Source organism: Oncorhynchus gorbuscha, linkage group LG19 (genome assembly GCF_021184085.1).
Source record: "Oncorhynchus gorbuscha isolate QuinsamMale2020 ecotype Even-year linkage group LG19, OgorEven_v1.0, whole genome shotgun sequence".
NCBI classification, from domain to species: domain Eukaryota; kingdom Metazoa; phylum Chordata; class Actinopteri; order Salmoniformes; family Salmonidae; genus Oncorhynchus; species Oncorhynchus gorbuscha.
This window is the reverse complement of record NC_060191.1, coordinates 59,927,854-60,160,353: the sequence shown is the minus strand read 5'-3', so window position 1 is coordinate 60,160,353 and position 232,500 is coordinate 59,927,854. Positions and strand designations below refer to the sequence as shown.

The following is a 232,500-nucleotide window of genomic DNA, read 5'->3' as shown; positions in this document are numbered from 1 at the left end:
AATTTTGTCCCACACATTGAATATAGTTCCAGAGAGTCCCTGTAATCCTAGATTCAGATCATTCAGGCGAGAAAAAGCATCACCCAGACAGTCGTGTGAGAAACTCGTCATCATGCAACCGGTCAGACAAGTGAAAATTATAGTCAGTAAAGAAAACTTTAAGCTCATCTCTCAATTTTTAAAAACGTGTCAATACTTTGCCCCTTGATAACTAGCGCACTTCTGTATGTTGTAGAAGGGTTACATGGTCGTTGCCCATATCATTGTATAATGCAGAAAATACACGAGAGTTCAGGTGCCTTGCTTTAACAAATGTAACCATTTTCACTGTAGTGTCCAAAACTTTTTTCAAGTTGTCAGGCATTCCCTTGGCAGCAGGAGCCTTTCGGTGGATGCTGCTGTGTACCGAAGTGTCGTCGGGAGCAACTGCTTGCACGGGCGTGACCACTCCACTATGTCTCTCTGTCACGGTTTTTGCACCATCAGTATAGATACCAACATGAGCAGCAGCTACATTTGGCTACATACAGACCGTTAGTGTAATTCCCGCGAGAGAGTAACGGTTAATGTGACTGGATGTTAATTATTTGACTAGGCTACCTAACATTTACATTACATTTAAGTCATTTAGCAGACGCTCTTATCCAGAGCAACTTACAAATTGGTGCATTCACCTTATGACATCCAGTGGGACAGTCACTTTACAATAGTGCATCTAAATCTTAAAGGGGGGGGGTGAGAGGGATTACTTATCCTATCCTAGGTATTCCTTAAAGAGGTGGGGTTTCAGGTGTCTCCGGAAGGTGGTGATTGACTCCGCTGTCCTGGCGTCGTGAGGGAGTTTGTTCCACCATTGGGGGGCCAGAGCAGCGAACAGTTTTGACTGGGCTGAGCGGGAGCTGTACTTCCTCAGTGGTAGGGAGGCGAGCAGGCCAGAGGTGGATGAACGCAGTGCCCTTGTTTGGGTGTAGGGCCTGATCAGAGCCTGGAGGTACTGAGGTGCCGTCCCCCTCACAGCTCCGTAGGCAAGCACCATGGTCTTGCAGCGGATGCGAGCTTCAACTGGAAGCCAGTGGAGAGAACGGAGGAGCGGGGTGACGTGAGAGAACTTGGGAAGGTTGAACACCAGACGGGCTGCGGCGTTCTGGATGAGTTGAAGGGGTTTAATGGCACAGGCAGGGAGCCCAGCCAACAGCGAGTTGCAGTAATCCAGACGGGAGATGACAAGTGCCTGGATTAGGACCTGCGCCGCTTCCTGTGTGAGGCAGGGTCGTACTCTGCGGATGTTGTAGAGCATGAACCTACAGGAACGAGCCACCGCCTTGATGTTGGTTGAGAACGACAGGGTGTTGTCCAGGATCACGCCAAGGTTCTTAGCGCTCTGGGAGGAGGACACAATGGAGTTGTCAACCGTGATGGCGAGATCATGGAACGGGCAGTCCTTCCCTGGGAGGAAGAGCAGCTCCGTCTTGCCGAGGTTCAGCTTGAGGTGGTGATCCGTCATCCACACTGATATGTCTGCCAGTCATGCAGAGATGCGATTCGCCACCTGGTCATCAGAAGGGGGAAAGGAGAAAATTAGTTGTGTGTCGTCTGCATAGCAATGATAGGAGAGACCATGTGAGGTTATGACAGAGCCAAGTGACTTGGTGTATAGCGAGAATAGGAGAGGGCCTAGAACAGAGCCCTGGGGGACACCAGTGGTGAGAGCGCGTGGTGAGGAGACAGATTCTCGCCACGCCACCTGGTAGGAGCGACCTGTCAGGTAGGACGCAATCCAAGCGTGGGCCGCGCCGGAGATGCCCAACTCGGAGAGGGTGGAGAGGAGGATCTGATGGTTCACAGTACCTAAGGCAGCCGATAGATCTAGAAGGATGAGAGCAGAGGAGAGAGAGTTAGCTTTAGCAGTGCGGAACGCCTCCGTGATACAGAGGAGAGCAGTCTCAGTTGAATGACTAGTCTTGAAACCTGACTGATTTGGATCAAGAAGGTCATTCAGAGAGAGATAGCAGGAGAGCTGGCCAAGGACGGCACGTTCAAGAGTTTTGGAGAGAAAAGAAAGAAGGGATACTGGTCTGTAATTGTTGACATCGGAGGGATCGAGTGTAGGTTTTTTCAGAAGGGGTGCAACTCTCGCTCTCTTGAAGACGGAAGGGACGTAGCCAGCGGTCAGGGATGAGTTGATGAGCGAGGTGAGGTAAGGGAGAAGGTCTCCGGAAATGGTCTGGAGAAGAGAGGAGGGGATAGGGTCAAGCGGGCAGGTTGTTGGGCGGCCAGCCGTCACAAGACGCAAGATTTCATCTGGAGAGAGAGGGGAGAAAGAGGTCAGAGCACAGGGTAGGGCAGTGTGAGCAGAACCAGCGGTGTCGTTTGACTTAGCAAACGAGGATCGGATGTCATCAACCTTCTTTTCAAAATGGTTGACGAAGTCATCTGCAGAGAGGGAGGAGGGGGGATTCAGGAGGGAGGAGAAGGTGGCAAAGAGCTTCCTAGGGTTAGAGGCAGATGCTTGGAATTTAGCGTGGTAGAAAGTGACTTTAGCAGCAGAGACAGAGGAGGAAAATGTAGAGAGGAGGGAGTGAAAGGATGCCAGGTCCGCAGGGAGGCGAGTTTTCCTCCATTTCCGCTCGGCTGCCCGGAGCCCTGTTCTGTGAGCTCGCAATGAGTCATCGAGCCACGGAGCGGGAGGGGAGGACCGAGCCGGCCTGGAGGATAGGGGACATAGAGAGTCAAAGGATGCAGAGAGGGAGGAGAGGAGGGTTGAGGAGGCAGAATCAGGAGATAGGTTGGAGAAGGTTTGAGCGGAGGGAAGAGATGATAGGATGGAAGAGGAGAGAGTAGCGGGGGAGAGAGAGCGAAGGTTGGGACGGCGCGATACCATCCGAGTAGGGGCAGTGTGGGAGGTGTTGGATGAGAGCGAGAGGGAAAAGGATACAAGGTAGTGGTCGGAGACTTGGAGGGGAGTTGCAATGAGGTTAGTGGAAGAACAGCATCTAGTAAAGATGAGGTTGAGCGTATTGCCTGCCTTGTGAGTAGGGGGAAGGTGAGAGGGTGAGGTCAAAAGAGGAGAGGAGTGGAAAGAAGGAGGCAGAGAGGAATGAGTCAAAGGTAGACGTGGGGAGGTTAAAGTCGCCCAGAACTGTGAGAGGTGAGCCGTCCTCAGGAAAGGAGCTTATCAAGGCATCAAGCTCATTGATGAACTCTCCGAGGGAACCTGGAGGGCGATAAATGATAAGGATGTTAAGCTTGAAAGGGCTGGTAACTGTGACAGCATGGAATTCAAAGGAGGCGATAGACAGATGGGTAAGGGGAGAAAGAGAGAATGACCACTTGGGAGAGATGAGGATCCCGGTGCCACCACCCCGCTGACCAGAAGCTCTCGGGGTGTGCGAGAACACGTGGGCGGATGAAGAGAGAGCAGTAGGAGTAGCAGTGTTGTCTGTGGTGATCCATGTTTCCGTCAGTGCCAAGAAGTCGAGGGACTGGAGGGAGGCATAGGCTGAGATGAACTCTGCCTTGTTGACCGCAGATTGGCAGTTCCAGAGGCTACCGGAGACCTGGAACTCCACGTGGGTCGTGCGCGCTGGGACCACCAGATTAGGGTGGCCGCGGCCACGCGGTGTGGAGCGTTTGTATGGTCTGTGCAGAGAGGAGAGAACAGGGATAAACAGACACATAGTTGACAGGCTACAGAAGAGGCTACGCTAATGCAAAGGAGATTGGAATGACAAGTGGACTACACGTCTCGAATGTTCAGAAAGTTAAGCTACGTAGCAAGAATCTTATTGACTAAAATGATTAAAATGATACAGTACTGCTGAAGTAGGCTAGCTGGCAGTGGGTGCGTTGTTGACACTACACTAATCAAGTCGTTCCGTTGAGTGTAATAGTTTCTGCAGTGCTGCTATTCGGGGGCTAGCTGGCTAGCTAGTAGTGTTGTTTACGTTACGTTGCGTTAAAAGAACGACAATAGCTGGCTAGCTAACCTAGAAAATCGCTCTAGACTACACAGTTATCTTTGATACAAAGACGGCTATGTAGCTAGCTATGTAGCTAGCTACGATCAAACAAATCAAACCGTTGTACTGTAATGAAATGAAATGAAAATGTGATACTACCTGTGAATGCAACCGGGTTGTTGAGTCTATTCAGAAGACGTTGGCTAGCTGTTGGCTAGCTGTTGGCTAGCTGTTGGCTAGCTAGCAGAGTCTCCTGCGTTAAGGACGACAAATAGCTGGCTAGCTAACCTCGGTAAATTAAGATAATCACTCTAAGACTACACACTCTAAACCTAAACAACACAATTATCTTGGATACGAAGACAGCAAAGACAGCTATGTAGCTAGCTAACACTACACTAATCAAGTCGTTCAGTTGAGTGTAATAGTTTCTCCAGTGCAGCTAATCAGTGGACGTTAGCTAGCTGGCTAGTGAAGACTACGTTAGGACGGCGAAATACGATAATTACGCAATTATCTTTGATACAAAGACGGCTATGTAGCTAGCTGAGAAGAAATTGCTAAGATTAGACAAACCGTTGTGCTATAATGAAATATAATGAAATGTAATGAAATGTAATGAAAAAGTTATACTACCTGCGAGAGCGAAGAGCCGATGCGACCACTCGCTCCAACCCGGAAGTTTCAGTCTGTATTTGACATTGTGTTGTTATTTCGCTGAACACTAGATGGTTTCATTTGATTTTGGGCAGTGAAACGAGGCTACTGAGGCGAGAATAAAACCTCACCCAAATGTATAACCCCATTAGAAAATATAATTGGACTGTTTGAAAATGTGAAGAATACCTTTTCTTGACGATTCAGTTTGGGGAACACCCTTTCCTGTTTCAGCAGAACACCAGGAAATCAGCTCCAAGGGATCTTCATTTTGGAAATCTGCTCCCAAGTATTCCCACGCATAATAGAGAGGCGCAGCGGTCTAAGGCACTGCATCTCAGTGCAAGAGGTGTTACTACAGACCCTGGTTCGATTCCAGGCTGTATCGCAACCGGCCGTGATTGGGAGTCCCATAGGGCGGCGCACAATTGATCCAGCATCGTCTGGCTTAAGGTTTTGCCGGGGTAGACCATCATTGTAAATATGAATTCGTTTTTAACTGACTTGCCTAGTTAATTAAAGGATAAATAAAATAAAATAAAATATGTGATCGTATACAAATATGAATAATTAATAATCATTTATTGGGTTTATTTTGTACTTTTCTACCAACTGAGGTACTCAAAGCGCTTTACATAGTAGGAGGTAATGTGTATCACCCACATCAGTGATGCACAGTGACCATTTTTGTACCAGAACGCTCACTACACATCATCTATCAGGTGGAGAGGTGAGGAGTGAAGTTTACCAATTAGGAATGGGGGGGATGATTAGGTGGCCATGATGGAATGTGGCCATGTTGGGAAATTAGCCGTGACTGGGGTGAAGACTCCTACTCTTACAATATGCGCCATATGATTTAGAATGACCACAGAGAGTCAGGACACCTGTTTGAAAGTCCCGTCCGAAAGATGGCTCCCTAAGCAGGACAATGTTCCCAAATGTAATCAAGGTTTGAAATTATTATGTTTTAGTCTAATATTACATCTGTTTACGCTTGTTGTGGTCAATTTGCAGTCTTAAAATATATGTGTTTTATTATGCACCTTGACCATCCGCTCCAGGATAAATTGACCTGCGGCTGAATCTAGTTGATGATCCCTGCTGTAGGTCATGCAGCTGTTTGTTACATGCAATATATATATATAGATCTTTTTTTTAACTAGGCAGGTCAGTTAAGAACACATTTTTATTTACAATGAAGCCTAGGAACAGTAGGTTTATTCTGCTACTGTCTCAGCCTTTAGGCCTATACAGTATATCACGGAGTCAAGGCATATGAACTAACAGGTTATAACGCAAACAACTCAATTATCACAACCCGTAGGTTCTGGCTTGGCTTCCACTGTGAATTTACTCACACACCGCTACTGCTTTTTTAAACTATTTGAATTCAGCTCTCAGAAAGTGACTACTTTTTAAAACTATTTGAATACAGATCTGAGAAAGCAACGACTTCAAAAATATATTTGAATACAGACCTCTGGATGTGACTACTTTTCTGAAACTATTGGATTGTCTGCCTTCAACTAATGGCAGAGCTGTATCTGGAACTGCATGTTGAAGATAGAAATAAAATGAATAGAGCACACACAATCTCCTATAGTATTCCAATCTATCTGACATATTTGATCACACAATACGCTTCTATCTGAAGATTTGGAAAAATATCATTTATTGTGAATGTCCATTGGCCAAGGTGTACATAATCAACCCAAACCAATTAGCCAATGACATTTTGTACAGATATGTATAAATAAGTTGACACTCAACTGCTGTGACTCAACATGCCACTGAAAAGGTTGCAAGCTGCAGTTAATACCTGAAAATACTGCAGAGTAATTCAAAGCCATTTGCAAACATTGCAAACAGCAAGTTGGATGCTTAGCAAAAACAACCTCGACTCTTTCTCCATATGAGGGCAAGTGTTCTTGTTTGAAACACACACTCTACCATCTTTAAAGGGATAGTTTACTCAGAATACAAGCTTATTTGCAGGTTGTTGCATTATACTTTGGCAATTGCATTTTAATTGCATAGCAATGAGCTGAGCTTTTGTAATTACGGTACAGAAGAGGAATAGTGACTGTTCCTTATTCTACTTATGTAATAACTCCATTGCGATGCAATTATAAAGCAATTTACAAAATCCTTAGTAACAACAATGTTGCTATTGTAATTGTCACAAAGTTACTACACATGTTTAAGAACTGGATGTCAAGTGTTACTGCATTACCTTACGTCAATCATTATGAAAATATATTTATTAGTCATTTTGAAGCTGCACAAGTGGTCGACTCAAATGTTGAGGTGATTCCACATCCCTCATGTACTTAGTTCTAGGCTATAGACTATATTAAAATGAATATCTAAGAGCCCTCCAACCATGTGCTAATGATCATATATCTAGACTAGTTCAACTAACTGTTGTAGTTTTTGGTTCTTCGTCAACGATTTGGCAGCCATCAAATCAATATTTGGGGTTTTTCAAATAGCTTGCATATATTCAAATACTCTCAAATATAACTTGGTTTTCTGAGAGGTTCTCAAAATACTTTAGAATATTCTTTGTTTTTCTGAGACCTGTGTTTGAATATCAAAGAAAATAGTTGTATTTTAGTTTAAAAAGTTTTTTTTCTTCACATAAAAAAATATATAACTATCTTCTCCCATTCCACTGCCTTTTTTCCACACACATGCACGCACGACAGCACACACACACACACACACACACACACACACACACACACACACACACACACACACACACACACACACACACACACACACACACACACACACACACACACACACACACACACACACACACACACACACACACACACACACACACACACACGCACGCACTGTCATGATCATGTGAGGGGTGTTCTGGTGCAATGTATGAGGGAAGGAATGAACCAAGGTGACCCCCGCTCCAGCAGATTGATATTTTGCCTGGCTCCACGTTTGTCAAAACATCTCTGCCTGTCGATGCTAAGCCAACGCACTGCCTCATCAAAGCAGCCTGCCGTCTGTCCCATCAGCCAGCCAGCCCAGCTGTAACAGTCTAGATCAGATAACTCACATGCAGTCTATGATGTGCTGCTGGGATACCTCGTCCAGAACCCCTCTCTCTCTCTCTCTCTCTCTCTCGCTCTCTCGCTCTCTCGCTCTCGCTCTCTCTCTCGCTCTCTCGCTCTCTAGCTCTCACTCTCTCTCTAGCTCTCTCTCTCTCTCTCTCTCTCTCTCTCTCTCTCTCTCTCTCTCTCTCGCGCTCTCTCTCTCTCTCTCTCTGTCTCTCTCTCTCTGTCTCTCGCGCTCTCTTCTCTCTCTCTCGCTCTTTCTCTGTCTTGGTCTCTCAATCAGCATTTATACCTGGTTCTAAAATGAGTCCTATGTCCTGATACATTTTGTGATCTGATCTTCCTGACCACCTTGGGAGGTAGTCAGGCATGTATTGTATCTGGATATCTTACAACTGTAGACAAATCTCGACAGTGTAAACATTTAAACCATAATTATCCAGCGCCCTCTAAAATCGTTGACAGGTGACGCCATTGACTTATGGCATCAATATGTGCCTTAAAATAAATACATACATTTCTGTCAAATAATTTCCAAACAGGGAGGTTCAGGATATCGGGTCACAATGCGTAAACAGTAGACATATAAGAAGCACATTTTACTACCATGTGTAGATGCAACAGCTACAATATTGGCACAATCAGGACAAAGGACGCATGTTTTCCCCATGTATAAACAAGGTTTCTGTATCGTCTGTCTGTATCTCTCTCACACACACACACACACACACACACACACACACACACACACACACACACACACACACACACACACACACACACACACACACACACACACACACACACACACACACACACACACACACACACACACACACACACACACACACACAACCCTCCCTATCTGTTTTTCCATGCACTAATTTCCGGGAGTTTGTGGGTTTAAGTTGTCCTCAGCGTGTGGGAGGAACGAAGAGAGCCCAGATCAGGCCAAGTGGATGGCCCCGATGAGAGACTGTCTGCCTGTCAGGGGTTAAGTGCCTGGACAGTGGGGTTGCTGCCGAGGCATAAAAACAGCACCAAATCACATCCGCTGACAACAGAGATATTATACAGAACTTATTTATACACATAGTTATAGTATAATCTCACACAAATGATCAATGAACCTACCAAGTCCCACCCCAAAGCCGTACACACGGGCACCCTCGTAGATATCTTCCTAACCAACTTGCCCTCTAGATACACCTCTGCTGTTTTCAACCAGGACCTCAGCGATCACTGCCTCATTGCCTGCATCTGTAATGGGTCAGCGGTCAAACGACCTCCACTCATCACTGTCAAATGCTCCCTGAAATACTTCAGCGAGCAGGCCTTTCTAATCGACCTGGCCGGGGTATCCTGGAAGGATATTGATCTCATCCCGTCAGTAGAGGATGCTTGGTTATTTTTTAAATGCCTTCCTCACCATCTTAAATAAGCATGCCCCATTCAAGAAATTAAGAACCAGGAGCAGATATAGCCCTTGGTTCTCTCCAGACCTGACTGCCCTTAACCAACACAAAAACATCCTATGGCGTTCTGCATTAGCATCAAATAGCCCCCATGATATGCAACTTTTCAGGGAAGCTAGAAACCACTATACACAGGCAGTTAGAAAATCCAAGGCTAGCTTTTTCAAGCAGAAATTTGCTTCCTGCAACACAAACTCAAAAAAGTTCTGGGACACTGTCCATGGAGAATAAGAACACCTCCTCCCAACTGCCCCACTGCCACCGATAAATCCACTATATTTGAGAATCTCAATAAGCATTTATTCTACGGCTGGCCATGCTTTCCACCTGGATACACCTACCCCGGTCACCTGCACTGCACCCCCCACAGCAACTCGCCTAAGCTTTCCCCGTTTCTCCTTCTCCCAAATCCAGTCGGCTGATGTTCTGAAAGAGCTACAAAATCTGGACCCCTAGAAATCAGCCTGGCTAGACAATCTGGACCCTTTCTTTCTAAAAAATATCTGCCAAAATTGTTGCCACCCCTATTACTAGCCTGTTCAACCTCTCTTTCGTGTCGTCTGAGATTCACAAAGATTGGAAAGCAGTTGCGGTCATCCCCCTCTTCAAAGGGGCGACACTCTTGACCCAAACTGCTACAGACCTATATCTATCCTACCCTGCCTTTCTAAGGTCTTCGAAAGCCAAGTCAACAAACAGATTACCGACCATTTTGAATCCCACCATGCCTTCTCCGTTATGCAATCTGGTTTCAGAGCTGGTCATGTGTGCACCTCAGCCACGCTCAAGGTCCTAAACGATATCTTAACCGCCATCAATAAGAAAACAATACTGTGCAGCCGTATTCATTGACCTGGCCAAGGCTTTCAACTGTCACCACATCGGCAGACTCGACAGCCTTGGTTTCTCTAATGATTGCCTCGCCTGGTTCACCAACTACTTCTCTGATAAGTGTGTGTCAAATCGGAGGGTCTGTTGTCCGGGCCTCTGGCCGTCTCTATGGTGATGCCACAGAGTTCAATTCTTTGGACCGACTCTCTTCTCTGTATACACCAATGATGTCGCTCTTGCTGCTGGTGAGTCTCTGATCCACCTCTACGCAGACGACACCATTCTGTATACTTCTGGCTCTTCTTTGGACACTGTGTTAACAACCCTCCAGGCGAGCTTCAATGCCATACAACTCTCCTTCCGTGGCCTCCAATTGCTCTTAAATGCAAGTAAAACTAAATGCATACTCTTCAACCGATCGCTGCCTGCACTTGCCCGCCTGTCCAACATCACTACTCTGGACGGCTCTGACTTAGAATACGTGGACAACTACAAATACTTAAGTGTCTGGTTAGACTCTAAACTCTCCTTCCAGACTCACATCAAACATCTCCAATCCAAAGTTAAGTCTAGAATTGGCTTCCTATTTTGCAACAAAGCATCCTTCACTCATGCTGCCAAACATACCCTAGTAAAACTGACCATCCTACCGATCCTCGACTTCGGCGATGTCCTTTGCAAAATAACCTCCAATACCCTACTCAATAAATTGGATGCAGTCTATCACAGTGCCATCCATTTTGTCACCAAAGCCCCATATACTACCCACCACTGCGACCTGTACGCTCTCATTGGCTGGCCCTCGCTTCATACTCGTCACCAAACCCACTGGCTCCAGGTCATCTACAAGACCCTGCTAGGTAAAGTCCCCCCCTTATCTCAGCTCGCTGGTCACCATAGCAGCACCCACCTGTAGCACGTGCTCTCTGAAACTGGAAACACTTATCTCCCTCACTAGCTTTAAGCACCAGCTGTCAGAGCAGCTCACATATTACTGCACCTGTATATAGCCCATCTATAATTTAGCCCTAAACAACTACCTCTTTCCCTACTGTATTTTTTTTTTTTTTTCCTCCTTTGCGCCCCATTATTTTTATTTCTACTTTGCACATTCTTCCACTGCAAATCAACCATTCCAGTGTTTTACTTGCTATATTGTATTTACTTCGCCACCATGGCCTTTTTTTGCCTTTACCTCCCTTCTCACCTCATTTGCTCACATTGTATATAGACTTATTTTTCTAATGTATTATTGACTGTATGTTTGTTTTACTCCATGTGTAACTCTGTGTCGTTGTATGTGTCGAACTGCTTTGCTTTATCTTGGCCAGGTCGCAATTGTAAATGAGAACTTGCTCTCAACTTGCCTACCTGGTTAAATAAAGGTGAAATAAATCAAATAAAAATAATAATAATATAGTATAATGCAGGAATAAACTCCCAGATACACACTAATACTGTAGTTGCACACGCACACAAACTCAGAAGCAAAAACACACCGACACACACATTGAGTCGGAGTGACAGAAGCAGCTGCCAGTGTGATCTCTGGGTCAGGTCAGCTCACATGACACAGGGGAGGGGAATGACTGTGAAGTGAGTTCCAGGATCACATGCTGATGGGTGTAACCCTATTGGACAGACAGAGGGATACAGAGGGCCCCTGGTAACCATTAACATGGCCATATTCACTACTCACAGCCAATGGTGCAATGAACTGAGTAAATAAGAAAGTTATACATCTTTATCTCTTTCCTTTCATTACATGTTATAAAATCCCTTAAATTTGTTTTGGTTTTAAGTAGACTCAGGGGGGTATTCAGCTCAAGAGGAGGGTACATTGGTAAAACAAATTTCTGTGGTCGTAGCTTTGCTTGGGACTTTTACAACGACAGCGATTTGTCTTAATCTTTAATGGTACTGCCTGATTAGGAAAGCAAACAGTGTGTGTGTGTGTGTGTGTGTGTGTGTGTGTGTGTGTGTGTGTGTGTGTGTGTGTGTGTGTGTGTGTGTGTGTGTGTGTGTGTGTGTGTGTGTGTGTGTGTGTGTGTGTGTGTGTGTGTGTGTGTGTGTGTGTGTGTGTGTGTGTGTGTGTGCTGTTGTGCGTGCATGTGTGTGGAAAAAAGGCAGTGGAATGGGAGAAGATAGTTATATATTTTTGTGTGTGTGTGTGCGAGTTTATGTTTGTTCTCATGTTGGCCGAATTATTTTGTATTAGTAAATAAAAATGTCAGCAGTGTGATTGATCCAAAGTGGGTCAGCATTTCTGTTGACATAATCTTTATTTATAAAGCGTGTGGTCCCTCCAAGGCCTGAGACGAGACTCGATTAATCAGACGAGTGTTTTAATTAGGGCTAATATCCTCAGGGTGGCGCGCACACACACACACACACACATACACACACACACAGAGGGGCCCTGTGTGTATGACCAAGGCCTAAGAGGGGTAAGGGGCAGCGAGGTTGAAGAGTGAGGGGGAGGAGGGTGTTCTGTTTGTCCAAACGCTCTGAGGGTTGTTCTCATTTAGATTTTGTAAAACAGAAGTGTGTTTGTTACAGTATCGAGGGCCAGTGGGCATTACTAAGTTGTGCAGATGTTTGAATTTCTAAGAAAGGCTGTTGTGTTCAAGTCCAACTCCATGTCAGGAACCTCTCTTTATGGTTCTATTTTTACACAGGGCTTAGAGGTTTAAATACATTTATTTGAAAACTACATGCTTGTCTCTCCTCTTTTGTATTTTATATTGCAATGAGTCACTGTCAATTATTTACTGCCCACTGATGATAAACATTTCATACACAAAGATTGCACTGAGATGAAAATTATCTTGAAATGACAGTATAACTTTAGACAAAATGAAAACTATTTTTAGTCATTGTATTTAAACTGGTTTATTATAAATAGTAATAATACTGTGCTTGTACACAAGACATTGTGTCATATCATTCTGTCAAAAAATACAGAAAAACATATAAAAATTAAGGAACCCATTGGAAAGAAAAAACACTTTTCTTTCTGTTACAGACAAATGTACAAATGACCGCTGAGTGCTTGTAGCAAAGTTTGGATCTGTTGAGACATTCAGCTACCATTTAGTGAACAGACGGACACGTTGTTCCTATAAGATATGTGATGTAGTAACTTGACTAAAACATTGAAGAAAGTTTAAGAATAATGTTGCAGAAATGCTTCGATACTTTAGAGAGAATAAATAAGGAAATGACGAAAACACCACACTATTGATCTTTCTGTTTTTGCAACAAGAAAAACCAAAAGGCAAAAGACCAAAAAAACAACAAATGATTTGAATTTGTAATTCTTCATAAGTTTTTTTGTTTACTTATTTTTTCCCTTGAATCAATCTGCTCCACATGGACTTGGAATGACTTCAATGGTTCACAATGTGCGTCCCACCTTTCCCTGTGGCTTTGCTATTATAGCAGTACTGACGATGTTGGTGGTTGTTGTTGCTGTTGCTTCTTTGTTTTGGACCTGGAAGCCTCCATAGGGACATACTCAAACGTGATTCAAATGTTTATACAGAATGTTCTTAAGACACAAGATCTAAATTTGATTCATCTGTTTGATGGCGTCGTCGACTCTAAGGTACGTGATATTGCACTTCTGGTCAGCTGGGTTGGTCTGTGGTGAGGTGGTCCTGGTTTCTCATGTGTCTCTTGGTCATGAGTCTCGTGACCTAACAGGTCTCTATGAGGGGGAACTGCACCCCTGGAAGGATCAGCCCTGTCGCCCATCAGAACCCCTGAGTCCCCCCTCCCTCCTCCTCCTCCTCCTCCTCCTTCACCTGGGACTTTCCCAGAAGTCACCCCTGACCCCTAGGAATCCCTCTAAAGCTACAGGAGATCAGAGTTATCAACAGAACACAGTGAGAGTTCAACAGATTGTTCAAAAACACTGAGCATTTATCATAATGAAGGGAACGGAACAGCTGTAGTATACATTACAGGTCTGTTTATGATGATATGTCAAAGCTTCCTCTTTGAATGGTATATGTCTTTTTTACAAGTTTGTTTGTTTGTTTGTTGTTCCTCAATCTATGGTTGGAATATTGTGTTCATTCCACTCTGTGTGGGAAGGAATCTTCTGGGACAAAACATATCAAATAAATGCAACGTCAAATAAATCCACAAGAAAAGCCTGTTATTTTTTCCATCAAGTAGCTTTCATTCAGAGATAAATAGAATGAATCTGTATTCATTTGGCCCTACGGCAAACATGTCAACAGACTCACAGCTTTAAGGCCGCTAGTAAGTCTGTTACTATACAGTCTGGCTGTGCTCTTCCACAGACCTGACTTGAGGATTTTTTTACCCCAACCAGGCCTCTGCTCCTGGGCTGTGCTGTGGGTCTATGTGGACTAGTCCTCCATGATCCTCCTGGTCAAAGTTGGCGCCCAATGTGGGGTAGACCACATCACAGGCAAGGGAATGTACCTAGTGGCATCTCTGTCATTCATCAACAGACATGAATCGAAGTTTCTTTGTTTTGGCCTTAAATTCCTCTCTATCAATGTCATTTTAGCTATAATCTCTCTTCCATTATTTTCATCAAGTGTGAAGGAACAGATCACTGTTGAGGGAATAGATTACATAAAGAGCCCCATCAGTCTCAACATATGCAGTACAGGCGTCTCTCAACCGAGACTGGGCTGGGTCAGAGGTGGAGACTGGGCCGGGCCGGAGATGGAGACTGGGCTGGGTCAGAGGTGGAGACTGGGCTGGGCCAGAGGTGGAGACTGGGTTGGACCAAAGGTGGAGACTGGGCTGGGACAGAGGTGGAGACTGGGCTGGGTCAGAGGTGGAGACTGGGCTGGGCCAGAGGTGGAGACTGGGCTGGGCCAGAGGTGGAGACTGGGCTGGGCCAGAGGTGGAGACTGGGCTGGGTCAGAGGTGGAGACTGGGCTGGGTCAGAGGTGGAGACTGGGCTGGGCCAGAGGTGGAGACTGGGCTGGGCCAGAGGTGGAGACTGGGCTGGGTCAGAGGTGGAGACTGGGCTGGGTCAGAGGTGGAGACTGGGTTGGGTCAGAGGTGGAGACTGGGTTGGGTCAGAGGTGGAGACTGGGCTGGGTCAGAGGTGGAGGTGGTGGGTGGTCACTTAGAGGGGCAGATCCTCAGGTGATCTCAGGTCTCAGATAATGAAGGGCACCTAAAAGGAAAAACAGAAGAGAATGAGACTAAGTTATGAGTTATCCTCAATTAAACATAAAGAGGGTGATGATCACTGACAGAGATAAAGAGGGTTTGAACCATGGGAGAAGCATTATCATGGTGATCAGTCTAACAGTGCAGCGGGTGTGTGTGTGTGTGTGTGTGTGTGTGTGTGTGTGTGTGTGTGTGTGTGTGTGTGTGTGTGTGTGTGTGTGTGTGTGTGTGTGTGTGTGTGTGTGTGTGTGTGTGTGTGTGTGTGTGTGTGTGTGTGTGTGTGTGTGTGTGTGTGTGTGTGTGTGTGTGTGTGTGTGTGTGTGTGTGTGCGTGCGTGCGTGTCTGTGGTCTAGAGAGTGGAAGTGGACAAACTTGATATCAGTCCCATTGAGACTGGGTTAGGCTTGACACTAGAGGCCTAGTATCAGTGAATCTGGGACAGAGTTCAATACTGCTTCCCCAGCTGACCTCAGCAGGCCCACACCACGCACCTGTTTCTAATTGCCGCCCTGCCAGAGGATATTAGGATCCTTCCACCCCCCAGAAAATACCTTTTCCCATTTAACAGACCTAACCGCACACGGGTATCCAGTCTCTGTGATTAATGACATCAAGATGGAGTCCCTCTGATGGGTGTGTGTGTGTGTGTGTGTGTGTGTGTGTGTGTGTGTGTGTGTGTGTGTGTGTGTGTGTGTGTGTGTGTGTGTGTGTGTGTGTGTGTGTGTGTGTGCGCACGCGTGCGTGAGTGTGTGTCTTTTCTGTCCACTTACATATTTCTTAAAGATATTTCATTAAGCATTTATTTCTCTCGGATATTAGGTTAAATATTCCCTCGATACCTGCAGTCCTTTTTAAAGCCGTGGCAGCCATCTACATGGACTGGTGTCTTTGCTTTGAAGGGTGAGGTTGCTGCGAGGTCGAAGGACTGGCCTGATTGGGTGACCCACAGAGGGAAATTGAAAACTGCAGGGTGCTCTAATCACTGCTGTACGCATGTGGATGATGTCGGTTTTTGAGAGTTACATGAAGGTTTGTTTGATGTCAGAGTTAACCTTAGTGTAATGTTAATGTGAACTGAAGGGCCTCCTCACTGTTAAACAAGCCTCCCATAAGGAAACGATCCAGGAGACACTATCTTACACTATTAGTACGGTTTCATAGGAATGAACTGAATTGCTGACAGGCGAGGTGAGCTACAGTCTACTAAAGGACAGATATGTTCCAACATACTCAGTGTTACTTCAGAGATCGGATCAAACAACTTACCCTGTCTGGAACCCTGCTGTTTTCATTGGATGGAAACACGTCATGTGAACACTGCTAGAATCCTATCATCACATTTTCTTTGTAAATGTATTGGTGCATTTAGACTTAAGAGCTGTGAAAGGTTAAGACGGCTACAGTTGATATGATTGGAGAGATATCTTCCTAAGTGTTTAAGTGGTAATTAAAGTGAGCGATATTGACCTTACTTTGTCCGTGGTACTGCCCATACTGGTAGGAGGCCACAGGGTCCACGTTGTAGGCAGGAGCGCTGTAGGAGGACGGGCAGTAGGACTGGGAGTTGGGCAGTGAGGGGAGACTGGGGATGTTGGGGACACTGGACAGGCCCTCCAGACCCTTGATGTGCTCCAGACGCTGGGAGCAGCTGGCCCCCATGCCCCCGGGGGGCTCCAGGCCTCCTGTCAGGGGGGAGAGGGCATAGTCACTCTGGGGCTGGTGGGGCACCCCACCTGGGTTCAACAGACCCATCACCTGGAGAGAGAGGGAGGGAGAGGAAGGGAGGGTGAGTGTTATTGACGGGACGTTATTGACGTTCCATTCAGATAGGTGGTTAAGTGATTTTGTCACAGCTTGGTGTTAGGTATCATTCCAACCCCCATTTATAACACATTCCAAAACAGCCTAACTCAGACAGGAAGTTCTCCTCCACTGACATCAAAACCCTTCCACCAGGCCTTCCCAGACAGGCAGAGATATAACTCCACAGAGAAAGAATTCACCAATTTGTCTCAGAACTCCACTTATTTGGAAATTCCCTCCTGTCGCCGCTCCAAAAAGCAAAGGATGAGATAAAGACTTATCACCAAAGATGTCCTGACACAGATAACATGGTAGACCTTTAGAAGCAGAGAGAAAAACCTCTGGACCACAACAGACAAGCTGCAGACAAACAGGCTCGGATTTGACCTGTTATTGATTAGCTGCCCGATAATCGAATTTAGGCGAATATTTCTTGGCGAGCGAAGGACGGAAAAGAGCCGTAGGGTATCGTTATAGAGGAGGTTCAGACAGAACGAGCCGATAACAAACCCTCACTAACTTTATCTGGATGGATAAGAAAGAAAGTTCAACAAAGTATATAATAAACAGATAATTGCTGTGACTCAAGATCATCTCACTGAAAAGATATAACCCAACGTGACCACTTTAAACCTCCCTACCTCTAAATGCATCAAATCCCTCTAAACAGAGACCTGTAGCCTCTGTCCATGTCCTAATGAAACGCAGGTTCGCTGCATGTTGGGCTCTTCTGGCCCTATAAGTGACATATTATTCTACATCCACACACACAGATGGTCCCGCTTAAGTCATTTCCCAGGCAGGGGACAGAGGAGCCCATGTTGATTTTGAGAGGGGAGTTGTGTTTCTCGACCCCAGTAACATTTTCCCAAAAAATTACCTGCGTTTTGGAACACTCTGGTTAAACAGAAAAAGTATATGGACAGATGGCGTGGTCGATCTTTCCAAGAAACTACAGCTTTCAAAAATGCTATACCTCTCTCTTTCTTGCTCTCTTTCTCAATCTCTCTCTCTTTCTTCTATCCTTGTCTTTTTAGCGTGACATGCTGGGCTTCGCCGGGGTGTTCCATGTTGGAACGTTGCTGTGTCCAGCGGCCCCAAATTAGCGTGTCCAGGAAAAGCCGGACAGCAGAGGAGAGCCGGTGAAGAATGTCAGAATGGGGGAAGTCTGAGACGTACAGGACATTCCTGCTTCTCTCATACAATATAACGTATGTACAAATAAATTAGGGCTTGACTTTCATACTGAGGAATGTGGAGACAAGAATGCAATCATGAGAATCCTCCCTGGAGGCTTAACAGTTTGTTTGTGTGCGTGTGTGTGTGTGTGTTTCCTTGATTTCCCAAGGTAGCTGCGTATGGACTGCGTAAGAGAGGGAGGTGTAGATAAATGGAAAGAAAGTCTTAACAGAGATTCAGAGAGGGGGTAGTTTCCCATGAACCTTAAAACACACACTCTCACACATCCATTATGGTTGTCATACAGAAGCCCTGTCCGTGGAATCTTGACAAACACCCTTGAAGAGGACGAGGTGTGTTCCTTACAAATGGAAAACATGTGGGGGTCAGGCACCCCATTTATCAGGGAGAGAGAGAGAGGAGATGAGGAGTGTTTGATTTGTAGAATTGTGTATTGTGCCAACATGTATCAAAGGTTCTCTACATCTTTCATTCAAATAATAAGTATCAATCCATCTTAGTTTCTACATAGAGTAGAGGCCTAGTTGATCTTCGATATACAGTCTTCATAACCATTTTATAAATTAAAGACCCCATCCAATTTAAGTCCATTCATCATTTAAACTAATAAGGACTATACATTCCTACATTCCACACACGTACCACAAAAATGTAGATAGCCTGCACCAATTATATAGGTAACAAAACATGGGAAGTAATCTACATAAATTACACACATAATTCAATTTATATTCGGTAGTAATCAATTTGAACACTGGAACCTTCATTTATTACTGTGCCAAAGCGCAAGGATATTATGCAAGTGTTGATGGGCTAAAGCACGGGAAGATTTAGAGGCAATGATGAAGAGACTGGAAGCAAAAGTATATTTGCCCTACTGCAACAGACAAATACTGAATATTGTCTAAAAATATTTTGTATTTGGAAAAGTTTTTCATGAAAAAAAGCAGGCCCGACTGAGGTGAAGTTAGTGCCTCTACAATGACTGGTAAGAAATGACGAGACTACAATACATTTTTTTTGATAGACGAAATCTCCCCTCCTTATGACTCAGCCTATTCATTGTCATTTATATCAATTGAACACATTTCAGTAGATTAAACTGAACAAAATAAATGTCTCATAAATTGACAACAAGTATTTTAAATGTTCATCAATAATATCAAACATTTCAAAGGTTTCCCTTTCCCACCATGTGATCTGTGTAAATGTTATTTTTGCATACTGTCTAACCATGCCATCCTCTCCAGACATTCATCCTTCACGTCCATATTGTCACACTCTCTAAAGTGACCCTGAAGCACTGGTGTGTGTGTGTGTGTGTGTGTGTGTGTGTGTGTGTGTGTGTGTGTGTGTGTGTGTGTGTGTGTGTGTGTGTGTGTGTGTGTGTGTGTGTGTGTGTGTGTGTGTGTGTGTGTGTGTGTGTGTGTGTGTGTGTGTGTGTGTGTGTGTGTGTGTGTGTGTGTGTGTGCGTGTGTGTGTGTGCGCGTGTGCGTACGTGTCTGTGTGTGTGTGTGTGTGTGTGAGGGGGGGGGTCTGACTTTGAGCAGCTGAAATCTCATTTTCTGCTTGTTAGGACAGCCCTTAATGTTTAGGTAAAGGGACGACAAGCCTCATGCCTGTATAATTGGCCATAATTGTCTTTTCAGTTTTAATTTGTCTCATCTTCTCCTCAATCATTTGTCCTCCTCCGTGTCCGTCCTCTGTCCTTTTCAAGTCCTTTCACTCCACCTCACACCCACCTCCACCCCTCCCCACCTCCTGACATAGATAAAGAGTATGAACTGTGTGTGTGTGTGTGTGTGTGTGTGTGTGTGTGTGTGTGTGTGTGTGTGTGTGTGTGTGTGTGTGTGTGTGTGTGTGTGTGTGTGTGTGTGTGTGTGTGTGTGTGTGTGTGTGTGTGTGTGTGTGTGTGTGTGTGTGTGTGTGTGTGTGTGTGTGTGTGTGTGTGTGTGTGTGTGTGTGTGTGCGTGTGTGTAGCTCTGTTTGACTCACCTGTGAAGAGAGGCCATTGCTGATGGCAGGGTTCATGGGAGGGCCTCCTGACGTGACGAAGCTGTCGGAGTAGCCTGAGAAGCTGTGGCGTCCAGAGGCCAGGCAGTAGGCAGACCCCCCATCCTGTCCTCCCCCTCCTGAGCTCTGGTGGTGGCCTGAGGACGGGGGCAGGGGCTGGGGCCGGTGCAGCGTGCTGGCCTGCTCCGACACCACTAAGGGAAGGACAAATAGAAAAGAAGAACTTACCATTTACATATATTGTCTCTCAATTGACAGATTATTACAATGTAGTCAATATTTAACAGTACATGACTTTGCTAATCAAGCTCAAGGGTCTGAACTCTGAGAGCAATAGCTGTATATGTGAAACACACAGGGAGTTGTTTAGCCTGGGGCCTTGTTTACAGAGTGTCCCACCTTGTGATATGGATGTAGGGGGATACGGGCTCTCAGACAGCTGATAAGGTGAGAGACTGGACATGGCAGAGGGCGGGAAGCCCCCAGGGATCAGGTGATTGAAGGCCATGAGCTGACTAGCTCCAGCCTGCTTCCTCCACCGAGCTCTTCTGTTACTGAACCACACCTGGGGAAAGAGGAAAACATGACATGAGATCTTACATTGTCTTAAACATACATTCCCATAAATACAGTGCATTCAGAAAGTATTCAGACCCCTTTATATTTTCCACATTTTGTTAAATTACAGCCTTATTTCAAATTAATTAAATGGAAAAAAATCCTTAGCAATCGAGACAGAATACCTTATAATGACAAACCTAAAACAGGTTTTTAGAAATGTGTGCAAATGAATGAAATAAAAACAGAAATACCTTATTTACATAATATTCAGACCCTTTCTATGAGACTCGAAATTGAGCTCAGGTGCATCCTGTTTCCATTGATCATCCATGAGATGTTTCTACAACTTGATTGGAGTCCACCTGTGGTAAATTCAACTGATTGGACATGATTTGGAATGGCACACACCTGTCTATATAAGGTCCCACAGTTGACAATGCATGTCAGAGAAAAAAAAACAAGCCATAAGGTTGAAGGAATTGTCCGTATAGATCTGGGGAAGTGTACAAAAAACAGTACGAAAAAACTTCTGCAGCATTGAAGTTCCCCAAGAACACAAAGGCCTCTATCATTCTTAAATGGAAGAAGTTTGGAACCACCAAGACTCTTCCTAGAAGTGAGCGCCCAGCCAAACTGAGTAATCGGGGGAGAAGGGCCTTGGTCAGTGAGGTGACCAAGAACCCAATGGTCACTCTGACAGAGCTCAAGAGTTTCTCTGTGGAGATGGGAGAACCTTCCAAAAGGCACCTAAAGATGCTCAGACCATGAGAAACAAGATTCTATGGTCAGATGAACTCTTTGGCCTGATGGCCAAGCGTCATGTCTGGAGGAAACCTGGCACCATCCATACTGTGAAGCACGGTGGTGACAGCATCATGCTGTGGGATGGGAGGGACTGGGAGACTAGCCAGGATCGAGGGAAAGATGAACGGAGCAAAGTACAGAGATTCTTGATGAAAACCTGCTCCAGGGGGCTCAGGACCTCAGACTGGGGCAAAGGTTCACCTTCCAACAGGACAACAACCCTAAGCATACAGCCAAGACAAGGCAGGAGTGGCTTCGGGACAAGTCTCTGAATGTTCATGAGTGGCCCAGCCCGGACTTGAACTGGATCGAACATCTCTGGAAAGACCTGAAAATACCTGTGCAGCAATGCTTCCCATCCAACCTGACAGAGCTTGAGAGGATCTGCAGAGAAGAATGAGAGAAACTCCCCAAATAAAGACGTGTCAAGCTTGTAGTGTCATGCCCAAGAAGACTCAATGCTGTAATCGCAGCCAAGGGTGCTTCAACAAAGTACTGAGTAAACGGTCCGAATACTTATATAAATGTGATATTTCCCTGGGTTTTTAGTTGTAAATTAGCACAAAAACAAAAACAATGTTCTTGCTTTGTCATTATTGGGAATTGTGTATAGATTGATGAGATAAACATGTTTTTATACATTTTAGAATAAGGCTGCAATGTAACAAAAAAAGTCAAGGGGTTTGAATACTTCCGGGAAGGCACAGGTATTCATGGTTAATGACTGTAATTTGTGCATTATGTGTATATCTCTCTCTTTGAGTCAATATGTTTTTGTCTGACTGCATTTTTTTAAGTTTCTGATTTCCAGGTATTGTGTGTGGTGTTTGTGTGCGCGTGTCTAAACCCTGTGTGTTATTGTCTGAGTGTGTGTGTGTGTGTGCATCTAAACCCTGTGTGTTATTGTTTGAGTGTGTGCGTGCGTCTAAACCCTGTGTGTTATTGTCTGAGTGTGTGTGTGCGTCTAAACCCTGTGTGTTATTGTCTGAGTGTGTGTGTGTGCGTCTAAACCCTGTGTGTTATTGTCTGTGTGTGTTTGTGTGTCTAAACCGTGTGTGTTATTGTCTGAGTGTGTGTACGTCTAAACCCTGTGTGTTATTGACTGAGTGTGTCTAAACCCTGTGTGTTATTGTCTGAGTGTGTGTGTGTGTGTCTAAACCCTGTGTATTATTGTCTGAGTGTGTGTGTGTGTCTAAACCCTGTGTGTTATTGTCTGAGTGTGTGTGTGTGTGTGTCTGTGTCTAAACCCTGTGTATTATTGTCTGAGTGTGTGTGTGTGTCTAAACCCTGTGTGTTATTGTCTGAGTGTGTGTCGGGGTCATGTGTTCTCCAGACCTGCCCATGTGACTGCTGGCTGCAGCCAACAAGGCTTTCTCTATCTCCACATCTCATGCCTCACCACAGGAACATCATTTAAACATAGCAACACAACACAATTTACATGGTCCGCTCCCCCTTATAAATTCCTCTAACTATTTTTTTTAACCTTTATTTAACCAGGCAAGTCAGTTAAGAACCAATTTCAATTACAGCCTGGGAACAATGGGTTAACTGCCTGTTCAGGGGCAGAATGACAGATTTGTACCTCGTCAGCTCAGGGGTTTGAACTTGCAACCTTTTTGTTACTAGTCCAACGCTCTAACCACTAGGCTACCCTGCTACCCATAGCCATAAAGTTACCCAAAGCTTCAAATACTGTAGTTAATGAGAATAAGAAAATCGTATTTGAGGACTGTGCTTGCCTCAAAACTCATCTATTACAACTAACTCTCACAGTCTCACTTCAGAATTAAACGTTCAGTCTACAGTTGAAGTCGGAAGATTACATACACCTTAGCCAAATACATTTAAACTCAGTTTTCACCATTTGACATTTTATTTTATTTATTGACATTTAAACCAAGTAAATGTTCCCTGTATCAGGTCAGTTAGGATCACCACTTAATTTTAAGAACGTGAAATGTCAGAATAATAGTAGAGAGAATGATTAATTTCAGCTTTTATTTCTTTCATCACATTCCCAGTGGGTCAGAAGTTTACATACACTCAATTAGTATTTGGTAGCATTGCCTTTAAGTTGTTAATTGTTTAACTTGGGCCAAATACTTCAGGTAGCCTTCCACAAGCTTCCCACAATAAGTTGGGTGAATTTTGGCCCATTCCTCCTAACAGAGCTTGTGTAACTGAGTCAGGTTTGTAGGCCTCCTTGCTCGCACACGCTTTTTCAGTTCTGACCATACATTTTCTATAGGTATGAGGTCAGGGCTTTGTGTCAGGTGATAGTTGTGCAGAGGTGAGAATGGAGTCAGGCGCAGGACACAGAACTGAGTAAAAAATGACGAATTTTACTCTGGAAAAATAAATCCACGCAGGGATCATGAACCCTAACACAGAAGATCCCACCACAAACAGACCAAGCAGCGTGGCCAGGAGGAGCAGACATCATGGATATGGAAGGATATTTTGGACGGTAAAGGATCCTGGACGTGGGAAGAAATCATTTCCGGAAAGGATTGCCTTCCATGAGAGCAGACGGACGCAGCAGGGGAGCATCAACTACGACTCCGGGGTTCGTAACCAAGACACAAGCACAAGAGGCACACGGGGTGGTTGGCGGAGCCAGGTTTCAGGCCAGAGCCAACTCCCTGCACTCACTTTGAGGAGCGTGTGACCGTTCAGGTACCATGTTATGCGGTGATACGCACTGTGTCTCTAGTGCGCATTCACAGCCCGGTGCGCTCGGTGCCAGCTCTCCGCACTTGCCATGTGAAAATGAGCATCCAGCCAGGATGGGTTGTGCTGGCTCAGTGCTCCTGGTCTCCAATGCGCCTCCTTGAATCAGGATATCTTGTGCCGGTTCTACGCACTGTGTCGCCAGTGCGCCTTCACAGCCCAGTGCGTCATGTGTCAGCTCCCCGCACTTGCCCGGGCTAAAGTGAGCATCCAGCCAGGACGGGTTGTGCCAGCTCTACGCTCTAGACATCCAGTGCACCTCCACAGTCCAGTACGTCCTGTGCCTCCTCCCCGCACTCACCCGAGGTGCGTGTCATCAGCCCGGTGCCACCTGTACCGGTTCCACGCATCAGGCCTCCAGTGCACCTCCACAGTCCAGTACGTCCTGTGCCTCCTCCCCACACTCACCCTGAGGTGCGTGTCATCAGCCCGGTGCCACCTGTACCGGTCCCACGCATCAGGCCTCCAGGGCGCCTCCACAGTCCAGAGCTTCCGGCGACAGTTCCCAGTCCAGAGTTTCCGGCGACGTTTCAAAGTCCGGAACCTCCAACGATGGTCCTCAGTCCGGAACCTCCTGAGGCGGTCCACAGTCCGGAACCTCCTGAGACGGTCCACGGTCCGGAACCTTCTGCGATGGTCCACGGTCCGGAACCTTCTGCGATGGTCCACGATCCGGAACCTCCAGCTCCATGGCCGGAGCCTTCTCCTGCGCCGATGCCAAGTCTAAGCACGGCGTCCAGTCCAGCTCCAAGATGATGCCATCTATTTTGTAAAGTGCACCAGTCCCTCCCGCAGCAAAGCACCCCCACAACATGATGCTGCCACCCCCATGCTTCACGGTTGGGATGGTGTTCTTTGGCTTGCAAACCTCCCCTTTTTCCTCCAAACATAACAATGGTGATTGTGGCCAAACAGTTCTATTTTCAGACCAGAGGACATTTCTCCAAAAAGTACAATCTTTGTCTCCATGTGCAGTTGCAAACCATAGTCTGTATTTTTTTATGGCGGTTTTGGAGCAATAGCTTCTTCCTTGCTGAGCGGCCTTTCAGGTTATGTCGATATAGGACTCGTTTTACTGTGGATATGGATACTTTTATACCTGTTTCCTCCAGCATCTTCACAAGGTCCTTTGCTGCTGTTCTGGGATTGATTTGCACTTTTCGCACCAATCCAACAATTGTTTACAGACAGATTATTTCACTTATAATTCAATGTATCACAATTCCAGTGGGTCAGAAGTTTACGTACACTAAGTTGACTGTGCCTTTAAACAGCTTGGAAAATTCCAGAAAGTTATGTCATGGCTTTAGAAGCTTCTGATAGGCTAATTGACATAATTTGAGTCAATTGGAGGTGTACCTGTGGATGTATTTCAAGGCCTACCTTCAAACTCAGTGCCTCTTTGCTTGACATCATGGGGAAATCCAAAGAAATCAGCCAAGACCTCAGAATTCTTTTTTTAGACCTCCACAAGTCTGGTTCATCCTTGGGAGCAATTTCCAAATGCCTGAAGGTACCACGTTCATCTGTACAAACAATAGTACGCAAGTATAAACACCATGGGACCACACAGCCGTCATCCCGCTCAGGAATGAGATGTGTTCTGTCTCCTAGAGATGAACGTACTTTAGTGCGAAAGAACAGTTTTTGTAAGAGGACACAGTCTTGGAAATCCGTGTTTTTGTGCACCATGATGACGTTGCGCAACTGCTGAAATCTATTTCCTATTGAACATATTATTATGTTATTTCTTATTCGTTTTTGAAGTTACAAGCCTGAAACCTTGTACATAGACTTCTGACACCCTGTGGAAGCCATAGGAATTGCATCCAGGGAGCTATTTTACAACATGACCTTTCTCTTGTATTTCTAAGAGGATGGTCTCTCAAAAAACAAAAATTCTGGTTGTTTTTTCTTTGTATTTTCTCCTACCATATCTATTTTGTCATATTCTCCTATATTATTTTAACATTTCTACAAATTTCAAAATGTCTTTCCAATGGTACCAATTATATACATATACTGTCTTCAGGGCCTGAGCTACGGGCAGTTTATTTTGGGCACGCCATTCAGGCGGAAATTGAGAAAAAAAGGGGCATAGCCCACTTATGGAAAATCCCGCTATGCCCTCCGACAAACCATCAAACAGGCAAAGTGTCAATACAAGACAAAGATTGAATCCCACAACACCGGCTCTGACACTCGTTGGATGTGGCAGGGCTTGCAAACTATTATGGACTATAAAGAGAAGCACAACCGTGAGCTGCCCAGTGACACAAGCCTAGAAAATGAGCTAAATGACGTCTATGCTCGCTTTGAGGCATGCAACACTGACGCACTCCAATTTACATACTGCCTCAACAGATCCACAGATGATGCAATCTCTATTGCACTCCACACTGCTTTTTCCCACCTGGACAAAAGGAACACTTACATGAGAATGCTATTCATTGGCTACAGCTCAGCATTCAAAACCATAGTTCCCTCAAAGCTCATCACTAAGCTAAGGACCCTGGGACTAAACACCTCCCTCTGCAACTGGATCCTGGACATCCTGAAGGGCCACCCCCAGGTGGTAACACCTGGGGGTGGCCAACACATCTGCCACGCTGATCCTCAACACGAGGCCGCTCAGCGGTGCGTGCTCAGTCCCATCCTGAACTCCCTGTTCACCCATGACAGCATGGCCAAGCACAACCCCAACACCATCATTAAGTTTGCCGACAACACAACAGTGGTAGGCCTGATCACCAACAACAATGAGACAGCCTATAGGGAGGAGGTCAGAGACCTGGCAGTGTGGTGCCAGGATAACAACCTCTCCCTCAATGTGATCTTGACAAAGGAGATTATGTGGACTACATCAAAAAGGATGGCCGAGCACACTCCCATTCTCATCAACGGGGCTGTAGTGTAGCAGATTTAGAGCTTCAAGTTCCTTGGTGTCCACATCACCAATTAACTATTATGGTCCAAACACAGCTGCACCGTCGAGAGCCACCTGGTATGGCAACTCCTCAGCCTCCGACCTGCTAGGCACTACAGAGGCTAGTGCGTATGGCCCAGTACATAACTGATAACAAGCTACCTGCCATCCAGGACCTCTATACCAGGCAGTGTCAGAGGAAGGCCCTAAAAATTGCCAAAGTCTCCAACCACCCTAGTCATAGACTGTTCTCTCTGCTAACACAAGGCAAGGAGTACCGGAGTGCCAAGTCTAGGTCCAAAATGCTTCTTAATAGCTTCTACCCCCAAGCCATAAGACTCCTGAACAGCTAATCAAATGGCTACCCTGAGTATGTGCCAGCTACAACTCTGTTTATATGCATAGTCACTTTATCTCTACATACATATACATATTGCCTCAATTACCTCGAATAACCTGTACCCCCGTACATTGAACCTGTACCGGTACCCCCTGTAAATAGCCTCGCTACTGAAATCTTAAGGTTAGGCATTAACTCTGAATGGTTTTGGTCAGGGTTAAGGTGTGGGAAAGGCTTAAAACAAAAATCTCAAAGCAACTTTCTATCACTGTATTCAAACTTGCAACTTTTGGAATAAGAGGCAGATGCTTAAGTCCATCCGCCTCCCCGTCCACAACACCCTAGAAAACCCGAAACCTACTTGAACGTAACAGCGCTCACTGTTGTCCCTAGTGGCCGGGTCCACATCATCTCCCAGCATCTTCAGACATGGATGGACGTCAAATAGTGACTTGTATCACGTATGACCTGGCTTATCCATTCACAGGGACAGAGAGGATAAATGAACCCATCCATATCAATAAATTAACATTTAACTCAACAGGCCCCCTTCTCCTCTGAACAGTATGGGGGGGATGTGGTTGGCTGCAACTGCTGAGAGTCAGTGTTGTGTGACTGGTGGGACTCATGCTGATTCCACATGTAATAGCCCCATGCTGGGCCCAGTACAGCCTCCATACGGGAGCTGTTGTGGGGAATTTTCTGGGCCGTAGATCAGAGCTGGGCCTGCATATTGGACCCCTGGGAACACAGGATGAAGGGGCAGGCCAGAAATGTGTGTGTGTGTGTGTGTGTGTGTGTGTGTGTGTGTGTGTGTGTGTGTGTGTGTGTGTGTGTGTGTGTGTGTGTGTGTGTGTGTGTGTGTGTGTGTGTGTGTGTGTGTGTGTGTGTGTGTGTGTGTGTGTGTGTGTGTGTGTGTGATGTGTGATAAAGAGTGTGTGTGTGATGTATGTGTGTGTGGATGTGTGTGATGTGTGATAAAGAGTGTGTGTGTGATGTATGTGTTGTCTACCTGAACTCTGGCCTCTGTGAGTTTGGCCCTCTGAGCCAGCTCTTCCCTGGTGTAGATGTCAGGGTAGTGTGTTCGTTCAAAGGCTCTCTCCAGCTCATCCAGCTGTTCGGCAGTGAAGGTGGTTCTACTGCGGCGCTGCTTCCTCTTCAGAGGCAGGTCTGGTTCAGACTCCACGTCCGACCCCTCATCTGAGTGGCTCGCTACTCCAACAGACAAGAGATGCACAGTTAGGGCTCTCATGGTGTTAGTACAGTATCATTATCACAGTTAACAGTTACTGATGGTTTTTAGAACTAGATTCCATTAGTCAAGTCCATCGTTGTAATTAATATGTGTTCATAACTGACTGGACTGGTTTATAGAAAAGTAAAAAAAGTAAAAATAATCAGTCTTGAAAACACATTTTCAGTGTCTTATTCTCCTGATCAAATAGAATGCAGGGAGACCAATAGGGAGAGCCGTCTATAAAAAGAAGTGTCGTGATTCAGAGTGAGAGTGAAGAACAGAAGGATGAATCCCATCCATCCTCTTGAAGTGTGAACTTGTTTGCTTTCCTTTTTGCCACATGCTATCTGTTTACATAAACCTCTTCAGAGGGGCCACCACCACCCCTCCCAACGCTCCCCATCTCTCCCAATGTTCCCTCTTGTCTTGTGCACCAACAGACTTCCATTCATAGGGGAATTCTGTGTGCTTTTATAAATAATCCCACAGGACAAGGTTCCAGAGGCGAGGCGGCAGTGGGATTGAGAGGACTAAGCGCCACACAAAGGCCTAATTTTGATCCAGGGACCGTTTGTTTTTTAAGGGGAGAAAGGGGGGTCAGTGACAGCTAGAGAGAGTGTCGGGGGGAACCTGCATTGTCTACAGTTGCAGTTTTCCTGGAGCCCCAGTAACAGTTGGGGATGGAGAGAGGGACTGAGCAGCAGCCCCCCATACACCCCCCTCCACATCACTTGCAGGTTCATGCTGGTCTTGTTTGCTCAGAGAGAAACGCCGGCGCTTTAAAAGCTAATTCAGCAGAAGAGGTAGTGAATTGACGAGGCTCTCTAAAGCTACGGCCCAGTGGTAACACAGTGGTAACGCAGTGGTAACCTAGGGCAGGGCCAAGCCAGACAAACAGACAGACCCAAGAGCAGGGAGACCCAGACATCAGAGACTCTCCTCAGGCCAGTGTCTAACGCCCAGCTTTACTATGCCCCTCAGTGTCCTTGCGTCTGTCACTGTGCATAAGCATGCAAAGGCATGTACATTTGTACTAGAGCTGGGCGATATGGACAAAAATCCTTGCCTGAATTGGCCAAATTGAGGAAATATTGATAAATAGAAAGATACGTTTATAACATTAATGTGCACCACAGTTTTTTAAATTATCCTTCAAAGCCGTTTTCATACCACGATTTCAAATCATTTCTGAGTAACAATTAAGTACCTTACAGCAATTGTTTTAATTTAAAATGGTCAAAAATATACAAAAATTACTTCTTAAGCCTGTCTGGGAGTGGTCTAAGTTGGGAGGGGAAAACTGAAAACTAGCTGTTATTGGTAGACAGGTTTCAACTCTCGTTTTTATTGGTGATGTCACCAGACAGGCCAAAACTTCACCCCACCAAAACAGGCTGAAATTTCATGCAATCTTTTCTAACAGCTCCAACAGTAAAATTAATATTCCAACCTCATAGTGAGGAAATATATACAATGCCTTCGGAAAGTATTGAGACCCCTTGACATTTTCCAAATGTTGTTATGTTACAGCTGCAGTGCAGGGGCTCTCTCTCTCTCTCTCTCTCTCTCTCTCTCTCTCTCTCTCTCTCTCTCTCTCTCTCTCTCTCTGCTCCTCCTCCTCCTCCAGGTATGAATTGTTTTGCATAGTTTTCACTCAGTCATTCACACACACAGATTCATGCATCCATGCACTTTACATACACCTTACATTATGATACTTCCACACCTCATTCATTTTTCTTACTTTAAAGTTAATAGTTTGTTTACAATAAATAAAGTTTTTTTAATTGGCCTATACCTGTTGTTCGCGTCCCCTAATTTTTACCACAGGCTATGAGCCGGCCTGTGACACAGCCTTAATTCTAAAATGAATTGATTTTAAAAAATCCTCAGCAATCTACACACAATACCCCATAATGACAATCAATTGAATTTACCGCAGGTGGACTCCAATCAAGTTGTATAAACATCTCCAAGATGATCAATGGAAACAGGATGCACCTGAGTTCAATTTATAAAAAATTACATTTACATAAGATTTCAATTTTTGAGATTCAGTCTCAATTTTTGAGACTCGAAATTGAGCTCAAGTGCATCCTGTCTCCATTGATCATCCATGAGATGTTTCAACAACGTGATCGGAGTCCACCTGTGGTCAATTCAAATGATTAGACATGTTTTGGATAGGCACACACCTGTCTATATAAAGTCTCACAGTTGACAATGCATGTCAGAGCAACAACCAAGCCATGAGGTTGAAGGAAATGTATGTAGAGCGCCGAGACAGGATTATGTCAAGGCACAGATCTGGGGAAGGGTACCAAAACATGTCTGCAGCATTTAAGGTCCCCAAGAACACAGTGGCCTCCATCATTCTTAAACCACCAAAACTGTTCCTAGAGCTGGCCGCCCAACCAAACTGAGCAATCGGGGGAGAAGGGCCTTGGTCAGGGAGGTGACCAAGAACCTTATGGTCACTCTGACAGAGCTCTGGAATTCCCTAAGCACACAGTCAAGACAACGCAGGAGTGTGTTTGCGACAAGTCTCTGAATGTCCTTGAGCAGCCCAGTCAGAGCCCGAACTTGAACCCGATCAAACATCTCTGAAAATAGCTGTGCAGTAATGCTCCCCATCCAACCTGACAGAGCTTGAAATGATCTGCAGAAAAGAATGAGAGAAACTTCCCAAATACAGGTGTGCCAAGCTTGTAGCATCATACCTAAGAAGACTCAAGGCTGTAATTGCTGCCAAAGGTACTTCAACAAAATACTGAGTAAAGGGTCTGAATATATCCGGATTTTGTTGGTAGTGAATTTGCAACAATTCTAAAAACCTGTTTTTGCTTTGTCATTATGGGGTATTGTGTGTAGATTGATGAGGGGGGAAAAGCTATTTAATCCATTTTAGAATAAGGCTGTCACGTAACAAAATGTGGAAAAGGGGTCCAAGGGGTCTGAATACTTTCCTAATGCACTGTATGTCACGACTTCCGCCAAAGTCGGCTCCTCTCCTTGTTCGGGCGGCGTTCGGCGATCGACGTCACCGGCTTTCTAGCCATCGCCGCTCTGTTTTTCATATTTCCATTTGTTTTGTCTTGTTCCATACACACCTGGTTTGCATTCCCTAATCACACTGCATGTATTTAGTACTCTGTTCCCCTCCATGTCTTTGTGTGAAATTGTATTTATGTTATGTGGGTATTTTTACCACCTCATACTTTTGTCTATTTTTCCGTGTTTGGGCACATTAATGTACTTTTGTGCTTTCGTTGGACCGGAATAAAAAGTGTGCCTGTTCACTACACTCTGCTCTCCTGCACCTGACCTCACCTCCAGTACACACCCTTAACACTGTATATATAAACCACAGTAAAATCACGTTTTTGACTGCACTGGGCCTTAAACTACTACTACTAGTTTGATGGTTGTACCACCATCAATTGTCCTATTAACAAGCCCCCATATTAGCAAACTTATTTCATTACAAACTTCACATTTCTCTAGTATAGGCTACTTCTCACAATGAACGACATCAGCAAAATGCCTGCGATAAGTGATTGGTATGGTCGCTGTTGATAATTTTCAGTTCATCGTCTCAGCTCTGCTTTGTACACACACACACACACACACACACACACACACACACACACACACACACACACACACACACACACACACACACACACACACACACACACACACACACACACACACACACACACACACACACACACACACACACACACACACTCTCTCAGACAGACATTGAAGTGGTCAATGAGTGGAAGCTTCAGCTTGATTGAGATGGTGTGATATGAGACTTGACAGCTTTTGTATGTCCACTATTCAAGTTAAAGTAAGATCAGTTGTAATACTACTGTGTACTCTGTTCTGAAGTGTATGAGCTGGTTTCCTACCAGGCAGTTCTAGTAGGCCTTTAGCTACTACAGAACAGAAGTTAATTGAGGCTGGCTCGCCGACTTTGTGTTACACTTAATGAATTCCCTGGAGCGGAGGGGAAGTTTTTGTGCAACACTGTATTAGTTCCCCCTCAGAAGCAACAATAAAATACAAGAAAACCCAAATAGCTTGGGGCTCCTCATGTGAAACTGATCCACTCCCCCCTCAGTGCTTTCCATTCTCAACACCAATGGCAGTAGGATGCATTAAGAGCAAATTGGTAAAGAAATATTAAACAATGTGAGAGAGGGGGAGAGAGAAAGAGAAAGGGTAGGGGTTGGGAGAGATGTTGCCATTGGGTATTTGGGGAGATTATTCTATTTTTTTATCAGAATGCTACCACTTTTTATTTCTGTTTACATTCACAGATACAGGCCATTCATCTGCTCCCATCCACACTAAACAGAACCTAAATGTAAAATGGCTACCTGTTGCGGTTAAGACCATTATTACAATGAATCAAGCGAGAAACTACAAATTTACTACCTCCAACAGCCTAATTCATTTTTCACTCTGTGAGCTTCTAGTATAACAAATATTTTAATTGCTGACTTCATAACATCCTCAATCCACATACCTAACCAAACAACACATGCAAAGACATATTATTGAGAGGAGGAACCAAGGGGTGGGTGGATGTTTTTTTAGGTGGTGGTAGTGGCTGGTGGGGTAGGAATTTGGGGTGTGGAGGAGTTGGAGTGGGGGCATTATTTGAAACAGAATTGCTGGTGAAAAACAGAGAGGAGCCATTGTAGCTTCAGTTCCTGGAGGCTCATAGGGAATGCTTAGTTTCCCCACAGTTACCAGCATGCAACAGCGTTCCAAAGAATTTCACAGGGATTTAGAATCTGGGAATGCCGAGTTGTTATAAAAATCCTTAATTACTTTGGAATTACCTATCGGTTATGACCAGTCTGCTTTGGGGATCCTGGGGAACGTCTTTCAAACGAAGTGTCAGTATGGCATCTCTTGGAGGTTTGCAGTCCTGTCTTGATATACTCTCATGTGACAAGACTATTTATACTCTCCCGCATCTCTCTCTCTCCCCCATCTCTTTCTCTCCCCATCTCTTTCTCTCCCCCATCTCTTTCTCTCCCCAGCTCTCTCTCCCTATCTCTTTCTCTCCCCCATCTCTCTCTCTGCCTACTCTGTCTCTCTCTTTCTCTCCCCATCTCTTTCGCTCCCCCATCTCTCTCTCTCCCCATCTCTTTCTCTCCCCCATCTCTTTCCCTCCCCAGCTCTCTTTCTCCCCATCTCTTTCTCTCCCCCATCTCTTTCTCTCCCCAGCTCTCTCTCTCCCCATCTCTTTCTCTCCCTCATCTCTTTCTCTCCCCAGCTCTCTCTCTCCCCATCTCTTTCTCTCCCCCATCTCTTTCTCTCCCTCATCTCTTTCACTCCCCTATCTCTTTCTCTCTCCCATCTCTTTCTCTCCCCCCCTCTCTCTCTCTCCCATCTCTCTCTGCCTACTCTCTTTCTCTTTCTCTCCCCATCTCTCTCTCTGCCTACTCTGTCTCTCTCTTTCTCTCCCCCATCTCTTTCTCTCCCCCATCTCTCTCTGCCTACTCTGTCTCTCTCCTTGCTCCCATCTCTCTCTCTGCCTACTCTGTCTCTCTCTTTCTCTCCCCCATCTCTTTCTCTCCCCCATCTCTCTCTCTGCCTACTCTGTCTCTCTCCTTGCTCCCATCTCTCTCTCTGCCTACTCTGTCTCTCTCTTTCTCTCCCCCATCTCTTTCTCTCCCCATCTCTCTCTCTCTGCCTACTCTGTCTCTCTCTTTCACTCCCCCATCTCTTTCTCTCCCCATCTCTCTCTCTCTGCCTACTCTGTCTCTCTCTTTCACTCCCCCATCTCTTTCTGTCCCCACCTCTCTCTTAAGTGTACTCTGTCTCTCTGTTACCATCTCTCTCTCTGCCTACTTTGTCCCTCTATTTCTGTTACCATCTCTCCCTCTGCCTACTCTGTCTCTCTCTTTCTGTTCCCATCTCTCTCTCTGCCTACTTTGTCTCTCTCTTTCTGTTCCCATCTCTCTCTCTGCCTACTTTGTCCCTCTATTTCTGTTACCATCTCTCCCTCTGCCTACTCTGTCTCTCTCTTTCTGTTCCCATCTCTCTCTCTGCCTACTCTCTCTCTCTCTTTCTGTTACCATCTCTCTCTCTGCCTACTCTGTCTCTCTCTTTCTGTTACCATCTCTCTCTCTGCCTACTTTGACCCTCTCTTTCTTTACCTCTCTCTTGCCTACTTTGTTACCATCTCTATCTCTGCCTACTTCTCTTTCTGTTACCATCTATCTCTCTGCCTACTTTGACCCCTCTTTCTGTTACCATCTCTCTCTCTGCCTACTTTGACCCTCTCTTTCTCTTTACCATCTCTCTCTCTGCCTACTTTGTCCCTCTCTTTCTGTTACCATCTCTCTCTCTGCCTACTTTGACCCTCTCTTTCTTTACCATCTCTCTGCCTACTTTGTCCCTCTCTTTCTGTTACCATCTCTCTCTCTGCCTACTTTGACCCTCTCTTTCTTTACCATCTCTCTCTCTGCCTACTTTGTCTCTCTTTCTGTTACCATCTCTCTCTGCCTACTTTGAGTTGTCCTTCTTTCTGTTACCATCTCTCTCTCTGCCTACTTTGTCCCTCTCTTTCTGTTACCATCTCATCTCTCTCTGCCTACTTTTTCTGTTACCATCTCTTTCTGCCTTACCATCTCTCTCTCTCTTTCCCTCTTTCTTTCTTTGTTACCATCTCTCTCTCTGTGTCCCTCTTTCTGTTACCATCTCTCTCTCTCTCTCTTTCTGTTACTTTCTGTTCTCTCTCTCTGCCTACTTTGTCCCTCTCTTTCTGTTACCATCTCTCTCTCTGCCTGACCCTCTCTTTCTTTACCATCTCTCCTGTCTGCCTACTTTGTCCCTCTCTTTCTGTTACCATCTCTCTCTCTGCCTACTTTGACCCTCTCTTTCTTGTTACCATCTCTATCTCTGCCTACTTTGTCCCTCTCTTTCTGTTACCATCTCTCTCTGCCTACTTTGTCCCTTCTTTCTGTTACCATCTCTCTCTCTGCCTACTTTGTCCCTCTCTTTCTGTTACCATCTCTCTTACCATCTCTCTCTGCCTACTTTGTCCCTCTCTTTCTGTTACCATCTCTCTCTCTGCCTCTTTGTCCCTCTCTTTCTGTTACCATCTCTATCTCTGCCTAGTTGTCCCTTTTTTCTGTTTTCTCTCTCTGCCTCTTTTCTGTTGTCCCTTTGACCCTCTTCTTTCTGTTACCATCTCTCTCTCTGCCTACTTTGTCCCTCTCTTTCTGTTACCATCTCTCTCTCTCTGTTACCATCTCTCTCTCTGCCTACTTTGTCCCTCTCTTTCTGTTACCATCTCTCTCTCTGCCTACTTTGTCCCTCTCTTTCTCTTACCATCTCTCTCTCTGCCTACTTTGTCCCTCTCTTTCTGTTACCATCTCTCTCTCTGCCCTACCCTCTCTTTCTTTACCATCTCTCTCTCCCTCTCTTTCTGTTACCATCTCTCTGCCTACTTTGACCCTCTCTTTCTGTTAATCTCTGCCTAAGTAGTCTTTTTCTGCCTACTTTGTCCCTCTCTTTCTGTTACCATCATCTCTCTCTGCCTACTTTGTTACCATCTCTCTTTCTGACCCTCTCTTTCTTTACCATCTCTCTCTCTGCCCTACTTTGACCCTCTCTTTCTTTACCATCTCCCTGCCTACTTTGTTCTGTTACCATCTCTCTCTCTGCCTACTTTGACCATCTCTCTCTCTGCCTCTTTACCATCTTTCTCTCTCTGCCTACTTTGTCCCTCTCTTTCTTTACCATCTCTCTCTCTGCCTACTTTGTCCCTCTCTTTCTGTTACCATCTCTATCTCTGCCTAAGTTGTCCTTTTTTCTGTTACCATCTCTCTCTCTGCCTACTTTGTCCCTCTCTTTCTGTTACCATCTCTCTCTCTGCCTACTTTGTCCCTCTCTTTCTGTTACCATCTCTCTCTCTGCCTACTTTGACCCTCTCTTTCTTGACCATCTCTCTCTCTGCCTACTTTGTCCCTCTCTTTCTGTTACCATCTCTCTCTCTGCCTACTTTGTTACCATCTCTCTCTCTTCTTTACCACTTTGTCCCTCTCTTTCTGTTACCATCTCTCTGCTGCCTACTTTCTTTCTTTACCATCTCTCTCTCTACTTTTCTGTTACCATCTCTCTCTTGTCCCTCTCTTTCCTCTCTTTCTTACTTTGACCATCTCTCTCTCTGCCTACTTTGTCCCTCTCTTTCTGTTACCATCTCTCTCTCTGCCTACTTTGTCCCTTCTTTCTGTTACCATCTCTCTCTGCCTACTTTGTCCCCTCTACCATCTTCTCTGCCTACTTTGTCCCTTCTTTACCATCTCTACCTCTCTTTATCTCTGCCTAAGTTGTCCCTTTTTCTGTTACCATCTCTCTCTCTGCCTACTTTCTTTCCATCTCTCTCTTTCTGTTACCATCTCTCTCTCTGCCTACTTTGTCCCTCTCTTTCTTTACCATCTCTCTCTCTGCCTACTTTGTCCCTCTCTTTCTGTTACCATCTCTCTCTCTGCCTACTTTGACCCTCTCTATCTCTGCCTAAGTTGTCCCTTTTTTCTGTTACCATCTCTCTCTCTGCCTACTTTGACCCTCTCTTTCTTTACCATCTCTCTCTCTGCCTACTTTGTCCCTCTCTTTCTGTTACCATCTCTGCCTCTTTGCCTACTTTGACCATCTCTCTCTCTGCCCCTCTCTTTCTGTTACCATCTCTCTCTCTGCCTACTTTGTCCCTCTCTTTCTGTTACCATCTCTCTCTCTGCCTACTTTGTCCCTCTCTTTCTTTTACCATCTCTCTCTCTGCCTACTTTGACCCTCTTTCCTACTTTGACCCTCTCTTTCTTTACCATCTCTCTCTCTTACCATCTCTCTCTCTGCCTACTTTGTCCCTCTCTTTCTGTTACCATCTCTCTCTCTGCCTACTTTGACCTCTCTTTCTGTTACCATCTCTCTCTCTGCCTCTTTGACCCTCTCTTTCTGTTACCATCTCTCTCTCTGCCTACTTTGTCCCTCTCTTTCTGTTACCATCTCCTCTCTGCCTAAGTTGTCCCTTTTTCTGTTACCATCTCTCTCTCTGCCTACTTTGACCCTCTCTTTCTTTACCATCTCTCTCTCTGCCTACTTTGTCCCTCTCTTTCTGTTACCACCATCTCTCTGCTTTCTACTTTGACCCTCTCTTTCTTTACCATCTCTCTCTCTGCCTCTTTGTCCCTCTCTTTCTGTTACCATCTCTCTCTGCCTACTTTGACCCTCTCTTTCTGTTACCATCTCTCTCTCTGCCTCTTTGTCCCTTTTTCTGTTACCATCTCTCTCTGCCTACTTTGACCATCTCTCTCTTTCTGTTACCATCTCTATCTCTGCCTACTTTGACCCTCTCTTTCTTTACCATCTCTCTCTCTGCCTACTTTGTCCCTCTCTTTCTGTTACCATCTCTCTCTCTGCCTACTTTGATCTCTCTCTCTGCCCTTTCTCTCTTTCTTTACCATCTCTCTCTCTGCCTACTTTGTCCCTCTCTTTCTGTTACCATTACCATCTCTCTCTGCCTACTCTTGACCCTCTCTTTTCTCTTTACCATCTCTCTCTCTGCCTACTTTGTCCCTCTTTTCTGTTACCATCTCTCTCTCTGCCTACTTTGACCCTCTCTTTCTTTACCATCTCTCTCTCTGCCTACTTTGTCCCTCTCTTTTTTGTTACCATCTCTCTCTCTGCCTCTTTACCATCTACCATCTCTCTCTCTGCCTACTTTGACCCTCTCTTTTTTACCATCTCTCTCTCTGCCTCTTTCTGTTACCATCTCTCTCTCTGCCTCTTTCTCTTCTGTTACCATCTCTATCTCTGCCTACTTTGTCCCTTTTTCTGTTACCATCTCTCTCTCTGCCTACTTTGACCCTCTCTTTCTTTACCATCTCTGCCTACTTTGTCCCTCTCTTTCTGTTACCATCTCTCTCTCTGCCTACTTTGACCCTCTCTTTCTTTACCATCCATCTCTCTCTCTCTGCCTACTTTGTCCCTCTCTTTCTGTTACCATCTCTCTCTCTGCCTACTTTTTTGTACCATCTCTCTCTTTGACCCTCTCTTTCTTTACCATCTCTCTCTCTGCCTACTTTGTCCCTCTTTCTGTTACCATCTCTCTCTCTGCCTACTTTACCCTCTCTGCCTAAGTTGTTTTCTGTTACCATCTCTCTCTCTGCCTACTTTGTCCCTCTCTTTCTGTTACCATCTCTCTGCCTACTTTTGTCTCTCTTTCTTTACCATCTCTCTCTCTGCCTACTTTGTCCCTCTCTTTCTGTTACCATCTCTCTCTCTGCCTACTTTCCCTCTCTTTCTTTACCATCTCTCTCTCTGCCTACTTTGTCCCTCTCTTTCTGTTACCATCTCTCTCTCTGCCTACTTTGACCTCTCTCTTTCTTTACCATCTCTCTCTCTGCCCTCTCTTTCTGTTACCATCTCTATCTCTGCCTAAGTTGTCCCTTTTTCTGTTACCATTTTTCTGTTACCTTTCTGTTACCATCTCTCTGCCTACTTTGACCCTCTCTTTCTGTTACCATCTCTCTCTCTGCCTACTTTGACCCTCTCTTTCTGTTACCATCTCTCTCTCTGCCTACTTTGTCCCTCTCTTTCTGTTACCATCTCTATCTCTGCCTAAGTTGTCCCTCTTTTTCTGTTACCATCTCTCTCTCTGCCTACTTTGACCCTCTCTTTCTGTTACCATCTCTCTCTCTCTCTGCCTTTACCATCTCTCTCTCTGCCTAGTTGTCCCTTTTTCTGTTACCATCTCTCTCTCTGCCTACTTTGACCCTCTCTTTCTTTACCATCTCTCTCTGCCTACTTTGTCCCTCTCTTTCTGTTACCATCTCTCTCTCTGCCTACTTTGACCCCTCTCTCTTCTTTGTTACCATCTCTCTCTCTGCCTACTTTGTCCCTCTCTTTCTGTTACCATCTCTCTGCCTACTTCTTTCTTTACCATCTCTCTCTCCTACTTTGTCTTTCTTTCTGTTACCATCTCTCTCTCTGCCTACTTTGACCCTCTCTTTCTTTACCATCTCTCTCTCTGCCTACTTTGTCCCTCTCTTTCTGTTACCATCTCTCTCTGCCTACTTTGACCCTCTCTTTCTGTTACCATCTCTATCTCTGCCTACTTTGACCCTCTCTTTCTGTTACCATCTCTCTCTCTGCCTAAGTTGTCCCTTTTTCTGTTACCATCTCTCTCTCTGCCTACTTTGACCCTCTCTTTCTGTTACCATCTCTCTCTCTCTCTGCCTACTTTGACCCTCTCTTTCTGTTACCATCTGCCTACTTTCTCTGCTTTCTACCATCTCTCTCTCTGCCTACTTTGACCCTCTCTTTCTGTTACCCTGCTCTCTTTACCATCCCCTCTCTAAGTTGTCCCTTTTTTCTGTTACCATCTCTCTCTCTGCCTACTTTGACCCTCTTTTTCTGTTACCATCTCCTCTGCCTTTCTGTTACCATCTCTCTCTCTGCCTACTTTGACCCTCTCTTTCTTTACCATCTCTCTCTCTGCCTACTTTGTCCCTCTCTTTCTGTTATCTCTCTCTCTGCCCATCTCTTTACCATCTCTCTCTCTGCCTACTTTGTCCCTCTCTTTCTGTTACCATCTCTCTCTCTCTGCCTACTTTGACCCTCTCTTTCTTTACCATTTACCATCTCTCTCTGCCTCTTTGTCCCTCTCTTTCTGTTACCATCTCTCTCTCTGCCTACTTTGTCCCTCTCTTTCTGTTACCATCTCTCTCTCTGCCTACTTTGTCCCTCTCTTTCTGTTACCATCTCTCTCTCTCTCTTTGACCCTCTCCTACTTTGTCCCTCTCTTTCTGTTACCATCTCTCTCTCTGCCTACTTTGACCCTCTCTTTCTGTTACCATCTCTCTCTCTGCCTCTTTGTCCCTGCCTAAGTTGTCTTTTTTCTGTTACCATCTCTCTCTCTGCCTACTTTGTCCCTTCTTTCTGTTACCATCTCTCTCTCTGCCTACTTTGTCCCTCTCTTTCTGTTACCATCTCTCTCTCTGCCTACTTTGACCCTCTCTTTCTGTTACCATCTCTCTCTCTGCCTACTTTGACCCTCTCTTTCTTTACCATCTCTCTCTCTGCCTACTTTGTCCCTCTTTCTGTTACCATCTCTCTCTGCCTACTTTGCTCTTTCTGTTACCATCTCTCTCTCTTTGTCCCTCTCTTTCTGTTACCATCTCTATCTCTGCCTACTTTGTCCCTTTTTCTGTTACCATCTCTCTCTCTGCCTACTTTGACCCTCTCTTTCTGTTACCATCTCTCTCTCTCTCTTTCTCTGCCTACCATCTCTCTCTCTTCTCTCTGCCTACTTTGTACCATCCTCTCTCTTTCTGTTACCATCTCTCTCTCTGCCTACTTTGTCCCTCTCTTTCTGTTACCATCTCTCTCTGCCTACTTTGTCCCTTTTTCTCTTACCATCTCTTTCTTTCTCTCTCTCTGCCTACTTTGTCCCTCTCTTTCTGTTACCATCTCTCTCTCTGCCTACTTTGACCCTCTCTTTCTTTACTTTGTCCCTCTCTTTCTCTCTCTCTGCCTACTTTGTCCCTCTCTTTCTGTTACCATCTCTCTCTCTGCCTACTTTGACCCTCTCTTTCTGTTACCATCTCTCTCTCTGCCCTTTACTTTCTGCCTACTTTGACCCTCTCTTTCTGTTACCATCCCTCTCTGCCTACTTTCCCTCTTTTCTTTACCATCTCTCTCTCTGCCTACTTTGTCCCTCTCTTTCTGTTACCATCTCTCTCTCTGCCTACTTTGTCCCTCTCTTTCTTTACCATCTCTCTCTCTGCCTACTTTGTCCCCTCTCTTTCTTTACCATCTCCCTCTCTTTCTTTGACCCTCTTTCTGTTACCATCTCTCTCTCTGCCTACTTTGTCCCTCTCTTTCTGTTACCATCTCTCTCTCTGCCCTTTGTCCCTCTTTCTTTTGTTACCATCTCTCTCTCTTCTTTGACCCTCTCTTTCTGTTACCATCTCTATCTCTGCCTACTTTGTCTTTCTTTACCATCTCTCTCTCTGTCCCTTTTTCTGTTACCATCTCTCTCTCTGCCTAGTTTGACCCTCTTTTCTGTTACCATCTCTATCTCTGCCTAACTTTGTCCCTCTCTTTCTGTTACCATCTCTCTGCCTACTTTGACCCTCTCTTTCTTTACCATCTCTCTCTCTGCCTACTTTGTCCCTCTCTTTCTGTTACCATCTCTCTCTCTGCCTACTTTGTCCTCTCTTTCTGTTACCATCTCTATCTCTGCCTAAGTTGTCCCTTTTTCTGTTACCATCTCTCTCTCTGCCTACTTTGACCCTCTCTTTCTGTTACCATCTCTATCTCTGCCTAAGTTGTCCCTTTTTCTGTTACCATCTCTCTCTCTGCCTACTTTGACCCTCTCTTTCTTTACCATCTCTCTCTCTGCCTACTTTGTCCCTCTCTTTCTGTTACCATCTCTCTCTCTGCCTACTTTGACCCTCTCTTTCTTTACCATCTCTCTCTCTGCCTACTTTGTCCCTCTCTTTCTGTTATCATCTCTCTCTCTGCCTACTTTGACCCTCTCTTTCTTTACCATCTCTCTCTCTGCCTACTTTGTCCCTCTCTTTCTGTTACCATCTCTATCTCTGCCTAAGTTGTCCCTTTTTTCTGTTACCATCTCTCTCTCTGCCTACTTTGACCCTCTCTTTCTTTACCATCTCTCTCTCTGCCTACTTTGTCCCTCTCTTTCTGTTACCATCTCTCTCTGCCTACTTTGACCCTCTCTTTCTGTTACCATCTCTCTCTCTGCCTACTTTGTCCCTCTCTTTCTTTACCATCTCTCTCTGCCTACTTCTGACCTCTCTCTCTTCTTTACCATCTCTCTCTCTGCCTACTTTGTCCCTCTCTTTCTGTTACCATCTCTCTCTCTGCCTACTTTGTCCCTCTCTCTTTCTTTACCATCTCTCTCTCTGCCTACTTTGTCCCTCTCTTTCTGTTACCATCTCTCTCTCTGCCTACTTTGACCCTCTCTTTCTTTACCATCTCTCTCTCTCTGCCTACTCTTTCTGTTACCATCTCTCTTTCTACTTTACCTTTCTGTTCTCTCTCTCTGCCTACTTTGTCCCTCTCTTTCTACCATCTCTCTCTCTGCCTACTTTGACCCTCTCTTTCTTTACCATCTCTCTCTCTGCCTACTTTGTCCCTCTCTTTCTGTTACCATCTCTCTCTCTGCCTACTTTGACCCTCTCTTTCTTTACCATCTCTCTCTCTGCCTACTTTGTCCCTCTCTTTCTGTTACTATCTCTCTCTCTGCCTACTTTGACCCTCTCTTTCTGTTACCATCTCTATCTCTGCCTACTTTGACCCTCTCTTTCTTTACCATCCCTCTCTCTGCCTAAGTTGTCCCTTTTTTCTGTTACCATCTCTCTCTCTGCCTACTTTGACCCTCTCTTTCTGTTACCATCTCTCTCTCTGCCTACTTTGACCCTCTCTTTCTGTTACCATCTCTCTCTCTGCCTACTTTGTCCATCTCTTTCTGTTACCATCTCTATCTCTGCCTAAGTTGTCCCTTTTTTCTGTTACCATCTCTCTCTCTGCCTACCTTGACCCTCTCTTTCTGTTACCATCTCTATCTCTGCCTACTTTGACCCTCTCTTTCTTTACCATCCCTCTCTCTGCCTAAGTTGTCCCTTTTTCTGTTACCATCTCTCTCTCTGCCTACTTTGACCCTCTTTTTCTGTTACCATCTCTATCTCTGCCTAAGTTGTCCCTTTTTTCTGTTACCATCTCTCTCTCTGCCTACTTTGACCCTCTCTTTCTTTACCATCTCTCTCTCTGCCTACTTTGTCCCTCTCTTTCTGTTACCATCTCTCTCTCTGCCTACTTTGACCCTCTCTTTCTGTTACCATCTCTATCTCTGCCTAAGTAGTCCCTTTTTCTGTTACCATCTCTCTCTCTGCCTACTTTGACCCTCTCTTTCTGTTACCATCTCTATCTCTGCCTAAGTAGTCCCTTTTTCTGTTACCATCTCTCTCTCTGCCTACTTTGACCCTCTCTTTCTTTACCATCTCTCTCTCTGCCTACTTTGTCCCTCTCTTTCTGTTACCATCTCTCTCTCTGCCTACTTTGACCCTCTCTTTCTTTACCATCTCTCTCTCTGCCTACTTTGTCCCTCTCTTTCTGTTACCATCTCTCTCTCTGCCTACTTTGACCCTCTCTTTCTTTACCATCTCTCTCTCTGCCTACTTTGTCCCTCTCTTTCTGTTACCATCTCTATCTCTGCCTAAGTTGTCCCTTTTTTCTGTTACCATCTCTCTCTCTGCCTACTTTGACCCTCTCTTTCTTTACCATCTCTCTCTCTGCCTACTTTGTCCCTCTCTTTCTGTTACCATCTCTCTCTCTGCCTACTTTGACCCTCTCTTTCTGTTACCATCTCTATCTCTGCCTACTTTGACCCTCTCTTTCTTTACCATCCCTCTCTCTGCCTAAGTTGTCCCTTTTTTCTGTTACCATCTCTCTCTCTGCCTACTTTGTCCCTCTCTTTCTGTTACCATCTCTATCTCTGCCTAAGTAGTCCCTTTTTCTGTTACCATCTCTCTCTCTGCCTACTTTGACCCTCTCTTTCTTTACCATCTCTCTCTCTGCCTACTTTGTCCCTCTCTTTCTGTTACCATCTCTCTCTCTGCCTACTTTGACCCTCTCTTTCTTTACCATCTCTCTCTCTGCCTACTTTGTCCCTCTCTTTCTGTTACCATCTCTCTCTCTGCCTACTTTGTCCCTCTCTTTCTTTACCATCTCTCTCTCTGCCTACTTTGTCCCTCTCTTTCTGTTACCATCTCTCTCTCTGCCTACTTTGACCCTCTCTTTCTTTACCATCTCTCTCTCTGCCTACTTTGTCCCTCTCTTTCTGTTACCATCTCTCTCTCTGCCTACTTTGTCCCTCTCTTTCTGTTACCATCTCTCTCTCTGCCTACTTTGACCCTCTCTTTCTTTACCATCTCTCTCTCTGCCTACTTTGTCCCTCTCTTTCTGTTACCATCTCTCTCTCTGCCTACTTTGACCCTCTCTTCTTTCTTTACCATCTCTCTCTCTCTGCCTACTTTGTCCCTCTCTTTCTGTTACTATCTCTCTCTCTGCCTACTTTGACCCTCTCTTTCTGTTACCATCTCTATCTCTGCCTACTTTGACCCTCTCTTTCTTTACCATCCCTCTCTCTGCCTAAGTTGTCCATTTTTTCTGTTACCATCTCTCTCTCTGCCTACTTTGACCCTCTCTTTCTGTTACCATCTCTCTCTCTGCCTACTTTGACCCTCTCTTTCTGTTACCATCTCTCTCTCTGCCTACTTTGTCCCTCTCTTTCTGTTACCATCTCTATCTCTGCCTAAGTTGTCCCTTTTTTCTGTTACCATCTCTCTCTCTGCCTACCTTGACCCTCTCTTTCTGTTACCATCTCTATCTCTGCCTACTTTGACCCTCTCTTTCTTTACCATCCCTCTCTCTGCCTAAGTTGTCCCTTTTTTCTGTTACCATCTCTCTCTCTGCCTACTTTGACCCTCTTTTTCTGTTACCATCTCTATCTCTGCCTACTTTGACCCTCTCTTTCTGTTACCATCTCTATCTATGCCTACTTTGACCCTCTCTTTCTGTTACCATCTCTCTCTGCCTACCTTGACCCTCTCTTTCTGTTACCATCTCTCTCTCTGCCTACCTTGACCCTCTCTTTCTGTTACCATCTCTATCTCTGCCTACTTTGACCCTCTCTTTCTTTACCATCCCTCTCTCTGCCTAAGTTGTCCCTTTTTTTCTGTTACCATCTCTCTCTCTACCTACTTTGACCCTCTCTTTCTGTTACCATCTCTCTCTCTGCCTACTTTGACCCTCTCTTTCTGTTACCATCTCTCTCTCTGCCTACTTTGTCCCTCTCTTTCTGTTACCATCTCTATCTCTGCCTAAGTTGTCCCTTTTTTCTGTTACCATCTCTCTCTCTGCCTACCTTGACCCTCTCTCTCTGTTACCATCTCTATCTCTGCCTACTTTGACCCTCTCTTTCTTTACCATCTCTATCTATGCCTACTTTGACCCTCTCTTTCTGTTACCATCTCTCTCTCTGCCTACCTTGACCCTCTCTTTCTGTTACCATCTCTCTCTCTGCCTACCTTGACCCTCTCTTTCTGTTACCATCTCTATCTCTGCCTACTTTGTCCCTCTCTTTCTTTACCATCCCTCTCTCTGCCTAAGTTGTCCCTTTTTTCTGTTACCATCTCTCTCTCTGCCTACTTTGACCCTCTCTTTCTTTACCATCTCTCTCTCTGCCTACTTTGTCCCTCTCTTTCTGTTACCATCTCTCTCTCTGCCTACTTTGACCCTCTCTTTCTGTTACCATCTCTATCTCTGCCTAAGTAGTCCCTTTTTCTGTTACCATCTCTCTCTCTGCCTACTTTGACCCTCTCTTTCTGTTACCATCTCTATCTCTGCCTAAGTAGTCCCTTTTTCTGTTACCATCTCTCTCTCTGCCTACTTTGACCCTCTCTTTCTTTACCATCTCTCTCTCTGCCTACTTTGTCCCTCTCTTTCTGTTACCATCTCTCTCTCTGCCTACTTTGACCCTCTCTTTCTTTACCATCTCTCTCTCTGCCTACTTTGTCCCTCTCTTTCTGTTACCATCTCTCTCTCTGCCTACTTTGACCCTCTCTTTCTTTACCATCTCTCTCTCTGCCTACTTTGTCCCTCTCTTTCTGTTACCATCTCTATCTCTGCCTAAGTTGTCCCTTTTTTCTGTTACCATCTCTCTCTCTGCCTACTTTGACCCTCTCTTTCTTTACCATCTCTCTCTCTGCCTACTTTGTCCCTCTCTTTCTGTTACCATCTCTCTCTCTGCCTACTTTGACCCTCTCTTTCTGTTACCATCTCTATCTCTGCCTACTTTGACCCTCTCTTTCTTTACCATCCCTCTCTCTGCCTAAGTTGTCCCTTTTTTCTGTTACCATCTCTCTCTCTGCCTACTTTGTCCCTCTCTTTCTGTTACCATCTCTATCTCTGCCTAAGTAGTCCCTTTTTCTGTTACCATCTCTCTCTCTCTGCCTACTTTGACCCTCTCTTTCTTTACCATCTCTCTCTCTGCCTACTTTGTCCCTCTCTTTCTGTTACCATCTCTCTCTCTGCCTACTTTGACCCTCTCTTTCTTTACCATCTCTCTCTCTGCCTACTTTGTCCCTCTCTTTCTGTTACCATCTCTCTCTCTGCCTACTTTGTCCCTCTCTTTCTTTACCATCTCTCTCTCTGCCTACTTTGTCCCTCTCTTTCTGTTACCATCTCTCTCTCTGCCTACTTTGACCCTCTCTTTCTTTACCATCTCTCTCTCTGCCTACTTTGTCCCTCTCTTTCTGTTACCATCTCTCTCTCTGCCTACTTTGTCCCTCTCTTTCTGTTACCATCTCTCTCTCTGCCTACTTTGACCCTCTCTTTCTTTACCATCTCTCTCTCTGCCTACTTTGTCCCTCTCTTTCTGTTACCATCTCTCTCTCTGCCTACTTTGACCCTCTCTTTCTTTACCATCTCTCTCTCTCTGCCTACTTTGTCCCTCTCTTTCTGTTACTATCTCTCTCTCTGCCTACTTTGACCCTCTCTTTCTGTTACCATCTCTATCTCTGCCTACTTTGACCCTCTCTTTCTTTACCATCCCTCTCTCTGCCTAAGTTGTCCATTTTTTCTGTTACCATCTCTCTCTCTGCCTACTTTGACCCTCTCTTTCTGTTACCATCTCTCTCTCTGCCTACTTTGACCCTCTCTTTCTGTTACCATCTCTCTCTCTGCCTACTTTGTCCCTCTCTTTCTGTTACCATCTCTATCTCTGCCTAAGTTGTCCCTTTTTTCTGTTACCATCTCTCTCTCTGCCTACCTTGACCCTCTCTTTCTGTTACCATCTCTATCTCTGCCTACTTTGACCCTCTCTTTCTTTACCATCCCTCTCTCTGCCTAAGTTGTCCCTTTTTTCTGTTACCATCTCTCTCTCTGCCTACTTTGACCCTCTTTTTCTGTTACCATCTCTATCTCTGCCTACTTTGACCCTCTCTTTCTGTTACCATCTCTATCTATGCCTACTTTGACCCTCTCTTTCTGTTACCATCTCTCTCTCTGCCTACCTTGACCCTCTCTTTCTGTTACCATCTCTCTCTCTGCCTACCTTGACCCTCTCTTTCTGTTACCATCTCTATCTCTGCCTACTTTGACCCTCTCTTTCTTTACCATCCCTCTCTCTGCCTAAGTTGTCCCTTTTTTTCTGTTACCATCTCTCTCTCTACCTACTTTGACCCTCTCTTTCTGTTACCATCTCTCTCTCTGCCTACTTTGACCCTCTCTTTCTGTTACCATCTCTCTCTCTGCCTACTTTGTCCCTCTCTTTCTGTTACCATCTCTATCTCTGCCTAAGTTGTCCCTTTTTTCTGTTACCATCTCTCTCTCTGCCTACCTTGACCCTCTCTCTCTGTTACCATCTCTATCTCTGCCTACTTTGACCCTCTCTTTCTTTACCATCTCTATCTATGCCTACTTTGACCCTCTCTTTCTGTTACCATCTCTCTCTCTGCCTACCTTGACCCTCTCTTTCTGTTACCATCTCTCTCTCTGCCTACCTTGACCCTCTCTTTCTGTTACCATCTCTATCTCTGCCTACTTTGTCCCTCTCTTTCTTTACCATCCCTCTCTCTGCCTAAGTTGTCCCTTTTTTCTGTTACCATCTCTCTCTCTGCCTACTTTGACCCTCTCTTTCTGTTACCATCTCTCTCTCTGCCTACTTTGTCCCTCTCTCCTCGTCCCCACTTCTCTCTCTGCCTACTCGGTCTCTCTCTTTCTGTTACCATCTCTCTCTCTTTCTCTCTCTTTGTTGCTCTAAGGCTGAGGTCTTTGCTGGCGATTTGCACGCTCCATCTGTGGAATCCGTCATGGCTGCCTCGACCCACACAGAGGGGCCTGTCACCTGCCCCACGGGGGAGCGGGGGGCACAAAGAGGGCCAGAAAGGGACAAGGGGGGGCACAGCTGGGGGGCTCCCCAAAACCTTCCTCGGCAGCCTGGAGGGGACCATGGGAGCACCTGAGGGGTAGAGGAAGGAGGAGGCCTTTGTTGTTCTCCTATTCAAATGTAGGCTACCACAATCAGGCTTCTATGACTGTGCATTTGTGTTGTTGATGTTGTTGTTGTTGCGTGTGTCAGTGTGTTTGAGAGAGTGCGGGTCTTACAAAGGCATTAGTGTTGTTGTTGTTGTTGTGTGTGTTAGTGTGTTTTAGAGAGAGAGAGATACAGAGAGAGACACAGAGAGACACAGAGAGACACAGAGAGAGCGAGGTCACCAAGTGGCGTAGCACACACAGTAGGGGGTTGAAATGACAAAGGTGTACCTGGTGATACGTCCCCAGCCACCTGTTAACTCCCACTGCTGTCAGTACTCTGCTTCAGAGCAACACACACACAAGCGCCTAGGCTTCTGTAGACTGAGAATTGGTACTGACAGTACATTACATAAGCCATCCTTCTGCTTATAGGTTAATGAGCCTTGTCAGCCCTACGGCAACTCTGGTGGTGTGAAGATACACACTCACTCATACACTCACTCACACTTACTCACGCATACACTCATACACTCACACTCACTCATTCATATACTCATACACTCACTCACACTTACTCACTAATACACTCATACACTCACACTCACTCATTCATATACTCATACACTCACTCACACTTACTCACGCATACACTCATACACTCATAAACTCACTCACACTTACTCACTAATACACTCATACACTCACACTCACTCATTCATATACTCATACACTCACTCACACTTACTCACTAATACACTCATACACTCATAAACTCACTCACACTTACTCACTCATACACTCATACACTCATAAACTCACTCACACTTACTCACTCATACACTCACTCACACTTACTCACGCATACACTCATACACTCATACACTCACACTCACTCATTCATATACTCATACACTCACTCACACTTACTCACTAATACACTCATACACTCATACACTCACTCACACTTACTCACGCATACACTCATACACTCACACTCACTCATTCATATACTCATACACTCACTCACACTTACTCACTAATACACTCATACACTCATAAACTCACTCACACTTACTCACTCATACACTCACTCACACTTACTCACTCATACACTCACTCACACTTACTCACGCATACACTCATACACTCACACTCACTCATTCATATACTCATACACTCACTCACACTTACTCACTAATACACTCATACACTCATAAACTCACTCACACTTACTCCCTCATACACTCATACACTCACTCAAACTTACTCACTCATACACTCATACACTCACTCACACTTACTCACTCATACACTCACTCCTACACACACACTCACTCACTTACTCACTCAAACACTCACTCACTTACTCACTCATACACTCCCTCACTCATACACTCCCTCACTCACACTTACTCACTCATACACTCATACACTCATACACTCACACTTACTCACTCATACACTCATACACTCACACTCACTCATACACTTATACAATCATGCACTCACACACTCATACACTCATACACTCATACACTCACTCATACACTCGCTCATACACTTATACAATCATGCACTCACACACTCATACACTCATACACTCACTCATACACACACACTCACTCACTCATACGCTCACGCACTTACTCACTCATACACTCACTCACTTACTCACTCATATACTCACTCACTTACTCACTCATACATTCCCTCACTCATACACTCACTCCCTCACTCATACACTCACTCCCTCACTCATACACTTACTCACTCATACACTCCCTCCCTCCCTAACTCACTCACTCACTCACTCACTTACTCACTCACTCACTCATACCACTCCCTCACTCATACACTCCCTCACTCATACACTCCCTCACTCATACACTCACTCACTCATACACTCACTCACTCATACACTCACTCCCTCACTCATACACTCATACACTCACTTACTCACTCATACACTCCCTCACTCATACACTCACTCACTCATACACTCACTCACTCATCTCTCTCTCACTCACTCACTCACTCACTCACAACGTTTTCAGTGCATTTTAATTTTGACATAGATATTCTGTATTTTGCACATTGAACATACAACCAAATGCATACCAACATATGTCATTACTCATGAGTTAAAAATTGTTCCAGGTAAAAAAATAAAAATAAATAAAGAATTGTATAACAGGATGAATGTGTTTTATATGGCACTGCTGAATTGCCTTTGAAATCAAATTATCCACCAACCACACATATCTATGTATACTTAAACTGTGTCTTAAAATGTATTATTCATACTCGAGCTAAACTCTCATACTACATTTTCCATGTATTTTGAATTCACCTCAACTGTGAGGGGCATGGTATACACTCATATACTCACACTCACTCATACACTCACACTCACACTCACTCATACACTCACTCATACACTTATACAATTATGCACTCACACACTCATACACTCATACACTCATACACTCACAGTTACTCACTCATACACTCACACTCACTCATACACTCACTAATACACTTATACAATCATACACTCATTCTTAAACACACTCACTCACTCATACACTCACGCACTTACTCACTCATACACTCACTCACTTACTCACTCATACACTCACTCACTCATACACTCATACCTTCACTCATACACTCACACTCACTCATACACTCACTCACTCATACACTCATACACTCATACACTCACTCATACACTCACACTCACTCATACACTCACTCATACACTTATACAATCATACACTCACACACTCATACACTCCCTCACTCATACACTCACTCACTCATACACTCATACACTCACTCATACACTCACACTCACTCATACACTCACTAATACACTTTTACAATCATACACTCATTCTTAAACACACTCACTCACTCATACACTCACGCACTTACTCACTCATACACTCACTCACTTACTCACTCATATACTCACTCACTTACTCACTCATACACTCCCTCACTCATACACTCACTCCCTCACTCATACACTCCCTCACTCATACACTCACTCATACACTCATACACTCATACACTCACTCATACACTCACACTCACTCATACACTCACTCATACACTTATACAATCATACACTCACACACTCATACACTCATACACTCACTCCTACACACACACTCACTCACTCATACACACACACTCACTCACCTGTAGACTTGCCGGACCTGTAGACTTGCCAGTTTGTAAAACCCCAAAACACAGTGCAATCCTTAAAAGGGTAAAGCTATCTGAATTTCAGAGATCCAGAGCCAAAACAACCTGAGAGGCACACAGCACATAGCAGCCTGAGCCAAAACAACCTGAGAGGCACACAGCACATAGCAGCCTGAGCCAAAACAACCTGAGAGGCACACAGCACATAGCAGCCAGAGCCAAAACAACCTGAGAGGCACACAGCACATAGCAGCCAGAGCCAAATCAACCTGAGAGGCACACAGCACATAGCAGCCTGAGCCAAAACAACCTGAGAGGCACGCAGCACATAGCAGCCCGAGCCAAAACAACCTGAGAGGCACGCAGCACATAGCAGCCAGAGCCAAAACAACCTGAGAGGCACGCAGCACATAGCAGCCAGAGCCAAAACAACCTGAGAGGCACGCAGCACATAGCAGCCAGAGCCAAAACAACCTGAGAGGCACGCAGCACATAGCAGCCTGAGCCAAAACAACCTGAGAGGCACACAGCACATAGCAGCCAGAGCCAAAACAACCTGAGAGGCACACAGCACATAGCAGCCAGAGCCAAAACAACCTGAGAGGCACGCAGCACATAGCAGCCTGAGCCAAAACAACCTGAGAGGCACACAGCACATAGCAGCCAGAGCCAAAACAACCTGAGAGGCACGCAGCACATAGCAGCCTGAGCCAAAACAACCTGAGAGGCACACAGCACATAGCAGCCAGAGCCAAAACAACCTGAGAGGCACACAGCACATAGCAGCCTGAGCCAAAACAACCTGAGAGGCACACAGCACATAGCAGCCAGAGCCAAAACAACCTGAGAGGCACACAGCACATAGCAGCCAGAGCCAAAACAACCTGAGAGGCACACAGCACATAGCAGCCTGAGCCAAAACAACCTGAGAGGCACACAGCACATAGCAGCCAGAGCCAAAACAACCTGAGAGGCACACAGCACATAGCAGCCTGAGCCAAAACAACCTGAGAGGCACACAGCACATAGCAGCCAGAGCCAAAACAACCTGAGAGGCACACAGCACATAGCAGCCTGAGCCAAAACAACCTGAGAGGCACACAGCACATAGCAGCCCGAGCCAAAACAACCTGAGAGGCACACAGCACATAGCAGCCAGAGCCAAAACAACCTGAGAGGCACACAGCACATAGCAGCCTGAGCCAAAACAACCTGAGAGGCACACAGCACATAGCAGCCCGAGCCAAAACAACCTGAGAGGCACACAGCACATAGCAGCCCGAGCCAAAACAACCCCCCCCCCTCCTCCATTCCCGTGGATGGTAAAGAATAGAGGATTTAACTGAAACAGACTGTGCTCCTGGAAATCGGCTTGGTTTTGTGGGGACTGCGAGTGGGGACATAAAGGCTTTAAAATGTCCACAGAGAGATGGAGGAGGGGTGATCTGAGTGCATGGAGCTCAGTTTTGGGCATGGTGGGTTGGTGGATGGGTGGGGTGGCTGACCATATGGGTTTCTATTTACACAACCTTCTCATGGTGGTTAATGGACGGATGGCGGGTACAGCCATGGAATTTCTCTTGGGGTGGTTGGTAAATGAAGAGGGTAACTGAGTCAGTGACATGTGCCCCCCTCCGAAACAAAACAAAAGGCAGAGGAAACAAATGAAGCATTTATTTGGGCGGGGAGTGACGCTGGTCCTTTTCAGGGGCCGGGGGACTAAGTGACTGCCCAACTGCATTAAACAGTACATAGAAGACTGGGCAGATGCCTGAAGAACTGAAGGATAATAGTTAACTGACAGCTTATGGGCCCATCTGCGCCTCTACCATGTTGTTAAAGGAGATGGGGGGTGCTCACTTGACTTGCTAAGGAGGAGCCCCGACCTCTACAGCTGCCCTGTAATTGAGAGTGTGTGAAGAGCGCTGTGTGTTTGTCTGCACTGTCAACGTGTGTGTGTGTGTGTGTGTGTGTGTGTGTGTGTGTGTGTGTGTGTGTGTGTGTGTGTGTGTGTGTGTGTGTGTGTGTGTGTGTGTGTGTGTGTGTGTGTGTGTGTGTGTGTGTGTGTGTGTGTGTGTGTGTGTGTGTGTGTGTGTGTGTGTGTGTGTGTGTGTGTGTGTGTGTGTGAGAGAGAGAGAGAGAGAGAGAGAGAGAGAGAGAGAGAGAGAGAGAGAGAGAGAGAGAGAGAGAGAGAGAGAGAGAGAGAGAGAGAGAGAGAGAGAGAGAGAGAGAGAGAGAGAGAGAGAGAGAGAGAGAGAGAGAGAGAGAGAGAGAGATGAATAACTAATAAATCATAACCTCATCAAGCGTAACAAAAAGAAAGAGTGAAGAAGACAAAGCGACCAAGCTCTCCTCAAACGATGAAAACCTATATAGAGAGAACCTCTAGAGAAAAAACCTCTTGACAGAAAACCTCTAGACAGATTAATGAGAGAGAGAGAGAGAGAGAGAGAGAGAGAGAGAGAGAGAGAGAGAGAGAGAGAGAGAGAGAGAGAGAGAGAGAGAGAGAGACAGAAAACCTCTAGACAGAAAAACTTGAGAGAGAAAAATCCTCAAGAGAGCAAACCTCTCGATAGAAAACCTCTTGACAGAAAATATCTAGACAGAAAACCTCAAGACATAAAACCTCTAGAAGGAAAACCTCTAGACAGAAAAACTTGAGAGAGAGAAAACCTCAAGAGACCTCTAGACCAGGTATTCCCAAACTGAGGTAGGGGTACGCACAATGCCATTGGGGTTACACCGAATAAAATTGTGAATCACGTTATAAAAATCTTCACATTTTCAAACAGTACATTTATATTTTCCAACAGGGCTATACATTTGGGTGAGTTTTTTTTCTGTCGCCTGAGAAGCCTCGTTTCACTGCCAAAAATAAAATGTGTGTTCAGAGTGTTCTAGTGAACAGCGAAATAACAACACAATGTCAAATACAGGTAGCCTAGTCAAATAATTAACATCCAATCACATTAACCGTTACTCTTTCGCTGGAAACCTTCACTCTTGCGCTGGAAACTTTCACTCTTTCGCTGGAAACCTTCACTCTTTCGCTGGAAACCTTCACTCTTTCGCTGGAAACCTTCACTCTTGCGCTGGAAACCTTCACTCTTGCGCTGGAAACCTTCACTCTTTCGCTGGAAACCTTCACTCTTTCGCTGGAAACCTTCACTCTTGCGCTGGAAACCTTCACTCTTTCGCTGGAAACCTTCACTCTTGCGCTGGAAACCTTCACTCTTGCGCAGACATTTAGAAACAAAACATGCCAATTTGAAAAATAAGCCACAGAGTGTTTGGAGCGAGAATAAAGACGACTTTCGAGTAGTACGACATCTATAAAAGTAACAGATACCATTAATAAGAAGGAGCTAGAAGCATCTTATATGGTGAGCTACCGAGTGGCTGAGACAGGCAAGCCCCATACTATTGTGGAAGACTTCATTCTTCCTGCTACCACGGGTATGGCTGGGACAATGCTGGGGGGAAAGGCCCAAAAGAATATACAGACAATGCCTTCATCAAACAACACTGTTTCACAACGCATCAGTGACATGGCAGGAGATGTTCTGAAACAATTACTGCTTCGCATACAAGCCAGTGAATTACAGCTGGATGAGTCAACGGACATGACGGCCCTGGCACAGCTCCTGGTATATGTCCGTTATGTTTATCGGGGGTCAATAAGGAAGACATCCTCTTCTGGAAACCAGGACAAAAGGAGAGGATATTTTTAAAGTACTGGACAGTTTTGTGACATCAAATGGACTTGAAGATCAAGATGTGTTGGTATCTGTAGTGATGGCTTAAAAGTGGTAACGCTCGTGCAAGCAGTTTCGCTGATGCCACTTGGGTACACTGCAGCATCCACCGAGAGGCTCTTGCTGCCAAGGAATGCCTGACAGCTTGAAAGACGTTTTGGACACTACAGTGAAAATGGTTAACTTTGTTTAAGCAAGGCCCCTGAACTCTTGTGTATTTTCTGCATTATGCAAGGATATGGGCAGCGACCATGTAACGCTTTTACACCATACAGAAGTGTGCTGGTTATCAAGGGGCAAAGTATTGACACGTTATTTTAATTGACAGGCGAGCTTAAAGTGTACTTTACTGACCATAATTTTCACTTGTCTGACCGCTTGCATGATGAGGAGTTTCTCACGCGACTGGCCTATCTGGGTGATGTTTTTTCTCGCCTGAATGATCTGAATCTAGAATTACAGGGACTCTCCGCAACTATATTCAATGTGCGGGACAAAATTGAGGCTATGATTAAGAAGTTGGAGCTCTTCTCTGTCTGCATTAACAAGGACAACACACAGGTCTTTCCATCATTGTATGATGTTTTGTGTGCAAATTAACTCAAGGTTACAGACAATGTCAAATGTGATATAGCGAAGCAACTGAATGATCTGGGTGCGCAATTACACAGGTACTTTCCCGAAACGGACGACACAAACAACTGGATTCATTATCCCTTTCATGCCCTGCCTCCAGTCCACTTACCGATATCTGAACAAGAGAGCCTCATCGAAAATGCAACAAGCGGTTCTGTGAAATTTAATTTAATCAGAAGCCACTGCCAGATTTCTGGATTGGGCTGCGCTCAGAGTTTCTTGCCTTGGCAAATTGCGCTGTTAAGACACTGATGCCCTTTGCAACAACGTACCTATGTGAGACTGGATTCTGGGCCCTCATTAGCATGAAAACTAAATACAGGCACAGACTGTGTGTGGAAATTATTTAAGACTGAGACTCTCTCCAATACAACCCAACATTGCAGAGTTACAGTGGGGCAAAAAAGTATTTAGTCAGCCACCAATTGTGCAAGTTCTCCCACTTAAAAAGATGAGAGAGGCCTGTAATTTTCATCATAGGTACACTTCAACTATGACAGACAAAATGAGAGAAAAAATCCAGAAAATCACATTGTAGGATTTTTAATGAATTTATTTGCAAATTGTGGTGGAAAATAAGTATTTGGTCACCTACAAACAAGCAGGGTTTCTGGCTCTCACAGACCTGTAACTTCTTATTTAAGAGTCTCCTCTGTCCTCCACTCGTTACCTGTATTAATGGCACCTGTTTGAACTTGTTATCAGTATAAAAGACACCTGTCCACAACCTCAAACACTCACACTCCAAACTCCACTATGGCCAAGACCAAAGAGCTGTCAAAGGACACCAGAAACAAAATTGTAGACCTGCACCAGGCTGGGAAGGAATAGGTAAGCAGCTTGGTTTGAAGAAATCAACTGTGGGAGCAAATATTAGGAAATGGAAGACATACAAGACCACTGGTAATCTCCCTCGATCTGGGGCTCCAAGCACGGGGCTCCAATCTCACCCCGTGGGGTCAAAATGATCACAAAAACAGTGAGCAAAAATCCCAGAACCACACGGGGGGACCTAGTGAATGACCTGCAGAGAGCTGGGGCCAAAGTAACAAAGCCTACCATCAGTAACACACTACGCCGCCAGGGACTCATATCCTGCAGTGCCAGACGTGTCCCCCTGCTTAAGCCAGTACATGTACAAGCCCGTCTGAAGTTTGCGAGAGAGCATTTGGATGATCCAGAAGAATATTGGGAGAATGTCATATGGTTAAAAACTCATCTCGTCGTGTTTGGAGGACAAAGAATGCTGAGTTGCATCCAAAGAACACCATAACTACTGTGAAGCATAGGGGTGGAAACATCATGCTTTGGGGCTGTTTTTCTGCAAAGGGACCAGGACGACTGATCCGTGTAAAGGAAAGAATGAATGGGGCCATGTATCGTGAGATTTTGAGTAAAAACCTCCTTCCATCAGCGAGGGAATTGAAGATGAAACGTGGCTGGGTCTTTCAGCATGACAATGATCCCAAATACACCACCTGGGCAACGAAGGAGTGGCTTCGTAAGAAGCATTTCAAGGTCCTGGAGTGGCCTAGCCAGTCTCCAGATCCCAACCCCATAGAAAATCTTTGGAGGGAGTTGAAAGTCCGTGTTGCCCAGCAACAACCCCAAAACATCACTGCTCTAGAGGAGATCTGTATGGAAGAATGGGCCAAAATACCAGCAACAGTGTGTGAAAACCTTGTGAAGACTTACAGAAAACGTTTGACCTCTGTCATTGCCAACAAAGGGTATATAACAAAGTATTGAGATACACTTTTGTTATTGACCAAATACTTATTTTCCACCATAATTTGCAAATAAATTCATTAAAAATCCTACAATGTGATTTTCTGGATTTCTTTTCCTCATTTTGTTGATAGTTGAAGTGTACCTATGATGAAAATCACAGGCCTCTCGCATGTTTTTAAGTGGGAGAACTTGCACAATTGGTGGCTGACTAAATACTTTTTTGCCCCACTGTATGTGCATCCTGTCAAGCACACCCTTCTCATTAACCTGTTGTGAGCTATTCACAATTTTCAATGAACAAATAAGGTTTTATATGTAGGATGGCTAAATAAAGAGCATAATTATTATTATTGATTATTATTATATTATTATTTGTGCCTTGGTCCTATAAGAGCTCTTTGTCACTTCCCACGAGTCGGGTTGTGACAAAAACTCACACTCATTCTTATGTTTAATAAATGTATTGTATAGTGTGTGTGGTAGGCTTACAATGATGGAAAAAAAACACAATTTCACAGTGCGCTGGCCGTGGTGCTATAGGGGGTATGCAGCTGGAAGTTGAATGTTTGAAGGGGTACGGAACTATAAAAGTTTGGGAACCACTGTTCTAGACAGAAAACCTCCAAACAGAAAACTTCCAGACAGAAAACCTCTAGACAGAACACCTATACACAGAAAACCTATAGACAGAAGACCTCTGGACAGAAAACCTCTGGACAGAAAACCTCTGGACAGTACACCTATACACAGATAACCTCTACACAGAAAACGTCTGGATAGAAAACTTCTAGACAAAAAACCTCTAGACACAAAATCTCCACCCAGAAAACCTCTAGACAGAAACCTCTAGACAGAAAACCTATACACAGGAAATCTCTACACAGGAAACCTCTAGACAGAAAATCTCTAGACAGAAAACCTCTGGACAGAAAATCTACACACAGAAAACCTCTGGACAGAAAATCTCTAGACAGAAAACCTCCACAGAAAATCTCTGAACAGAAAACCTCTACACAGAAAATGTGTAGACAGCAATAAGAGGTATGAGAGTCTGTGATGTGGCAGGACAACAGGAAGCTGTTACCTGTCATGTTGAACCAAATATAATTGTAACCCTATTTCCTGTAGGGATGATGTAGAATGATACTAAATTGACCTCTGACCCCACTTCGCCTGGTCTGACAAGCAGAGAGAGCTAGGCACTGACTGACCACTGGAGAGTTAACTCAATACGACTCAGTTAAGATCTGTTATCTTTGACTGTTGGTAGCACTTTACATTACGCCATGTAATGAAATGTTAATAACATGGTAATAGAATAGTAACAACAAGTTATAGTTCCTAAAAAATATGAAATTGCAGTTTCTAGATTCTACTATAGAGAGCAAGGTGAACTCCCTCCCTCCCAGCTTGCCCTGCCCTGTCCAGAGCCTTATACCACTGCCCCTGCCCTATCCAGAGCCTTATGCCTCTACCCTTGCCCTGTCCAGAGCCTTATGCCCCTACCCCTGCCCTGTCCAGAGCCTTATGCCTCTACCCTTGCCCTGTCCAGAGCCTTATGCCCCTACCCTTGCCCTGTCCAGAACCTTATACCCATGCCCTATTCAGGGCCTTATACCCCTACCCTTGCCCTGTCCAGAGCCTTATGCCCCTACCCTTGCCCTGTCCAGAGCCTTATACCCATGCCCTATCCAGGGCCTTATGCCCCTACCCTTGCCCTGTCCAGGGCCTTATGCCCCTACCCTTGTCCTGTCCAGAGCCTTATGCCCCTACCCTTGCCCTGTCCAGAGCCTTATGCCCCTACCCTTGCCCTGTCCAGAGCCTTAAGCCTCTAACCTTGCCCTGCCAGAGCCTTATGCCCCTACCCTTGCCCTGTCCAGAGCCTTATACCACTGCCCCTGCCCTGTCCAGAGCCTTATGCCCCTACCCTTGCCCTGTCCAGAGCCTTACGCCTCTACCCTTGCCCTGCCAGAGCCTTATGCCCCTACCCTTGCCCTGTCCAGAGCCTTATACCACTGCCCCTGCCCTGTCCAGAGCCTTATGCTCCTACCCTTGCCCTGTCAAGAGCCTTATGCCTCTACCCTTGCCCTGTCCAGACCCTTATGCCCCTACCCTTGCCCTGTCCAGAGCCTTATACCCATGCCCTATCCAGGGCCTTATACCCCTACCCTTGCCCTGTCCAGAGCCTTATGCCCCTACCCTTGCCCTATCCAGAGCCTTATACCACTGCCCCTGCCCTGTCCAGAGCCTTATGCCCCTACCCTTGCCCTGTCCAGAGCCTTATGCCACTATCCCTGCCCTGTCCAGAGCCTTATACCCATGCCCTATCCAGGGCCTTATAGCCCCTACCCTTGCCCTATCCAGAGCCTTATACCCTTGCCTATCCTGCCCCTGCCCCTGCCCTGTCCAGAGCCTTATGCCCCTACCCTTGCCCTGTCCAGAGCCTTATGCCCCTATCCCTGCCCTGTCCAGAGCCTTATGCCCCTACCCTTGCCCTGTCCATAGCCTTATACCCATGCCCTATCCAGGGCCTTATACCCCTACCCTTGCCCTGTCCAGAGCCTTATACCATGCCCTATCCAGGGCCTTATACCCCTACCCTTGCCCTGTCCAGAGCCTTATACCCCTACCCTTGCCCTATCCAGAGCCTTATACCACTGCCCCTGTCCTGTCCAGAGCCTTATGCCCCTACCCTTGCCCTATCCAGAGCCTTATACCACTGCCCCTGCCCTGTCCAGAGCCTTATGCCCCTACCCTTGCCCTGTCCAGAGCCTTATGCCCCTATCCCTGCCCTGTCCAGAGCCTTATACCCATGCCCTATCCAGGGCCTTATACCCCTACCCTTGCCCTATCCAGAGCCTTATACCTCTGCCCCTGCCCTGTCCAGAGCCTTATGCCCCTACCCTTGCCCTGTCCAGAGCCTTATGCCCCTATCCCTGCCCTGTCCAGAGCCTTATGCCCCTACCCTTGCCCTGTCCATAGCCTTATACCCATGCCCTATCCAGGGCCTTATACCCCTACCCTTGCCCTGTCCAGAGCCTTATACCATGCCCTATCCAGGGCCTTATACCCCTACCCTTGCCCTGTCCAGAGCCTTATACCCCTACCCTTGCCCTATCCAGAGCCTTATACCACTGCCCCTGTCCTGTCCAGAGCCTTATGCCCCTACCCTTGCCCTGTCCAGAGCCTTATGCCCCTATCCCTGCCCTGTCCAGACCCTTATGCCCCTACCCTTTCCCTGTCCATAGCCTTATACGCATGCCCTATCCAGGGCCTTATACCCCTACCCTTGCCCTGTCCACCCTTGCCCTGTCCAGAGCCTTATGCCCCTACCCTTGCCCTGTCCAGAGCCTTATGCCCTACCCTTGCCCTGTCCAGAGCCTTATACCACTGCCCCTGCCCTGTCCAGAGCCGTATGCCCCTACCCTTGCCCTGTCCAGAGCCTTATGCCCCTACCCCTGCCCTGTCCAGAGCCTTATGCCTCTACCCTTGCCCTGTCCAGAGCCTTATGCCCCTACCCTTGCCCTGTCCAGAACCTTATACCCATGCCCTATCCAGGGCCTTATACCCCTACCCTTGCCCTGTCCAGAGCCTTATGCCCCTACCCTTGCCCTGTCCAGAGCCTTATACCCATGCCCTATCCAGGGCCTTATGCCCCTACCCTTGCCCTGTCCAGGGCCTTATGCCCCTACCCTTGCCCTGTCCAGAGCCTTATGCCCCTACCCTTGCCCTGTCCAGAGCCTTATACCACTGCCCCTGCCCTGTCCAGAGCCGTATGCCCCTACCCTTGCCCTGTCCAGAGCCTTATGCCCCTATGCCCCTATCATGCAATGCCCTGTCCAGAGCCTTATGCCTCTACCCTTGCCCTGTCCAGAGCCTTATGCCCCTACCCTTTCCCTGTCCAGAACCTTATACCCATGCCCTATCCAGGGCCTTATACCCCTACCTTGCCCTGTCCAGAGCCTTATGCCCCTACCCTTGCCCTGTCCAGAGCCTTATACCCATGCCCTATCCAGGGCCTTATGCCCCTACCCTTGCCCTGTCCAGGGCCTTATGCCCCTACCCTTGCCCTGTCCAGAGCCTTATGCCCCTACCCTTGCCCTGTCCAGGGCCTTATGCCCCTACCCTTGCCCTGTCCAGAGCCTTATGCCCCTACCCTTGCCCTGTCCAGAGCATTATGCCCCTATCCCTGCCCTGTCCAGAGCCTTATGCCCCTACCTTTGCCCTGTCCATAGCCTTATGCCCCTACCCTTGCCCTGTCCAGAGCCTTATACCCCTACCCTTGCCCTGTCCAGAGCCTTATACCCATGCCCTATCCAGGGCCTTATGCCCTACTACCCTTGCCCTGTCCAGAGCCTTATGCCCCTACCCTTGCCCTGTCCAGAGCCTTATACCACTGCCCCTGCCCTGTCCAGAGCCGCCTTATGCCCCTACCCTTGCCCTGTCCAGAGCCTTATGCCCCTACCCCTGCCCTGTCCAGAGCCTTATGCCTCTACCCTTGTCCTGTCCAGAGCCTTATGCCCCTACCCTTGCCCTGTCCAGAGCCTTATACCCATGCCCTATCCAGGGCCTTATACCCCTACCCTTGCCCTGTCCAGAGCCTTATGCCCCTACCCTTGCCCTGTCCAGAGCTTTATACCCATGCCCTATCCAGGGCCTTATGCCCCTCCCTACCCTTGCCCTGTCCAGGGCCTTATGCCCCTACCCTTGCCCTGTCCAGAGCCTTATACCCCTACCCTTGCCCTGTCCAGAGCCTTATGCCCCTACCCTTGCCCTGTCCAGAGCCTTATGCCCCTACCCTTGCCCTGTCCAGAGCCTTATACCCATGCCCTATCCAGGGCCTTATGCCCCTACCCTTGCCCTGTCCAGGGCCTTATGCCCCTACCCTTGCCCTGTCCAGAGCCTTATGCCCCTACCCTTGCCCTGTCCAGAGCCTTATACCACTGCCCCTGCCCTGTCCAGAGCCGTATGCCCCTACCCTTGCCCTGTCCAGAGCCTTATGCCCCTACCCCTGCCCTGTCCAGAGCCTTATGCCTCTACCCTTGCCCTGTCCAGAGCCTTATGCCCCTACCCTTGCCCTGTCCAGAACCTTATACCCATGCCCTATCCAGGGCCTTATACCCCTACCCTTGCCCTGTCCAGAGCCTTATGCCCCTACCCTTGCCCTGTCCAGAGCCTTATACCCATGCCCTATCCAGGGCCTTATGCCCCTACCCTTGCCCTGTCCAGGGCCTTATGCCCCTACCCTTGCCCTGTCCAGAGCCTTATGCCCCTACCCTTGCCCTGTCCAGAGCCTTATGCCCCTACCCTTGCCCTGTCCAGAGCCTTATGCCCCTATCCCTGCCCTGTCCAGAGCCTTATGCCCCTACCTTTGCCCTGTCCATAGCCTTATGCCCCTACCCTTGCCCTGTCCAGAGCCTTATACCCCTACCCTTGCCCTGTCCAGAGCCTTATACCCATGCCCTATCCAGGGCCTTATGCCCCTACCCTTGCCCTGTCCAGAGCCTTATGCCCCTACCCTTGCCCTGTCCAGAGCCTTATACCACTGCCCTGCCCTGTCCAGAGCCGTATGCCCCTACCCTTGCCCTGTCCAGAGCCTTATGCCCCTACCCCTGCCCTGTCCAGAGCCTTATGCCTCTACCCTTGTCCTGTCCAGAGCCTTATGCCCCTACCCTTGCCCTGTCCAGAGCCTTATACCCATGCCCTATCCAGGGCCTTATACCCCTACCCTTGCCCTGTCCAGAGCCTTATGCCCCTACCCTTGCCCTGTCCAGAGCCTTATACCCATGCCCTATCCAGGGCCTTATACCCCTACCCTTGCCCTGTCCAGAGCCTTATGCCCCTACCCTTGCCCTGTCCAGAGCCTTATACCCCTACCCTTGCCCTGTCCAGAGCCTTATACCACTGCCCCTGCCCTGTCCAGAGCCTTATACCACTGCCCCTGCCCTGTCCAGAGCCGTATGCCCCTACCCTTGCCCTGTCCAGAGCCTTATGCCCCTACCCCTGCCCTGTCCAGAGCCTTATGCCTCTACCCTTGCCCTGTCCAGAGCCTTATGCCCCTACCTCAGTCAAGTGATTGACAACTCCCTGTCTGCCTTTCCTTGTTCAACCACTGCATTCAGTTGCGTTAGCCCTGCGTTCCATATCTGTGTCACCCCCAATCCCTCCTCTGCACATGCACACACACTCACACACTCTTGTAAAAACAATATCTCACCCCCTTCCTTCTCTCTCTCTTTCTCTAGGCGTTGTTTGGTGGAATACTTCCATCAGATAAAGACAGGTCTTATTATATGGCAGCCATTCTCCTTGACCTTCACAGGCCGTTTCACTCTTTCACTCACTTCAAACTGTCTTTTGGCGTGCTTGGTAGAATGTGGCAAGTCCATCACGGGTGAAGGGGGTGCAAGAGGGTCTAAAGGGGCTGAAGGGGGAAACTCCGAGCCCCTACTCATTCTCCAGCCCCCCACTTCAAAGTTGGCCTGCATTCATTAATTGCCCTTTGAATTGATATCAGAGGGTCACAATAGGGGTGTGAAAGAAGAACGAGGCTTTAATGAAGCATAGAGACCCCATTCATTTGCAGATAACTATGTTTTAACGCTTGGATCTTCGTCATGCACGGCATTATTATTTTTTAAATTATGCGAGGCGAAGGAGTAAGGGAGTATGAGAGGAGAAGAGGAGAGGGACAGAGAGAGCCTGAGGCGAGGGTTAGTGAGAGTGATTTGGTGCTCCCCCTTGCCCCCTCTGCCCTTGTGCCCAGGGACGCACTGAGTGACACATTCCTCAGACAGACTGTTATTCCCTGTCATCAGATGTTCATGTTATCTCGGGAAAAATCTACATAGCCTCAGTATACTCTACATAGCCTCAGTATAACTCTACATAGCCTGAGTCTAACTCTACATAGCCTCAGTATAACTCTACATAGCCTCAGTATAACTCTACATGGCCTGAGTCTAACTCTACATAGCCTCAGTATAACTCCACATAGCCTCAGTATAACTCTACATAGCCTCAGTATAACTCTACATAGCCTTAGTATAACTCTACATAGCCTCAGTATAACTCTACATAGCCTCAGTATAACTCTACATAGCCTGAGTCAAACTCTACATAGCCTCAGTAGAACTCTATGTAGCCTGAGTCAAACTCTACATAGCCTCAGTATAACTCTACATAGCCTCAGTATAACTCTACATAGCCTCAGTATAACTCTACATAGCCTCAGTATAACTCTATATAGCCTCAGTATAACTCTACATAGCCTCAGTATAACTCTACATAGCCTGAGTATAACTCTACATATCCTCAGTATAACTCTATATAGTCTGAGTCTAACTCTATATAGCCTCAGTATAACTCTACATAGCCTCAGTATAACTCTACATAGCCTGTGTATAACTCTACATAGGCTCAGTATAACTCTATATAGCCTCAGTATAACTCTACATAGGCTCAGTATAACTACATAGCCTCAGTATAACTCTACATAGCCTGAGTATAACTCTACATATCCTCAGTATAACTCTACATAGCCTCAGTATAACTCTATATAGCCTCAGTATAACTCTACATAGGCTCAGTATAACTACATAGCCTCAGTATAACTCTACATAGCTTCAGTATAACTCTACATAGCCTCAGTATAACTCTACATAGCCTCAGTATAACTCTACATAGCCTCAGTATAACTCTACATAGCCTCAGTATAACTCTACATAGCCTCAGTATAACTCTACATAGCCTCAGTATAACTCTACATAGCTTCAGTATAACTCTACATAGCCTCAGTATAACTCTACATAGCCTCAGTATAACTCTACATAGCCTCAGTATAACTCTACATAGCCTCAGTATAACTCTACATAGCCTCAGTATAACTCTACATAGCCTCAGTATAACTCTACATAGCCTCAGTATAACTCTACATAGCCTCAGTATAACTCTACATAGCTTCAGTATAACTCTACATAGCCTCAGTATAACTCTACATAGCCTCAGTATAACTCTACATAGCCTCAGTATAACTCTACATAGCCTCAGTATAACTCTACATAGCTTCAGTATAACTCTACATAGCTTCAGTATAACTCTACATAGCCTCAGTATAACTCTACATAGCCTCAGTATAACTCTACATAGCCTCAGTATAACTCTACATAGCTTCAGTATAACTCTACATAGCTTCAGTATAACTCTACATAGCTTCAGTATAACTCTACATAGCCTCAGTATAACTCTACATAGCTTCAGTATAACTCTACATAGCTTCAGTATAACTCTACATAGCTTCAGTATAACTCTACATAGCTTCAGTATAACTCTACATAGCTTCAGTATAACTCTACATAGCCTCAGTATAACTCTACATAGCTTCAGTATAACTCTACATAGCCTGAGTCTAACTTCAATCTGTGTGGTTTGAGTCCTGAATGCTGATCGGCTGACATTTATTTTTACTGTTCTAATTACATTTACATTACATTTAAGTCATTTAGCAGACGCTCTTATCCAGAGCGACTTAATTACGTTGGTAACCAGTGGTATATGGCCATTTTACCATGTCTAAGGGCAGTATTCAGGCACTCAGCATTGCATTGTGCGTAAGAACAGCCCTTAGCCGTGGTATATTGGCCATATACCACACAGTCTAACTCTATATAATCTCAGTTTAACTCTATATGACCTCAGTCTAACTCTATATAGCCACTAACTCTATATTACCTCAGTCTAACTCTATATAGACCCAGTCCAACTCTATATTGCCACTAACTCTAGATAACCTCAGTCTAAATCTATATAACCTCAGTCTAACTCTATATAGACCCAGTCTAACTCTATATTGCCACTAACTCTATTTAACCTCAGTTTAACTATATAACCTCAGTCTAAATCTATTTAATCTCAGTCTAATTCTATATAGACCCAGTCTAACTCTATATAGCCACTAACTCTATATAACCTCAGTCTAACTCTATGTTTCTCTGACGTCTTGAAATAACATATTGGACATTTTCTATATAAATTCTTCGCCCTACTTTGATCGTTGCTAGAGACTGTAGCGACAACCATTAATGTGTCAGAAGTGACTATTATTCATAGCTTCTCGTATAGAATGCAAGATGTAAGAACCGAAGATGTCAAGGTTGTCAAGTTTTCTATCATTCTCTTTAATGAACCACCTTTATGAATGTATGAATCATCTACTGCTGGATATTTTCATTGTGAAATTGTGTTTACAAGGTGAAAATCATAAAGAAGAACTAAAGTGTGAAGTCTATTGTACATGGAGTGGACATGGAATGTGCCATGAGTTTAGTGGAATCAATCAGGTCATCTTACGGAGTTTCCTCATTGTTCCTGCTCCCGAGAGACTGAAAAACAGCTTCTATCTCAAGGCCATCAGACTGTTAAACAGCCACCACTAACATTGAGTGGCTGCTGCCAACACACTGTCATTGACACTGACCCAACTCCAGCCACTTTAATAATGGGAATTGATGGGAAATGATGTAAATATATCACTAGCCACTTTAAACAATGCTACCTTATATAATGTTACTTACCCTACATTATTCATCTCATATGCATACGTATATACTGTACTCTATATCATCGACTGCATCCTTATGTAATACATGTATCACTAGCCACTTTAACTATGCCACTTTGTTTACTTTGTCTACATACTCATCTCATATGTATAAACTGTACTCGATACCATCTACTGTATGCTGCCCTGTACCATCACTCATTCATATATCCTTATGTACATATTCCTTATCCCCTTACACTGTGTATAAGACAGTAGTTTTGGTATTGTTAGTTAGATTACTTGTTGGTTATCACTGCATTGTCGGAACTACAAGCACAAGCATTTCGCTACACTCGCATTAACATCTGCTAACCATGTGTATGTGACAAATAAAATTTGATTTGATTTGATTTGATTTAGTCTAATTCTTCTGTTCCCTAACTTGAAATGCACATACAACTCAAACTTTCACTCCATAATACCAATGGATGACTTCAGTGACATGCTCTCATCAGCCATTATTTGGAAAGTGCCTTTGGAGTGTAACTGAATCCGTGAAGATAACTGATTCTCAGCAGGGAGCATCTTTAACACCTTAAAACATAAGAACCGGAACATCATGACCTATATGGAAACGTGATATGGGACCTTGACCATGAATCTATGCTGCACTATAGTGTGTAATGTGTTTCCATCTTCAATGCCTCTTATGCTTCACAAACCAGAAGCCCACAATAGCAAAACCTCATCTCACCACGCTTCACCAGCTTCCCTCTTCCAGCACCACTGTAAGACAATGATGAACATAACAAATCCAACATCAGAAACCATGCAGAACATAACACTGCAAACTCTCACTAAATACACAAACCTAGCCCCTAATACTCTCTCAAAGCCTTCTCGTTTACCATCCCCTCTATTCTCTCTTCCCCTCTCACTCTCTTCCCCACTCACTCTCTTTCTCACTCTCCCCCTCTCTGCCTCTCCTCCTCTCTCCCTCTCTCCTTCTCCTCCCTCTCTCTCCTTCTGGCACTAAATCCAGTGTGTGCCCACATAGTAAATTGTATGGATGCTCCAGCCTGAGTAGTGGGCAGTTCGTCAACTTTATTTACACAAACAAAGTCCTGCTCAGTTTCTGTGACAAAAGCAGCTAAATCTTTTGGCCCTTTCATGTATTGTCAGCTCTTGATTCCCTTTTGTCCTCTAGTTATTGGCCTGGCTCTGGGCACAATGAGGCTGGGAGAATGGCAGCAGATTGGCGGAATGTGCCTCAATAAACCTAATTATGACACGATGACTGCGCTCACCATGGCAGGTTTTCAAAGATCTCAGACTTATTCAATTAGCCCTTTCCAGGAGTCCCTTTCACAAAATAAAGTTATCCCTCTTTGACTGTTTGTCTTTCAGATGTGGAATTTTGTGTGTCTGAGTATAAATGGAAATGTGCTGGGCCAACAAGGCTTCTCTGTATGTATCATCAGCATTACTCAGGGTCATTTTCATTTGCCAAATAAGGTTAAGAAGATACACTGGAAATATGAGAGAGGGGGAGAGAGGGGAGGGCCGATGTGTACATTATCAGTCATTAGCTCAATTTCTAGGGTTAATTAACTCAATGTTAGATTCTGGAAGGCAGAGAAACTACTATATCCAACCCCTGCTAATGGTATGCAGGAACTGTGCCAAAATAGAAAATATGTGCAGGGGGCATTTAGTGAGACTGGAGCACTGACTGGACATTTAGACAAGTATTTTCTAAAGAGTGGCAGAATGTGGTCAACTATTGTAATTCAAAGTGGAAAGTATTTTCTCTGATACATGAATTGAGAAAGATAGCCTGCCCTACTATCTAATTTCAAGTCAAACTGCACACGCATTTATTCCAAACACATTTGGCGCGTGAGGATATGCTTGCGCATCATTTTAGGCACTGTGGTGCACGAGGCTGCAATTTAGGGAGCTTGAGATTTTCGAAACACATTTCTGTAGTTTTTTTCCCCAGACAAATAAATCCAAACGAGCCGCCTTTGATGTGGACACTTAAAGGAAACGATAATGAATTCTGAACGACCAGGGGCTCAACTAGTGCTCCTCCCTCGCACAACAATGGTCTTAACAAACATCTACTTCATCAATGTCTGACCCGCTTCGTTGAAAAAAAAGTATTTTTCAGATTGTAATTGCGGCTGTAAAAACATAATTCCACATGAGACCAGACAGAAAAAAACGCACGAAAATAGTAGACACCACAGGTCTCGATAAAACTAAAAGTCGTTAAAATAATGTAGAGAAATTACGTTGCTGGCATCCCTATACCCATCTAAAACAGTCTCTAGAGTGCCATAAGAGCGTAGTCCTCAGGTCCAAGCACAACCCTGTTTGGAATATGCCCCTCATTATAACTCTCATTAACTACGCATAATAGCCTAAACCATGCATTAGTTAAAGTCAACTGATATTACTGCAAACGTTAAGTGTTCCCGTTTCAAGTCAAAGCACTGTCGTGGCAAATGGCATTTACATTTTTCGTTAGCCCTTAGGTTAAAATTATAATTTGACTGGTATGAATGTAAATAGGATAACAAACTGACTGAGGTAAAGCGAGCCCAAATGAGCACGTGGACACAAAACAACGTTTCTAACGGAAACTGCTACTAAGTTAGGTTTATTATTATTAATTTATAGCCTACATTTTGGAATTAATAAAACAATGTAGCATTTATTGGTAACCCCAAAAAATAAAGACAAATATTACAGGGGTCAATGGCTTAACGGATAGCTTCATTTTAGGGACTTTTCTACAACGAACTGACTTTCTTTTGTTAGCGGTTGCACTCCTGAAGATGAATCACAGATATTAAACGAATGTGCGCCGCGGGCATAGAGAAAAAGAGTAGGAAAGCAAGGGAGAGGGGCGGGTTCGCTCTCCGGATGAAAGTCAAATCAAATAAAGGGATCGATTTAATCCGCTTGAAGAGATTTTGAGAGCGCAAGGGGTGAGAGCATGATGGGTGAGGATTGCAGCAGTGCGCATGTTCCATTGTGACCACCGCTCGAGGCCAAGCGCGCCTCTCCGGGGAGAACATTGGTCCCCATTCACCAAAGGAGTCTTTAATACACTCCCTCGATCATTAAATGTGACATAGCACAATATCTAATCATTTAGAAGACATTATTAATGTTTAAGAGTGCAAGAATAGGTCATCAAAGATCCAATAATAGACCAAGCAGAGAGGCATGTTACGAGCCAATTGCATATCATTAGGCCTTATTGGTAAGACAAATATATTGTGCAACAATTTGTACTTGTAAAAATAATAAAATGACTACAGTTATTAGGCCTATGAGTTAAATTATTAATAACCATCAAGTAGCAAATGCATATATTTTGGAAAATATTTGTCATTTTATGAGCTATAATACTTTGTCAAAGTCGTTGATATGAGGCTGCTACACAGAAGAAATAATTTATTATCTTGTGGCATTGGAATTTGTAACATGCCTAAATAATTATTCGGTGACATTAACAAAAAAAACCTAGGCTAATATAAAAGTGTCCAAAGCAGGAACCAGAAGGACCAACAACAAAAAACCTAGGCTAATATAAAAGTCTCCAACGCAGGAACCAGAAGGACCAACAACAAAAAACCTAGGCTAATATAAAAGTGTCCAAAGCAGGAACCAGAAGGACCAACAACAAAAAACCTAGGCTAATATAAAAGTGTCCAAAGCAGGAACCAGAAGGACCAACAACAAAAAACCTAGGCTAATATAAAAGTGTCCAACGCAGGAACCAGAAGGACCAACAACAAAAAACAACGTGTCAACATTGTGTAAACAACTTTTAAACATTGCGTAAAATATGTGATTGTGCACAAAATGTATAACACAAACAGTTTGTATTTTCGTAAATTATTATGTCGGCAAATGCTCTGAATGTCCAAAAATAAAAGTACCAAATGATCAATAAAAGTAATTAATCTCGCCATTAAATCAGTGTGTTAAGCTGATTTGAAAGTTGTGTGTGTGTGTGTGTGTGTGTGTGTGTGTGTGTGTGTGTGTGTGTGTGTGTGTGTGTGTGTGTGTGTGTGTGTGTGTGTGTGTGTGTGTGTGTGTGTGTGTGTGTGTGTGTGTGTGTGTGTGTGTGTGTGTGTGTGTGTGTGTGAGAAAGAGAGAGCGAGAGAGAGGGGGGAGTGAAAGGGGGCTTGAGGGGTTCTGAATGGCAGTCGGCTTCTTTATATTACTTAAAACGACTCCAAAAGAAACATTTTGTAGGTGAAAACGGCCATTTCTCCATGGTGAACAGTCTCTAGACCTAGCCCGAGCAGCGGCTATTGGACGGACTTGAATAATTCATCCTTCATTGCGGTTTCATAATGTATTTTCTCGGCCTTTTGTTGGGAAGCTCCCTCTCCTTTTCTGACTGAATTATAAACAGGTTGCCTTCTTTTATGGCGACCAAGCTGCTGCGAAGCCAGGCTTTGTCCACGCATAACCGAAGCATCAGTCTCAATGGACTCTCGCGGCTTTGTCTCCCAAGTTCATCCCCAAGTGTCCGACTGTGTGCTCGAGGCCTGGCTTTGTGAGGGATGGAACTGTTATACAAATGTTTGATCAACTCATTTGGACGTTTTGTCCCCTCCAACTCCCCGTCTTTTCCTCTAATTTGTTTTACTGTGCCTGCATTTTACAGTAGAGCAGAGAGCAGCTGCATTAAGATGGAAAATGCCTGCGAAATCTGTCATAATAACTCGTAGGAAACCGTACGATAAGGGGTATTTCCTACTTTTGATAAGGGGTATTTCCTCAAACATTACAACGGGGCTGTGTGCATTTCGAAGAAAATGCAGGTTATTAGTATGATGAAGACATGTTAAAATAGTCCTACAATGTATATAGGCCTGCAAGTGGCCTAACATAAACAATTCAATAAATGCAATAGAAATAAATATATGTAGCAGAAGTTGAATATGCACAGGCTATTCGATTAAATATATTGGATTATTTTTTATAAAGAACATTCGACTGGTTCGAGGCCTGTACCTTATGTTGTGTCGGTAACAAAAATATTGTGTTGCCCACTTTGTATAAGCACGTGTAGTTACACATTCGTTCATTTTTCATTTTTTCATTAGCTCTCTCTCTCAAACTCTCTCTCTGTCTCTCACACACACGCACGCACGCACACACATTCATACACACACAAGGGGCAATCCTCCCTTTCCCACAAAATCTATCACCTGCTGTTTGAATTATCCTAACGCCTCATGGGACAAGCATTAGCAGGAGCGATATGGTCGATAAAGAATGTAAAACAACCCAGTGCACTTTATGACGGTCGACAAAGGAAGACACACTCCCCGTGCTTCCATCGCATCGAAAAGCAAAAACTTGACAACAACTAAAACTTAGAGTTAAAGAGACAGACAAGGACTATCTACTTCACAAAGTCTAAAAAATGAATGGCAACCCGTAAGGACTGGTGACACCCATGGTGAAAATGTAGGCCTAGCCTATCAAGAATGATTTATGGAAGTCAATAAGCTTACACAAAACAAGATGAAAACCTTTATCTGTCCATCTTTGTTGAGTTTTGAATAAACGAGATGTTTCCTCGCCGTTTCAAAGAACATTAAAGTGCACAGTGGAAGCATTTAGGCCTGTATATGACGGGCCTTCCCCTTACGCAAAAAGTAACTGCCTCACACAAGTTACCTATAGAAGAGAGAACATTAATGAATGTATTTATTTATTTATGATTGCACTCACATCGGTCTCCTAAGATGCCCTCGATGCTGTGTTTGGCCCGCCGTTCGTGTTCTTCTAATTCCTTTTTCTCGATTTCATCTTCATCATCATCGTCATCTCCCTTCCCTCCGAATTTACTCCTCATGATGCGACTGATAGAGCTCACTGTGTTACAATAAATTACAGAACACTGATTAATACATAATAAAATGGAAAAGTCGAAATAAAAGTTGATCAATCTGCACTCATTTGCTTTTATTTTTCCTTCTAATATACCGTGATAAAGCATCAAATAAATAGAAACATATATTGACTTTAGCGTAAATAATTGCATTGCAATATTTTTTATGATTTTTATCTTAACTTAAACTCAACATGGCAATTATATAATTTTCAGCAGTTGTTTACGTTTTTGTTTTCAGAGAGTAAAGTGATTTTTATTGTGGTAAAATGTGGTTATTGCGATGGAAAATACATTAGGCCCATTATGATAAATAAGACGGTGATATATGATGGTGAGGATGGTGACCATGATGATGATGAACAATCTACGGCTGCAGGTGAAGATTGCACCCATTTAAATGGGCAGCAAATATGACAGAATGCAGATATTTCCTTTTACCTGATGGAACGGTGTTCCGGTCACATATCCCATCCATCAGTAATTTATCCCGAATCTCCCAGCTAAACATACCCGGGTTGTCCCGCTTGTACTCCTCTATTCTCTTCTCAACATCAGGCGTCGTCCCCTGCTAAGAAACAACAAATCATATCATCGTTAATTAATAAAGCCATAATAAAGAGCTTATATCTACTCACACTGTCTACTTACACTGTCTACGTACACTCAACAACACAATATACGCATCTTACATGCTTTTTCAACCTGTGGCTTGTTAAATTTTAACCCAACATGTCATACCTTGAGACAAACAGTTTTATAAGGAGAATACAATGCATGACAATAAAAAACCGAACACTTTCACCTGCTCCCTCTCTCTTACCTTGGGTTTGCTTCCCCCGATGGCCCCGGGCCGAATAGAGCCGGTCTCCTGGTACCGGCAGAGGATTTTAGAAACGCAACCGTGAGAGACGCGGAGCTGACGGGAGATTACGCATGGCCTGATGCCATGGTGGGCCATTTCGACGATCTTATGGCGGATATGGTTGGGCAAAGGTCTGCCATTTATGAAAACTCCCCCGAGCTGGTTCATTCTGCCTTGGCCTAACGGGGTAGAGACTGCGTAAAAGAAAACACAAAATGGCTACAGATTGCTTGATGATTATAAACTATAGACCTACAACAAAACAACTAACATTGATTCCATCACAGGCTACTAATAACACCACAAGGTTACTACAAATAATGTTAAATAAAACAATTATTATAATAGCCGAATACAAAAATAAAAGTTGTTTAAACTTAAAGGTTTGGTAACAATAAAAGGCCTTAAAAGTTTCCTTAAGTAATGATATGTTCGGATTTAATATAGAGAGGTGTATAAGCTTACTTATATAACCCTGTACACATTGTGTAAATAAACAAAAACCTTGTTTTCAGAGATTAGGAAATTATAAAAATAAGAATTTCATCCTCAAAAGTTGACAAGCAAATAGATAAATAGAAAAAGTTATGTCAATAACGACTACAAAATAAACCAGATCAAAACGTCGAAGTTAACAGTTCAATCCACTTTGCATTCGATAACCGAAATTAAAAAGAACATTGAAAAATAAAACCTGAAACATGAAAAGAACATTACAATTGAATTGTGTTACATCTCAATGTTGTCAATCCGAAAGTTTAAATATGTTTTTACAATTGGATACAACCAAGTTTCTGTTTAGGAGCTGGGCTATGGTGTAGGCTACAATATTGAATTCACAGAGTTTCCTATATTAATAATCGCTCTTTAATTATTACACATCGAAGCCCAAATCTTCCCACAAGCAGTGCTCAAAAAGTTGTTTCGACTTTTGATTTTACCTTCCAGTGGGAAGCCACTGTGGGGGTAGTTCTGCGCCAGCATGGGGCGCATCATCCTTGGTATTGCCCCAGCCAACGCAGTCATACCTCCACAACCCTATGCCTTCTGCTAACCTCCCGCCAGAGAAGAGAACCGGGAGCTGCCGACAATGGAGCTTTACCAGTGGGTGAAATTATGGGTAAAAATGCACTGTATTCCAGTTCGTGGAAGGTTAGCCTTGATAGGTTAGCCACTAGACTAGACAAGAACCAGCGTCCTGGCAGGGAAAAAAAACACTCCCGACTCCCGAAAAAAAGAGCCCAAGTTACCAAACCAAGAAAAACTGGAGGTAGACTTCTGAAGAGTGCGCCTATATGCCTTGCCGTTTTACCAGTCTAGAGGCACTGTGGAATCTGTGATGTCATCAAGAATCATGCAAGTGATGTTGTCGCTGTTGTTGTTGACAGACGTTCAGAGCGAGGGAAGATGGTCAAAACCCAGAGGAACATTTATTAGTTGTGCTGTACTTCTTTCACATCAGTGATCCAGTCTCTATGATTGGTTTAGAGGAGGCAGACCCGGCTCTTGGGCGTGCGTAATGATTGGCTGACAGTGCAGGAAACTTTCTTCAGTTGTTGTCAGAGACGTTGCTCGGGAAAGAACTGAGGAACGGTCTTTCATCATCCCATTGACAGATGTGACATCACTTCAGATCATAAGTTCACACACAGATATTGATTAACTATACATATACGTGTAGTTTTAGATGTTGCAGTATTGATTCGTCACTCAACATACAACAGTGTTTCATTTAAGGTATTCTTTTCCTAGAACCATGCACCCATTTGTTCTCACCCCATGGCCTGAAGATAAGACAGATGCAGCAAAAGTTAGTGCACCTCGAGGAATTTATTGTCGCTTTTAGATTGCGCACTACCAACAGGAGAGACGTCTGACGGGGACTGCCGCCCCAGCAGGGTACGACGCCAGGAGAGCAGTAAAGAACGTCTGCTCTGCTGACAGAGACCTTACTATTGTGTTGTCGGGTATTTATTTATAGTTGCCTTGCCAGTTGAAAAGACACTTGGTAAGGCAATCGCACAAGGAAGGGCCATTGCAGTCTTTCTTTATTTCTTTTTCTTTCTCTCTCTCTCTCTCTCTCTCTCTCTCTCTCTCTCTCTCTCTCTCTCTCTCTCTCTCTCTCTCTCTCTCTCTCTCTCTCTCTCTCTCTCTCTCTCTCTCTCTCTCTCTCTCTCTCTCTCTCTCTCTCTCTCTCTCTCTCTCTCTCTCTCTCTCTCTCAATTCAAATCTCTCTCTCTCTCCCTCCAAGTTTGGCTGCAGTGCAGGGAATTATAGAAGTCAAACCATGCTCTTTAGAGCTCCCCTATCAATAAAAGGACAGAGGTTCATTCCCCACCTTTGAATTCAGACAAAACCCCTCTTCCCTCCACTGTCCATCTAAAGGAGCAATGGTTCATTCCCCACCTTCAGACAAAACCCCTCTTCGCTCCACTGTCCATCTAAAGGAGCTCAACTCTACTTGCTTAGCGGCATGTTTGCTTTTAAGTTGAATTTCTTCAGTCCCAGGAGTAGAAAGAGTAACACACACGTATTAAAATGTTGTGTTTTTATGGTCTTTTGGATGGAAATGGTATTTGGAGGATGTTGGAGTAAGCATGTCATTTTTTAGTCATACATTCATCCCATGGCCTTGTTTTATTATTGTCTGATATTTTCAATAAGTTCAATAAGTAACATTAACACCCTCTTCGTCTATTTGGTGAATAATGTAGGAACTTCAAATATCACCCGTTTTATATGTCTTCCATAAAGTGGTGCATGCGCGTGCGGTGCAGAAGCAGAGGTCGTTACCCATTCAGGTGCAAAGGTGCGCTGTAAACCGGATTAGCTCGCCCACCGTGGCAAGAGGTGACCTTTAACGCGGGACCTGAGGGCATATTGTACATTTACAGGCTAAATGGACATTTAAATATTGACACTGTTATTAGGGCCTCCGTGATATTTATAATATGCATAATGTAGCCTAGATAATAAATAGGCCTATGCTTGATGCTACTGCCAGTATCCTTGCTAATAACAGCTACAGAAGAGTTTTGACCAAATTGATGTTGAAGACGTGCTACTTCCTCTCCGGACTTTGGAAATGTGCATTTAGACTACTGTTTTGAGGATTGTTTTATTTTTTTAATGACGAAAAGGTTATTCTGAAACGTGTGCCCTTGTAACGGTATTTGAAGTATTTCACGCTCCACGTGACGTATTACCTGAAGTTACAGCCACTGTTTGGAAGGCACCTGATGTTCCAAGTCTGGGAGAAAATATTATGTCTTTACCTCCACCTCTCCAACCCGTAAGGTCACCTGGGAGAAAATATTATGTCTTTACCTCCACCTCTACAACCCGTAAGGTCACCTGGGAGAAAATATTATGTCTTTACCTCCACCTCTCCAACCCGTAAGGTCACCTGGGAGAAAATATTATGTCTTTACCTCCACCTCTCCAACCCGTAAGGTCACCTGGGAAAAAATATTATGTCTTTACCTCCACCTCTACAACCCGTAAGGTCACCTGGGAGAAAATATTATGTCTTTACCTCCACCTCTCCAACCCGTAAGGTCACCTGGGAGAAAATATTATGTCTTTACCTCCACCTCTCCAACCCGTAAGGTCACCTGGGAAAAAATATTATGTCTTTACCTCCACCTCTACAACCCGTAAGGTCACCTGGGAGAAAATATTATGTCTTTACCTCCACCTCTCCAACCCGTAAGGTCACCTGGGAGAAAATATTGTCTTTACCTCCACCTCTCCAACCCGTAAGGTCACCTGGGAGAAAATATTGTCTTTACCTCCACCTCTCCAACCTGTAAGGTCACCTGGGAGAAAATATTGTCTTTACCTCCACCTCTCCAACCTGTAAGGTCACCTGGGAGAAAATATTATGTCTTTACCTCCACCTCTCCAACCTATAAGGTCACCTGGGAGAAAATATTATGTCTTTACCTCCACATCTCCAACCTGTAAGGTCACCTGGGAGAAAATATTATGTCTTTACCTCCATCTCTCCAACCCGTAAGGTCACCTGGGAGAAAATATTGTCTTTACCTCCACCTCTCCAACCTGTAAGGTCACCTGGGAGAAAATATTATGTCTTTACCTCCATCTCTCCAACCCGTAAGGTCACCTGGGAGAAAATATTGTCTTTACCTCCACCTCTCCAACCTGTAAGGTCACCTGGGAGAAAATATTATGTCTTTACCTCCAGCTCTCCAACCCGTAAGGTCACCTGGGAGAAAATATTGTCTTTACCTCCACCTCTCCAACCTGTAAGGTCACCTGGGAGAAAATAGGGCACAACGGGGAGATCGAACGTAAGCACTATCATACTTCTCTTATGTACGCAGAAAATATGCATCCCACTAGATGGCCTCAATAACATTAGCCTCTTTCGTACCTTTGAAAAAACACGTGAAATGTTGTCTTTCTGTTAGAAAGCGCGTGGACAATAGCTTGGCGCGGGGGAGAAAATAGGCAGGGGAAACGAGGGTCCTTTCACGTGCTAAAGAGCAGATTATTGACATTCACTGAACCCTTAGGAGGAAAACAATTCAATAAAATTAATATTAGTTTTGTCAATTGACTTCACAATTGACTTCACATTAAATAGCCTATTTGAACAAGGGAAATGGTCAAATATTGATGACTAAAAATATTATAATAGCCATTGATGTATTGCTTTATACTTCCCTCAACAACCTATGTATTTAATCTACCATTTTTACAGATCAATTCTATGGGATGAAAAGGTATATTGGCACATGCCAATATGAAGTTGCTGGTGAGAACACGTTATAAAGAATAAAATGATCACATTGACGATGATTGGATGCATGAAAGGCACAACGATAATTTGTGACAATTTTCCTAAATATAAATATTTTAGTTTAAGAACATAAAAAGTCACATTTTAGTGAAACGATAGGATGTTTTACTTTACACATAATAGTGTCATCCCTCTTGGACATTCTGGCAAAACATTTGTCTTACATTTACCAACGTTGCGATTTCGGGGGTCATTCAATTTATTGAAACTGGATATTGTACCCTAAAAAAGTGACAGGAACGAAGGAAAACAGAGACCAATGATGCATACCACGGCCTTCTTGAAAGCAACACAGAATCTCCGTGTCTAATCCATTACCGGGGATGAAATGTCGCTTGATGAGAAGTACATGAGTTGCATCAGGTATACAGAGTCGGAGGCAAATCTATAAAAACGTATTTGTCCAATATTTATTTACTTATTTATTAAGGCTATAGATCAACAATTCACAACAACAAAAACAAGATATGCATATCGAATGAAGATATCGAATGAAGATATGCATATAGGCTAACTAGAAGATTGACCTCCGAGATGGTTATAAAGTAAAGCTATATAAAAGCATGCCTAACTATGTCTCTAGATGTTTTACAGTGTTTATCATTAAATACGTGTTGATATGAAATATAAAGTGACCATATTATGATTTATCACATAATTAGTTTGATTTGATGCTAAATGTTGGAATTTGGGGATGTTGTATTTATGTTCACTTGAAAAAAAGAGAAGGAGAACCACACATTCTAGGAGCTCAGAGGCAATAATTTAATAAACGAAAAACCAACGTTTCCAAAGACAAGCTGTCTTCATCAGGGTTATTCAATTATTGCATCTGAGCTCCTTCGAGTGTGTGGCTCTCCTTCTCCTTTTCAAGTGTTCTACTCCGCTAGCCAGCACCTCGCCTAAACAGGTGTGTGTTTCTTGCGCTGACAAGTGGGGATATGGGAACGCAAATTATGTTTAATCAAACAGAAAATGTGGAGCGAGGAATAGGATAGTTGGTTGGTAAGAGAGAGAGGGGGCTTTAGCAAATTCAAAAACTTTTGAGATGTTATCACCACATCCTGTAAAACAAGGGTGTCAAACTTCTGGATCTGGGCCGCATATACTACCAGCTTTTCATCCGTGCATAAAGGTCTAGACAATTCAATTGACCTGCGAGAATTATGGTAAAAATAAGAAAGATGGAAAGAAAACAAGGGAAGGGGAGAATGAATGGATATAGGGAAGCTCGTCTAACTCCCTCGTCTAACTCCCATCTCTCTCTCTCTCTCTCTCTCTCTCTCTCTCTCTCTCTCTCTCTCTCTCTCTCTCTCTCCTCTCATGTTAACCAGGAGGTGGCGGTAGAGGTGCCCTGCGGGATTTTTCTTTAGTTGCAAAAATGTTTACAAAAACAGCAGTGTCAAAATGACCGTATGAATGTTGATACAGCGAATGCTCTATGTGCAATCTATAACTTAAAATGTTATTTGGTTGTCCCCATAGGATAACCATTTTTGGTTCCAGGTAGGTAATCATTTGCTCTTAACTGACTTGCCTAGTTAAATGAAGGTTAAATACAAAATCTACTAGTGCTAGCAGATACCCATTGACCTCCAGTCATTGTGCTAACGCTAGTTAGCATTGGCTCACAAAACTACCTCTACCTTCCTTTATACTGGACACAGACATAAAAATGGTATCCACAAGTCTGATTCTGGGGAAGTAGGTAAAGGGCATCATTGCCAAAATTCTAACCTTTCCCTATGTATTCTTTACTGACATGCCTATCATCATATCTAATTTCAACGTTTTAAGAGAAAGGATCATTGCACAAAACTGTACTGTTTTATTTAATACTGAACTGTGTTAAACAGCACATATCTAACATTTATCTGTGCAAATACATTTTAGTACCTTAACAACAACGACATTTTCAACAAACTCAAAAACATCCAAGTTTTCTTTTTAAAATTCATAATTAATGAATACAATAATAGACCATATACAGTATATAAACCCTTTACTTGTGTCAAATAAGAGGGTGAAAGTGCATCTTCTAAAGGTTATACTGACAGTCTAACAGGTTGATTGAAGCATGTGTGAGCTCAGGCCCATAATCATGTTTGGTTGTGAGGCAATGTTAAAGTGAATTTGTTAGGGCAGTAAGTACTTAAACATAACTTGCGTATATCCCAGCCATCTCCTATGTGCATATTATTTATGTGAATCCTAAAAGACACGTCTTTAGGAAGAGGGCCCAACAGTGTCTGTTCTACACAGAGCACGTACAGTAGAAAGTAAATACAAAACTAAATTGCTTCAGGGCTGTGTAAATATAAGCCTTGTGGTCTACAGTAGTACTGTTGGGATTATTTATCCTTCTATAGTAGTTAAGTGTTTGATTAATATCATTGATTGTACTGAGAGTCCAACCATCAGTTTCTGATTATAGGGAAACCAGTGCAGCACAGCAGGCCCTGATTTCAATGCCCCTGGCCTATTGACTAATATTGACAAATCCAATCCCTCTCATTTTAGTCTCTCAGTTCCATAGGCATTGCAAAAACTGTGCCTCAGATTTTGAGGACCCTACTCCATCCTCATGGCAACTCTCTCAATATGTCCCTGATGATCCCCGACCATACAGGTGTAACAGTTTAGCTTCCGTCCCTCTCCTTGCCCCTACCTGGGCTCGAAACAGGGACCCTCTGCACACATCAACAACTGCCTCCCATCGTTACCCATCGCTCCACAAAAGCCGCGGCCCTTGCAGAGCAAGGGGAACAACTACTTCAAGGTCTCAGAGCGAGTGACGTCACCGATTTGCTATTAGCTCGCACCCCGCTAACTAGCTAGCCATTTCACATCGGTTACACATGCAACAGGCCAGAGGAATCTGTTTGCTTTGGAAACCTGTCAAGCACATGGCAATTAAAGATGCACTCCAGAGTTTTTCTATCATTTCAGCCAGGAGTTTTGAAAGTGGTGCTCACCAGCCGAAACGGATCTGTTTTTGTGTAGCCTACTACGTCATCCAATTGTGCAGAACGTCATCTATTTCCTGTGACTGTTACAAATAACATTTGTGCCCTATGTTAGGAATTTGCTGTGCTTTAGATCCTGGAGTGCATCTTCAACCACCTAAAGAGAGGGGTAAATTAGCGCCTCAATCGAAAATGGAGGAAATGCCTCCTCCCTTCTTCAAGGTTCTCATCAATGATCTGAAGTGAATGACAACAAGACTCAAAGCAATATGGTGGGAAGGAACCTTGCTTTCACCTTCACTGTCTGTCAGACCGGTGGCAGGAGGGAAGAGATACTTTCAGAGGCCTGGAAGATGATCGTGATCTGACTACACAGGCACAGAAAGGCCAGGGAGATGTACACATGTGTACAGTAGGCCTACAACCGGAGACCTTTTAAAATAGGAATGTAGCAAGCACCTGTTCTCTAGAACTATTCTTGGTAACCTAAACACCATGTCAATTTAAATAGCGGTAAGGACACCTCTCCTATCTTCACAGATACTGTACTATTTACACATCTTACATGAGTGACTTGTCAATTACATATATTAGTGACTTCTCAAATGAGTGGGCCTGATATAGGCATGATACAAAATCTCAAACTATTCATGTGGAATTGTGTAGCCCACACTACAATAACATGGGCAGGTGCGTCTTTGAGATGCATGCAGTGAGAGGCATAGTGATGTATACTTTTCAGGTCAACTGTTATCAAACCACAGTCCTCAACTCAATCAACCAGCAATCAACCAGTCCGTTCTGGGAGCGACAGGCAGTTCATTTAGGTCTCAGGCAAGGTTACCCATCATCATAGAAACCTGCCATAGGTAGACATACAAGTGCCTGTATGAATGTATCAATGGTAGGCTACTGTAGGCTTAGTACTCAATAAGCAGATGAAGGAGTTTACATGGTGCTTGCTATATCCTACTGTTAAAAGGCCATTCTGGACAATGTTTATTTCAACAACAACAACAAGTGAAGGGAGGGAGGGACATTATGCTAGTATACAGCAGTATTTACGTAATCACACACACATCACATTATCATCATGATTAGCATCTTCATCATCAGGCGTTCCTCCTATTAGTTCCAGACGAGCGGCCTGACTCGTGATCTGGTCTATATTTTAACCAGCAGATCAGCCACGTGACGACCACCGAGAACATGGCTAGGATGCTGGCCACCGACAGGCAAATGGGGCCCGCGGGCGAGGGCGGGTTGCTGTGACTGTGCACGAAGATCAGGCCCATGAAGAGCAGAACCAGCATGGACAGAAAGGAGAATATCACACACACACAGCCCGTAGTCAGGGCAACCCGCTTGCAGCTCTGACAGCTGTCATAGCGCACGGAGTCCTGGGAGAGGGTAGTGGCGGTGGACAAGGTAGTGGAGGGGGTAGCTTGGCTCGTGGACGCCCCCGATGCCTCCTCGCGCCTGAGGGCGACGAGTGCGGGGTGCAACGGAGGAGGGTAGAGGGGCAAGGCATCCTGAGGCAGAGGGTCAGAGTCAATGTACAATGGGAAATCCTCCGTTACCTTGGTATTATTGGGCAGGTTTTGTATCCGATAGTCCGGCACGGGCGTCCTGTGGCGACATATAGGGCAGCTGATGCGCCATGGACGCTCCTCGCGGAGATGGAGAGTGTTCAGGCACTCCTCGCAAAATGTATGCAAGCATTCTAAAATCTTGGGTGCGCGACGGTCAAGGTCGAAATAATTGTAACATATTTTGCATTCATACTCCTCGTATGGGAACGCTATCTCCAGCCCGCGCGTGGGTTCCGCTCCACTGGATGCTGAATCTACCTCTGCCATGTCATCTTTCGCCATTCACATTCTCTACGAAGACAAAGGAGCCTACAGGCAGAGATGTAGATAACAGTGTTCGTCTATCTCCCGTTCATAAAAGCGCCATCATCTCACTGATGAATTGTATAGCCTACATTGATATTGTTGATATATTTGGATAATCCCCACGACGTCAAAAAATTAAATCCAGGCGTCACCCGTCATCACCAGTGTTCAGATTCGCTCGTTAAATATGAAATGGGTATCATTTTACTCTTCGGGGTGTGGGAATCGGTGATGTAATGCTCGTGATGACCCTTCGATGCGAGGGTTGGGGTTAATCCACCGGAGTGATCTATGCTCAGCCCGCAGAGAGAGGAGACAGTAAGGCGACGATCGACACACAGTTCATGGTTGTTATCTTTCCTCTCCGTTGATCGAAACCGCCCGGGTTGATAGGGGAGGACAATAGACACTGTTTTCAGCCCTCTCTGGGAGTCAGAACGAGAGGCGATGTAGAGATAACAAAGTCCGCCGCCATCATGCCATTTAGAAGGGATGCGCCATAATTAAATCAAAACATCTCATGAGTTCAAACGATAGACTGTCAAAAAGGCAAAGTTGAAAGGTCCACTGTGTTCATATAATATGTGCTCCTATTGTTTTGTTTAATATCCTCCTTCATTTCTGTCCTCTCCAGTGGTCATCCGTTCTTGGTCCGCATCTCACAGGCCACACAAGTTACTGTATTAAGTCCTGTTGTCCCTTTGAGAGGACATTCTGGGCTTTTCAGTGATATCATATGTGTGGGGGTGTGACTTTGAAAACTTTAACTTCCTGGTTCTAAAAAAAACGTGTCTACCATTAAAATTAAAACATGTGATGGACATTTGAAAAGAAGTGCGTGTGGGCTAATTATTAATGATACTTTTTATGAGTTTGATATTCAAATTGTTTCTGGTAGGCCTAAGTGTAAATCTCAGCAACAGTTAAGTGAGGTGTCAGGACTGTGTAAAAAAAAAAAAAGCACATTAAATGAGAATGGTAAATACGAGGTTATCAAGAAATATCCTCTGTAGTGGACTTCCAGATGCCACAACTATGTGTTTTATCTACTGTACCTATTGACTGTAATCAAAGACGTCCAGTATGAAGATATGCTGATCACACTTGTAGGCGTCATGCGTAGAAACACTTCATCCTAATGGTTGTCTCGCGCCAAACTGCGCTTGTGCAGACAGTCAAATCAAAGGCACGCTTTCAATATAAAGTTGTTTTGACGAAAATGAAAACGTGTCAATTTGTCACTTTCACGATGTTGGAGTTCAACTACTTAAAACATTGGCTCGAATCTAGGATGTGCCTTTAGAGATCGAGAAAATTAACAACAAAGAACTGTTCGCTTCCCCCATTGACTTCTCAAACCCCTGGCCTGTTCTGTTTGGTCTGTTTCCCAAGCTTTTCCGGAAGTCTCGCGATGTTGCGCCTCTTGATTTAGAAACTGTGTTGTAATGTAACGTATGTCCTAACGACCACTACAGAGGACAATTTTGCATTTACAATAAAACAGAAATAACAATATTCTTGGTAACATGTTTTTATTTCACCCCAAACACTTATGTCATGTAAAAAAAAAAACTAAAACAATCGAAAACTTTTTTTGTTGGGTCTCAGGAGGGTATTATAATATTCGTTTTTTCTCCCCCCCCCCACCTTTATTTAACCAGGTAGGCCAGTTGAGAACAAGTTCTCATTTACAACTGCGACCTGGCCAAGAAAAAAGAGCAACGGAAAAAAGAGCAAGAAGATATATAACAATATGGGGATGAGGTAGTCGGGTGTGCTATTTACAGATTGGCTGTGTACACAACTGCGACCTGGCCAAGAAAAAAGAGCAACGGAAAAAAGAGCAAGAAGATATATAACAATATGGGGATGAGGTAGTCGGGTGTGCTATTTACAGATTGGCTGTGTACAGGTACAGTGATCAGTAAGCTGCTCTGACAGCTGATGCTTAAAGTTAGAGAGGGAGAATAAGTCTCCAGCTTCAGTAATTTTTACAATTAGTTTCTGTCATTGGCAGCAGAGAACTGGAAGGAATGGTGGCCAAAGGGGGTTTTGGCTTTGGGGATGACCAGTGAAATATACCTGCTGGAGAGCGTGCTATGGGTTGGTGTTGCTATGGTGACCAATGAGCTGAGATAATGTGGGACTTTACCTAGCAAAGACTATAACCTAAACCGACATAGGCAATTTGCACCTTGCAGTTTATCCCGTTTTGGGAATATTACAGACTTATTATTCTGTATAAGGCCTAAAGTAGATACTTATTTTATTTGACCCATTAAGTCTTCAGGTTCAATATCACTTATTGAATAAAGGTATATAGCATAACCTTAAGCCCATTTGGCCTCATTGGTCTATATGTTGAACAAAATACTTAAAAGTAAGAAACAAAGAAAGACACACACGCGCGCACACACAACACACACGCAGGACCTGCAGATAAACACAGGCTACATTGTTATCTCAAAATTATAGGCCGATTGTTATAGACTATTAGAATACATTGACTGTAAAAATAAAAAAGTGAATATAAGGGTTTAACAAATAGTGGTTGATCTTTTCACGTAGTCTAAAGGTCGGTGAATTTGTCTGGCTTTATGACAGTTCGGTGCTCCTGGCGTATCCCACACACACCTGTCAACCCGCACCTGCACGCACAGAAAACACACCTCTGTGTGGGATGAGCCCAGGGTGGGTCATGCGCTCTGTCTTAGTCTGTACCTGTCTGTCTGTTCTCATACACCTCATATGCTACTATTGAGAGAGTTGCGATGCTCAAACTGCTTAAATATCTGCATGGTTCGGAGCTTGTGGCCAAGTTCCAGAGGGCATGCGGTCTGTTCCTCATCGAAGCCTCGCATCAGAACGGAAACTGGGTGCACCCTCCGCGGGAGACGGCGCTCATAGACGCAGAAACACCTCACCAACTTTCTCGACTGCGGTGCGGTAATGGACACGTTATTACCAATGAAAAGGACAGCAACTCAAATGACAAACACAAGAAAAATGAATACAGTGTTGGTGTAAGTGTAAACTTTTCTATGAGAGTTTGAGTTATTGAGTTGAAGAAACAGAAGAAGGTAGGCTCCCACTGGGCAAAAACTGGTTGAATCAATGTTGTTTCCAGGTCATTTCAACCCCAAAATGTAATGCGATGACGTTGAATCAAAGTGGAAAACTGATTGGATTTGCAAAAAGTAATCAATGTAAGATCATTTTGTATTTTGTCACCTAACTCTTAACTCTTACCCTACTGTAAATCCAATGACATGGTAATTGTTTTGTAGATTTTACGTTTTTAATCCAGGTTAGTTGATAACTTAACCAAATGTAAAATAAAACTAGATTTTGAATTGATGCATGTGCCCAGTGGGCTATAGGCTACCTTCCCAGGGCTGGCGTTATGGGCTGGCGTTATGGGCAGGCGTTATGGGCTGGCGTTATGGGCAGGCCTTGAGAAGGTATAGCCTCTATTCCATACCTCCTTGCCCATCCAAATCAAATATTTCAAATTGACCATTTATATGACTGAAACACACACCAAAGCATCCGAACAAACTAAACTGCAACCCTCTGTCTCAGTTTGCTCCCGAGTGGCGCAGTGGTCTAAGGCACAGCATCTTAGTACAAGAGGCATCACTACAGTCCCTGGTTTGAATCCAGGCTGTATCACATCAGGCTGTGATTGGGAGTTCCATAGGGTGGCGCACAATTGTCCCAGCATTGTCCGGGTTTGGCAAGGGTAGGCTGTCATTGTAAATAAGAATTTGTTCTTTACTGACTTGCCAAGTTAAGTAAAGGTTAAATAAATACAGAATTTTAAAAAAACGTGTAGCCCATGTATCTGATGCTGTCTGATCAAAAAGAGTATGGCATGTCATACTCTTTTTGGCCTGACGGCATCAAATACATGGGTTACATATTGTAAAACATAGGGGTGCTGTTTTGCTCACTCGGATGCTTTCTTCGTTGACATAGTTTTTCAGCCATGCAAATTGAAGGAAAGTTGGCGGATGCACAGTGCACTGTTCGGATACTGGAATTATTTTTGAAGAACCTGTGAAGATAACTTACTTTTTGAATAGCACATCCAATAGGCTTAAAAGGGAAATGCAGAGGGAAATGTTTGTGGACTAATTGCCAAGCATATACATATGAGATGGGTGATGCAATATTTACAAACAATTAAAGTGACTAAGAAACCGTAGAACAGTATAGAATACAGTTTACCCATATGAGATGGGTGATGCAATATTTACAAACAATTAAAGTGACTAAGAAACCGTAGAACAGTATAGAATACAGTTTACACATATGAGATGGGTCATGCAATATTTACAAACAATTAAAGTGACTAAGAAACCGTAGAACAGTATAGAATACAGTTTACCCATATGAGATGGGTGATGCAATATTTACAAACAATTAAAGTGACTAAGAAACCGTAGAACAGTATAGAATACAGTTTACACATATGAGATGGGTGATGCAATATTTACAAACAATTAAAGTGACTAAGAAACCGTAGAACAGTATAGAATACAGTTTACACATATGAGATGGGTGATGCAATATTTACAAACAATTAAAGTGACTAAGAAACCGTAGAACAGTATAGAATACAGTTTACACATATGAGATGGGTGATGCAATATTTACAAACAATTAAAGTGACTAAGAAACCGTAGAACAGTATAGAATACAGTTTACACATATGAGATGGGTGATGCAAGATACGGAGACATTATTACAGTGCCTCGTGTTTCATTTCCTTAAAGTGGCCAGTGATTCCTAATCTATGTCTATAGGCAGCAGCCTCTGATGTGCTGGAGATGGCTGTTTAACAGTCAGTGGTGTAGTATAGAATACAATACAGTATATACATATGAAATGGATGATGCAATATGTAAACACAATTTAAAAATGACTAAGACACTATAGAATAGTGTGGAGTGCAGTTAATACATATGAGATGAGCAATGCTAGATATGGAACATTATTACAGTGGCTAGTGATCCATTTCTAAAAGTGGCCAGTGATTCCTAATCTATGTCTATAGGCAGCCACTCCTGATGTGCTAATGATGGCCGTTTAACAGTCTGATGGCCTTGAGATAGAAGCTGTTTTTCAGTCTCTCGGTCCCAGCTTTGATGCACCTGTACTGACCTCGCCTTCTGGATGATAGCGGGGTGAACAGGCAGTGCCTCGGGTGGTTGATATCCTTGATGATATCTTTGTCCTTCCTATGGCATCGGGTGCTGTAGCTGTCCTGGAGGGTGGAAAGTTTGGCCCCAGTAATGAACTGGGCAGATCGCACCACCCTCTGGAGAGCTTTGCAGTTGTGGGCGGGGAAGTTGTTGTACCAGGCAGTGATACAGCCCGACAAGATGCTCTCGGTTGTGCATCTGTAAAAGTTTGTAAGGGTTTAAGGTTTTAAGCCACATTTCTTTAGCCTCCTGAGGTTAAAGAGGAGCTGTTGCGCCTTCTTCACCACACTGTCTGTGTGGGTGGACCATTTCAGTTTGTCAGTGATGTGTACGCGAAGGAACTTGAAGCTTTCCACCTTCTCCACTGCGGTCCCATTGATGTGGATAGGGGGGTGCTCCCTCTGCTGTTTCCTGAAGTTCACAATCATCTCCTTAGTATTGTTGACATTGAGTGAGAGGTTATTTTCCTGGCACCACACTCCCAGAGCCCTCACCTCCTCCCTACAGGCGGTCTCATCATTGTTGGTAATCAAGCCTACTACTGTTCTGTCGTCTGCAAATTTGATGATTGAGTTGGAGGCGTGCTTGGCCATGCAGTCAAGGGTGAACAGGGAGTACAGGAGGGGGCTGAGCATGTACCCTTGTGGGGCCCCAGTTTTGAGGATCAGCGAAGAGGAGGTGTGGTTTCCTACCTTCACCACCTGGGGGCGACCTGTCAGGAAGTCCAGGACCCAGTTAAACAGGGTGGGGTTCAGACCCAGGGCCTCGAGCTTGATGATGAGCTTGGAGGGTACTATGGTGTTGAATGCTGAGCTAAAGTCAATGAACAGCATTCTTACATATGTATGCCTCTTGTCCAGATGGCACAGGGCAGTGTGCAGTGTGGTGGCAATTGCATTGTCTGTGGATCTGTTGGGGCGGTAAGCAAATTGAAGAGGGTCTAGGGTGGCAGGTAAGGTCGAGGTGATATGATCCTTGACTAGTCTCTCAAAGCACTTCATGATGACAGAGGTGAGTGCTACTGGGCGATAGTCATTTAGTTCAGTTACCTTTGCTTTCTTAGGTACAGAGACTATGGTGGTCATCTTGACGCATGTGGGGACAACAGACTGGGATAGGGAGAGATTGAATATATCTGTGAACACACCAGACAGCTGGTCTGCGCATGCTCTGAGGACACGGCAAGGGATACCATCAGCCTTGCAAGGGTTAACACGCTTAAATGTCTTACTCACGTCGGCCACAGAGAAGACAAGCCCACAGTCCTTGATAGCGGGCTGCGTCGGTGGCACAGTACTATGGAGCGAAGAAGGTTTTCAGCCTGTCCGGAAGCAAGACGTTGGTGTCCGCGACGTGGTTGGTTTTCCCTTTATAATCTGTGATTGTCTGTAGAACCTGCCACATACGTCTCGTGTCTGAGCCTTTGAACTGGGACTCAACTTTGTCCCTATACCGACGTTTAGCCTGCTTGATTGCTTTGTGGAGGAAATAACTACACTGTGTCTATTCTTCCATATTCCCAGTCTTCTTGCCCTGGTTAAATGTGGTGTTTCGCGCTTTCAGTTTTGCACGAATGCTCCAATCTGTCCACGGTTTCTGGCTGGGGTAGGTTTTAATAGTCACAGTGGGTACATCATCTCTTATGCACTTCCTGATAAACTCATTCACCGTATCGGTATATGTGTCAATATTATTTTCTGAAGCTACTCTGAACATATCCCAGTCCACGTGATCAAAACAATCTTGAAGCGTGGATTCCAATTGGTCAGACCAGCATTGAATAGTCCTCACCACAGGTGCTTCCTGTTTGAGTTTCTGCTTATAGGAGGGGAGGAGCAAGATGGAATTTTGGTCCGATTTGATGAATGAAGGGTGAGGGAGGGCCTTATATGCATTCTGGAAGGTAGTATAACAATGGTCGAGGGTTTTAGCAGCGTGAGTACAACAATTAATATGTTGATAGAATTTCGGGACCCTTTTCCAAAAATGTGCTTTGTTCAAATCCCCAGCTACAATAAATGCATGCCACGTCCTGACCATAGAGAGCCCTTATTTTCTATGGTAGAGTAGGTCAAGGCGTGACTGAGGGGTTTTCTAGTTATTATTTTCTATGTGGGGTTCTAGTTTATTTTTTCTATGTTGGTATTTGGTATGATTCCCAATTAGAGGCAGCTGGCTCTCGTTGTCTCTACTTGGGGATCATAGATAAGTAGCATTTTTTACACCTGTTTTATGGGATATTGTTTTGAGTTAGTGTATGTTACACGTTATTGCTACGGTTCGTTGTTTGTTTCATTCTTTCTTTGTTGTTTTGTGTGTTTCTAATAAATAATATGTGGAAACCATATCGCGCTGCAGCTTGGTCCGATAATTATTCCAGCGAACGTGACAATGCAGCCTCAGGATATATGGATTCCAGTTTGCATAAAGTCCAGTGAAGTTCTTTGAGGGCCTTTGTGGTATCCGCTTGGAGAGGATATAGACCGCTGTTGCTATTATTGACAAAAATTCTCTCAGGAGATTGTACGGTCTGCATTTAATTGTGAGATATTCAGAACAGTTACACCATAAGTGATGAATCATGAAACATATACCTCCACCCTTCATATACCTCCACCCTTCATATACCTCCACCCTTCATATACCTCCACCCTTCATATACCTCCACCCTTCATATACCTCCACCCTTCATATACCTCCACCCTTCCCAGAGATGTTTGTTCCTGTCGGCGCGATGTACTGATAAACCAACTGGTTTTACCGCGTCAGACAGTATATCTTGAGAAAGCCATGTTTCCCTGCAGGAGAGTACGTTACAATCCCTGGTGTCTCTCTGAAAAGAAACTCTCGCCTTGAGCTTATCAATTTTATTATCCAGAGATTGGACATTAGCGTGTAAAATACTCCGGAGCGGTGGGTGGTGTGCATGCTTCTTAAATCAGACCAGAAGACCGCCTCGAGTACCTCTCCTTCTCCGGCGTGGTTTTGGGTCAGCATCCGGAATAAGTTAGATTGCTCTGGGGAGAGCAAACAAGAGATCTGCTCCAGAGAAGTGATAATCCGGGTTGTAATGCTGGAAGTTCTGGTGAGTTATCGCCACTCTAATATCCTAAAGTTCTTCCCGGCTGTGTGTATGATACAAAACAATTATTGAGCTAATAACGTAAAAAAATAGTACATAAACAAACAAAATAGTGCAGAGTTGCTTCAGAGCTATTCGCTATGCTGACATCTCTGTCGACACCATCATGATGAAGCTGGCGCGGATGAGGATGATGTCAGAACTGGATCAGACGTGCTTCTGTTTCTCTTTTCCCTCCATCACACATTGGCGGTCCTGATGGTGACTCCTGGAAATGGAAGTGCCTAAAACATGTTTGTCAAATTATTTTCCAAAAGACAAAAAAAATTTTTCTAAATTGAAATCAGAAGTAAACTGCCATTCATTGCATTTCATAGGCTATCCATGTGACTCATGAGATAAAGAATTCAACTGACAACGCTGTCCAAAATCTGGAATTGATAACAATGCTACATGGTCTATTGAGAGTCTGCTCCTGCTAACTTGTACAAGTTGTACAGGTCGAGGCGAGGCCATATACAAATAGTTAATTCACTATATGTTCATTTGAGGCTACAAGTGGTTATCTTGTTCAGAATATGGTTACAGAGGAGTGAAAATGATTGGAATGACAATGACCTGCAATGAGCCTCCTTTTTGTTATTATACTGTTGACTACTCTGCTTTTACACTGTGAATGAGTGGCAAAAACTATTTACTGTAATTAATAAGGTTTCCCGCTTTTTCTAGTCTCAGATATCCCTGATCTTATATTGTGGGAGGCAACCTGTTTGTCTAGAGAGACTACTAACTCTGTACCCACCCACAGGTGTCTGCTAGGCCCCAGTATGAGGTGAGGAACCGGCTGCTATACTTCCTGTTCCTGGTGTCGGCCGGGCTGGGTCACGAGGTCTTCTACATCACCTTCCCTCCTTGCTTACACTGGAACCTGGACCCCTTCCTCTGCAGACGCCTTGTCAACATCTGGACTGTAAGTCTCCTGTGGTTGCAAAAGAGAGAAAATATCTATGTGAGTTAGGATGGTTTGAAGAACAGAGAAGGTACCAAATTGAACCATATTCCATATATAGTGGGCCCAATGTGACCTGGTCAAAATAAGTGGACTATATAGGCCCCTACTTTTGACCAGGGCCCATAAGGCCCACTATATAGGGATTTGGGTGCCATTTCGGATGCAGACACAGTCTTCTCTGCTCTTCAAACCATCCTCCCAGACATAAATATTTTCTTTCTCTCTTCCACTGCTACCTATTAAATTCACACCTGCGGTTTCATTACAGAAAATAAATGTTTAACTGGAAATACCCACACCGATATGGTATACCAGAGCAGTGTCACAGACTGATGCCTTGCTTGAACATCCCATACAATCTCATGTTCATCATGTGTGTAAGAGAGAGAGTGTGTGAGACAATGAAGTTCTTCTTCTCCTTCTCCCTCACCTCCTCTCACCCCTTACCCCTCTCTGACCCAGCCTTTCATCCCTGCCTCCTTACCCCTCTCTGACCCAGCCTTTCATCCCTGTCCCCCTTAACCCTCTCTGACCCAGCCTTTCATCCCTCCCCATCTCTGACCCAGCCTTTCATCCCTGCCTCCTTACCCCTCTCTGACCCAGCCTTTCATCCCTGCCTCCTTACCCCTCTCTGACCCAGCCTTTCATCCCTGCCCCTTACCCCTCTCTGACCCAGCCTTTCATCCCTGCCTCCTTACCCCTCTCTGACCCAGCCTTTCATCCCTGCCTCCTTACCCCTCTCTGACCTGGTCCTGACACCCCAGGCCACAGGGACCACAGGAGCCACAGGGACCACATGGGCCACAGGGACCACAGGGCTCAGGTGGACTGGTGCTACAGGGTGATGGGACAGGCAATAGAACAGAACAGGAGCGTCCTTAAATTACTCAGTATTTGGCAAGCAACAATTAACAATCCCACAATTTCAACCAGTGTTATAACTGTTTATTACTGAGTTATAAACATCTAATAATGAATCGTTAATACTCATAGATCATCTATGTTCCTGCATCTAGTTATGCTTTGACCACACACACACACACACACACACACACACACACACACACACACACACACACACACACACACACACACACACACACACACACACACACACACACACACACACACACACACACACACTCCTCTAGTTGATCACAACACGCACCTTATTACAGGGTAACACACATATTTTCTTCATGATCATAACTAACACCACTGAATTACAGACTGTGACCCTCTCCACTCTGGTCCTCTTCCTGAAGCATGCTGTATTGACAGGACTTACCATAGCATTTATTACATACTCAATTACATACTATTACATACTGTATTACATACTCAAACCACCTACTGTATGCATCCTCCCCCTGTAACCAGTCTGATCACTAGAAATAAACTTTGATTTCGGACATTTGAAAAGGTCCCCAGAATGTTGATATGCCTTCCCCAGAATGTTGATATGCCTTCCCCCCCCCCCCCCCCCATGCACTCAATTGCCCATGCACTCAGACATGGAGTACACTGCTTAGACAACTGCACCACTAAGTTTACAATGCTCCGGCAAGCTGTCACATCATGACAGTTGTTTTTTATTATGTTGTCTTAAGCCTTCCCCAAACCAATGCCTAATCAATGCCTAAACTGTTACCCTTTGAGTGGTTTCTGTCTTAACCATGTAACTGCGTGGCATTAATAAATGTATACTTTCATGCATAACATATCAGATTTAGAAGGGAAACAGCCCATTTCCCCTTTCCCACGACCCTCCCATGTTGATCAAAGTCCAGAGTGACACTGGGTCCGATCAATACTCTCATTCATTCAGCTAAATCTGCACTGCTGCTATCTGTTCATGACCTGGATCATCTGTAACTCATCTCTTCATGTGATGGTGCCTTGCCACTCCTTTGATGTGGCCCACACAAAGAGCCTAATGTGTTGGCCCACTGTATAGGTTGATCTGAGGACAGTACCAGTGAGATTGATATGATCGGTGGTCTGTTAACAGGGGCAGGGTACGATATTATTCAGATTCAGATTCAGCGTGTTTAATAGTCACATGTGCAGAATTGCAGGTGTGATTGCAGGGTAGAGTGAAAATATTAGGCTCCGAGCTCCAACATGCAGGACCAAGTGAAATAAAATTATAAAATATTAAGATTTACCCTCCTCTCTGCCTCCTCTTTTCCTGTCCTCTGTGCTTATTTTCTCCTCCTCTTCTCTCTTCTCATTCTCTCCTCTCCTCCAGATGGTGATGTACATCGGCCAGGCCCTGAAGGATGTGCTGAAGCTGCCACGCCCTCTATCGCCCCCAGTGGTGAAGCTGGAGAAGCGTGTGGATGCTGAGTATGGCCTTCCCTCCACCCACGTCATGGCCACCACCGCCATCTTCTTCACCCTACTCCTCAGCGCCCCTTCCAGGGTTCAAGTGAGGCCCATGCAGCACCCTGAGCCTCTTGGGTCCCCTGCCAAGCTTCTGCTACTCAGTCTTGAGGGAGACTCATCACTTGCTCATTCCCCTGGGACAAGGCCTGTACAGAACTATAGATGTAAAATAAATATGGAGAGTTTGGTGCCAACATAGTTATTCCCTACAATGCTCACTAACAGGGATATTGTGCACAATATTTGAAACAAATAAGCTTTTTGTGCGTATGGAAAATTTCTGTGATTTTTTATTTCAGCTCATGAAACATGGAACCAACACTTTAATGTTGTATTTATATTTTTGTTCAGTGTAGTTTGCCGGACTCTGTACAGCCTTGTCTGAAAACCCCCCGACTTGCCTCTAGACCTTCAGTGCAGATTTGAAGGACCTGAAATAGGTGTACGTATCTCTGTTCAGGGGGCTTGTCTCTCCTGAGTCCCTGAGTCCTGACCCTGACTGCCCTTCCTGGCAATGTGCTGGGAGGGGCGGAGCGGCCAGTCACCATCATTCACCATCAGGCACCAACAGTCACCATTAGGCACCAACAGTCACCATCAGACACACCCACACAGCTGCTTTGTTCCTCTGATAGACTAGAGTAAATTACTGTCGATCTCTCTTCACTCTCTCTCTCTCTGCTCTCTCTCTCTACTCTCTCTCTCTCTGCTCTCTCACTCTCTATTTTCTCTCTGTCTCACACAGAACAATCAATCAACCAGCTACTCAAACAACACCAGCCTCAGATACAGTGGTAGTGTTCTGCCGCGGTGACATTGATTCTGAGAGAGCATGCATAGCTATGCATGTGGTGACTTAGTTTCTGTTTCTGAGAGGGTACATAGCTATAGATGTTTAGTGGTCTGAATGGCCTGAGGCGATCTCTTAGGTTCTGAGGGGTGAAAGGTCAGGACAGTCAATCACAGTGGCCCCTCCATCCCAACATCCTTTGTGTCCATTCAGAGTCCATTCTTCATTAACTTCTTCTGAAAGCCCCCCAACTGCAAGGGAAAGGAACAGACACATGAAAGAGAGATAGAAGCATGGAGGGAAGGAGGGGAAAAGGAGAAAAGGAGGTCAATGAATATACATGACATAGGCTCTCTTCACTGTCATTGAAATGGAGGGAAACAAAAACACAAATGGGGCAAATGATTTAAAAGGGTGGAGAGGGAAGGGGAGATGGACAGAGACAGTTGAGCAAAAACAGAGGATGTCTTTAAGGCAGTCCATAAGTCAAAGTGGCAGATTAGATGGATGACAGAAGATGTAGTTGCTTAGGGGGATGTAGATGGATGACAGATAGAAGATGTAGTTGTCTTTGGTGGGATGTAGATCTATGACAGATAGAAGATGCAGTTGTCTTAGCGGGATGTAGATGGTTGACAGATAGAAGATGTAAGATAGAAGATGTAGTTGTCTTAGCGGGATGTAGATGGATGACAGATAGAAGATGTAGTTGTCTTAGCGGGATGTAGATGGATGACAGATAGAAGATGTAGTTGTCTTAGCGGGATGTAGATGGATGACAGATGGAAGATGTAGTTGTCTTAGGGGGATGTAGATGGATGACAGATAGAAGATGTAGTTGTCTTAGCGGGATGTAGATGGATGACAGATAGAAGATGTAGTTGTCTTAGCGGGATGTAGATGGATGACAGATGGAAGATGTAGTTGTCTTAGGGGGATGTAGATGGATGACAGATGGAAGATGTAGTTGTCTTAGCGGGATGTAGATGGATGACAGATGGAAGATGTAGTTGTCTTAGCGGGATGTAGATGGATGACAGATAGAAGATGTAGTTGTCTTAGGGGGATGTAGATGGATGACAGATAGAAGATTAGGGGGATGTAGATGGATGACAGATGGAAGATGTAGTTGTCTTAGGGGGATGTAGATGGATGACAGATAGAAGATGTAGTTGTCTTAGCGGGATGTAGATGGATGACAGATGGAAGATGTAGTTGTCTTAGCGGGATGTAGATGGATGACAGATAGAAGATTAGGGGGATGATGGGAGTTTCTTGCTTCCACCATCATAGTCTGACAGTCCCAAGCTGAGGAGGTTTTCAGATCATATCCATAATTCATCAGAGTATCAGAGAATGTATTTTATCAGAATGTTGTGTATTTTGGAGTAGTGTGTGTGTTTGTGTGTGTACCCACGTCTGAGTCAGTGGAGGCTGCTGAGGGGAAGAATAGAAACTGTGTTTGATACCATTCCACTCCAGCCATTACCACAAGCCTGTCCTCCCTGATTAAGGTGCCACCAACCTCCTGTCGTCAGAGTGTGATTTGTGTGTACCTCTATTTTCTGTCCACAGTTCCAGTTTGAAGTGGGTCTGCTTGTGGCGGTGGTGCTGTCTGTGTTGGTGTGTCTGAGTCGTCTGTACACAGGCATGCATTCTGCTCTGGTAAGTCTCTTCTGCTGCTCTGCCCAACAGTACTGTATAAAGTATTGTATAAAACATTCAGACCCAACGCAGGATGTATTATTCATACAGTATGTCTGGCTAGCACTCTTAGCTAGGGGGACCTGCCTTTCACTTTGACACTCATTATGCCTTTACATAAGAATAAGTAGTTCATAATGACCTGTAAAGAGTTTTTGGAGTAAATATGAGATAACCAGAGGAAGCTGGTGAGAGGAGCTATAGGAGGACATGGAACGGTGTCAAACATAGAAACCACATGTATGACTCTGTTCCATTAATTCCATTCCAGCCGTTACAATGAGGCTGTCCTCTTATGGCTATTCCCACCAGCCTCCTCTGACTCAGACTAGCACTTCATCACCATAAAGACCACATCACCCTTCAATAAATTATTAATATATCTGTCTAAGCAGTTACAAAATTGTATAACATACATGTATGTATATACTCCCACTCCCTGCTGGTTTCAGGACGTGATCTGTGGTGCTCTAATCTCAGCCACATTAATGTTGGTCACCTATCCATACTGGGAAACCTTCGACCGGCTCCAGCTCACCTCCCCACTCTCCCCGATCGGTGCATTGGTACTGGCTCTCTTCCTGAGCTACACCTACCCTGAGCTGGACCATTACACCACCACGCGGGGGGACACCACCACCATCCTGGGGGTGGGTGCAGGCTGTTCTGTGGGCTACTGGGTAAATGAGAGGCTGGGGGAGACGTTTGAGCCCCAGGGGGTGCTACCCATACCCCTGCCAGCACTGACACTGGGTGGCTTAGCCCTGGCCAGCTCCCGCTTTGTGGTGGGTGTCGTGGCGTTGGTTGCAACTCGACAGATAATGAAGACAGCCAGTCTGTGGGTGCTGTGCTCCTGGTATGGAGTGTCAGTCAAAGACATAGATGCCAGGAGAAGGAAGGAGATCGAGGTGCCATATAAGTTCACCACCTACACTTCTATAGGCCTGGTCCACTCTATTCTGGTCAATAGACTGTTCATAGTACTGGGACTGCTATGACCCAATGTTTTTATGAACTCTTAAAATATATACACTACCATTCAAAAGTTTGGGGTCACTTTGAAATTAGAAAACAGTATCAAAGTTTCTGTGAAGGGAGTAGTACACAGCGTTGTACGAGATCTTCAGTTTCTGTGAAGGGAGTAGTACACGGCGTTGTACAAGATCTTCAGTTTCTGTGAAGGGAGTAGTACACCGCGTTGTACGAGATCTTCAGTTTCTTGGCAATTTCTCACATGGAATAACCTTTATTTCGCAGATCAAGAATAGACTGACGAGTTTCAGAAAAAAGATCTTTGTTTCTAGCAATTTTGAGCCTGTAATCAAACCCACAAATAATGATGCTCCAGATACTCAACTAGTCTAAAGGACAGTTTAATTGCTTCTTTAAATATGCACAACAGTTTTGAACTGTGCTAACATAATTGCAAAATGATTTTATAATGATCAATTAGCCTTTTAAAATGATAAAAACTTGAATTAGCCAACACAATGTGCCATTGGAACACAGGAGTGATGGTTGTTGATAATGGGCCTCTGTACGCCTATGTAGATATTCCATTTTTAAAAATCTGCTGTTTCCAACTACAATAGTCATTTACAACATGAACAATGTCTACACTGTATTTCTGATCAATTTGATGTTATTTTAACAGACAAAAATGTGCTTTACTTTAAAAAAACAAGGACATTTCAGTGAACCCAAACTCTTGAACAGTAGTGTAAATATAAAACATTCTAGGATCCTGTCATCATTCAAGTGTTGTGTAAGAATGTTCTAATATTTACATTTTTTTAATACATTCAACATTGATTCTATATTTTTCACACATCGTGAATCTTTGAAAGACTGAAGACAAATGAAAATACTCAATGATCTTATTTAACGTGTTACTTGCCTTAGTTATTTCTGACTTCCTCACCATCACACGGAAACAGACCTAAGCAACACCTGCAGTTAGAATACTGTATCGTATGTCACCGAGTTCATGTCCTGTTGTATCAAGTAGATGAAGCTCCACCCAGGACCATTAACTCACCTAACAAGACCATACCAGTTGGACACACCACAAGGAAACCTGTTGAACCACAGCTTTGTGGCTTCCTGTTATTTACACTCATACAGTGTATTAGGCCTATATGCTGTATGACAAAAATGTAAATGACCTGAATCGATACAATTGCTCAGAGCAATGTCTTTACATTGTATAGTACAGCATATTGGTTAAAGCTCAAATGAAGCAGGACTGAGATTAATTCAGAAACACAGGACTGAGTCACAGGCCGACATCGCATATTCACTTTAATTACCATGGAGATAAAAATACAGCCACATTATTTGTATATACCTGCCTACAATTTCTATGGTTACTTCATACACGGTTGTACATCTGTCAACAGAAATACCAGCATGATATAAACTGAACAATTTATTTGGGTCCGAATCCTTACTTTCGCACATATCTCAAGCTCGCAATGTGATGTCAATGGGAGATGTGTGTGAAAATGTGAGCTCAGCTGTGGCAGGTTGGACTGTACTCTGCTGGAGCTGGGAAAGCCTGTGTTGAGATGGACTGAGCATGAGTAGGTGAGTTTGGTGGAGTTACAGGTTCAGGCGTGTGTCTGCCTGTGACATCACAGGAAGTGCTCAATGTCGATGTCCAGGGCGGAGCATGGCATGGTGAGCTCAAAGCGGTTGATGACATCAGGGTGAAGGACCCCAAGGCGTCCTATGCTCTTCCCGCACGCAAAGATCTCAGCACAGCGACCAGGGAAGAAGGTGGAATCTGAAAGAAAAGAGGGGAAACGGAGGGGGTTGGGAAGGAAGGGAAGGTGAAGAGGATCTGTGGTCCACTGAAAATAAACATAAGAAATGAAGTCTCTGAATAAATGTTTCTACACAGACACCTAAGATCAGTTTCATTTTGGCTTGAACTATTCTCAGATGTGAGACAACTCATTGATTTGTTTAAAACACTGACCGCTATAGAGCCTGTTCAAGGAAGAGACCAGCTAGGCTCAGGGTTGCCATGACTCCAGTTCCACAGACATGTTACGTTCCTACGCTGTTCTGTTCTCCATGGTGCTTCAGGTCTTCCCACACTGCTTTGCTCCTAAAAGCTAATGTACTCCTGAGCCACCATTCAGATACTTACTCATAACTAGCAACAGAAAAATCTCTGCACGATCTGTATGTCTCTTCCAGGGCAGCACCATGACACCCAGTCATTAAAAATGCTACACTAATAGCCAGACAGCCAGCCTGACAAGTGACAACCTATTCCACCAACCCTCTTAAGATTAGGAGGAGGGTACAGCATGCCTTTAACAGTGAATGTGAAGGGCTGAATTTGACACAGTTAAGTGAAACGTGGGCATCTGCTCCTTAAGAGGCTCTCCTTCCGCTAACTCCCTAACCACTCAGCCCTACACCGCATGGCTATGAGTGAGACAACTGACAGCTCTCGCTCTCTCTGCATGATAGTGTGTAAATGTGACAGTCTACGTGTTTTATGTAGCTGTGAGTGTGTGTTTCAGGCAGTCTAAATGCCCATGGATCTCCCTGTAAACCCAGGGAAGTGCACTGCAGCAGCAGACGTGACTCACATGCAGTCTGACTCCCACTGCTGACGACACGCTCGCTTACCCTCCACCTCCCCGTTTCTCTATCCTCCACACCCCTGCACTCCCTCTTCACCCCATCCTTATCCCTCTGTGGTCCTTGAGCCCATCCATTTCCCCAGATTGTGACAGGAGACACACATCCTGTGGTGAGTGAGGTGGAGTGAGAGAGACAGATGGGAGGGATTGGAGCTAATTGAGCCCTGCAGAATCCACAGCTCATAAAAACACTGATTTGTGGAACAAGTTTCATGAGTGCAATGGGAAAACATTCACTTCACTAGTGGACAAAATACCCCCTAAAATCATTTCCACTGTTAATACAGCCACAGCTGTACTGTAGGTTGAGGATAGGTGTGAACTGTGAAACCATGATATGGGTTTTAGTTTTATACCACTTCCTTTCCTTGCTTCCTTTCCTTTATGACCACTGACTTGGAGAAGCTTGTTTTGAAAATGTTTCTCCCCAATTTCATGATATCCTATTGTGATCTTGTCTCATCACTGCAACTCTCCAACAGGCCCGGGAGAAGTGAAGGTCGAGTCATGCGTCCTCCGAAACATGACCCACCAAGCCACGCTGCTTAACCCGGAGGCCAGCCGCACCAATGTGTCTGAGGAAACATGACCCACCAAGCCGCGCTGCTTAACACCTGCCTGCTTAACCCGGAGGCCAGCCGCACCAATGTGTCTGAGGAAACATGACCCACCAAGCCGCGCTGCTTAACACCTGCCTGCTTAACCCGGAGGCCAGCCGCACCAATGTGTCTGAGGAAACATGACCCACCAAGCCGCGCTGCTTAACACCCCCCTGCTTAACCTGGAGGCCAGCCGCACCAATGTGTCTGAGGAAACATGACCCACCCAGCCGCGCTGCTTAACACCCGCCTGCTTAACCTGGAGGCCAGCCGCACCAATGTGTCTGAGGAAACATGACCCACCAAGCCGCGCTGCTTAACACCCCCCTGCTTAACCCGGAGGCCAGCCGCACCAATGTGTCTGAGGAAACATGACCCACCCAGCCGCGCTGCTTAACACCCCCTGCTTAACCTGGAGGCCAGCCGCACCAATGTGTCTGAGGAAACGCCGTTCAACTGATGACCGAAATCAGCTTGCAGATGACCAGCCACAAGATCGAACTCCAGGCTGTAGTGACGCCACAACACTGCGATGCAGTGCCTTAGACCGCTGCGCCACTCGGTAGGCTAGTTGGACCGGTTTGACACGTCAGTTGAAAGCACCATGGTGAAAACTGAAAACCTATCCAGAGCTTTCACCAATCAGTTGCCATTGAAAGAAACAGAGTCCAGTTTAAACCACTGAGATGTCTCCCTGGTTGTCTTACCGTTGGCAGCCTGGATGTGGTAGCCATTGCCCTGGCCTGGTTTGATCTCCAGCAGCTGCATAACCCTGTCCATCAGACCGTGGATCACCTCAAACCCCGGACTCTTGTTGTAGTAGACAGCACACAGGCGACGGTTGTTCCTGGCCCCCACGTCTGAGAGGGAGAGCAGAGGACAACGTAGGCATCAGGATAGACTGTAGGATGTCTTTAAAAAATGACTGTGTGTATACTTGAGTATGAGGGAATCAATATGTAAAATAATGTTTGTCCTAATAAAGAAATTAGAAAGGCAGGCATACAATGACAGGGTAGCCTAGTGGTTAGAGCGCTAGACTAGTAACCGGAAGGTTGCAAGTTCAAACCCCCGAGCCGACAAGGTACAAATCTGTCGTTTTGCCCCTGAACAGGCAGTTAACCCACTGTTCCTAGGCCGTCATTGAAAATAAGAATTTGTTCTTAACTGACTTGCCTGGTTAAATAAAGGTAAAATTAAATAAATAAAAACTTAATCACATATCCATGAATACTGTCTATTATGAATACGGAGGTCACACCCGCACACAAACAGACCTTTGGATTCATCCTTGAGCACCACGTCTGAAATCTCAAACAGCCTCAGAGGCAGAGGCATCTTCCTGTTGGCAGCCACAGTCTTCAGCAGGCCTGAGAGCAGGGTGGTGCGCGCCACCTGGTGGAAAAGACGAGCACTGCTGTTAACACCACCACCAGCCTGATACACCCACCCAGTCACAGCACCCTCTAGTGGAGAAAAACCCTCACATCAATAGAGGGTGAAAGAATCCAGTCAACTGTTTAACTTCAAACTTGCTGTAGTGTAAAGCAAATGTACGAGATCATTCAAAGACTAAAGGGGGACAGATCATAATGTTATCAGAGAGACATGATTAATCCACAGTAATGGTGGTCCACCTGGAACTCAGCTGTCTTGGGGTTGGAGATGCGACATGCTCTGGTCTCTGAGATGTTCTTCAACAGCTTGTCAGCTATGTCCTCTTGAGAACACTGCACAGGAAGACAGATACAACACATGAAAATGTGTGTGTGTGTTTATTTATTTGGATCCCCATTAGATTTTGCAGAAGCAGCAGCTACTCTTCTTGGGGTCCACAAAGGTAGAGAGTGTGGTCATTACCAGGGCGAAGGTGAGGGCCTCCGTGAATCCAGCAGCAGCCAGGTCCTGTCTCAGTAGCTCCGACAGCTTATTCAGTGGGAGCTAAAAACACAACAGTCATGAGGGAAAATAAGACCTCACCACTTAATAGCACCCAACTAGCAGCTCCAGTCAACAACCAATCAACTTCATTAATGAATAACCAGCTGAAGAAACCCTCACTTGATTGGCTATGGTATATGTGCGCGGCGTGGTGCGGGGAATATTGTTGAAACCGTACGCCATGGCGGCGTCCTCCATGATGTCACAGGCGTGGATGACGTCAGAGCGCGTGGGCGGGATCTCCACCTCGATCTGGTCGCCGTCACTCATGACCTCTGAGCGCAAGCACATCTTGGTCAACAGTTGAGCGATATGCTCAGTAGATTCACTGGGGATTACAAACGTTAAAGCATTACAAACGTTAAACATCGGCAGGTAGCCTAGCCGTTAAGAACATTGGGTCAGTAACTGAAAGGTCGATGGTTTGAATCCCAAAGCAAACTTGGTGATTATAGAAAACAATTAATTGAGAAAGCACTTAACCCTAATTGCTCATGTAAGACTGACTCTCTGGATAAGAGAGTCATGTAAATGTAAGGATATTGGCAGCATTCTGCTTAGCATATAGAGGAGAGGTCTCCAACCCTGTTCCTGGAGAGCTACCCTCCTGTAGGTTATAACACTAACCCTGTTCCTGGAGAGTTACCCTCCTGTAGGTTATAACATTAACCCTGTTCCTAACCCTAGGTTATTAACCCTGTTCCTGGAGAGTTACCCTCCTGTAGGTTATAACACTAACCCTGTTCTTGGAGAGTTACCCTCCTGTAGGTTATAACACTAACCCTGTTCCTGGAGAGCTACCCTCCTGTAGGTTATAACACTAACCCTGTTCCTGGAGAGTTACCCTCCTGTAGGTTATAACACTAACCCTGTTCCTGGAGAGTTACCCTCCTGTAGGTTATAACACTAACCCTGTTCCTGGAGAGCTACCCTCCTGTAGGTTATAACGCTAACCCTGTTCCTGGAGAGTTACCCTCCTGTAGGTTTCAACTCTAACCCTGTTCCTGGAGAGCTACCCTCCTGTAGGTTATAACGCTAACCCTGTTCCTGGAGAGTTACCCTCCTGTAGGTTTCAACTCTAACCCTGTTCCTGGAGAGCTACGCTCCTGTAGGTTTTCACTCAAACCCCAGTTGTAAATAAACTGATTCAGCTTATCAACAAGCTAATTATTTAATCAGATGCACTAGATTAGGGTTGGAGTTGAAACCTACAGGAGGGTAGCTCTACAGGAACAGGGTTAGAGTTGAAAACGACAGGAGGGTAGCTCTACAGGAACAGGGTTAGAGTTGAAACCTACAGGAGGGTAGCTCTACAGGAACAGGGTTAGAGTTGAAACCGACAGGAGGGTAGCTCTACAGGAACAGGGTTAGAGTTGAAACCTACAGGAGGGTAGCTCTACAGGAACAGGGTTAGAGTTGAAAACTATAGGAGGGTAGCTCTACAGGAACAGGGTTAGAGTTGAAACCGACAGGAGGGAAAACTATAGGAGCTCTGAAACAGGAACAGGGTTAGAGTTGAAACCGACAGGAGGGTAGCTCTACAGGAACAGGGTTAGAGTTGAAAACTATAGGAGGGTAGCTCTACAGGAACAGGGTTAGAGTTGAAACCGACAGGAGGGTAGCTCTACACGAACAAGGTTGGATATTATTTACATTTACATTTACATTTAAGTCATTTAGCAGACGTTGGATATTATTTCAAGCCACTTTGTTACCTGATGCCAACTTTACGGTTGATGAAGTCAGCTGACAGAGTTTCCTTCCTGTAAGCCAGCTCCTGAGGTCACATGGTATAGCAGAAAGGTTGAGGGTTACAAATAGAATGGGGATAAGCAGAATGTACATATTGACCAGTGGGTTCTAATATATTTTCCCACAAAAGGAAACAGACTGCAGGGTGATGGTGAGGGGATACAGTACCGGGTACTGACAGGTCCTTCCATCTGGGTACACCACCTCAGCCTCCTCTACCCTGAGAGAGAGAGCGACAGAACGTGACATAGGTCAAGAGTAGTCTTATGTGGAGTAGGGCAAAGGAACTTCTTATTACTATGACATATTCCTACTAATTCATGGTCTTATTTTACACACTAACATATTAGGTTAAACTATTAGCCATTTAATTGTAATCATAGAAATCTACCATAAACAGCTGTTGCCTGGACTCACGTGAAAGGCTCTTCACAATACTCGCAGAACATCGTCACCATCATGTCCAACACAATTTTTGCCTTGGTAAGGTCAGTGGCTGTGCACTCGATAAAAACATTCTTTGTATTCAAGGAGATTTTGGAATGGTCCCCTGAAAAAGACACAGAACAGTATCTACAGCATACCATGGGTAAATCAATATTGGAAGTCCACGAGGTTAATAGTTTTGGCATATACAGTCCATACGGAAAGTATTCAGACCCCTTGACTCTTCCACATTTTATTACATTACAGCTTTATTCTAAAATCTATTCAATTGTTTTTCCTCATCAATCTACACACAATACCCCATTATGACAAAGCAAAAACAGGTTAATACATTTTTGATAATGTATTAAAAATAAACAGAAATAACTTATTTACGTAAGTATTCAGACCCTTGGGTATGAGACTCAAAATGGAGCTCAAGTGCATTCTGTCTCCATTGATCATACTTGAGATGATGTTTCTGCAACTTGATTGGAGTCCACCTGTTGTAAATTCAATTAATTGGGCATGGTTTGGAAGGGCACACACCTGTCTAGAAAGTTCCACAGTTGACAGTGCATGTCAGAGCAAAAACCAAGCAATGAGGTCAAAGGAATTGTCTGTCCAGAGACAGGATTGTGTCCAGGCACAGATCTGGGGAAGAGTACCATTGAAGGTCCAAGAAGAGAGCGGCCTTCATTTTTAAATGGAAGAAGTTTGGAACCACTAAGACTCTTCCTAGAGATGGCTGCCCAGCCAAACTGAGCAATCGGGGGAGAAGGGCCTTGGTCAGAGAGGTGACAACAAACCCAATGTTCACTTTGCCAAAAGGCACCTAAAGCACTCAGATATTGAAAAACAAGATCCTCTGGTCTGATGAAAACAAGATTGAACTCTTCGGCCTGAATGCCAAGCGTCACGTCTGGAGAAAACCTGGCACCATCCCTAAGGTGAAGCATGGTGGTGGCAGCATCATGCTGTGGGGATGTTTTTCAGCGGCAGGGACTGGAAGACTAGTCAGGATTGAGGGAAAGACTAAAATAATTAAGTACAGAGAGATCCTTGATAAAAACCTGCTCCAGAGCACTCAGGACCTCAGACTGGGGTGAAGGTTCACCTTCCAACAGGACAACGCCCCTAAGCACACAGCCAAGACAACGCAGGAGTGGCTTCGGGACAAGTCTCTGAATGTCCTTCAGTGGCCCAGCCAGAGCCCGGACTTGAACCCGACCGAACATCTAGGGAGACACCTGAAAAATCGCTGTGCAGCGACGCTCCCCATCTAACCTGACAGAACTAGAGAGGATCTGCAGAGAAGTATGGAAGAAACTCCCCAAATACAGGTGTACCAAGCTTGTAGAGTCATACCCAAGAAGACTCAAGGCTGTAGTCGCTGCCAAAGGTGCTTCAACAAAGTACTGAGTAAAGGGTCTGAATACTTATGTAAATGTGATTTAGGTTTTTTATTTTTAATAAATTTTGCTAACATTTCTAAAAATCTGTTTTTGCTTTGTCATTATGGGGTAGTGTGTGTAGATTGATGAGAGAAAACAAACAATTGAATCAATTTTTAGAAAAAGGCTATTAACATAACAAAATGGGTAAAAAGTCAAGGGGTTTGAATACTTTCCAAATGCACTGTATGCGTGTGTCCTCACCATTGATGATTGGAGGCATAGACAAAACAATGCCGTTGCTGTCATAGATGACAGGATATACAGCCTCGTCTTCAATGATGTGCAGATAGTGTCGCAAGTGGCTGTCTGTCTGAGAGGGAGAAATACAAACAAATTGAAAGATTGGATGACAGAAATAAAACATCTCTAGCCACACCAACTCATGTTACAGAGGCTCATGATCTCTGTAGCCAATCTCTGCTCACCTTGTAGAGGCTCATGAGTTCCTGTGCGGTGTACTCCTTGGCCTGGTTGAGAGGTTTGAAGCGGATGTCACCAGGTGGTTTGGCTGTGTAGGTGAAGGGGCCAGAAATGGTGTCCAGGTCATGGGTGCCGATGGCAACCAGAGTCCTTTTCCTACAGAGCACAGATTACAGTCAATTCACACATACTGTCACAACATCCACTGAGCCAATATCTCAGAAACTACCAGAGAAGAACACATTGAACACCATCACTGAAGTATGAGGCATAGTATTGAAAAAGGTCCAAAACATTGACAATAAATATGCAGAGGTGAAATTGTGTGTGTAATAAGTAAGCCTTGTCCGAGCCAGAATGGCCCATAGGGCCAGGAGCCTATCTCCTGTTTTTTGTAGAGCAAGGCAGCTTGATGTACAAGTACACCAATTGGATGCTAAACTGTCGCAGGGCCTTACCCACAATCCAAGCATAGAGCCATCAGAGTCTTTGGTATGACTCAAACAAGGACAGAACCCCCAACATTCCAATCTAAGGGCAGACACTAACCTCAAGGCCACTGAGTTGGTCAAACTTGTGTGTGTGTTGTATATATTTTTCCGTGAAGGTAGAGATGTGTTAGGTGTCTTACTAACCTACAGACATTCTGATGGAGTTTCTCCTGTAGTTCGATAAAGCTGTCGTAGCGTTCCTGTGTGAAAGTGATGTTCCTCAGGACTGCAGCCACAGCGTGGGGTCGCACAGCAGTTGTCTACGACAGGCACAAACAGGGGCACCCACAGTCGGTCAGGATACTCTCATTCATCTCTAAAAACGATATATTGCTTCCAACACAAACCCTCCTTTGCACAGCCTCAACAAATGTAGAGAAATTAATCAACAGCTCAATATCTTAATTCATCATCTTGTCAAAGACAAGATGTATGACCCAACCTTACCCTCTGCCCCAAACCCAGGTCAGTAAACAGAGAGTCTGCTCCATGTTTCCCTCTCCCACAACCAAATCAACCCAACCCTACACTGCCCCAAACCCAGGTCAGTAAACAGAGAATCTGCTCCATGTTTCCCCCTCCCCCACAACCAAATAAACCCAACACTCTGCCCCAAACCCAGGTCAGTAAACAGAGAGTCTGCTCCAATGTGAGCAATTAAGGCCCCCATTAACACCGACAGGGCTGTAGTGGAGCGGGTCGAGAGTTTCAAGTTCCTTGGTGTCCACATCAATGAACTCTCATGGTCCAAACATACCAAGACAGTCATGAAGAGGGCACGACAAAACCTTTTCAGTACCCCCTCAGGAGACTGAAAAGATTTGGCATGGGTCCCCAGACCCTCAAAAGGTTTGACAGCTACACCATCAAGAGCATCCTGACCGGTTGCACCACCGCCTGGTATGGCAACTGCTTGGCATCTGACCGCAAGGCGCTAGAGGGTAGTGCGAGTGGCCAAGTACATCACTGGGGCCAAGCTTCCTGCCATCCAGGACCTATATAATAAGCAGTGTCAGAGGAAAGTCCATAAAATTGTCAGAGACTCCAGTCACCCAAGTTATAGAGTGTTTTCTCTGCTACTGCACACCAAGTCTAGGCCCAAAAGGCTCCTCAACAGCTTCTACTCCCAAGCCATAAGACTGCTGAACAATTCATAAAATCGCCCTGGGCAATTTACATTGACCGCCCTCCCCTTTTGTACACTGCTACTACTCGCTGTTCGTTTGTTACCTATGCATAGTCACTTCGCCAGCACCTACATGTACAGAGTACCCCAACTAGCCTGTACCCCCGCACACTGACTCAGTACCGGTAACCCCTGTATATAGCCTTGTTATTCTTGCCTACCTCCCTAATCTTCTACATTTGCACACACTGTACATAAGATTTTTATATTTGTATTTTATTTTGTGTTATTGACTATACGTTTGTTTATGTGTAACTGTGTTGTTTTTGTCACACTGCTTTGCATTCGGTGCAAGTGACAAATAAAGTTTGATTTTCCCTCCCTTCCTCTGTGATGACCAATTGACCCAACCCTACACTCTGCCCCAAACCCAGGTCATTAAACAGAGAGTCTGGTCCGTGTTTTCCACCCACCTCCTCTGTGATGACCAGCCTCTGAGGCTCACTGCTGGCTGGACTCACACGCCTGTAGCGAGGGGCTTCCATCCTGGAGTGCAGACACACATGGACATGTCAATACACAGCTGAAGACACAACACACACACGATAAAGCAGCACAAGCTGAAGTACTTTGGCAATGTAAAAGTAATGTTTAAGCACACAATTCTCCATATAGATGTGTTTACATACTTCTGCTTGAAGACCTGCAGGCCCCTGACCAGCCCTTCCAGACACAGAAGGTCATAGCGGTTAGCTGGGACATCGATCTTATACAGAATCACATCAGACGCCCCCTCTGCCTTGGTGTCCCCCTGTTCACGACTGATGATGTCCTTCTCTGAGGTCTGAAGGACAGGGTTAGGGGGAGAATAGTTAGCCCCAAAACAATACATTGGTTATCACACAAACAAGTGGATATGGCTGAAGTTCATCTTCACTGTCTTCTACTCACAATCTCATCGAGCTCCAGCCCAAACTCAAAACACAACTCATCAAATTCTTCATCAGCTGAAATGAAGGGAAAGAGAAAATAATTTTAATATGTTGGAATAATTCGTATATTATGGTCCCACCTCCATTCTTCATTTAAATCAGATTTGACTAGTTAAATGGACGTAGCTATGTGGCGTTCAGTACAGTAACTTAGCAGGGTAGGATAGGTCTGGGTAGGGAAATGATGCAATCGTCGTGAAATAAGCATCATCAGTTCTGTCAACTATCAAATCATGTTTTCAATCACTATTCAGTAGAAACAGAGTATATGCCGTTTTGTATGTAACATATGTGATATGTTGTTAAACAACCCACGAAAAACGTGATATGCTGTTATTGCCACGGCATCAGCCACCGTCTTAGCTAGGTAGCCACAGTAGCTAACTTTGGCAGCTATCTCGCTATACCGTTTGTCTGAAAATACAACGCCGAATCTAGTTAAAATGTGTAATTCTACAATTTACTGAATATATATGACTTAAAAAGGTAAGTAACATTTCTTACTATATGTTCTGCCCAAGGCATGAAACAGAAGATCCCTTTTGACACTGACAGTCGGCATGTTGACCACGGCTAACTGCTAGTTACTAATCTTTCCTCCAAGACTGAAGGACCCACCGAAACCAGCTTTAGCTGTCCGGGACAATGCCAGTCTGAATTATTAGTATAAAGTACTACTCGTACCAAAAGACTCATATTAATATTTGGTATCGAATTCAATTGCAATTTCAAATAGTTAATTCACAGTCACACTGGATTATCAAAGACAGTGTAGAACCGTTGATGTATTGTGAACGCACCTTTGTTGGTGTGCCAGTGCCAGGTGGGAAGGGTAAGGTGATCCCTAAGGTGCTTTCACGACAACTGGGATCTCGGAAAAATACGAGGTCCAATCATGACGTCAGTGATTTTCAGGTCGGGAAGTCGGAGCTCTAGAAAGAAGCCTGACTTCCCGAGTTGGAATTCCGAGCCAGATGACCGTTTGAAAGATGTTTCCCAGTCAGAGCTCGTTTTTTTCCGATGTTCCAGTTGTCTTAAATGCACTCAAGTCGGACGTTGAAGATTTCCGAGTTCCCAGTTCTTTTGAACGTGGCACTAGTCAGTTCAACTGAAATCTCTTTCACATTTAATCCAACTCCTCTGAATCAGAGAGGTGTGGGGGCTGCCAAAAACTATATTTTGGTTTTTGTTTCATCAGTCCATTGTTGACATAGTCCCAAAATGTTTTGCTTGACAGCAATCAAGTTTTCAAGCAATGAGCAACCTATTTAAAGAGCAGCAGAGCGTTCCCAAAATCCACCTGTTTTTCAACTGTTCGTACAGAACCGCACTATTTCCGTTTAATTCCGTTGAACATTGCTGTACATTTTTTCATATTGAAAGCAGCCATGGACGTCAATGTTTGCATGCACACGCTTCATTCTACTTATTCTCTGCTTCCTGTCCGTGGTAGCATGGTGCTCGTATTGTGAGGCTGATTAACTAGGACAGACAGGTGTGTGTACGCAAAGTAAAAACACAACATGGAATCCATGTTTGGTTTTGATTTGGAGGGGGGTGGTAGCATCTAACAATTGTATTTATTTATTTGCTGGGCACCCACTCAGCGAATTGACAACCCCCTAATCAGAACCTTCTACCTATTACAGATATATATTCGAAGGTGGGAAAACATGCAGAGGCAAGGGTCGGTAAATAACTGAAGGTGGTGTTATAAGGATAGATCAGAGTCCCACTGGGTTCTAAACTGGGCTATGAATAGGCCAACTGTGGAAATGTAGGGCTAACACAGTTACACTGAACAGTTCATAACATTAGCCAAGTATTTCTACGGGTATTTGGAACATATTTGATGTTATACAATTGTCACAGGCTATCAAATAATTAGGCTTCTTAATCCACAATCACACTGGATTATGCCTAGCCTAATTCATCGGACTGTGATAGTAAACGCGGTTAGATTATGCCCTATTGAAGACCAGTGGAGGCTGGTGTCAAAGATTGTAGGCGTGACCAAGGCCCCTACTACCATAGTACACCCCACCTATTTGCTGACAAGTTGTGTGATGTACAAAAGATTGTCTATTATATTGACAAGATATTTGAGTGACTGCTCTATCAATGGACACGCATGTCCTCAAAGATGGAAGACAGGCAGGACGAGGTGAGGTCAGGTGGGACCATTCTAGCTAATAAGACGGCAGATACGTGTGAACAACAGGGCATACAGATAGATAGAAAAACAAATAAACCAAAATAAAAGCTCATTCTTCTCATGCTTTGGCATGAGGGTCTGCTATATAAACTGATTTAAAGCAGTGTTAGGGGGAAAATATACAACATTATAAAAATCCATGCACACAAACAAGTGTGTAATTAAAATTGGGAAAACACACATTTCTTTCCACAGGGCCGTGGGGTGAGACAGGGATGCAGCTTGAGCCCCACCCTCTTCAACATATAGCTATGTCAACAAATTGGCAAGGGCACTAGAATAGTCTGCAGCCCCTGGCCTCACCCTACTAGAATCTGAAGTCAAATGTCTACTGTTTTCTGATCTGGTGCATCTGTCCCCAACTGTCATGGATCCCCCCGTTACTGCTGTTCATTCCGTTCACCAGCACCGGAGGTCTACGTCATCAGCCTTCTAGGCATCACTGAACTTGATCATTACCACCAACCCCGAACTGTCTTGTCTCATTATGCACACCTGGTTCCCATTCCCCCTGATCAGTGTGTGTATATATGTGCCCTCTGTTCCCCTTTGTCCTTGTTGATCATTGTCCTATGCCTGTTGGTATTGTGAGTACCCGTGCTCTGTTTTATTTGGGTTTTTGGTGTTACGTGTATTTTGTGCACTTGTTATTACAGATCTTGTTCTGGGAATTATTTGGATGTTTACACCTAGCTCTTTTGTTTTAGGTAAAGACTTTTAAAAAACGAACTTATTCCTGCGCCTGTCTCCCATCCTTATGCAACGCGACAGAATGATCGACCCATTATAAATGGAGACAGCGGGAAAGTCCGTGCTGGCGACCATCGTAGGGACAGTCCAGCATCACGAGGACTGTCTCTCCAGACTCGGCAGCGATATGGACAGCGTGCTGGCAACCATGCTGCGTTTGGAGGGGAATGTACAGTCCCACTAGTCTCTAGCACTGGTTCTGGTACCAACCTCCACACCACCACTACCTGCCCCTGTCCCATCTGAGCTTGTTTGCGGAATACCCCTGAGCGCTTTCACGGTGCGCCAGCGAGATGCAAGGGATTCCTTCTGCAAGGCGACCTGTACCTCGCTCGCTACGCTAAGGCTGTCTCTGGGAGAGACAGGGCTGCCACCATCATCTCGGCACTGACAGGACGGGCCCTGAACTGTGATGCAGCGGTTTGGAAGACGGGTGGACCCGAGGTTGAGTCCTATGAGCGCTTCACTCTCCTCTTCCGCTCGGTATTTGATCATCCTGTGGAGGGCCGAGAGGGGGGTGAGCGCCTACTCCGACTATGCCAGGGATCTAGGACCGCCTCGGAGTTCGCCCTGGAGTTCCTGACAATCGCGGCCTCCACTGGAAGGAACGAGTCGGCCCTGGTTACCGTTTCCCCCAGCGGACTGCGGGAGGAGGTACAGATGGAGTAAGCCTGCCGTGATGACCATGTGTCACTTGACCAGCTCATCAGCATGGTGATCCGGTTGGACAACCTCCTGCGGTCCGACAAAGACCTACACAGGAATCCGGAGCCCATGGCTACACGTGCTCCGTAGTCAAAGCAGATGGAGGTGGACTCTGCACGTTTGCCCGAGGTAGAGCGTAGGAGAAGGAGGAATCTGGGCCTCTGCTCCTATTGTGGAAAAATGGGTCATTTCTCCCCTACCTGCCCTCTAACCAATAATAGGCGAGGAGGTGACAAACCAGGGAATTCCCCTACTCCAAACCAGATAGGAGGCAAGATCTCCTCTCCTTTTCTGTCAACTAAACTAGTGTGTTTCCCAATTAAATTCCCTGAATACCCTAGCCTCTCACTCTCGTTAGCTCTGATTGATTCCAGTACTGCCGGGAATCATTTAGATAGCGCACTGGCCACTGCATTACACATTCCTTTGGTTCCCCTACAGTCCAACATTTCGGTTCGAGCCCTGGATAATCGTCCAAAAGGACAGGGCTTGTACATCACATCACTGTTCCCATTTCTCTGCTGACCCATGACACTCATTTAGAACAGGTCACCTTTTTGATTATAGACACCCCCACGCACCCCATTGTTTTAGGTCTCCCCTGGTTGAGTTGGCATAGCCCTGTTATTTCCTGGTCTGAGAGGAGACTGCTGGGTTGGTCGCAGGAGTGTCAGGGGAGGTGTCTTGCGGTGTCTGTCAACACCACTATGGTGGAAATTCCAGACCACGCCCCTCAAGTGGATTTACTGGAGGAACACCAGGATCTGCACCGGATTTTCTCTAAGACCCAGGCTTCACGCCTGGCTCCTCATCGCCCCTGGGACTGTGCCATTGACCTGCTGTCTGATGCAGGCCTCCCAAGAGGACATGTCTATCCCCTCTCAAATGTGGAGACCAAGGCCATGGAGATCTACATACAGGAGAGCCTCCAGAAAGGTGTTATCCGCCCCTCTACGTCACCAGCCTCCTCAAGCTTCTATTTTGTTAAGAAGAAAGATGGGGGACTGCGCCCCTGCATTACCTATCGAACACTGAAGCCACCGTGAAGTTCAGCTATCCTTTACCCCTCATCCCAACCATCATCGAACAAACGCATGTGGCACAGCATTTCACGAAACTGGACTTGAGGGGCGCCAACAATCTGATGCGCATTTGTGCTGGCGATAAATGTAAAACGGCCTTCTCAACGACCACGGGGCATTACCAGTATCTCTTAATGCCCTTTGGCATGTCTAATGCTCCTTCCGTCTTCCAGGCCTTTATTAACTAAGTGTTTCGGGACATGCTGGGAAGGGGCATAGTGGTTTATAGAGAATATTTTGGTCTATTCTGCTGACCGCGCCCAGCATGTCTCGTTAGTCAGGTCTGTGCTGGGAAGAATGTTGGAGCATAATCTACAGTTGCAGTCGGAAGTTTACATACACTTAGGTTGGAGTCATTAAAACTTGTTTTTCAACCACAAACTATAGTTTTGGCAAGTCAGTTAGGATATCTAAAATCAAATCAAATCAAATGTATTTGTCACATACACATGGTTAGCAGATGTAAATGCAAGTGTAGCGAAATGGTTGTGCTTCTAGTTCCGACAATGCAGTAATAAGTAATCTAGTAATCTAATCTAACAATTCCAAAACTACTACCTTATACACACAAGTGTAAAGGGATAAAGAATATGTAAATAAAGATATATGAATGAGTGATGGTACAGAACGGCATAGGCAACATGCAGTAGATGGTATCGAGTACAGTATATACATATGAGATGAGTAATGTAGGGTATGTAAACAAAGTGGCATAGTTTAAAGTGGCTAGTGATACATGTATTACATAAAGATGCAGTAGATGATATAGAGTACAGTATATACATATACATATGAGATTAATAAGGTAGGGTATGTAAACATTATATTAAGTAGCATTGTTTAAAGTGGCTAGTGATATATTTACATAAATTTCCATCAATTCCCATTATTAAAGTGGCTGGAGTTGAGTCAGTGTGTTGGCAGCAGCCACTCAATGTTAGTGGCTAACATTAACGTTAACAGTCTGATGGCCTTGAGATAGAAGCTTATAATTTTTCCAACAATTTACAGACAGATTATTTCACTTAGAATTCACTGTATCACAATTCCAGTGGGTCAGAAGTTTACATACACTAAGTTGACTGTGTCTTTAAACAGCTTTGAAAAATCCAGAAAATTATGTCATGGCTTTAGAAGCTTCTGATAGGCTAATTGACATCATTGGAGTCAATTGGAGGTGTACCTGTGGATGTATTTCAAGGCCTACCTTCAAACTCAGTATCTCTTTGCTTGACATCATAGGAACATCAAAAGAAATCAGCCAATCCCTCATGAAAAGACTTCCACAAGTCTGGCTCATCATTGGGAGCAATTTCCAAATGCCTGAAGGTACCACGTTCATCTGTACAAACAATAGTATGCAAGTATAAACACCATGAGACCACGCAGCCGTCATACTGCAGTAAAACGAGTCCTATATCGACGTAACCTGAAAGGCCGCTCAGCAAGGAAGAAGCCACTGCTCCAAAACCGCCATAAAAAGACAGACTACAGTTTGCAACTGCACATGGGGACAAAGATCATACTTTTTGGAGAAATGTCCTCTGTTCGGATGAATCAAAAATAGAACTGTTTGGCCATAATGACCATTGTTATGTTTGGAGGAAAAAGGGGGAGGCTTGCAAGCCAAAGAACACCATCCCAACCGTGAAGCACGGGGGTGGCAGCATCATGTTATGGAGGTGCTTTGCTGCAGGAGGGACTGGTGCACTTCACAAAATAGATGGCATCATGAGGAGGAACATTATGTGGATATATTGAAGCAACATCTTAAGACATCAGTCAGGAAGGTAAAGCTTGGTCGCAAATGTTTTATTTCACCTTTATTTAACCAGGTAGGCAAGTTGATAACAAGTTCTCATTTACAATTGCGACCTGGCCAAGATAAAGCAAAGCAGTTCGACACATACAACAACACAGACTTACACATGGAGTAAAACAAACATACAGTCAATAATACAGTATAAACAAGTCTATATACGATGTGAGCAAATGAGGTGAGATAAGGGAGGTAAAGGCAAAAAAAGGCCATGGTGGCAAAGTAAATTCAATATAGCAAATAAAACACTGGAATGGTAGATTTGCAGTGGAAGAATGTGCAAAGTAGAAATAAAAATAATGGGGTGCAAAGGAGCAAAATTAATTAATTAATTAAATACAGTCGGGAAATAGGTAGTTGTTTGGGCTAAATTATAGGTGGGCTATGTACAGGTGCAGTAATCTGTGAGCTGCTCTGACAGTTGGTGCTTAAAGCTAGTGAGGGAGATAAGTGTTTCCAGTTTCAGAGATTTTTGTAGTTCGTTCCAGTCATTGGCAGCAGAGAACTGCAAGGAGAGGCGGCCAAAGAAAGAATTGGTTTTGGGGGTGACTAGAGAGATATACCTGCTGGAGCGTGTGCTACAGGTGGGTGCTGCTATGGTGACCAGCGAGCTGAGATAAAGGGGACTTTACCTAGCAGGGTCTTGTAGATGACATGGAGCCAGTGGGTTTGGCGATGAGTATGAAGCGAGGGCCAGCCAACGAGAGCGTACAGGTTGCAATGGTGGGTAGTATATGGGGCTTTGGTGACAAAACGGATTGCACTGTGATAGACTGCATCCAATTTGTTGAGTAGGGTATTGGAGGCTATTTTGTAAATGACATCGCCAAGTCGAGGATCGGTAGGATGGTCAGTTTTACAAGGGTATGTTTGGCAGCATGAGTGAAGGATGCTTTGTTGCGAAATAGGAAGCCAATTCTAGAATTAACATTGGATTGGAGATGTTTGATATGGGTCTGGAAGGAGAGTTTACAGTCTAACCAGACACTTAAGTATTTGTAGTTGTCCACGTATTCTAAGTCAGAGCCGTCCAGAGTAGTGATGTTGGACAGGCGGGCAGGTGCAGGTAGCGATCGGTTGAAGAGCATGCATTTAGTTTTACTCGTATTTAAGAGCAATTGGAGGCCACGGAAGGAGAGTTGTATGGCATTGAAGCTTGCCTGGAGGGTTGTTAACACAGTGTCCAAAGAAGGGCCAGAAGTATACAGAATGGTGTCGTCTGCGTAGAGGTGGATCAGAGACTCACCAGCAGCAAGAGCGACCTCATTGATGTATACAGAGAAGAGAGTCGGTCCAAGAATTGAACCCTGTGGCACCCCCATAGAGACTGCCAGACGTCCGGACAGCAGACCCTCCGATTTGACACACTGAACTCTATCAGAGAAGTAGGTTGGTGAACCAGGCGAGGCAATCATTTGAGAAACCAAGGCTGTTGAGTCTGCCAATGAGGATGTGGTGATTGACAGAGTCGAAAGCCTTGGCCAGATCAATGAATACGGCTGCACAGTAATGTTTTTTATCGATGGCGGTTAAGATATCGTTTAGGACATTGAGCGTTGCTGAGGTGCACCCATGACCATCTCTGAAACCAGATTGCATAGCAGAGAAGGTATGGTGAGATTCCAAATGGTCGGTAATCTGTTTGTTGACTTGGCTTTTGAAGACCTTAGAAAGGCATGGTAGGATAGATATAGGTCTGTAGCAGTTTGGGTCAAGAGTGTCCCCCCCTTTGAAGAGGGGGATGACCGCAGCTGCTTTCCAATCTTTGGGAATCTCAGACGACACGAAAAAGAGGTTGAACAGGCTAGTAATAGGGGTGGCAACAATTTCGGCAGATAATTTTAGAAAGAAAGGGTCCAGATTGGGTCCAAATGGGTCTTCAAAATGTACAATGGCCCAAAGCATACTTCCAAAGTTGTGGCAAAATGGCTTAAGGACAACAAAGTCAAGGTATTGGAGTGGCCATCACAAAGCCCTGACCTCAATACTATAGACAATGTGTGGGCAGAACTGAATAAGTGCGTGCGAGCAAGGAGGCCTACAAACCTGACTCAGTTACACCAGCTCTGTCAGGAGGAATGGGCCAAAATTCACCCAATTTATTGTGGGAAGCTTGTGGAAGGCTACCTGCAATGTTTTACCCAAGTTAAACAATTTAAAGGCAATGCTACCAAATACTAATTGAGTGTATGTAAATTTTTGACCCACTGGGAATGTGATGAAAGAAATAAAAACTGCAATAAATCATTCTCTCTACTATTATTCTGACTTTTCACATTCTTAAAATAAAGTGGTGATCCTAACTTCCCTAAAACAGGATTTTTTTTAGTAGGATTAAATGTCATGAATTGTGAACAACTGAGTTAAAATGTATTTGGCTTAGGTGTATGTAAACTTCAGACTTCAACTGTATATGTTTAAACAAGAAAAATGTTTGTTTTTCCAGCAGTCCGTGTCCTTTTTGGGCTACCTCATATCCACGGAGGGAGTGGAGATGGAGGAGCATCCCGTCATGGCTCATCCCCAACTCTGTAAAAGCAGTCCAGCGTTTCCTGGGTTTCGCCAACTATTTCCAGAGGTTCCTCCCGTGCTTCAGCTCGCTGGTCGTGCCTCTTACCTCTCTGCTGAGAGGAGGTCCCCCGTGGCTTCATTGGACAGCGGAGGCAGAGAGAGCGTTCTAGACGCTGGCAAAGAATAGACCCCACCTGGACTGTCTCGGGTTTAGCCTCTTTGCTGCCCTGATGTACTCCAGGTTTCGGTGGTCTGTCCACACCAGGAAAGGGTGTTTGGACCTCTCCAGCAAGTGCCTCCATTGCTCCCAACCTGGCAAGTCCCGACCCCTCACTCCCCTTCATCGTCAAGGTAGGAGTCGGGGTAGTGCTGTCCCAGCTCACCAGAACCCCTCCAAAGCTGCAATTCTGCACCTTTTAGTCCAAGCAGTTGAGCCCCGCCCAGAGGAACTACGACGTAGGGGACCGGGAACTCTTAAGGCATGGAGGCACTTGCTGGAGGGTGTGGACGGACCACCGATACCTGGAGTACATCAGGGCAGCAAAGAGGCTAAACCCGAGACAGTCCAGGTGGGGTCTATTCTTCGCCAGGTTCCAATTGAAGCTTTCATATAGGCCAGGCTCGAAGAACGTGAAGGCGGACGCCCTGTCTCACCTCTATGATGCAGAGGAGAGGCAGGGAGACGAGACCTCCATCATCCCTCCGTTCCGTATCATCGTGCTAGTGGTGTGGGACATGGATGCCGACATACAGCAGGCCCTGTGTACGGAACCTGCACCTGCCCACCTCTGTGACTGACTCAAAATGAAGGAAAGCTTTGACTATGTACAGACTCAGTGAGCATAGCATCGCCATTGAGAGAGGCCGCCACAGGCAGATCTGGCTCTCGAGAGAAGACAGGCTATGTGCACACTGCCCACAAAATGAGGGGAAAACTAAGCTACACCTCCTAACCTCCTGCCAAATGTATGACCATATTAGAGACTGTCACAGAGGGAGTCAGGAAGTAGGTGCAAAAGGAGAGTTTAGTAACAATGATGCAAGGCAAATGAACAAAAATGTGAGGACAGACACTGGGATTTGAGAAGCAAGTACAGGGAGTGAACATTTAATGTATAACGGCTGTGAAACGAAACATAGACAGCATCTGGACAAGGAAAACATAACAACAATAATGCTGACACGGGGATCAAACTGAGGAACAGACAGATATAGAGGGGGCAATCACTAAAGTGGTGGTGTCCAGGCGAGTCCAATGAAGCGCTGATGCGCGTAATGATGGTGACAGGTGGGTGTAATGATGGGCAGCCTGCCAGAGAGGGGGAGCGGGAGCAGGCATGACAAAAACAGGGGATGTGTACTGAACATGAAACCAAACCAATACTGCCTGATGAAGGTAATCAAGGTGTTGATGAAGTCCAGGTGTGAGTAATGATGGGGGGAGAGAGGGAGCGGGAGTAGGTGTGACAGAGACAGAGATCTCCCTCAGATTATACAGACCCACAAATGACTAGAAACTAAATCCAATTTGGATTAACTTCCATATCTATTAGGTGAAATACCACTGTGTGGCATCCCAGCATCAAGATTTGTGACCTGTTGCCACAAGACAAGGGCAACCAATGAACACCATTGTAAATACAACCCATATTTATGTTTATTTATTTTCCCTTTTGTACTTCAACTATTTGCACATTGTTGCAACACTGTGCATAGCCATAATATAACATTTGAAATGTCACTAATCTTTTGAAACTTTTGTGAGCGTAATGTTAATTTCTGATTGTTAATTTTTGATTGTTTTTGATTGTCACCTTTGTTTATTATTTATTTCATTTGCTTTGGCAATGTAAGCACATTTCCCATGCCAATAAATCCATTTGAATTAAATTGATAGAGTACTCATTGTCACGACTTCTGCCAAAGTTTGTCCTTCTCCTTGTTTGGGCGGCTTACGGTGTTCGACGTCACCGGCTTTCTAGTCACCACCGATCCATGTTTCATTTTAGTTTTGTTTTGTCTTCATTATACACACCTGGTTTCCATTCCATAATCAATGTTCCTTATTTAACCCTCTGGCTTCCCTTTCTGTTTTGTGAGTGATTGTCATTGTCATGTGGGTTCGTTCTTTGTGCTCTGGATATTTGTATTTTTCCTTGTTGGAACATTGCTTACATTTAGAGTAAATTCAGATTATTACTCATACCTGTGTCCTGCGCCTGACTCCGCTTATCCATTCACCTAATCGCTGACACTCATCTTTATGTCTGTGACATTATAGCATCTGTGACAGTATGGTCAGCGCCATTGATGCTACCTCCATTTTTTTATCATTTTTTATTTATTTCACCTTTATTTAACCAGGTAGGCTAGTTGAGAACAGGTTCTCATTTGCAACTGCGACCTGGCCAAGATAAAGCATAGCAGTGTGAACAGACAACACAGAGTTACACATGGAGTAAACAATTAACAAGTCAATAACACAGTAGAGAAAAAAGGGGAGTCTATATACAATGTGTGCAAAAGGCATGAGGAGGTAGGCAAATAATTACAATATTGCAGATTAACACTGGAGTGATAAATGATCAGATGATCACGTACAGGTAGAGATATTGGTGTGCAAAAGAGCAGAAAAGTAAATAAATAAAAACTGTGGGGATGAGGTAGGTGAAAATGGGTGGGCTATTTACAAATAGATTATGTACAGCTGTTAGCTGCTCAGATAGCTGATGTTTGAAGTTGGTGAGGGAGATAAAAGTCTCCAACTTCAGCGATTTTTGTAATTCGTTCCAGTCACAGGCAGCAGAGTACTGGAACGAAAGGCGGCCGAATGAGGTGTTGGCTTTAGGGATGATCAATGAGATACACCTGCTGGAGCGCGTGCTACGGATGGGTGTTGCCATCGTGACCAGTGAGCTGAGATAAGGTGGAGCTTTGCCTAGCATGGCCTTGTAGATGACCTGGAGCCAGTGGGTCTGGCGACGAATATGTAGCGAGGGCCAGCCGACTAGAGCATACAAGTCGCAGTGGTGGGTAGTATAAGTGTCGTGTATTGTCATGTCTTGTCCCTGTGCTTTCTCTTCTCTTCGTTTCCCCCTGCTGGTCGTATTAGGTTTCTTTCTCTCTCTCTCTCTCTCTCTCTCTCTCTCTCTCTCTCTCTCTCTCTCTCTCTCTCTCTCTCTCTCTCTCTATCGTTCCGTTCCTGCTCCCAGCTGTTCCTAATTCTCCTAACGACCTCGTTTACTCTCTCACACCTGTCCCCTCTTTTGCCCTCTGATTAGGTCTCTATTTCTCTCTCTGTTTCTGCTTCTGTCCTTGTCGGATTCTTGTTTGCTTTGCCCTTTTTCCGTCCTGTCGTAATCTGCCTCTTCATCAGATACTGCGTGTGAGCAGGTGTCTCTATCCTCTACGGCTCGTGCCTACCCGAAGGGACCTGCAGTCTGTTGACGCTAGCCCTGCAATTCTCTTCTACTACTAGAAGGGGGACTCTCCTGTAAAGATAGAGGATTTATGTTTTCCCTGTTTGGACATCTCCTGTAAAGATTGAGGATTTATGTTTTCCCTGTTTGGACATTAAAAGACTCTGTTTCTGTTAAATCGCTTTTGGGTCCTCACTCACCTGCATAACAGAAGAATCCGACCAAGAATGGACCCAGCGACTTCGGATCCTCGCTACTCAGCCGTCGAGATCCAGGGAGCGATGCTAGGCAGACACGAGCAGGAATTGTCTGCTGCTCGACATGCCGTTGAGACCCTGGCCGCCCAAGTCTCCGACCTCTCAAAACATATTCACAATCTCCGCCTCGATCCACCAGCTACTTCCAGGGCTTCCGAGTCTCCGGAGCCCAGAATTAATAACCCACCGTGTTACTCTGGGCAGCCCACTGAATGCCGCTCGTTCCTCACCCAGTGTGATATTGTGTTCTCTCTCCAGCCCAACACGTACTCCAGGGGTACAGCTCGTATCGCCTACGTCATATCTCTCCTTACTGGACGGGCTCGTGAGTGGGGCACGGCAATCTGGGAGGCAAGGGCTGAGTGTACTAACCAGTATCAGAACTTTAAGGAGGAGATGATACGGGTTTTTGATCGTTCAGTTTTTGGGAAAGAAGCTTCCAGGGCCCTGTCTTCCCTATGTCAAGGTAATCGATCCATAATGGATTACTCTATAGAGTTTCGCACTCTTGCTGCCTCCAGTGACTGGAACGAGCCGGCGTTGCTCGCTCGTTTTCTGGAGGGTCTCCACGCGGAGGTAAAGGATGAGATTCTCTCCCGGGAGGTTCCTTCCAGCGTGGATTCTTTGATTGAACTCGCTATTCGCATAGAACGATGGGTAGATCTTCGTCACCGAGCTCGTGGAAGAGAGCTCGCGTTATCCGTTTCCCCCCTCTCCGCATCACTACCATCTTCCTCCACTGGCTCAGGTGTTGAGCCCATGCAGCTGGGGGGTATTCGCATCTCGACTAAGGAGAGGGAATGGAGAATCACCAACCGCCTCTGTCTCTTTTGCGGTTCCGCTGGTCATTTTGTCATTTCATGTCCAGTAAAAGCCAGAGCTCATCAGTAAGCGGAGGGCTACTGGTGAGCGCTACTACTCAGGTCTCTCCGTCAAGATCCTGTACTACCTTGTCGGTCCATCTACGCTGGACCGGTTCGGCAGCTTCCTGCAGTGCCTTGATAGACTCTGGGGCGGAGGGCTGTTTTATGGACGAAGCCTGGGCTCGGGAACATGACATTCCTCTCAGACAGTTAGGGGAGCCCACGGCCATGTTCGCCTTGGATGGTAGTCCTCTCCCCAGGATTCAGTGTGAAACGCTACCTTTAACCCTCACTGTCTCTGGTAATCATAGCGAAACCATTTCTTTTTTGATTTTTCGTTCACCTTTACACCAGTTGTTTTGGGTCATCCCTGGCTAGTGTGTCATAATCCTTCTATTAATTGGTCTAGTAATTCTATCCTCTCCTGGAACGTTTCTTGTCATGTGAAATGTTGAATGTCTGCTATCCCTCCTGTTTCTTCTGCCCCCTCTTCACAGGAGGAGCCTGGTGATTTGACAGGGGTGCCGGAGGAATATCATGATCTGCGCACGGTCTTCAGTCGGTCCAGGGCCACCTCCCTTCCTCCTCACCGGTCGTATGATTGTAGTATTGATCTCCTTCCGGGTACCACTCCCCCCCGGGGTAGACTATACTCTCTGTCGGCTCCCGAACGTAAGGCTCTCGAAGATTATTTGTCTGTTGCTCTCGACGCCGGTACCGTAGTCCCTTCCTCCTCTCCCACCGGAGCGGGGTTTTTTTTTGTTAAGAAAAAGGACGGGACCCTGCGCCCCTGCGTAGATTATCGAGGGTTGAATGACATAACGGTTAAGAATCGTTATCCGCTTCCCCTTATGTCTTCAGCCTTCGAGATCCTGCAGGGAGCCAGGTTTTTCACTAAGTTGGACCTTCGTAACGCTTACCATCTCGTGCGCATCAGGGAGGGGGACGAGTGGAAAACGGCGTTTAACACTCCGTTAGGGCACTTTGAATACCGGGTTCTGCCGTTCGGTCTCGCTAACACTCCAGCTGTCTTTCAGGCATTAGTGAATGATGTACTGAGAGACATGCTGAACATCTTTGTTTTCGTTTACCTTGACGATATCCTGATTTTTTCACCGTCACTCCAGATTCATGTTCAGCACGTCTCGACCGTGGTCTCACATCGCCTTAGACTTTATTACCGGTCTACCTTCGTCAGCGGGGAAGACTGTTATTCTAACGGTTGTCGATAGGTTCTCTAAGGCGGCTCATTTTATTCCCCTCGCTAAGCTTCCTTCTGCTAAAGAGACGGCACAAATCATCATTGAGAATGTGTTCAGAATTCATGGCCTTCCGTCAGACGCCGTTTCGGACAGGGGTCCGCAATTCACGTCTCAATTTTGGAGGGAGTTTTGTCGTTTGATTGGGGCTTCCGTCAGTCTCTCTTCCGGTTTTCACCCCCAGTCTAACGGTCAAGCAGAACGGGCCAATCAGACTATTGGTCGCATCTTACGCAGTCTTTCCTTTCGAAACCCTGAGTCTTGGGCAGAACAGCTCCCCTGGGCAGATTACGCTCACAACTCGCTTCCTTCGTCTGCGACCGGGCTATCTCCTTTTCAGAGTAGCCTCGTGTACCAGCCTCCTCTGTTCTCGTCCCAGCTTGCCGAGTCCAGCGTCCCCTCCGCTCAGGCTTTTGTCCAACGTTGTGAGCGCACCTGGAAGAGGGTCAGGTCTGCACTTTGCCGTTATAGGGCGCAGACTGTGAGAGCCGCTAATAAGCGTAGGACTAAGAGTCCTAGGTATTGTCGCGGTCAGAGAGTATGGCTCTCCACTCGTAACCTCCCCCTTATGGCAGCTTCTCGCAAATTGACCCCGCGGTTCATTGGTCCGTTCCGTATTTCTCAGGTCGATAATCCTGTCGCAGTGCGACTTCTTCTTCCGCGACATCTTCGTCGCGTTCACCCGGTCTTCCATGTCTCCTGTGTCAAGCCTTTTCTTCGCGCCCCCGTTCGTCCCCCCGTCCTTGTCGAGGGCGCACCTATCTACAGGGTCCGGAAGATTATGGACATGTGTCCTCGGGGCCGTGGTCATCAGTACCTAGTGGATTGGGAGGGGTACGGTCCTGAGGAAAGGAGTTGGGTTCCATCTCGGGACGTGCTGGACCGTTCGCTGATCGATGATTTCCTCCGTTGCCGCCAGGTTTCCTCCTCGAGTGCGCCAGGAGGCGCTCGGTGAGTGGGGGGGTACTGTCATGTATTGTCATGTCTTGTCCCTGTGCTTTCTCTTCTCTTCGTTTCCCCCTGCTGGTTGTATTAGGTTTCTTTCTCTCTCTCTATCTCTCTCTCTCTCTATCGTTCCGTTCCTGCTCCCAGCTGTTCCTCATTCTCCTAACGACCTCGTTTACTCTCTCACACCTGTCCCCTCTTTTGCCCTCTGATTAGGTCTCTATTTCTCTCTCTGTTTCTGCTTCTGTCCTTGTCGGATTCTTGTTTGCTTTGCCCTTGTTCCGTCCTGTCGTAATCTGCCTCTTCATCAGATACTGCGTGTGAGCAGGTGTCTCTATCCTCTACGGCTCGCGCCTACCCGAAGGGACCTGCAGTCTGTTGCCGCTAGCCCTGCAATTCTCCTCTACTCCTAGAAGGGGGACTCTCCTGTAAAGATAGAGGATTTATGTTTTCCCTGTTTGGACATCTCCTGTAAAGATTGAGGATTTATGTTTTCCCTGTTTGGACATTAAAAGACTCTGTTTCTGTTAAATCACTTTTGGGTCCTCACTCACCTGCATAACAATAAGGTGCTTTAGTGACAAAACGGATGGCACTGTGATAAACTGCATCCAGTTTGCTGAGAAGAGTGTTGGAAGCAATTTTGTAGATGACATCGCCGAAGTCGAGGATTGGTAGGATAGTCAGTTTTACTAGGGTAAGCATGGCAGCGTGAGTGAAGGAGGCTTTGTTGCGGAATAGAATGCCGACTCTTGATTTGATTTTCGATTGGAGATGTTTGATATGGGTCTGGAAGGAGAGTTTGCAGTCTAGCCAGACACCTAGGTACTTATAGGTGTCCACATATTCAAGGTCAGAACCATCCAGTGTGGTGATGCTAGTCGGGCAAGCGGGTGCAGGCAGCGATCAGTTGAAAAGCATGCATTTGGTTTTACTAGCATTTAAGAGCAGTTGGAGACCACGGAAGGAGTGTTGTATGGCATTGAAGCTCGATTGGAGGTTAGATAGCACAATGTCCAATGACGGGCCGAAAGTGTATAGAATGGTGTCGTCTGCGTAGAGGTGGATCAGGGAATCGCCCGCAGCAAGAGCAACATCATTGATATACACAGAGAAAAGAGTCGGCCCGAGAATTGAACCCTGTGGCACCCCCATAGAGACTGCCAGAGGACCGGACAACATGCCCTCCGATTTGACACACTGAACTCTGTCTGCAAAGTAATTGGTGAACCAGGCAAGGCAGTCATCCGAAAAACCGAGGCTACTGAGTCTGCCGATAAGAATATGGTGATTGACCGAGTCGAAAGCCTTGGCAAGGTCGATGAAGACGGCTGCACAGTACTGTCTTTTATCGATGGCGGTTATGATGTCGTTTAGTACCTTGAGTGTGGCTGAGGTGCACCCGTGACCGGCTCGGAAACCAGATTGCATAGCGGAGAAGGTACGGTGGGATTCGAGATGGTCAGTGACCTGTTTGTTGACTTGGCTTTCGAAGACCTTAGATAGGCAGGGCAGAATGGATATAGGTCTGTAGCAGTTTGGGTCCAGGGTGTCTCCCCCTTTGAAGAGGGGGATGACTGTGGCAGCTTTCCAATCCTTGGGGATCTCAGACGATATGAAAGAGAGGTTGAACAGGCTGGTAATAGGGGTTGCGACAATGGCGGCGGATAGTTTCAGAAATAGAGGGTCCAGATTGTCAAGCCCAGCTGATTTATACGGGTCCAGGTTTTGCAGCTCTTTCAGAACATCTCCTATCTGGATTTGGGTAAAGGAGAACCTGGAGAGGCTTGGGAGCTGTTGGCCGAGGTAGGAGTAGCCAGGCGGAAGGCATGGCCAGCCGTTGAGAAATGCTTGTTGAAGTTTTCGATAATCATGGATTTGTCGGTGGTGACCGTGTTCCCTAGCCTCAGTGCAGTGGGCAGCTGGGAGGTGGTGCTCTTGTTCTCCATGGACTTCACAGTGTCCCAGAACTTTTTGGAGTTGGAGCTACAGGATGCAAACTTCTGCCTGAAGAAGCTGGCCTTAGCTTTCCTGACTGACTGCGTGTATTGGTTCCTGACTTCCCTGAACAGTTGCATATCGCGGGGACTGTTCGATGCTATTGCAGTCCGCCACAGGATGTTTTTGTGCTGGTCGAGGGCAGTCAGGTCTGGAGTGAACCAAGGGCTGTATCTGTTCTTAGTTCTGCATTTTTTGAACGGAGCATGCTTATCTAATATGGTGAGGAAGTTACTCTTAAAGAATGACCAGGCATCCTCAACTGATGGGATGAGGTCAATGTCCTTCCAGGATACCCGGGCCAGGTCGATTAGAAAGGCCTGCTCACAGAAGTGTTTTAGGGAGCGTTTGACAGTGATGAGGGGTGGTCGTTTGACTGCGGCACCGTAGCGGATACATATATTTTAATGTAGTCAATTTTCTTCTTCCTTGGCTGAATGCGCTCAACCCATAGGAATCCCCACCCAATTGACTACTTTAAAATACTGGAAACCCTCAATGGCAATGTCCATGCTAAAATGGCTTATATCCATGATGAAAACAGGTACAACTCCTATATAAAGTCATTTTTGGGTAAGTCGCCGAAATGCCAAGTGTATCAGTGCATTCGTAACAACCTAACCATTATGAAACTTCTATTCAATCAAATGAGACTCCCCTAGCAAATTGGCAATTACATTTTTCTAGACCAAGTTAGACACATTCTCATTGATCTCCATCGCAAAAATTCCACATTCGTGGGCTTATTTTTGTAGACAGAGTTTAGGCAGAGTAAAACCTTGCTTCACCTCTTCCTCTCTGGGTGTACTTAATTAAACTGTTTGCTTGTACTTTACATTTTCCACAAGATGGTGCTAGAACAAAGAAACCAGATCAGGCTAGCAATCACGTTTAGAGCAGTGTTTTGGAAGTTGATAAAGTAAAGTGTATTGTAAGCACCCAGGCACACAAGAAGGAGTGTAGCCTAACATTTGTATTTGACTTGAATAGTCCTGCGCCTGAAGTCTCGTCAAAATGCCACGAACTTGGACGACTGCCCTGTTAGAGCTGCTAAGTATAAAAAGATTTTGGCAAGGACAGGGGCATAAGATAGTGACCCTTCCTCTGCTCTGTTCCCCTGATATCATTTTAGAACCTGGGAGTGGGAACTGCAGACATGGTGAAGATTGAGTTTGCACCCTTGAATATCCCGCTCAACCGACGTTTCCAGACAGCTGCAGTTCTTCAATGGGTCTTCTGCTTTCTCTTTGGAGGTAACTGGTAGGCTACTGCGCACTTCCTCACCTTCAGCAAATCATAACCATAGTGGCCCAGGGATGGGGTCAATTCAAGTCAGTGCTTGCTTATGTGATGCCCATATTTTTCTGCACATCCATCTGTCTAGCGCAGTGTTGTTTTTGTGTGTACGTTGTGATCGTGTTGAATGGATACTGGCACGTGGCTGCTCTGTATGCCCTGTGGCTCTACCTGGACTGGGACACACCTCAGGCTGGGGGCCGCAGGTCTGACTGGGTACGCCACTGGACCGTGTGGAAACACTTCGGAGACTATTTCCCCATCCATGTAAGTAGGCTTAGGACGTTTTCTGGGTGTTTAGCCTATGCATTTTATGATGCATGGATGCCAATTAATATAAAGCCTCATTATTATCAACAGTAATAGGTTATTACACCATTCTTTGCATAATTTAGACGGTGTGTAAAGACACTCAGAATTCCTTATTGACTTCCATGTTGGATTAATAATAACACAATTTGTATACAACAATAACACAATTTGTATACAAATGCCGATTAACTGACTGATTAAAATATAATTGAGGACGTTTGTCTCAAAGCAAGCATGACTGCCAACCTACTATTTATCCACTGCCCTCTGGTGTATTAATAGCTCAAATATGTCAAAGTCATTGTAAAGAGGTCATTGGCCAATACATCATGGTATTTCCATGGCTAAAGGCCCAGCCCCCTGTCACATCCAGCCATTCTGTGGTTGAGTTCCTGCCCGACTACATTGCAGTGTAAAAACATTTGAGGTGACTGACAGTGACACATGGACAGACAGTGACACAATAAATACTTCCTTGCACACTCTTGCCTGCACCTAGCTGATCTAGGGTGTAATCATTAGTCCAACAGTTGCAAATGAAAGTTTCTAATGGACAAAACCAGGTATGTTTATCCCCGTTTCGTTCTGTTTAAGAAACGTTTTTTAACAGAATTGGCGGAATGAATACACCCCTGATCACACATAAACACAGTTCACTTTCATAGCAGTCACATTGTATTCCTTCTCGCATCTATGCGCTCCCCTCCTCTTACCCTTTCCCTTCACTTGTGGACTTCAATGCACAACATTTGATGTCACCAGGCATGTGACCAGGTGAAAAAACCTTTCCAAGCCTAAACTAGCTAGCTGCATTTGATAGCTAAGTAAGTGAAACTGAAAAAAAAGAATTCTCTTGCTTTTCCTTCATTTTGGAATAAATTAATTTGTTCATTCTCTCTCTTTGAGTCTACTAGTTACCACATTTTATGCACTGCAGTGCTAGCTAACTGTAGCTTATGCATTCAGTACTAGATTCATTCTTTAATCATTTGATTGTGGAGACAACATGTCAGTTCATGATGCAAGAGCTCTGATATTTTGGAAGACGTCCTCCGGAAGTTGTCATAATTACTGTTTAAGTCTATGGGAGAGGGTGAAAACCATGAGCCGCCTAGGTTTTGTATTGAAGTCAATATACCCAGAGGACGGAAGCTCGATGCCTCTAGAGTGCTGTTGGGGTTACTGTAGACCTTCATTGAAAAACAGTGTGTTTTAATCAATTATTTGGTGAAGTGAATATATTTAGTATAATTTTATCTAAAACTATCACTTTCTTAAATGAAATTCACTGAGGAGGATGGTCCTCCCCTTCCTCCTCTGAGGAGCCTCCACTGATCTTACAAGGCCTGGTTATGTATTTAACATATTAGCTAACCACATCATATGACATAACCATCTGATGCCCGACTGCACAGTCAATGACGTGGCACACAACCATTGGTTGTACATCTAGTCGGGCAGGAACTCAACCTGTGTCTTATCCATTATCCTTTCACTATTCATGTCTTGTCTGTGGTCAGCTGATTAAGACATGTGACCTAGACCCAGAGAGGAACTACCTGATGGGTTTCCATCCTCACGGAATCCTGGTCGCCGGAGCATTTGGGAATTTCTGTACTGAATACACAGGCTTCCGGGAGCTCTATCCAGGAATGACTCCTTACCTGCATACCCTCGGCATCTGGTTCAGCTTTCCATTCTTCCGGGAGTATCTCATGTCCTCAGGTGAACCTTATTAGGGATTTATTTATTCCACCACAATGCTTCTGTTTTTTCTGATTTAAACACTATCAATAGGTTTTTAAGGTTTGGTAAATTACATTTAAAGGTTCAAACATTGTGTGTGCACACTGTAGTGCAGTTTTAGTTTGTCAACAATTCTTTCTTCATATTGGGGATATTAGAAGTTTTTTCTAATAAAACCTGTCCTGTGAAAAAAAAATCCTGGCCCACATTTGTTCTAAATATACTGTGCTGAACTTCCTCTAAGGGGTTGTCTCTTGTTCCAAGAAGAGTCTTACCCACGTGTTGAGCCAGAAGGGAGGGGGAAACGTGTCAATCATAGTGATTGGTGGGGCGGCAGAGTCCCTGGAGGCCAGGCCTGGGAGCCTCGTCCTGGAGGCCCTCAACAGGAAGGGCTTCGTCAAGATTGCTCTCAGGTGTGGGTGAGTGCCTTATTTCCTATCAACTACTCCTCATCTATAACCGTCTCGTTTATAATCAAGTATTAGAAATGTTCATGTTGACTGAAACCTCCTCCGTAAGGGCCATTACTGAATGTACTGTAGGCCATGAAGTGAACTATGAATCTTAACCCCAGGGCTTTTAATGACAGATGTGTTGAGGTGAAAGGAAATACACTGCAATATTTACAGCACACACACCTGCTAAAATAACAGATTTATGCCTCCGCTCAGAGGTTTGAAAGAATCCTTAATTTGACTGGGAATTTAGTTGTTAAAAACGGAACTAAGATACACTCGGGTCAGGAGGATTATGGGTAGGCACTCCACATTCCACTTCAGATAGATTGGTGTGAGCCGAAGATGACTTTGGAGTTAGCGCAATAATGACAGGAACATATATCTTTTTTTAATAACAAAACATCCAAAAAGGATCAGATCACATTAAAATACATAGATTTTTGCAAACAATCACAAATGTAATATTGCAAGGTTGCAGTCAAACGTGAAATTATGCCGCTGGTAAAAATGCAGACTTCTCTCACCCTCTCCTGCGTGCAGAGCTCATCTGGTGCCAGTATTCTCCTTTGGGGAGAATGATCTGTTTAATCAGCTGAAGAACCCTAAGGGCTCCCTGGTCCGTACCATCCAGGAGTGCATGAGGAAGACCCTGGGCTTCAGTTTGCCTCTGTTTCACGCCCGGGGGGTTTTCCAGTACAGCTTGGGCTTCATGCCCTTCAGACAACCCATTTACACCATCGGTGAGTGGTGGGGAATGGGGGATAATGTGGGTGGAAAGTGACGGGAAGAGATGGGTGACGAGAGGGAATAGAGACTAAAATATGACCCATTTCTGTCTATGGGGAAACATATTCCGAAAACTATTTACAAACAACATTCAGAAACAATGTGCAGTCACAGTGCTCTGATTGTATGAATTCCTCTAGTTAGCTAGTCATCACCCAGATGGTCAAATAAAAGCTCACTGAGAGAACAGCCGACATATGACAAGCTGGTAAGCTGGTTCATAGGTGACTGTGTTATGGGTAACAGTAACTGTGGCAGCAGCTGTAGTCAGCCAGGACATCATGACCAGCTGGAACAGAGCCATCCACGGTGAAGGGTCACTGGGCTACAGCCAATCAAATTACCTTAGAGCTGTAACCTCATGTGTTTTGTCCTCAGTCGTGCCCTCTGTTCCACTTCCTTTATCCTTCCTCTCCCTTTCTCTCCAGTTCCTCCTCTGAGTCACTACATTTTAACATTCTATAATTCCTCTGCCTTTCATTTTCTGCTCTCACTGAATCGCCTCTGTATTTCTACTCTATCTTTCCCTTCTTACTTCTCTCCATCTCACCCCCTTCCCTTCCTCCCTCTATCTCAGTGGGAGAGCCCATAGTGGTGGAAAGGAACGTGAGCCCCTCGTCTGATGAGGTGGACAGGCTGCATGGCTGTTACCTGGGGGCGCTGGCTAAGCTGTTTGAGCAGCACAAGGCTGAGTACGGGATCCTAGAGAACCAGCACCTCATCTTCACCTGATCAGACCAGATAAACTCAGATAGCACTACACTGTAGGATTGGACCATTCAACCAGCTCCTGACCCATAAACACTGATACAGACATTCAAACAAACATAATGCAAACATGCATATAAGCACACACAGAAAATGGACACATGTGCATACTTGCACACACATATTGTGCAGCGCATTCAGAAAGTACTCAGACCCCTTGACCTTTTCCACATTTTGTGACTTTACAGCCTTATTCTAAAATTGATTAAATAGGTGTTTTTCCTCATCAATCTACACATAACACACCATAATGTCAAAGCGAAAAAGTTTTTTTTAGAAATATTTGCAAATATATTAAAAATAAAAGCACACCTATTCAGACCCTTTGCTATGAGACTCGAAATTGAGCTCAGGTGCATCCTGTTCCCATTGATCATCCATGAGATGTTTCAACATCTTGATTGTAGCCCACCTGTGGTAAATTTAATTGATTGGACATGATTTGGATAGGCACACACCTGTCTATATAAGGTCCCACAGTTGATAGTGCATGTCAGAGCAAAAACCAAGCCATGAGGCCGAAGGAATTGTCCATAGAGCTCCGAGACAAGATTGTGTCGAGGCACAGATCTGGGGAAAACATTTCTGCAGCATTGAAGGACCCCAACAATACAGTGGCCTCCATCATTCTTAAATGGAAGATGTTTGGAATCACCAAGACTCTTCCTAGAGCTGGCCGTCCGGCCAAACTGAGCAATTGGGGGAGAAGGGTCTTGGTCAGGGAGGTGAGCAAGAACCCGATGGTCATCCTGACAGAGCTCCAGTTCCTCTGTGGAAATGGGAGAACCTTCCTGAAGTACAACCATCTCTGCAGCACTCCACCAAACATACCTTTATGGTAGTGGCCAGACAAAAACCACTCCTAAGTAAAAGGCACATGACAGCCTGCTTGGAGTTTGCCAAAAGGCACCTAAAGGACTCTCAGACCATGAGAAACAACATTCTCTGGTCTGATGAAACCAAGATTGAACTCTTTGGCCTGAATGCCAAGCGTCACGTCTGGAAGAAACCTGGCACCATCCCTAAGTTAAAGCATGGTGGTGGCAGCATCCTGCTGTGGGGATGCTTTTCCATGGTAGGGACTGGGAGTCTAGTCAGGATCGAGGGAAATAAAATTTGAGTTTGTTTTAGTAAAAAAATTTACAGGGACAGTGTACATTAACCAACGTTTCAGTTAAAGTGCCGGTTTTAGCCAGCCAATTAATTTTCAACCGCGGTCCATGGGCAGGTTATTAAAAACCATTACATTAACAATACAGACAATCAATGATCAGTGAGCACACACAGAGCAACATAGGACAAGCAAGATTTAGCAGACAAACAGAGAACATAGCACAAAAAGCAACAAGACAAAATCCATAAAAACAACAAAGCCTTTCCACACCTCACAAGTTCACCTTCCAACAGGACAACGACCCTAAGCACACAGCCAAGATAATGCAGGGGTGGCTTCGGGTTAAGTCCCTGAATGTCCTTGAGTGGCCCAGCCAGAGCCCGGAGTTGAACCCGATCGAACATCTCTGGAGAGACCTGAAAATAGCTGTGCAGCGACACTCCCCATCTAACCTGACAGAACTAGAGAGGATCTGCAGATAAGTATGGAATAAACTTCCTAAATACAGGTGTACCAAGCTTGTAGAGTCATACCCAAGAAGACTCGAGGCTGTAGTCGCTGCCAAAGGTGCTTCAACAAAGTACTGAGTAAAAGGGTAAAAAATAATGGGGTAACATTTCTAAACAACTGTTTTTGCTTTGTCATTTTTGGGTATTGTGTGTAGATTGATGAGGGGGATTTTTAAAAACGTTTTCGAATAAGACTCAACCGTAACAAAATGTGGAAAAAGTCAAGGGGTCTGAATACTTTCCAAATGTACTGTCTGCACACATATAAACACAGTCAAATGGCCATCACTCTGATCCTTCGCTCTCTTATACAGTCAGCATAGGTATATAGTGTAGAGAAATATTGTACAGTTGGGTGAAAATCATTTGATATCCCACTCCATTCATGACCAGCTCTTTCCTCCTGCTAACCTCAAGACACAAATGGGGCATGTCAGGTTGAGTTTGCTGCACCAAGGGAATGCATACAGGGCTTCATAGGTGATGTTTGCGTGCTAGTCTCTCTGCGGTGCTGGGGAGTGTGTCGTGCTTCTCTCTACTCCCAGTCTCTCTTTCTTTCTGCCTGAGGGGAGCAGGCAGCAGTTCTAAAATAGAGCAGACATTCATGTCACATGACTTTAGCGTTCAATTTAGACCACACTGTCTGAGCTACTGCACAGAGATGCTGCCAAGATGATCCCCTGCTATTCCATTGTCTTAAACCTGTATGGTAAATAGAAAGTGCCACATATAGGTTGAAAGATTGCAGGTAATGTGCTGTGAGATTTGGTTAATGGCATGAAATACGGATTGGAAAGGGAATCAGGTCAGGATTGCATTGTAAGGGATTGGAAAGGGAATCAGGTCAGGATTGCATTGTGAGGGATTGGAAAGGGAATCAGGTCAGGATTGCATTGTGAGGGATTGGAAAGGGAATCAGGTCAGGATTGCATTGTAAGGGATTGGAAAGGGAATCAGGTCAGGATTGCATTGTAAGGGATTGGAAAGGGAATCAGGTCAGGATTGCATTGTAAGGGATTGGAAAGGGAATCAGGTCAGGATTGCATTGTAAGGGATTGGAAAGGGAATAATAATAATAATAATATATGCCATTTAGCAGACGCTTTTATCCAAAGCGACTTACAGTCATGTGTGCATACATTCTACGTATGGGTGGTCCCGGGGATTGAACCCACTACCCTGGCGTTACAAGCGCCATGCTCTACCAACTGAGCTACAGAGGACCAATCAGGTCAGGATTGCATTGTAAGGGATTGGAAAGGGAATCAGGTCAGGATTGCATTGTAAGGGATTGGAAAGGGAATCAGGTCAGGATTGCATTGTAAGGGATTGGAAAGGGAATCAGGTCAGGATTGCATTGTAAGGGATTGAACATTGAGCAATGGGATTTGGATTTGACATTTAGAACATGTGGGGGGGGGGGGGGGGGTCTTTGACTCAGTGGATCATGACATGGACAGAATTCTGTGGAAAGTGTAGACATCATAGGTGGTTACTCTCTCAAAGATATTGCTAAATTCCCAAGACATGGATTGGCTAATATATTTCTAGATGTGTGAATAAACTAATGTAGGGCTGATGTGTGCATAACTGTGTTTTAAAGTCCAAATGTTATTCATTTTGTATAAATACACAAATACTGTTGTCAGATTTTGAGTTGTCCTCTTGTAATCTATTTACTCATAACATATTTTCTTTACTTAAACCTTTAAAGGCCCAGTGAAGTCAAAATTCTGTTTTCCTGTGTTTTGTATCACATTGTACAACAGCTGAACAAACTAACACTAAAAGTGTGGTTTTGTTTATATTAGTGTTATTTCCTGATAGTCGCTGGTTGAAAATACACTCTACACAGGACCTTCTATTCTGCTTTCCATGGTGACATCACCATTCGGTTAATTGGTTAATAGACCAATAACAATGATTTCCCAAACTTTCTGCCGGTACATTTTCAGTTTCCCCTCCACTCGGACAGCTCCCAGACAGTCCTAGCAAAATCCTTGCTTGAGAAATATTTTTTTGCTAAAAATATATTTTTGCCCATTTGAATGGAAATCTATTTTAGTAAGGCACTTAATACTCAGAAATGATTTGATATTGATATAAAAATGTCTGCATTGGGCCTTTAACAACTCTTCAATGCATTATTCGATTCAACACATCATTGACTATGTGTCATGACTTCTGCCGAAGTCGGTCCCTCTCCTTGTTCGGGTGATGTTCGACGGTCGACGTCACTGGCCTTCTAGCCATCGCCGATCCACTTTTCATTTTCCATTTGTTTTGTCTTTGTCTTACACACCTGGTTTCAATTCCCCAATTACTTGTTCATTATTTAAAACTCTGTTCCCCCATGTCAGTTTGTGAGTAATTGTTTGTATGTAGTACGGTCCGTTAATGTGGGCTCTCTTTTTTTATTGCATTCATATATGTTGAGTATAGTACGTTTATTTACTCATATCTGCTGTCCTGCGCCTGACTCCTCTACACCAGCTACACACAGACCTCATTACAGAATTACTCATCAAGAATGGAGTCAGCAGGAGCAGACGCCCTCTCTGTGAACATAGAGGAGCTCGTCCAGCAGCACGCAACCATGTTGCAATGTCTGGGCACCGCCATGGATCGCGTGCTGCAAACGATCGATCGTTGGGAGAGAGGAGGAGGTCATCCAGCGCCTCCACCAGCCACACTACAGCAGGCCCCACTGTCCACCCCTCCTTCACCCGGTCCAAGCGGGATTTGGCTCGTGCTCCCAAGGGAGTATGATAGGACAGCTGCCAGATGCCAGCTGGAGCTCTACTTGGCGACCGTCCACCCGGTTCCTTCGGGACGTGAGAGCGTGTCCACCCTCGTCTCCTGCCTCTCAGGCAAAGCCCTGGGGTGGGCCAACGCCGTATGGAGTGAAGGAGACGTGGCATTGGACCGTTACGCAGAGTTCAGAGAAATGCAGAGAAATGTCTGTTTCACTTGATGCAGGGGATGAGGAGTGAGCAGGATTTCGCTTTGGACTTCCGGACCCTGGCCGCCAGCGGGGGATGGAACGTCAGGGCCCTGATCGATCACTACCAGTGCAGTCTATGCGAGGATGTCCGTCTGGAGTTGGCCTGTCGAGACACCACCCTCACGTTGAACCAGCTGGTGGACCTGTCTTCTGGCTGGACAACCTGCTGGCTACCCGCGGACGTCCAGATCGGGGCCTGTCAGTTCCATCCCCCAGCACCTCCGCTCTGATGCCCATGGAGCTGGGAGGTGCTGCGCTTAGGGCGACCGGAGGAGGGGCCATTCCCTGCACCATCTGTGGCCGCAGAGGGCACACTGCTGGTCGGTGCTGGGGAGGTTCCTCAGGGAGTTGAGGCAGCAGGCAGGGCACCATCGTGTCACCCTAGGTGAGTCGGCACCAGGCTTACCCATACTGTTGCCCACATGTATGTGTTTATCAAATTTCCTGAGTTTTCCCCGCATTCCCAGCATAAGGTGCTCGTAGATTCAGGCGCAGCTGGGAATTTTATTGACCGTTCATTTGCCCATAGTTTAGGGATCCCCTTATTCCTGTGGATACGGGCACGCCCTAGATAGTCGACCATTAGGGGCAGGGCTGATTAGGGAGGCCACCGCTCTACTAGACATGGTTACACAGGAGGGTCACAAGGAGAGAATCAGTCTCTTCCTAATTGATTCTCCTGTGTTTCCCGTGGTGCTGGGCTTACCCTGGTTGGCCTGTCATGACCCCACTATTTCGTGGCAACAGAGGGCTCTCAAGGGGTGGTCACGAGAGTGCTCGGGGAGGTGTGTGGGGGTTTCCATCGGTGCGACAACGGTGGAAAGTCCAGACCAGGTCACCACGTGCGCATCCCCTCAGAATATGCTGATTTGGCTCTCGCCTTCTGTCAGAAGAAGCCGACTCAATTACCACCCCACCGACGGGGGAAATGTGCGATAAATCTCCTGGTAGACGCAGCACTTCCCAGGAGTCACGTGTATCCTCTGTCACGGGAGGAGACGGCGGCTATGGAAACATATGTCTCCGAATCCCTGAGGCAGGAATACATTCGGCCCTCCACTTCACCTGCCTCCTCAAGTTTATTTTTTGTGAAGAAGAAGGATGGGGGTCTGTATTGACTATTGAGGGATCAATCAGATCACTGTGAGGTACAGCTACTCGCTGCCTCTCATCACCAGTGTGATCGAGTCAATGCATGGGGTGCACTTCTTCACAAAATTGGATCTCAGGAGCGCTTACAACCTGGTGCGTATCAGGGAGGGGGACGAGTGGAAGACGGCATTTAGTACCACCTCAGGGCACTATGAGTACCTCGTCATGCCATACGGGTTGATGAATGCTCCATCAGTCTTCCAGGCCTTTGTTGATGAGATTTTCTGGGACCTGTACGGGCAGGGTGTAGTGGTGTATATCGACGACATGTGTATACTCCACTACACGCGCCGAGCATGTGTCCCTTATGTGCAGGGTGCTTGGTCGACTGTTGGAGCATGATCTGTACATCAAGGCTGAGAAATGTCTGTTCTTCCAACAGTCCATCTCCTTCCTAGGGTACCGCATTTCCAAGTGACTGCATTTTTTTCACTCTGTCCTACAGACCAGGTTCCCGGAACGCTAAGGCAGACGCACTGTCCGGGATGTATGACACAGAGGAGCGGTCCATGGATCACACTCCCATACTTCCGGCCTCTTGCCTGGTGGCACCGGTGGTGTGGGAGCTGGACACGGACATCGAGCGGGCGTTACGCACAGAGCCCAATCCCCCCCCAGTGTCCAGCTGGGCGCCTGTACGTTCCGTCTGCTGTCCGCGACCGTTTGATCTATTGGGCCCACACATCACCCTCCTCATCCTGGCATCTGTCGGACGGTGCGTTGCCTTAGTGGGAAGTACTGGTCCACCTTGGCCTAGGACGTGAGGATTTATGTTTCCTCCTACTCGGTGTGCACCCAGTGCAAGGCTCCCAGGCACCTGCCCAGAGGGAAGTTACAACCCCTAACCGTTACACAACGGCCGTGGTCACACCTATCGGTAGATTTCCTGATGGGTCTTCCTCCCTCACAGAGCAACACCACGATCCTGGTCGTTGTGGATCGGTTTTCTAAGTCCTGCCGTCTCCTCCCTTTGCCCGGTCTCTCTACGGCCCTACAGACTGCGGAGGCCCTGTTCACTCATGTCTTCCGGCACTACGGGGTCCCCAGTTCACATCCAGGGTCTGGAGAGCGTTCATGGAATGTCTGGGGGTCTCAGTCAGCCTCACCTCAGGTTTTCACCCCGAAAGTAACGGGCAGGTGGAGAGAGTAAACCAGGATGTGGGTAGGTTCCTGCGGTCATATTGCCAGGACCGGCCGGGGGGGTGGGCGGTGTCCGGGTGGCGTTCGGCGGTCGACGTCACCGGCCTTCTAACCATCACCAATCCACTTTTCATTTTCCATTTGTTTTGTCTTTGTCTTACACACCTGGTTTCAGGTGAACTCAACGTGAAATCAACCAAAAATGTCACCTTTTGGATTTAGGTAAAAAGTTGGGTGAAAAAAAGACTACAGTCCCTTACGTTCGTGACTTTTTGCAAATCCAATCAGTTTTCTAATTTTGATTAATATTTGGTTGAGTTGTCAACTAACGTGAACTCAACGTGAAATCAACCAAAAATGTCACCTTTTGGATTTAGGTAAAAAGTTGGGTGAAAAAAAAAGACTACATTGTTTTCCACATTGATTCAAATTCATCACATTAATGGTTTGATTGAAATAATGTGCAAACAATGTTGATTCAACCAGTTTCTGCCCATAGTCTACTGATGCAAATACACATTTTGACACTTTTCCCATAGGCTATTCAAGTCATTTGAAACATTTTCTTATTGGCCTTATAAGCATATAAACTTGTTGCAGTCTCTGTGATACAATGGTTAAAAAGGCCACTGGGCCCACATCGTTTCTATAACAATTGAGCTAAAACCACTATTGGCTCAACAGGGGGAAAAGTGATTAGATAGAAACACTTGTTCATTGACTTACTGAAATGATTAACTGGTAATTGTAGGCTACTTGCTGATTTGATTACTTGAAAAATCATTTTAACACTAGGTCTACGTATCCCTACGCAATAACCTCATATGGGGGTTACTGACCACAATCCATTCAATCAATAATATCAAGTGTTGATTTTTGGGCATTGGGGAGAGCACAGAGCATGGAAGAATACATATCCCTGGGAAGGTGGCATGTTGGTGCTGCAGATATATTGAAATGAATTTGCCAAATACTATAATAACTCCTGTCTGTACATAAATAAATTAAATCATTGAAAATACTACACAAGAACATAATTTAGCTACAGAGGATCAATAGATGTTTTTTTTAATGCTGTGGATTGTGTTTTATCACATCATGGGCACATGCAAGCCTAATGTTGGCAGCACCTGCAATTGGGCAGCATGCCTGGAAAATATCAAACAGCTGATTGTTGAGTTGTGGCTGTCAATGAACAGCAGGCAGCAGCTAAAAGGCCTTTTGCAATATTTCAAAATACAACCTCTGGAAAAACAGTTTAGATGTGTCAATGCCACTGGAAGGTTTGTGGACTATAATTTCCCCATACTGTAAAATGTGTCTCCACTCTTTTCATTGGCATTTAAGACAGGGTTGTTAAGACCGGGTTGTTAAGACAGGGTTGTTAAGACAGGGTTGTTAAGACCGGGTTGTTAAGACCGGGTTGGTAAGACAGGGTTGTTAAGACAGGGTTGTTAAGACAGGGTTGTTAAGACCGGGTTGTTAAGACAGGGTTGTTAAGACAGGGTTGTTAAGACAGGGTTGTTAAGACCGGGTTGTTAAGACCGGGTTGTTAAGACCGGGTTGTTCATTTTGTTGATCTCAGTAGCCTATGTCAGTGTCAGAGGAGACTGGCATTTCGGTCAGTTGTGTGCTATTAAAAAATATCCTCTAATGTCTCCAGTCATGTAAAATTACGTGGAATTGCATGAAAAGTTTTAATAAAATAACATTATTTTCTTGGCCCGCAAATATGAAATCTGTTCTGCTGTGATTGGTGCACCTAGTTCTACAGCACTACATGCTTACTGATTTCTGAGAACAGTCCCATAACTTTGCTGTAGTACAACTTCATCAACAACCTGGCAAACTACAGTATTTTTGTATTTAACTAGGCAAGTCAGTTAAGAACAAATGGTTATTTACAATGACAGCCTACCAAAAGGCAAAAGGCCTCCTGTGGGGACGGGGGCTAGGATTCAAAAGAACAAATAAATACAATATAAATATAGAACAAAACACACATCACGACAAGAGAGACAACACTACATAAAGAGAGACCTAAGACAACAACATAGCAAGGCAGCAACACATGACAACACAGCATGGTAGCAACACAACATAACAACAACATGGTAGCAACACAACATGATAGCAGCACAAAACATGGTACAAAAATTATTGGGCACGGACAACAGCACAAAGGGCAAGAAGGTAGAGACAACAATACATCACGCAAAGCAGCCACAACTGTCAGTAAGAGTGTCCATGGCTGAGTCTTTGAATGAAGAGATTGAGATAAAACTGTCCAGTTTGAGTGTTTGTTGCAGCTAGTTCCAGTCGCTAGCTGCAGCGAACTGAATAGAGGAGTGACCCAGGGATGTGTGTGCTTTGGGGACCTTTAAGAGAATGTGACTGGCAGAACGGGTGTTGTATGTGGAGGATGGGGGCTGCTGTAGGTATCTCAGATAGGGGGGAGTGAGGCCTAAAAGGGTTTTATAAATAAGAATCAACCAGTGGGTCTTGAGACAGGTATACAGAGACGACCAGTTTACAGAGGAGTATAGAGTGCAGGGATGTGTCCTATAATCAAATTCAAATCAAATTTATTTATATAGCCCTTCGTACATCAGCTGATATCTCAAAGTGCTGTACAGAAACCCAGCCTAAAACCCCAAACAGCAAACAATGCAGGTGTAAAAGCACGGTGGCTAGGAAAAACTCCCTAGAAAGGCCAAAACCTAGGATGAAACCTAGAGAGGAACCAGGCTATGTGGGGTGGCCAGTCCTCTTCTGGCTGTGCCGGGTAGAGATTATAACAGAACATGACCAAGATGTTCAAATGTTCATAAATGACCAGCATGGTCGAATAATAATAAGGCAGAACAGTCAGGTGGACTGGGGACCGCAAGGAGCCATCATGTCAGGTAGTCCTGGGGCACGGTCCTAGGGCTCAGGTCCTCCGAGAGAGAGAAAGAAAGAGAGAATTAGAGAGAGCATATGTGGGGTGGCCAGTCCTCTTCTGGCTGTGCCGGGTGGAGATTATAACAGAACGTGGCCAAGATGTTCAAATGTTCATAAATGACCAGCATGGTCGAATAATAACAAGGCAGAACAGTCAGGTGGACTGGGGACCGCAAGGAGCCATCATGTCAGGTAGTCCTGGGGCACGGTCCTAGGGCTCAGGTCCTCCGAGAGAGAGAAAGAAAGAGAGAATTAGAGAGAGCATATGTGGGGTGGCCAGTCCTCTTCTGGCTGTGCCGGGTGGAGATTATAACAGAACGTGGCCAAGATGTTCAAATGTTCATAAATGACCAGCATGGTTGAATAAGGAGCATTGGTGGAAAATCTGATGGCCGAATGGTAAAGAACATTAGCAGAAGCTATTCTATGGCCATTCAAACAAGCTTGCACTAGGCTGCTAGCTCCAGAAGTTTGCTCAGCTGATCGAGCATGTTTTGCCATAGTACTAGCAGCCAGTGGGAACTAGTTTTAGGCAGATTAGCAAAATCTCGATTTTTAGAGATGAATTCCACCTCCTACAAGACAGATCAGTTAAGGGACGAGCTATTGCAGGAGCGAAGCCATCTATCACGAGACAATGGGCTGAGCCCTATACCTCAGTGGCTGAGCACCACATTTTCTGAAACTGTGTTGACATCCCTGCTGACCAGTTTGATTGAATTTGAAGGTTGATCTAATCCAACAGGTGTCCCCAAAGCAGCATCATGCACATATGTATGACCACTCTGCAGGTACCAAAACCCAACCATTGACAAACCTATCTGTAGTTTGTCTAGTACGTTTTATTATGACAGTAGACTACTGTTTGAATCACATCTCAGCTTCCACTCAGTGCGCTCTGACTTTGAGTAACCTTTCATTTCCATCATCTACCGGCCCTCAGCACGCGCCACCTCAACGAGTCCAATCAGAAGCCAGGGAATGCCTCCTGTGCAATAATACCATGACGACGCGTCTGTCACTTCTGGGCTGAGAGCAGCGACCAATATCATCAGACAGACGATGCGGGAATTCAATTGCAATTCGTGCAATAAAAGAACGCTTTCCTTTTCGTCGCTGATACACCAGGTGTTTGATTCAAGGTAAGTGTCTTGATAAACGATTATTTCTCGGTGATGTGCACTTAGCGGCAGCCGACGAGGTCCAGATGTGTTTGATTCTGTGCATCCAGCCAGTTGCTGCGCACGGTAGGCTACGGGCAGAGCAGAGGATGGAAGACTGAGCGTCCCGGTCACCTAGAGTAAATCATTATCTCTAGGCTACAGATATATATTCCAGATAGGTGATAATGACTTTTTGACAAGCCTGTATCTTCTCTGCTCAACCAATTTTACTCCATTTTAAAATGATTTTCATTATCCCCGTTGCATGCTGGTTGAGTGTACAAAAATGGCACACCTTGCAGATAACATTTGTCAGCAGTGAGCCCATTGACTTTAAATGGTCAAAAATAAGTTTCACATTGATTTTAATTAACAATTCCATAAATAATTACTTGCTGATGTGCCTTTGTTCATTATACAATAGAACAGAATCCAAATGTTTACTGCAAATTGTATTGAATTACATTTTCATTCAGTGTATATTATATTATTGGGTGTTTGTTTTGTGGTGTACACAATTTGTTTTTCCTAAAGCTTTGGTCAAGTGGAGGCCAGAAACGTATAAGATTTGTTTAAACTTCCCATTCGATTATTATATTTAGCAATTGTTGGTTCTCTTTCATTATTACAATATCAAGTTTTTTATTTAAGCTATTCACAAACAAGTATCTGAGATAGATCTCTGTTACTGGCCTCCTGGATTCATTTGAAACTTGAACATGAAAAATATGCTTAGACCAACAAGTCACGTTAAAATAAAATGGGGATTGGGACAAAAAGGGAAATGAAGGTTTTAAAACAAGCCAGACAACGGAGTGTCCACTGCAAAAGGCCCATGATCATCAGACATTCAAGAGGTGAGCGAGATAAATGTGATCTGACAGGATTCTTCAAAGAACCCCTTTTAATGGATCTTCGAATAACCTTTTGGGGTACATTTTTTAAACTCCCACACCTGTTATTAATTTTATTATTTGTAATAATATTAATAATAATACTCATAACAATAGCAATTACACACTACTTTAGTTCTCAGTGTTTATTATGATTTTAGTGGCAAAGAAGTATAAAAAATATCTAAATATGAGAAACTCCCAGCAGAGCCCCTAGTCCAATGGGCATCTGGCATGTTGACCCAAAGACAGAATGGTTTTGCAGTGCATAGTGATCAAACAGGTTTCCTGTTCTAATCATCAGAGGTGTAGGGAGGGTGAAGTCTGTGAATCCCCAAAATAATCATTATACAGATGATTAACAAAATATGCACACAACAGGATTCATACCTTTTTTTGGCGAATGTGAATGAAAAAAAACTGTTTTGATAATGGTTTTCATACACATACCTCGTCCATAATGTAGAGGCCTATGGGATATTCATTGACAAGGGAAGGGAGGAGGATGGTAAATGTGATCTGCATAACATACCAATACCAATTGACATACCTTTGTATGCCTCCTTGCCTGTATACCTGCAGACACAGACACACAAGTGAGCAGTTCAGTCATCTGCACCCAATACAGCTTCCGTAGCCTTCAACATATTCTAATAGCCTACATATTCTTACCTTTAGATTGATATTAATTGAATTGTGTCCATTTTCTGTTTTAGAAAGATCTGCACAAATATGAAAGATATATGGTATCATTATAAAACAATATAAATTTAGTTCATACAAGGGAAAATCTTACCTTAAATTGAGGAGGTCTTTACATGTTTCAGTAAGTGCCTGCACCTGCTGTCCTTTCACATTCAAATCCAAATGTTTCAGTTGGGCACTTAGGTTCCTGTAAGAACCCCCTCCAACTAAGGAGGTTCCTCGATGAACCCCACCTCCTATGGGGTTCTTGGAAGAACCTTTTGGGGGCAATTTTCAGTGCTAAGAACCCTAAGGTTCTTTGAAAAACTTTAAGGATCTTAGAAGAACCGTTTTATAAGCCCTAATTTTTAGAGTGTACATTGTAGGCCTGCTCTTACATTATGTTACTATTAGGCTAAGTCTACCTACATATCTATTGAGAAAGTCTATGGCAAATAGAAATAGGTCATTTGGCATGTCGCCCGGCTGTGAGCTGCCCGACTCCAGCGATGCCAGTCATGTTCAAATAAACTATAGTCTGTAAAAATATACAAATATATAAAACTATCGTCTGTCACATCACAATATCATGGACGATTTCTGTCAAACAGCGTTGATTTACAATCATATTGTAATATCCCCAACCCTAGTATGGACACCATAATCAACATTTTGGTTGACAAAGTTTGAACTGTACCATTGACAAATGTTGTGCACTCAAGTTGTGAATATCTTGTCCACTGTTAAGCTTGTTTGTACTGCTGAAGTCATTTACTTGGCTTGTAGCAACTACAATTAAATCAGGCTGGTCTATTGGAGAGAGCTTGTACTTATACACAGAGCGTCTATTGTCTGCCAGGGATGGTCCGATGGGATATGTGCACACAGATGCACAGTTTTACGCCCTCCTCTCTTATGCCATGTTTCTGTCTGCAGTAGCTTTCTTCTGGGGAGCATTCTTCTGTGGAGCATTCTTCTGTGGAGCATTCTTCTTATGTAATAGGTTTCAGAGGGTTGGTCAAAGGCCCATATCATTCACCAGAGGGTATGGTTATATCTATTGGTTGAACCAGAAGTTTGAGGTCTATCAGCTTGTCAGCATGGCATATATAGTCATGGTCTGCACCCCTGCATCCAGGCTAATGTATCCAACACTCAGCAGTGAGGGAGATGGCAGAGAAAGGAAGATATCATAGAGAACCTTTAGTTTCAGATTTGGCTAGTTGTTTTGGTGGTTGTCTAGTATGTTTACTGTCTGGTTGCTTGCTTCTGCTACCTCTCAGACCTTAAGAAGAAAAGCTGTAGTCTGAGCCACATATCCATTCCATTGTGTGTTGTCTTATCACATTCAGTGAAATCATGCTTACTCAAAGCTTTTCAAGTATGCTTACGCCATTATTTGGAGATGTCTGCACACACACACACACACACACACACACACACACACACACACACACACACACACACACACACACACACACACACACACACACACACACACACACACACACACACACACACACACACACACACACACACACACACACACACACACACACACACACACACACACACACACACACACACACACACACACACACACACACACACACCCCTCCAGTGACCATCCTAAATGTGGCACTGTGTGGTGTGCTGGGCTACTGGCACAATGGTGACTTTGAGCTTTCTCCAGGAGGACTGCCTGCAGAGGCGAGAGGAAAGGGTGGCGTTGGTCACACAAAAGGCCCCATTCACAATCCTTTAAGGAAGCAGTGATTCACTCTTACTGCGGTCTGCCTCCCCACCAACTATGGGAGGAGGGATAGCAAGATATTACTGAATTAATCCACTGTGTTATGGTCGTACTTAATTTCCAAAGCTTCTGCCCTGTTACACAAAGCTCAATTATTGACCAATTGTTCCCCCCCGATTCATTCTTGATGTTCTTTTGATTGTTCTATTGGTTGAAGCTTTATGATGGACTTAAGGCCAGGCACCACTCCCTAGTAGGGTATCCCCCCTTAATCATATCACAATCAACTTGAATGTGGACACAAATAAAACATTTTTTTGTATAATTCTGCCAGAAATAGTTCATAAAAATATGCAAATTAGGTGATATCTCATTAAATATTAGCATAGCATCAAATCCTTTTTTCTGGACACAGGAAGAAGTCAGCCTAAATAACTTGGTTTCATTTTGATAAGACACTCCAGGACAGGACTTCACCAATTGTGAAGAAATATATATATTTTTCTATCAGTAAAACACTAAAGAAAGGTATGTAACATTTATTTTTGGTGCATTTTTCGGAAGAAAATGTCATCTAGAATAAACATTTGACAACCTGTCAACAGTTCCCTAAGTATAAGTCTGGAAAATACATCTAAGGATAACCGTACAAAATGTTGTGAATGCAGATGCTTCTGAAGCTGAGAAAAATGAGTTTGAAAATATAGTTGGGAAATGGCAGTTAAAGACAAGGAATTTAGACTACCCAATGACAAACATCTATTTGGAAAACATTCTCTTTGAAATAGTCTTTTAAATTATGTGTAATTCAATGTAGTGAGATTTGAAATTATGGATGTATGTCCATTTAAAGTGGTTACAATTCACCATTTTGATAAACTAACGAATATATAAATTTTCATAACTTTTTGACATTTTGGAAAATACTGATATTAAAACCTGTTTGGAATAGGGGGCAGCATTTTCACGTTTGGATGAAAAGCGTGCCCAGAGTAAACTGCCTGCTACTCAGGCCCAGTTGATAATATATGCATATTATTATTAGTATTGGATAGAAAACACTCTGAAGTTTCGAAAACTGTTTGAATGATGTCTGTGAGTATAACAGAACGCCGCAGCCCGTCTAGTGTTTAACCTTCCCAAGTTCTCTCACGTCAACCCGCTCCTCCGCTCTCTCCACTGGCTTCCAGTTGAAGCTCGCATCCGCTACAAGACCATGGTGCTTGCCTACGGAGCTGTGAGGGGAACGGCACCTCAGTACCTCCAGGCTCTGATCAGGCCCTACACCCAAATAAGGGCACTGCGTTCATCCACCTCTGGCCTGCTCGCCTCCCTACCACTGAGGAAGTACAGTTCCCGCTCAGCCCAGTCAAAACTGTTCATTGCTCTGGCTCCCCAATGGTGGAACAAACTCCCTCACGACGCCAGGACAGCGGAGTCAATCACCACCTTCCGGAGACACCTGAAACCCCACCTCTTTAAGGAATACTTAGGATAGGATAAAGTAATCCTTCTCACCCCCCCCTCCCCCCCTTAAAATATTTAGATGCACTATTGTAAAGTGGCTGTTCCACTGGATGTCATAAGGTGAATGCACCAATTTGTAAGTCGCTCTGGATAAGAGCATCTGCTAAATGACTTAAATGTAAATGTAAAATAACAGAACACATATGGCAGGCAAAAACCTGAGAAAAATCCAACCAGGAAGTGGGAGATCTGAGGTTTGTAGTTTTTCAACTCATTGCCTATCAAATATACAGTGTCTATGGAGTCTTATTGCACTTCCTACGGCTTCCACTAGATGTCAACAGTCTTTAGAACCTTGTTTGATGCTTCTACTGTGAAGGAGGGGGAATGGGAGCTGAATGAGTTAGAGGTCTGCCAGAGTGCCATGAGCTGATCACGTGCCTTCACGTGAGAGTTAGCTTGAGGTCCATTGCATTTCTGAAGACAAAGGAATTCTCCGGTTGGAACATTATTGAAGATTTATGATAAAAACATCCTAAAGATTGATTCTATACATTGTTTGACATGTTTTTACAAACTGTAATATGACTTTTCTTCTGAACTTTCACCTGGACCTGCCCGCGCGTCGTGAGTTTGGATTTGTGAAGTGAACGTGCTTACAAAAGGAGGTATTTGGACATAAATGATGGACTTTATCGAACAAATCAAACATTTATTGTGGAACTGGGTTTCCTGGGAGTGTATTTTGATGAAGATCATCAAAGGTAAGTGAATAATTATAACACTATTTCTGACTTCTGTTGACTCCAATACGGTGGATATCTGTATGGCTTGATTTGTTGTCTGAGCGCCGTACTCAGATTGTTACATTGTTTGCTTTTTCCGTAAAGTAAAAAAAAATCTGACACAGCAGTTGCAAAGAAGTTTATCTTTAATTTGGTGTATTGCACTTGTGAATGTATAAAAGTTACATATTTCAAAAAAATATTTTGGAATTTCGCACACTGCCTTTTCAGCGGAATGTTGTCGAGGGGTTCCGCTTCTTAACTTTTTCACCATTTTGATAAACTAACGAATATATACATTTTCATAACTTTTTGACATTTTGACATTTTGGATAATACTGATATTAATGGACCAAAATACCTACAAATCTCAAAATTGATAAGTACATGCAAAATTGTAATTTTAGCCTGTCGTGCCTGCTCCTATCACACGTGTGAGTTCCAAAACAGGGCTCGTGACCTGCAGCCTCGCCCGTCTGCTGGAGAGAGGGGGAGATAGAGTGGAAGAGAGAGAGAGATGTTTGACTTGTTAGTCAGGCCTCCTTCACCAGGTCTCCTTATAGCCTCCTTCACCAGGTCTCCTCGTGGCCTCCTTCTCCAGGTCTCCTCAAGGCCTCCTTCACCAGGTCTCCTCATGGCCTCCTTCACCAGGTCTCCTCATGGCCTCCTTCCCTAGGTCTCCTCATGGGTTCCTTCACCAGGTCTCCTCATGGCCTCCTTCACCAGGTCTCCTCATGGCCTCCTTCACCAGGTCTCCTCATGGCCTCCTTCACCAGGTCTCTTCATGAACTCCTTCACCAGGTCTCCTCATGGCCTCCTTCCCTAGGTCTCCTCAAGGCCTCCTTCACCAGGTCTCCTCATGGCCTCCTTCACCAGGTCTCCTCATGGCCTCCTTCCCTAGGTCTCCTCATGGCCTCCTTCACCAGGTCTCCTCATGGCCTCCTTCCCTAGGTCTCCTCAAGGCCTCCTTCACCAGGTCTCCTCATGGACTCCTTCACCAGGTTTCCTCATGGCCTCCTTCACCAGGTCTCCATATGGCCTCCTTCTTTGCCCCTTATCTCACCTTGCCTCTCTTTGCTTTGTTCTGAGTCTTAGTACCCTGGGCACCTGGCACGGCTCAAACATGGGTCAAGTCACGGTGTGACACAGCCTCCTCTCCTCCTCATACAACACTACCTTTGTACTATCACCTGTCACCTGTACAGTCAATCTCACTTGTGTTCTAATACCAGACAGCCCCTCCCACAGCGGTTAGCCCCTTCTCCTGTGTGATGTTACAAGTCATTACCCAGTCTCAGACAGAAAAGGCATCAGTCACTCAGTGTATCCAACCCCTGGAACAGTCACACATGAAAGAAGTTTAATCATCCATTTTATTGCTAGCTAGACAAATATTACAAAAATAACAGAAGTGTGGTCAAAGTTATGAGTTCGAATGACACGATGCGAACAGTTAGTTTTATCGGTCATTTTGTTTATTCTTCCCTCCCTGATTGGGATAGTTCACTTTAGCCTAATAATTCTTCACGTCAGCCACCGTGCTTTTGACCTTGGGTTCCAGTGGCATCCCAAACACTACTCCAACAAACCCATGAGACAACACCAGCAAACTCCAAGAATCCCAAACACTACTCCAACAAACCCATGAGACAACACCAGCAAACTCCAAGAATCCCAAACACTACTCCAACAAACCCATGAGACAACACCAGCAAACTCCAAGAATCCCAAACACTACTCCAACAAACCCATGAGACAACACCAGCAAACTCCAAGAATCCCAAACACTACTCCAACAAACCCATGAGACAACACCAGCAAACTCCAAGAATCCCAAACACTACTCCAACAAACCCATGAGACAACACCAGCAAACTCCAAGAATCCCAAACACTACTCCAACAAACCCATGAGACAACACCAGCAAACTCCAAGAATCCCAAACACTACTCCAACAAACCACAAGACTATTCCAACAATCGCCAAGAAACCCCAAGACTACATCAACAAACCCCAAGACAACTTCAAGAACCCCCAATACTACACCAACAAACTCCAAGAACCCCCAATACTACACCAACAAACTCCAAGAAAATCAAATACTACACCAACAAACTCCAAGAAACCCCAAGACTACTCCAACAAACTCCAAGAAACCCCAAGACTACTCCAACAAACTCCAAGAAAATCAAATACTACACCAACAAACTCCAAGAACCCCCAATACTACACCAACAAACTCCAAGAAACCCCAATACTACACCAACAAACTCCAAGAACCCCCAATACTACACCAACAAACTCCAAGAAAATCAAATACTACACCAACAAACTCCAAGAACCCCCAAGACTACTCTAACAAACTCCAAGAAAATCAAATACTACACCAACAAACTCCAAGAAACCCCAAGACTACTATAACAAACTCCAAGAAAATCAAATACTACACCAACAAACTCCAAGAAACCCCCAATACTACACCAACAAACTCCAAGAAACCCCAATACTACACCAACAAACTCCAAGAAACCCCAATACTACACCAACAAACTCCAAGAAACCCCAATACTACACCAACAAACTCCAAGAAACCCCAATACTACACCAACAAACTCCAAGAAACCCCAATACTACACCAACAAACTCCAAGAAACCCCAATACTACACCAACAAACTCCAAGAAACCCCAAGACTACTCCAACAAACTCCAAGAAAATCAAATACTACACCAACAAACTCCAAGAAACCCAAATGCTACTCCTATAAACTCCAAGAAACCCAAATGCTACTCCCATAAACTCCAAGAAAACCAAAGACTACACTTATAAACTCCAAGAAAACCAAAGTCTACACCTATAAACTCCAAGAAAACCAAAGACTACACCTATAAACTCCAAGAAAACCAAAGACTACACCTATAAACTCCAAGAAAACCAAAGTCTACACCTATAAACTCTAAGAAAACCAAAGACTACACCTATAAACTCTAAGAAAACCAAAGACTACACCTATAAACTCCAAGAAAACCAAAGTCTACACCTATAAACTCCAAGAAAACCAAAGACTACACCTATAAACTCCAAGAAAACCAAAGACTACACCTATAAACTCCAAGAAAACCAAAGTCTACACCTATAAACTCCAAGAAAACCAAAGACTACACCTATAAACTCCAAGAAAACCAAAGACTACACCAAGAAAACCAAAGACTACTTCAACAAACTCCAACAAACCCAGATTGTGTGTGTTCCCACGTGTCCATAGAGAAAGAACAGGAAACTGAGACCCAGTCATTAACTTCAGCAGTGTATCGGTCCAGTACAGTGTCTGTAAGTGACATCTGACACTGCTAGGTGTGCTGGGTAATTGTACAGCACAGAGGGAGGATGATGGGAGTTGCTGGCAGAGCTCTGCTGTCTCACTCTGGGTTATTCCTGAGCCTTTAGGGAGCGTTTTGGAATGTCGTACTGCTGGAGAGGAGTTGTAGATGAGCAGCTTTCTCTTTTTTTTGGTTATTTTTTGTTGTTGAATTTTCTCCATTTTTCTCCCCAATTTCGTGGTATCCAATTGTTTTAGTAGCTACTATCTTGTCTCATCGCTACAACTCCCGTACGGGCTTGGGAGAAACGAACCCAGAGTCTCTTTTTCTTTTTACTTATTTTCCACCATAATTTGCAAATAAATTCATTAAAAATCCTACAATGTGATTTCCTGGATTTTTTTTTCTAATTTTGTCTGTCATAGTTGAAGTGTACCTATGATGAAAATTACAAGCCTCTCTCATCTTTTTAAGTAGGAGAACTTGCACAATTGGTGGCTGACAAAATACTTTTTTGCCCCACTGTAGCTATCGTCATCCCTGTTAACACACACACACACACACACACACACACACACACACACACACACACACACACACACACACACACACACACACACACACACACACACACACACACACACACACACACACACACACACACACACACACACACACACACACACACACACAGCCTATTTCACAGACATAATCCTCACGTCACACAAAGAATCCCTTTCAGTGAAGTTTTAACAAACATCTGTTTTAAATCTGGTATACAGTAGTAGCGCACCTTTCACCCAGTTGAGGATTTGTGTTGAAATCCATTCTGAGTTAACATGACTCAGCGTCAGCCCCCTCTTTTCTTTCTTCCTCACCCCCTCCTTGCCCTCTCTTCACTTTCTTTCTTTCTTTCTTTCTTTCACTCACTCTCTCTCTCTCTCTCTCTCTCTCTCTCTCTCTCTCTCTCTCTCTCTCTCTCTCTCTCTGTCTCTGTCTCTGTCTCTGTCTCTGTCTCTGTCTCTGTCTCTGTCTCTGTCTCTGTCTCTGTCTCTGTCTCTCTCTCTCTCTCTCTCTCTCTGTCTCTATCTCTTTATTTCTCTCTCTCTCTTTAGTCTCTCTCTCCCTCTCTCCATCTTTCTCTCTCTCTCTCTTCTCTTCACTCTCTCTCTCTCTCTCTCTGTATCTCTATCACTCTGTCTCTATATTACTCGCTCTCTCTGTCTCTCTTTCTCTGTCTCTCTCTGTCTCTCTCTCTGTCTCTGTCTCTCTCTGTCAATCTCTTTCTCTCTCGGTCTCTCTTTCTCTATCTCTCTCTCTCAATGTCGTTCTCTCTCGGTCTCTCTTTCTCTCTCGGTCTCTCTCTCTCTCAATCTCTTTCTCTGTGTCTGTCTTTCTCTGACTTTCTCTCTCTCTCTCTCTCTCTCTCTCTCTCTCTCTCTCTCTCTCTCTCTCTCTCTCTCTCTCTCTCTCTCTCTCTCTCTCTCTCTCTCTCTCTCTCTCTCTCTCTCTCTCTCTCTCTCTCCCCCCCTGTCATCTGTCATTGCATCGTGGGTTGCAATGGGTACATGGGGGTAAAAGACGCATGTTCCTTAGGCCTTTCTCTCACACATAACCCAACCCTCTCCCTTCACTCTCCCTCCATCTCTTTCCCTCTCACACTCATATTTTATCTTTCTCTCTTTCCCTTCTCTCTCACGCTGTCACGCTTTCTCTCATTCTTTCTATCTCTATTTCCTGTCACAGTCAGTCTGCTGTCTGTCTGTATCTATGCCTTGATGTACAGTGCTGTGTGGGATATGGGGTTAGATAGGGAGCTCTGAGCTCCAGCAGTCTGGCTGGCTGCTGGACAGTGAGTGAGTGAAGAGCATTCAAGCAGAGCTGTAGCCTACAGCACACGGCTGTCTGTCTTATTATGTAGGCCAAGCCACCATGCTGTGCATTACCATTGTTTGATGCTTGAGAAACCCCCACTAAAACATAAGAAGAATCGATTAAAACCTATTATCTTAGAGTATGGAGCCTGCTGACTGTTGGGTTAAAAAGCTCAGATGCTGTCAAAGGAATTGTAGCTAACGCACTGATGTTATTATACATGTATAACATACAATAGACATGTTATAAATAGCATATTCTTGTACTATGTTCAAATGTTTTTTTTTGTCGTCTCTTGTCTAGGCGTAAGGTGCTGCTGCCATTGTAATCAGATAAACACAAAAGAGCAGAAGAAGAAGAACCAGGAAATGAATAACTTCCCCTGACAGTGGTAGCAGGATTACGACCCATCATTCACTCTCCTACCATTCACATCTTAGGGTTGGAGGAGCTGTCTCAGTGATAAACTACCTGCTCAGAGCATAAGCCTTGCAACCCACCCCCATCCCCCACTCACTCACACACACCTAGTCAGGATGAAGCTGAAAGAGGACCTGAACCCAGTGCTGCTGCTGCTCTTCCAGGTGACGGTGTGGCTGTACTCTGTCCTAGCCTTCCTCCCCTCCTACCTCTTCAGCTCTGTGTCAGAATCAGACGCAGGCCTCGGGTCAGAACAGGAGCGGGCTCAGAGACTCAAGGCCCGGTCTGTGACGGGTCGCCCAGCGGGGCCCTACAGGGCCATGGGCGCCACCAAGAGGCTGGTGTCGTCCCTGCACCCCGGGGTGGACACACTGGATAAGGTGTTTGAGGACGCATCCAGAAGGTTCTCTGACAGAGACTGCCTGGGCACCAGAGAGGTAGTCATGGAGGAGGATGAGAGGCAGAGCAACGGAAAGTTCTTCAAGAAGGTGAGGACAGGAGGGACAGCGTGAGGACTTTCTTTTGGGCAAAAAACTCAGGTGTGTTTTCTGTTTGCAGCGAAAACACAAGACCTTGTTCTGCCAAGTCAGTCTAGCCAAAACAGGAGAGAACTATCACTCATACAAAACACACCTCTCTTGCCCAACAGAAATGCCTTACGTCACCTCACACAGCTCACCAACATACAGAATATAGGGCAATCTAAAACACTGTCGCTGTGTGTGTGTGTGACTTGCAACACTTTTAATTACACACCAATCCTCAGGCTAATCCCACTAGTCTAATCAGAGTGCTGTTGAAACTCATGTTGCTGCAATAAAACAATGGAGTGTGCTTGGCCACCTCTTGACTTCCTGAACAATGAGACTTACAGTGAAAAACACATTGAATAAATGTATTTAAATGTTCTTATTGTTTCACTGACACTGTGTGAAAGTGCGTTAGCCTGGCCTGTGCCAGGTCTGGGTGTGTACAGTACCAGTGTTATACCAATAGGGGGCAGTGTCACCACTGTTTGTTGTGAGTGTTGTGATTCAAATTCCAAAAGTTAAAAAGCACACAACCTCAAGCTGTAGGCTTTACTGTGTATAAAACAAACACTGTGAACTATTCTGCCCTCCTCCACCTCTCCATCTTATAAACAAACACTGTGAACTATTCTTCCCTCCTCCATCTCTCCCTCTTATAAAACAAACACTGTGAACTATTCTTCCCTCCTCCATCTCTCCATCTTATAAAACAAACACTGTGAACTATTCTTCCCTCCTCCATCTCTCCATCTTATAAAACAAACACTGTGAACTATTCTTCCCTCCTCCATCTCTCCATCTTATAAAACAAACACTGAACTATTCTTCCCTCCTCCATCTCTCCATCTTATAAACAAACACTGTGAACTATTATTCCCTCCTCCATCTCTCCATCTTATAAACAAACACTGTGAACTATTCTTCCCTCCTCCATCTCTCCATCTTATAAAACAAACACTGTGAACTATTCTTCCCTCCTCCACCTCTCCATCTTATAAACAAACACTGTGAACTATTCTTCCCTCCTCCATCTCTCCCTCTTATAAAACAAACACTGTGAACTATTCTTCCCTCCTCCATCTCTCCATCTTATAAAACAAACACTGTGAACTATTCTTCCCTCCTCCATCTCTCCATCTTATAAAACAAACACTGTGAACTATTATTCCCTCCTCCATCTCTCCATCTTATAAAACAAACACTGAACTATTCTTCCCTCCTCCATCTCTCCATCTTATAAACAAACACTGTGAACTATTATTCCCTCCTCCATCTCTCCATCTTATAAACAAACACTGTGAACTATTCTTCCCTCCTCCATCTCTCCATCTTATAAAACAAACACTGTGAACTATTCTTCCCTCCTCCATCTCTCCATCTTATAAACAAACACTGTGAACTATTCTTCCCTCCTCCATCTCTCCATCTTATAAACAAACACTGTGAACTATTCTTCCCTCCTCCATCTCTCCATCTTATAAAACAAACACTGTGAACTATTCTTTCCTCCTCCATCTCTCCATCTTATAAAACAAACACTGTGAACTATTCTTCCCTCCTCCATCTCTCCATCTTATAAAACAAACACTGTGAACTATTCTTCCCTCCTCCATCTCTCCATCTCTCCATCTTATAAAACAAACACTGTGAACTATTCTTCCCTCCTCCATCTCTCCATCTTATAAAACAAACACTGTGAACTATTCTTCCCTCCTCCATCTCTCCCTCTTATAAAACAAACACTGTGAACTATTCTTCCCTCCTCCATCTCTCCATCTTATAAAACAAACACTGTGAACTATCTTCTTCCATCCTCCCTCTTATCCATGAACTATTCTTCCCTCTCTCCATAAAACAAACACTGTGAACTATTCTTCCCTCCTCCATCTCTCCATCTTATAAAACAAACACTGTGAACTATTCTTCCCTCCTCCATCTCTCCATCTTATAAAACAAACACTGTGAACTATTCTTCCCTCTTCCATCTCTCCCTCGCATAAAACAAACACTGAACTATTCTTCCCTCCTCCACCTCTCCATCTTATCAAACAAACACTGTGAACTATTCTTCCCTCCTCCATCTCTCCCTCTTATAAAACAAACACTGTGAACTATTCTTCCCTCCTCCATCTCTCCATCTTATAAAACAAACACTGTGAACTATTCTTCCCTCCTACATCTCTCCATCTTATAAAACAAACACTGTGAACTATTCTTCCCTCCTCCATCTCTCCATCTTATAAAACAAACACTGTGAATTATTCTTCCCTCCTCCATCTCTCCATCTCTCCATCTTATAAAACAAACACTGTGAACTATTCTTCCCTCCTCCATCTCTCCATCTTATAAAACAAACACTGTGAACTATTCTTCCCTCCTCCATCTCTCCCTCTTATAAAACAAACACTGTGAACTATTCTTCCCTCCTCCATCTCTCCATCTTATAAAACAAACACTGTGAACTATTCTTCCCTCCTCCATCTCTCCCTCTTATAAAACAAACACTGTGAACTATTCTTCCCTCCTCCATCTCTCCATCTTATGAAACAAACACTGTGAACTATTCTTCCCTCCTCCATCTCTCCATCTTATAAAACAAACACTGTGAACTATTCTTCCCTCCTCCATCTCTCCATCTTATAAAACAAACACTGTGAACTATTCTTCCCTCTTCCATCTCTCCCTCGCATAAAACAAACACTGAACTATTCTTCCCTCCTCCACCTCTCCATCTTATCAAACAAACACTGTGAACTATTCTTCCCTCCTCCATCTCTCCCTCTTATAAAACAAACACTGTGAACTATTCTTCCCTCCTCCATCTCTCCATCTTATAAAACAAACACTGTGCACTATTCTTCCCTCCTACATCTCTCCATCTTATAAAACAAACACTGTGAACTATTCTTCCCTCCTCCATCTCTCCCTCCTATAAAACAAACAATGTGAACTATTCTTCCCTCCTCCATCTCTCCCTCGCATAAAACAAACACTGTGAACTATTCTTTCCTCCTCCATCTCTCCATCTTAGAAAACAAACACTGTGAACTATTCTTCCCTCCTTCATCTCTCCCTCGCATAAAACAAACACTGTGAACTATTCTTCCCTCCTTCATCTCTCCCTCACATAAAACAAACACTGTGAACTATTCTTCCCTCCTCCATCTCTCCCTCGCATAAAACAAACACTGTGAACTATTCTTCCCTCCTCCATCTCTCCCTCGCATAAAACAAACACTGTGAACTATTCTTTCCTCCTCCATCTCTCCATCTTAGAAAACAAACACTGTGAACTATTCTTCCCTCCTTCATCTCTCCCTCACATAAAACAAACACTGTGAACTATTCTTCCCTCCTCCATCTCTCCCTCGCATAAAACAAACACTGTGAACTATTCTTCCCTCCTCCATCTCTCCCTCCCTTAAAACAAACACTGAACTATTCTTCCCTCCTCCATCTCTCCCTCCCTTAAAACAAACACTGTGAACTATTCTTCCCTCCTCCATCTCTCCCTTGCATAAAACAAACACTGTGAACTATTCTTCCCTCCTCCATCTCTCTCTTTCCAAATCTCTGTTTCTCTGTGTGTCTCTATTATTTTCCACCTCTCTGCTTTCCCCCCTGGTACTTCTCACTCTTTCTTGTTCTCTCTATTTTTCTTTGTGTCTCTCTTTCTCTCTCTTTCCCTCCCTCCATCTCTGACATCCTGTGTGCTCTCTGTTCCCCTTGTAGGTGATCCTGGGGCAGTACCGCTGGCTGTCCTATGCTGAGACCCACAGGGCAGCAGCCTGCTTTGGCATTGGTCTGGCAGCGCTTGGCCAGAGGGCCCACAACAATATTGCCATCTTCTGTGAGACCAGGGCCGAGTGGGTAATAGCTGCACAGGCCTGCTTCATGCAAAACTTCCCCTGTGAGTGTCCACTTGCACACACCCCAAGTCTGGTTCATGTACAACCTCCCCTGTGAGTACTCTCCATACATAGGCTTGACTGCGTAGTGTGTGTGTGTGTGTGTGGGGAGGGGGAGGGGGGGTCCGTCTCTCTCTCGCTCTCCTCTTATGCATCAGTTCTGGTTTTATAGTGTGACCAGGGTATACATAACATCTGAAACATGTCCAGCCCAGCTGAGGAAGAAGATCAGTTTCTCCCTGCTGCTATGCCACTGTTAGAAGTGTTCCAATTCTCTCCCTCCTTCTTCCTCCTATCCCTCATCCCCCCCCCCCTCTTCTTCATTTGGCCTGAGGGTTGTGTGTTCCTTCTCCTATCTGATGTCAAAATACGGTTCTCACATAGACCCTTTGGTCCGTGCTTCTGACGCCATAGCCTCAGCCTTCCTCATCTCCCCATAGGCTCTCTATTAATCCATCTCTCAGCCTTCCTCCTCTCTCCATAGGCTCTCTATTCATCCATCTCTCAGCCTTCCTCCTCTCTCCATAGGCTCTCTATTCATCCATCTCTCAGCCTTCCTCTTCTCTCCAAAGGCTCTCTATTCATCCATCTCTCAGCCTTCCTCTTCACTCCATAGGCTCTCTATTCATCCATCTCTCAGCCTTCCTCCTCTCTCCATAGGCTCTCTATTCATCCATCTCTCAAGCCTTTCCCCTCTCTCCATAGGCTCTCTATTCATCCATCTTTCATTCTTCCTCCTCCACCTCTTCTTTCTTCTTTGTTCACTCTGGGTTTGTATTGTCAAGTTGAGTCTGACTCAACCTGATTGGTTGACCTTGCCAGGAATTTGTTTGTGTTTGTTTCTTGGCTCTAAACCTCAGAAGGGAAAGGATGGTTGCAAAGTATGAGCTATTCAATCACCTCATAATTGTATAAATGTTTTGTAAAAGAAGAGGGGAGAGAGTGTATGTGTGAACCTGACAGTGTGTTAGTATCTCACGGCTGGAGGTGTCACACCCTGTGTCCTCACACACACAACAGGAAGTCTCAGCCGTTCATGACGCATGGCAGTGATGTCACTGGCCCTGTTCCATAAGCCCTTTCTCTGTTAGCCTGCCCTGGGTCGGGTGACCTCCCCTCTCTGCCTCCTCCTCTTTTTGTCCTGTCAGAGCAGGGTTATGACTGTGGATTTTGAAAAAAACAAAACAATTGTCACACTGTAGTAAAAATAAAGATACCTTAATGGAAAATGATTAAAGTAAAAGTGAAAGGCATCCAGTAAAATACTACTTGAGTAAAAGTCTAAAAGTATTTAGTATTAAATATACTTAAGTATCAAAAGTAAATGTAATTACTAAAACATACTTACAGTGTAACGGATGACGTCTGGAGATAGAGAGTTGGACCAAGGTGCAGCGTGGTAAGTGTTCATGTCTTTTTAATAAACAAACTGAACACTGGAACAAAACAATAAACGATGTGAACAAAATGAAACAGTACCGTGTGGCCCAAACACTCACATGGAAACAAACACCCACAAACCAAAAGTGAAACCCAGGCTACCTAAGTATGATTCTCAATCAGGGACAACAATTGACAGCTGCCTCTGATTGAGAACCATACTAGGCCGAACTCAAAAACAAACATAGAAAAACAAACTAGGACTGCCCACCCCAACTCACGCCCTGACCATACTAAAACAAAGGCAAAAACAAAGGAACTAAGGTCAGAACGTGACAGTACCCCCCCCCCCAAAGGTGCGGACTCCGGCCGCAAAATCTGAACCTATAGGGGAGGGTCTAGGTGGGCGTCTGTCCGCGGTGGCGGCTCTGGCGCGGGACGTGGACCCCACTTAACCATAGTTTTTCTGCCTCTTAGCCCGCCACCGTGGCCTCTTTAGAGCGGCGACCCTCGCCGCCGACCTCAGACTGGGGATCCTAGCCATGGGTCCCGAATGGACGGGAGATTCCGGTAGCGCGGGAGTGAAGGATGACGCTGGCAGCGCCGGACAGGCGGGAGACTCCGGCAGCGCCGGACAGGAGGAAGGCTCTGGCAGCGCTGGACAGGCGGGAGCACCTGTAGGGAGGAGACAGAGAGACAGCCTGGTGCGGGGGGCTGCCACCGGAGGGCTGGTGCGTGGAGGTTCCACCGGATAGACCGGACCGTGAAGGCGCACTGGAGCTCTCGAGCACCGAGCCTGCCCAACACTACCTGGCTGAATGCTCCCCGTAGCCGGGCTGTGCTGGCAAACCGGGGACACCATGCGTAGGGCTGGTGCCATGTACCCCGGCCCGAGGAGACGCACTGGAGACCAGATGTGCTGAGCCGGCTTCATGGCACCTGGCTCAATGCCCAATCTAGCCCGTCCGATACAAGGCGCTGCTATGTACCGCACCGGGCTATGCATGCACACCGGGGACACCGTGCGCCTCACAGCATAACACGGTGCCTGCCCGGTCCCTCTCTCTCCATGGTAAGCACAGGGAGTTGGCTCAGGTCTCCTACCTGACTTAGCCACACTCCCCGTGTGCATCCCCCACCAAGACCTTTTTGGGGCTGCCTCTCGGGCTTCCAACCGCACTGCCGTGCTGCCTCCTCATACCACCGCCTTTCGGCTTTCGCTGCCTCCAACTCTGCCTTGGGGCGGCGATATTCTCCAGCCTGTGCCCAGGGTCCCTTCTGTCCAAAATCTCCTCCCATGTCCAGGAGTCTTGCACTTTCGGCCGCTGCCCGTTACCACGCTGCTTGGTCCTTTGGTGGTGGGTGATTCTGTAACGGCCGTTGTTGGTGGAAGAAGGTTAGGACCAAGGTGCAGTGTGGTATGTGTCCATATTTATTAAAATGAACACGGAAATAACAAAAATAACAAAGAGAAACGACCGAATACACTTCTGGCTGGTGCAGACACACAACACACAACAGAAAACAAGCACCCACGAAACACAATAGAAAACAGGCTCCCTAAATATGGTTCTCAATCAGGGACAAAGATTGACAGCTGCTTCTGATTGAGAAACATATCAGGCCAAACACAGAAATAGCAAATCATAGAAAAACTAACATAGACAACCCACCCAACTCACGCCCTGACCATACTAAAACAAAGACATAACAAAAGAACTAAGGGCAGAACGTGACACCATTTTAATTCAAAATGTTGTAGCGGTATTTATTAGAGGGGTAAAGAAAGATTTTGTTCGGGCGCCAGGCAGGTATTAACCATGCCGAAAGGAAAAGAGTAGAATAGAGAGAGTACCACGACCAGACCCACACACATCAGCAGAAGAGACTGCCTAGAGTGTAGCCTGTTTACCAGATAGCCAGTGGAGAGAAAAGAGAATACACACCATATAAAACCCACATCACAGCACAGGGGTAACCCCACCAAGAATTCCTCATACAATAATAATAATAATTAATAATAATGGCAGAGCAATTGATCAGCAACTTCATACAAGAAAGAACCCAGTCATCAACAGAGGATTTGCAAGAATCTGTATTATCTTCCAGTGGAGGAGTGCAAAGGGTATGAATGTGGGGGGGTGTTCATAGTGGAGGAGTGCAGAGGGTATGAATGTGGGGGGTGTTCATAGTGGAGGAGTGCAGAGGGTATGAATGTGGGGGGTGTTCATAGTGGAGGAGTGCAGAGGGTATGAATGTGGGGGTGTTCATAGTGGAGGAGTGCAGAGGGTATGAATGTGGGGGTGTTCATAGTGGAGGAGTGCAGAGGGTATGAATGTGGGGGTGTTCATAGTGGAGGAGTGCAGAGGGTATGAATGTGGGGGTGTTCATAGTGGAGGAGTGCAGAGGGTATGAATGTGGGGGTGTTCATAGTGGAGGAGTGCAGAGGGTATGAATGTGGGGGGTGTTCATAGTGGAGGAGTGCAGAGGGTATGAATGTGGGGGGTGTTCATAGTGGAGGAGTGCAGAGGGTATGAATGTGGGGGGTGTTCATAGTGGAGGAGTGCAGAGGGTATGAATGTGGGGGGTGTTCATAGACACAACAAAGGCCTTAAAAATGTCCACAATCTTCTCGGCCACATGTCATTAGTACACCCCACCTCAATACAGTTCAAATAACAATACACAACTTACAAGCAACCTCACTTTTAACTAAAATGTCCAGCCAAATACTTCTGACAGGGCAATAATAGTCCAGCTCTAATGAACTTCAATGGGAAGTGCATTTGAAAAATAGAAAGTCTGTTGCAGGGTAAAGCACTGGAACAATAGCGGGATGAGAAAGAGAGAAAGAGAACAAGAGAGATCTTAGCTGTGGTCTTCAGGCATGCCGGTGTACTGTCTGACCGTCCGATGGTTAGTTGGTTTGTATGTCAAAGCTTCGCAACAATGTTGCTACCAGTCCATGCGATCCATAACCGGCGCAGACCCAAACGATAACAACCACGACCTAGAACTGTCACACCAATGATGGAGTTAAATACTTTATAAACTACACATGCTGAACATAAACCAAACTTCTGCAGCATAGCACACACAATCAAACTGTCGCACCAACCAAGAGCACCTCCCCAAAGAGCTGAAAAAGCTGTCTTTATTTCCTCCTTCCTTACTGCTGATGAGCTCTTAAAGTGGCAACGCACGGTGAAGGCTCCATGCAGGATTTCGCCACACTCCTCCCCCCATGAAAAAACAAAGCCTGTAGAAACAGAGAGGATGCAGGCTTTGACAGGTTCATGTTCCTGCTACACAAAACCAGGGAAGTCCTCATCATTAGAGTCCTCCACGAAGAGGTCCTGCAGGTGTTGCTTTTGCCTGCGATCCAGTTCTTCTGCCGTAGGGTAGCAGGGCTTTAGGTCAACAACATCCACTGTCCTGACATCTTCCCCAGTGTCCTCCAAACAGACCAAGTAGTTCACTGGTCCCAACTGCTGCACTACATGGTGTGGCCCTTTCCACCTCGAAGCTAGCTTGGCAGTGAACGTCTTAGACGCCTTTGACAGATGATATGACCGTACCCATACATGAGACCGGGGTGGAAAACACACATCTCATCTATGTTTGTCATAGTTTCCCAGCTGTCGTTGTTTGGCTTTGGTTTTGCTGGCCTCCACTCTGGCTAGCAAGGTGTGGTGGTGTTGTATGGCATCAAACGCTGGGCAGTCAGGTGAAACATTCAAACTTTGCAAGACTCTGTCCATCGGATCCTTTAGTGGTCTTCCCAGGTGGAGTTCGGCAGGAGTAACCCCAGAAGTCTCCTGCACGGCAGAGTTCAGTGCAAAGCGAAATTCTGGAAAATGCTGATCCCGCCTTGTGTGCTGATCCCCCAAAAATGAAGCAATCATCCCTTTCAGGGTTCGGTTTACCCTCTCGGTCAGGTTGGTCTGAGGATGGTAGGCTGTGGTCAGCTTGGCAATTACACCCCAGTAGGTACTGAGTTCTTTGTAGATTCCTGATATGAACTGCGGACCTCGGTCAGAGAGGATTTGGTCTGGAATCCCGAATCTGGTAAAGACCTCCCTTCGCAGAATTAGAGCAATGGCTGATGCAGTGGCTTTGCGGAGGAGAAACAACTCCACCCAGTGTGTGTAGTAGTCCACTACCACCAATAAAAATTCATTCCGGGTCCCCCAGCTGGGAGGAAAAGGTCCCATGAGGTCAATTCCCAACCTTTAATTTGGATGGTTCACCACGGTATCAACTTCCGGGTATCAACCCACATGCCTGGCCAGTAAACCACATCTTGTAGTCTTTGATAAGTCTTAAAAACCCCAAGATGGCCACTCATGGGATTAGAATAATAAACTTGGATTATCTGGTCACTCAATGTAGAGGGAATGAAGACGCGGTAATGGGTGCTGTGTATTCCATCTCCTCTTGGAGTTTTTCGATACACTTTATCCTGAATTATGCTGAACTTATCATTGAAGCGACTCTTCAAGTCTTCTTCAGACAGACTCTTGTGGATTGCCATGATGGCAGCATCCTTCTGCTGTGCTCTCCATACACTCTCATCATCCAGAGGAAAGGAATCATCCAGACATTTAGCGGTAGTATAAGTGCTGCACAAGGTAGGACAAACATTGGTAGTCTCTGTAATCCAAGAAAGGGCATCTGGTACAATGTTCAGTTTTCCTTTGCGATACTCAATGATGAAGTCAAACTTCTGCAGTCTGATAGACCAGCGAATAAGACGGCTGTTGTTCTGGCCTGATGCCAGAACCCACTGCAGAGCAGCGTGGTCTGTGACAACGGTGAAGATCTTCGCCTCCAAGTAGTAGCTCCATTTCTCCAAAGCCCAGACCACAGCGAGGCACTCCCTTTTAGTCGTTGAATAATTCCTCTCGGCTGAATTAAGGGTGTGACTTGCATAAGCAAGAACCTCTTTTGTTCCAAGTCCTGTTTGTTGAGCCAAGACTGCTCTATGTCCTGTTTGACTTGCATCTGTGTACACAATGAAATGAGCATTCAGGTTAGGATGTCCAAGCACTAGAGGAGTAATAAGATTGTTTTTGAGTGCTTCAAATGCACTTTGGCATGCAGGGGTCTATTGGAATTTCACACCTTTTTTCTTAAGGTGGTTGAGGGGTTCGGCGACCTTTGAAAAGTCAGGCACAAACAGGTGGTACCATCCAGCCATACCCAGAAACCTCTGAACAGCCTTGAGGGATGTGGGAATTGGGAATTCCTGCACGGCTGCAACTTTGGCTGGATCTGCATGGATACCTTCAGCATTAACCACATGACCAAGGAACTTGAGTTCTGGCAAACAGAAGCGACACTTCTTCAAGTTCAAGGTCAAACCTGCAGCCTTTAGTCTGTCGAATACGGACTGTATGTCTTGCAGATGATCCGCAACAGAGGAGGAGTAGCTTATGATGTCATCCAGATACACAAAACTATTTCACCCCTCAGATCTCCCAGGACAATCTCCATCAACCTTTGGAAGGTTGCTGGAGCACCAAAAGGCATGACTTTGAAGTAGTACAAACCAGCAGGTGTGACAAAGGCAGTCTTGTCCTGACTAGCAGGATCCATTGCCACCTGCCAATAGCCACTGTTCAGATCCAGATTACTAAAGATGGATGCTCCTGCCAGAGATTCCAGTATGTCATTTATGTTTGGTAGAGGGTAGGCATCACTTTCTGTTATGTCATTCGGCTTCCTGTAGTTCACAGAGAATCGATATCCACAATCTTTCTTAGGAATCAGGACAACCGGAGAAGCTCATCCGGAAAAAGAAGGTTCTACAATTCCATTCTCCAACATGCTTTTGAGCTGTTCATTGAGAATTGCCAGTTTGGCGGGGGACAGCCTGTAGGGATGCTGCTTAATGGGGACATCATGCCGGGTATAGATTTCGTGTTTGAAGACGGTTATATGGCCGAGTGTAAGAGTACAGACCTTACTGTTCATGTCCAACATCTGGGAGAGCTGCCACGTTTTACCATCCTCAGACCAACCTGACCGAGAGGGTAAACCGAACCCTGAAGGGGATGATTGCTTCATTCGTGGGGGATCAGCACACAAGGTGGGATTAGCATCTTCCGGAATTTTGCTTTGCACTGAACTCTGCCGTGCAGGAGACTTCTGGGGTCACTCCCGCCGAACTCCACCTGGGAAGACCACTAAAAGGTCAGATGGACAGAGTCTTGCAATGTTTGAATGTTTCACCTGACTGCCCAGCGTTTGATTCCGTACAACACCACCACACCTTGCTAGCCAGAGTGGAGGCTAGCAAAACCAAAGCCAAACAACGACAGCTGAGAAACGATGACAAACATAGACAAGACGTGTGTTTTCCACCCCAGTCTCGTGTCTGGGTACGTTCACAGCATCTGTCAAAGGCGTCTAAGAAGTTCACTGACAAGCTAGCTTCGAGATGGAAAGGTCCATACCTTGTAGTGCAGCAGTTGGGACCAGTGAACTACTTGGTCTGTTTGGAGGACACTGGGGAAGATGTCAGGACAGTGCATGTTGTTGACCTAAAGCCCTGCTACCCTACGGCAGAAGAGCTGGATCGCAGGCAAAAGCAACACCTGCAGGACCTCTTCGTGGAGGACTCTAATGATGAGGACTTCCTTGGTTTTGAGTTGTAGGAAAAATGACTACACACGCTGAAAATAAACCAAACTTCTGCAGCATAACGCACACAATAAAACTGTCGCGCCAACCAAGAGCTCCTCCCCAAAGAGCTGAACGAGCTGTCTTTATTTCCTCCTTCCTTACTGCTGATGCACTCTTAAAGTGGCAGCGCACGGTGAAGGCTCCGTGCAGGATTTCGCTACACTGTAATGAGTGCTTTTGTGTGTCAGGGAAAATGTATGGAGTAAAAAGTATATTATTTTCATTAGGAATGTAGTGAAGTAGAAATAAAAGTTGTCAAAAATATAAATAGTTAAGTACAGAAAAAACTACTTAAGTAGAACTTTAAAGTATTTTTACTTGAGTACTTCACACCACTGTTTTGGGGATTGGGGATGCTTGCACATGTACACGTACACACTCACACACACTCATCTCTGCACGTGCCTCTGGTCCCTGTAGTGAGTGATACCCATCTCAACCAGTCAGACATATAGTCATGTAATGTAGCCTGGGCCCAGCCCAGTTCAGTCTGGTTTAGCCCAGTCCCAGGCCACTCACTCACGCCAGTGACCGAGCCAGAGCAGACATGATGCCATTGCTGCAGCGTTACACTAACACAGTGTTACATTACCACAGCCCTGAAGCAAACAGAATATACTAATCACGAGGGCTTTAACATGTGGCCTCACTCCCAAACAGAACCAGAAATACACCCCTTAGATCTAACTCTATCCATACGACATCTTATCATCAGCTGTATTATCTGATGATACCTCATTGGTCTTACCTTACCTTGTGTGTATGTGTGTGTGTGTTGCAGTGGTCACTCTGTACTCTACCCTGGGGGGTCCGGCCATCACTCATGGTCTGAACGAGACAGAGGTCAGTCACATCATAACCAGCCGAGAGCTACTGGAGACCAGACTCAAGGTGAGAGAACACACACATCTGAAAATGTGTAGATATGATATTAAGAAGTATAGGAAGAAATCAAGAAAGGATAGGAAGAGTGGGAAAAAGGAGTTTATGTGTGGGAGAGAGAGGAGAGGTAAATAGGATGCACATTGTGGATCTGGGCTCTGTACTATGCCCACTGTTATCAGTGTGAGATGCAGAGTAGGGTCAGAGATACACAGACCCACCAGCTGGGTTAGAGACAGACCAACACACTGGGTTATAGACAGACCAACACAATGGGTTAGAGAAAGACCAACACACAGGGTTATATACACAGACCGCCACACTGGATGAGAGACAGACCGACACACTGGGTTAGAGACAGACCAACACTATGGGTTAAAGACACAGACAAACACACTGGGTTAGAGACACAGACCAACACACTGGGTTAGAGACACAGACCAACACACTGGGTTATAGACACAGATCAACACACTGGTTTAGAGACAGACCAACACACTGGGTTAGAGACACAGACCAACACACTGGGTTATAGAAAGACCAACACACTGGTCTAGAGACAGACCAATACACTGGGTTTATAGACACAGACCAACACACTGGATTATAGAAAGACCGACACACTGGGTTAGAGACAGACCAGCACACTGGGTTATATACACAGACCAACACACTGGGTTATAGACAGACCAACACACTGGGTTATAGAAAGACTGACACACTGGGTTATAGACACAGACCAACACTGGTTTAGAGAATCACAAACACACTGGGTTATAGACAGACCAACACACTGGTTTAGAGACAGACCAACACACTGGATTATATACACAGACCAACACACTGGGTTATAGAAAGACCGACACACTGGATTAGAGACAGACCAGCACACTGGGTTATATACACAGACCAACACACTGGGTTATAGAAAGACTGACACACTGGGTTATAGACACAGAACAACACACTGGGTTATAGACACAGACCAACACTGGTTTAGAGAATCACAAACACACTGGGTTATAGACAGACCAACACACTGGTTTAGAGACAGACCAACACACTGGATTATATACACAGACCAACACACTGGGTTATAGAAAGACCGACACACTGGATTAGAGACAGACCAGCACACTGGGTTATATACACAGACCAACACACTGGGTTATAGAAAGACTGACACACTGGGTTATAGACACAGAACAACACACTGGGTTATAGACACAGACCAACATACTGGGTTATAGACACAGACCAACACACTGGGTTATAGAAAGACCGACACACTGGGTTATAGACACAGACCAACACACTGGGTTATAGACACAGACGAACACACTGGGTTATAGAAAGACTGACACACTGGGTTATAGACACAGACCAACACACTGGGTTATAGACACAGACCAACACACTGGGTTACAGACAGACCAACACACTGGGTTATAGAAAGACCAACACACTGGGTTATAGACACAGACCAACACTGGTTTAGAGAATCACCAAAACACTGGGTTATAGACAGACCAACACACTGGGTTACAGCCACAGACCAACACACTGGGTTATAGACACATACTGACACACTGGGTTATAGAAAGACCGACACACTGGGTTAGAGACAGACCAGCAAACTGGGTTATATACACAGACCAACACACTGGGTTATATACACAGACCAACACGCTGGGTTATATACACAGACCAACACACTGGGTTATAGACACAGACCAACACACTGGGTTACAGACACAGACCAACACACTAGGTTATAGACAGACAAACACACTGGGTTATAGCCACAGACCAACACACTGGTTTATAGAAAGACCAACACACTGGGTTATAGACACATACCAACACAATGGGTTATAGACAAAGACCAACACACTGGATTATAGACAGCGACACACTGGGTTATAGACAAAGACCAACACACTGGATTAAAAAAACACCACCCCGCTGGGTTATAGACACAGACCAACACACTGGGTTAGAGACAGACCAACACACTGGGTTATAGACAGACCAACACAATGGGTTAGAGAAAGACCAACACACAGGGTTATATTCACAGACCGACACACGGTGTTAGAGACAGATCAACACACAGGGTTATATACACAGACCGACACACTGGATGAGAGACAGACCGACACACTGCGTTAGAGACAGACCAACACTATGGGTTAAAGACACAGACAAACACACTGGGTTAGAGACACAGACCAACACACTGGGTTAGAGACACAGACCAACACACTGGGTTATAGAAAGACCAACACACTGGTCTAGAGACAGACCAACACACTGGGTTTATAGACACAGACCAACACACTGGATTATAGAAAGACTGACACACTGGGTTAGAGACAGACCAGCACACTGGGTTATATACACAGACCAACACACTGGGTTATAGACAGACCAACACACTGGGTTATAGAAAGACTGACACACTGGGTTATAGACACAGAACAACACACTGGGTTATAGACACAGACCAACATACTGGGTTATAGACACAGACCAACACACTGGGTTATAGAAAGACCGACACACTGGGTTATAGACACAGACCAACACACTGGGTTATAGACACAGACGAACACACTGGGTTATAGAAAGACTGACACACTGGGTTATAGACACAGACCAACACACTGGGTTATAGACACAGACCAACACACTGGGTTACAGACAGACCAACACACTGGGTTATAGAAAGACCAACACACTGGGTTATAGACACAGACCAACACTGGTTTAGAGAAACACCAAAACACTGGGTTATAGACAGACCAACACACTGGGTTACAGCCACAGACCAACACACTGAGTTATAGACACATACTGACACACTGGGTTATAGAAAGACCGACACACTGGGTTAGAGACAGACCAGCAAACTGGGTTATATACACAGACCAACACACTGGGTTATATACACAGACCAACACGCTGGGTTATATACACAGACCAACACACTGGGTTATAGACACAGACAAACACACTGGGTTACAGACACAGACCAACACACTGGGTTATAGACAGACAAACACACTGGGTTATAGCCACAGACCAACACACTGGTTTATAGAAAGACCAACACACTGGGTTATAGACACATACCAACACAATGGGTTATAGACAAAGACCAACACACTGGATTATAGACAGCGACACACTGGGTTATAGACAAAGACCAACACACTGGATTTAAAAAACACCACCCCGCTGGGTTATAGACACAGACCAACACACTGGGTTAGAGACAGACCAACACACTGGGTTATAGACAGACCAACACAATGGGTTAGAGAAAGACCAACACACAGGGTTATATTCACAGACCGACACATGGGGTTAGAGACAGATCAACACACAGGGTTATATACACAGACCGACACACTGGATGAGAGACAGACCGACACACTGCGTTAGAGACAGACCAACACTATGGGTTAAAGACACAGACAAACACACTGGGTTAGAGACACAGACCAACACACTGGGTTAGAGACACAGACCAACACACTGGGTTATAGACACAGACCAACACACTGGTTTAGAGACACAGACCAACACAATTGGGTTAGAGACACAGACCAACACACTGGGTTATAGAAAGACCAACACACTGGGTTTATAGACACAGACCAACACACTGGATTATAGAAAGACCGACACACTGGGTTAGAGACAGACCAGCACACTGGGTTATATACACAGACCAACACACTGGGTTATAGACAGACCAACACACTGGGTTATAGAAAGACTGACACACTGGGTTATAGACACAGACCAACACTGGTTTAGAGAATCACAAACACACTGGGTTATAGACAGACCAACACACTGGTTTAGAGACAGACCAACACACTGGGTTATATACACAGACCAACACACTGGGTTATAGAAAGACCGACACACTGGATTAGAGACAGACCAGCACACTGGGTTATATACACAGACCAACACACTGGGTTATAGAAAGACTGACACACTGGGTTATAGACACAGAACAACACACTGGGTTATAGACACAGACCAACACACTGGGTTATAGACACAGACCAACATACTGGGTTATAGAAAGACCGACACACTGGGTTAGAGACAGACCAGCACACTGGGTTATAGAAAGAACGACACGCTGGGTTATAGACACAGACCAACACACTGGGTTATAGACACAGACGAACACACTGGGTTATAGACACAGACTGACACACTGGGTTATAGACACAGACCAACACACTGGGTTATAGACACAGACTGACACACTGGGTTATAGACACAGACCAACGCTGGTTTAGAGAAACACCAAAACACTGGGTTATAGACAGACCAACACACTGGGTTACAGCCACAGACCAACACACTGGGTTATAGACACAGACAAACACACTGGGTTACAGACACAGACCAACACACTGGGTTATAGACAGACAAACACACTGGGTTATAGCCACAGACCAACACACTGGTTTATAGAAAGACCAACACACTGGGTTATAGACACATACCAACACAATGGGTTATAGACAAAGACCAACACACTGGATTATAGACAGCGACACACTGGGTTATAGACAAAGACCAACACACTGGATTAAAAAAACACCACCCCGCTGGGTTATAGACACAGACCAACACACTGGGTTAGAGACAGACCAACACGCTGTGTTATACACACAGACCAACACACTGCGTTAGAGACAGACCAACACACTGAGTTAGAGATGTTGACCAACACTCTGGGTTATAGGCAGACCAACACACTGGGTTACAGACACAGACAAACATACTGGGTTATAGACACAGACCAACACACTGGGTAATAGACAACGACCAACACACTGGTTTAGGGACAGACCAACACACTGGGTTATAGACACATACCAACACAATGGGTTATAGACAAAGACCAACACACTGGATTATAGACAGCGACACACTGGGTTATAGACAAAGACCAACACACTGGATTTAAAAAACACCACCCCGCTGGGTTATAGACACAGACCAACACACTGGGTTAGAGACAGACCAAGACACTGGATTATAGACAGAACAACACACTAGGTTAGAGACACAGACCAACACACTGGGTTATAGACACAGACCAACACACTGGGTAATAGACAACGACCAACACACTGGTTTAGGGACAGACCAACACACTGGTTTAGGGACAGACCAAGACACTGGATTATAGACAGAACAACACACTAGGTTAGAGACACAGACCAACACACTGGGTTATAGACACATACCAACACACTGGGTTATAGACACATACCAACACACTGGGTTATAGACACAGACCAACACACTGGGTTATAGATACACACCAACACACTGGGTTATAGACACAGACCAACACACTGGGTTATAGACACAGACCAACACGCTGGGTTATAGAAAGACCAACACACTGGTTTATAAACACAGACAAACACACTGCATTTACATTACATTTAAGTCATTTAGCAGACGCTCTTATCCAGAGCGACTTACAAAGTGGTGCATTCACCTTATGACATCCAGTGGAACAGTCACTTTACAATAGTGCATCTAAATCTTAGAGGGGGGGGGTGAGAGGGATTACTTATCCTATCCTAGGTATTCCTTAAAGAGGTGGGGTTTCAGGTGTCTCCAGAAGGTGGTGATTGACACAGGCCAACACATTAGGTTATAGGCAGACCAACACACCGGGTTATAGACACAGACCAACACACTGGGTTATAGACACAGACCAACACACTGGGTTATAGACACAGACCAACAATGGTTTAGAGAAACACCAACACACTGGGTTATAGACAGACCAACACACTGGTTTAGAGACAGACCAACACACTGGGTTATAGAAAGACCGACACACTGGGTTAGAGACAGACCAGCACACTGGGTTATATACACAGACCAACACACTGGGTTATAGAAAGACTGACACACTGGGTTATAGACACAGAACAACACACTGGGTTATAGAAAGACCAACACACTGGGTTATAGACACAGACCAAAACTGGTTTAGAGAAACACCAAAACACTGGGTTATAGACAGACAAACACACTGGTTTAGAGACAGACCAACACACTGGGTTACAGCCACAGACCAACACACTGGGTTATAGACACATACTGACACACTGGGTTATAGAAAGACCGACACACTGGGTGAGAGACAGACCAGCACACTGGGTTATATACACAGACCAACACACTGGGTTATATACATAGACCAACACACTGGGTTATAGACACAGACAAACACACTGGGTTACAGACACAGACCAACACACTGGGTTATAGACAGACAAACACACTGGGTTATAGCCACAGACCAACACACTGGTTTATAGAAAGACCAACACACTGGGTTATAGACACATACCAACACAATGGGTTATAGACAAAGACCAACACACTGGGTTATAGCAAGACTAACACACTGGGTTATAGACACAGACCAACACTGGTTTAGAGAATCACAAACACACTGGGTTATATACACAGACCAACACACTGGGTTATAGAAAGACCGACACAATGGATTAGAGACAGACCAGCACACTGGGTTATATACACAGACCAACACACTGGGTTATAGAAAGACTGACACACTGGGTTATAGACACAGAACAACACACTGGGTTATAGACACAGACGAACACACTGGGTTATAGAAAGACAGACACACTGGGTTATAGACACAGACGAACACACTGGGTTATAGAAAGACCGATACACTGGGTTATAGACACAGACCAACACACTGGGTTATAGACACAGACCAACACACTGGGTTATAGACAGACCAACACACTGGGTTATAGAAAGACCAACACACTGGGTTATAGACACAGACCAACACTGGTTTAGAGAAACACCAAAACACTGGGTTATAGACAGACCAACACACTGGTTTAGAGACAGACCAACACACTGGGTTACAGCCACAGACCAACACACTGGGTTATAGACACATACTGACACACTGGGTTATAGAAAGACCGACACACTGGGTTAGAGACAGACCAGCACACTGGGTTATATACACAGACCAACACACTGGGTTATATACACAGACCAACACACTGGGTTATAGCCACAGACCAACACACTGGTTTATAGAAAGACCAACACACTGGGTTATAGACACATACCAACACAATGGGTTATAGACAAAGACCAACACACTGGGTTATAGACAGCGACACAATGGGTTATAGACAAAGACCAACACACTGGATTAAAAATACGCCACCCCGCTGGGATATAGACACAGACCAACACACTGGGTTAGAGACAGACCAACACGCTGTGTTATAGACACAGACCAACACACTGCGTTAGAGACAGACCAACACACTGGGTTACAGACACAGACAAACATACTGGGTTATAGACACAGACCAACACACTGAGTTAGAGATGTTGACCAACACTCTGGGTTATAGGCACAGACCAACACTCTGGGTTATAGACAGACCAACACACTGGGTTACAGACACAGACAAACATACTGGGTTATAGACACAGACCAACACACTGGGTAATAGACAACGACCAACACACTGGTTTAGACAGGACACACTGGGTTACAGACACAGACAAACATACAAGACACTGGATTACTCTGGGTTATAGACAGACCAACACACTGGGTTACAGACACAGACAGACCAACACACTGGGTTAGACACACAGACCAACACACTGGGTTATAGACACAGACCAACACACTGGGTTATAGACACAGACCAACACACTGGGTTATAGACACAGACCAACACACCGGTTTAGAGACAGACCAACACTCTGGATTATAGACAGACCAACACACTGGGTTATAGACACAGACCAACACTCTGGGTTATAGACAGACCAACACTCTGGGTTATAGACAGACCAACACTCTGGCTTATAGACAGACCAACACTCTGGGTTATAGACAGACCAACACTCTGGGTTATAGACAGACATACAGTCCATTCTCCCTCCTGAGGAGAGTGACACTGAATAGACCCAGTAAAGCTAAATGTATCTGTCAAAACATTAATGAGTTGTCTCACGTGTTTAGGTTGTCTAAACCTACTGAAGTAGAACGATGCACAAAGTGCATGTGTGTATTTTGTCCACGAGTACAGAAAGGTCAAGCCTTTGAAAACATACTTGAAAATGAACAGGTAAACAGAAGACCTGTTTGTTTCCAGGTGTCAGTCTGCATCCAGAATAAATCAGCCAACCCCTGTCAGTGTGCCTTATCCCTGTCTTGACCAACCATTTGATGGTTACAGTATAGCTGTCTTAAAGATCTCTTTGTGTGTCCTGGTTGAGTTTAGTTCATCCTGCTGGAGGTGCCCAGGCTGCGGCACATCATTGTGGTGGATGACACACCCACCGAGTGGCCTGGTTACCCACGAGGCATCACTGTCCACAACATGGCCACTGTTCAGGGGCTGCAGACCAAGCCTGAGAATGGTAAACACGTGTGTGTGTGTGTGTGTGTGTGTGTGTGTGTGTGTGTGTGTGTGTGTGTGTGTGTGTGTGTGTGTGTGTGTGTGTGTGTGTGTGTGTGTGTGTGTGTGTGTGTGTGTGTGTGTGTGTGTGTGTGTGTGTGTGTGTGTGTCACTCTGCTAAAATAGCCCCCCCCCACCACATCTCCCCTCCTCATCTCCTCCCTGTATCTCTGGGTCCATGTTCATGTCAGAACAAGGCTTCTCCTCTCCTCTCTGTATCTATGGGTCCATGTTCATGTCAGAACAAGGCTCCTCCTCTCCTCCCTGTATCTCTGGGTCCATGTTCATGTCAGAACAAGGCTTCTCCTCTCCTCTCTGTATCTATGGGTCCATGTTCATGTCAGAACAAGGCTCCTCCTCTCCTCTCTGTATCTATGGGTCCATGTTCATGTCAGAACAAGGCTCCTCCTCTCCTCCCTGTATCTATGGGTCCATGTTCATGTCAGAACAAGGCTCCTCCTCTCCTCCCTGTATCTCTGGGTCCATGTTCATGTCAGAACAAGGCTCCTCCTCTCCTCCCTGTATCTCTGGGTCCATGTTCATGTCAGAACAAGGCTCCTCCTCTCCTCCCTGTATCTATGGGTCCATGTTCATGTCAGAACAAGGCTCTCTCCTCTCCTCCCTGTATCTATGGGTCCATGTTCATGTCAGAACAAGGCTCCTCCTCTCCTCCCTGTATCTATGGGTCCATGTTCATGTCAGAACAAGGCATGTTCTCAGAACAAGGCTCTCCTCCTCCCTGTATCTATGGGTCCATGTTCATGTCAGAACAAGGCTCCTCCTCTCCTCCCTGTATCTATGGGTCCATGTTCATGTCAGAACAAGGCTCCTCCTCTCCTCCCTGCTCCTCCTCTCCTCCCTGTATCTCTGGGTCCATGTTCATGTCAGAACAAGGCTCCTCCTCTCCTCCCTGTATCTCTGGGTCCATGTTCATGTCAGAACAACATCTCTGGGTCCATGTTCTCCTCTCCTCCCTGTATCTCTGGGTCCATGTTCATGTCAGAACAAGGCTCCTCCTCTCCTCCCTGTATCTCTGGGTCCATGTTCATGTCAGAACAAGGCTCCATGTTCTCAGAACCTCTCCTCTCCCTGTATCTATGGGTCCATGTTCATGTCAGAACAAGGCTCCTCCTCTCCTCCCTGTATCTATGGGTCCATGTTCATGTCAGAACAAGGCTCCTCCTCTCCTCCCTGTATCTCTGGGTCCATGTTCATGTCAGAACAAGGCTCCTCCTCTCCTCCCTGTATCTCTGGGTCCATGTTCATGTCAGAACAAGGCTCCTCCTCTCCTCCCTGTATCTCTGGGTCCATGTTCATGTCAGAACAAGGCTCCTCCTCTCCTCCCTGTATCTCTGGGTCCATGTTCATGTCAGAACAAGGCTCCTCCTCTCCTCCCTGTATCTCTGGGTCCATGTTCATGTCAGAACAAGGCTCCTCCTCTCCTCCCTGTATCTCTGGGTCCATGTTCATGTCAGAACAAGGCTCCTCCTCTCCTCCCTGTATCTCTGGGTCCATGTTCATGTCAGAACAAGGCTCCTCCTCTCCTCCCTGTATCTATGGGTCCATGTTCATGTCAGAACAAGGCTCCTCCTCTCCTCCCTGTATCTCTGGGTCCATGTTCATGTCAGAACAAGGGTCCATGTGGGTCCATGTTCATGTCAGAACAAGGCTCCTCTCCTCTCTCCCTGTATCTCTGGGTCCATGTTCATGTCAGAACAAGGCTCCTCCTCTCCTCCCTGTATCTCTGGGTCCATGTTCATGTCAGAACAAGGCTCCTCCTCTCCTCCCTGTATCTCTGGGTCCATGTTCATGTCAGAACAAGGCTCCTCTCCTCTGTATCCTCCCTGTATCTCTGGGTCCATGTTCATGTCAGAACAAGGCTCCTCCTCTCCTCCCTGTATCTCTGGGTCCATGTTCATGTCAGAACAAGGCTCCTCCTCTTGCAGACTCCAAGTCACGTCCCTCTCCTCTCTCTATCTTTCCTCTCCCTTCTTTCTATCTCTGTCTTGTGTATCTTCTGTGTTGGTTGTTTTTTCTGCACCCGCTGGTGACGTCTTGGAAATATTGATACCCCCCCCCCCAGCCCTAAAACAACCATTGAAAACACGTCTTCATTTTCCACATGAGGACGACAGAGAAAACTGTTTACTGTTGTTTCTTATATAATCTAGAACAGGGATTATAGAAACAAATCCGCTCGTGACCCAAATCATCCTCCAGCAACCCAAATAAAGAAGAATACTGTGTGATTGTAGATGTAATCTTAAAACACACCTCTCACGTGCCCAGGGCCCACTTTGGGTCCCGACCCATAGTTTAAGAAACCTACATGATCTAGAATCATCTCAGTCCTTTCCACATTGTCAGAATCCACATTGAATTACATAATATAACTTCCGAGTGGCTTTTTGGCAAGCCTAGACAAGATGAACATGTCTTGGAGAACTTAAGCCCAAACATTTGAAGTGGGCTGTCGGGGAGGAGATGCTTTACTTCAATTGAACAGATGACAGACAGTTAACACAGCCAAAACTCAGTGAAGAGAGAGAGCAGAGGAAGAGAGCCATAGGGAGTGAGAGAGGCATGGAGAGAGATAGAGGCAGAGAGCAGAAAGAGAGAGAGAGGTAGATGGTGTTATTGGCAGTAACACAGCTCTTAGACATACCTTATCTTGAGTGCAAAGATGCTGAAGGACGTTTACTAAATGGTGCCATTGTGTTTAATGTTTTTCAATGTTTCACCTGACTGATGTTCCTCTTCCTCTTCATTCCATTAGGAATGTTCCATTCTTCTTCTCCTTTAGATATTCATCATTATGTGTGTTTTATTCCACTTCCTCTACCCCAATCTTGTTTAACGACACCCATATCTTCCCAGGACCTTTGCCTACAGACTTCACATCGCAGACTATATATCCTAACATGGACTTAACAAGCCTCCTCCATTTATTGTGCTGACCTGCTCCATATCTTCTGATCTCCCATGAACTCCCTTTTCCTACAATATGCTGAATATTTACAAAAACATGCTTTCATGCTATGCCATTAACTAATTTGTTTCCTCTGTGTGTGTGTGTGCGTGCGTGCGTGTGTGTGTGTGTGTAGTGTGTCAGGGGCATAAACAGCCCATGCCCTCTGACATCGCTGTCATCATGTACACGAGCGGCTCCACTGGCATACCCAAGGGAGTCATGATCTCCCATAGCAACATCATTGCTGGCATCACTGGCATGGCAGAAAGGATACCCAACCTGGGGTAAGTACCACAAACCTGCCAACCTTATACCCTCCTGGGCTTCACATACCATCACCTTCCTCCAGTACCAAACTACTATCCACATTTCCTAATAAGCAGCATTTTCCTGAATCATGGAATACCACTTTGAACAAGTTGTACAGTCCAGGCTGGCTTCCATAGTGTACCTTCTCCAGGAAGATGAAATGTTTACATAGCCCTTTTTCAGCTGGAGCTGTCTTAGAAGAAGATCCCATCATGTCCTGACTATGCTCTTTGACTGATCTCAGCTGTCATAGTAGGTCCCATTTCAACACTGAATTAAAGAAAACACTCAAAGTGATCTTTGAGGACAACTTCGAGGACAACTTCCTGGATGGGTCCTTGGTGTCAGCTGAGCACGTGCAGAAGCGTGTGTTTAAGGCTGTTCTTCATGTTCTTAAAAAAACTCACTTTCTCTGGAGAACACGATTGGGGGAAGAGAGGAAAGCGAGGAAAATGGGAAAAGGAGGATGGGAGAGAGGGGTTCAGATCGTTACCCTCCAGAGAGCAACAGCATGTTGATCTTGAACAGAAGGACATTTACTGCAGTGCTTTGTGTATTTTGTTGTTTAATTGTGTAAACCTTTCTTATGCATATAGTTTTGTCATGCAAGTTTATTGAAAGACGATCGTGTACTGTTGGACTATTGTCTGTCTGTCTGTCTGTCTGTCTGTCTGTCTGTCTGTCTGTCTGTCTGTCTGTCTGTCTGTCTGTCTGTCTGTCTGTCTGTCTGTCTGTCTGTCTGTCTGTCTGTCTGTCTGTCTGTCTGTCTGTCTGTCTGTCTGTCTGTCTGTCTGTCTGTCTGTCTGTCTGTCTGTCTGTCTGTCTGTCTGTCTGTCTGTCTGTCTGTCTGTCTGTCTGTAATCTAAAATAATAAGGAGTTCTTTATATTGTTCTGTGGCAGTGAGAATGACACCTACATCGGGTACCTCCCTCTGGCCCATGTGTTGGAGCTGAGTGCAGAGCTGGTGTGTGTGGCTCACGGCTGCAGGATCGGCTACTCCTCCCCCCAGACACTAGCGGACCAGGTGAGGTGGTCCCCTCTGCTCTGCACATGTTTGGACTGTACATTACTACACCCATATTTAAAAGGTGAATATATGTGTAAAGTAACTGTATCTTTACTGTATCCTCTCTCACACCAGTCGACAAAGATTAAACAAGGCAGTAAAGGAGACACCAGTGTTCTGCAGCCTACTCTAATGGCAGCTGTGCCGGTAAGACACATACAGGACTGTACATTTAACATTGGCAGCTGTGCCGGTAAAACATACATACATTACTGTACATCATTGTTCCCAGACACAGACTAAGATCAGTACTCCTGATCCAGTGCTGACAATTTCCTCTCCCTCTTTCTCTCCCCCTCCCACTCCCTCCCTCTCCCTCTCACTCCCTCTCCCTCTCACCCTCTCTCTCCCTCCCTCTACCTCTTTCCCTCTATCTCTCTCTCCATATCTCTCTCTCCCTCCCCACCCCTCTCTCTCTCTCCCTCCCTCTCCTTGCCCCTCTCTCTCTCCCTCTCACTCCCTCACCCTCTCTCCCCCTCTCCATCCCTGCCTCTCTCTCTCTCGCGCGCTCTTTCCCTCTAAATCTCTCTCCCTCTCTCTCCTTCTCTCTCTCCCTCCCCCTCTCTCTCTGTCTCCCCCTCTCTCTCGCTCTCTCCATCCCCCTGTCTCTCTCTGTCCCCCTCTCTCTCTTTCTCCCTCTCTCTCTCTCTCTCTCTCTCTCTCTCTCTCTCTCTCTCTCTCTCTCTCTCTCTCTCTCTCTCTCTCTCTCTCTCTTTCTCTCCCAAATCCCTCTCTCTCTCTTCCCTTTCCTCTCTCTCCCTCCCCCTTTCTCTCTCTCTCGCCCTCCCTCTCTCTTTCTCCCTCCCCTCCGCCTCTCTCTCTCCTTCTTTCTCCCTGCCGCGCTCTCTCTCTGTCCCCATCTCTCTCTCTCCCTCCCTCTCCCCCTCTCTTTCTCTTTCTCTTGCTCTCCCCCTCTCTTTTTCTCACTCTCTATCTCCCTCCCTCTCTCTCTCTCGCTCCCTCCCTCCTCTCTTTCTCTCGCTCTGGTTCTCTCTCTCTCTTTCTCTTACTCTGTGGTGAGTCATTCAGTCCCTCACTCTTGTCTGTCCCCCTTTATCTCACTCTGGTTCTCCCTTTCTCTCACTCTAGTTCTCTCTCTCTTTCTCTTACTCTGTGGTGAGTCATTAAGTCCCTCACTCTTCTCTCTCTCTCTCTCTCTCTCTCTCTCTCTCTCTCTCTCTCTCTCTCTCTCTCTCTCTCTCTCTCTCTCTCTGTCTCTGTGAGACCCCATGCATCTCTTCATCTGTGTGTTCCCAAAAGAGGACCCTAGGAGTCAGGGGACACAGGTCAGAGGGCCCCAGTGTCTGGAACCATTCACAGCTGTAAACAGAACGTGAGAAAGCCTTGTGTGGTTTTCCCCATCATAGACAAACACACACTCCTTCACTCTCTCTATCTCTCTCTCACACACACACACACACACACACACACACACACACACACACACACACACACACACACACACACACACACACACACACACACACACACACACACACACACACACACACACACACACACACACACACACACACACACACACACACACACTGACAGAGACACAGACAAACACACACTGACAGAGACACAGACAAACACACATTGACAGAGACACAGACAAACACACACTGACAGAGACACAGACAAACACACATTAACAGAGACACAGACAAACACAAACACACACAAACACAAAGAGACACAGACACACACACATAGACAGAGATACAGACAAACACACACGCACACACACAAACACACAGAGACACAGACTCACACACACACACACACACACACACACACACACACACACACACACACACACACACACACACACACACACACACACACACACACACACACACACACACACACACACACACACACACACACACACACACACACACACAGAGACACAGACAAACACACATTGACAGAGACACAGACAAACACACAGAGACACAGACACACACACATAGACAGAGACACAGACAAACACACACGCACACACACAAACACACAGAGACACAGACACACACACATAGACAGAGACAGACACACACACACACAGACACAGACACACACACACACACACACACACACACACACACACACACACACACACACACACACACACACACACACACACACACACACACACACACACACACACACACACACACACACACACACACACACACACACACACACACACACACACACACACACAGACACAGACACACACACACACACAGAGACACACACACACAAACACACAGAGACACAGAGACACAGACACACACACACACACAAACACACAGAGACACAGACACACACACACACAGACACAGAGACACAGACACACACACACACACACACAAACACACAGAGACACAGACACACACACAGAGACACACACACAAACACACAGAGACTCAGACACACACAGACACACACAGACACACACACACACACACACACACACACACACACACACACACACACACACACACACACACACACACACAGAGAGACAGACAGACATGGTGCCATCTTTAAGACATTATAGCATCACTCCCATCATCTCTTTCAGAGTGGAATCTGAGATCCGAGGACAACTAACTGGACATCTGAATAACTTAGTGGTTCCTCTCCTTCTCTCTTTGTCATTCTCTCTGGGAGTGATGAGGTCACTGTTTTCCATGCCCACAGGCAGCGAGGAGGGTCGAGCTTTGCCATTCTATTGTTTACTGTAACACTGTATGTTTCATATTGACCAGATTATTCCCCAATACACCACAGTATATTCTGAATGCTTTACTAGTTACTGAACCTGTGAGCATCTTTACAGAATTGATTGCATGTAGGCCTATCTAAGACATCATCTAGCTAAAACCTCTAATATTGAAATGGTTGGAATGGTACTTGGTCTTGTTTTCATGCCCAGGACACGAAGTCTCTGCTGGGCAGATAGAGAAGAGACACTGGCTGATGTCACTCCCTCCATGTGTTATCACATAGCTCCTCAGAACTGTACCTCCTGACAGAGACGTATCAGGAGTCTGCTGTCTGGGCCTGGGACCAACGCCCCATATTAAGACTGCAGACAGACACAGTTTAAGGCACTGCTTTGGCCACATACATACAGATCCCGAACTTATTGACCCGAACCCCACACTCTTATTATTTCCCCTCCTCCTTCTGTCCCTATCTCTGCCTCTCCACCTCCACTATGTTCTACCATCTCATACATCCAACTCAACTCCCCATCTTTATTTCTTGCTTTTTTTGCTTCTGCTTACTATTTCTCAAATCCTCCCATCTTTTCTCTCTCTCTCTCTCTCTCTCTCTCTCTCTCTCTCTCTCTCTCTCTCTCTCTCTCTCTCTCTCTCTCTCTCTCTCTCTCTCTCTCTCTCTCTCTCTCTGCTACAGGAGATAATGGATCGTATCTATAAGAATGTGATGACCAAGGTGGAGGAGATGAGCAGTGCTCAGAGGACTCTGTTCACTCTGGCCTACAACTACAAGCTGGAGCAGCTCTCCCAGGGACGCAGCACGCCACTGTGTGACAAGTACGCCAGTCAACTACAGTACACAAACACACACACATCCTTACATATACACACTATATCGATTACACACAAAAAACCTGATACAAGGTTGAGGCACAGTTCAGGAAGTGTAAACATGAATTAACTGATCTCCTCCCCCTCCTCTCTCCTCCCTCCAGCCTAGTGTTTAAGAAGGTTCGGTCCCTACTGGGGGGGAAGACCAGGGTGCTGCTGTCGGGCGGGGCGCCCCTCTCTGCCGCCACCCAGCGATTCATTAATGTCTGCTTCTGTTGCCCCGTGGGCCAGGGCTATGGCCTCACCGAGACCTGCGGAGCTGGAACCATCAGCGAGAGTGAGGGAGTGTGAGAGAGGGTGTGAGAGTATGTGAGAGAGAGAGGGGTTGGAGGGAGGAAAGGAGGGGTTTTTGGGATACAGAGGGATGGAGCTGAAGAGAAAGTAAATGGGAGACAGCATTGAAATACCCATTAGTTCTCCCCAATGCAGTAAAAGACTGCAGCCAGCAGTGATCCGTTGCCCAGCATTACTATTAACTGTGGTCCAATGAGGAAGTGCTGTCATCCCCCAGGGATGGGAGTGAGAGCACGGCCTTGGCGGGGTTACCATGGTTAAATCAGGTTTCCACGGTAACGGATGGGAAGCATTCAGCATAACAGTGCGGCTGTGTATCAAACTGTGGTGAGTCAATGCAGCTTGTGATGATAATGTGAATGTGTGTGTTCCAGTGTGGGACTACAGTACAGGGCGAGTTGGAGGACCACTCATTTGTTCTGAAATCAAGCTCAAGGATTGGGTGGAGGGTGAGTGACACAGACAGACAGGGAGGAGGACCCTTGGGTCTCTTTAACCCCCCCCCCCCTCTCATATTTTAACTGCATTCACCATGATCTTGTAAGGAAGATATTCAGAACACAACTCTTTCCTCTGCACAGTTGTCCATCATACAGTGCCTTAATCTGTTGCAACGAGCAATCCCATATCCAGGATCTTGAGTATAGCCACAAGCTCATTAGCATAACGCAACGTTAACTATTCATGAAAATCGCAAATTAAATAAAATAAATATATTGGCTCTCAAGCTTAGCCTTTTGTTAAAACCTGTTGGGGACACCCGTTCCCAGCTGGGACCTCCCCCCCCACACCCTCAGCTGGAATGTGGCGCATGGAACGCAAAGATATTCCTAAAAATATTTAACCTCCACACATTAACAAGTCCAATAGCTCAAATGAAAGATAAACAAGTTGTTTATCTACCCAGCAAGTCAGATTTCTAAAATGTTTTACGGCGAAAACATAGCACATATTTATGTCAAACCACCACCGCAGACATAGCTCATTTGCATAGCCAAGTAGGAAAAAATATGCAATCAACAAACGCAGGATTAAAAGAAAAATCATTTCACTAACCTTTTGAAATCTTCATCAGATGACAGTAATATAACATGTTACACAGTACATTCATTTTTTTTCAATAATCTGCAATATATATCCATAAATCTCTGTTTACAATGATGCATCGTTCAAAAAATGCTGCTAAAATGTCAGGAGAAATGACGATAGCTCCGGCAGATAACGTCAGCTAACAAGGAATACACATCATAAACTTTGACTAAATATGCATGTTCTACATATGTATAGGAAGATACACTTCTTCTAAATGCAATCGCTGTGTTACATTTATTTTTAACGTTACAGGTTGCGTTCACTAGGCTATACTAGGAGTCGGCGCTCCAAAAGTAGCATTCTGGCTCCTCTATCTTGGAGTCCACAGAAACCCAAATTTACCACATAAATATTCCCTTACCTTTGCTGTTCTTCCATCAAAAGACCTGGAAGGGATTATACTTACCAAAACAGTTTAGTTTTCAAGTCTGTGTCTTTCGGTTCTCAAAAACTACACATTTTGGTCAAAATGTAGCCAAAAGTCAAGTGGATGCGCACCAAAACGTCGAACTTACATATTATATGTCGAGTAAACTTGTCAAACTAACTTCATAATCAAGCTTTAACATGTTATAAAGGTGTACAGCAATCGTGAGGACGAACAGAAACACAGGCATCGTTCAATCGATCTTGGAAAAAAGACAGGACTTGACCAGAGCGCGCATAAAAGTGACCTGTTTTTTCGCGTGACCGAGAGCTTTCGGCACGCTCAAACTCCCGTGAGCACGCGATTCTCACAATGAGAAGCCCCATTGAAAGCAGGGATCGCGCTGAACACGTAGGAACTGTTCCCAGAGCTGTAACTGTTTGGGAAGGGTGTTTGCGATGACGTCAAAGTTGGGCCAACTTTTATCATGACAAGAGATAGTTTGGGAGAATGCATGCCCTGACAGTTCTGCTTTACATAGAGACAAAATGTAAACGGTTTTAGAAGCTTTAGAGTGTTTTCTATTCGATAATATTTTTTATATGCATATATTAGCAACTTTTGACAAAAATGTATCCTGTTTAATAAGGGCACCAAAGTCCTCCAGTAGGGGCAGTAAACAGCCCTAGCACTGACAGGTTAACAACACTGTCATCTCAGATTTTCAAAATATGCTTTTCAAACATAGCAAAACAAGCATTTGTGTAAGAGTATTGATAGCTAGCATAGCATTAAGCCTAGCATTCAGCAGGCAACATGTTCACAAAAACAAGAAAAGCATTCAAATAAAATAATTTACCTTTGAAGAACTTCGGATGTTTCAATGAGGAGACTAGCAAATTTTCAGTTTTTCCAAAAAGATTATTTGTGAAGGAGAAATCGCTCCGTTTTGTTCATCACGTTTGGCTGAGAAAACCCCTCGAAAATTCAGTCATCAAAACGCCAAACTTGTTTCCAAATTAACTCCATAATATCGACAGAAACATGGCAAACTTTGTTTAGAATCAATCCTCAAGGTGTTTTTCACATATCTATCGATGATAAATCATTCGTGGCAGTTTAGTTTCTCCTCTGAATCACATGGGAAAATACATGCAGCTGGAGATTACACACCAATTTCGACGGAGGACACCAGGCGGACACCTGGTAAATGTAGTCTCTTATGGTCAATCTTCCAATGATATGCCTACAAATACGTCACAATGCTGCAGACACCTTGGGGAAACGACAGAAAGTGTAGGCTCGTTCCTGGCGCATTCACAGCCATATAAGGAGACATTGGAACACAGCGCCTCAAAAATCTGGCTCACTTCCTGTTTGAAGTTTCATCTTGGTTTCGCCTGTAGCATTAGTTCTGTGGCACTCACAGACAATATCTTTGCAGTTTTGGAAACATCAGAGTGTTTTCTTTCCAAAGATGTCAATTATATGCATAGTTGAGCATCTTTTTGTGACAAAATATCTTGTTTAAAATGGGAACATTTTTTTATCCATAAATTAAAATAGCGCCCCCTATATCAAAGAAGTTAAGAAAGTATCCACACCTCTTGATTCTTTCCAAATGTTGTTGTTACAAGATGGGATTTAAATGTATTTATCCGTCACTGTGTGTCAATGATCTACAAAGTACTCTGTAATGTCAAAGTAGAAGACATATTCTAACATTTGTCAAATTAAATTCTGAAAAATAAATCCCTAATATACCTTGATTACATAAATATTCAAAACCTTAAGTCAATACTAGTTCACATTTGTCAGCAATTACAGCTGTGAGTCTTCTGGGTAAGTCTCTAAGGGCTTTGCACACCTGGACTGTACAATATTTGCACATTATTCTTTTCAACATCCTTCAAGCTCTTTCAAATTGGTTTTTGATCATTGCTAGACAGCCATTTTCAAGTCTTGCCAGAGATTGTCAAGCCGATTTAAGTCAAAACTGTAACTATTTTTGGCCTTGTGTGTCATGTTTTGTCATTAATTATCATGTCTTGTCCCTGTGCTTCCCCTTCTATTCGTTTCCCTCTGCTGGTCTTATTAGGTTCTTTCCCTCCCCTGTTCCCGATCCTTTTCCCTGATTAGAGTCCCTATTTCTCTCCTTGTTTTCCGTACCTGCCCTGTCGGATCCTTGTCTATATTCACCGTGCTGTGTCTATGTTTTGCCCTGTCGTGTCGTGTTTCCCTCAGATGCTGCGTGGTGAGCAGGTGTCTGAGTATGCTAGGTTCAAGTGCCTTCCCGAGGCAACCTGCAGTTCTTGATCAAGTCTCCAGTCTTTTCTCGTCTTTACGAGTAGTATTATGCCTTTTGTTTTGTTAAGTATCTTACTGGATTAAAAACTCTGTTTTCGCCAAGTCGCTTTTGGGTCCTCATTCACCTGCATAACAGAAGGATCCGACCAAGGAATGGACCCAGCGACTACAGAGGCTCGTAACACTGCCGTCAAGATCCAAGGAGCCATGCTCGGCAGACACGAGCAGGAATTGTCTGCTGCTCGCCATGCCGTGGAGAACCTGGCCGCTCAGGTTTCCGACCTCTCTGGACAGTTCCAGAGTCTTCGTCTCGTGCCACCTGTTACTTCCTGGCCTGCCGAGCCTCCGGAACCTAGGGTTAATAACCCACCTTGCTACTCCGGGCAGCCCACGGAGTGCCGCTCCTTTCTCACCCAGTGTGATATTGTGTTCTCTCTCCAACCCAACACATACTCTAGCGAGAGAGCTCGGGTTGCTTACGTCATTTCACTCCTTACTGGCCGGGCCCGAGAGTGGGGCACAGCTATCTGGGAGGCAAGGGCTGATTGTTCTAACAATTACCAGAACTTTAAAGAGGAGATGATTCGGGTTTTTGACCGTTCAGTTTTTGGTGGGGAGGCTTCTAGGGCCCTGGCTTCCCTATGCCAAGGTGATCGATCCATAACGGATTACTCTATAGAGTTTCGTACTCTTGCTGCCTCTAGTGACTGGAACGAGCCGGCGCTGCTCGCTCGTTTTCTGGAGGGACTCCACACAGTGGTCAAAGATGAGATTCTCTCTCGGGAGGTTCCTTCCAGTGTGGACTCTTTGATTGCTCTCGCCATCCGCATAGAACGACGGGTAGATCTTCGTCACCAAGCTCGTGGAAGAGAGCTCGCGTCAACGGTGTTTCCCTGCTCCGCATCGCAACCATCTCCCTCCTCTGGCTCAGAGACTGAGCCCATGCAGCTGGGAGGTATTCGCATCTCGACCAAGGAGAGGGAACGGAGGATCACCAACCGCCTGTGCCTCTATTGCGGATTTGATGGACATTTTGTCAATTCATGTCCAGTAAAAGGCCAGAGCTCATCAGTAAGCGGAGGGCTACTGGTGAGCGCTACTACTCAGGTCTCTTCATCTAGATCCTGTACTACTATGTCGGTCCATCTACGCTGGACCGGTTCGGGTGCTACATGCAGTGCCTTGATTGACTCTGGGGCTGAGGGTTGTTTCATGGACGAAGCATGGGTTCGGAAACATAACATTCCTTTCAGACAGTTAGACAAGCCTACGCCCATGTTTGCCTTAGATGGTAGTCATCTTCCCAGTATCAGATTTGAGACACTACCTTTAACTCTCACAGTATCTGGTAACCACAGTGAGACTATTTCTTTTTTGATTTTTCGTTCACCTTTTACACCTGTTGTTTTGGGTCATCCCTGGCTAGTATGTCATAATCCTTCTATTAATTGGTCTTGTAATTCTATCCTATCCTGGAACGTATCTTGTCATGTGAAGTGTTTAATGTCTGCCATCCCTCCCATTTCTTCTGTCCCCACTTCTCAGGAGGAACCTGGCGATTTGACAGGAGTGCCGGAGGAATATCATGATCTGCGCACGGTCTTCAGTCGGTCCCGAGCCAACTCCCTTCCTCCTCACCGGTCGTATGATTGTAGTATTGATCTCCTTCCGGGGACCACTCCTCCTCGGGGTAGACTATACTCTCTGTCGGCTCCCGAACGTAAGGCTCTCGAGGATTATTTATCTGTGTCTCTTGACGCCGGTACCATAGTGCCTTCTTCCTCTCCGCCCGGGGCGGGGTTCTTTTTGTTAAGAAGAAGGACGGTACTCTGCGCCCCTGCGTGGATTATCGAGGGCTGAATGACATAACGGTTAAGAATCGTTATCCGCTTCCCTTATGTCATCAGCCTTCGAGATTCTGCAGGGAGCCAGGTGCTTTACTAAGTTGGACCTTCGTAACGCTTACCATCTCGTGCGCATCAGAGAGGGGGACGAGTGGAAAACGGCGTTTAACACTCCGTTAGGGCATTTTGAGTACCGGGTTCTGCCGTTTGGTCTCGCCAATGCGCCAGCTGTTTTTCAGGCATTAGTTAATGATGTTCTGAGAGACATGCTGAACATCTTTGTTTTTGTCTATCTTGACGATATCCTGATTTTTTCACCGTCACTCGAGATTCATGTTCAGCACGTTCGACGTGTTCTACAGCGCCTTTTAGAGAATTGTCTCTACGTAAAGGCTGAGAAGTGCTCTTTTCATGTCTCCTCCGTTACTTTTCTCGGTTCCGTTATTTCCGCTGAAGGCATTCAGATGGATTCCGCTAAGGTCCAAGCTGTCAGTGATTGGCCCGTTCCAAGGTCACGTGTCGAGTTGCAGCGCTTTTTAGGTTTCGCTAATTTCTATCGGCGTTTCATTCGTAATTTCGGTCAAGTTGCTGCCCCTCTCACAGCTCTTACTTCTGTCAAGACGTGTTTTAAGTGGTCCGGTTCCGCCCAGGGAGCTTTTGATCTTCTAAAAGAACGTTTTACGTCCGCTCCTATCCTCGTTACTCCTGACGTCACTAGACAATTCATTGTCGAGGTTGACGCTTCAGAGGTAGGCGTGGGAGCCATTCTTTCCCAGCGCTTCCAGTCTGACGATAAGGTTCATCCTTGCGCTTATTTTTCTCATCGCCTGTCGCCATCTGAGCGCAACTATGATGTGGGTAACCGTGAACTGCTCGCCATCCGCTTAGCCCTAGGCGAATGGCGACAGTGGTTGGAGGGGGCGACCGTTCCTTTTGTCGTTTGGACAGACCATAAGAACCTTGAGTACATCCGTTCTGCCAAACGACTTAATGCCCGTCAAGCTCGTTGGGCGTTGTTTTTGCTCGTTTCGAGTTTGTGATTTCTTACCGTCCGGGTAGCAAAAACACCAAGCCTGATGCCTTATCCCGTCTGTTTAGTTCTTCTGTGGCTTCTACTGATCCCGAGGGGATTCTTCCTTATGGGCGTGTTGTCGGGTTAACAGTCTGGGGAATTGAAAGACAGGTTAAGCAAGCACTCACGCACACTGCGTCGCCGCGCGCTTGTCCTAGTAACCTCCTTTTCGTTCCTGTTTCCACTCGTCTGGCTGTTCTTCAGTGGGCTCACTCTGCCAAGTTAGCTGGTCATCCCGGTGTTCGAGGCACTCTTGCGTCTATTCTCCAGCGCTTTTGGTGGCCGACTCAGGAGCGTGACATGCGCCGTTTCGTGGCTGCTTGTTCGGACTGCGCGCAGACTAAGTCGGGTAACTCTCCTCCTGCCGGTCGTCTCAGACCGCTCCCCATTCCTTCTCGACCATGGTCTCACATCGCCCTAGACTTCATTACCGGTCTGCCTTTGTCTGCGGGGAAGACTGTGATTCTTACGGTTGTCGATAGGTTCTCTAAGGCGGCACATTTCATTCCCCTCGCTAAACTTCCTTCCGCTAAGGAGACGGCACAAATCATCATCGAGAATGTGTTCAGAATTCATGGCCTCCCGTTAGACGCCGTTTCAGACAGAGGTCCGCAATTCACGTCACAGTTTTGGAGGGAGTTCTGTCGTTTGATTGGTGCGTCCGTCAGTCTCTCTTCCGGGTTTCATCCCCAGTCTAACGGTCAAGCAGAGAGGGCCAATCAGACGATTGGTCGCATACTACGCAGCCTTTCTTTCAGAAACCCTGCGTCTTGGGCAGAACAGCTCCCCTGGGCAGAATACGCTCACAACTCGCTTCCTTCGTCTGCTACCGGGTTATCTCCGTTTCAGAGTAGTCTGGGTTACCAGCCTCCTCTGTTCTCATCCCAGCTTGCCGAGTCCAGCGTTCCCTCCGCTCAAGCGTTTGTCCAACGTTGTGAGCGCACCTGGAGGAGGGTGAGGTCTGCACTTTGCCGTTACAGGGCACAGACTGTGAGAGCCGCCAATAAACGCAGGATTAAGAGTCCAAGGTATTGTTGCGGCCAGAGAGTGTGGCTTTCCACTCTCAACCTTCCTCTTACGACAGCTTCTCGTAAGTTGACTCCGCGGTTCATTGGTCCGTTCCGTGTCTCCCAGGTCGTCAATCCTGTCGCTGTGCGACTGCTTCTTCCGCGACATCTTCGTCGCGTCCATCCTGTCTTCCATGTCTCCTGTGTCAAGCCCTTTCTTCGCACCCCCGTTCGTCTTCCCTCCCCCCTCCCGTCCTTGTCGAGAGCGCACCTATTTACAAGGTACGTAAGATCATGGACATGCGTTCTCGGGGACGGGGTCACCAATACTTAGTGGATTGGGAGGGTTACGGTCCTGAGGAGAGGAGTTGGGTTCCGTCTCGGGACGTGCTGGACCGTTCGCTTATTGATGATTTCCTCCGTTGCCGCCAGGGTTCCTCCTCGAGTGCGCCAGGAGGCGCTCGGTGAGTGGGGGGTACTGTCATGTTTTGTCATTAATTATCATGTCTTGTCCCTGTGCTTCCCCTTCTATTCGTTTCCCTCTGCTGGTCTTATTAGGTTCTTTCCCTCTTTCTATCCCTCTCTCTCCCCTCCCTCTCTCACTCTCTCGCTCTCTCTTCTCTCTATCGTTCCGTTCCTGCTCCCAGCTGTTCCTATTCCCCTAATCAATCATTTAGTCTTCCCACACCTGTTCCCGATCCTTTTCCCTGATTAGAGTCCCTATTTCTCTCCTTGTTTTCCGTACCTGCCCTGTCGGATCCTTGTCTATATTCACCGTGCTGTGTCTATGTTTTGCCCTGTCGTGTCGTGTTTCCCTCAGATGCTGCGTGGTGAGCAGGTGTCTGAGTATGCTAGGTTCAAGTGCCTTCCCGAGGCAACCTGCAGTTCTTGATCAAGTCTCCAGTCTGTTCTCGTCTTTACGAGTAGTATTATGCCTTTTGTTTTGTTAAGTATCTTACTGGATTAAAAACTCTGTTTTCGCCAAGTCGCTTTTGGGTCCTCATTCACCTGCATAACATTGTGTTTTAAGTAATTGTCCTGCTGAAAGGGGAATTTGTCGGGCCTCCCGATTGGCGCAGCGGTCTAAGGCACTGCATCGCAATGCTAGAGGTGTCACTACAGACCCCAGTTCGATCCCGGGCTGTATCACAACCGGACGTGATCAGGAGTCCCATAGGGCGGTGCACAATTGGCCCAGCATTGTCTGGGTTCGGGGAGGGTTTGGCCGGGGGGAATTTACTTGGCTCATCGTGATCTAGTGACTCCTTGTGGAGGGCCGGACGCCTGCAGGCTGACCTTGGTCGTCAGGTGAACGGCGTTTCCTCTGACACATTGGTGCGGCTGGCTTCCGAGTTAAGATTGTTAAGAAGTGTGGTTTGGCGGGTCATGTTTCGGAGGATGCAAGACTCGACCATTGCCTCCCGAGCCCATTGCCTCCCGAGCCCGTTGGGGAGTTGCCTCATTGAGATAAGGTTGAAATTGGGAAGATAAAGGAGGTAAAATGCTAAAAAATAAAGTGAATTTGTCTCCCAGCATCTGGTGAAAAGCAGACTGAACCAGGTTATCCTCTAGGATTTTGCATGTGGTTAGCTCTATAACGTGTATTTGTATCCTAAAAAAGTCACTAGCCCTTGCCAATGACAAGCATACCCATAACATGATGCAGCCACCACCATGCTTGAAAATATGAAGAATGGTACTCAGGGATGTGTTGTGTTGGATTTGCCCCAAACATAATGCTTTGTATTCAGGACATAAAGTTAATAATTAAGTTACTTTCTTTGCCACATTATTACTTAATTGCTTTGCTCTGTCCTCCAGGTGGCTACCACATCACAGACATGCCCGCCCCACGAGGTGAGATTCTGATTGGCGGGCCCAATGTTACCATGGGTTACTACAAGAACGAGGCCAAGAACCAGGACTTCTTTGTGGATGAAAACGGCCAGCGCTGGTTCTCTACGGGAGACATAGGAGAGGTCCATCCTGATGGATGCCTCAAGATCATTGGTGAGGAGCAGGATTAACACCTCTTCTGAATGGCTTAATTCTCAGTGTCCCCTTTCACCATGGTTATGCACCCAAGTTCATATTTGCTAAAATAAGCATTTACATTTGGGCATGTCCATCAAAGGAGGCTGGTGGGGGGAGCTGTAGGATGATGGGCTCATTGAATGGTTGAAATGGAATGAATGGAGCAGAGTCAAACATTGTTTCCATGTTTGATGTGTTTGGTACCACTTCAATGATTGCATTCCAGCCATAACAATGAGCCCATCATCCTGTAGCTCCTCCAACCAGCCTCCTCTGATATCCATGTACAGTAGTGTATAAAGAAAACTCCCTGATACTGCCTATGCCAGCACACCACATCAACATCATCCCAAAACCACTGAATACCTTCTTCAAAACCTATGCCCCTACATTCATCAGTCTGGCAGGGCAGCTTCCAAGAGCAACTGTTTCCCAATTCCACCTCACTTCTGAGAATTCCTCTTGAGCCATGTTTACTTTAGACTGACAGAAATCCTACAGGTCTCTGTTGTCTATATCTGTCTGTAAAGAATTGCAGTGCAGTGGAAAATGTGCTGTTTCTCCTCCAGTTCTCCTCAGTGTGTCCCTGTGTCTACAGATCGTAAGAAGGACCTGGTTAAGCTCCAGGCAGGAGAGTATGTGTCTCTGGGGAAGGTGGAGGCCATGCTGAAGAACTGCCCCCTTATAGACAACATCTGTGCCTACGCCAACAGGTGTGTGTGTGTGTGTGCGTGTGCGGTGTGCGTGAGTCTGTGTTTTTGTTTGACAATCCTTGTGGCAGTGGAGGCTGCTGAGGGGAGGATGGCTCATAATAATGGCTGGAACAGAGTGAATAGAATGGCATCAAGCCATGTGTTTGATGTATTTGATACCATTCCACCTATTCTGCTCCAGCCATTACCATGAGCCCCTCCTCCCCAATTAAGATGCCGTCAACCTCCTTTGAAGTACTCACAAGGATAGTAAACAAGGACAATTCGGACAAGGGGGGACATTTTTCCTCTCCCCACGAGGAAAACTGTTATTTTAGGCTTAGGGTTACAATTAGGGTTAGGAGTTAGGTACAGTTTTAGGGTTAGGGGTTACAGGTTCGGGGTTAAGGGTAGGGTTATGGAAAATAGGAATCAATTATTTGGTTCCCACGAGGATAGCTATGCAAAACTGTGTGTGTGTGAGAGAATTATTTTATTTACCTTTATTTAGCTAGGCAAATCAGTTAAGAACACATTCTTATTTTCAATGACGGCCTAGGAACAGTGGGTTAACTGCCTGTTCAGGGGCAGAACGACAGAATTGTACCTTGTCAGCTCGGGGATTTGAACTTGCAATCTTCCGGTTACTAGCCCAACGCTTTAACCACTAGGCTACCCTGCCGCCCTAAATCAGTCTAAGTAAAAAAAAAACAGAGACATGGTGGTGTCTTCTTAACCATTATCTCTCTTCAGCGATGAGATGTACGTGATTGGCTTTGTGGTGCCCAATCAGAAGCATCTGCTTTTGCTGGCGGAGCAGTATCTTATCCGGGGCTCGTGGGAGGAGCTGTGTGACAACGCTGCCATGGAGGAGGTGGTCCTGCAGGTCATCACCGAGGCCGCCCTATCAGGTGAGAGGTCAAAGGTCATCAGACCTTGGAGAGAGGAGAGGGAATTTATAGATAGATGGTAGTGGTAGTAGTAGATACAGGTTATAGTGAGTCAGGTTGAAGCTCTACTTTTGTCATCCATTCCTTTTGGTGGTTGCTTTGGTTTCATCTCTGACTGGAGTTGTGATGTAATTCCTCTTCTTGTCTGTCTGTGCAGCCCAGCTGGAGCGGTTTGAGATCCCCCGTAAGATCCGTCTGAGCCCCGAGCCCTGGACCCCCGAGACGGGCCTGGTGACCGAAGCCTTCAAGCTCAAACGCCAGCAGCTGAAGAGCAAGTACCAGGACGACATCGAGAGAATGTACGGCGGGAAGTAGGACCAAACCAGACCAGAACTTCTCCAAGCACAGAGCCAGCATCTGCCTCAAGCCGCCCAGCTCCTTGCTCAATCCTCTTTTCCGCACCCGAACCCAGACCCCCATCCTGGACGAGCCACCAGAAGCACTTGAATCTACTTTGTTCTCCTGAGACCAAAAAAAGATAGACAGATTGAGAGAGATAGAGAGAGAGACAGATTGAGAGAGATAGAGAGAGACAGATTGAGATAGAGAGAGAGACAGATTGAGAGAAATAGAGAGAGAGACAGATTGAGAGAGATAGAGAGAGAGACAGATTGAGAGAAATAGAGAGAGAGACAGATTGAGAGAGATAGAGGGAGAGAAATATAAATATCAAAGAGAGGAGGCTGTGTTGTTGCAATATTTCCCCTCCACTGTTCCTTTATTCGCTAAAATGTCTTTGCTTAAAAATGTGAATCAATAGACAATAGCCTAGCCCTGAAGACTGTTGGAGAGAAAGATTAGCTAGGGGAGAGTAAGTAAGGAGTGTTGTTGGAACACCCTCAAACAGTATCTCCATGTTCATTCCACTTATTACCCTCTTTGGAGATGATTTTCCTCAAGATGTGAGTTATGAGACAGGACAGGTAGGTCATGCTGCCTGTTGAGCTCATGTCTGTCTGAGTGTTGTCGACTGTTATTGAAGCACAAACTCAGGTTGGTTGGAAAACTTTCAGTTTTAACCCCAATGCCCTTCTGTCTGAGGTCGTCAGGAATGCTAAGCCTTGAGAGCCTGTAGAGAGCAAGTACCATTAACATTTAGGTTAATAGCTGCTGTTTGATTATTTGTTCTTCTCCTTTAATTCCGTGATTCTGTTCACATTAGTATAGAGTCCTCATTGGCTAATTCTCTGTCCAAGTTCAAAATCCATGGCTCCAAATCCATTTTTTTCACTGCGTATTCTATTGTTTATTTCAGGACCTAGTTCTTCCCAGAGACTAGTCTTACTTTCTGCAGGACAGGAAGAAACTAGCTGTCTGTGTTTATTTTTGTTGTGTTTGGTTGATGCTGTTTTTTCTGCTTAGTGAGGCTTTAGTACTATGATTTATATTTGATGCCCATCTGTCCATCCAATCCTACAAGCATGAAGTCAACAGGAGGTTCAGAGAGACTAAGATAAGATAATGACTTTATTATCCCAATGGGGAAATTTTGGTTGCGGCTTGGGCAGTGAAATGATGAGTCTCTTCCACCAGAAGAAAAACAGAACATTTTGGCGTGGATATACAGTACCACTCAAAAGTTTGGACACACCTACTCATTCAAGGGTTTTTCTTTATTTGTACTACATTGTAGAACAATAGTGAAGACATCAAAACTATGCAATAACACATATGGACTCATGTACATAAATCACTGACAATGTCACCAGCAAAGCACCCCCACACCATCACACCTCCTCCTCCATGCTTCACGGTGGAAACCACACATGCAGAGATCATCCGTTCACCTACTCTGCGTCTAACAAAGACACGGTGGTTGAAACCAAATATCTCAAGTTTGGACTCATCAGACCAAAGGACAGATTTCCACAGGTCTAATGTCCACTTCTCATGTTTCTTGGTCCAAGCAAGTCTCTTCTTCTTACTGGTGTCATTTAGTAGTGGTTTCTTTGCAGCAACTCAACCATGAAGGCCTGATTCACGCAGTCTCCTCTGGACAGTTGATGTTGAGATGTGTCTTTTACTTAAAATCTGTGAAGCATTTATTTGGGCTGCAATCTGAGGCTGGTAACTCTAATGAACTTATCCTCTGCAGCAGAGGTAACTCTGGGCCTTCTTTTCCTGTGGCGGTCCTCATGAGAGCCAATTTCATCAGAGCGCTTGATGGTTTTTGCGACTACACTTGAAGAAAGTTCTTTAAATTTTCCAGATTGACTGACCTGCATGTCTTAAAGCAGTGATGGACTGTCATTTTTCTTTACTCATTTGAGCTGTTCTTGCCATAATATGGACTTTTTCTTTCACCAAATAGGGCTATCTTCTCTATACCAACCCTACCTTGTTACAACACAATTGATCGGCTCAAATGCATTAAGAAGGAAAGAAATTCCACAAATGAACTTTTAACAAGGCACACCTGTTAACTGAAATGCATTCCAGGTGACTACCTCATGAAGCTGCTTGTGAGAATGCCAAGAGTGTGCAAAGCTGTCAACAAGGCAAAGGGTGGCTACTTTGAAGAATCACAAATTTAAAATATATTTTCATTTGTTTAATAGTTTTTTGGTTACTACATGATTCCATGTGTGTTCATAGTTGTGATGTCTTCACTATTATTCTACAATGTAGAAAATAGTAAAATAAAGAAAAAGTCTTGAATGAGTAGGTGTGTCCAAACGTTTGACTGGTACTCTATAATTTCAGAACTCTTCACTTGCCATTTCTATCATTAATATTATTATTATTTATGATAATGCCAATTAATAATACTCTTGTCATAAAATCATAATGTTTGTAAGAAAGATGTAGATTGGTGAATACCAATTTCTTTCAGTGGTAGAAAACATATTTGTACTCTGTTATAGGTGTGCACTTACATTAACCACACATTCACTTGCTAAGAGCTGTAGTTCTAGAACCACTGTCATGCTTGAAGTACCCACTGTCATGCTTGAAGTACACATTATGCCATATGATAATATAACATTTGGACCAAACTAAGATACTTGACCTATGGCAAGAAGAGATGCACACAAAACACTTCCGTACAACAGTTAAGAATTTAGAGAATTTATTTAAGAGGACAGCTTCAGCATTTATTTGTGTGTGTGTGTGTGTGTGTGTGTGTGTGTGTGTGTGTGTGTGTGTGTGTGTGTGTGTGTGTGTGTGTGTGTGTGTGTGTGTGTGTGTGTGTGTGTGTGTGTGTGTGTGTGTGTGTGTGTGTGTGTGTGTGTGTGTGTGTGTGTGTGTGTGTGCATGCTGTGTTCTCACACTTGAAAAGGCCATTCCTTGTATGTTGTTGTATGTGATACATCACAGCAAAAGGTAGCCTAAAGCTTTCCTAAATGGTACAAACATTGCTCTGTAGAACACCTCTTGCCTTTTCTTGTGATTTCAGGTGGATAACTACGCATAGAAAATATTTGAATAACAATTCTGTACACAGTAATGAAATATATAGTTTCTTGCCAGTATGTGTTACTGTCACCCAGAATAACATGCCTTTCTGATGTTTCCTTTATACTGTACATGCTTTATATGAGGGGAGAAGGAATTATGTATAGCCTATTTTAAATCTATTGAAGCTTTATAATATAGACCCGTTTTGGAACTCATCCCTACTTGTCTGGGGAATCTGCCTTGTAACATAAGTGCATCAATTGTATTTGTTTGTAATTTTCCTTGGAAATGATTAAATGAAGAAGTAAATAAAGATTGTGTTTGGTCTATCAGTGCTGTCCTGAGTTATTTGAGTGCAAATTGAGAAATTAAGCTGTCTTAAAAATCTGATATCCATTATGTCGTCCACTACAATTAGACCCATAATAAAGCAGTGATTGGTGACGTACCATTAGGTGGTTATGATGCTAATGATGATGATGATGATGATAATGCTAACGACGACGATTATGATAATGATAACGATGATGATGACAATGATAACGATAATGATGATGATAATGATAATGATTGCATGAGAAAGTTTTGTTTAAACTGTAAGCTAGAACAAACTTGTTTAACTTAATTGATCCAATAAGCTCAAAAGGGGCCAGGCTAATCAAACTAAACAACCGTGCCCACCATCGTCATTCGTCACTACTTATTTGAGGCTCAAATTTCCAAACCCCTCCCGTTAGCACTATCCTAGATCATTTGTTGCTTTAAACTTCTTAGGGCTGAAATCCCGTTAACGGGATCGATATGACAACAGCCAGTGAAAGTGCAGGGTGCCAAATTCAAAACATCAAAAATGTCATAATTAAAATTCCTCAAACATGTATTTTATAAAATTTTAAAGGTTATCTTGTTGTTTTAAACTCTGTTTCATAATCTGTAATAATTTATTTCTATTTTTATTTCACCTTTATTTAACCAGGTAGGCTAGTTGAGAACACCTTTATTTAACCAGGTAGGCTAGTTGAGAACAAGTTCTCATTTGCAACTGCGACCTGGCCAAGATAAAGCAAAGCAGTTCGACACATACAACAACACAGAGTTACACTTGGAATAAACAAACATACAGTCAATAATACAGTAGAAAAAGCTCATATACAGTGTGTGCAAATGAGGTAGGATAAGGGAGGTAAGGAAATAAATAGGCCATGGTGACGAAGTAATTACAATATACCAATTAAACACTGGAATGTACAGAAGATGAATGTGCAAGGGTGAATGTGGAAGGAAGCAGGCCCCCTGATCACCCCGTGTCTGCCAGCAGGGGAGGACCTAAGACCTCAGCTCGTGTTGGTAGCGAAAAAAGTAGACACCACCCCCCAGGCAGTGGCCATGGTAGCCACGGAAGCCCTGGGGTGGTACGGAAAGGAAGGAGGCCTCGACCCCAGCCGAAGGGTCCCCCACAACACCCTAGGTCCTGGCGGTCACGGCCTGACAGCGCTGCGCCGCTGCGGCACCTAGGGCGATGCGCCTAGGGGAGGGATCTCTTCTGGGCCCCTAAGGACGGGACAATGATTGATTCTGGAGAGCAGGTGGAGGCGAGTTTGATAAGGACTCACCCTGCTCCTGTACAAAGGACCGAAGACAGCCTTTTAACAAAGTGACTTTTTAGCATGTTTCTCATGTCTTAAAAATGTTTTACCTTTGTTAGATCATTAGTACACATTTTAAATGACTTTACAGATTTTATGTTTTTACAATGAAAAGTACTTTTATTCATGGTTGTTCTTATTGGTTTTACCAACATGTACTTTTTAACCAATTTAAATGTAACCTTCAAATGCTGTGTTTTATGCTTTATTGCCGTTTTAATGTGTATGAAATGATGTAAAACATGTATGAGCCGTTTTTAAAGGAAATGTGACAATAAAAAACGTTTCCAAAATAAAAATAAAAATATATATTACTTTGAACATCATTGCTGCAAGTTATAAGGTTGTGGAAAAAGCTGATGTGCACGTGACAGATAACGGCAATTATAAATATTCTATATTGCAATCTTCAGTTCGCTTCTTTTTCCAATATTAAGTGAATTAAAAAGGGTTATTGTGTTACAATGTTGAACTTTATTGACGATGCATGTGCAGTTGAGTGACTATTGAGTCAATGATCAAAAACTATTTTACATTTCTTTCAGAACTGAAATTTATCTGATTTCAACTTCCGGGAAATATATATTTTCGCAATAATTGGGATGTGCAATTTTAACAGGATTGGTGTGCTGGAGTTGAAGCATTGCACACCCATTAACTCACACGAATGCATGTCGATGGAAAATTATTTAAGATCAATCTGTTAAATATCTGTTAAACAGCTGTTAAATATCATATTCTATCAGAAAAGAAAAAGTTACTTTAGTAACTTGACAGAATTGGAACATAGCGTTCGAAAATCGGATAACCATTGTTTGTCACATTTGTGTCTGGGCTCTGTCGACTCAAAATTTGACACTGGGCCAAAACTTGCCTCTCGACCACAGAGTCCACGTGATTATAGACGTCCCAAGATCGCTATATAAATATTCCCATGCACTTGGATATCCTGTTATTAAATTCGAGAGGCGTACACACACGAGGACACGGATCATACAGCTGGGTCCACATGTCCCACAGCTTCATTGCTCGGTAAGTTGGATAAGTAGTGTATCATTAGTAACAATAGGCTTTAGCAATTGTTCACTAAGTTTTGTCTAATAAAAAATGAATTTGGCTAAATAGGCATACTTTATACGATTAATAAAATAATTCGTATAGCCTGCAATTGAGAAATTATGTGCTTAAACGTGTGCTTAAATGTGTGCGTAAAGATGTGCGTAAAAGTCTTGGCAAAGAATCAAGATCCTAACCTCTGTCATGTTTCTGTTTTTCAAGGAAACTTCCTTCATAAACTCCACTTCATAAACTCCCTTCATAAACTCCACTGAGGATGGAGAGGTCAGACAACTTTACAACGCCCCAACTTCTTCCCCTGCAGAGGGCTAATGACGCGTCCCAAACTGACAAAAACAACGGCAACGCATACGTGTACATTTTCATAGTAATCTCCTTTTATGGGGTCTTCCTCGTTGGAATAATGCTGGGCTACGTTCGCTCCAAAAGGCGGGAGAAGAGAAGGTCGAATGTTTTTACGCGTCTGGTGCACGAGGAGGAGCAGCGGGAATGGGGCGCGCGGCAAAAGAAGCACAGCATCACCATGCCCTCCTTCCAGGTGTCGCTTCCCTTCTCCGCGGGGATCCAGGGACTCTATGAAGGAAGGGTCCTGAGCTCCCCTCTGGCCTGCGCCCTGTGCTCCATTGAGCAAAGCAGCGTCAGTTCACTGTGCTCCTCCGCCGACGTGCACCTCGCCATCGAGGAGGAGTCAGACAGCGGGACAGCGGAGGGACCGGACGAGACCCTGAAGGGCAGCTCTCTCGACGACTTCGCCGAGATACAGATACTGTGAGAGGAACTGTGACGCTCAGAACAGATGATGATACTGGAAATAAACGCATCAAAACTGTAGACTTTCCACCCCTCTACGTCATATAGGAAATAAGTGGAGAAATGAATGACTGGTAAAGAAAGTTTAGCTCGACATATGGAACACGTGCTCTTTAACCATCCGGTTCTGAGCATTGAAATGTACCTGGAACCCACTTGAAATGTATTTTCTGTAACGACACCCTCTTAACCTCTTGTAGCCTAAGATGTAGCCTAATGATTTCACTGTGCAGTGTTCATGTCTATGTAGGTTTACCTGGGGTTGTTGTGTAAATTGAAGATTTAAAAAACTATGCTCTGTTTAAGAGATATGGTTCTTCTCAACTCTTCTTGGGAAATAAATGTTTTTATGTTGAAAAAAGTTTATCCTCTCTTTTTTAAATCAAAGTGAGGTTGCAATATCTAGTTTTTCTCCAGAAGGGGGCAGTGCTGTAGTAGTTTTACACTACCTATTTCTGAGGCACACTAGTGGTTTCAGTTGAATCATCATTTTCATGTTAGTCATTTAGCAGCTCTTAACCAGAGTGGCTTACATGAGGAATTGGGTTAAGTGCCTTGTACAAGTGCACATTGACAGATTTGTCACCTAGTCGGCTCAGGGATTCAAACCAGTGCCCTTTTAGTTACTGGCCGAACCACTAAGCTACCTGCCACCCCCATCCTGTCCTTGAATTGTCTTGTTCTGAAGTGTTGACATACTAATGATCAAATTAGAACCAACTTTTTCAGGCAGTTTGCGATTATTGATTTAGACTTATTTCAATTTCTTTCATTAAGCAGACCCTTATCCAGAGCTACTTAGAGGATCAATCATGGTTAATAAAGGACATTGGCTGATTTTTCACCTAGTCGGCTCGGAGATTGGAACTGCAACCTGTATCTGACAAGTCATCATGCAGTAAGATTAGCCCAAACCATCTACCCACTGGAGACCCTCCCATCTGATAGTAATCCTGAGAAATGAGCTCATGGGATTTCTCCTCATTGCTATGACAATAACGCTACTACTGCCCATCCCACTCCCAGGCTACCACCCACCCACCCATCCACACACCTTACCATATCAGCCCAGCTCTAGGCCATAATGCTCACAACTCACTCCATTGACAACATGCCAAACCAAAGTTAGGTAGAACAATATTATGAAAGAAAAGGAATGTATTTTATGATGTAATTTAGAATGTAATGGCCCCTGTCTGGGTTGTAGGCCTCAATAAGGAGTCTTGTCTTTCTCAAGCAATAAGCTCTGTGTGTACGTGTATGCGGTCACAAGTTTTCTATTTCTCTCTCTTTATCTCTTTTTCTTTTCTCTTCTCTCTCTCTCTCTCTCTCTCTCTCTCTCTCTCTCTCTCTCTTTCTCTCTCTATCTCTCAGGTTAAGTTGACATAAATACAAATAACAAAAGCAAGTTGAGGCATACTAAATCCTATTTCCTGTGCAACTTAAACGTAACTTAATTATTGTGAAATAGTTCAATTTTGGGTACAATTCATACATTATACACAAGGAAAGTGAGGCAGGATTAATGATCTTGTCTACTTCATGCTATTCCACAAATGATTGATAGTGTAGACACATCAGTGTGCACCATAAAGTGTAACTACAGCTGTAGGAATGGTTGGGCTCATGTCTTTTTAATAAGGGCCAACCAGAGAGATGGGGTTGGTGAAAGAAAGAGCCGGACATCAAGGTGGAACTATACTGAACAAAAATGTAGTTTACCACGCTCACTGCTTGTAGATCATTTTATATACTGAACAAAAATGTAGTTTACCACGCTCACTGCTTGTAGATCATTTTATATACTGAACAAAAATATGAATGCAACGTGTAACAATTTCAACAATTTTACAGAGTTACAGATCATATAAGGAAATCAGTCAATTGAAATAAATTCATTCGGCCCTAATCTTCACATGACTGGGAATACAGATATGCATCTGTTGGTTACAGATACCTTTAAAAAAAGGTTAGGGGCGTGGACCAGAAAACCAGTCATTATCTGGTGTTACCACCACTTGCCTCATGCAGCGCGACACACTGTATCTCCTTTGCATAGAGGTGATCAGGCTGTTGATTGTGGCCTGTGGAATGTTGTTCCATTCCTCTTCAATGTCTGTGAAGTTGCTGGATATTGGCGGGAACTGAAACACCCTGCCATGCACAGAGGATCCCAACCATGATCTATGGGTAACGTCTGGTGAGTGTGCATGCCATGGAAGAACTGGGACATTTTCAGCTTTGAGGAACTGTGTACAGATCCTTGCGACATACACTACTGTTCAAAAGTTTGGTGTCACTTAGAAATGTCCTTGTTTTTGAAAGAAAAACTTTTTTTTTGTCCATTAAAATGACATCAAATTGATCAGAAATTTGAGCAAGATGACAATTTTTGATCAATTTGATGTTATTTTAATGGACAAAATGTGTTTTTCTTTCAAAAACAAGGACATCCTTAAGTGACTCCAAACTTTTGAACAGTAGTGTAGGGTCATGCTGAAACATGAGGTGATGGAGGCAGATGAATGGCATGACAACAGGCCTCAGGATCTCATCACAGAATTTATGTGCATTCAAATTTCCATAGTTAAAATGTAATTGTGTTAGTTTTCCATAGCTTATGCTGCCCATACCATAACCCCACCGCCTCCATTGACATCAGCAAACCGCTCGCCCACACAACGCCATGCATGTGGTCTGCGGTTTTGAGGCCGGGTTGGACGTACTGCCAAATTCCCTAAAACAACGGCTTATGGTAGAGAAATGAACATTGAATTACCTGGCAACACCTCTGGTGGACATTCTTACAGTCAGCATGCCAATTGTGCACTTCCTCAAAACATGAGACATCTGTAGCATTGTGTTGTGACAAAACTGCACATTTTAGAGTGGCCATTTTTATGTTCCCAGCATAAGGTGCACCTGTGTAATGCTGATGATGTTTAAACATCTTATTGATATTCCACACCTGTCAGGTGGATGGATTATCTTGGCTAAGGAGAAATGCTCACTAATAGGGACGTAAACAAATTTGTGCACAACATTTTTATTTATGTTGTGTTTATACTTTTGTTCCGTGTAGAAGCTGCAGTGTGTGAAATTGAAAGAATGAGACAGAAAGAGACCAAAACAATAGAGAGAAGAAGAGAAAGAGAAAGAAATGGAGAGAGTTACACACAGAGCGAGCAAGAGAGAGAGAACGAGTATGAGAGAGAGAAAGAGTGAGTGTGAGTAAGAGAGTGAGAGAAGGAGGGAGAGATTAAGAGAGAGAGAGTAACAGAGAGAGAGACAATGCGTAGCAGCATCATACAACAGGATGTGTCTAAATAGCATCCTCCGTCAGTGGGAGCTGAGGAGGGTGAGTCCTGCCTGCGTCCTCCTGCATCCTGCACTCGGCCCCACATATACTGTACACAACGAATGAAGTCTAAATGAGTCACTAATTCTGGGTCCTTTCACCTTCTTTCTCTGTCTGTTGTTCTTTTAGCCACGTAATATCTTCCTCCCAAACTGTCTAAAATGTGAACGTTTTCATCTTGTAATTATGAATCAAACTATTGACACACTCTTAGATGTTGTGAGTCACAGCTTTTTCCATCATTGGCCAATAAATGTGTTGACTGTTATTGTTGTTAATTCTTTTATCTCTAGTCTCTATTCTTTTAACTCTAGTCATTGGCAACTCCATTACCCGCAGTATTAGACTTAAAACGAATCATCCAGCGATCATACACTGTTTACCAGGGGGCAGGGCTACCGGCGTTAAGGCTAATCTGAAGATGGTGCTGGCTAAAGCTAAAACTGGCGAGTGTAGAGAGTATAGAGATATTGTTATCCACGTCGGCACCAACGATGTTAGGATGAAACAGTCAGAGATCACTAAGCGCAACATAGCTTCTGCGTGTAAATCAGCTAGAAAGATGTGTCTGCATCGAGTAATTGTCTCTGGCCCCCTCCCAGTTAGGGGGAGTGATGAGCTCTACAGCAGACTCTCACAACTCAATCGCTGGTTGAAAAATGTTTTCTGCCCCTCCCAAAAGATAGAATCTGTAGATAATTGGCCCTCTTTCTGGGACTCACCCACAAACAGGACCAAGCCTGACCTGCTGAGGAGTGACGGACTCCATCCTAGCTGGAGGGGTGCTCTCATCTTATCTGCCAACATAGACAGGGCTCTAACTCCTCTAGCTCCACAATGAAATAGGGTGCAGGCCAGGCAGCAGGCTGTTAGCCAGCCTGCCAGCATAGTGGAGTCTGCCACTAGCACAGTCAGTGTAGTCAGCTCAGCTATCACCATTGAGACCGTGTCTGTCCCTCGACCTCGGTTGGGCAAAACTAAACATGGCGGTGTTCGCCTTAGCAATCTCACTAGGATAAAGACCTCCTCCATTCCTGTCATTATTGAAAGAGATCATGATACCTCACATCTCAAAATAGGGCTACTTAATGTTAAATCCCTTACTTCAAAGGCAATTATAGTCAATGAACTAATCACTGATCATAATCTTGATGTGATTGGCCTGACTGAAACATGGCTTAAGCCTGATGAATTTACTGTGTTAAATGAGGCCTCACCTCCTGGCTACACTAGTGACCATATCCCCCGTGCATCCCGCAAAGGCAGAGGTGTTGCTAACATTTACGATAGCAAATTTCAATTTACAAAAAAAAATGACGTTTTCGTCTTTTGAGCTTCTAGTCATGAAATCTATGCAGCCTACTCAATCACTTTTTATAGCTACTGTTTACAGTCCTCCTGGGCCATATACAGCGTTCCTCATTGAGTTCCCTGAATTCCTATTGGACCTTGTAGTCATAGCAGATAATATTCTAATCTTTGATGACTTTAATATTCACGTGGAAAAGTCCACAGACCCACTCCAAAAGGCTTTCGGAGCCATCATCGACTCAGTGGGTTTTGTCCAACATGTCTCTGGACCCACTCACTGTCACAGTCATACTCTAGACCTAGTTTTGTCCCATGGAATAAATGTTGTGGATCTTAATGTTTTTCCTCATAATCCTGGACTATCGGACCACCATGTTATTACGTTTGCAATTGCAACAAATAAACTGCTCAGACCCCAACCAAGTCGTGCTATAAATTCACAGACAACACAAAGATTCCTTGATGTCCTTCCAGATTCCCTCTGTCTACCCAAGGACGCCAGAAGACAAAAATCAGTTAACCACCTAACTGAGGAACTCAATTTAACCTTGCGTAATAAACTAGATGCAGTTGCAACCCTAAAAACTAAAAACATTTCTCATAAGAAACTAGCTCCCTGGTACACAGAAAATACCCGAGCTCTGAAGCAAGCTTCCAGAAAATTGGAACGGAAATGGCGCCACACCAAACTGGAACTCTTCCGACTAGCTTGGAAAGACAGTACCGTGCAGTACCGAAGAGCCCTTACTGCTGCTCAATCATCCTATTTTTCTAACTTAATTGAGGAAAATAAGAACACTCCGAAATTTTGATACTATCGCAAAGCTAACTAAAAAGCAGCATTCCCCAAGAGAGGATGGCTTTCACTTTAGCAGTGATAAATTCATGAACTTCTTTGATTATTAGAAAGCAAATTACAGACTCCTCTTTAAATCTGCGTATTCCTTCAAAGCTCAGTTGTCCTGAGTCTGCACAACTCTGCCAGGACCTAGGATCAAGAGAGATGCTCAAGTGTTTTAGTACTATATCTCTTGACACAATGATGAAAATAATCATGGCCTCTAAACCTTCAAGCTGCATACTGGACCCTATTCCAACTAAACTACTGAAAGAGCTGCTTTAAACGGCTCTCTATCCACCGGATGTGTACCAAACTCACTAAAAGTTGCAGTAATAAAGCCTCTCTTGAAAAAGCCAAACCTTGACCCAGAAAATATAAAAAACTATCGGCCTATATCGAATCTTCCATTCCTCTCAATTTTTTTTAGAAAAGGCTGTTGCACAGCAACTCACTGCCTTCCTGAAGACAAACAATGTATACAAAATGCTTCAGTCTGGTTTTAGACCCCATCATAGCACTGAGACTGCACTTGTGAAGGTGGTAAATGACCTTTTAATGGCATCAGACCGAGGCTCTGCATCTGTCCTCGTGCTCCTAGACCTTAGTGCTGCTTTTGATACCATCGATCACCACATTCTTTTGGAGAGATTGGAAACCCAAATTGGTCTACACGGACAAGTTCTGGCCTGGTTTAGATCTTATCTGTTGGAAAGATATCAGTTTGTCTCTGTGAATGGCTTGTCCTCTGACAAATCAACTGTAAATTTCGGTGTTCCTCAAGGTTCTGTTTTAGGACCACTATTGTTTTCACTATATATTTTACCTCTTGGGGATGTCTTTCGAAGACATAATGTTAACTTTCACTGCTATGCGGATGACACACAGCTGTACATTTCAATGAAACATGGTGAAGCCCCAAAATTGCCCTTATTAGAAGCATGTGTTTCAGACATAAGGGAGTGGATGGCTGCAAACTTTCTACTTTTAAACTCGGACAAAACAGAGATGCTTGTTCTAGGTCCCAAGAAACAAAGAGATCTTCTATTGAATCTGACAATTAATCTTAATGGTTGTACAGTCGTCTTCAATAAAACTGTGAAGGACCTCGGCATTACTCTGGACCCTGATCTCTCTTTTGAAGAACATATCAAGACCATTTCAAGGACCACTTTTTTCCATCTACGTAACATTGCAAAAATCAGAAACTTTCTATCCAAAAATGATGCAGAAAAATTAATCCATGCTTTTGTCACTTCTAGCAATGCTCTACTTTCCGGCTACCAGGATAAAGCGCTAAATAAACATCAGTGAGTGCTAAATACGGCTGCTGGAATCCTGACTAGAACCAAAAAAATTGATCATATTACTCCAGTGCTAGCCTCCCTACACTGGCTTCCTGTCAAAGCAAGGGCTGATTTCAAGGTTTTACTGCTAACCTACAAAGCATTACATGGGCTTTCTCCTACCTATCTCTCTGATTTGGTCCTGCCGTAGATACCTACATGTACGCTATGGTCACAAGATGCAGGCCTCCTAATTGTCCCTAGAATTTCTAAGCAAACAGCTGGAGGCAGGGCTTTCTCCTATAGAGCTCCATTTTTATGGAACGGTCTGCCTACCCATGTCAGAGACGCAAACTCGGTCTCAACCTTTAAGTCCTTACTGAAGACTCATCTCTTCAGTGGGTCATATGATTGAGTGTAGTCTGGCCCAGGAGTGGGAAGGTGAACGGAAAGGCTCTGGAGCAACGAACCGCCCTTGCTGTCTCTGCCTGGCCAGTTCCCCTCTTTCCATTGGGATTCTCTGTCTCTAACCCTATTACAGGGGCTGAGTCACTGGCTTACTGGGGCTCTCTCATACCGTCCCTGGAGGGGGTGCGTCACCTGAGTGGGTTGATTCACCGATGTAGTCATCCTGTCTGGGTTGGCGCCCCCCCCCCCCCCCCCCCTGGGTTGTGCCGTGGCGGAGATCTTTGTGGGCTATACTCAGCCTTATCTCAGGATGGTAAGTTGGTGGTTGAAGATATCCCTCTAGTGGTGTGGGGGCTGTGCTTTGTCGAAGTGGGTGGGGTTATATCCTTCCTGTTTGGCCCTGTCCGGGGGTGTCCTCGGATGGGGCCACAGTGTCTCCTGACCCCTCCTGTCTCAGCCTCCAGTATTTATGCTGCAGTAGTTTATGTGTCGGGAGGCTAGGGTCAGTTTGTTATATCTGGAGTACTTCTCCTGTCCTATTTGGTGTCCTGTGTGAATTTAAGTGTGCTCTCTCTAATTCTCTCTTTCTCTCGGAGGAGGACCTGAACCCTAGGACCATGCCTCTGGACTACCTGACATGATGACTCCTTGCTGTCCCCAGTCCACCTGGCCGTGCTGCTGCTCCAGTTTCAACTGTTCTGCCTTATTATTATTAGACCATGCTGGTCATTTATGAACATTTGAACATCTTGGCCATGTTCTGTTATAATCTCCACCCGGCACAGCCAGAAGAGGACTGGCCACCCCACACAGCCTGGTTCCTCTCTAGGTTTCTTCCTAGGTTTTGGCCTTTCTAGGGAGTTTTTCCTAGCCACCGTGCTTCTACACCTGCATTGCTTGCTGTTTGGGGTTTTAGGCTGGGTTTCTGTACAGCACTTTGAGATATCAGCTGATGTACGAAGGGCTATATAAATAAATTTGATTTTGATTTGATTTTACGGCAACACAGAGTCCCCTCCATCAGAGTATATGGATCCGGCAGAAGGTAAATACTGGACATCATTAAATCAATGTGATTGTGTTTACTTTCCTTACAGCGGAAAGACCAGTGAGAGTAATCATTCAGAAATTATTCCATCATTAACAATGATTGGTCTTCAGCATTGGGCCAGAGAGGGAGGAATATTTGATGTTTGCTCTTTTCTCTCTGCTTTTTTATAAGGAAATATGGTTCATGACATTTCTGCTTTTTCCCTTGAAGATGCTGTCAGTCTTGCCAAGGCCACTAAATACATTACTGTAATCATCAAGGTGGTTAGCCAGACTGCTGAATACATTACTGTAATCATCAAGGTGGTTAGCCAGACTGCTGAAAACATTACTGTAATCATCAAGGTGGTTAGCCAGACTGCTGAATACATTACTGTAATCATCAAGGTGGTTAGCCAGACTGCTGAATACATTACTGTAATCATCAAGGTGGTTAGCCAGACTGCTGAAAACATTACTGTAATCATCAAGGTGGTTAGCCAGACTGCTGAATACATTACTGTAATCATCGAGGTGGTTAGCCAGACTGCTGAAAACATTACTGTAATCATCAAGGTGGTTAGCCAGACTGCTGAATACATTACTGTAATCATCAAGGTGGTTAGCCAGACTGCTGAATACATTACTGTAATCATCAAGGTGGTTAGCCAGACTGCTGAATACATTACTGTAATCATCAAGGTGGTTAGCCAGACTGCTGAATACATTACTGTAATCATCGAGGTGGTTAGCCAGACTGCTGAATACATTACTGTAATCATCAAGGTGGTTAGCCAGACTGCTGAATACATTATTGTAATCATCAAGGTGGTTAGCCAGACTGCTGAATACATTACTGTAATCATCAAGGTGGTTAGCCAGACTGCTGAATACATTACTGTAATCATCAAGGTGGTTAGCCAGACTGCTGAATACATTACTGTAATCATCAAGGTGGTTAGCCAGACTGCTGAATACATTACTGTAATCATCAAGGTGGTTAGCCAGACTGCTGAATACATTACTGTAATCATCAAGGTGGTTAGCCAGACTGCTGAATACATTACTGTAATCATCAAGGTGGTTAGCCAGACTGCTGAATACATTACTGTAATCATCAAGGTGGTTAGCCAGGGCTTGGAAATTGGGAAATCATACATGAATCAAAACAATAATCCTGTTTTGTTGTATAATCAGCCATATGAAATGAACCACTCAGAAACTGCGAGAACACAGACATAGGCTGTATTTCTGCTACTGAGGACCAAACGACTTTTTGCTGCTGGAGCTGGAGAAGATGAGGTTTAAAAACTGAAATAACCAGTATGCTAATGGTCATGAATTGAGGTTTGTGAATAAATCACATTTGCATTACATTCAAATAGATAGCGGTCGTATCAACAAACAACAGAGGAGCCAATCTCGCCCTTTTTCTAATTAATGTTTCAATGGCGACCTAGGCAGAAGGCAGTGGCTAACTTCAAATCAAATTTTAAAAATATATATATTTTATTTTTGCATTTTCCAATTAAGAACATTCAAAACAAAAGTGAAAAGATATTAGACAACGATAGGACAAAGTGACAGTAACAGACAAGCGTAACAAAAAATAATAATAATTGGAATTATATATACAAACATACAATAAGAAAAAAATTAGAACGAGACATTGGATCACCTGTCGTAGGCTACATATTATACATTACGTGTGAAACATTATGTGAGGATTATATATAGATTCAATCAATGAGATGTGGGGGGAGATTCTCCATATAGTCAATAAAAGGTTGCCAAAGTCTGTAAAATGTCTTTAACTTATTCCTCAAGCAGTAAGTGATTTTCTCCAAAGGGATACAACTATTAACTTCCGATAGCCACATTGCAACTGGCAGGGAGGAATCCAATTTCCATTTCAAGGCAATACATTTCTTGGCATTCGCTAGCAATATTTCTGTTAGCTTTATAGTATGGCTTTGCCTAAGATTGGTGTTTAGTAAAGTTACCCAGTAGACAGACCTCCGGGTCTAAAGGGAATGCAACCCCGTGAATTGAGGATATGGTATCGCATAACCCCTGCCAGAAACCGTGTAGTTTTGAACACTGCCAAGTGGAATGGAGGAATGTTCCTTCATCTGAGCCACATCTAAAACATAGGGAGGAGATATCTGGGTTCAACTTGTGCAGTCTAGATGGGGTGATATAGAGCTGATGGAGGAAATTAAACTGGATCAGTCTGTATCTTGAGTTCAATGTGGATGTAACACCATCCCTGCATAGGTCACTCCATAGATCCTCATCAAGATCAATACCCATATCTTTTTCCCATCTAAGTCGGGGTTTATCTAGCCCAGGCAGTGTTAATTCTGACATAAGAGCATCATATACACAGGAAATGGTCTTGAACAGTGGTTTGTCTGCGTGGCAGAGTTGTTCAATAGGTGACATCTTAGGTAGGTTCCATTGTCCCTTGAGAGTCACCCTAATAAAGTTTCGTATTTGTAGGTAGCTAAAGAAGTCCCAGTTAGGCAAGTGGTATTTCTGTTTCAGCTGATCAAAAGATATAAAAACTCCCTCCTCGTGACAATGTTCCAGAAGAGTGATCCCCTTATCAGACCATGGTCTAAAGTTACTATTCTGGAAAAACATAGGGATCAATCTATTGTTCCATAAAGGGGTTTTAGGGGAAATAAATCCCCCTCGTCTGAACAGCTCATGCAGTTTACACCATGCCAGGACAGAATGTATGATTAAAGGGTTGTCTGTGATGGTTTTTATAGATTTTCTGTCCCATTTGTAAAACAATTCCGCCCTAGTGTCATCATTTATCTCAAGCTTTTCAATGTTCAACCATGAGGGAGAGGGACCATTGTCAAACCTCTGAGCCAGAAATCTAGACTGTGCAGCCCAGTAGTACATTCTAAAATTGGGGAGGTTTAAGCCCCCTTGACTGTAATCAAGGGTCAGTTTATCCAGGCCAAACCTAGGGGTTTTGCCGTGCCAGATAAACCGTCACTTGCACATCCTACTGTAGTAGGATGTGCAAGTGAGAGAGGTAGTGTTCTGGGTTTGTTAGAAATAATATAAGGTCGTCCGCAAAGAGTGATAATTTATGGGTATCGGGGCCCACCTCAAAGCCATGTATGTCAGGGCACGTTCTAATAGCCTCAGCCAACGGTTCGATGGCGAGGGCAAAGAGGTGGGGGCTAATTGGGCAACCTTGTCTGTTCTCCTATAAAGAGGGAAAGAGGAGGAAATAATCCCATTGGTAGCAATCCTATCTTTAGGAGATTTGTAGAGTGATTTTATCACATTTACAAACATGGTACCTAAAACAAACTTTTCCAAGACGCGAAAGAGTATGGCCATTCAACCCGATCAAAGGCCTTTTCAGCGTCGAGGGAGACTGCGACGCGAGGTATTTTGTTTTTGTTAGTAAGGTGAATTATATCAAAGAACCTTCTGAGATTATTGGAGGACAATCTATTAATTATGAAGCCAGTCTGATCTGGGTTGACCAACAGGGGAAGACATGACTCCAGTCTCTTAGATAGCATCTTGGTGACCAGTTTACAATCTGTGTTAAGGAGAGAGATTGGTCCATAGGAGGCGCACTTTAGCAGGTTTTTCCCTTTCTTGTGGATTAGAGTAATCACTGCTTGAGAGAAGGACTCTGGAAAGCAGTTGTCTTCTCTGGCTTTTTTAAGTACCTCCATAAGGTATGGGACCAACAGCTCCCTAAATTCTTTATAGAACTCTGGAGGGAAGCCATCCTCCCCAGGAGATTTATTAGAAGGTAAGGATTTAATGGCCTCCAACAATTCAGGAACTGAGAAGTATTCACTCAGGCGCTCGCTGTCTTCCCATGACAGGCATGGGAGGTTGAGAGAGGAGAAAAGGAGTCGATCTCTGATAGATCATCGCTTGATTGGGAAGTGTAGAGGTCTTCATAGTATTTCTTAAAAGTATTATTAATTTCAGTAGGGTCGAAAGATATCTCATTAGTAAGAGTTTCTATGGCATTAATTGTCCTCTTACTTTCCTCTGCTTTCAGTTGCCATGCCAATACTTTGTGAGCTTTCTCTCCAAGCTCATAATAACGCTGTTTTGATTTAGTGATGGCCCTCTCAGCTTGATATGTGTTCAGAATATTATATTTAAGTTTTTTATTTACCAAAAGCCTGTATAGATCTTTAGTCTGGCCTCTTTGGTAGGTTTTCTCTAGCTCGGAGATTTCAGATTCAAGGGCACTCAGTTCCGCACAGTGTTTTCTCTTCAGCCCTTCAGTATAGGAAATGATCTGTCCCCTCAGATAGGCCTTCAATGTGTCCCAAAGAATGAAACTGTCAGGAGAGGAGGGTTTGTTTGTCAAAGTAAAAATATTGATCTGCTCTTTGATGAATGCACAAAATTCAGGTTGCTTTAGGAGTGTAGAATTTAGTCTTCATCTATATGCTCCATTTACCTTGGTAGGAAGGGAGATTGATAATACCAGAGGAGAATGGTCACTAAGCAATCTGGGGAGATACTTGACATCTAACACTCTATGAAACAGTTGTGTCGAAAGTAAAAAGTGATCTATGCATGTGTGTGTCTTGTGTGGGTGTGAATAAAAAGAGTAGTCCCTATCCTGTGGGTGCAACTGTCTCCAGATGTCTAGTATATTGAGATCGTTCATGAATGACATGGTGAGCTTGCCGGCTTTGGTAAGAAGTGAGGGTTTATCAGAACTGTATCTAAGAAAACAATTAAAATCTCCTTCAACCAGTAGCCACCCTGGTGGTGCTTGAGCGACCTGAAGGAAGACATTCTGAATAAACATTTACATTTACATTTAAGTCATTTAGCAGACGCTCTTATCCAGAGCGACTTACAAATTGGTGCATTCACCTTATGACATCCAGTGGAACAGTCACTTTACAATAGTGCATCTTAATCTTAAGGGGGGGGGGTGAGAGGGATTACTTATCCTATCCTAGGCATTCCTTAAAGAGGTGGGGTTTCAGGTGTCTCCGGAAGGTGGTGATTGACTCCGCTGTCCTGGCGTCGTGAGGGAGTTTGTTCCACCATTGGGGGGCCAGAGCAGCGAACAGTTTTGACTGGGCTGAGCGGGAGCTGTACTTCCTCAGTGGTAGGGAGGCGAGCAGGCCAGAGGTGGATGAACGCAGTGCCCTTGTTTGGGTGTAGGGCCTGATCAGAGCCTGGAGGTACTGAGGTGCCGTTCCCCTCACAGCTCCGTAGGCAAGCACCATGGTCTTGTAGCGGATGCGAGCTTCGATGACATATGGTCATCGAAGTTAGGAGCATAAATATTCAATAGGGTCCAAGACTGAAAAAATATGCCCCTGCACCAAAACAAACCTGCCAGAGGGATCAGAGATGGTGTTGTTGACGCCAAAGGGATGTGTCTACTTATCAAAATTGCAGTTCCTCTTGCTTTGGAGTTAAAAGAGGATGCAACAACTTGTCCTACCCATTCCCTCTTCAATTTCTTGTGTTCACTGGCTGTAAGATGTGTTTCTTGTAAAACACAATGTCAGACTTATTTTTTAAGGTATGTATAGACTCTTTTCCTTTTAATCGGGCTGTTAAGACACGTTACGTTGAATGTGACATATTTTAGTGGATTAAGCATAGGTTGTGTTTCAAATATGTAACTGAATGGAAATCTATCATATGCAGATAATTAGGAAATGTTTCAACTTTGGTTTGAGCACAAAAGTGACCTATGTGTCTCTTTAGGAAGGAAACAATAAACATAGAAAAAAGGAAGAAAAAAATAATAAAAATCCCACCCACCCCGATTGTCAGACTAGAACAACAATCCCAACAATCAAACATGAATACACTTGTAGAGATACGTTGCTGCTCGCTTTCCATCTTGCTCTTACTAGCTAAACCTTGGCGTAAAATAAAACCTGCGAGCTCTCTAAGTTGAAAACAAACGTTGTGAATATATATTTATGGCTGAATATTTACTGCCCACGGTAAGGGCTGCTTGAGTCTCTTTTCGAAAGATTAACATAAATGAGGGGGAAAGCAGTGGGCCTAAGCCAACTTATTGCTTCGCCCAGTGGATATGGACTAAACCAAAATATACTCTCCTGTAAATGTAATAGAACTCACCCCGGAAAGATACGGTTAGTTGAAAATGTACAAATCAATTATAGTGACCGGAAGATACCAGCAGTTCAGTCTGGATAAGAGAAAACAAACAAACTGCATTTTCTCCCCCAGAGAGACCGTCCTGGCTCAGACGTTGCATTCTTATCCCCCAGAGAGACCGTCCTGGCTCAGACGTTGCATCTTATCCCCCAGAGAGACCGTCCTGGCTCAGACGTTGCATCTTATCCCCCAGAGAGACTGTCCTGGCTCAGACGTTGCATCTTATCCCCCAGAGAGACTGTCCTGGCTCAGACGTTGCATCTTATCCCCCAGAGAGACTGTCCTGGCTCAGACGTTGCATCTTATCCCCCAGAGAGACTGTCCTGGCTCAGACGTTGCATCTTATCCCCCAGAGAGACTGTCCTGGCTCAGACGTTGCATCTTATCCCCCAGAGAGACTGTGTCCTGGCTCAGACGTTACATCTTATCCCCCAGAGAGACTGTCCTGGCTCAGACGTTGCATCTTATCCCCCAGAGAGACTGTCCTGGCTCAGACGTTGCATCTTATCCCCCAGAGAGACCGTCCTGGCTCAGACGTTGCATTTTATCCCCCAGAGAGACCGTCCTGGCTCAGACGTTGCATCTTATCCCCCAGAGAGACCGTCCTGGCTCAGACGTTGCATCTTATCCCCCAGAGAGTCCGTCCTGGCTCAGACGTTGCATCTTATCCCCCAGAGAGACTGTCCTGGCTCAGACGTTGCATCTTATCCCCCAGAGAGACCGTCCTGGCTCAGACGTTGCATTTTATCCCCCAGAGAGACCGTCCTGGCTCAGACGTTGCATCTTATCCCCCAGAGAGACCGTCCTGGCTCAGACGTTGCATTTTATCCCCCAGAGAGACCGTCCTGGCTCAGACGTTGCATCTTATACCCCAGAGAGACCGTCCTGGCTCAGACGTTGTATTTTATCCCCCAGAGAGACCGTCCTGGCTCAGACGTTGCATCTTATCCCCCAGAGAGACCGTCCTGGCTCAGACGTTGCATCTTATCCCCCAGAGAGACCGTCCTGGCTCAGACGTTGCATCTTATCCCCCAGAGAGACCGTCCTGGCTCAGTTGCATTTTATCAGACGTTGCATTTTATCCCCAGAGAGACCGTCCTGGCTCAGACGTTGCATTTTATCCCCAGAGAGACCGTCCTGGCTCAGACGTTGCATCTTATCCCCCAGAGAGACTGTCCTGGCTCAGACGTTGCATCTTATCCCCCAGAGAGACCGTCCTGGCTCAGACATTGCATTTTATCCCCCAGAGAGACTGTCCTGGCTCAGACGTTGCATCTTATCCCCCAGAGAGACCGTCCCTCAGACGGCATCTTATCCCCCAGACGTCAGACGTTGCATCTTATCCCCAGAGAGACTGTCCTGGCTCAGACGTTGCATCTTATCCCCCAGAGAGACTGTCCTGGCTCAGACGTTGCATCTTATCCCCCAGAGAGACCGTCCTGGCTCAGACGTTGCATCTTATCCCCCAGAGAGACCGTCCTGGCTCCCCAGACGTCCTGCATCTTATCCCCCAGAGAGACTGTCCTGGCTCAGACGTTGCATCTTATCCCCCAGAGAGACCGTCCTGGCTCAGACGTTGCATTTTATCCCCCAGAGAGACCGTCCTGGCTCAGACGTTGCATCTTATCCCCCAGAGAGACCGTCCTGGCTCAGACGTTGCATCTTATCCCCCAGAGAGACCGTCCTGGCTCAGACGTTGCATTTTATCCCCCAGAGAGACCGTCCTGGCTCAAACGTTGCATTTTATCCCCCAGAGAGACCGTCCTGGATCAGACGTTGCATCTTATCCCCCAGAGAGACCGTCCTGGCTCAGACGTTGCATTTTAACCCCCAGAGAGACCGTCCTGGCTCAGACGTTGCATCTTATCCCCCAGAGAGACCGTCCTGGCTCAGACGTTGTATTTTATCCCCCAGAGAGACCGTCCTGGCTCAGACGTTGCATCTTATCCCCCAGAGAGACCGTCCTGGCTCAGACGTTGCATCTTATCCCCCAGAGAGACCGTCCTGGCTCAGACGTTGTATTTTATCCCCCAGAGAGACCGTCCTGGCTCAGACGTTGCATCTTATCCCCCAGAGAGACCGTCCTGGCTCAGACGTTGCATCCTATCCCCCAGAGAGACCGTCCTGGCTCAGACGTTGCATCTTATCCCCCAGAGAGACCGTCCTGGCTCAGACGTTGCATTTTATCCCCCAGAGAGACCGTCCTGGCTCAGACGTTGCATCTTATCCCCCAGAGAGACCGTCCTGGCTCAGACGTTGCATCTTATCCCCCAGAGAGACCGTCCCGGCTCAGACATTGCATTTTATCCCCCAGAGAGACCGTCCTGGCTCAGACGTTGCATTTTATCCCCCAGAGAGACCGTCCTGGCTCAAACGTTGCATTTTATCCCCCAGAGAGACCGTCCTGGCTCAGACGTTGCATTTTATCCCCCAGAGAGACCGTCCTGGCTCAAACGTTGCATTTTATCCCCCAGAGAGACCGTCCTGGCTCAGACGTTGCATCTTATCCCCCAGAGAGACCGTCCTGGCTCAGACGTTGCATCTTATCCCCCAGAGAGACCGTCCTGGCTCAGACGTTGCATCTTATCCTTATCCCCCAGAGAGACCGTCCTGGCTCAGACGTTGCATCTTATCCCCCAGAGAGACCGTCCTGGCTCAGACGTTGCATCTTATCCCCCAGAGAGACCGTCCTGGCTCAGACATTGCATTTTATCCCCCAGAGAGACCGCCCTGGCTCAGACGTTGCATTTTATCCCCCAGAGAGACCGTCCTGGCTCAGACGTTGCATTTTATCCCCCAGAGAGACCGTCCTGGCTCAGACGTTGCATCTTATCCCCCAGAGAGACCGTCGTGGCTCAGACGTTGCATCTTATCCCCCAGAGAGACCGTCCTGGCTCAGACGTTGCATCTTATCCCCCAGAGAGACCGTCCTGGCTCAGACGTTGCATCTTATCCCCCAGAGAGACCGTCCTGGCTCAGACGTTGCATTTTATCTCCCAGAGAGACCATCCTGGCTCAAACGTTGCATTTTATCCCCCAGAGAGACCGTCCTGGCTCAGACGTTGCATCTTATCCCCCAGAGAGACCGTCCTGGCTCAGACGTTGCATCTTATCCCCCAGAGAGACCGTCCTGGCTCAGACGTTGCATCTTATCCCCCAGAGAGACCGTCCTGGCTCAGACGTTGCATCTTATCCCCCAGAGAGACCGTCCTGGCTCAGACGTTGCATCTTATCCCCCAGAGAGACCGTCCTGGCTCAGACGTTGCATCTTATCCCCCAGAGAGACAGTCCTGGCTCAGACGTTGCATCTTATCCCGCAGAGAGACCGTCCTGGCTCAGACGTTGTATCTTATCCCCCAAAGAGACCGTCCTGGCTCAGACGTTGCATCTTATCCCACAGAGAGACCGTCCTGGCTCAGACGTTGTATCTTATCCCCCAGAGAGACCGTCCTGGCTCAGACGTTGTATCTTATCCCCCAGAGAGACCGTCCTGGCTCAGACGTTGTATCTTATCCCCCAGAGAGACCGTCCTGGCTCAGACGTTGTATCTTATCCCCCAGAGAGACCGTCCTGGCTCAGACGTTGCTCAGTTCTTTGAGAAAAGTGTGCACTTCTCCCGGTGTGTTGAAGAGATAGCTTCGGCCTTTGTACTGAACTTTCATCCACGCAGGGTGGATGAGGTAGCCGGTGATGTTCTTCTCCTTAAGTGCTTTGGTGGCAGGTCTGAACTGCTTGCGACGTCTGGCGCGACCCGCACTCCTATCTGGGAAAGGCTGACCCTCTTTCCATCGATGTCGCCTTTGGCGATGTGATGTCCCCTTTGGCTCTTGCGAGTTGCAGTATCTTCTCTCTGTCTTGGAAACGGAGGAACCTGGGCAGGACGGCTCGTGGGGGCTCATCTGGCCGGGGTTTAGGCGCTGATGTTCTGTGGGTGCATTCGATTTCCAGCGGCTTGGTGAAGTTGATTATGCCTAGGACCTCCGGGATCCATTGAGTGAAGAAATGGACCTGGTTACGGCCCTCACTGTCCTCTTTCAATCCCACCACACGGATATTACTACGTCTACTCTGGTTCTCCATCTGATCTACCTTGTTTTTGAGGTAGGCATTGTCCTTTTGCAGGTGTATCAAGACCTGGTCATGTCGAGCGATGGTATCTTCAACTGTGCTAATGCGCAACTCTGCCTCAGTCGTTCTCAAAACGAGATCATTCATGGAGGATTTCAGGTCGTCAAAGGAAAAATGGAGTTCAGCCAATTTCTTATCCATTTTCATAGAAAGACCTCTGTTACCATCCTGAATTTCCCAGAGGAGTAGCCAGCATGTTGGCAGGCTCGCAAGAGGCTGCTGAGAGCAACAGTCTGGAACTGTCGTCTGAGTTATGAGGGCTAATGCTAATCTTGCTAGCTGTAGCGTTATCGTTATTTTGGGAATCCACAACGTTTTGGTCGTCCTTCTTGCCTCTCGGTCGGAGGTCCATGGCTCTTTGGGAAGGTAAGTACTTGACAATTTATCAGCCGATGTTAGAATATTGTTTCAATGTTGTTATTTAGATAAAAATAGAATAACTTTGAAGAGCTCGGTTTGTCAACGTCTGCTCAGCTCCGCAGCATCACGTGCTCCTTCAAATCAAATTTCACATGCGCCGAAAACAACAAGTGTAGACCTTACAGTGAAATGCTTACTTACAAGCCCCTAACCAACAATTCAGTAAAAAAAAATATGAATAAGAATATGAAATCAAAATAACTGGGTAGCCATTTGATTAGATGTTCAGGAGTCTTATGGATTGGGGGTAGAAGCTGTTAAGAAACCTCTTGGACCTAGACTTGGCGCTCCGGTATCGCTTGCCGTGCGGTAGCAGAGAGAACAGTCTATGACTAGTGGCTGAAGTCTTTGACAATTTTTAGTGCCTTCCTCTGACATAGCCTGGTATATAGGTCCTGGATGGCAGGAAGCTTGGCCTAAGTGATGTACTGGGCCGTACGCACTATCACTATTGTGTCATCTGCAAACTTAATGATGGTGTTGGTGTCGTGCCTGGCCGTGCAGTCATGAGTGATCATGGAGTACAGGAGGGGACTGAGCACGCACCCCTGAGGGACCCCTGTGTTGAGGATCAGCATGGTGGATGTGTTGTTACCTACCCTTACCACCTGGGGCGGCCCGCCAGGAAGTCCAGGATCCAGTTGCAGAGGGAGGTGTTCAATCCCAGGGTCCTTAGCTTATTGATGAGCTTTGAGGGCACCGCGGTGTTGAACGCTGAACAAATAGCATTTTCACATAGGTGTTCCTTTTGTCCAGGTGGGAAAGGGCAGTGGGGATTGCAAAAGAAATGGCATCATCTGTTGATCTGTTGGAGCAGTATGCAAATTGGAGTGGGTCTAGGGCTTCTGAGATAATGGTGTTGATGTGAGCCATGACCAGCTTTTCAAAGCACTTCATGGCTACAGACATGAGTGCTACGGGTAGGTAGTCATTTAAGCAGGTTACCCTAGTGTTCTTGGGCACAGGAACTATGGTGGTCTACTTAAAACATGTTGGTATTACAGACTCGGAAAGGGAGAGGTTGAACATGTCAGTGAAGACACTTTCCAGTTGGTCAGCGCATACTCACAGTGCACGTCCTGGTAATCCGTCTGGCCCTGCGGCCTTGTGAATGTTGACCTGTTTAAAGGTCTTAATCACATTGGCTGCGGAGAGAGTGATCACACAGTCTTCCGGAACCTCTGGTGCTCTCATGCATGTCTCAGTGTAATTTGCCTCGAAGCGAGCATAGAAGTGGTTTAGCTCATCTGGTAGACTTGTGTCACTGGGCAGCTCTCTGGCTGTGATTCTCTTTGTAGTCTGTAATGGTTTGCAAGCCCTCTCACATCCGAAGAGCATCGGAGCCGGTGTAGTACAATTTGATCTTAGTCCTGTATTGACACTTTGCCTGTCTGATGGTTCGTCGGAGGGCATAGCGGGATTTATTATAAGCTTCTGGGTTAGAGTCCCGCTCCTTGAAAGTGGCAGCTCTAGCATTTAGCTCAGTGCGGATGTTGCCTGTAATCCATGGCTTCTGGTTGGGGTATGTACGTACAGTCACTTTGGGGGCGACGTCATCGAATGTACTTATTGATGAAGCCAATGACTGATGTGGTGTACCGAGAACATATTCCAGTCTGTGCTAGAAAAACAGTCCTGTAGCTTAGCATCTGCTTCATCTGTCCACTTTTTTATTGACTGTGTGACTGGTGCTTCCTGCTTTAATTTTTGCTTGTAAGCAGGAAGCAGGAGGATAGAATTATGGTCAGATTTGCCAAATGGAGTGCGAGGGAGAGATTGTACGCGTCTCTGTGTGTGGAGTAAAGATAGTCTAGAGTTTACTGCCTCTAGTTGCACATAGATAGAAATTTGGTAAACCGATTTAAGTTTCCCTGCATTAAAGTCCCCGGCCACTAGGAGCGCCGCCTCTGGATGAGCATTTTCCGGTTTCCTTATGGTGGAATACAGCTCATTGCTTTTGCTGTTCCAGCAAAAGCAGTATCTCGTTCAGATCAGGCTCGTTGGCCAGTTTGTGGTGAGTAATCGCTGTTCTGATGTCCAGAAGTTATTTTTCGGTCATAAGAGATGGTAGCAGAAACATTATGTACAAAATACTTTTTTTTAAAGTTACAAACGACACAAAAAAACAACGTAAAAACACAATCTGTTAGAAGTACGTAAAATATCCGCCATCTTCTCCGGCGCCATATTCCATTTCAATCTGTGTTGATGCTGGTAAAAAAAAGGAATGCCACCCAGCACAGGGGAAGTCAGTTAGCTAGTGAATAGTAGAGAAGTCTAAACGCTAGCCACCTGTGACTAAATTAACTCTAATTGAAGGCCACCTGTGTCCACCTATGTCCTATGGTAATTGAACCTAAGCCTACTTCCTCTATGTACAGTTGAAGTCGGAAGATTACATACACTTTAGCCAAATACATACTCAGTTTTTCACAATTCCTGACATTTAATCCTAATACAAATTCCCTGTCTTAAGTCAGTTAGGATCACCACTTAATTATAAGAATGTGAAATGTCAGAATAATAGTTTTAATAGTTTAAATAATAATTTATTTCAGCTTTTATGTCCTTCATCACATTCCAGTGGTTCAGAAGTTTACATACACTCAATTAGTATTTGGTAGCATTGCCTTTAAATTGTTTAACTTGGGTAAAACGTTGCAGGTAGCCTTCCACAAGCTTCCCACAATAAGTTGGGTGAATTTTGGCCCATTCCTCCTGACAGAGCTGGTGTAATTGAGTCAGGTTTGTAGACCTCTTTGCTCACACATGCTTATTCAGTTATGCCCACAAACTTTCTATAGGATTGGGGTCAGGGCTTTGTGATGGCCACTCCAATACCTTGACTTTGTTGACCTTAAGCCATTTTGCCACAACTTTCAGAGTAAGCTTGAGGTCATTGTCCATTTGGAAGACCCATTTGCTACCAAGCTTTAACTTCCTGACTGATGTCTTGATGTTGCTTCAATATATCCACCTAATGTTCCTCCTCATGAGCCATCTATTTTGTGAAGTGCACCAGTCCCTCCTACAACAAAGCAACCCCACAACATGATGCTGACACCCCCGTTCTTCACGGTTGGGATGGGGTTCTTCGGCTTGCTAGCCTCCCCCTGTTTGGCCATAATAACGATGGTCATTATGGCCAAAATGTTCTATTTTTGCTTCATCAGACCAGAGGACATTTCTCCAAAAAGTACAATCTTTGTCCCCATGTGCAGTTGCAAACCGTAGTCTGGCTTTTTAATGGTGGTTTTGGAACAGTGGCTTCTTCCTCGCTGAGCGGCCTTTCAGGTCATGTCGATATAGGATTCGTTTTACTGTGGATATAGATACTTTTGTAGCTGTTTCCTACAGCATCATCTTCGCACCAAAGTACATTCATCTCTAGGAGACAGAACATGTTTCATTCCAGAGCGGTATGACGGCTGCGTGGTCCCATGGTGTTTATACTTGCGTACTATTGTTTGTACAGATGAACATGGTACCTTCAGGCGTTTGGAAATTGCTTCCAAGGATGAACCAGACTTGTGGAGGTCTAAAATGTGTTTTCCGAGGTCTTGTTTGATTTCTTCGGATTTTCCCATGATGTCAAGCACAGAGGCACTGAGTTTGAAGGTAGGCCTTGAAATACATCCACAGGTACACCTCCAATTGACTACAATGATGTCAGTTAGCCTGTCAGAAGCTTCTAAAGCCATGACATAATTTTCTGGAATTTTCCAAGCTGTTCAAAGTCACAGTCAACTTAGAGTATGTAAACTTCTAACCCACTGGAATTATGATACAGTGAATTATAAAATGTCTTGTGTCATGCACAAAGTAGATGTGCTTATCGACTCCCCAAAACTATAGTTTGTTTTTAAGAAATTTGTGGAGTGGTTGAAAAATGAGTTTTAATGACTCCAACCGAAGTGTATGTAAACTTCCGACTTCAACTGTATAGTTGGACTGTGGTAAGGGGTCACTGTATCAGTGGAGGCTGCTGAGGGGAGGACAGCTCATAATAATCGCTGGAACAACGCGAATGGAATGGCATCAAACCATGTGTTTGATACCATTCCACCAATTCCGCTCCAGCCATTACCACGAGCACATCCTCCACATTGACGGTGCCACCAACTTCATGTGCACTGTATAGATGAAGCATGTTCACTAAATGTCTTATTTCTGACTATGTAGAAAGAACAGATGTCCCTCCTATTATACATAACCTTTTAGAAAGGAGAGAAAGCCTTTCAAAGTAATTTCCAGAAGAATCTATTTAGTCTCTGTTAATATCACAGTGAATGTGACTTGTCTCTCCCAAGTGAGAACCTACGTGTTGACTCTGGAGGTTCGTCACCCACTGTTAGATGCTGCGTCGGCAAGCGGTGAGCTACAAAGCTTCCCAGAGATGAGGCGGGCGGATCAGAGCGGTGGAGGGAGAGCTACAGAGCTTCCCAGAGATGAGGCGGGCGGATCAGAGCGGTGGAGCTTCCCAGGATGAGGCGGGCGGATCAGAGCGGTGGAGGGAGAGCTTCCCAGAGATGAGGCGGGCGGATCAGAGCGGTGGAGGGAGAGCTACAGAGCTTCCCAGAGATGAGGCGGGCGGATCAGAGCGGTGGAGGGAGAGCTACAGAGCTTCCCAGAGATGAGGCGGGCGGATCAGAGCGGTGGAGGGAGAGCTACAGAGCTTCCCAGAGATGAGGCGGGCGGATCAGAGCGGTGGAGGGAGAGCTACAGAGCTTCCCAGAGATGAGGCGGGCGGATCAGAGCGGTGGAGGGAGAGCTACAGAGCTAAAGCACAAAGCTTGGTGGAGGCTTTGTTAGTTAGGGTTTCCATGAAGCTTCGTTAAGGATGTGGGAGGTGTTGCGTGGCCCTGCATGCCTGCCGAATGCACAGCTAACAAGCATGTTGATTAGTCCGGGTGAAATGGTGAGACGATTCAGCAGAGTTGGAGAAAAGCAGACGAGGGAATCTCCCTTTATATTATCCCCCCAAAAATATGACAAGATGGATGACAGATAGGGCCCTGAGACTAGATAGTGACTGGAGTTTTTCTCGGTCAAATCAAGTAGTAAGTAATCTTGGATACCCAGAAGTAAAATTCTTGCGAAAGTTGTCAATTATATTTGAATCTGTCCACAAGAGATTAAGTAGTAAAAAAACTCAACGCCCTTATGAGTATTGTCATGATTGAAACTGTTCAGACACAGTTCTAAAACAGTATAGTTGTCAAAGACTAACCATCCTCATTGGTTCATAGAACATACCTGCTAACGAATAGCAAACTGAGCCACAATGCAGGTTAATTACCCACAAACCCCTCTGGACCAACCTGTTGTCATGATGACCAGATCAGACAGTGGTCATGGACACCACAAGGCAATTTCATCTTTATAAGAGTGTTTCTTATGGTGTTGACATTATTACTTTTACTTGACAAATTATTGCTTCCTGTGTAAATGTTACTGTTCGACTCCAAGGCCACTTTCCATCCCTTTTCTACTCTCAGTAGAGCCATTCAGAAGGCTGCCTGTCATCATGGTGTCTGATTGAGCCAAATGCCAGAGACTCTGTAATTAGTGAGCTCTCCAATGTGCCAGAGGCCTGACAAATCTGTTTAATAGCAGCAGTGTGATAATTTAGAATGTCTTCTGATCATGCACTCCTCGTTTTTTGTTGATTGCAAAAAGAGCGAGAGAAAAGGAGAGACCAAAAGGGAAGGAGGGAGAGACCTTGATCTCTTGATTGCTCGGTATTTATTTATTTATTGTTATTTATTGTGGCTTTCCAGTTGAAACTGTGTGTGTGGCCTGACCCAGGGTATCCACAGTGACCTGACCCAGGGTATCCACAGTGACCTGACCCAGGGTATCCACAGTGACCTGACCCAGGGTATCCACAGTGACCTGACCCAGGGTATCCACAGTGACCTGACCCAGGGTATCCACAGTGACCTGACCCAGGGTATCCACAGTGACCCGATCCAGGGTATCCACAGTGACCCGACCCAGGGTATCCACAGTGACCCGACCCAGGGTATCCACAGTGACCTGACCCAGGGTATCCACAGTGACCTGACCCTGGGTTTGACACAGTGACCCGCAACACCACTTGGCTCGGTCCCCTTCTGGCACAGTTGAAGTGCTTCGTACCTGCTTCCTTTAGAGTCTTAAGAAAAACTGCATTGTGCTTAACGTGACGGCTAACAAAGACCCATACACCCAGTGCCATGTTGGGTGAAAGGTCCTCTGTTGGCTATTCTTCCTCCTTTTGCATTTGTTTTGCACAACACATCACACCCTGAAAGGTACTGCAATAATACTGGCACATTCCATCCTCCGGGGAGAAAGAAGGGATCAGAAAAGAGAGGGGGAAAAGAGACAGACCGAGCCTTTCTCTCTCTCTTTAGAGCACAAGACAACTGTCACACCACCCGTAGCTGTTTCACACTTTCAGTTAAAGAGATAAGCATCAACTGCACTTAGGGAGAGAACTGTGTTGTTGATTCAACATGTACTGTATGTTATTGTGTTATCTGTCAAAGCTGTGTGTATAAGTCACAGATAGGCCCTTAGGGGGCCTGTCTCTAGGAGGCCAGCGACCATCTTGGGTGGCCCATTGCAGGTGTAAGGCTACTTTTCTTACAGATAATCAACTATTTCTTCAAAGTCTGTCACTCTTTAGGTGATAGTGAGTTATGTTCTTTATTTACAACTAATTATGAGGGCTGTAACTCTAGCCTGAAGCTTATGTAGCTCTAGCAGACTGGACCTGTGTGTGCTATCCATTCCACGCTATGTAGAAGAACTTTCCTTGTTTCTGATTTATTTGCACTAAAATATTGAGAGCTTTTAATTTTTTGTTTCACCTCCTTATCCATTCCATGACGTCACTCAGTATCGTTTATGATTGTAAGAGAAGATATCTGTTTAATGTTCCTTCAATTCTTGATAATAACATTGGTCTATATTCTTTCTACTGCGTAGTGTAATAATCATGATAAGAGATTGCAATGTAAAGGGGTGAAGCTGCCTTGGACTTTTGGTTTTGTGCTGCAACTATTCTCAGGAAATCTTGAGCAATGCACTAAGTAATTATGCAAAATTGTGGGGGAGATATGCTGTGTATATATGTAGGCTATGTATGTTCATACATGTGTCTGAAGAGGTAGTGACACCTTTCACTCAATAGTACGGTTCCAATATAACCCCTTGTACCACATGACTATGAGGAAGTCAGATAAAAGCTAATTGAGGAATAGTAGATATCCATTTGTATGGTAAAACATGTACAATGTAGTGTACATCAATTGAAACCAGCCAGTCACACATTGTGCTGAAAGTTTTTTTGTGTTGAGGGTGTTGCTACCAGCATTTCGAGAGCTTGGGGAGTGAATGAGGGAGAAACATTATGCCAGCTGTGAAGCGTGGTGTTTCTATGGAACTTTATGTCGTTTTATTTTGCTTTGGTGAAGGGATCTGGGGTCTGTTTTGAATAGAGACACCACTATCAGGGATACATTTTTGTCTTTACGTTTTTGGTGGACCTTCTGTCAGAGATATTAATTCATTTTCCCATCATTTGTTTCAGATCATGTAAAGAACAGATAAATAAACAAAGATCTATCCCTGTCTGTTTGTTATTTATTTGTTTGACACTAGTGCATGGTTCCATATCCATAGATGGTAGCCTAGGTAGGCCTAATGTATTAGTCTACAGCCTGTTTCCTACTGTATTACATTGTAGAAAATGAGTTGTAACTTCTGTCATTTGGTCTCGTTTATTTAGTGCATTTATTCATCCGATACAAGATCAGAGCCTAATTCAAATTCCCAGTGCAATAGATTTCCCACAGCAAAAAGTACTAAATTATAGTAGATTATTATTCACAACAAAAGTTCATGCACTGAGTAGGCCTAACTTCTCAGCTTCAGTCTTTCACACACTGTACCCAGATTCACTTCTGCCGATGATGTAGGGAGGAATGTCAACCAGCCTCGACACCGGTGGCTTTGGGTTGTCGCAGGCAGACGGAACGTCATAATCCAATTAGCAGCACTAGTTGAGTTCGCTAACCCAATTAGCTAGCCTGGCCAACAACCGACTGCACTGCTAACTAAACTGAACGTTTTGGCATTTTTGAGACAACAGTGAACAAGTCTAGGAGAGAAGCAACAACCCAAAGAGGGAAACCTTTCAGGTTCTCAACAACGTCATTGGTCATCTAATGGCAGGAAGGTGAATGGAGATTAGTTAGCTAGAACATTCTTAGCAGCTAAATTAGCTCAACTAGGCTAATTTATTTGGACTAGCAAGTGCGCTTTTAAAAATTTGTTTGGCCCTTTTCTACTCTCAGTAGAGCCATTCAGAAGGCTGCCTGTCATCA

The 232,500-nt window shown here is 45.1% G+C and overlaps 7 protein-coding genes and 2 long non-coding RNA genes across 12 annotated transcripts; 5 read left to right on the top strand and 4 right to left on the bottom strand.

Annotated features, from left to right (window-relative positions):
- Positions 1-12,910: 12,910 nt before the first annotated feature.
- On the bottom strand, positions 12,911-75,913 carry LOC124005440 (paired box protein Pax-3-like). 2 transcript variants are annotated; one of them, XM_046314708.1, is made up of 9 exons: positions 75,491-75,913; positions 74,508-74,743; positions 74,126-74,255; positions 73,525-73,668; positions 28,564-28,763; positions 20,587-20,752; positions 20,170-20,381; positions 16,639-16,926; positions 12,911-15,175 (listed from the first exon to the last, which is right to left on the bottom strand). In XM_046314708.1, the coding sequence occupies exons 1-9, from the start codon at positions 75,573-75,575 to the stop codon at positions 15,158-15,160; spliced, it is 1,479 nt and encodes a 492-aa protein (XP_046170664.1). In that variant the 5' UTR covers positions 75,576-75,913; the 3' UTR covers positions 12,911-15,157. The 2 variants fall into 2 exon arrangements, with proteins under 2 accessions (XP_046170664.1, XP_046170665.1); XM_046314709.1 differs by having other exon boundaries at positions 74,198-74,255.
- Positions 75,914-81,318: 5,405 nt separating this feature from the next.
- Positions 81,319-84,966, bottom strand: LOC124005666 (E3 ubiquitin-protein ligase RNF182-like). Its single transcript, XM_046315111.1, has one exon. The coding sequence runs from the start codon at positions 84,212-84,214 to the stop codon at positions 83,453-83,455; it is 762 nt and encodes a 253-aa protein (XP_046171067.1). The 5' UTR covers positions 84,215-84,966; the 3' UTR covers positions 81,319-83,452.
- A 1,937-nt stretch (positions 84,967-86,903) lies between these two features.
- sgpp2 (sphingosine-1-phosphate phosphatase 2) lies at positions 86,904-99,624 on the top strand. 2 transcript variants are annotated; one of them, XM_046316596.1, is made up of 5 exons: positions 86,904-87,261; positions 93,336-93,497; positions 95,791-95,970; positions 98,293-98,382; positions 98,874-99,624. In XM_046316596.1, exons 1-5 carry the CDS (start codon positions 87,010-87,012, stop codon positions 99,417-99,419), a joined length of 1,230 nt encoding a protein of 409 aa, XP_046172552.1. In that variant the 5' UTR covers positions 86,904-87,009; the 3' UTR covers positions 99,420-99,624. The 2 variants fall into 2 exon arrangements, with proteins under 2 accessions (XP_046172552.1, XP_046172553.1); XM_046316597.1 differs by lacking the exon at positions 86,904-87,261 and adding an exon at positions 92,248-92,530.
- Positions 91,478-98,410, bottom strand: LOC124006528. Its single transcript, XR_006833792.1, has 4 exons — positions 98,274-98,410; positions 95,708-96,968; positions 93,330-93,506; positions 91,478-92,811 (listed from the first exon to the last, which is right to left on the bottom strand). It is a non-coding gene; the product is annotated as an uncharacterized LOC124006528 (long non-coding RNA).
- A 1,085-nt stretch (positions 99,625-100,709) lies between the features above and the next one.
- Positions 100,710-111,930, bottom strand: farsb (phenylalanyl-tRNA synthetase subunit beta). Its single transcript, XM_046315962.1, has 16 exons — positions 111,789-111,930; positions 111,244-111,299; positions 110,982-111,136; positions 110,766-110,838; positions 109,311-109,426; positions 108,681-108,831; positions 108,457-108,565; positions 106,790-106,922; positions 106,541-106,592; positions 106,336-106,397; positions 104,741-104,948; positions 104,540-104,620; positions 104,317-104,409; positions 103,957-104,074; positions 103,387-103,539; positions 100,710-101,206 (listed from the first exon to the last, which is right to left on the bottom strand). Exons 1-16 carry the CDS (start codon positions 111,844-111,846, stop codon positions 101,055-101,057), a joined length of 1,770 nt encoding a protein of 589 aa, XP_046171918.1. The 5' UTR covers positions 111,847-111,930; the 3' UTR covers positions 100,710-101,054.
- An 18,267-nt stretch (positions 111,931-130,197) lies between these two features.
- Positions 130,198-134,731, top strand: LOC124006153 (2-acylglycerol O-acyltransferase 1-like). 2 transcript variants are annotated; one of them, XM_046315964.1, is made up of 6 exons: positions 130,198-130,360; positions 130,492-130,670; positions 132,236-132,440; positions 132,706-132,874; positions 133,460-133,659; positions 134,283-134,731. In XM_046315964.1, exons 1-6 carry the CDS (start codon positions 130,264-130,266, stop codon positions 134,435-134,437), a joined length of 1,005 nt encoding a protein of 334 aa, XP_046171920.1. In that variant the 5' UTR covers positions 130,198-130,263; the 3' UTR covers positions 134,438-134,731. The 2 variants fall into 2 exon arrangements, with proteins under 2 accessions (XP_046171920.1, XP_046171919.1); XM_046315963.1 differs by having other exon boundaries at positions 130,199-130,360; positions 132,706-132,880.
- A 1,326-nt stretch (positions 134,732-136,057) lies between these two features.
- Positions 136,058-137,746, top strand: LOC124006154. The gene is made up of 2 exons (XR_006833736.1): positions 136,058-137,327; positions 137,404-137,746. It is a non-coding gene; the product is annotated as an uncharacterized LOC124006154 (long non-coding RNA).
- Positions 137,747-145,336: 7,590 nt separating this feature from the next.
- Positions 145,337-199,946, top strand: LOC124006046 (fatty acid CoA ligase Acsl3-like). The gene is made up of 15 exons (XM_046315706.1): positions 145,337-145,477; positions 156,578-157,182; positions 160,957-161,134; positions 169,981-170,090; positions 178,445-178,583; positions 181,726-181,876; positions 182,803-182,926; positions 183,044-183,115; positions 186,401-186,540; positions 186,699-186,871; positions 187,263-187,337; positions 196,399-196,587; positions 197,210-197,324; positions 198,057-198,214; positions 198,411-199,946. The coding sequence occupies exons 2-15, from the start codon at positions 156,811-156,813 to the stop codon at positions 198,566-198,568; spliced, it is 2,154 nt and encodes a 717-aa protein (XP_046171662.1). The 5' UTR covers positions 145,337-145,477; positions 156,578-156,810; the 3' UTR covers positions 198,569-199,946.
- A 4,641-nt stretch (positions 199,947-204,587) lies between these two features.
- On the top strand, positions 204,588-205,599 carry LOC124006356 (potassium voltage-gated channel subfamily E member 4-like). Its single transcript, XM_046316330.1, has one exon. The coding sequence runs from the start codon at positions 204,632-204,634 to the stop codon at positions 205,145-205,147; it is 516 nt and encodes a 171-aa protein (XP_046172286.1). The 5' UTR covers positions 204,588-204,631; the 3' UTR covers positions 205,148-205,599.
- Positions 205,600-232,500: the final 26,901 nt, after the last annotated feature.

What these genes read in the sequence shown, in the direction of transcription:
- LOC124005440 (XM_046314708.1), bottom strand. Translation starts at nt 75,575, where the DNA reads ATGACTGCGTTGGCTGGGGCAATACCAAGGATGATGCGCCCCATGCTG. An exon ending in CAGTGGCTTCCCACTGGAAG is followed by an intron (nt 74,744 to 75,490) that starts GTAAAATCAAAA and finishes TCTTTTACGCAG; the next exon opens with TCTCTACCCCGTTAGGCCAA. An exon ending in TCACAGAGGCCAGAGTTCAG is followed by an intron (nt 20,753 to 28,563) that starts GTAGACAACACA and finishes CTCTTTCCCCAG; the next exon opens with GTGTGGTTCAGTAACAGAAG.
- LOC124005666 (XM_046315111.1), bottom strand. Translation starts at nt 84,214, where the DNA reads ATGGCGAAAGATGACATGGCAGAGGTAGATTCAGCATCCAGTGGAGCG.
- sgpp2 (XM_046316596.1), top strand. Translation starts at nt 87,010, where the DNA reads ATGCTCAAACTGCTTAAATATCTGCATGGTTCGGAGCTTGTGGCCAAG. An exon ending in AAAATGAATACAGTGTTGGT is followed by an intron (nt 87,262 to 93,335) that starts GTAAGTGTAAAC and finishes ACCCACCCACAG; the next exon opens with GTGTCTGCTAGGCCCCAGTA. An exon ending in GCGCCCCTTCCAGGGTTCAA is followed by an intron (nt 95,971 to 98,292) that starts GTGAGGCCCATG and finishes TTCTGTCCACAG; the next exon opens with TTCCAGTTTGAAGTGGGTCT.
- farsb (XM_046315962.1), bottom strand. Translation starts at nt 111,846, where the DNA reads ATGCCGACTGTCAGTGTCAAAAGGGATCTTCTGTTTCATGCCTTGGGC. An exon ending in GGCTGGAGCTCGATGAGATT is followed by an intron (nt 111,137 to 111,243) that starts GTGAGTAGAAGA and finishes CCTGTCCTTCAG; the next exon opens with ACCTCAGAGAAGGACATCAT. An exon ending in TATTGTGAAGAGCCTTTCAC is followed by an intron (nt 106,593 to 106,789) that starts GTGAGTCCAGGC and finishes TCTCTCTCTCAG; the next exon opens with GGTAGAGGAGGCTGAGGTGG.
- LOC124006153 (XM_046315963.1), top strand. Translation starts at nt 130,264, where the DNA reads ATGGTGAAGATTGAGTTTGCACCCTTGAATATCCCGCTCAACCGACGT. An exon ending in GAGACTATTTCCCCATCCAT is followed by an intron (nt 130,671 to 132,235) that starts GTAAGTAGGCTT and finishes GTCTGTGGTCAG; the next exon opens with CTGATTAAGACATGTGACCT. An exon ending in AAGATTGCTCTCAGGTGTGG is followed by an intron (nt 132,881 to 133,459) that starts GTGAGTGCCTTA and finishes TCCTGCGTGCAG; the next exon opens with AGCTCATCTGGTGCCAGTAT.
- LOC124006046 (XM_046315706.1), top strand. Translation starts at nt 156,811, where the DNA reads ATGAAGCTGAAAGAGGACCTGAACCCAGTGCTGCTGCTGCTCTTCCAG. An exon ending in CTTCATGCAAAACTTCCCCT is followed by an intron (nt 161,135 to 169,980) that starts GTGAGTGTCCAC and finishes TGTGTGTTGCAG; the next exon opens with TGGTCACTCTGTACTCTACC. An exon ending in AGCTGGAACCATCAGCGAGA is followed by an intron (nt 186,872 to 187,262) that starts GTGAGGGAGTGT and finishes TGTGTGTTCCAG; the next exon opens with TGTGGGACTACAGTACAGGG.
- LOC124006356 (XM_046316330.1), top strand. Translation starts at nt 204,632, where the DNA reads ATGGAGAGGTCAGACAACTTTACAACGCCCCAACTTCTTCCCCTGCAG.